General features: G+C 44.4%; 3 protein-coding genes across 6 annotated transcripts; 2 read left to right on the top strand and 1 right to left on the bottom strand.

Moving 5' to 3' along the window:
* Positions 1–14,416: 14,416 nt before the first annotated feature.
* Positions 14,417–98,860, top strand: URB1 (URB1 ribosome biogenesis homolog). Of its 3 annotated transcripts, none has more exons than XR_011648697.1 (40): positions 14,417–14,696; positions 16,691–16,830; positions 18,041–18,192; positions 19,184–19,316; positions 23,850–23,946; positions 25,753–25,838; positions 27,307–27,432; positions 28,399–28,523; positions 32,206–32,401; positions 33,680–33,817; positions 35,909–36,082; positions 36,837–36,957; positions 37,742–37,858; positions 39,239–39,351; positions 41,089–41,208; positions 42,672–42,788; positions 43,315–43,453; positions 44,023–44,193; positions 45,153–45,346; positions 47,039–47,260; positions 47,731–47,910; positions 49,309–50,164; positions 51,089–51,290; positions 52,282–52,468; positions 60,391–60,449; positions 62,042–62,235; positions 63,485–63,595; positions 64,004–64,067; positions 67,866–68,037; positions 68,546–68,648; positions 86,281–86,441; positions 86,856–86,967; positions 88,293–88,399; positions 88,859–89,002; positions 90,210–90,319; positions 91,304–91,501; positions 94,767–95,008; positions 96,187–96,774; positions 97,570–97,835; positions 98,408–98,860. XR_011648697.1 is itself a non-coding variant. In XM_071214919.1 (40 exons), exons 1-39 carry the CDS (start codon positions 14,555–14,557, stop codon positions 97,770–97,772), a joined length of 6,816 nt encoding a protein of 2,271 aa, XP_071071020.1. In that variant the 5' UTR covers positions 14,417–14,554; the 3' UTR covers positions 97,773–97,802; positions 98,408–98,860. The 3 variants fall into 3 exon arrangements, 2 of the variants coding, with proteins under 2 accessions (XP_071071020.1, XP_058152141.1); XM_071214919.1 differs by having other exon boundaries at positions 97,570–97,802; XM_058296158.2 differs by lacking the exon at positions 98,408–98,860 and having other exon boundaries at positions 97,570–98,359.
* A 552-nt stretch (positions 98,861–99,412) lies between these two features.
* Positions 99,413–126,660, bottom strand: MRAP (melanocortin 2 receptor accessory protein). Its single transcript, XM_058296160.2, has 3 exons — positions 126,398–126,660; positions 102,255–102,354; positions 99,413–99,932 (listed from the first exon to the last, which is right to left on the bottom strand). Exons 1-3 carry the CDS (start codon positions 126,501–126,503, stop codon positions 99,530–99,532), a joined length of 609 nt encoding a protein of 202 aa, XP_058152143.1. The 5' UTR covers positions 126,504–126,660; the 3' UTR covers positions 99,413–99,529.
* Positions 126,661–166,809: 40,149 nt separating this feature from the next.
* On the top strand, positions 166,810–187,965 carry MIS18A (MIS18 kinetochore protein A). Of its 2 annotated transcripts, XM_004468611.3 has the most exons (6): positions 166,810–167,191; positions 170,635–170,701; positions 177,839–177,961; positions 182,353–182,449; positions 183,065–184,210; positions 185,582–187,965. In XM_004468611.3, exons 1-5 carry the CDS (start codon positions 166,852–166,854, stop codon positions 183,143–183,145), a joined length of 708 nt encoding a protein of 235 aa, XP_004468668.1. In that variant the 5' UTR covers positions 166,810–166,851; the 3' UTR covers positions 183,146–184,210; positions 185,582–187,965. The 2 variants fall into 2 exon arrangements, with proteins under 2 accessions (XP_004468668.1, XP_004468669.1); XM_004468612.3 differs by lacking the exons at positions 177,839–177,961; positions 185,582–187,965 and having other exon boundaries at positions 166,821–167,191; positions 183,065–183,263.
* Positions 187,966–207,043: the final 19,078 nt, after the last annotated feature.

Raw genomic sequence — 207,043 nt, 5'->3', positions numbered from 1 at the left:
GTTGGAGGGAGGAGGGCCCGGCGGGCTGGCGCTCGGCACAGAGTGTTCCCGAACACCGCTGGAGGGCCTGCCAAGTTCGCGGCGGGCCTGACACGGAAACGTAGATAATGAGGCCCGAGGGCGGGACCGGGCGCGCTGCCCCGGCCGGATCGAGAGTCGCGAACGCCCCCGGGAGGCCTAGAGAAAGAAAACCGGAACCTGTTGGCCTCCCCATGGGACCTCTTGGATGTGGCCTGCAAGGATCCAGGGGGGTGGATGACGCGCAGTGCTCCAGCACCCTTCCTCCACCTGCCTGCGGGGAGGGTGGCAGGTGACGAACAACACTATTTGTTAGAGGGGCTCTCCTAGACTGTCAGGCACAGTGATAATCCTTTTTTAAAAAAAGTACATTAAAATAAAAACTCAATCTACTTAATATCCCCTGAACATATATGCAAAAGGTGCCCTTTCTAAATTGGGGAAACTGAGGCTGGGAGACTGGGGTGAGGATGCTGAGCACTTAGGAGCCCCTCAGTAAATAATACTTGCTCAGCACAACCAGGAGTAGAACTGAGGTCCCCCATGTACTTTCATTCTATGGTTCATTCATCTGGTTTGCATTTTAATTGAGCACCTATGTGTGCCAGGCCCTTTGCTAGCGGTAGGGGTTCAGGCTTGGGTAGCACTGGCAGGGGGTCTACTCCCTGGGAACTGGGGGCTGGCAGCACCGCCCTGAGTGTTCCGATCTAGTGTGGGCACTGCTATAATTGTGGACAGTACCCGGGGCTCAACTTCCTTCTCTGTAAAGGGGGGAGATTATGGTCATGTCTTCAGTGTTGTGAGGAGTTAATGAGCTGATACAGGTGAAGCATCTAGAACTAGCCCTGGAGCACATGAATGCTCAGTCATTTTTAGTTCTGATTTCGTGGGGACACAGACCTTGAACAGGAAATGCCCAGTGAGCCAAGGGTCATGAAAGACAAGGGGGAGTGGGAGCAAAAGTGGGTCACAGGGAGAGGGATTGGGAGGGAGGGCAGTGTTAGGGACAGCATGAAGGAGAACAATGGCAAGAGTAGGCCAAGCAAAACGAGGTGTGTGTTTGGGGAAGGTGAACACTGGAGAAAAGGACTGCAGAGTGGGTGTAGCTCAGTGGTTGAGGACCTGCTTGCATGTTCAAGGTCCTGGGTCCGATTTCCAATACCTCCAAAAAAAAAAAAAAAAAAGAAGAAAGAAAGAAAGAAAGGAGGGGTTAGGGTGTGTGACCTCAGAAAAGGAGCATGGCTCCAGGGAAGAATGGCGAGATGTCTAGTTGCTGGAGCAGAAAGCAGAGGACAAGGTGAGGTGACTTGGAGAGACGTGCAGGCCAGCTCTTCAGTTTGGAGACTTTGGTGAGCATTTCCATCTTTATCCTAAACCAGTGAAGGGCTGGGGAGCAGAGGAGTGTGATGTGGTCAGATGTGTGTTGTGAAGGATGACTCTGGCTGCTGAGTACAAATGGGTTGGAGAGCTCAAAAGCAGATCCAGGCTCAAATAGATTGCACACTGCTGTTCACAGCAGCAGGATACCCAATAGTCAAAAGACGGGAACAACCCAAGTGTTCATCCACAGACAAGTGGGTAAACAAAATGTGGTAGATACGTACAGTGGAATATTGTTCAGCCTTAAAAAGGCATGAAGTTCTGACACATGTGATGACCTGGGTCACTCTTGGTAACATTATGCTAAGTGCAATCAGCCAGGCCCCAAAGGACAGATATTATGTAATTCCACTGATATGAAATCTTTAGAATAAGCAGATTCATAGGGACAGAAGATTAGAGGTTACTAGGAATTTGGAGAGTGGGGCATGGGGAATAATTGCTTAATGGGTACAGAGTTTCTTTTTCAGGTGATGAAGAAGTTTGGGTGAAGGATGATGGTGATGGTAGCCCAACATTGTAGATGTAATTAATGCCTCTGGGTTGTATACTTAAAAATGATTAAAATGGCAAATTTTATGTTCTATATGTGTAATCACAATAAAGAATCAATAATTATAAAAAAAGAGCTCCCAGCCCCAGCCCCTGCCTGCCAAATTGTATATCCCAGAACTCTCCCCTGCACAGAGGTGATAAGTAAAAGAAAATTAAAAATGATCAGCTTTCCAAAAAAAAAAAAAATGTGGCTCAGGGAAATGGTGGAGTCAGGAGCCTATGACCGTGCTTTGCTTTGGGCTGGGATGATGCAGGGCCCAGTGAATGGCCAAACTGGAAAGATGTTTAAGACCGCGCAGTGTGGCCTGGCGAGGGGAATCTGACGCACGATTCCCTGGCTTCCCTCTGCTTTGCCCCTCAGCCTTGGTTGCTAAACCACAAGAAGATTTTATCCTAATCTGGCCATTTCAAGAATTCTAGAATCTGGCAAGGAAACTTTTAAATAATTCCATTTCTCTTCCTTTTCTGGGCCCCGCACTTTGACATACTTTGTGCCTCCAACCAAACAGACACCATGACCCCCGTCATTTTCCTCTCTCTAAGTATTGTAGATTCAGATTCCTAAACTCTGGGGCCTGGTAAAAAAACTCATAGGATGGGGAAGTGGGAAAGGAAGCATAAACTTCAAAAAGGAAGGATTCCTTGTAAAACCAATCTGGGGCAAGAAGAGGGAATATCGTTTCCACGAAGGCAGTTTTCCCCTAAACTCTTTCTCCAATAGTGGAATCTAAAAAATAAAAAAACACTCAGAGGCTCTTGGCTATGCAGCACAAGTACAGTGGCTGTATCACAGTGGATTCAGACTGATGGCGGGTGGGCCACATAATAGCATATTCCAGAACTGGTAATACTCTCGCAATAACCCTCTGCTTTAGGTACTGCCCAGGACCAGCTACATAATTTACCTGTGCAGAATGAAGATGCAGAGTCCCTTGTTCAAAAATTTATAAAGGCTTCAAGAGAGTGACAGCACAGCCTTAAACCAAGCATTCAGCCCCTTGAGTAGGGACAGGGCCCCGGGTGACCACCCAGGTGGCACATTCATGCAGCCAGCCCTGATACTACCGTATCTCCATTTCTCAGATGGGAAAGCCAAGGGCACAAATGCAACAGATCATATGAGCTGGGATTCAGAAGTCCGCCTACACTGCCAATGCACGGCAATGAGAAGGTGGAGGGGAAAATAAAAAAATCAGAAGTGTCCCTTTCCAGGTGACGGCACTACTGGGCAAGCTTGCCCCTTTAGACCAAAGCATCTCCGTAGCCTCAACATCCATGGTGTGTGAGAGAGGCGTCCTTACAGGACACTGCCAGTTAGATGTCTCAGTTCCTGCCATTTCTTTCTCTTTTGAAGCAATCCCTGTTCCCGCTTTCCAGCTCTGACCTCCCTACTTCCCTTCTTCCTTGAAATCCTGGCTACTTCCCTCCCCATATCCAGCCCAAACCTGTTTTGGAAAGTGTGCTTGTGCCTTGCACTCCAACTCCCGGCCCTTTGCCTGTGCCATTGGGTGAGGCTTTTGACTTCCGACAAAGATGGGCTGCAGGTGTTCTGCAGAGGCATACGTATGCCTCTGTTTGTCAGCCTCCAAAACAAACAAGCACACCAACAAAACAAAAAACAAAACAAAAATCCGCCGCTTTTCAGCTCAGGAGAGGGCGGCCCAATGTTGTCCGGAGGTAAAAAGGCTCATTTTCAGAAAGCAACAATCACTGGTTTGTTTACAGAGCTGGTGCCACCGAGCGCAGCGATACCAAAGGGCCTGCTCCTGTAGCCCTGCGGGAACCGGGGATGCCTCAGGAAGGCTGGTGTGGGAGCCGATGGCCAAAGGCCTGTGGAAGGAGGCCGTTAGGAAGCGGGCCTTAAGAATACATGCACAGCAGCAAACCCATGCCCGCCCAAGCTCCAAGGGCCCTACCTCAAGTCCCAGGGCGGCCACTGAGAGGCAGCCACCCTGGGAGGCATTTGAACCCCCTGCCTCTCCCTTGACATGCCTGCGGCATCGAAAGGCTGGACCCTGAAGTCCAGCTGGGCTCAAAAAGCCCACAATTGAGTTAAAGTAGGTGTAGGAGTTCGGGACACGGGACTGAAACGAATGCTGATGGTTTGACATTTCTTAAGGTCTTTTTTTTAAAAAAAAAATTATTTATTTTTCTTTCTCTCCCCTTCTGCCACCAGTTGTTTGCTCTCTGTGTCCATTCGCTGTGTGTTCTTCTGTGTCCGCCTGTATTCTTGTCAGCGGCGCCCAGAATCCATGTCTCTTTTTGTTGCGTCATCTTGTGTCAGCTCTCCGTGTGTGCGGTGCCATTCCTGGGCAGGCTGCACTTTTTACTCACTGGGCGGCTCTCCTTATGGGGCGCACTCCTTGTGCGTGGGGCTCCCCTATGCAGGGGACACCCCTGCATGGCACAGCACTCCTGCGCATCAGCAGCGCGCGTGGGCCAGGTCATCACATGGGTCAGGAGGCCCTGGGTTTGAACCCTGGACCTCTCATGAGGTGGGCGGATGCCCTATCTCTTGAGCCATGTCCACTTCCCATTTTATTTTTTCATTTGTTTTTCTACGTGCTATTGGTTCATTATAGGTTTCCTGTTTTGCTCTTTGTGAAAGAAGAGTGCAGCACAAGCCAACTTTTGGGGGTTCTTGAACTATTCGAAATGATGAATGCTGATCCGTGGGGTTTTTCAGGGTGAACATCCTCAAGGATTCAAAGTGCTGCCCTTCAGAAACCCTGCCCACCATGCTCCATCCCCTTCTCTTTTCTTCCCTGCCCTTCTCTTTCCCAGACACGCTGCCTACCCATTTCTCCACTGGAAGAATGGAAAGGCTGCTGCTGGAGGCAAGCTGGGTGGTGTGTTGGGAAGAAGCTGGGCTGGCCCTGGCACACCAAGCTTGTCCCGTCAAGTTGATGTAACTCAGGGGGGACTAAGTGGTTAGACCTCCAGGGTTCAAATCCTAGCTCTGCAGCTCCTGGTGCCCAAGTGGGGGACTGAGGTACAGTTTAGAGCCCATGAGGCTGAAAATGCTAGTCAGAGGAGAGGCTCCAGAAATGGCTGGCCAGGAGAGCAAACATAACCATTGTAGAGCCTTGCAGTATTATTATTTATTAGGCATAAGATGATGTCTGTTTTCAGTGTGAACCGCAAAGACTATCACTGTGGTGAGATACAGCTTGCCTTCTTAAGTGATGATGGAAACCGTCATTCCTTGCTGGCCACTGGAATGAGCTTTTTCACCACAATTCTGTTGGCTTCTTCCCTGGGGACTGCCCGGTTCCCTCGTGCCCACTCTGGTTTCTGAATGCCGCCTCCCACTCCCCACCCAGCCCACCCTCAGGCTCCTCAGCACTGCCTTACCCCCTCGCCCTCTTCCTCTGCCCAGCAATGGCCGTGCCCCAGCCCTCTGTGGTATGCCCGAGTCCCCGGGCCCTGCCCTCCCTGTGAAATGTTGGCCAGACCTGACTTCAGCTCTTCAAGTCTTCCTCCATCTCAACATTCCTCCCTCCCAAGGATTTTGTGTCTTCTGGGGGGAAGAGAAGGGAAGCAGAGTTCTGTTTCCCTTTGTCCGCTTGGTTTCCCTTTGGTCAGCAGCAACACAGATCCCTGGGGAAAACCTCAGTGGGGCGCATGGGCCTGGGAGTGGGGGGTTGGCAGCTGCGGAGAGGAAAACACAGGTGGGAAGGCAGCTGCAGGTCCCGCACCCCCTAACAAGGGAGCCCCCTAGGAGCTGTCAATGGCGCCCTCTGTGGGTGGGAGTCTTAATTTATGGCTTAGGGAATTAGGAAAGTTTGAATGAGGATTTTCAAGGGAGAGTTTTAAAATTACCAAAAGGTAAACGAATCAGATCCCATCAAAGGGAATTCGGAATCACAAAAGCAAGCTCCAATGAAGGCTTCTCAAATTTTCTCAGTCTGCAGAGCCGTTGATGTCCCAGTAATTTTTCACAGTGCCCTTGGGCCAAAAACAAAAATTCTGGACTGTTACATTTATTAAGTAGCTAAGTCCAAACAATTTAATAAATATTTATGTTCTAACACTTTCATAGTCATTTGAAAAAATAAATACATATAAACTGAAGGAAAATAATATTTAATTTCGTGATTAAATAAGCACAATTATTTACTAAGGGGATGCATGCACATGTTGGGCTAGCAACATGTTTTAATATAGAAATCCAGGCACATTAGCCTTTTTGCTGTCCCTTTATTGCTCTGGTAATGCCCCCACCTCAGTGCCTTTGCACTTGCCAAGCTTCGACTTTGAATGATCTTTCCCACAGACTGCCAAAGCTCTCTTCCCTAACTCATTCAGGGATTTGCCAGTCTCTGTCCACCCCTCCTCCACTTCACTCATCTTGTATGCTCTCAGGGTGGCCTGCTGACATTCTGTCAAGCTCCCTGCACCTTATGAGGTGATTTACCCTGAACAAACCTTCCAGGGGTGAATTTGCTGACCATATAATTATCTTTGAAATTAAATGTCTCAGGATTACTTCCACAGTAACAAAGCAAAATTATAGTGCTGATGCAACTGAAATGTTAATGTGAAAACAGAGAAAGGAAATGGAATAATAGAGACCAAAGAAAGTAATGAAAATAAGACAAATGCATAAAATTGTCGCAATTTAAACCAGCAAACCAGAAAAACCATGAGGAGAAGTTATTACTAAATGAGAAGTGATCACATGATAGCCCTCATTTCAAGGCTGTCAGCTTCAGCTACTCCTGGAGTTGAGCAAAATCCCAATTGCTGCCGACATATGAAGAAATATCTCCACCTCTCCCAGGCTGGAGGAATTTGTGGCCATATTCTGCAAACTGTCCTATTATCCGTTTCCCATTGATTTTCAGTGCTACCTTTATCACATATTAAGTTCCTATATATGCACGGGTCTTCTGTTTTAAATAAACTTTTTATTTTGGAATAATTTTAATTTACAGAGAAGTTGTAAAGGGAGTATAAATGATCCTATATACCTCTCACCCAGTTTTACCCAATGTTACATTGGTTATACAGTTGTGGTTTGGAAGTATGTATCCCAGAAAAACATGTTCTTAAACTCATCATTCCTATGGGTGTGAACTCACTGTAAGTAGGACCTTTTTTAAATCCTATTACTGGAGTCCTTTATAAGCAGAATGAAATTCAGACATAGAAATACAGAGAGAACAGCCAAAAGCTGGAAGTCAGTGGGTCCTGGAAGGGAAGGGAGAGGCCAAGAGGAGCTGCTATGTGCGTTGTCATGTGACAGAGGACCAAGCAGTAAGGATCACCAGCAGCCAGCCCCAGAGTGCCAGTCTTCAGGAAGATAGCATCTCTTTGATGATGCCTTCATTTGGACTTCTCCTACCCTCAAAACCATGAGCCAACAAATTCCCCTTGTTTGGCCTGTCCATTGTCTATTTGCTTTAGCAACAAGGAAACTAAAACAAGCATACATTTGTGAAAACTAAGGAACCAACACTGACATATTACTACTACCTAAACTCCATTCACGGTTCACCAGTTTTTCCATTAAAGTCCTCTCTCTGTTTTAGGATTCAGTCCTGGGTACCACATTGCGTTTAGTTGGATTGGCACCCCAATCTCCTCTGCTCTATGACAATTTTGTAGTCTTCACTATCATTTTGACATTTGGCCGTCAGCAGTACAGGTCAGGATTTCTTTAGAATGTCCATCATTTGGATTTGGGACTGGGGTTTGGGGGAAGAACTATGGAGGTGAAATGCCTTTCTCATCACGCCTTAGCAAGGGTAGATGATAGATGCATGACTTACCACTGGCGATATTAACCTTGATCACCCGATGAAGGTAGTGTTTGCCAAGTTTCTTCACTATAAAAGTTACTCTCTGTTCTTCCTCACAATGTAATCTTTGGAAGAAGATAGCTAAGTCCAGCCCATCCCTTGGAACAAGGAGTATATACATAAGTATTATTTGGAATATTTTCATGAGGAAGATTTGTCTCTTCTCCCCCATTTATTTATGCAATCATCTTAAGTATCAGTATGGATTTCTATACATTTATTTTATGCTTTAGGTTATAATCCAATAGTTGGTGGTTTATTTTGGTACTAAAATTGTTCCATTTGCGAGTTCTTTCTCGTTGGTTACTGTGTCACTTTTCATACTCCATTCTTTTGTTTTTGAAGCAACTCTTACCTTCTGGCACAAGATGCTCCATGCTCATCTTATGTGTGCCCTGCCCTAGCCCTAGAATCAACCATTTCTCCAAGGATTACTGGTTTCTTTTATTTGAGATCTGGGCATTGGATGAGCTACTGGGGTGTCAGTGCTTCTGGGCCCTCTTGGTAGAGAGAGTTAGAAAATATATGCATGTATATAAACACGTGTATAATACACATCTATGTATCTATTTCCATACCTAGCCATCTCTGTCTATATTAAACTAAACATGAGTTCATGCTGATGTCTCCAACTCAAGTTCATTACCACATGGATCATTCTAAGCTTACTACCTTACCTCTCTGTAAATTCCGATTCCAACAGTGAAAACTAGATCCCCCCATCCTTATATTTATTTGTTCCATCCCAGGATACAGCAAAGCAGTTTCAGAATTGCTAACATTCCATGATATAGGTTTGGTTTTGAATCTGATTTCTGTTCCTTTGGTCTATTTGACTATTCTTTTCCCAGTACCATTCTAATTTTATTATTTTAACTTTGAGATATATCTTCGTGTATGTTAGGGCAAGACCCCCTATTATTCTTTTTAAATTGACTTAGCAGTACACAGAACTTTATTTTTCCATATGAATTTACAGTTTTTTTTGAGTTTCTTAATTTTAATTGTAACAATAATGGTTTTATAGCTTAATTTAGGAATAATTAATATATTCACAATGTGAAGACACTCTTCCATGAACATTGTATCTCTTTATTTAGTCAGATCTTCATTCAAAAATCTCTCCTTAAAGGTGTTGTGCAGTCTTTGTTTTTGTTTTGTTTTGTTTAATTCTGAGTTAATTTACAGGGGTGTTTTTTTTTTCCTTTGTGAATGGTATTTTATTTTCTATTTTTATATAATTATAGCTAGTGTAGCATTAATTCTACTGATTTGGGTAACTTGATCTTATTTCTGACATCCTGATTAAACTCTTCTTTAGTTTGTGTTTATGTTGAGTTTTCTAAATAGGTGACTGTTTTACCTCCTTTAATTCTTTCATTTCTTTTTTCTTTGTCTTGCCTTATCTTATTAGCCAGGACCTGCAGTAATGGAGAGTAGCATAGATAGTAGGCAACCCTGTCTTTCCTATTGTTTCTAGTCATAATTCAAGGGCAACTAAAGTATTTCCATTATGCATAATGATTGTTAAAGGTTTTTGGTATATATATTTTTTATCAAGGTAAGGAAGTTCCTTCTATATCCAGTTTTCTGTGATTTTTTGGAAAAATATCCTAAATAGGTGTTTTTCAAATGTCTTTCTCCATCTATTGAGATAATAATTGACTTCTCTCCTTTAATCCACTAATGTGGTGAATTAAATATTCATGATGTTAAACCATCCTTGTATTTCCTGTCTTCTTTTTTTAAAATACTGCATTGGATTTGGTTACCTAATATTTTATTTACATACATTTCTGTTCATAAGTGAAATGCAGTCATCATTTTCTTTCTTTGTATTTTCTACCACTGGTTTTGTATTAAATGTTATACTTGCTTTATGAAAGCTCTTGAGATGCATTCCTTCTTTTCCATTTTGTGGGACAAACTGAATAAAGGAGGGGCTATCTGTTTTTTATGTGTTTTTTTTTTTGCCCAAAGGTTGTTAGAACTTAGCCGCAAAATCCTCTGTACCTTGGGAAAGGTTTGGTTATCATATTATTTTTGTTAGTGATTGTTGGTCTATTCAAATTTTCAATTGCTTTTCATGCCAATATCGGGATTGTTACCCTTTTCCAGAAATTTTTTCATTTCTTTTAGTTTCCAAAGTTATGGGTAAAGAGCCATTTATAATAGCCTTTTATTATTTTAAAATCTCTATTCCTTGTGTACTAATTCCCCCCACCCCTGTACTTCTGGATTTTATTTGCCTTTTTTCCTTTTCTCTCCTCAATCTTGTTAGAAGTTTGCCTAATGAATTAGTAATGTATTTTGGTGTTAGCTCTCCAGATGACCTTCTTAAAAGTGTTCATGGGTAGGCTGCAAATTCTTATTCTTCAAAACCTTATTATGAATTTATCAAATTTCTTTATTTTCTGATAGCAGAAAACACTTTTGTAAGGGGAGAGTGTATGTAGGAAGGGTGAGGAAGGAGGGAGACCTAGCTTAGTGAGGGAGGCAGAAAAAAGAAAGAATTCTGGGGGAGGCATTTTCCAGGGAGATTAGGAAAGTTCCAGAAGTTGGGACTGGGGTAGATGTGGGAAACAAGGTGTTATATATGCATGTATGGGGAGGTGGGTGGGCTGAAAGGTAATGTCGAGAGATTTAAGAAGACAGACTTCATCCGTGCCATGATTTTTATCAAGACTGGCTTTATACTAAAGGATATTTTCTTCTATATTATATATTTTCTTCTATATTAGTAAGAGAGGAACATTTTCTATTCTTCCTCAGTTTTGCTTCAGAGAAGAGAAAATAAAACTTGGTGCTCCTAGTTTTTCTCTTCTTTACTATCATTGTAGTAAAAAGTCCATACAAATCTAACCTGGAATATACTAACTTTATATGTCTATTGCTCACATAATTCATTTGGCAATTGTCGTGTAGTCTTGTGACATCTCATAGCATCTTGGACTCTTGATTAAATTATTTAACTTATAAACACTGAACTTATACGGTGTGTCATGTTTTCAACGATATTCTAAGCCCCTTGGGGATAGGCAGAGTGTGTTATACTTTTTAAAATCTTTTTATGACTAGTCACTCAATACTCTGCACATAGGAAGTAGTCAACTGATAATGATGTTTTGTTGAAGTGAGGAGAAGCCATTGGTTTATTTCTCCATTTTAGCCTCTAGCTACTGTGTCCCTCACAGGAGTTCATAGTGACTGTCTTTGAAATAAAGCTTCATTCGGGAAACGGACTTTGGCCCAGTGGTTAGGGCGTCCGTCTACCATATGGGAGGTCCGCGGTTCAAACCCCGGGCCTCCTTGACCCGTGTGGAGCTGGCCATGCGCAGTGCTGATGCGCGCAAGGAGTGCCGTGCCACGCAAGGGTGTCCCCCGCGTGCGGGAGCCCCACGCGCAAGGAGTGCGCCCGTGAGGAAAGCCGCCCAGCGTGAAAAGAAAGAGCAGCCTGCCCAGGAATGGCGCCGCCCACACTTCCCATGCCGCTGAGGACAACAGAAGCGGACAAAGAAACAAGACGCAGCAAATAGACACCGAGAACAGACAACCAGGGGAGGGGGGGGAAATTAAATAAATAAATAAATCTTTAAAAAAAAAAAAAAAAAGCTTCATTCTTCTGATTGCTGAAAAAAACAGGTAATTGAACAGTTTTGATCTTCACAAATGCTAAAAAAAAATTCATTACTAAAGAGATTAAAATGTGTATCAGAATAGAGAAAAGAATGCCATAGGTCTCTTCTCTATAATGTTATTGCATTAATGAGCTCTTTATCTGGATGAGAATATGCAGAGAAACCATTAAGGTAACTTCATCTTGTGTGTACTAATGTATAATTCCTGCACCCTTAGAGCCCTTGATGAGCATGCTTTTAATGTGAACTTTATACATATGACCTCTGGTTGAGCTTCTACTTTTTCCTTTTCTGGAACTTGAATTTAACTTTCTAAGATTGAAATAAAGAATAAATAAACACCCATCCTTAACAGGTGTGAATGGTAAGTCTGGCCACTAGAGATGAAATGGTTGGCTTAGAGGTGGGACATTTCCTTTGGCTAGTTCCCCACAGTTCAGAGTACTCTTCAGAACTTTGTAGATTCAACAACCTGCATTCTGAAGCTTTCTGACAGCATTCTAAGAGTCATCCTCCCTTTTAGAATAGACTGACATTAATGACGCTCAACACTTAGGTACATGCACACATTCATATATAAATAAACATTTATTTACTCCATACTTTGTGATCCCTACCATGTGCCAAATTCTGTTCTGGGTAGTGGGAATGGAACATTGAACTTTGTTTTGCTATATTTATACACGCACGTTTTAGTTAAGGAGCAAAACTAAAAGGTATCTAATTTCAGTAGGTGATAAGAGTGATAAAAGCAAATACAAGAGGGTAAGTAAGGAAACAGGGAGTAAGGGTAAAGGGAAGAGCCCACAGGAGTGAGAGTCTGAGTCATGTAAGACCTGGGGAAAGAATTTTACAGGAAGCAAACAGCAAATACCAGCTTAGAATGTCCCCTGAACAGTGCACAATCTTCATATCAGAATGTTCTTGGGGACAATTAAAGAGCTTTCCCTTCACAGAGTCTTTTTTCAGGAAGAGCTGAGTTGCTATTGTGAGGGTGGTGGGTGAGCCTGGTATCAGAACAAGGAGTATTAGAGACTTGGCTCTAAAGTTTCATGGCATCAAGTGGAGTTAGTCTGAAGCATCCACTTGTACGGCAGAATTCTAACTGCCGTCAAGACCAGGAACCTTTGTTTCTGGCCAGGACTGGCATGGGTACTAGTCACTTTGGTTTCATTGTCTTTTATTTTTTTAGGTACCTGGGGGCCATGGATTGAACCTGGGACCTCCTATGTGGGAAGCTGGTGTTCAACCACTGAGGCTCATTGGCTTCCCTAGTTGGTTTTTTCATGTTTTGCCTGTTTTTGTTTTTTTCAGGAGGCACCGGGAACTGAACCTGGGACTTCCCATGTGGGAGGGGAAAGATCAAAGGCTTGAGCCACATCCTTCCCCATTGTCTTGTATGTAAAAAAAAATTTTTTTCCCTTCTTTCTCATTGTCTTTAAATTGGGGTAGGAACACACTGGATGAGTCCTAACAGCCATCATTTGTAAGTTGGGTAATTCTAGCAAGTTCTTTACCCTCTCTGAGTCTTCATAAAGGGAACCAATCCAGAGATAGGGCAATTTGCCCAAGGTCACACAAGCAGAAATTGAACTCAGGACTTTTGACTATTTCTCACCTCTCGCTGCCTCTTGCTTAGGTCCACCTTGGCAGAAAACAAAGAGGACCAGTGCGGACAATTAGTCCAAAGAGGTAAGGCTTTGTATTACTAATAAGAGTCCTGACCTTTACAAGCAGAATTTGGAACATATCCCTGTCTCCTGCTGCTGCACCAGCTCAAGTCTGCCAGGCAGCTTACTTTGTCTGATGGGCACCAAACATGGGCATCTCCCCAAGCAAAAGAGTTCTGCTAGGCCAGAGGCTCAGGGTCCACATTACAGTATTTTTCTACTAGATTTTTTGGCCCCGAAGGGCCAAATCCTCAGGTGTTCAGTACACATCTGCTTAAAGAACACAAGACAGTATTTTCTCAGACTAGAGGACAACCTGACAGAGAAGTCCAGGAAATTACCAAATTACTCATCTAATGAGCTGGTTCATAATTTATTTGAGCACATAACCAAGTATTGATAAAGAAATATAAAAAATGCACAGCCTGTTTTTACTCATTCATTTATAACACCATTTCACAGAGCATTTAATGCCACTCACAAGTCAATTAATAACATCTTACAAAAACCACACTGGCTTTTTTTTCCTCATCAAAGCCGTTTTTCATACATTGCATCATTTGCTTCTCACAACGGTCCCAAGGATTGGATAGGGCTGGCTTTGCTGTCTCCATTCTAATGACAAGAACCTAGATGTGGAGGCCGCGGCGCCGTTCCCAAAAGGATTGCACAGACGTTACTTCATTTGATCCTTTCCTCCCGCCCTGCACTGACGAGAGGCCAAATCCCCCCAACAAAGCGGGAAGCCGAGGGTGGAGGTCTGGAGCGCCATCCCATCAGACAAGACCGTCTGTTCCGGGTGGTGAGAGAGCGAGAAGTCAGCGTGGGGGGCCCCCGCACAGCCCTGGGGCCAGGTGCCCGGCGACGACCTCCCTACTTGGAAGCACGATGGCACACAGCCTGCGAGAATCCGCCCTCACAGCCAACCCGCAGGGCCTCCAAATGGCAAAGTATCGAATCCCGTTGTAAGTGAAGCGGAGGTCAATTCCTCAGGCGCCACCCTTAGAGGACCCTTAGGTCAGAAACTGAACTCTACGCTCCTCTGGTGCTCGGGGCGCGTGCCCTAGGGTCCCGCGGGGGCACGTGTGGGAGATCTGAGAGTTCTTCCTGCCAAACACTCCCGAGAGTGCCGCCGGCCTGACGGCACCGGGCATAGTGGGTGCGCCCCGGAGGGCCCCCCGCGCCACTGCCGGGAGGCGTCCTCGGGGATCCGGTGGCCCTGGGCCACGAGCGCAACAGGTTCACGCATGAACCCGGGAACGCGCGCGGACACCACCAACCCGACCCCCCGCCCGCTTCCGGCGGCCCCTTCCAGAGGCCCCGCCCCTTCCGCCGGCCTCTCCGAGGTCCCGCCTCTTCCGGCAGCCCCCGCCCCTTCCTGCCCACGTGTGGGCCGGAGACTCCTGTCTGTTCCGGGTAAGGGTCTTCTTGTCAGATCCCCGCGGGTGTGCGGTTCCCTTCGCGCTCCTGTCACACGACCCCGTAGGCCATGGGGGTCCCTAAGAGGAAGGCCCCGGGCAGCACGGACAGCGCGACTTCCTCCGCGGGCACAGCCAAGCGGGCCCGCGCGGACGAGCTCACCGGCGTGCGGTTCAAGGCTCTGCTGAAGGATGCGCAGGGTGCTGCGCCGGGTGAGTGCGGGGAAGCGGGCCTGGGGCGGGGAGCCTGTGCTTCCGAGGAGCCTCTAGGTCTGGGTCCAGGTAGGGCCTCTGGGCGCTAGACACAAACCCTTTTTTCTGCACTCTTTGGGCCACCGAGGGTCAAATCCACGCCTCCGTTTTTGCAAGCGGAAAACTGAGCTTCTGGGTGATTAGGTATGCCGGCAGCTGCAAGGCTACCCACTGCCCTTCTTTTTCCTGGGCTGCCAGCGGCAGCAAGAAAGACCCGACTTGCGTGGTTGTGACAGTTTTCATGCGATTTCACCTTTCTCTTGCCTAGGTCCCTTCCCCGAGCAGGCTCTACTCTTTATTGCAGTTGTCAGGAAAGCAAATCAAGTACCTCATTCACCCGGAGTCCCTACTGTCAGTCATCTTGGGCTGTTCACTTTGGTGGTTTGTCACTACTTGGGCTGTCACAATATTCTCAGTAGCTTAGATCCTCTGACACCACTCACACTATCTTGATGACATGTGACAAGCAACCAGAGGCCACTGTGATGAATTTTTAGTTGACCAAGATTGGACTGCTATGGAGTGGATTCTGTAATTTAATCTTTCTTTTTGAGAAGTGGGAAGACTCTTTGAAAAGTATACAGGTTTTGAGGGAAAAAACAGTTGAACGTGCTGGCATGTGGAAACGTTGGTGCTGTGCCAAGTGTTTCTCTAGGTTAAAGAAGTTATCAAATTAATGGCCAGAATCTCCTCAATTTCAAATTTTTCTCCCACAAACTTTGTTTTTTTAAGCATTAAAAAAAATAGCTTTATAGAAGGTATAATTCACACTATATAATTCACCCATCTAAAGTGTACACTTCTTGCTTTTTACTATATTCGCAGATATGTGCAACTATCATCATGGTCAATTTTTGAACGTTTTATATAACCTCGAGAAGCAACCTACACCCTTTATCTATTCCCCTGTCTCCCCATTCCACCTCCCCCCACCCCCACTTCCCAGTCCTAAGCAGCCACTAATCCACTTTCAACTCTAGAGTTCCTGATCTGGGGATCAAGGAAGGCTGCCATGGGGAAGTGGCATTTCAGCAGGTTTGTAGGGTGGGGGAGAAACAGGAACAAGAGCCTTTCTGGCAGAAGAAAGAATGTGTTTAATATTTTGAACCCGTGTTTCGTGATTTTGCACAGAGCACCATAACATCCAGGTGCTGCCCCATTTGAACAGGTTTTGGAAGGAAACCTGTGTTGACACGTGATGGATATAGGTGAAGTAGTTGCAAAACATGGCAAAGTTGAAGTCAGTGTGTGAAAATGTGTATCTCTTGTGGGAGGCTGTGCTGGATTTGTGTTGACTCTGGTCTCTGTCTTGGATTCTCTCTATTCCCTCTTGATAATGCTCTGATAACTTCTTGTGATAGGCCCACCTCACTGGGAGATCAGGGAAGTGGAGGTGATGGATGTTAGTGGGTTTTGTTTTCACCCACTAAGACATAAGGCAGAGTTTCTAGATTATATTCACCCCTGGAAGCCCTGGGGAAAGAGAGCTGCAGGGTTAAATTGGTAAAGACCCAGGGGGTGCTCAGGAGTTAGTGATGTTAGCTTGAGGTCATGGAGGCCCTCTGGATCCAGAAGATTCTTCTCCAAGTTGGTTTCTTTGAAAGCTTTTGCCCATGACTTCACTGGCCGTAGAGAAAAAGTAATTTCATTACCATGTCATAAGTCATTATTTTTCTTGTTCGCCCTATTTTATTCATGAGGGACCTGGAGCAAAGAGGCGCCCAGGAGGATAATTGCTGGAGCCCAAGTTCCCACCACATGCACCTAACAAGGTATCCCTGGGTGCCTTCGTCATTTCCAAGTGTGTTCACCATATCCCCAGCAGCACCTTGGCTGTGTGGGTGAGCTGGGACATGCAGGCAGCTTGCAGTCATGGCGCCTGTGGCTGTTTCTGAGGAATCTCTTGTGGATTGGAGACCATCCTTACTAACACCTGAATCTAACTTTACTTTCAGCCTTGGAAGCATTTGTCTCTGCTGCCAAGAAGCTGCCACAAGAAGGTGTGTATGATGTTGTGGAAGGATATATAAAGATTTCTGTGGAGTGTGCAGAAATTTTCCAGTTCCTGAGTGCAGAGAAGCGACCAGAAAGTGAGGTATGTTGTTTCTCACCTGGCATAGAGAGAAGAAAAAGTCAATACCTCTACTGTATTAGTGTGGTGTAAATTTCCAAGACATTGCCAGCTTTCTATGGGGAATGATGCTTTGGCCCTGTACTGTAGGAATATGTTCATTATTATATTCATGACCTTTGAAATCATTGTAGTGGAAACCAATAACTTCTTATTAACATTTGGTAAATAAGAGAAGGACAGAGTGTAGTTTTTTGTTTTTTTTTTAAGGAGGTACCGGGAATTGAACCTGGGACCTTATACATGGGAAGCAGACATGCAACCACAGTGTTATCATCTGCTCCCCAATGAGAGTTGGATTTTTCATGTTTATTTTTAGGAGGTGCTGGGCATTGACCCATGACCTCATATGTGGCAAGCAGGCACTCAACCACTTGAGCTACTTCCACGCCCCAAGTATAGATTCTTTTTCTTTTTTTTTTTTAAAGATTATTTATTTCTCTCCCTTCCCCGCCCCACTTGTCTGTTCTCTGTGTCCATTTGCTGTGTGTTCTTCTTTGTCTGCTTCTGTTGTTGTCAGTGGCACAGGAAGCTGTGTTTCTTTTTGTTGCATCATGTTGTGTCAGCTCTCTGTGTGCGCGGTGCCATTCCTGGGCAGGCCGCACTTTCTTTCGCGCTGGGCGGCACTCCTTATGGGGCGCGCTCCTTGTGCGTGGGGCTCCCCTACATGGGGGACACCCCTGCGTGGCATGGCACTCCTTGCACGCATCAGCACTGCGCATGGGCCAATTTCACACAGGTCAAGGAGGCCCGGGGTTTGAACCACGGACCTCCCATATGGTAGACAGACGCTCTATACCACTGGGCCACGTCTGTTTCCCTATAGATTCTTAATCTACAGGTGCCTGGTGTATGTAACAGGTAACCTGGTCTGTTTTAACAAGATGAAAATAAGTAAAAGCTTTGTGTCACAGACTCAGAAACTGAGTTGACTGTTGACTTCTGGTTCCAGAGAGGTTCAAAATTTGGGATGTTTGTGAACTTAATAAAATTTCAGCATTATTGCTATAGGCTCTAGACAATATCCCCAAAGGAATGAGAATCATCAGTAATGGAATTTATTTTTCCATTTCATTTTGTGTAATTGTAAGCAACCTGTTCTCTGTTTACCTAGATGATTATGTCTAATATGAGAGGAAAAGGACTGAGGTAAGGGTTGACTCTGTCTTCACAGATGCTGTCAACATTTCAAGCATTGGAGGCCATCTTATTGCGAACAGCTAGTGACCTGTCACATTTTCACATTGTGGGAACCAACATCGTGAAGAAGCTCATGAATAACCACATGAAGCTCATCAGCGAGGCCCTGTATGCCTCCGGCTACAGGTAAGTCGCCCCCCTTTGTGCAGCAGGACCAGTGTTTGGGTTTGGTCTCTCTGCTCCTCCCTGGGAGTGCACCCGACCTTTACCATCTCGTAAAAGAGACTTGAGCCCTTTGAGGTGACCTTCGTGACCATGTCTCTGAAGATTTATTTATTTATTTCTCTCCCTTCCCCCCGCCACCCCAGTTGTCTGTTCTCTGTGTCTATTTGCTGCGTCTTCTTTGTCTGCTTCTGTTGTTGTCAGCGGCACGGGAATCTGTGTCTCTTTGTTGTTGCATCATCTTGTTGTGTTAGCTCTCCGTGTGTGCGGCACCATTCCTGGGCAGGGTGCACTTTCTTTTGCACTGGGCGGCTCTCCTTACAGGGCACACTCCTTGCGCATGGGGCTCCTCTACGTGGGGGACACCCCTGCGTGGCATCACTGCGCATGGGCCAGCTCCACACGGGTCAGGGAGGCCCGTGGACCTCCCATGTGGTAAGCAGACGCCCCAACCACTGGGCCAAGTCCGCCGCCAATGTTTTCTATTTTTTGACAGTGTGTCTCCCTCCCTTAGGAGGGGAGGAGCAGGAGGGCTGGGCCTTGATGTCTTATAAATTGTCACCTTCTCCGTGCCTAGTGTGTACTAGGCACTCAATAAACCAGACTCTTGCAACTGCAGAAAGGAAGGGCAGTCATGGGCTCGCTTTTGGCCACGTCCCCTATGGAGGCATCTTCCTTGGTGTCTCTGAAAGGCAGGAATTGAGAGAAAGAGTCCCACCGTCTTCTTTCCTGGCATGTCATATTCTTGATCTTCTTCGATGTCTATATTTTAGCTTTGGTTCAGAAGTTTTTGTCATGCTCTTTTTTGAAAAGCATGTCTCCGTGCTTCCTCCCTTCCAGTGCTGGTTTGGGGTTGGTAGACCCTCCAGGCAGGTGTGCAGCTGGCCCTGTGGTGGGTGAGGTGGCTTCGTGCTCGGTCTCTGACATGACTGATGTCCTTGTTGTCCCTGTACAGGACAGCTCGAGCCTGCCTGAACCTGATGTCCGCCCTGGTGGCCCAGGGTCCCGAAGCGGCCAGGGACGTCTGCAGTCATTTTGATTTGAATACAAAACCCTTGTATGCCCTGGTGACCAAGAGAGACTCAAAGGTAGGAGCCCGAACTAGTGTCTCTTGTCTCCGTGTGCTTTCCTTTCCCTGGCAGGACCGTGGGGCTGTTTGTTCCCCTCCCTCCGGCTGTGGTCGCCACATCGAAGTGCAGGGAGTGGGTGGCGTCTTTACAGAGAAGGATGTGCCGTGGCAGCCACTGGGCATCTCTGTGGGGTCCCAGCCATGGCAGAACCTAAACCACGGCCACAACTCCTGACTGCTGCTCCGGGGCTGAGCTTGCTGCCTTTCCAGTCCATGAGGGCAGCTTAGCTCTCATGTGCCCTTCTCTACTGAGTAAACCTCATGGTGATGAACTTTATAGAGTGTCCTGGCCCTCCTGTTCCTTAGTATTCTCTTCACTTTGGGGAAAGTGGTTGGAAGCCAAGCCAGTGACATTAGCAAAGATGGCATCTGCGACTTTCAGCATGGCACCCCTGCCTCCCTTTCATAGCGCTGGCAGTGGGTAGGGCTGGATTGTACCAAAGAAGGATGGACGTGTGAATGTGAATGATTGGTTTCCAAGAAATCTGTTTTTTTAAAAAATCCACAGTAGCTCTAGAAATTTCATTTGGGTTTGGAAAGGTTCCCGAGGAGAAAGCACATTTTGAGGGCTCATAAGCTTGAGAGGGGGTGTCCTCCCAATGTATGTCGAAGCATCTCTTTCCTTTTTCCAGGGCAGCTCTCCCTGCCCTCTCTGGCGCTGTAAACAACGTGGCTTGGAGCTCTCCATACCCCCTTTCTAGAGCATAAAGAACAGGTATCAACCCCTACCTGCAGAGGCGGAAAACCACATAAGAATAATTTACTTCTCTAACCCTACGTTATCCTGTTCTCTGAATATTCTCGGGAATTACCAGTCTCTCAGCATTGCCAAGTCATAGACTGAAGTGTCAGTAATAACAACACCAGGCACCTTTTATTGCTGAGGTTGGCTCTGTGCTGACTGTTTTACTGCAGTCACGATTAAGATGTTCTCTGAGGAAAAAAAAATCCCAGGTCTTAGTGTCTCACAGAAACTATGTATTATTAGCATGTCAACAAATTCCATTTGATGAGTAATGGCTCCTGACATTTAAATGCATTTCTAATAAAAAGAACTTGTGCTCTGTTTGCTCACTAGAGCAAACATCCTGGTTCTCTGGTCTTCCCATAAGCTGGCGGCACTTATCCATCAGCTTCCCTCTCCCTGCCAACCCCTGTCTCTTGACCTCAACCCTCCTGGCCATTGAAGCAAAATATACTTAAGGACCCAGACCACCCACCAGGAGCAGACAGTGGGGAAGCCTGGTAGGGTTTCCCTTCCTGAACCCCGCTGCCAGGCTGCGTGAAGAGCTGCACGGCCTCAGGCAAGTTATTTCCCCTCTCTGGGATCTGTGAAATGGGAGTTACTGTCAAGACAGAAGTGGGTTTTTTTCTTTTGTATAATCACCTATATTAGGCATCCAAAGTGTTGTAGGAACTGGTTTTTAGACATGAAAAAAAATTTTTTTTTAATATAGAAAATGTCAGGGATTCAAAAATAATAGATTAGCCCAGTGAGTCCCCCAAGTCCTTACCTTCCCGCTCCAGGCCCCCGCCCCCTCCTACCTCTCAGTTTGTTCTTGCGGTCATCTATTGTAGCAGATCCCAGACATGAATCAGATTTTGCCATAAATATTTCAGTGTGTATCTCTAACAGAAAAGGACATTTTAAGAAACAGACCTGCGGCACTGTTTTTGAACCTAACACCATTAGTAATATCTCGGTGTCATCGAAGACCCAGCCTATTCTTGGCTTTTCCTGACTCCCTCAAAAATGCCTTTACCCTTGGGTGGTTCAAGTCAGGATCCAAACAGGGTCCTCACATTGCGTCTGGTTTATATGTGTCTTAAATCTCTTAGAATCTTCTTGTTTTCTGCCGGTTTCCCTCCCTGTCCTATTTTTTTCTTTTTCCTTTTTTTAATGCCATTTAGTTGTTGAAGATACTGGTAGATTTTTTTCTTTTTTTAAATGAAGGCATTAAAATATGTTGGAGAGAATTACTACAGCCTAATGTAGATAGAGGATATCAGCACATTCATCCAGCCAAACAAAGCATTGTTAAAATCCTGTGCCAAAGAGCTGTTTTACCAAATATGTTTTGGTCTATTTTAGGCATTTTGTTGCAGACAAGCCTTAAAAGAGCTCGGGACGTTTTCTTCCTGGGATAGTAACCTGTGAGGTTACAGCGTAGGAATGCGGAACTGGCGTGGGGAGAGCCGCTTTTAGCCTGGCTCTCGGGGCCTCTTTTGGTGGGATGGAGTGTGCTGGGGACGAGGGCGGAGGCCCTGGTGGCAGTGGGTTACCTGGTCACATGGGTGAGCAGGAGGCCTGGTGTTGGCCTGACTGTAGTGGGAATCACATCTAGTCATTCCGGTGTCTGAGATCTAGAAATCTGGAGTTGCCTGAGAAATACAGAGTGGGTACCAGGAAGTGATAACGAAATTCCTTTCTGTTTTTAACTCCACTACTAGAGGGACCCTAGATGGAGCATGTCCCGCTCTGCTGTGTACAGTGGGGACAGGGATCTAGAATATCGATGGGGACAGAGATCTAGAATGTCGATAACTGGGGCCAGCTTTGCAGGGTGCTGACACCAGCTCCTCCTACTTCAGTGGACTAAAAAGAAAATCCCTTGTGGATTTTCCTGCTCATGGAAAGGATAAGACCTAATTTAATTTTGCCAGGCAAATTTTTACACTTTACCAGCATTATTTTGAAATAGAAGATAAATGTAGACCAGGATAAGAACTGTCTGTGCTTCAGCTACTTGGTGATGGGTTGATTTGAACAACAAGGCGTCTGGGTAGCTGGCAGGCTGTGGTTCCTTTAGGCTTCCTGAGGACAGGGAACAGTGCCAAAGTCGTCTCTAGGTCCTCTCTCACCTGAGATCATGGCATTTCAGATGCAACTCAAGTTTTGTAAACATTGGGTTGGTGAGCACTGCTGCAGTGTTGCTGGCACTAAGCAAATGCAGCTCTTCCTTAGGATTCAGTTATCACTGTACCAAAACCTCCATCCATGCTGCCCACAGCTGGCTCCCAAGAACAGGGAGGCTAGTGTGACGCTCACAGGGTGCTTGTCAGCAACCAGCACCGGTCTAAAACAGGTTGCTGAAATGCTTTGTGGTCAGGACTGAGGTTGACACACGACAGACGACAGCCACGCAAGGCCGCGAACCAGATGTTAGAGAGCCCAGGTCAGACGACCTCACTTCTCCAGGGGAAATGCAAACCCAGCAAAACGGGCAGAGTTGATGAAATATGCGCATAGAGACCTAAACGGTGCCGCACGTGGGCCTTGCACCTTGGGGAATAGTGAAATGAAAATGCCATGGGGAGCCCTGAGGAGGGAAGAATGTACAGTTGGACACGCCCCCGCATTTCGAGTTTGCAAAACGATTTCTTTTCCCAACACTAGTACTTAGTTATGGGCTGTGTGACCTTGAGCGAGTTATTTAAGCCTTAGTTTCCCTATCTGTAAAGTTTGTGCATCTTGGGCCATTAGGAGGTTACAGATGTGAAGCACTTGGCATTGGGTCTGGCACACAGTAGGTGCTCAATAAATGTAACCGTATCCTCTTCATCCTCATCATTACTACCGCCACCTCTGCTCCTACAGCAGGTGTGGTGGAGCTCTCCAAGCAGACTCTCCCTCACCCCCAGGCACAGGACAGGTTCTCAGCAGTCGTACCATAATCCTTGGCAATGACCAAGGGCCTCGGAGTAACAGGTAGGGGAAGTTTGGTGAAGCATTTGGGGGGGTGGCTAAGCACGTGTGCTCACTCTGGTACTGCCCACGTGCTATCTGACGACCAACCTGCCCAGGTTCCTTAGATGTCAGGGAAGGGCAGCTGATCAGATGGTCCTTCTGGATGGCCCCAGAAGCGCCAGCTGCTTGTTGTGGCCCCTGGGCCCTCCCTGAGGTTGCCCGCTGCCCTGGGTCATGGCCGGTGCCCAGGGGGCAGGGCGGGTGCCGTCCTGTGATGGCCAAAGGCTGGGTTTGTCAGAGAACAGTATCTGTGCTGGGTTTCTGTTATGATTGGTAACTTATTGACAATATCCAATAAAAAGCAGACATCATCCTTCGGCATCTCATCAAAAGTAGCACCAGTCCTTCCATTTTCTCTGTATAAAAAAAAAGATAACTATTTTTATCAACAGGTGAGAATAAACAGAAAATCAAGGAAGACCAAGAATCTTCTGCTCTGTACCAAAGTGGCCCATGAAGTTAAAAATATTTCTGTGCTACAGTTGGGGTTGGAGGGGCTTAACTACTTTTACCCATACTCCTGTATTTAGAATAGGACTTGAAAGAGAAGAAAAGTAGGGGGAAAGATTGGGGTGGGAGTGGGGGAAGAGAGAAGACAGAGGCCTTGTCTTCCATGAGGAGATAACCCTGGGTTTCATATTACATCCCCCAGGTCCAGCCCGGGGGTGGGGGGAAGGCCTTGGGGGCACTGGGCTCCTGTTTTCCAGGGGGGCTTGAATGTGCACCTGTCTCCTTTTCCTCCAGGGGGCGCCCGACGTCAGGCTGGCCTACATCCAGTTCGCCATTTCCTTTTTAATCGCAGGTGACGACAGCACCATCGTGCAAGTGCTGGAGTTGAAAGGTAGGGGTCCCCTTTGTCCCTTAGGCAAGCCTATCGATTGTTTAGGAAAACCTCCCATAAACAGTTCCTCTCAGCTGAAAAGCAGTTTGCAGCCTGTGCAGCTGCCCGGTGCATTGCCTCAAAGAGCTAGGTGTGGCAAAGCTTCAGCCAGCGCGGTTTTCCCGTCCCTGAGCGGAGTGAATGGAGGATCCCCTGTGGAGCCACCTGGAAGGCTGAGCGATGCCCTGACAAAGGAGAAATGCCAGCTGGAGCACAGGCGGCACTGTGGCCCCGGATGCGCCTGCACCCTTAGCCTTGCCCCACCAGCTCTCCGCTGTCATCCTGTTTTAAAAGAGCAGGTTGAATTCCCTTGGCAGCTCAGTGTTACCAGCATTTAGTCCCAGGGCGTCACGGAGTCCCAGCTTGGCCCCCTTCTGGTGGCTGCCTCTAGAGCGAGGCTTGGCAGAGTTTAACCTCTTAGGGCCATTGGCATTTTGTCCGGAGACTCCGTGATTCGTCCTTGGCCCAGTGTCCAAAACGAGCTTAGTGCTTGGTGGTTGTCTGGGAAGAGAGGCACCGGAGTCATGCCCTGGCAGGAGGTGAGCGGTGCCACGTCCTGGCAGACCTCTTGGAGGTGGGGCGGTGAGCACCGTAGGCGTCACCGTTGGTGGTCAGCCCTGCTTTGTGCGGTGACCCCACAGCTTGGTGCCAGGTCCTGGGCGTGGTTTCCTGCTGCTGCCTGGAAGAGGCAGGGGTTTCTGGCCGTGTATGGAAGGACCATGATGTGGGAGTAAGAGTGGGCTTCAGTAGTGTGTTTCTAGAGGGCAGTTTGGCTGACTGCAGCAAAATTTCCCAGGTGTGGGACCCATCAGTGCCCGGTCCAGTCACTTATCCCAAGGAAACACCTAAGGATGTGAATAGAGATTAGGTTAGAGGATATTTTTTCATATTAACCGAAAATTGAGCATTTCCTAATGCACCAGCAAGGGATTGGTTGAGCAAATTGAGAGCTAGTCGTAAGAGGGAATGCAGCTCTTAGAAATAAAGTAGAAATACATTTATTGCCATCAGAGTTTTTAATGATATATGACTGGGGAACAACTCAGTTATGAAACTGTACACTATCCCATTTGACTAAAAATTGATTATCACAGAGTTTGGATACACCAGAAGGTTAACAGTTCATTATTAACCCACATGCTAATAGTGTTAACTTCTGAGTAGTGGGATTATGGTTGATTTTAAATTTTATTTTTTTGTTTTGTGTGGTATATCCTGCTGCTAAAAGTAATGCATGCCCAGTTAGCCTATGTGGATAAAGTAAAATTATTATGCCAGCACATTAGTAATAAAGCAGCAAGCGGATGGTTACTTACTTGGGGACAGAAAAGTACAAAGAAAATGCAAAAAACAAATAAGCACCCCAACTTCTACCACCAGTCAATACTTGATGAACATTATTTTAAACATATTTCTGGGCTAATATATATATAGAGAGGAGTTTTAGAAAAACTGAATCATACTACACATTCTCTTTCAAACATTCAATATATAATTAATTTTCCTTAATGTAAGGAAAGTAAAGTCAAATGGAACTAAAAGAATGACTGAGCGTTTTAAAAAATTCTGTCATTGTTTCTACTTTATGTACTGTTAACTCCCTGTTAAGTGAGAAGCCTTTTTTAATATAGCGGACTTTGTAAAGCAAAAAAACTTGAGGAAAAAAAGTAAATGCCATTGTTGGTTTGCTGTACCATTTAAGTAATAAAGTTCTTTAAACTGTTCTTTCAACTTTTGAGTTTAATACTTTGAAACTTTTCCTTTCAGAATTTATTCCTTGCATTTTTAGCTCAGGCATAAAGGAAGATAGGATTTCTACCGTCAATCTTTTGTTATCTACACTGAAAACAAAGGTAAGGGTCTGTTAACTAGCGTTTTCTGTCATTCGTTTTCTCCTTGCAGATGAAGAAATATTCTCCAGTGTTTCCCAGGACTCTTAGAGCTATAATAGCTTACATTATATATTCTATCCCATTCAGTTGTATTGGTCTGCAGGATCTTTGATTGAATGGAAAACTTTCTTGAGCAGAAACTTACCTGTGAACTAGAAAGTTAAAGAAGAGCTAAAGCAGTCACTTAAGTTCAGGCCAAGCTGCCAGCCTGTCATCACAGGAGAAAAGCTGGTCAACAGTAAGCTTATGTAACAGTTGTGAGCTCTGAATTACAACTATCTCGTTTGTCATCTAGTAAAATGTTATTTTGTGTCCAAGCATCTTAGAGAAACCGCAAAGCTTGCTGAAAGGGGAATCCCACCTTTAATACAGAAGCACCTTAAACAGGTCACCGAAAGGTGTCGAAGACCATATTCTGGTGGTGCACATGACAGTGGCAAATAAACGTGATCATGTTTCCCCTGCCTACTGCTTAAAACAGTGGTTCTCCCCCAGAGGCGATTTTGCCCCCTCCTCCCAAGTGGGACATTGGCCATGTGTGGAGACTTTTTGATTGTCACACTGGGAGGGGCAACTGGCATCTCAGAGGTGGAGGCCTGGGGTGCTTCTCAGTTCCCTACAGAGCTGCAGTCCACGGCAGTCAGTGGTGCCCGGTCGAGAATCCCTGATTCAAAGTCAGACAGACGGGATTCAGATGATTTCACCTACCAAATTAGCACTGCCTTTTTCAAAACAGTGCCTCGAGATGCTTTGAGCCAGGTGCTTTGCTGGAGGAAGTGTTACACAGACCCCGGCTTACAGTTGTTCCTCGTTGTGGGGAGAGGGGAGGGATTATAGACTCCTGGGCCACCTCCCCAGAGGTTTGGGGTAGGGTAGGTTTGGGTGGAGCTGAGCACTTGTGCCACATTCTGGTTCCAAGAATCTGTGCCAAGTCCATGGCAGACACGCATTGAAGACTGGAGTATACGAGTGCTCTTCAGAGCTGTGGGGGGAATGGCCGGAATTTGGAGCAACCTGTTAACAACCGGGAATGGTTAAATCAATTATGGTTCACTTGTAGGAGAGAACGATATACAGCCCTTTACAATGATGTCGTTAAGACATTTTTAGCAATGTGGAATACGTAAGTAAAAATAGGCCCCAAACCATATATCAATATAATTTCAGTGGTGTAAAAACAAAACAAAACAGTGCATACACTTTACACATATTATGCGAGAGAGACTGAAAGGAAATTACATAAATGGTAACCATGATCATCCCAGGATGGTGGGAATATTGGTGAGTTTTGTTTTTCTCTTTATGTCTTCTTCTCTTTCCGCCCCCCAAACTTTCTGCCCTAACTTGGCATTACATTTATAATGAGGAAAAATAATAACCAGTTAAAAGAGAACTGAAATCCTTGGACTTCACTTGTTTTATTGTTTAGGTAGTTCACAATAAAAATATCACGAAAACCCAGAAGGTGCGTTTCTTTACCGGGCAGTTACTGAACCACATAGCATCACTCTACTGCTGGAATGGCATCACGGATGTGAGCACGGAAGATGTCAAGGTCAGTGGCTTCGGGGTTTCAGATGACCTCAGTGTTGGTGTGGGCCTCGCATTTGGAGACTGAAGGATCTGCCTTAAAAATTACCCATTTGATCTGTTTCTTTTGGCTTGTAGTTTTTTAAATTCTCCAATTGATGAGATTTTTCCAACAAGATTCCTCATCTTTACTCTGAGTCTCATGATTTTGCACTTTATTTTATGCAAAAGAGTATTATTCCCTTTGACTAAGTGACATCTTGATTTTTCCTGCAATGCTTGCCCGATGGATTTATAGGACTGCTCAGTGTTCTCTCTGCCCTCTCTTTGTGCAACTTCTTTTCCTTCTTTCCTTTCTTGCATATTCAGCTTTTGGAGTTTCAAGGCTTGTTTCTTTTGCTTGTTTCTTAAGAATGCAGGGAACCCCAAACATCCTTATCTAGTGACATGTCTAAGTTATTTTGTAACAGTTTCTCAAGTGCTAAATTCAAACATTTGTTCTTCCATTGACCCAAGGCCAGTGTACATTTTAATTTTCGACTTGGCCAGAGTAGTGAAGTCTCAGAATTCCTGTTAACTTTATGATAATTTACCTAATTTACCACTCAAGAGCCTGTTATTTTACTTGCTTTCATCTTTGTGACGTGCTGATGTCCTCTTGTTTTGAACATGTTTTTGTATGCCCCATTAGAGCTGCAGGGGCTTAATAAAAACCCTCCCAAATGTGGAATTTTATTCACAAGAGCACAGGAAATTAAGTCATCTTAAGCTTTTAAAAAATACACGTTAAAACTTGCCCTCTTAAGAATAGTCTTTTAAGCAGTATTTTGGGGTTTTTTGTTTGGCTGGTTTTTGGAATGATATCAAATGTTAATTTAAAATGTTTTCTAAGTTGCCATTAGGCACGTGAAATTATATTGTCCAGTTTTTGCCTTTTAGCTATTGCTGAGGCTTGCATTTAGGGTTTCGTTTAACTTTTGAAACCTCCTAGGCTTCTGCAGAAGATGCAGGGAAAACCGTGGTGAGAGAACTTGTCCATAAGTTCCTGCTGGACCTTTGCTGTTCCCTCAAGCATGGGATTAATTTTTATGACGCATCTTTGGGTACCTTCGGCAGGTAAAGTATAATACTTGTGAACCCAGGCTGTGTGTTCCCCAGAAGTCTGTACAGGCATGACTGTCACCTGGAAATTCTGTTAAAGGTTGGAATTCTAGTAGGTTAGAGCTACAACATTAGGCATTATCTAACTCACGTTAAGGGTCAGATATTTGGCAGGCAGAGAGCTTCTGTCCGTTGCGTGTCCTCAGGAACAAGGGTCTCAGAGTTGCAGTTGATTGAGACACATAGATGATGAGATGTGTCACCCAGAGGCACTTGAGTGCACATTCAAAGACATTGTCACCTGGATCTGAGAATAAGGGTCACATCGTCTTCCCAGGGAAAGGTAGGCCCTGAGGAACGCCTCAACCATCGGGGTGGGGACCGTGTTAACCCAGTTTTGCAGATGAAGAAAAAGGGCACAAGCAAGGTCAAGTGACATACTGTGATAAAAGGCAGAGCTTGGATTCGAACCCAGGGCATCTGGTTCCAAAGCCATAGTTATAAGAACCAAACGGACCTCCTGGCTTCAAAGATAAGCTACCAATGAGTGAGGATTTCAAAGTTTAGCTTTAATATTTATTTCATAGTTTGCAGTCATGATAACATAAAGAAACATATTAAGAACAAAGTTAACAGGATTATATTCTTTTACACTTTTCATTTGTAGTCCTATAATACATATCTATGTTGTTTATTTAATAATGAAAACGGACTAACACTAGATGTGTTGTTCATTAATCTGCTTTTTTCCCACTTGACAATAAAAATAATAGATGTATTTTCTGGTCATTGTGAAAGCCTCTTTTTTACCCCCTTGGCTACACAGCATTACATTATAAGGATGGATAATTTGATTTTTTAAAATAAATGTTATTGAGACATATTCATAAACCATAACAATCCATCTAAAGTGTACAGTTAATGGCATTTGGTATAATCACAGAGTTGTGCTTTTATTCTTCAGTCAATAGTAGAGCATTTTTATTATTCCACAAAAAAAAAGAGAAAGAAGGAAGGAAAAAAAAACAGAAACTAATAAGCAAATAGGAAAAATAAAATCCAAAAAACTAGTCAACCAGGAAATGACCTATCTTTTCTAAGTGGGATAACATGATAGAATTTTGCTTCCTGTTGTGACTTTAGACTTGTTTTGATTCTCATTCTCAGATTGTTGTTATTATTTAATCTCTTGTGTCATTTGTTTATTTAACCTTGTTCTGGTGATGGTGTGTTTTTTTTCTTTCATCAGTAAGAATGAGCTCATTTTCTTGGTAAAATGTAGCAGGAGACTTTTATAGTCTAATATAAAGTAACACCATATTGAAAACAACCACCCCCCCCCTTTTTTTAGCATATTTTTTTCCATAACTAGACCCGTGAAATGGATGATCATTTAAGGAGCGTATTGAATCAACTTGAAGGTGTGGGTCTGTTTGGAATATGTTGTGGTCCATATTAATTTTGGAAGTCATGGGTCAAAGAGAAGTATTTGTGCTTCGGGGAGAGGAGAGGGATCTTGTTTGTGGGGAGGCTGATAGGATGCTTTTGAGAAAATTCAAATGCCTTGTCCCAGAAATGCTCTTTCCATGCAGATCCCCACACAGTCGTCACCACCTCGGGGAGGTCTTCCCTGCAGCCCTTCCTGAAATAACCCTTCCACTGTCACTGTCATTTTCTGGGGCTTGAGCATCTGGCTGTGACTTGTCACTGCCTCATGTGTATGTGCATTTGTTCCTTATCTGGTCACCATCCCTGCTAAACCAGCAGAACAGAGACCAGTCTGTTCTGTTCCCTTCTGGGTCCCCAGCGCCCAGGACAGAGCCTGGCCTCGAGGGCTTCGGGCTTCGGCGAAAGTGAGGCGCTGCTGTGTAGCACGGGGGTGGGCAGACTTTCCCTGTAAAGAGCCAGTCTGTAAATATTTTGGGCTTTGCGGGCCACATGTTTTCTGTAGTAGCACAAAGGCGGCCATGGACGTGAAGGTGTGAACATAACTATGTTCCAGTACAACTTCCCTTGCAGAAGCAGGCAGCAGGCTGGATTTGGCCCACCGCTTGCCGGCCCTTGGTCTGGGGGCTTAAGACCGACCCTGCAGAGCGGGTGTGGCTCAGTGGTTGAGCACCCGCTCTGCATGTACGAGGCGCAGGGTTCAGTCCCTGGTACTTCCTAAAAAATAAATAAGTAGTCATTCCTATGATTCACCCTCAACTTATAAAAAACGTGAAATTAATATTAATGAAGTTTTAAAAAAAAAGAAAACCAAGAACCAGGTCGCGCAGCCTGCAGTCTGGGCTTCACTCTGAGCTTAGCTGTGAGACCCTCGGCCACTGACTCCCCCCTCTGCCTCATCACCTCATCTGTAAACTAGAACTAGAGATAACTGGCACTGCCTCAGAGCCGGGGAGTGGGGAGGCGGGACACTGGCAGAACAGCGTCAGGCACCCAGTGAGCCCTCTCGAGGGGCAAGTGCTGTTTGTTTTGGTACATTGTTCACTTACAAAAGAAAACCTGCGTAAGTAGTATTTTTAGCACTCTTCACAGACTCAAAAGTTCCATTCATTTGGGAGCGCCGACATTATCACTTGGTTTGCTCACCAATTTTCATTTTAAGAGTTCAGACCACCTTTTGACAAGGACAGTTTTTTGATGGTATTTATACCCTAATTCATGTGTCAGTTGTTTTAACACTTTCAAATTATATGTAAAGCTGTCATGTAGCCTCATAGTTTTAGTCACTTAGGAGGTTACCCCAGAAACTATCAACATGGGGCCCTAGCGAGGGAAGTGGTGGGGTGTTCCTGACTTTTCTGACTCCCTAGGGTCAAGCATCTCTTCTTGAAAGGGGTGGGCTGAGCAGAGGCCATGCCCCGTCTGTCCAGCCCTGCAGACCCTGGCCTGGTCGCTCTCTTCATCACAGTCTCGTGGCCATAGGCTCTCCTGCCATTTTTTACTTTTGATTTTTTATTGTGTTCTCATACTTTGGGACTTTGTTCATACTTTGCCTACATTGGGACAAGTTTTGAATGTTTTCATGCAGATTTTTTCCCCTTAAACTAGCATCTTTCAGCTAAGGCATAAGACTTGGAAATTAACTAAAAAACAGAAAAGATCTTGTGCCAAAACTTGTGCCATCTAATGGAGTTTTAGAAATATTTTGTGGTACTGTTGACTGTGTGGCAGTTTGTGAGGACTCCATGTAGAAAAAGTGTTCATCCTTTAGAAAGAAAAATGTGTGAAATATATGTATTTACACATACACGTGTTCACATGCATGCTTTCCTGTGTGCTCTTGGCTGAAAGAGGTCAGTAAACTCTTAAGTTTTGGGCATGGGCTCCTCCCTGCTGATTTTGCCCTTGTTTTACACTAGCCTTGACATCTCAGGCAGACTGATAACATAGGTGAGGAAGAATGATTTTCTTTTTCAATGTCAAATATAAGTAAAGGGAGGGAGAGATAGGGAGCAGGATGAAGCAGAGACTTTTTCTTCCACCCTGTAGAGCAGTAGAACCTTGCAGGCCACGAAAATGCCTTACTTTACCTCACTGGGCAGGGGGAGCCACCAAAACTCATCTTTGCCACATTGCTGTGTCACCTACTGTTTACTGAGAATGATCCAAAAGAGCTGCAGTTGTCATAATTGAGCTCTCAGCGGAATTTGGAAGCTCCCTGCTAACCCTCTCGCACCTTTTTCTTTAACAGAGGAGGAAACCTGACGCTGTTGCACTTCTTACTGGGATTGAAAACTGCAGCCGAGGATGAGCTGGTGGCCGACCTGGTGGTGAACATCCTTAAGGTGTGCCCAGACCTGCTCAACAGATACTTCAAGGAAGTCACATTCTCCTTCCTGCCAAGGGCGAAGTCTTCTTGGTTAAATAATATCAAACTACTAAACAAGGTAAGACGCAAAGCGGGTTGGTCTGTGGAGTAGGGTCAGGGGCGGGGATTAATGGTTTGGGGGATTCGTGGACAGTGGGGAGAGGAAGTGATGCTCTGGCCTGTTAAACCGTTCAAGGTGAAGTAACTTCTCCAGCAGTTCTTCAGTGGATGTTTTGGATAGTACAAATTTTTCCAGTATAAAAGGTTCCCCTAATTATAGCATTTTGCTTTAATTGGCCTGCATTTTGAGGTTTTTGCCTTTTGAATCTGTTGAGCCAATTTCATCTGCATCCAGACAGATTTTGCTTAAGGTGACATCTTAGTGAGGCCCAGCTCACTTAGGCCACAGTGAGCAGCATGTAAGAATTTCAAGGCCGTGGTTTGAGGTACTTGGAGAAACTCGCAGTAGGCTGTGTAACATTGCCCTGAACACTGGCCTCGGACCAGTTTAAGGGGATGTGTTAAAGCCCTTTTGGCCATGGATGGGTAAACATCCTCTGTCTACGGTGCAATAACTTAGCACCAACCTGTGGGCAGCAGTGCCCGGCTCTGTCCTCCTCGCCTGCTCAGATACACAGCCTGCCTAATGGTGTGAATCCTGGGATTGTTTTCTTGCACGTGACCTGGAGTGATCTTATCTGTAAAATAAGCTTTTACTCAGGTGTTCAATGAATTTTTCTTGGGCTCCCCACATGTGAGAGGATGCCCTTTGCTTGCATTTTGGTGATGGTGGCCCTGTGGCTGGCACACACAGCAAGAGCTGCTTCCCGTGCTGCTCTCCCGGTGGGTGGGGACAGGGGGCATGTGCACAAGCCTTCAAGGCCTGAGTTTGAGTCCTCAGTTGGCTACTTACTAGTGGGGTGGCCTCAGGGAAAGCACTTAGCCTCATTGTGGTTTAGTTGGGTCACCTGTAACCTTTCCTTGTTTTCTGAATGTTAAGTATCCCTAACCCAGAGGGCCATTATAAAGCCTTAAAGAAATCACATGATCAGTCAGGTGCCGCCAGGTGGTGAAACGGGATACCATTGTTCTGGTGGTGATTTATTTGCCATCAGAGGTTTCAAAAGCCTCTGCAGACCTCAGGCTGGGGTCTTTTTGAAGGTCACTGTTTGGGCCGCAGCTTTTTAGCCTCATAACCTGACTTGCCTTTAACAGGTGGACTTTGTGGTTCGGCTCCCAGCCCCCTTCCTTGTGGCGGGACCCAGACCTTTCTCACTATAATTATTTGGTTGGAAAAACTTGGCTGTTGGGTGCCGAAAATTCGTCTTCAGCTCCTGACCTGCTCTTCTCTCCACAGATCTACGAGGCCCAGCCGGAGATTTCCCGGGCGTTTCAGACCAGAGAGTTTGTGCCCCTGCCCCGGCTCCTCCCGATGGTGATGGTGACCACCGCGCCCCTGGTGTGCAGCAAGGCCATGTTCACGCAGGCACTGAACGTGAGGCCCTGCGCACGCCCCGCTTCCAGAACTTGCTCCTGCTCGCCCTGTGCTGCATGACTGTTCTGAGGATACCGGCCTGCGTGTCTTTGATTGTGTTTTGCCAGGGAGCTTCTGAGGCTCCCAGGGTGGGGGTTTGGTTCCCAGTCTCCCCTGATCAGCTGTGCCCACCCGCCGGGGTGAGCCCCCTGGAGGCGCTCTCCTTGGAGTGGGACTGCTCGCGTGCCGTCATCTGGGCTCCACCACGGAGCCCAGACCTCCAGGGTCCTCCACGGCACTAGGCCTGCCTAGGGTGGGACAGTGTTTGGATTAGTGTGCAGTTACTGCCCAGTGTCATCTACTAAAATCTCATTAATTTAGAGTTTCTGGACAGGCTGGGACTGAAATCTGCCTAGCAAATCCTTTCTTTTGAATAGTGTTAAGATTTCTGCAGTCCAGTTCTTTCCAGGCCTTCTTTTTTTTTTAAGATAAATCCAGGCTCTTTTGAATGATGTGCTCATGGTAAAAGTTGCCGCTTGAATTTCTCATCATCACTTCTTACAGAGGTCCCAGGTCCCACTGGCAGCCCCGTTCCGTGGGATTCATGATAGCATCGTGGGCTTAGCCAAATAGCTGGGAGTCATTGACACACCTGGTCCCTGGGCCCTGCCCGTCCCTTCCCAGCCCCCGCAAATGCAGGCCACCTCGAGACCCACCTGGTTTTCAGAGGGAGTGCAAGACCTGCTTCCTTTAGGGCAGCTGGGGCCACCATCCTTTCAGCCCCTCACCTCACTGGCCGTCCCTGGCAGGCCGGGGGGTCGTGGCCTTGTCTGCCATGGGTGGGCATAGGCATGGGTTGGCCCCACTGGTAAGGGGCAGCAGTTCCTGTAATACGGGGGGAGCATGTTAGATCATGTGGTAGGATTAAGGACTTTTTAATGACCGTCCAGGGTTTGTTCTGAGAGTGGATGGGGGAAGGTGGACTAGAGAGTGAGGTCTGGGTAATACCGGGCAGAAAATGCTTTTGTTCTGTTTGCCAGAAAATAACAAGCAATATTAGGACCCAGCTGGTTTTCCCATCTGTTTGGTGGGAGACGTTAGCATTTTATCTTAAGGGGCTTGCAAGGAAAGAGAAGTGGAAGGAACATGCCAGATGCCTCCTTTCTGGTAGAAGATAATTTAACCTGGCGGGTCCTGTTTCCCATTCCCCAAGACTCCTGACTGTCTGGCGCATGCCTCCTCTCCCTCTCACGTCTTTATTTTAGGGGAGAGGGCTCCTCCGGCATGGTGCTCCCTCCTGTGGGCGGAGAATTTACAGGAGAGCCTCAGTGGCAGAGGAGGCGTCCTGTCCTCCTGTCGAGTGCTGCTGTTGCAGGTCCAGGCTAGCAAGGAAGGAGCCGCAGCTTCGCCCCTCTCCCCACGCGTGCCCTGTGTCAGAGCCATGACTGGTTTACTATAAGTGAGACCCAATGATCCAAGTGTACCTGGAGGGCGGGGTAGAAATGGGTTTTCTTTTATTTTCTTTACATTTTTCATTCATTTCTTCCAGCAGCATTGTTTGACTTTTTAAAGGAATGTTGTACATTTTAGAATCGGTAAAAAAGAAAAAAGGAAAAAGGCTGTTTATTTTAGAAACGGGGAATACAGTGTTTGGAGGCAGGGTCTTAGGGCTGTTAGGGCTTTTTGCCCCAAGCTCTTTGTACGTGCATGTGGACATGTGTTTGGGGCCCTGCCTTGAAAATAATTACAGAGTTGGGTCATTATCGTTTTAGAACATTTAATATAGTTTGACAGCGTAGGCATCCGATGAAGTCCCACCTAATCGGAACGCTGGGGGAGTCGGGTGTTGTGGTTACTCAATGAAAAGTAAACTCGAAGTCCTCTTGGCATCTCCCTTCTACATCCCTTAGCCAGGGCTTCTCCAACTTGAGCATGCGTGTGAATCGCCTTGCTAAGCTGCAGGAGCTGGTGGTGCGGGTCTGGGCAGAGGCCCGAGAGGTTGCATTTCTCACAAGCTCCTGGGCTGCCTCTTGAGCCAGTACCTGGACTTCTTCTTCTGGGACCAACCCAGATCCTGAAGATGTGTGTGGGTTTGCCGCTCTCTCTTTCCAGCTGGAGAGCAAAGCAGTGAGACACACCGCCCTAGCCCTCGTGGCCGTCATTTTGAAGAGGGCCTTGAAAACCATCGACTACTGCCTCAACAAGGAGGCGTGGCATGAGTCGGGGGTGTACACGCCTGCCGTGATGGAAGAGTTTGTGCAGCTCTTCAGAGAAGCCCTGAGCAAGGTAGGCTGGGAACCAGGCTTGGCCCTCCCAGGGACGCGAGGGCCTTCCTCGCAGATCTCACAAGTTCCTACCCCAGGCCGAAAGGCCGTCATGGGGGCATGGAGGCAGGTGCAGAGCCAAGGGCCCCTGAAGCTGCCGGGCTGGAGAGGCAGGTAGGCAGGTCACACTGAGTGCTTACAACTCAGAGGTCATGACGTCACCCTTATAACGGGAGCCACAAGTCCCTTTTCCAAAACTAGAGTTTGGAAGATGCCCTTGTCCCCCACGACGACAGCCTGACGGTTCTGCTTCTGGCTCACACCCGTAAGGAGCTCTGGGTGTGTCCCTCCACCCGCTCCCTACCACAGGCACCTGCTCCTTCACCGGCACCTGGCCACCAGCTGGTGGGCAGGGGGCGGCGCGGTCGAGGAAGCCCCTCTTGCTGCTCCTGGGGCCCCTTCCGCCCCTGGCTCAGTTTGCCCTGAGAGAGCCCAAGGCCTGGGCAGTGCCCCTGCCCCTGCCTGCTCAGAGGAGACGCTTCTGGGTCCCCACGTCTTTTGCTCAGGGGTTTGTTGGAAAGATCAGAACTCGTTTTTTCAGCAGATTCTCATTAGGTCTAGCTCTCGAAGTTATTCAGCCAAACAGAGGCGACAGAGAATGTGGGCCCGGCTGGCTCGCCCACGCTCACCTGCTGTGTGGCTAGTGGGTGCCGGTCACTTGGTTGTCGTCGTTTAACGTGACTGATTCTTGGCATCTTTGATTTTTCCTCTTTTAGATTCTACCAGACCTCAACACTGTCGTGTGGGTCTGGCAGTCGCTTAGGAAGCCGGAGGCCAAACAGGATGACGAGAGGGGGAAGAAGAGGGCCGACACTGCCAGTGCAGCTCCGCAGAGTGGTGAGGGCTGGGGTGGGGGGCTCTCCTGTTTGCGGGGGCTCTCCTTGCAGGGGCCTCTGCTACTGGCCCAAGACATATCAGCTGAGGGAGCCAGGAACAGCTTCTAGCTGGGCCCTTGGAGCAGTTCTCATTGGAAGCCATCCTGGGTAACGAATGTATCTTGTGTCCTCTCTTGCTCAGGAATATTCTCCCTTTGGGGAAGAATTAGAATGGAATCAGTAGGCTGAATTTTAGTGCGTGTTAGGAATGCACCCAGGCTTACGAGCGGTGTGTCTCTAAGACTTGAACACCAGGTGCCTGTGCTTGGACCTTGCCTCCGTGATCCCCTTGTAACAAAATACAGTAACAGCAAATATCGGCTCAGCCCTCTGCTTGGCCAGGATGTGGGCTTCACAAGATCTTCACAGCAATGCCATGGGTGTTAGGCCTTGCTCTGTATCCCTGTTTCTCAGATGAGGACGTGATGGCACAACGGAGGCAGAGTGACTGGGCCAAGGTCTCTGTGGCCACATGAACTCCTGGATCTAGTTGCCTGGGGCCCTGCCAGCAGCCTTGGTGCCCGTTACCCCACAGCTGGGCATCTCCATTTGCCGCCTTCTCCCTTCTCAACACGCAGTTCACTGTGACGATATGTCAGGCGTGGCTTGACTGCATGCTTGTTGCTGAGTGGCTTTTTGAAAATTTTTATTTTTCTCTCTCTTTTTTTAAATGAAGTTGTAGGTTTCCAGAACAGTTGTGCTGGTTGTCATATTTTCTTAATCCAACGTGCTTCATTTCCGTCCAGATGATGCTGAAACCATTCTCCTGAAAGCCGCTCTGCTCCAGGCCATATGCCTGTACCAGAAGGTGGCCCCCCACCTGGTCATGCAGTACAACTTCGACTTCAGCAAGCTCCTGAAAGGTGCGTCTCTGGGGACTGCACACACCCCCCTGCTGTTTTGCCAGTGGGGTTGGAGGGTGCTCTGGTAAGCCAGAGCAGAGTCTCTGGAGCCACGGGTCAGGAAGGCTGGTGGGCAGACTCTCTGTGCTGTATGCCCCACCCGCCAGCTGGGGTATTTTTATTTGGACCAAGTTTTTCAGTAGCTCGTCTTCCTTAAATAAGTACCAGATGAGCATTTAGCACTGGTGTGGCTGGAGAATGGAGAATCCAGCCAGCCCGGCCTGTGTTCTCTTCCATGGGCGATCCATAATTGAATCATTCAAAGTTAACTTCAGTGCCTCTTTTCTAAGGTCCCTGGAGTACAGATGAGACAGAGAGATGAGAGGCCCTTGGAAGCAGGCACTTTGAACATAGTTCTCACATTTCACCCACTGAGTTGGGTTTAAACCGCCTCTTGCAAACGTGGCATTTGCCCTGGTCTGGACTTGCTTCCTTGATGGTGATGTTTGTCTAATAAACTTGACTTTAATTGGGCCTACAAAAGAACACTTGGAAAAATACTCTGCTCCAAATTCATACAAACTTTTAAAGCATGATGCTTTTCAAAAGCTGAAATTCACTTTTCTTTTTTTTTTTTTTTAAAGTAGGTCTTGGGATTGAACCCAGGACCTCATACGTGGGAAGCAGGCACTCACTCACCAGTGAACTACAGCCACTCCCCAATGAGAGTTGTTTTTTTTTTCGTTTATTTGTTTTTAGGAGGTATTGGTGATTGAACCTGGGAACTCATACGTGGGGAGCAGGAGCTCTACCACTTGAGCTGCATCTGCTCCCCTGTAATTCACTTTTTAGTTGCTTATGGGTGCAAGGTTCTCTCTGCTGTGAGAATGTGAAATGTACCTGGAAGTGGCCCTTTAGTATTCCATAGCTGTGTCTTCCCCAAGTGAGGGAAACCCCAGAGACTGGCGAGAGGAGAAGGACCCAGTCTTGGGCTTGGCACAATCTCTCCCCAAATGCTTACAGTCTGGGGAGAAAGACCTGCCACATGTTGGGATACACTAAGGAGAGAGTGCAGCGTGATGTGGCGCGGCGAGGCGTGGCGCAGGCATTCAAGCTGTTGGAGAGAGCACAGTGTGGGCGGGGAGGCAGGGAAGGCCTTGGCTGGATGAGTGGGATTTGGGATTTTCCTTGAAGGGCTTGGCTGGCTGGGCCTGGGAAGGGGAGGGCAGGTGAGGCAAGGTCAACCTGGGTGCAGCTTGTGTGAGGGGGAGCCACGGGCCGTGGGGGATGGACAAACATCCTTCCTCTCTAGGTCCCAGCCTGGAGTTCTTTCTGGCCATTTTGGCCAGGGGCAGCAGTTGCCCCCGCCTGCCTGTGACTTTGTTTCCCCTTTCCCTGTAGGCGTCATCTCGGAGCAGGGCCTGCGAGAGGAGGTACCTCCCGTCCTACAGCACCACATTCTACAGGTGGCCCTGGAGCTGCCCGCCAGCAAGTTCATGTGGTTAAAGGCGCAGGTAGGACGCGGGGGCTCCAGGCTTCTGGTGCTGGCCAGCTACCTCGCTGGGCTGGTTGGGTCTTTTTGGCCTGGGAATTTCTCCTTTTAGAGAGAAGGTCTGGAACAGCAGCCAGGTCCTGAGTTGGAACTTCAGGGGCCCAACAACCTACTTGTTTTTCTAAACAGAAAATACTTAGCTTGTCCTTACTGAACATTTATGATGGTTGGATATTTTCTATCTTGAGTCTTTACCTATTTCTTATTTAAAATGGTTTTTTTTAGAAATAAACCAGATAAAATCAATTCCTTGTCCTTTTTCCTTCTCCTGGAAGAACTTAAGACAGAGATGGGAATAGCTACCAAGCTAGGGAAGGGTTGAAGAGGATGGAAAGATTGCCTAGGTTCTTTTCTGTGTCCTTCGTGTTGAGTAGGACTTGGCGAGAACATTTTAAATAAAGGAAGCCAAGGTGTCACAGATGTTCGTCTGTATTTTTAGACACAGGATGCTGTATCACCTCCATACAAAGGGGAGAGGTGGGATGACCGAGCAAAATTAAATGCCATCTAGGCATTTCTCAGTATCTCAGGTTACAGTTTTAGTGACTTGCATCTTCTGTAGAACCAATAGCATAGAAGTGCCTGTTGGCATTTTCACGTCTGCTATTTCCAGAAGGGTTTCAGATTGCTGAAGCCTTGGGCATCTTTTTTTCTATAAATTTTCTGTGCAGGATTCACCTGCACAGCACTTGGTGAGTGCTTCTGTTGAGTGCTGACCGTAAGCCAGGATTACGTGAGTCAGCTCATTAATGCCATTTAGAGACCAGGCAGCCGGAGCAGAGAGAGGTGGAGAACTTCCCCAGGTCCCAGCGGTCACCGGCGGGTGGAGGGCTGCACCCAGCCAGTCCAGCTGAGCCCGCAGCCTTGGCCTCTGGCTGTGAGCGCACTGCCACCCACCGCAGGTAGCTGACAAGCCAGGGGGCAGTGTGGGCTGCTTCCCACTCCTGCTGAACTGGGGCGAGGGATCCTTGATGCTTTAATTAGGAAGTGAGCAGAGACTTCTTCACTTGAAAGAACTGTTATTAAAATACTGCTCTACCCCCCTTGCCCCACCTTGTGCTTACAGGATAACGCTCTGCAAGGCTCAGTTAGCGCCAAGGGTTTTACGACATCCACTGTCTTCCTCATTGCCGGGGGCTGCAGTGACAGCCTTGGTGGGGTTTGGGTCGGGGATCTGGAGCACGGTACTCTTCTGAGATGTGTTCAGAGCCCAAAAGCCTTTTTAACAGGATAAATTACGTTTAAGTAATTCGTTCTGTTAGGACCTGCATCCCAATGAGATGGAAAAATGGAACAAGTGCAGCCTTTGACGGAGTCAGCCCAGGGGTCCCATCCTGTTCCCCTTCCCCCAGGCAGTAGAGGATTCTCTGGGTTTGGGTCCCAGCCCTGCCATTCTGCAGTTGTGTGACTGGGTGCGTTAGTTACCTTCCGTGCCTCTGTTTGCACGGGCATGAATGGGGGAGGATTCTGGGAGTCGGCGTGTGTGAGGCTCTTAGGCCAGCACTGGCTCGTGAGAGGCCACACATACTCCTGTCATTGCTCTGCTGTTACTGCAGCTACTTTGGGGGGGGCTTGGAGTGAGCTACCTAACTCCTCATGGGTGGAATAGTAGCAGCCTTGCCGAGCTGTGTGTCCACATCGTCTGTGTTCAGCAAATAATAGCCCCTGGTATTTTTATATGATACCATCCAAACTTTAGGAGGGCCCAGATGCAGAAATTATTGGAGGAGAAAGATCAGTGTTTTACTTATTGATGAAAATGTTTGTGAGCAGCACGCACCCACAACTCAAGTCATCAACCAGACTTCTCATCATGAAGGTGAGTGTTTTCTATCACTTTCTAATTCTGAGTAACATTTTGCACAGGTCTTCCTTATAGTAAGGGCTCAGGGAACAGTTGTTGAATTAAGGATGTATTAGGACTATTGTAAACTTAAAAACAGATTTTACAGCCGCTTTTCTTAGTGTTTCTTACACTTAGCTGCCTTCCTGAGAGGCCGCATGGCGATGTTGAGAAAAACAAGGGCTTTAAGGTCTTCCTCCTAGATTTGAATTCTAGTTCTGCTACATCCGGGTAGCATTGGGCAAATTCCTCACCCTCTGTGGCCATAGTTTTCCCGTGGTGAGTGGGAAGAGTAAAACCACGGCTGTGGTTTGTGTGGAGCAGAGCACAGGCTTGCGGCAAGGCAGTAGGCTGTGTCTGGCACATCTTAGGCTCAGTTTTAGATTTCTGGCCCTCTGGGGAGCTGGTTAATAGGTTCCGCATCTTTCTTTTGACCTTGTCTGACATCCGCAGTGCAGGTGTCCAGTCAGAGTCTGTGGAAGAGAAGAACGAATTTGTTTGCTTCTTGTCTTTCTTACATGTAATACTTGTTTTTCCGGGGTGGCATCAGGTCTTGCCGTAGCAGAAAGAAACCCAGTGCCTCCTGTTGTCTGCAGCAGACAGCGTGGGGGCAGCCGCACACAGCACGGCCACTGTGTGCTGGGTGCAGAGTTTTCACCTCTCTGAGGTGCTGGTGACCCTTGAGCCTCCTCACCTGACCTGCTTGAAGATGGGGTAGCCGCTGGCCTCGTCTCCACAGCTCGCCATTGCCTTATCTGTAATGCAGGGGCTGGGGCAGCCCAAGCCAGCTTTCGTGGCCGTGAACTCAGGTGGTGGAACTGGCACGCACAGGGTTTCACTTGGTATGTGCTGTCCAGTGGGCTCTGCGCACGAGGCCGCCTTAGGTACTGTCTGGCTATCAGGCCGCTGGGGTGTGTCTAATCCACTCCAGCACCTTGAAGACTGCCTTAAAACAAATTCTGTTCTTTCAGAAGCGGAGAGTGCTTCTCCCCCAGGTCTGAGGCGCCCCCTTGAGGTTCTGGTTCATTATCGGAGAATATTGTTCCTGCCGAGGGTTGAGGAGCTGTGAGGGGTCAAAGAGTCGCACACATTTACTACGTGCTTGTGGAACTCCAGGTGGAAAATCAGACTCCTGAGTCGCAGCCCCATTTTCTCTTCTGTCATTACCTGGCAGTTGAGGAAAAGAAGTCAGCAACAGCAGAGCGAGATGATGTCTCTGCCGGAACACAGTGGTCTTTACTCTCTCCTTGTTTTCCTCCACAATTGGAATTCCATTTTGAAAGAATAGCTTTTAGAGGAAACCCTGACTCTGGACAAGGGTGTCACCCACTTTGGCTGCTTAGATCTCTGTCATGCTGGAGCAGGATTGAACTGCCTGAGCTCCTGCAAGAGGCAGGGCCCACCCTGACTTTGGCCAAGTGTCTACTTTCTGACAACAGATTCTGCGTGACACTGGAGTGTTTGAGCACACCTGGAAGGAGCTGGACCTGTGGCTGGAGCACTTAGATAACACCACGGAAGAGAAAAAGGAAACTGTGATTCAGTTTTTAGAAAGCGTGAGCATTTATTTCCCATCTTTCAGTGTAAAAGGATTCGTGTTCGGAGGATAATTAGCTAAGTTCTTAGAGTACTTAAGCATTTTTCATACACTCATGCCAGAAGGCTTCTCCTCCTGGCCTAGTTCCTAACTCTTGCTGAGACTTCAGAATCTACTGAGTTTTAGACTTTGTAAAATGGGAATGTATTACTATATGTTCTCTCTCATTTCTTTTTTTATTTGTTTCTCCTATTAGAGAAGTCATACAGAAAAATGTAAAAAAAATACATCTCTCATTTTCTTTTGGGAATTTGGTTTTGTGCAAGGGAATAAGGGTAAACTAAAAGTGATGGCACACTAAAAGGAAGTGTTTTTAAAAATCCCACAGAAAGCTAAAAGCACAAACTTCAAAGCAAAATTATTGTTCTTCTTAAGGACTGTGAATTTTTCAGCATTCCTTTTTATTTTGACCTGTGTCATTTTCACTGGTTTTCATTTCATTTGTGACTGTCTAAATGTTTTCCACTTGGATTCTTAATGCACAGAGTTTATTGACGTTGGTGGCAAATCCCTATCCATACACAGACAAAGCCTCTGACTTTGTCCAAGAAGCCAGCACGCTGCAAGCCACAGTGACGAAGCCAGACGCCGATGACGTCAGCATCCCCATCTCCCACATCGATGGTAGGAGCCGCTCGGGGTTTCGAAGAGAGAGCTATGGGGACACGTTGGAAACAGAGAATGAGAGTTGCCTTAGTGTCTTTATGCAAATGCAACAGTCCTGTTTCCCTGCATTGTGACATTGGCCTTTTCTTATTTGTTAATATAACGAGAAAGAAAATAGAACTGATTTCCTGGATTATTTTTATTTGTGCAGTGTTGACTATGTGCCCAGTGGTGGTCTGAGCTCTTCACATCCTCCTGAACAACCCAAAGGGGAAGGCACAGTTATTATCCTCACTTTTAAGACAAGGCAGCTGAGGCACAGCGATGTTGAGTAGCTCCCCCAAACGCACATAGCTAGTAAGAAGCAAAGCCAGGGTCTGTGCTTTCACCCGTACACATTCTGCCTCTCAGATTTGGACTCATTTTCTGCTACCTAGGATAAAGCTCTTGGCATCCTCCACCCCCTCCCTAGAAGTATAGCTTTTACTTTTTCTCTTTTTGCAGATACTGTCCCTCCCCCGGGGGTCATTTGCAGTGGAACTGTTCGGTGGCTTCTGTCTGATCTTGATTCCCCTCTTCTGTCTCAGACGTTCTGGACATGGTGGATGTCCTGGTGGAGGGCAGTGAAGGCTTGGATGAAGAAATTGGGTTCCTGTTGAATGAAGACATGATCCTGCTCACGTTCCCATTCAGCGCCTTGGTCCCGGTGTCCCTGGAAGCCAGGAATAAGTTGCTCCTTGGGGCAGAAAACGAAGCAGGTACCCGGGTAGGGTCGGGGTCTTCTGGCTGCCCCAGGCCGGCTGGGTCCGCATGATTCAGGATTTCCACGGTTTCTGGCAACATTTGCCAACACCCAAGGACCAGGAGCTCAGACCCGCCTGAGTGATAGCTGCCCAGGCCCCAGAAGGCTCGAGGCTGGCGAGGCTGCTGGGAACGTGGTCGTTTGAGGGACGAGCCTGAAGTGGTGCGTTTGCTGGTTGCACGGACACCAGCTGTGGCATCGCTGTTCTCCCGTCAGTGTTTTTCCTCCATGCCTTGACACGTCGTACTTGCTGGGTATCCCCAGGAAGCACTCACCTCGATGACGATGGTGTGACTGGTCAGGAGTCAGGCTGTGCTGCAGTGGCAGGCGAACCCCAGGCCCTCAGTGGTTTCCACGTAAAGGTCTGCTTCTCGACCTGGGCATAGTGCTAATACAGCTCGGGCTGCTCTCCCAGGCAGCTGTCCTCGGGAGGTGGCTCAGCTCCAGGCTGCTCCCATTTTGTACTTCCGCCCTCTCCTCATCTGGCTTCCCAGGCTACTGTAGAAGGGCAAAACGGTGTGGACAGTTCAGCAGAGGGTGTTAGGCCAGGCCTGGAAGGGGCTGCCCTCAGGCATATGGTTCCAACCTAAGTGCCGGATGGCTTGTGGGCCAAGGAAGAGGAAACAGATTGGAGAGCACCTGGTGTGGCCTGGCCCTTGTGACACCTGGCTCCTCTCCAGTACTACTGGGCCTCAGGACCTCAGGTGTGACCTTGTGCTTTTGCTGTCTATTTAAAAAGCGGAGGCCTCCTGCAGTCTGCAGGGGCAGCACCCTCTTCCCAGGGAGTGGCATGCCCCTAAGGAGTTGCCATGGACCTTTCAGGGTCTTGAATATCTGTGGCCTGAGGTGGTGTGGATGAGTCACAGAAGGGGGGGCGCAGCAGACCCCTCCCACATACACTGCATCCCCCTGCAGGAGAGAGCGTCGTGGCATACCTGACGGCGGTGCTGACGGACCTCCTCCACACCCAGAGGGACCCCCTGGCCCTGTGCCTCCTGCTTCAGGCGTATGACAAGCTGGAGCCCGCGTGCCCATCTCGGTGCGCTCAGCTCTGCTGCTTCAGCAGATACTACAGCCTCTGGATCCCGGAGCAAGCCCGGGAGGCCTTGGTGAGCCTTGGCTGCCGCCGTGACCGGGACTCCCACGTGGGGTTTTCCTTAGAGAATCTCGGCGGTTGGGTTTCTTCCCAGGGGCCACAGCTGCATGCGTTTGTAGCCATACAGCTTGCAGAGTGAAGGTTCTTGACCGTCTAGAAACTAAGCTGTATTACTGCTGCTCAGTCAGTTTGACTGAAACACAAAGGACTCAGTGAGGCGGCAGAATTAATTCCCCACTGGCTCCGTAATGATGGTTGGCTAATCTCTGTTATGGCTCAGGACAGTTTGCCGTTTTCATCTTGTGAGTTATCGGTGCCCACTTGTTTCTCAGCCCTCTTCTGCAGACCTTAGCAGTTCCCTTGACTTAGCCATGCTCCGCTGGCCCTTGAAGGCCATCCGGAAGCTCCATTCTGCTCAAATAGGAAAAGTCAAGAGAAAAAAAGAAATGCTTTTTTTGGATTGGACCTACATCCTTGTAATGGGTTGCTAAAGTTCTAGATCCAAGTGTTTACAAGTGCTGGGAGGGACTAGGAATTAACTTTGCTGTGTGCATTTCTGTTCAGTCATTCTATTTTAGCTGCACTTTTAAAAGCTGGCAGTTGGGGACCTCTTTGTTTTGTGATAGTGATAAGGGTTGCTAACGGCGATTGCATTCTTTTTGTTTGCTAGGCTCCAGACTAGTGTCCTACGTTTATTTTAAACCATTTTGTCTTCACGACAACTCTGAAAATTAGGTCAAAGACATTTATTATCCTCATTGGTGGGAATAAGGCAGAGCAGTTCCCACGGCCAGTCACTGGTGGAGTTAGGATTTGGCCCAGGCAGTCTGGCTCCAGAACTGATGCCCTGAACAGTCATTGGTATCTTTCTCGGCGTGATCGGGCATGGGTAGAGTGCCATGATAGCTCTTTGGCAGGATCGTGGGTGTTGGGGTTCAGAGCTGTTCCTCAAGTGCGCTCGAGGTGTGTGTCATCTCTGTTGAGTAAGTTCCCACAGTGGTCCTCTGGGGACCTGCTCAAACACAGATAGTGTGCTCCACCCCCAGTTTCTGATTTGGTAGGTCTGGGGTGGGGCCCAGGAATTTGCATTTCTGGCAAGTTCCCAGGTGATGTGGTCCAGGCACCACGCCTGGGACCACGGGGTTTCAGGACACATAGCTGTGAGTCTCCTTAGCCTTGGGAAATCACATGTTTTTAGTTAAAGTAGCATTGACCAAGTGGGGTGAATATAGAACGCAGCTTGGGAATTACGTTAGGAAAAACAGCCACCTTCAGTTTCAGACATCTGGATTCCAGAACTTGATTCTGTCCTTTGTCTTCCTATGCTCCCACCAAGATATTCTGCCGAGGCTCCTGGGGGATCCTTTAGAAAGCACGTAGCTCACAGAGTGGGTTCCTCTCCAGGGTGTTCTTTCCCACAGTTTCCAATGTCTGTGACCATGATGAGAATTGTATCCCATGAGCTTCCAAAGTGTGTGAACACCTCCCTGATTTTGTGCCTTCATGTCTGTCAGTGTCAACAGGCTCTGGAAAAACTCGTGAGACCGATACTGTGAGAACTTGCTGAAAGGTCACCTGTTTTTTAGTATTAGCGATTACTGTGAGCTGCCCCTTTGCTAGGGATGCCACCTGTGCTGCTCTACTTGGCTGCTTTACTTTTTACCTGTGGTGACGTGTCTTTCTTCCTCTCTGGGGTCTCCCCAAGCCGCTTCAGACATTGGGCAGTGCCGTCCCTCATGCTCCTTCTTCAGACTCCTCCTTCGGCGCCCTGCTGAAGTCGGCCTACGAGAGCGAGGACGCGCTCCTGGACGAGCAGGTGCAGGCACGCCTGCGGGCGGCCATCCCACACCTCCCTCTGCAGCAGGTGCCGCGCTCAGCGAGGCACGTGCTGCTCTACCTCCGGAGCACCGTGGAGAACTTCGGCCAGGTCAGGCTGCTCCCACGGCTCCTGCGGTCCCCACACGTGCCCACGTGCCCACCTCCAGAGAACGCTTTCAGAACAGGGCCCTCCCTGAAGTAAACCAGACCAGCCATCGCCAGGTCTCCCCTCTCTCCATCTGTTTCCTAAATCCATTACTCCAGCCAGTCCTTGTGTAGTTTTCCAACCTGGCTGTGCTTGACAGATTTTTGGTTTAGACTTTGAGATGGTCTATGCCCCTTGTTTTTGTCAGTGTGAACCTTGTGTTTCACCAAGATTTAGGAGGATGATTATGTGTTTGAAAAATGACTTTGAGGTAATTGGTGTTCCACAGACACCCTGTGTGAAGGAGCTGCCATGTTACCTGCCTCCCCTAGTTCTCATTGCCCGGATGATCCTGGACCCTCGGGTAACAGAGGTCTCGGGGATGGTTCATCCCTTCCCCGGCCTGAGCGATCGTGCGGCTCTCGTCCTCACAGCTGGGCAGAAGCGCAGGGCCTCCCCGCCTGCAGCTCTTCCTGGAGCTCCTCAGGGGCCTGGTGGTGCACGGGGAGCAGCTGGATGCCCAGGGCCAGCAGCAGTGCGAGGCCGCCCGGGCCGAAGCCAGCCTCTTCATGGACATGGAGGCCGTGGCCACGCTGGAGTCGGCTGACGACAAGGTACCACCACCCTCCTCCTGTGGGTCTGCGCCTTCTCTCTCCCAGCTAAAAACGTAATGCGGCCATTGTAGAAAAAAAAGAAAATGCAGAGAAATACAGAGAAGACACTGAAAGCTGTCCACAACCCCTCCACCTGGAGAAAAGCACGGGTGGCGTGAGCGGTCGCCTCTCCAGGCCCCCACCTGTGCACATGGCCCTCCCCAAAAGCAGTTTTCCTTTCTGTGGGTGCTGAGGGTGCCTTGAGAAACTTGGAGGGAAGGTTTTCCTTTTACTTAGTTGCAGTCTGTGTTTAGTCAAGGGTGGGCCGCGGTGAGCTCCTCACTGTCAGCAGAGCAGGGGCCCTGAACCAAGAGGGAAGAAAGCCCTTTCTCACCCGCCTTCGTGAAGACGGCTGTTTAACTGGGGCCAGGGCACATCGTTCTCTTGCAGTTTACGTCTGGGTTTGGGAGGGAAATGTGGTCTTCACCTCCCAGTCAAATGGAACTGGATAGCTTCCTTCCTTTGTCTCCAAGTTGCCTCTCTGGGAGGTACCTGATGCTTTCTGAGCACCGTTCAGCCAGTGTGGGCAAAGTGGCCTTGACGTGTGATTGTGCTTGTTTTTATTGCTTGGTTGATTTTAGCTTGGTTGGCTGGTGTGATAGGCTTCTTTCTCCTTCCCTTACGAATAAATTAGAAATCAAATTTCGTCCTGCCCCTGGGGCTGATGTAACTTTGCTACCTAGCTATTGTATCCAGCAAGAGTACTTAGAAACACCAAATCAGATTTTTTTCTAATCCAGCAAAGGATGTGCAGCTGCTTCCTGATCAGTGGTTTAAACTTGGCTGTGCCGGAACTGGTTCCTTTGGGGGTCACTTGAGGCCCAGAATCCTTTTGAAAGGGAGCCCGGATCACCTATGGTTCCAGATCATTGACGTTCATGGAAGTTCAGTCCCTTAGACTCGTGGTCTCTTCTAAGCTACGAGCTTCTCCCCTGATGTTACGAGACACCTGTGACGTACCACGAAGAAGGCCAGTGCTGCTAAGGAGAGAGCAGCGGGCGATTGATTGTGGTCACATCTGGGTGTTGCTGCTCGGCTCCTCTCCTCCACTGGGTGGCTGTGGAGAGCACACCTGCTGCCCAGGGACCTTCTGCAGGCTGCCCCCATCAGCTGTCTGCTGGGCCCTGTGCAGCCCACACCCGGGCCCAGGCCAGCCCCTGTGCTCACAGCCACATGTGGGCAGGAGCTGGGCAATCCAGAGGTTACGTTGCAGTCTGACAAGTCTTGGGGTTGGCTTGGGGCTCTAAACTCCGACTCGAGGACAGGCTGGGTTAGGAAAGCTGCTTTCTGCTCTCTGTCCTCTAACGATGGCAGGTGCTTATGACACAGCTGCTGCAGTGCCTCGCTGTCTCCTTTCAGGTCCTGGAGGAGCTGCTCGTGGCCATCCTCAGGCACCCCACACTGGAGAGCTGGTACCTGGCCCTGGAGCAGCAGGCCCTCCCCCCCCACACCCTCAGCCCCATCCTTGTGAAGCTCCTGGCCGCCCATCTGAGCGCAGGGGTCCTTGAGCTGCTGAGAGCTAGCGCCCCGATCCTCCGGAACACCGGTCAGCTGGGCCTCCTGGCCAGGTACTTGGAGGCCATCACCCAGAGCGTTTTGAGAGAGCTGCGCGCCAGGAAGACAGGCCCGGCCACGCCACCCACAAAGACCCTTCTGCAGCTGGAGGCCCTGCAGGCGCTGCACCCGTACATGGAGGCCGCCCAGCTCCGTGAGGTCACACTGGCCCTGCTGGGCCTGCCCGAGGCCTGCCTGCTAACCCCGCCATCCACCAAGTCCCGCTGGAAGGAGAGGCACCTGAACGCCCTCGGGGAGACCCTGGTCCAGCTGCTGACCAGCGGCCCCCAGGAGCAGTTGCCAAGCGGCGAGCTTCTCTGGTCCTCCGAGTATGTCAGGGGCCTGGGGGCCTTGCTGCCCTCGCTGGCCGTGGAGGAGCTGGAGAGCGTGCTCCTGCACACGCTGCAGAGGGACCCGCTGCTGGCCCCCGCGGTTGGCGTCGACCTGCTCGACCACTGCCTGGCCCGGCGGTCACAAGTGGCCCTCGGCGTCGCCGCCCTGCTCCTCCAGCACAGCTGTACCCACCTGCTGCGCTTTGAGCGCTGGTGCCTGCAGGCCGGCTCCGGGCTCAGCCTCCAGGAGGCCCTCGATGACTACCTCCCCCTCGTCCATGTCTACCTCCAGTGCAGGACGCGGGGACGCTTCACACGCCCCACAGGAGGTAGGAGGAGGGCCGGTGTGGGGCCCCCGGGAATTCCAAGGCAGCGGGGCTAGGGACGGCCCTGCAACTGCGGGTTCTGGGGTGTGGCTTAGTTCCCTTTCCTTTCCGGCCCCCAACCTGGCTCTGAAGATGGAGAAATTCTGACAACACCCCTTCCCCGCCAAGGGCCCGTTAGCTCTGAGTTCCCCCACATGAGCAGTGGAGAGAGGGTGGTGGGCAGTAGCTGGGGCCCTTCGGGGCTGGGTGCGGGCTCAGCCAGGGCTGTGGTGTCCAGCTGAGCGAGTCCTCGGCGCTGAGCTGGCCCCACTTTCCCCACCTTCAGGGCAAGTGTTTGGTCACTTGATACTGAGCGAGGCAGCTTGGGCCCAGCTCCCTCATCTTGTTTTCCCCCTGCTGAGTTTCAGATCTGGGGTGCTTTTTGAGCACCTCAAATGTGTATTAGTTACTTTCTTTTGTACTTCCGAGTGATTTTCCACTGACTGCTTTGCCCTGGTTTTTGCCCAACTCCATCAGTGACAACAGATATTTTTACCAAGTCTCAAACCCTCGGTGGGAGAGAGGTTCTTTATAACCTCTCCTTGCATCTTCCTCCATGCCTGTGAGTTCAGAATGTTGGTTCCCTCAGTCTTACCGTGACCTTAGAGCTCGGGGTCACACCAGGGCCCCATGGGTTGGAGAGTGTTGACAGATGTGATGTGGCCAGAGCGTGCTGGCAAATGCTTAACTACTGGTGCTCAGGAGGCTATTTGTAGCACCTGCCCATTTCCGTGGTACAGATGCTCCTGCCACAGCCAATTTCAACCTGCCAACTTGCCACTCGCTCACAAGATTCCTAAAAACGTAGCAGTCGGCCCTGATGGGCTGGTACATGCCGCCTCCAGCACAGCCTGGCTGCAGCTGCCTCTCCTCTGTGTCTCGGCCCAGTGTCCTCTGCCGTCATTCCTGTCTTGAGGAAGGCCTTGTGGAGGCAGCTGCAGAGCAGGCTTCTCCAAGCCAACAGTCCCCTGAAGTCCGGGCTGCAGCAGGAGATCCTGTCCCAGCTGGTCCCATTTGCAAGAGCCAAGGATCTCGGCGTCCTCATTGACCGTCTGCCCAGCTTGCTTCAGACGCCCAGCGGTCCCCAGAGGTACGAAGGTGCAGATGGCTTGACGGCTCTTCCCCTCTCGTGTCCTCTTTTCTCTTTAGTATTTGTCAAGTAGCACTGAGGGACTGCAATGATGATGTGCCTGTCAATGAGAAGGCAGTGCCTTCAGAACTCTTCCTTCTCGCCGTTCTGACTGGCGTGAGCGCACCACCCCCAAACTGCATCACAGAATGGGGGTGCTACTGGCATCTAGAGGGTGAGGCCAGGGATGCTGCTAAACCTCCTGTAAGGCGCAGAACTGTCTGCTTATTCAACCAAGAATTATCTGATCCAAAATGCCAGCAGTGCTGAGATTGAAAACCCTGCCTTGTTTGCCAGGGCCACTCTGACAAATGCCACCGACTGGGTGGCTTAAACAACAGGCATTTATTTTCTCCCAGTTTGGGAAGCTAGAGATACATCATGAAGGTATCACCAGGCCAGGCTTTGACCTGGAGTCTGGCCAGCTGCCCTTGGGGCTCCTTGCTTGTGGGTACCCCTCTGCCTCCCTTTCGCTCGCCTGTTTCTCGTGGCTACTTCTGACTGTGTCCAGATTTCCTGTCTTCACTAGGCTTCTAGAACCATGGCCTGAGGCCCACTCTAATTGAATTTGGCCTCATCCTAAAAGGATCTCTGAAAATGCTATTCACAGATGAGTCCTGAACAGGTGATAGCTTCTTTAAAGATCCTATTGACAAATGAGTTTATACCTGCAGAAACATGGATTTGAAATGTCTTTTGTGGGGTACGTGATTCAACCCCCAAACCTACCTCAGGCAGTCTGGACACACCCACCTTTTTTGGTATGCCAGTATTGTTTTCCTGCTCAGAAGACTTCTGTTACATCTTTGATACTTGAGTGCGAGATGGGCAGTGTGGAGAGTAGGGCCTGGGCCAGGGGCTCCCCGTGACCACTGGAGGATTCTCTTGCACATAGAGCTAGCAGTGTTTAAGCCATCCCCTCTAACCACGTGACTTCTGTCTTTTGCCGCAGTTGGATTGTGGCCGACTCTATCTCGGCAGTCCTGGAAGGGTCGGGAGAGGAGCTGCGAGCCTGGAGAAGAGCGCTTCTGCAGTCTTGTGTGAAATGGCTGGTCGTGTCTTTCAGCGGTGACCAGCAAGCTGATGACAAGACTCGAGACCAGGAGAAGCAAATGCTGCTGAGATTAGATGAGCTGTTGGTAGGCGTCTTTTCCTTTCTGAGACATCATGGTTAAGTTTCAGGGTAAAGCCTGAGCTAGGCCAAAGCTTTATAGGCACATCTCAAGCCAGGCAGTATGAACGTGACCCTGTGGGAAGCCAGAGGTGCCAAGTGAAGGAAGCAGAGTGGCAGGTCTAGGGAAACCCTGAATCTGTGGGCCATCTTTGGTCAGGAATGGGTGCTGGATCTTGTCTAATGCTTTTTCCTGTGTCTTTGGAAATGATCATGACTTTGCTTTTATAGCCTGTTAATTAGGTGAATAATATTCATTGATTTATGAATGTTTAACCAACTTTGCCTTTTTGGTATAAACCCACTTGGTCATGAGACCTTCTTTTAATACATTGTTGGATTCAATATACCAATATTTTCTTTAAAATTTTCAAATCTGTATTATGAGGGATAATGAATTGTAATTTTATTTTCTATAATCTGTGGTTTGGGGATCAGGGTAATGCTGGTCTCAGAATAAGTGGGAACAGTTTGTGTAATCAGTATTATTTCTTCTTTACCTGTTTGGTAGAATTCATGTGTGAAGTCACCTGGGCCTGGAGCTTTTTCTTTTTGAGGAGGCCTGTACATGTTCAATTTATTTAATAAATATGGGACTATTCAAGTTATCTCTTTCTTTTTGAGACCTCAGGGAATTGATCCATTTCATCTAAGTTGTTGAATTTATTAGCCTGGGGTTGTTCATAGTATTCCCCTATTATCCTTTTAATATTTATCAAATATGTAGTGATGTCACCTTTCTCACTCCCGACAGTAGTAATTTGTGTCTTCTCTTTTTCCTAATCAGTCTGACTAAAGGTTTATCAATTTTATAAATCTTCATAAAGAACCAGCTTTTGGTTTCATTGCTTTTCTCTATTGTTTGTGTTTTCTTCCTTGATTCTTCTGCTATCTTCAGACTTAATTTGTTGTGCGCTCAACCACTGAGCCACATTGGCTCCCCTGAGTTGGGTTTTTATTTGTTTGTTTTTGTTTTTAGGAGGCACCAGGGACCAAACTCGGGACCTCCCACGTTGGAAGCAGGTGCTCTGCCTCTTGAGCCACATATGCTCCCCGTTTTGCCCATTTTTTTAATTGGGTAGTTTGTCTTTTTATTGTTGAATTGTAGCATCTTATTATATATCATGGTTGGTAAATCCTTACCAGGTTTCCAAATATTTTCTTCCATTGAGTCGGCTGCTTTTTCACTGTTTTGACAAAGTTCTGTGAGGTGCAAAAGAGCTTAATTTTGAGGAGATCCCAATAATCATTTTTTGTTGTTGTTGCTTGTTCTTTGGGTATAAGGTCCAAGAAACCACAACCTACCACAAGATCTTGAAGATATTTCTCTATATTTTCTTCTAGTAGTTTTATGGTCCTGGCTTTTATATTTAGGTATGTAATCCATTATGAGTTATCTATAGGGAGTGAGATAGGGGTCTTCTTTCAATCTTTGGTTATGGGTATCCGGTTCTCCCAGGACCATTTGTTAAAGAGGCTGTTTTGTCCCTTTAACATGGACTTGGTAGGTTTGTCAAAAACCAGTTGGCTGTAGAGGTGAGGGTTTAATTCTGGGTTCTCAGTTCTGTTCATTGTGCATCTATGTGTTGGTCTTTGCCATTTGTTTTCTGATCATGCTGTTTTGACCACTGTAGCTTTATAGTATGTTTCAAGGTCAGGCAGTGAAATTCCTCCCACATTGCTCTTCTTTTTTAGGATGCTTTTTGGGTGTACTTTCCTTTCCAAATAAATTTACTAATTGCCTTTTCTATTTCCTGTTGTTCAATGTCTGTTCCTTTTTGATCTTCTATCAAGTTTTCTATATAATGATATGAGTGGTGTGTTAAAGTCTTTTAACTATTTTTGTAGAGATGTCCCTTTCTCCCTTCAGTTTTGCCAGAGTTTGCCTCATGTATTTTGGGGTACTCTGGTTAGGTGCATAGATATTTATGACTGTTATTTCTTCCTGGTGGATTGTTCCTTTTAGTAATATATAATGGCCATCTATATCCTTATACCTTTTTTTTGCATTTAAAATCTGTTTTGTCTTATATTAGTATGGCTATTCCTGCTCTTTTTTGGTTACTGTGTTCGTTGAGAATCTTTTTCCAGCCTTTCACTTTCACCTGGTTTGTATCCCTGGATCTAAGGTGAGTCTCCTGTACATATCATATGGATGGCTCATGTTTTATTTTATCCGATCTCTCAGCCTGTAACTTTTGATTGGGGAGTTTAATCCATTCACCTTCAGTGGTATTACTGTAAATGCATTATTTACTTCCACCATTTTATTCTTTAGTTTTCATGTCATGTCTTATTTTCCTTTGTCTTTCTACTCTTTTGATTATCCTTTCTGCTATTCTTTCTTCTACGCTCTTCTCCAAATGTCCCTCTTCTGAACTTTTATTTTGGGCTGTAAAGCTCCCTTTAATACTTCCTGCAAAGACAGATTCTTTTTTACAAACTCTCTTAATTTCTGTGTATTTGTGAATATTTTAAACTCACCTTCATATTTGAAGGACAGTTTTGCTGGTAAAGAATTCTTGGCTCTTTCAGTATCATGATTATATCATAGCACTGTCTTCTCATTTCCATGGTTTCTGATGAGAAAACTGTACTAAGTCTTACTGGGCATCCCTTGTATATGATGGTTTGCTTCTCCCTTGCTGCTCACAGAATTTTCTGTCTTTGATATTTGAGTTTCTGAATAGTAGTGTCTTGGAGTAGGTCTGTTTGGATTTATTCTGATTGGGGTACACTTCTTGAACACATAGGTTCATTTATTTCATGAGAGTTGGGATGTTTTCAGCCGTTATTCTCAAATACTCTTTCTGCACCTTTCCCTTCTCCTTCTGGAACTCCCATGAAACATGTGTTGTTGTGTTTTGTGTTACCATTCAACTCCCTGAGCTCCTGCTCAATTTTTTCTAGTATTTCCTCTGTTCTCTGTCTTGTATTTCAGCTGTTCTGTCTTCTGTGTCACTTATTCATTCTTCTTTCATTTTAAGTCTGCTGTTGTATGCCTCTAATGTGTTTTTTATCTGACCTATTGTGGTTTTTTTCCCCATGAGTTCTGTTATTTTTCTATTCAGGTTTTCAAATTCTTCTTTGTGCCCTCTCAGTGTCTTCTTGATGTCCTTTATTTCTTTAGCCATGTTATCTTTCAACTCATTAATTTCATTTCTGAAATTTGTATTATTTTCATTGATTAGTTGTCTCAAATCATGTGTCTCATCTGGGGCTTTGGTATGTTTCTTTGCTTAAGCCATTTTTTTACATTTTCTTAGTATGGCTTATAATTTTTTGCAGCTGCTTAGGTAGCTGATTATGATATTGAGTTTACTCTGATGCTTAATTTCTCTCTCTTTTGTATGGTTTAGTGGCAGGAGGTTGTGTGTTACTGCTATTCTTTGATTCTTGGTTCAACCTGATTTAGGTCTTTAGGATTTTTCATGTTTGTTGCTCAAATCTGGGCCATGAACCCCCATAATGGGTTGCAAACCTGCTTCCAGGGGCTTTGGGGAGGGAGACTGTAAAGGCCGGAAAAAGCCTCTCTTACTATTTACTTTTAATTTCCTCACATGCATTTCCTAGTGCAGCAGATGGCACTCTTCAGCAGCCCTCTCAGTTTAAAGCCTGGTAGGAGCATGCTCACTTTAACACTGACCACAGCACTGTGACAGAGGATCCTGCCTGGAGGCTAAGAGCCTTGCAATTCAAACTTTCTCAGAGGCTGTTCTCCAACCTTTGGTGGCAGCTTCCTCTCTTTTCCCAGGTAGGAAATAATTCCACTCCTCTCGTGTCCTCAAAAACCAGTCCCAGTCAGTAAGCAGGGCCATTGAGAGAATTGGATCTCTTAAATCCTGTGTCAGCTCTCAGGGCAAACAATGGCACATCCTCACCTCTCACCTGGCCTAGAAGAGCTGTTGGGACACAGCAGACCAAATTTGTTGGCCAAAAGCTGAAACAGCCTTAGGCTGTGTCCCTTCTCCCATTTTCTGGGAAGGTGGATACTTGCAGCACCCTCTGTTTGTAGCTCCCAGCTCAGCCCTAGGCCAGAGAATTCAAAATTGTCTGCTTGTAGGGTGGGGAATGGGTGCCTGCAGCTGCAGCTTCCACTCACAGTCTGTGGAGATTTTTTCTCTGTGCTCCTCTCTTCTGGGTTGTATCCTGCTTTCCCCTGGTGTCCTAAACCATAGAACATTTTTTTCCATGTGTTTTCTGCTTTTCCTCTTAACTATTTTTCTGGGAGAGAAGAGAATCTTGTATCTTTCTATTCTGCCATCTTCCCAGAAGTTCCTATGAAAAACTTTTAATATCATTTTTGGTTTCATCTTTGTTCCATTAGTTATTTGTAAGTGTATTAATTTTCAATTATTTGGAGATTTTTCCAGATATCTTTTTGTTGATTTCTAAGTTAATTTCATCATAGAGAATAAACTGCATGACTTGAATCCTTTTACATTTCCTGTGACTTAATTTATGGAAAAAAAATGTTATTTGGCTAATATTACTGGTACATTTAGAAACAATATGTTTTCTGCTGGTTTGGACATGGAATATTCTGAAGTTTTTCATTCATTCAAGTTGGTAATGATGTTAAAGTCATGATATTTACAGATTTTCTGTCTGCTAATTATATCAATTATCAAGAGAAAGATGTTGATATCTCTAACTATAGTAATGGATTTGTCCATTTCTACTTGCAGTTCTATCAGTTTTTACCTCATGTATTTTGAAACTCTGTTACTAGGTGCATATGTGTTAAGGTATCATTTCACTCTTATTAAATTTATTCCTGTCTCATCTTGAAGTGACCATCTTTATCCTTACTCATATTCTTTGCTCTCAGATCTACTTTAGCCAGTCCAGCTTTCTTTTGATTAGTAGAAATATGAAATATCTTTTCCCATGTTTTAAAAACTTCAACCAGTTTTGTTTTTTTAGGTACTAAGCTGGGGATTGAACCCAGGACTTCATATGTAGGAAGCCAGCACTCAACTACTGAGCCATAACGGCTCCCCTGAGTTGGTTTTTTCATTTGTTTGCTTGTTGCTTATTTGTTTGTTTGTTTGTTTGCTTTGGGAAGGCACCAGGGACCAAACCTGGGCTCTCCCATGTGGAAAGCAGGTGTTCAACCACTTGAGCCACATCCACTCCCCGCCAGTTTTTATCTTATTTTAAAGTACAATTTTGTGAGTGGTATGTAGTTAGGTCTTTTTCATCCAGTCAATTTGTCTGTCTTATTTAATAAATAAGAAGTCAAATCTTTCACATTTACCCCATTTCCTGTGCTCATGATTCCCTCTGCCTTTAGGACTTCATTTAACGTTTCTTATAGTACAGGTTTGCTGGTGATGAATTCTTTCAATTTGTGTGTATCTAGAAAATGGTTACTTTGCCTTTATTATTGAATACTGTTTTCACTGGGTATAAAAAAGGTTGGGTTTTCTCTCTCTTCCAGCCTTAGAAAGCTGTTGCTCTCCTGTATCCTGGCTTGCATTGCTTCCCTCTGCTATTATTCTTGTCTTTGTTCCTCTGTACCTTCTGGGTCTTTTTTTCTGGCCACATTTAGGATTTTTTTCCTTTATGTAGTGTTAAGCAGTTGGATTATGATGTGGCTTGGTGTAGTTTTCTTCAAGCTTCTTGTACTTAGAGTTCGTTGGGCTTCTTGGCTCTGCAGGGCTCATAAAACTTGGAAATTTCTTGGTTGTTATTTTGGTCCATTATTTCCTTTTATTGAAGTATCCCGTCATTTTTTAAAACAAATCAATTTTATTGATACTACATATTAATAAAGCATACAATCCATGGAAAATGTACAATCAGTGGTATTTGGTATAATCACATAGTGCATTCATCACTGCAATCATTATTAGAGACTTTTCATTATTTCAATAATAATAGTAAACAAAAAATAGACAAAAAATTCATCGCCTCTAAATCTCTCTGTACTTTCTCTTTTGTGCATAGCTGCTGTTTCTGGCTATTCTTTCATTCTGTCTTTTTTTTTAATGTTATATTTTTGTACAGAAATAATTAACATCCTAAAAGCCAGTGCCTTCCTCAGTGAATGTTGTAAAATTGCATTAAAAGTTTTAGAGTTGACTTGGCTTTAAACTCTGAACCCAGGTAATCTCAGGAAAATAACCCAGGGTGAAAGTTAACCTGTGTGTGTTATATACCTTCATAGGTTATAGATCAAGCAGCATACCTCACTTGTCTGAACACTCTACAGCCTATACTTCCAGGCTTAATCAGTGCATGTTAGAAGTTTGAGAGTTTAAGGTACATAGGAACCCAAACATCAGGGAACTGAGAGAAAGGAAGAATGTGCCCGTGATCTGAAGACAGCCGAGCTACAGAAGAGGGCTTTCCAGCTGTCGATTCACCGAGAATGTGTCTGCCTGGTGTCAATGTCATCCCCTCCTCCCAGCAGGTTGACTTGACTATTAAGTGACAGGCCATGCATTTTTAGGGATTTGTGTTCTCAAGGCCTGCTTCCCTCTTTACCCCCTTTTCTTTTAATTGAGGTATGATTTACATACAGGCCTTCAGTGTATAGTGTAACTGGTGTTGAAAAATGCATATACCTAGTTTCCCCACATTCTTACCCAAGAATATTCTCATTGTCCCAGAAAATTCCATTATGCCTCTTCCTTCGACTGTGCTTCTGACTCTTACCACCATTTGATTGGTTTTGCCTGGTGTAGACCTTCATATACAGGGCATCATACAGTATAATCATACAGTATATTAATATGTGCCTTCCCAGTACAAGTGTGGATTGTCCTTTTGGAGATGTGTGTGTGTGTGTCATAAGACTCAGTGTGTCTAACTTCTGTATAAATGGGATCATATGTTCCATGCTATGTATAGCCTGGTGTGCTCATTGTGTGCCTCCACTGGCCTTGCCAGTACGACCACCCCCCCAGGTAGATTTCCTGTGATGCTTATAAGTAGTTGTACAAGCTGGACCACATGCGCTTTTCAGTGCTACCATAAAGACCTCTGTGGTGCACAGCTTACATCGCACATCTTTGCACACTTAATCAGTTATCCCCTTCGGGTGAATTCCTGAAAGAAGAATTGCTGGGGCAAAAAGAATATGTACCTAAAAGTGGTAAGTAGGAGGTGTGACTCAGATAGGGGATCCAGCTGTTCCTGGGATTTCCATCATAATCTGGCACTGGGGCCTCCCTCTCCACTGCATGCCATTCTCGTGGTGGCAGCAGCCTAAGCACACACTGCCCTGAGCTGGTTTCTCTGTCCTCACCTGTGACCTCCCCATTTAACAGACTCTAAATGTGATCCATCCAGAACTCTAAGACCTGGGCACTGGGTCAAGGTTTCTGTGCTAGCAGTTGTGGGGGTTTATTTACTATTTAATAAAAAGCTAATTGCAAATCAGGCAAAGGAAAAAAGAACAGGACTGACTACTCTGGGAATTTCCTTTTGCCCATTTGTTGGTCATGGCTATACTCGTAAAACGTTGGTGCTACTGGTAGAATAAAGCAATTAAAAAGCGAAGTGGAAAACCAACAGTACGCTTTTGTGTATTGTTGGGGTAAACTATTTTGTAGTGGTGCTAATTTTCATTCCATATTCTGCATTTTAGTTTTTGCTCTAAGGTGGCCTGTCTTGGTCCTGCTCTGTGCCCTGTTTGAGCTCCCACCTGTTGGTCATGATTGCATGCAGAGCTCTCAACACAGTGACACTGAGTAGAATCACAAACCTTAGGACAGGAAGGCTCATCACAGCTTCCCCTTTTCAACTCTGATGTTGTGTTTTACAGGCAGGAATCTGGCCCAAGAGGCAGGCACCTTCCTGGAAGTTACCTAGCTGGGGTGTGGCTATTTTTTAAATCACTGGAGATGTTTCATTTATGTTTTTCACTTATTTTATTCATAGCATTCACTTAATGAAGTTGATCCTGCTGATTGGCAGAGATTCGTAAAAACTGGACTCAAGTAAGTTGATTTTATTTCAGTAAAGATGTGAAAGTTGATAACTCAGAGCCAGTTTGATAGTTTGTTATTAGCCTAACACCAGAGCAGGTGTGGGCCTGTTTTAGAGACTGAAGGTGTGGGTTGTCAGAGGTTAAAGGATGTGATTATGGACAGGTAGTGTGCGTCTGACCATGGTAAGAGAAGGAGCCTTTAACAAAAGAAACATTTTTAAAATACAGAAGTTTGCAGAGAATGCTATAGCAGCATTCAGATTTACTAAACACTAACAATTTTTTTAATTTGTCCTAATTAATTTTTTCCTCCTTTGCTGAAAGTTGAGCTTTGTCTTGCCCCTTAGTATTATCATGTCTCTAAACAATAAATAATGCTGTTTAGTGTTTAACATTTTACACAGATGTCTCATACATACATACATACATACATATATATACATATATATATATATATGTTTTTTCACTTAAATGTTTTCAGTTTGTCCATTTTGGTAAGGTAGATCTGTATCATTAATTTTTCCTGCTGTAGAATGTTCCTTCTTATGATTATACCATGGTTTATTTAATTAGTCCCCATTAGTGGGTATCTCTCCTTCCTCCCTCCCTTTCTCCCTCCCTTCCTCCCTCCACAGTCTTCCAGGTACTTGTCTCTTGGTGCACACATGAAAGAGTTTCTTGAGGTGGGGACTTTCTGGCTGTTAGTGTGGATGCAACTTCAGTTTACTAGGTGTTCAAATTGCTTTCCAAAGTCATTGAGCTAATCTGCACTCCCAGCAGGGTACAAGAGTTCAGTTTTCCTTCACATCCTCTCTTAGCATCTGATATGATTAGACTCCAGGTTTTGTCAATTAGATAGTCATGAAATGATGTTTCATTATGACTTTGCTTATGATTTCTCTAGTTATTTGCATACCTGAACACAGGGAAAAATACCTTATACAAGAGGAGAGAAAATGGAGAAGGTGGGTCCAGGTTATGGACAGCTGTAGATTATCATTATGGAACATGGACATTTCTTCCAGGCTTTGGTTAATTTGTATTTCTAGAAATGCCCACTGAATGCTAAGTGGTTTTTAACATAACTCACTTGGGACTGAAAAGCTCATTTTTTCTAGAGCATGATGCTTTCGCGCCCTTGGTGGGTTGAGGGGATTTACCGCATAGAAAGCACAGGCTCCTGAATCATGTGATGGGAAGTTCTGAGCAGCAGAAAGGAAGGAAGGAGGGGGGCAGTGGTAAGAAACGTGCGAGGTGGGCCGGCAGGCTGTGTCGCCTTCACACAGCCTCGGCTATTCTGCTGCCTCTTGGCATTTCAGCTAAGTGGGAAGTTAGTTTGGTGTTCTCATTATCAAGAAAATGAACACACTGCACCCCTCCCTGGTTTCAGGGAGTGCTCCCTGTGCTGGGTAGAGGGTAGGTGTGTTTCACAACCAATGGCATGCAGTGCTAAGGGCGCGATCTAGATGACAAGTAGACAGTCAATGGAATTCTCATGTTGGAGAATTTTCTTAATACAGTGCTGAGAAAAAATTTTTTTAATTGTTTCCTTTTTAATGAAATTCTCCTTCAATGACGCTCCATTTTTCTCTTGCCTCTTAGGTTTCGGTACCAGGAACACACATTTTTAAAGACCCTCCATGCTGCCATACAGCTCCTGTACAGCCCGGAAAGTGCCCTGCGCACAGAGCTCATCCAGCTCCCAGTGCTCCACATGATGCTCACGCAGCACTCCCTGTTCCTGCCAACTCTGCTGAAGTCCGAAGAGGAGGAGACCCCGGACAGCCAAGTAAAAGGTGACCCCACATGCTCGCCCATTGCAGATCCAGATTCTGCTTCCTGCTCCATCAAACTGGCTGTCACCAACACTGACCTCCCATGTGATTCCAGAGCCAGGGAAGCCTTACCAAGGCAGTAGGAGAACGTTTTGCTTCTGTCAAGTCCAAGCCTAAGAAATGTTTCCTTTCCCTTCAGGTCTGATAGCAAATGCTGCCCTGTTTGCCATGCTTCTCTGGCTTGCAGAAGTCGTGCCTGACGTCTAGTTGCCATATCATGGGCGAGTGTTAGGATCTGGGAGTTACAGGAAGTTAGGAGGGTTGAAAACAAAGGTGGGTGTCAGACCTGAGAGAAGGGGTTCAGTTGCATGGACCTTCTCAGTGGAACATTGAAATTTTTTATCAAGGGAAGAGAGTTAGTTTCCCTGCTGAAGGCTCACTGCTGGAGAGCTCTTCCAGTCCAAGTTTGGGCTCTGTCCCTCATCCAGTGAGTGTTCACTTTAGTGCCCACGAGTACCCGGTTTGACGTTGACTGTGGGTGATGACCCCTCAGAGCCAAATTGCTTAGACACAATTAACATCCAAAGCCATTATAAACAGCACACATGCAAAAAAAAAAAAAAAAAAAAAAACACCACAAAGTCAGTCAGTAATTAACTGTTAAATTGAAGAGGACCATTACCCAAATTAGTGGTGTGTGCTGGTGGTGGGAAAAGTCAAAAGGACCCTTCCATCTATTCAGACAGGAGGAGAAATATTAGACCTTTGGTACCATAATCATGGGAAGTAGGAGATGCTTAGATTTAAAAATATTTGGTGAAGAGGAGTGGATGTTGCTCAAGTGGTTGGGTGCCTACCTCCCACATGGAGGTCCCAGGTTCAGTTCCCAGTGCCTCCTAAAGAATCAACGAACAGACCAAGCAAAAACAACGATCAGAAACAAATGTGCAAGACAGAAGAGGTATGTGTAGAGTTCACACACAAATACGCAAACAGATGAAGGTGCCATCTTGATGGGGGGAATGTTTGGTGGAGTTAAAATTTTGGAGGCTTAAGATTTGGAGAGGAGCTGATACCAAGCCTTATTAGAAATCTAGGAAGAGAGGTGGTGTGAAGGCAGGTTTGTTTTTCTTCAGCATTGGCTAGGAGATGTTTTCTGAGCAATATTGCCAAGCCTTTAAACATTTTCTGAGTGGCTTCCTCCTCTACTTTTATTCTGAACCTGTGCATCCCCTGCTGTACTGGGCATTTCAGTGTTTACTTCTTCCAGAAGCGCTGGTGGATGTGATGTCAGCGGTGGTGAAGCTGTGCCCCTCTGTCTGTGAGAGCAGCCACTTTGCAGTGCTTCTTGGGGCCTATGGTGCCTCTCTCAGCATCCTGGGTGAGCGTGCGAGGACGGGTGGTGGGACCAGGGAGTGCGTGGGGACCGGAGAGCGTGAGCAGGGAATGTGCGAGGACTGAGCATTGTGACCAGGGAGTGTGTGAGGACTGGAGAGAGTGGCAGGGAGTGTGTGAGGACCGGAGAATGTGAGGACTGGGCAGTGTGACCAGGGAGTGTGTGAGGACCGGATGGCATGGCCTGAGTGTGTAAGGACCAGTTGGTTTGACCCAGGGCTATGAGGACCGTGAGGTGTGACCCGGGCTGTGTGAGGACTGGGCAGCATGACCTGAGTGTGTCTAAGGAATGGGCAGTGTGATTGGGGGCGGGGGGCAGCGTGTGAGGACCAGGGGTTGTATCCCTGTGAGTGAGGGGCTCAGCTTTCTGAATAGACCCTCATTTGTCTCCTAGACCAGAAGATTTTACTCCTCCTCCAGGCGTACGAAAAGAACCAGCTCAGCCTTGTCAACTTCGGGTGAGTGCTGGCCTGGACGTGGGTCCCCCTGGGCTTCAAGGCCCCTGGCCCCGAGGCCGCGCCCACAGCTGCACAGTGAGCTCAGCACTCGAGCTCTTCTCTCACCCTTTGACCCTCAGGAAGGCGAGAGACAGATGGACACCCCCGCCATCTCACTCACCAATTCCAGCTTGGCTGCTCTGCACAAGAGCTCGGCCCAGCTCATCTGAGGGTGGTCTGTGTCAGCAGGGGCCACCAGGCCTGCGCCGTCCCTGCACATGAGGAGCCTGCCCCAAAACTTACTCCTGGCTGGGGTGGGGGCTCAGTTTAGTTCGGGTGTTTCTGAGCCCTTTGTTTTCATGCTTTAGTTCAGAAGGAATGCACAGGAGTCGGGTGTGGGACAGCAGCGTGAGGAGTGCCGACTGGACGTGACGTCTCCCCCCTTGTCTGCGGGTGCAGTCTCTGTCACTGTCCCTTGTCCACCTGCCTCTCTCCTTCTGTTGTCCCCCTCCCCCCCCCCCCCGCTGTGGTTCTCCCCCCCACCCACCACCTGCCCTGTGTGTCTCTCTCTCCTCCCGGTTTGCAGGAGCTGCTCGCCACCGTCCTTGGCAGCTCCTCTTGGGGGCCTTTAGGGACAGGGGGTGACAGCTTGCCCTGTGGACCCTGCCTATGCTCTCAAGTACGGGGGTTAACTTTGATCAAATGTGTAGTTTGTAGAAGACTTTCTGGATTCGTTTTGCTGCCCTAGATTTTTGTTTTCTCTTTTTGGGACCAGCACTCTAATATCAGCCCAGTGTGTACATGAGGAAGGGTTGGTGAGTTCAGATAAGAAGTGGACTAACGGGGCCAAGAGAAATAGTTCAGGTCTGCTGAAAGGAGAAATCTATTTCCTTTGCAAATGCTTTTTTTCCCCTTCTTTTTGCAAAATGTTTTTTTTTAATGATAGTTTATTAGCCCAGCATCCCCACCACTTCCCCACTCCCCAAAAAAGAAGGAAAAAAAACACCCACAAAGAAAAAACATTTTTTGTCTTTTTCAGTGTACTTAGGTCTTGACTAAACGTTCTCTTTTGCTTCCCCTTATATTCTGGCCTCATGTTCTTACTGCTTTTGGCATTGGTAGTTTTGGGCTTTACCTTATCTAGAATAGAAAGGCCCATGTGTACATAAGGGAGAGAGGAAAGCAAACTGGAACCATTTTTTTAACCTCTTAATTTTGAAATAATTTCAATCTTGCAACACAAAACCCAGAGAACTCCCTGATACCTCCCACCCAGATAACCAGCTTTTCTCTATCATTCATTCTTTTTATCCATCTATATCTTCCTATCTATTTATTCATTTTCTAAATATTTGAGAGTAGGCCTATATGTCATATTCCTTGAACACGTTATACTTCCGTGTTTGTTTCTGAAGAACAAGGATATTCCCCTTCTGTAACCACCTGAAGGGGAGTTCACAAGTTCAAGAAATTTGACATTGATAGACAGCTTACAGTCTATACTACTGGAAGCAGTTTTTATTACAGTGAAGAAAGAGCTGTTCTAAGTATCCCATTTTGGCATTAGAAAGCCCTCACAGTTTGAAGAAAGTCAAATGAGGTAGCTCAGGGAATAAGCTTTTAGCTTGTTGTGAAAGGAGTCTGGTTTCAGCTCCCAGGAGAAAAGCTGCGAGTGGAAGATACAGGGGGTGCTGGGCTCTGGGTTCAGGCGCTCAGAGCAGGTGCTCTGACTCAGAGTAGAAGCCCCAGCCACCTTCTAAGAAGAAGGGAGCAGTACGGGTTGAGGGCACACACTGGGGCCCGTGTGGACATGCAGTGGCTGCATCTCATGCCAGTGAAGAGTTGCCAGCCCAAGGGGCCTGTCCAGTGCCTCAGCTGCCTGCCTATCAGAAACCAGCTAGCAGGGAGCACCTTCTTACAAAGCGATCCTTTACTTTTGAACCTTATTAATTGCTGTTTATATGCATAGAAATGAGCCTGGATTTGGAATAATTCTACTTAGGAAAATGTAATTCTGCAGATGTTCATTGAACACCTGCTGTTTACAAGACACTGTGCTCTGCACTAGGGAGACCAACGGAGAGGAAGAGAAAAAATCTTACCTTCCACTGTGGGTATAAGATCTGAATTTAACTCAAGACAGCATCTGATTCACACTACATGGTGTGAACTGGCTGTTACGGGCAAGTGCACACCAGCGTAGGTGGTCAGGGAAGGCTGTGTGATGGGGCAGCATGTGGAGGAGAAGAGGAATTGGATTGAGGGGAGGTGGGCAGAGGAGGCTTAGGCACTAGGTGGGGGGCACAGCAGGTGGCGGCGTGGTGGTGGGAAAGCTGAGCACTTCCAGAAACCTGAGTAGGTTGGCTTCTCTGACGCATAGGAAGTCAGGTAGTCCAAAGGCCAGACCACTGTTAAGGACCTTACATACCCAGCTGAAGCATTTCCACTTCCATCCAGGAGGCAGCAGAGCTGATTGACATTTCTGGGCGGAGTGGCACCATCAGAGCTGGCCTTTGGGGAAGTATCCTGGTGGCAGCGGGAGCACTGTTGGGAGTAGGGGGAGAAGGACAGGGAGGAAGAGGAGGCCTGTGTCATTTCCAAGGGGTCTGCGAGGTGGGCCTCTGTGGGTAGCTGCGGTGGGCGAGGGGGTTTGTGCATGGCAGAGGCATAGGCCTAGTGGGATCTCGACGTGGGTTTGCCCAGGAGACCCGGTGTGCTCATGGTCACGTGTGCATAGGGAGAGGTTTGCTTCGGTAAAGCTGCTTTGAGCAGCCAGGGTTCTGCCGCTGTGGTCTGGAGCCAGCCCGAATGCCAGCTCTGCCCCTCACCAGCTGGGGAAGTGAACAACCGAGCAACATTTTTTTTTTCTTTATTTTTAAAGAAGCTTTAGATTCCATAAATATTACATTAAAAATGTAGGGGATTCCCATATATCCTACTTCCTCCCCCTCCCACAGTTTCTCCCATTAATCTTTTTCATTGGTGTGCTACATTTGTTACAATTAATGAACACATACTGAAGCATCACTACTAATCGTCTGTAATTTACATTATTGTTCACAGTTTGCACCACACGGTTTTATAGGATTTGACAAAATGTATAATGGCCTGTATCTGTCATTGCAGTGTCACGTAGAACAATTTCAGTGTCCCAAAAATGCCCCATATTTCACCACCTATTCTTCCCTCTCCCTCCCCTCAGAACCTTTGGTGACCACTGCCTTTATATCAATCATACAAGTTCTTCTAGTTCTGGAATAATATTAAATCTACCTTGATTCATGGTTGCATTCCCCCCTTATGTTTCTTCATTCCTCAATTTTGAGGATTTGGGGATGGTGATGCCCACTCTGTTTCTGATTGAGAGGGGACTTAGATCCCATGGGGCAGATGGGTGGAACTGTCTTGCCTGCAGCTGAACAACTTTCTTAATCCTCCCTGACCCCTTTTTCCCCATTTGCAAAGGGGCAATAAGAATGTATCTTCTGACTGGGACTGTTGTGATGCTGAGTGAATTAATGTACTAGAAGGCTTAGAGTAGTGCCTGGCGCATCGCAGGCTCTATGTAGTGCCGACTCCCGCCGTCTCGCCCCACGCTCTCACCCCACGCTCTCACCACCTCTCTCGTCAGCACCGGCGTTGCCACCCCGACCTCATGGGCTCTTGTGGGGATTAAGTGATCTAATACATGGCGTGCTTAGAACAGCGCCTGGCGTGTTCAGCTGCTCTTTAAATGCTGACTAGCACTGTTGTCATCTTTGTATTGCTTCCTCTTCTGGCGGACCCTGAGACTTGCCTGCTCTCCCTCTCTGACTCCAGGGTGCTGCTGTGGGGCCCAGCGGCCGTGGAGCATCACAAGACGTGCCGGAGCCTGGGCAAGTCGCTGTGGCGGCAGCCGAGCGTCGGGGAGGTCCTGCGCCTGCTGGATCGGGAGCGCGTGCTGAAGACCATCCTGCATTTCCCCCAGAAGCGGAGGCTGCTGCCACCTGAGGTGCAGGCTGCATTTACCGCTGCTCCTTGGAGGCAGATGACAAAACAATCAGGGAGCGCTCTTGGTGGCAGGGAGGGAAGTTCCTGCTCCCTTCCTCTCCGGGAGCTCCATTTGCTCCCTCTGCTTAATCACACTGTGAAATAGAAAGCACAGCTTCTCTTCTTGCGTGTTAACTCTTTAGTAACTAGAACTCTACCCATATACAAAGAAGGTGCAGAGACTGAACCCAGTATCCCCATTAGCAGTTACCAGTTTGGCACGTGCTTATTAGCTCTCAGCACTGGCCAAACTTGTTTCATTTATAGCCACAGACCCCCTCCGCCCCCCCAAAAGAATTATTCTGAAACAAATTCCAAACATCATATCACATTTTCATGTACAAACACTGTTTTTTCAGAGTCCTTTTTTTAATGCTCAAACAGTCAAAATAATTTCCACTCTACAAAATAGCTGGTAAGATATTTCATGTTTGAAGTTGAACAGCAGGTTTCTGTTTGGGCTCTTCCAGGAGGCACAGGAGCTCATCGTTAAAGGTGGGAGTGCAGTGAATCTCGAGGACCTCTATGACCCGTGCTTTCTTCTCCATCTTTTCAGTGAATTGACCAGACCAGGTAAATGCATAACCCCAGGGCCTCCACACAGTTCACATTTATTGCCAAGCAACAGTCAACCTCGATTTTGAAAATAATTCTTGATGTTTAGCTGACTTTCTCACCTTTTGGTGATTTTTCAGCAAAAGTAATAGTTGATACTTTGAATATACAATGGTTTTCTTAAAAGTTCTTATTTTAAAATCTAGGGATGTCCCTTTGTTCTTGATGTTTTCCTAATTTTTAACAACAAACATTTTCTGAATTTTTGCTAGGTAGTGGTCAAATATCAGAAGAAAAGAGAGATTTATAATTGCCATTGAGCCCAGACCCTGCTGAGGCTAGCTTTTTATTGGTTTAAGAATATTTTTGGAATTGCATTTTGAGCCTGGTGCCTGAGGGTCTTTCTGGGTGAATGGGTGGGAGGGTAGAGGAAGAATGAAAATACATGTACACTTGCACACTTACTGGATCAGTCAGGTCTGTTGGTTTTAAGCATTCTGCTAAGTGTCTGGTGGTGACTCATGTGGTTTTAATTTGCATTTTCCTAATGACTGATGATGCTGTGAACATCTTTTCATATGCTTATTTGCCATCTGTATATTCTCTTCAGTGAAATGCCTGTTCATGTCTTTTGCCCATTTTCTGGTAGGATTGTGTGGGTTTTATACTACTGATTTTTTTTTTTTAACTTTCTTTCAACTTCAAAAACTAAAATAACAGACAAAAGACAGCTTAATGAATTATGGAAGCATTGTTTTAAAAAATCCTGTCCAGGGAAATTTATCTTACTTAATTTTAAAAACAAACTTAATTTTTTCTTAAGTGTTCACAAAGATGAGTAAATGAGCACACATTGGTTAAATGACATGACCAAGTTGTCCTTGTTAATGAAGAAAATGAAAAAAAAAGAAGCTTGCTCATATTCATAGCTCATAAAACTAAATTCCATATTTTTTTTACATTTACAGTTGACATAGTACCTTATTTGCCTTTGCTACAAAAATACTACAATATTACTGTTAACTATAGTCTATAAATTGCACCATTTGTATTTTTCCCATGTAACACCTTATTCTTAACACCTTGTAATAGAGGAATTCTTGTATTTCTATTAACCATAGTTCTCATATACTACCGAAATCACTGTTACACAGTCCCTAGATTATCCTCTAGTTGTCTTTCAATTAACATTAATTTTCCTAGATTATCCCTTTCAGCCACAATCACATTTATAAATCAGTATGTTATACTCGTTATAATGTGATACCATCAACTCTATTCATGTCCACATATTTACAGTCGACCTTAGTAAACATTTTACATACATTCAGCATCAGCTCCCTCTTCTCAACTCACATTCTGTCTCCTACTAATCTATATTCTAGAATTTACCTCCATGAGCTTACTCATCATGTTTAAGATTTCATACTAGTGAGACTATACAATATTGTCCTTTTGTGCCTGGCTTATTTCACTCAACATAATATCTTCAAGGTTCGTCCATGTTGTCATTGCTATTACATTTTATGAGTTCTTTATATGTTCTAGATACTAGTCCTTGTCAGATTTGTGATTTTCACATTGAAAGTTCCTCCTAGTCTAGTTAGTTTTTGATCCTCTTAATCTTTTCACAGAGCGAAAGTCTTTCATTTTGATGAAGTCTATTTATCAGTTTTTCCTTTTATGCATTATACTTTTGGTGTCAATTCTAAGAATGTTTTTGCCTATCTTGAAGAATTTCTCTTATGTTTATTTCTAAAAGTTTTATAGTTTTACATTTTACATTTAAGTCTGTGATCCATTTTGAGTTAGGTTTTATGAAAAGTGAGGTTTAGGTCCAGGTTCATATTTTTGCTTATGGATATCCAATTGCTCCAGCACCACAGACAGAGAAATGGATGGATAGATAGGTAGATAGATAGATGGATAGATGGATAGATGGATAGATGGATGGATCAACAGGTTGGTGGATAAATAAATAGAATCATATGACAAATATGACAAAATATTAAAATGGGTGGATCTGGGTATCTTGGGTTATAGCAGTTTGATATTATTGATGAATTCCAAAAAGAAATATTGGATTATGTTTGTAAACTGATCTTTTCCTCTGGGCATATTAGATTATATTGGATTCATAGGTTTACTTGATTAAGTAATTACGTAAACCTCTTGTGCTAGTAGTTACGTAAACCCTTTGTGGGGTGGGGACTCACAGATAAAAGGCATGGCAAAGGATAAAGTTAAGGGTTTTTGATGTTGGAGTTTAAGCTGAAGCCTTAAGCTGGATCCCCGGGAAGTAAGCTCACAGGAAAGAGAAGCCAGCCCCAGGAAGGGAGGAACCCAGGAAGCCTGAACCCTCACAGACATCGGCAGCCATCTTGCTCCAACACATGAAAATAGACTTTGATGAGGGAAGTAACTTATGCTTTATGGCCTGGTATCTGTAAACTTCTACCTCAAATAACTACCCTTTTTAAAAACCAACCAATTTCTACTATTTTGCATCAGCACCCCTTTGGCTGACTAATACATTGGTATAGGGGTATGTTGGATTTGTTTTTATGGGGTTTGCTTTATTTTTGTAACTGTCCTATACATTTGAAAGTATTTCAAACTAAAAGGTTAAAAAAGTAAAAGAAAGGCTGTCTTTCCTCAGTTGAGTTGCTTTTGCACCATTAGGTTGGTGCAAAAGAAATTGCAGTTTTGGACCATGAATTTTAAATCATTATAACTAAACTCAAACACATCTTTATTAATCAAAATAGTAACCATTTATAATCATCACATTTTTGCCAATGAGAAATCAGTTTGTTTATCCCTTTAGTGTAAAAATCCATGCTTTGGGATTCAACAAACTCTTGGAAAGCATTTTCTGCATCCTGCTGGTTGTGCAAGTATTTTCCCTACAAAAAGGTGTCAAGATGCTTGAAGAAGTGTAGTTGGTTGGCGAGAGGTCAGGTGAATATGGAGGATGAGGCAAAAATTTGTAGCCCAGATTTGTTCAACTTTTGAGGCATTGGTTGTGTGACATGTACTTGGGTGTTGTTGTAGAGAAGAATCGGGCCCTTTCTGTTGACCAGTGCTGGCTGCAGGTGTTGCAGTTTTGGTGCATCTCATCGTTTTGCTGAGCATACTTCTCAGATGTAATGGTTTTGCCAGGATTCAGAAAGCTGTAGTGGATCAGACCAGCAGCAGACCACCAAACAGTGACCATGACCTTTTTTTTGTGCAAGTTTGGCTTTGGGAAGTGCTTTGGAGCATCTTGGCCTAACCACTGAGCTGGTCATCCTGGTTGTTGTATAAAATCCACTTTTTATCATACATCACAGTCCAATCGAGAAATGGTTTGTTGTAAGAGAAGACGACACTTCAAAATGACATTTTTTTAATTTTCAGTCAGCTCATGAGGCACCCACTTATTGAGCTTTTTCATCTTTCCAATTTGCTTCAAATGTCAAACAACTGTAAAATGGTCGACATTGAGTTCTTTGGTAACTTCTGTAGTTTAATATGATCAGCTCAGATGATTGCTCTCGGTTGTTGTCAACTTCCAATAAGCGGCTACTATACACTCCTCATCTTAAAGGCTCTCGTCTCCTTTGCAAAACTTCTTGAACCACCACTGCACTGTATGTTCATTAGCAGTTCCTGACCAAATGCATTCATGTTGTGAGTTGTCTCCTCTACTTTACAACCCATTTTGAACTCAAATAAGAAAATAGCTTGAATTTGCTTTTTGTCTAACATCATTTCCATAGTCTAAAATAAATATAAAATAAATAGCAAATAAGTCATTAGCAAAATAACATAAAATGAGAAATGCACATTAAAATGATGTGTAACATAACCACATTTATTTAACAATGTATTCCAATATCAAATGGCAGATTCAACAATGCAAAACCACAGTTGCTTTTGCACCAACCTAATATTTGTGCAGATCTGTTTCTGGTTCACTATTTTCTTCTATTGCCCTTTGTGTCTGTGCCTCCACCAATACCACACAATCTTGATTAAATCTGCAAAAAAAAATCATGCAGCGATTTTGATAGGAATTGTGTTAAAATTCTGTATCACTTGGGGATAATTGAACATCTTTACTATTTTGAGTCCTTCAATCCATGAACATGGTATGTGTCTCCATTTATTTCCTGTTTCTAGCCTTCAGAACTGTGATAGAATTAAGTGTCTTTTGTTTTAAGTCACCACGTTTTTGGTACCTTCTTACAGCAGCCCTCAGGAACTAATACAATCTCTGTTCCTATTTTCTTAAGAGTTTGAGGTTGTTTTTTTTTTAAATTATGAATTTTGTTGGATTTTGTCCATTGCTTTTTCTGCATTAATTGATATAATTATGTTAGGGATTTTTTGTTGTTATTGTTGAGGTACTGGGACTGGGGATTGAACTTGGGACCTCATATGTGGAAATCTGGCACTCAACCACTGAGTCACATTGGCTCCCTATGTTAGGAATTTTTATGTCAATATTTATGAGGGATATTGGTCTTCAGTTTTTTGTTGTGTTTCTTTTGTTGTTGTCTGGTATTGGTATCATTGCAATACTAGAGTCATACAATGAATTGAGAAGTGTCTCTTGTTTTCTGGAAGAGACTATGTAGAATTGGTATTAATTCTTCTTTAAACATTTGGTAGAACTTCCTAGTTCAAACCATCTGGGCCTGGATATTTCTTTCTTGGGAGTTTTTAAATTATTAATTCAACTTTTTTACCACTTATACTGTTTTGTTTTGTTTTTTTTTTAAAGATTTATTTATTTATTTAATCCCCCCCTCCCCCGGTTGTCTGTTCTCTGTGTCTGTTTGCTGCGTCTTGTTTCTTTGTCTGCTTCTGTTGTCGTCAGCAGCACGGGAAGTGTGGGCGGCGCCATTCTTGGGCAGGCTGCACTTTCTTTTGCACTGGGTGGCTCTCCTTACGGGCCCACTCCTTGCGCATGGGGCTCCCCTACGCGAGGACACCCCTGCGTGGCAGGGCACTCTTTGCGTGCATCAGCACTGCGCATGGGCCAGCTCCACATGGGTCAAGGAGGCCCAGGGTTTCAACCGCGGACCTCCCATGTGGTAGACGGACACCCTCACCACTGGGCCAAGTCTGTTTCCCCACTTACACTGTTATTCAAATTATCTATTACATTTTGAGTCAGTCGTGGTAGTTTGTGTTTTTCGAGTAATTCGTTTATTTCCTCTTAGTTGTCAAATTTGTGTGTAATAATATATAGCATTATTCGTATTATTTCCTTATGCTTTTGATGCCTGCAGAGTCTGTGGTGATATTCCAGTATTTATTCCTGAAATTAGTAATTTATGTCTTCTCTGTTTTTTTCTTTGTCAGTTTTACTAGAGATTTGTCAGTTTTATTCATCTTTTCAAAGAGTCAGCTCTTTATTTTCATTGATTTTCACTGTTTTTGTTTTCACTTTCATTCATTTCTCCTCTTATCTTTGTCAGCTCACTCCTTTTCATCCTTTGGACTTTTTCTAGGTTCTTCATGTGAGGGCTTAGATGATTGAATTGTGACGTTTCTTCTTTCCCAGTGTGTGCATTTCAGTGCTATAAATTTTCCCTCAGGACTATTTTAGCTTTGTTCCACAAATTTTATGTTGTATTTTCATTTTCATCTGTTCAGTGTATTTTTTTTAATTTGAAGATTCCTCTTTAACAATGAATTATTTAGAAGTGTTTTGTAAAGCTACCAACTGTTTGAAGGTCTTCCTGTTATTTTTCCATTGTTGATTTCTAGATTCCATTGTGGTCAGAGAACACATGCTCTTTGATTTCTTTTAAATTTGTTGATGTTTGTTTTATGGTCCAGGATATTGTTTCTCTTCCTATATGTACTGTGGGCACTTGAAACTGTATTCTGTTGTTGGGTTGTGTGTTCTATAAATGTTGACTGGATCTGTTGGTTGATGACATAGTTGAGTTCTTTAGTATACTGGCTGATTTTCAGTATGGTTGTTCTAGAAATTTCTGATAAGAGAGGTATTAAAGTCTTCAACTGTAATTGTGGATTTATCTTTTTCCTTTCACTTCTATCAGTACTCATGTTTTTTGTAGCTAAATATGCTGCATGCATATTTAGGATTGCTGTGTCTTAGTGCATTGACTTTTTTATTATTACATAGGGTCCCTTTCTGTCTCAGGTAATTTTCTTCTCTCTGAATTCTACTTTATCTGATATGATATATCCTCTCTTTTAATGTTTGCCCAGTATATCTTTTCCCATTCTTTTGCTTTTGCCTTGTCTCTGTCGTTATAATTTAGGTGAGTTTCTCATAAATATCATATAGTTGGGTTATGTTTTTTAATCCCCTTTGCAATTCTCTTTTAATTAATGTATTTAGGTCATTTATGTTTACTGTACTTGTTGATACAGTCGGGCCCAAGTCTGCCATTTTAATCTTTATGCTTTCTATTTTTTCCTTTTCTGCCTGTTATTTAAGCATGTTTTTATAATTCTATTCTAGCTATAGAATTTTTTTCTATAAAATAGTTAATTTGTTAAGATGCATTTCAGAAAAGAATACAGATTTTATCTGTATTTATTGTTATTAGAAATAAAAAAGAAAAAGTTTGATGCCAGGGTTCTGTACAGTGCTTTTGAGTATGTTCCTATAGCTTGTTTTATAGCTTTGCTTTAGGTATTAAGTTTTATATATGTAACATATCACAGTCAACCAGTTTGGGTGAAGTATAGAAATCTTAACTCCCTTTCTCCTACTTCACTTATGACAATTGTCTTAAGTATTTTCTTTGTATACAATTAGAACCACATTAGGCAGTGTTATATTTTTTTCCTTCAACTGACAAACAATTTAGAAAACTCAAGAGGAGAAGGAAAGTCGTTTGTATTCATTCATGTTTTTGCTTTACCGCATGCTTTTTTCTTTCCTAAAGTTTCTAGATTTTTTCTTAGTTGCATTCATCTGAGAATTTCTTTTTTTTTTTAAGATTTATTTATTTATTTCTCTCCCCTCCCCCCCCTCCCACCCCAGTTGTCTGTTCTCTGTGTCTATTTGCTGCGTCGTCTTTGTCCGCTTCTGTTGTTGTCAGCGGCATGGGAATCTGTTTATTTTTGCTGCATCATCTTGTTGTGTCATTTCTCCGTGTGGGCGGTGCCATTCTTGGGCAGGCTGCACTTTCTTTCACGCTGGGCAGCTCTCCTTATGGGGGCGCACTTCTTGCGCGTGGGCTCCCCCACGTGGGGACACCCCTGCGTGGCATGGCACTCCTTGTGCGCATCAGCACTGCGCGTGGGCCAGCTCCCCACAGGTCAAGGAGGCCCGGGGTTTGAACCATGTACCTCCCATGTGGTAGACAGATGCCCTAACTGCTGGGCGAAGTCCGCTTCCCATCTGAGAATTTGATTTCATTTTCCTTCATGAAGGATATTTTTGCAGAATATAAAACCCTGGGTTGACAATTCTTTTCACTTAAAAAAATGTCATGACACTTCTTAGCCTCCATGGTTTCCAATAAGGAATCTTCTGTCATTTGAATTTTTTCCCCTGTATATAAGATTTCCCCTTGCTTCTTCAAGATTTTTCTTTTTCTTTAGTTTCAGAAGTTTGACAGTGATGTGTCCTGTTTCACTCATTTTCTTGAATTGTTAGGTATATATCCTTTGCTAAATCGGGAATTCCCAGTCATTATTTCTCAAATATTTTTTCAGCTCTGTCCTCATTTTCCTTTCCTATTAATAGAACTCTAATGACAAAGTTAGATACTTTGTTAGAGATCCACAGGTCCCTAAGAAACTTCTTTTTTTTTTTTCCCGGTATGTTTTTTCTCGTGTTCAGACTGGGTAATTTCTATTGTTCTATCTCATCCTCTTCATTCTGGTGTTGAGCCCATCCTTTGAGTTTTATTTTGGTTATTATATTTCTCAGTTCTAAAATTTCTATGTTTTTTGTTTTTTGTTTTTTAGTTAGGCCAGTAATATTTATTCATGGAGGAGGAAAAAAAGTGGAAGAAAATAATAGAGCAAGGGTCCCAGGTAGAGAGGAAGGAGCTGAAAAGTGATAAAGAGGGCTGATTTACAGGCTACAATTTCCCATTATGGGTTATAAATACCCAGGTTTACTTGCACAGTGATCCAAGCGGGGGAGAAGCAGCTGGAGCCTGGGTCCAGAGGCAAGAGAGCGCAAGAGCCTAAAATTTCTCCTTGATTCTCCTTTACATTTCGATTTCTTTGCTGAGACGTTTTTTCATTTGTTTCAAGGCTATTTGTAATTGCTTGTTGAAGCATGTTTATGATTGCTGCTTTTGAAGTCTTTGACAGATAATTCTAATATCTCTGTCATCTTGATCTTGGCATCAATGGATTGTCTTTTTTTTTTTCATTCAGTTTGAGATCTACCTGATTCTTGGTATGATACATGATTTTTTATTAAAAACTGGGCATTTGGGTATTATGTTGTAAGACTCTGGATCTTAAAATTGTTTTAGTTTGCTTTTTTCACACTGCTCTTTTGGGGGAAAGGGAGACACTGCCTTGTTACTATGGTTAAGTAAGTATTGAGAGCAGCTCAACATAGGAACAGCTCGAACAGGAAGCATCGCAGAACTTGAGAGAGAGACACAAGAAGTAAGAAAAGGTGGGAACAGGAGACTCGAAGCCTCAAGGACTAAGAGCCTCGAACCAGCTTCTACATGTCAGGATGGGAGTATAGTTACTTTTTATTCTTTTAGATATTTTACCAGTGCAATCATGCCCACATTTTCCCCATGTATGCAGTACAAGGTTTAAATGTTTCTTTCTGCAAACAATTACGGGTTGTTCAGGACAGTGTTCCAACCTGAGAAGACCTGATGGTCTAAGGTTTGTACCCTGATTTGTGTTATGGGAACATTTTAACTTCCGGCCATTTCTCCCCAGGTAAGGGCAGAAGTTCAGGTTCCCACTTGGCTTCCTTCCATTGACACCCAAGGGGAAGAGCTCATTCTCATGCCTGCAGGGTGGGTGTAAGAATTCCTGATCCCCACTCAGCTTCCACTGATGCTTCCTGGATGGTAGGGGTAGGCATGGCTCCTTCCAGCCTCTCCTGACACCCAGGGGGAGGAGACTCTGTGCTGGGCAATAGTGAAATTTGTTCTTCTCTACTAGGCTCCTCTGACACCCCAGTGGAAATGGGGAAAGGTGTATCTTCATCTCCCAGTGGGAATGAAAGTCCTAGCTCTCCCCTTGACTTCTCTGTCACCAACTGCCCAGGGGTCTCGGGGCGCCTCCTTACAGCCTGGCAAGGGTGAGAGTTGGGGCTTCCTACTCCGCCTTTACTGACATGAGCGGGTGTGGAGCTGTGTTTTTTTTCTCTGATGTTGGCTGGAGTAGAGCAGCTACTGTCTAAAAGATTTTTGTCTCGATAGGCAACCCTCCTTCTGCTCCTTTGGCCAGAGGGAGTAGGCTTTGTTCAGGGCTTTTTAGTCTGTGCCTGTTGGTGTTTCCAGGTTGCTGGCTTCTTCCACTAATGGCAAAAGGAAAGCCAAGGGAACTCCCCAGCCTGTCGTTCCTTGGGTTCCAATGTCCCTAACTGGTCTGCTTCTCTCCACTATGCTTGTTTTACGTACACAGTGGCTAGGATTTTTAATAGGAGCAATAGGGAGAAGTCTACTTAGTCCTCCTAGAATTGGACTAATTTAATTCATGTTTAACATTAGATAATTCACTTTTCACATGTTAAGGAAGTGTGTGCAGGGAAGCTCTCCTTTCCGCCCCATCTCTGGACCTGTTTCCTTGTTCTCAAGGGAGCACGTCTTATCGGTTTTCCTAGATCCATTTTCTTCTAGATCCAGCTTGCTCTGAAAGGCCTGTAACGGTTCCAATCTGGCAGGTAGGAAAGGAGCCAGGGACTCTGCTGAGGTGGTGTTGAGTGTGTGGGTGTGTTCTGCTTTTGGGCTCAGCACACTGCCAGCCCAGAGGGGCGCCCTCGGCCCTTTCTACTGGACTCAGTGGCAGGGTAGATTTAGATGCTCCTGGGAAGCCGTACCCCACTAGACAGCCTGTTTTCCTCTTTCTGAACTAGAAAATTTCTTTTTATATGCAAAATGCTCCTACTTGTGAAAGGATTTTTTGGTCCTCCACTGCTGCCCTTTGATATTCTTTAAAAAGAAAAAAGATCAAAGAGGGCTGGGTTTTCTAGAAATTTTTCCATCAGTAGACCTTTGTGTTGGCTCTAGCGCCCCACTCTAAGAACAGATAAACAGATAATGTAGCCTGTTGCCAAGGCTAGATTTTATTTGTAAGAGAAGGAGAAGCATTGCATGCGGACGTCAGATGCCATAATGGCAAACTGATAACTTAATTGCCCTGGTGACTGTATTCAGCAGCAGGCTAACTGAGGCAAATCTAATCATGGATGGCCCAGCAAGCTCTTCTGGCTTGCCTCCTGTCTTTTGGCAGTGATGGTCAAGTCTGTTTCCATCATACACAAACATTTATTTTCCACAGTCTGAAAAGTTGGAGGTTGCCTACCGCTGCAGCTTTCAGTGAATCATAACAAATCATTTTGTCTGTGTCTGTCTCTCAGTAGAGCTTTTAGGAGACAGGGGCAAATACCTGGAAAATATTTAGTAAGAAAACAGTAAAATCAGAACACAGTGTTCTGATTCCTGAATCAGTGTACAGTTCTTGAACACTGTATTTTTTTTTAAGTGCAACAGATTATGGGAGGCTATTTGTGAAAAGAGAGGATGAGAAAATGGTCTTTCACCATTTTCCTTACCTCTCATTCTCCAAACATAACCTATTTTAAGTTTTATTGTACAGTACAGGTAGAAAATTTGCAGAATATCCTGGGAAGGATTTGCAATGACTTAAAATAAAATGCTCGTGTGGTGGATTGACTTGTGTGCCCCAGGTGACATGTTCTTGGTCTGGGTTTACACTCTGGTGGCTGTGGACCCATTGTAAATAAGAGTTCTTCAAAATGGCACTTCAGTTAAGGTGTGGCCCAGCTGGGTCGGGCTGGGCTTTAATTGGGATTACTGGATTCCTGCATAAGCAGAGCCATCAACAGGGAGAGAAGCCATAGGGAGCAGCCGGAAGCTGGAAGTCAGCGGAACCTGGAAGAGAAAGGAGAAGATGCCGCCACGTGCATTGCCATGTGAGAGAGTAGCCAAGGAAGCCCAAGGACGGATGGACAGCCAGAAGATACCAGCCCAGGAGGAGGCCAGCCTTCTAGTCTCCGAATCCATGAGCCAGTCCATTCCTGTTTTGTTGAGCCACTTTGTTATACAGCACTTGTTTTAACAGCTAGGAAGCTGTGAAACAACTAATTACACTAAAATCATTCACACTGAAGTAGAAACTTTTTAAAAACATGAAGGTGAATAAGGAAATAGATATACCAAAAACAAAAAATGAGGTACATTAAACGTTGCTCTGTGCTCCTTGTCATCAGAGCTAAAAATGGAAACATGGTGCTTTCAATAAGTTTTGCTCTCTAGTGAAAGGAGGTACTCCAGTTCATCGGGTGAGTCCAATCCCAGATTTGAAATGGTAAGCTGAGCACAGATCACCGACCAGCCTGGGGCAGTGCAGGCCAAAGCGATTGTGGTTGAATAAGTCACAAATTTTTCTCCCTTTCTTTTTAAAAATGTATTGTGATTCCTTTCCCTCTTGCTTTTGCCCAACAGACAAGTAAGCATTAACAATGTCTTAAGTAAACTTTCACTGAAGTATGACATCTAGAAAAGTATACTTAGCAAGTGTGCAGCTCAAATTTTGTTGAAACCACTGCCCAGATCAAGGAATAGAAGGTGACCAGCATCTCATCAAGCCCCTTCCTGGTCAGGATCCCCTCCCTCTCCGAAAGGAACTGGTGTCCTGTTTCTGGACTGTTTGTAAATGGAGTTATGCACCACGTCTTCCTTTGTGTGCCACTTCATTTATCCCACATCATGCTGTGTGTGAGTCATCCGTCTGTGTGTGGCTGAAGTTCTGAACTGTGTTTTCTAACTTCCTGCAATGGCAGCTGGGTCTGGGTATAGCTAAACTTTGCCATCCTAAATTAGGCACATGATGGGTTTTTGCATGCAGCTGCCCATCTTCAGAGAAACTACAGCCTCACCGTCCATTTCATCCCCTTGCCAAAACTGGGAACCAATTTTCTTAACCTCACTACTTTCCTTCTTTGAGTCCTTGGCCAAGAATCGGAGCCAGCCAAGGCTATTGGTGATGCCAGCCAAGGCTATTGGTGATGGCAGTGACACATGCTTTTTCCACAGCGAGTTCTTGTCCTCAGCAGAACTGGGCTGGTATCTTCAGCTCATAATTCACCTAAGCCACAAGGCGGCCAAATCAGGGAGGCCCACTTGCAGTGCTCTGAGCCAGGCTCGAGAAGGCCAGGGTGCAGACTCCAGAGACGCTTCTCGCTGTGAGGACTCCTCCCAAAGGCACGTCCCTGGAGGGTGTCAGGGCGGGAGGAGGGCTTGAGGTTCCTGAGGCTCCAGGGGTACCTTAACACTACCCATCAGGACCACTTAAAACTGGGGTGGTTTTTATTTTAATCCTTACTAGTTGTCCTGGTTAAGCCATTTGATCTGAAGGCCTGTAGAAGGCCAAATTGCTATTCATGGGCTTCTTGAAACAAAGAGAATGGCATTTATAACTCTTTTTAGATAACCTAGTATGTTTTCAGTATCCCAGGGGCAGCTCTTTTCCATAAGTGTTACAAAGCCAAGACTTCCATAGAGTAGCAGAGATGACCACAGAACATGAAACTGACTTTTCATCATGGACACGTGGAAAATCTACTTGTCTTAGAGAGTGTCAGTGATTACTGAAAATAACCCAGCCAGCTGAGTGCTAGTTATTTTTAGTGAGTGTAACATTAAATATTTTGACTGTCCTCTTTCCCAAATATATCCCATTTATGTGTATTTGTTGGTTAGGTATGTAGGTGTGTTGAACATAGTCATCTTTCCCAAAACAATTTTATCTCAAGGTTTGTTTATAAAGCTTTGGTTCCCCCCCCAATTAAAAATATCACTCATTAGAAACGAGAGCATTTAGTCGAAAGCTCTTGAAGTTGTCTTCTGATCGTTCTTTTTCCATCCTTTCACCTTTAATCTACTCATGCCTTGATATTTATGGGCAACATATAAGTAGATGTTTCAGTTTCCCAGCAGCTAAAACAAATACCATACAATGGATCACCTTAACAGCAGGCATCGATTAGCTTACGGTGTCAAAGGCTAAAAGGTGTGCCTGCTTCTGGGGTCGGTACCTCCTGGCTGGTCTGCAATCTTTGCGGAACCTTGGCGTCTCCAGCACATGGCAGTGCAGTGGCGGCGTCTTTCCCTTCTGGTTCTCTTGACTTCCAGCTGCTGGCTGCTCCCCGTGGCTTCTCTTTCAATGTCCATTTTCCTTAGCTTCTAAGGATCTAAGCCATTTTGGATAAAGGCCTACCCTCACTCAGTCTGGGCACACCTTAACTAACAAATGTATCCCCACCCACAGGACCAGGGGTTGGGACCTGAGCATACCTTTTGTGGTGGCATGTTTTGATCCCTAATGGTAGGTTTTGCTCTTTTGATGATCTCTGCCTTTTAATTCAGTGTATAGGTCATTTACATTAAAGGTGATTATTGACTGGATTTGAAATTGCATTTTCTCTTCTGTAGCAGTTTGATATTATTGATGACTTCCAAAAGAAATACTGGATTATGTTTGTAAACTGGATCTTTTCCTCTGGGCATATTAGATTGTATTGGAGTCATAGGTTTATTTGATGAAGTAATTATGTAAACCCCTTGTGCCAGTAGGGCATTTAGTCCCCACCCTTTGGTGGGTGGGGACTTGCAGATAAAAGGCATGGCAAAGGACAGAGTTAAGGGTTTTTGATGTTGGAGTTTGATGCTGAAGCCTTAAGCTGGAGCCCTGGGAAGAGAGAAATCCAGGAAGCCTGAACCCTCATAGATGTCGGCAGCCATCTTGCTCCAACACATGAAAATAGACTTTGGCGAGAGAAGTAACTTATGCTTTATGGCCTAGTATCTGTAAACTCCTACCCCAAATAAATAACCTTTATAAAAACCAACCAATTTCTGGTACTTTGCATTAGCACCCCTTTGGCTGACGATTACATCTTCTTTGTTGCTTATAAGCTACAATTCTTCCTTGTGGATTGTTTGTTTTTTTAATGGTTGCTTTAGAGTTATAGTATGCTTCCTTAATTTATTGCAGTATGCCTTCAAGTGATATTATATCATTACATGTGCAGTATAAGGCCCTTACAATAATATATATTCATTTCCCTCTCTTGGACTTTGTGTGATTCTTGTGCATTTTACTTCTGTATGTTATAAACTTCATAGTATGGTATTATTTTTGCTTTCAAACTGCCAATTATCTTTTAAAGAGATTTAAATAAGAAAAAAAGTCTTTAATATTTATGATATGTTATTATTTCTGGTTGAATTAATTCCTTTGTGTAGATCCAGATTTGTAGCTGATATCATCTTCCTTCTGCCTGAATTAGTCCTTTTAAGAATTCCTGTAGTTCAGGTCTCCTGGTGACCAATTCTTGCAGCTCTTTAGAGCATGAAAAATGTCTTAATTTTGCTTTAATTTTTGAAGGACTTTCATGGGGTATAAAATTCTAGATTGACAGGTTTTTTCCTTAAGATATTTAGAGATATTGCTTCAGTAACACTGGCTTGCTTTTGCCTATGAAAAGAAATCCGCTTCTTTACTAACTTGTTAGTTCCTCTATTATGTGACTGCTTTTAAGTTTGTTTGTTTTAAACTTAAACAATTTGATTATTTACCTTGGTGCGATTTTATGTTTCTTGTGCTAATTGAACTTCCTGGCTCTGTGGCTTGATAGTTTTCATTAAATTTGGACAAGTTTGACCCATCTTCAGAGTTTTTTCTGCTTCCCTCCCCTCCTTTTCAGGGTCTCCAATATAACATACATTAGGTTGCTTGAAATTGCCTCACAGCTTACTAGTGTCCCATTCTTATTTTCCCCCGTGTTTCACTTTGCATAATTTCTATCGTTATGTCTTAAATTCATTCTTATTTCTGCAATGTCTAATCTGTTGGTAATCTGTCTAGAATGTTTTTCATTAGACATTGTTTTTCATCTCCAGAAGCTCAGTTTTGGTTTTTAATGTCTTTGTCTACTAATTTTGTCATCTATGTCATATCTGAGCTGGTTTCTAATGGTGGATTTTCTTTTCCTTAGGGTATGAATTTTACTGCTTGCTTGCATGTCTGATAAATTTTTATTGGAATCTAGGCGTTATAAATTTTACCTTAATAGGTGTGGATATTTTTTGTATTCCTGTGAGTATTTTTTGAGCTTTGATTTAGAATGCAGTTCTAAAGCAAGATATAGTCCAGGACTAAGTTTGCCAACTAATGAGGTAAAATCCTTCTGAGTATACTTACTCTACATCCCAGAAATCATGAAGATTTCACCCGAGCCATCTACATGAACCTTCTCTTTCTACCTCAGATGTAGCAGAGCTCCTTGGAGCTTCTCACAGCATCTCACCCAGGGGCTACTGAAAGAGGAGAGGCTGTTTCCAAGCATGTGTATGCTCCAGGGATTGTTTCCTTGATCCTTTTGGGCCATCCTTTCCCAGCCGCCAGTAGTTTTATCATGCACATGCATCAGTTGGTATTCAGCTGAAGATTCTGGAGCTCTCTCTGTGCAATTTCTTTTCCCCAGGACTCTGGCCTGCACAGTCCAGCCAATTTGGTCTCTCAGGCTCTACCTGGATTCTCCTTCCTGTGCTACAGCCTGGAAACTCTCTCCATGCTATAAGCCGGGGCCTACGGAAGATTCGTCTCTGATTTGTTTACCTCTCTCAGTGATCACATTGCTTTCTTATCTGATGTCCAGTGGTTTTTTTTTTAACAAATCAGTTTTATTGATTTATATCAATAAAACACACAGTGCATCCAAAGTGTCCAATCGATGGTATCTGGTATAATCACATGGTTATGCATTCGTCACTTCAGTCATTATTAGACCATTTTCATTAGTTCAATAATATGTCCAGGGTCTTGAAAAGCCTTGTTTCATTTCTTCTGTATAGTGTTTTACTTATATCAGGTGAATAAATAAATCTGGTCCCTATGGCTCCATCTTGGCCAGAAGTGGAAGTCCTGATTATTCTTTGATATGGTGGGATTGTTGAGAAAGACAGGAAGGGAAATGCATTTGTAAACAGCCCCTCCTCCTTTAGTCACCCTTGGATGAGAAGCTGGTGAGAAGCTCCAAGGAGCTCTGCTGTGTCTGAGGTAGGAGGAGAGGCTGACGCGTGACAAGATTACTCCCAGTTCCCTTGGATGACGTGGCCTCTCTTGGTCCTTGGTATCTCAGAACAGGGCTCCAGGCGGGGCCATGCAGGGCCCCACTTCATGGGGTTCTCCATTTATGAGCAAACCCCCCTTGGCTGTGAAGCTGTTTGGTGATTAAGGAAAAGTAACTGCTTGTTTTTACTTTTACTATTATGATTTTATTCCTAATTTTAAAAACTGTTGGCATTATTCTTTAAAAACCTAAATTTAGGCAGGAGAAAAAAGGTTTGACTTTAAACATTTTTATTGTTAGAATGTCTTTTATGGGTAGTATACCCCGTGATTACTGATTGGTTCCTGTTTTCAGTAGGTCACTGCTCACTTGGTCCAAAGAACGTCACCCCAGGTGGTTACTGCAACCAGACCCCTGCGTAATAACATTGTAAACAAAGTGACCTGTCTCTGTTCTGAGGTTTTCTTAACAATATTTCCCTTGTTACAAAGGCCTGAGTTTTTATTAGGGAAAAACAGAGATTTCCTGAATTTTATTAATGAGTAAAAAGCAAGGCCTTTAGGGTGTATCTGACTCTCTCTTGGTCACAGCCTCTCTTGGGGTGTTTGTGAGTCTCTTTAGTGTTAAAAGAAGTGAAAAGCTCTCAGCCATCAGCCTCTTTGGAGTCGAGCCTGTGCTCAAGCGTGGGAGCCTGTATGATTTTTTTTGCTGGTTTGAAGAAAGTCCTAGGGTTGCAAGGAAGACATGTCGGGTTGCAGAGTGTGGATATAAATAAGTAAACCCTGTAAGCTCGGGTCAGACTGGCTTGCATGCAGCTGGATTTCCCTGCCTTTGCTGCCTCACCTCTTTTCCTTTTACTGTCTCACATATTTCTACATACTCGGCGCAGTGGGCTGAGCGCGGGAGGAACCGTGAGCCGATTTTCCCTTCTGGTTCCACGTGTGTTGCCCCCACTCCATCATGCTGGGATCTCAGCAGGTCTGAGTCCTTCCCCAGCTCGCTGGGTCTTTGTGCCAAGTAACAAGGTCGTTCTGGTTGGGACTTGCAAGCCTTTTAGAAGCCAAAGGTGTGATAATATTTTTTTAGGAGGTACCAGGGATTGAACTAGAACTTTGTATGTGGGAAGCAAGTGCTCAAGCCACTGAACTAGACCCGCTCCCAAAGGTGTGATAGTTTTTGCCACAAAGGGGAAGTGAGTCTTTCATTCCACCTTAGCAGGAGTTGGGGATTCGGAGGGAGACCTGGATTCCTTGTGTCTAGCACACATGGCTGATACTGGTGAAACGCAAAAGGAAATGTATTTTTTCCCTGTTGCATAAGCAGCGTGGAACTGTGCATGCCTGTTTAATATTTTATTTCCTGTAGAGTTCGTGATGGATTGTAGAAAATTTTTGGATTCCAATGCTCTGGGCCTGACTGTCACGGCCCTCAGCAGCTACGACCCCAAGATGCGAGCGGCAGCCTACTACGTCCTGGCGGCCTACTACTCGCAGCTGGAGGGGGCACGGTTCCGAGAGCAGGCCCAGGTGAGTGAAGAGCGGGGACGTCTGCGGGCGCCAGAGAGCTGGCCCTCCACGGGGTCTGGCAGAGGGAACTTGTGCTGAAGGAGAAAGGTCTATTCCCTTTAGGGGGTACAGGCAGTTGATTGCCTTTGGTCTTCAGCACCCAGGAAGGTTTAGAAAAGTGTCCCCTTAGGAGTCTGTCTTCTTGGGCTTGGGTGGACAAAGTGGTTTAACTTCTGTTGAATATTCTCTGGCCTGAACTCATGTGGAGGAGGCTGTCATACACCTCAGAGACCTGTGCCCTGGGGTGGGGGGCAGAGATGCCACTCTCGGGAGCTGCTTCTCTGGTGGTCGCTGGGAAGCAGGCACTGGGCACGCCTGCACAAGGCCAGGCTGGTCACGGCCGTGAAAATGAGCCTCTGGTTTCCCGTTTTGAAGCTGCTCTACCTGTTGGATGTGGTCCGGAATGGGATCCGAACTCAGAACATGAGACTGACGTTCTCCTTGACCCTCTTCATTGCCAAAGCGGCCCAGCAAATTTTGAAACCAGGTACCACCGATATAATTAGGTTGCGGTAAAATAGGAAAATTGAGCCTGAGCACGTCCACTTCTAGGAGTTTATCCTCTGTGTATAACCACATGCACACACGAGAAAGGATGTCTGCTTATGTCATTCAAAGCCTGCAATAGTCAAAGATGGGGAACCACTGAAAGGGCCATCAGTAGTAGATAAATTATGGTTCTGGGGAAGTTTTTTATGGACCTCTATGTGACGAAATCCAGAAAAAAGTAAGTGAAAAGGCAAGGTGCAGAATGGTGTGTTTGGATGAAGGGAAAGAATATATATTTGCATTTCCTTATGGTTAAAGTCAGAAAATTGGGTAGAAGCAAATAAAATGGAAATAAAAACCCAAGCTGATCACAGCCATTTGTGGATGTGTCCACAATTATTAAATTTGGGCTTGAACCTCACAGGGTCCCGGCTAGAAAGCCTTTAGCCTTGGAGAGCCTGGGCAAGTGTGCTTGGCAGCAGGCGGTCACTGCTCAGGCAGGGTAAGTGAGAGAAGTCGGTCCCCTGCTAGGCCTTAATTTTGGTTATCGAGGGAGAGTCCACAGGGCTCCCTTAGTGCTACGTGGCCATTTTTCAGAGGAGGAGACAGCTCCCCCACCCCCAGCAGACATCCCAAGGTTAAACAGCTTATTCAAGGTCCCACAATTCGACTGTCATCAAGTTGCTATCAGAATTCAGATCTTGGGATTTTTATCTGTTCATTTGTCACATTTTCATTGCACAGTTGGTCCTCACCTTGGAAATTCTTGGAGGAAAAGAGAATTTATCCATTTGCCTCTGTAAAGAGAAAAACTTATTAGGAGAAAATAGCAGAGCTGAGGCCACGCTGGCTTTGGTCTTTTCCTTCCGTCCGCCTGTGCCATCTGGGGGGAGCTCTGTCCCTCGCCAGCCTTGGGTCTAGGGGAGTGGAGCAGCTGTGGTGGTGGAGTGGGCAGGCTGGTGTCAGAGATTTGGGGTGGGAGGTGGCGGGAGGAGGGATCTGTCTGCATCTGCCTTGGGGCGTTGCACAGCAGAGTGACCTGGTCCCTGATTCTTTGCGTGAGGCGCCTCTCAGGCTGGAGGCAGGGTGGGTACCAGGCCCCACTCTTCACCCCCTAGCTGGGTGGTGACTGGGGACATCCAGAAGTGCTTCTGGAACCTTGGAGAATGCCTCCACGCAGTGTGGAATGAAGGCATCTCGCTGAGCTCTGCTCTGGAGAACCAGCACTCTGGACGAGATTACGAGAGCTCCATGGGGCCAGGGACTTAAGTCACCAGAGCCCTGTGGGTGCCCCTGGTAAAGAACTGCCCCTTGTGTCCCCAGAGGAGCACATGTACTTGAAGATCAGCAAGTTCCTGCTGGCACATCAGCACCTGAACATGAACAAGGTCCCGGGCTTCTACCAGTTCTTCTACAGCTCTGACTTTGAGGTGAGGCTGCTGATGGCGTCAAGGTCCTGGTGATTCAGCTGCTGCTGTCACTGTGAGTTTTCTCCGTTAGTCTTGCTGCACAGATGAGATGATTGCACCAGCAGTGTGAGCGATGAGGTCAAGAGAGTAAGGATTCACGCAGGCTGGGGAGGGGAAACGTTCCTTGTTCCAGGCATTAATATTTAGATTCCCAAACCATAAAAATCTAAAAGCAGTCTTAACACGTGGTTTTAGAGAACACCCACCTGACTCCACACGGTTCAGTGTTTAAACCTGAATTTGGGTCCCTTAGTCCTAACTTGAAGATGATACTGAGGATTTTTAATAATGTAATCAGGAAACAGGGTAGAGGTACCATGTTGCCATCTTTGCCCCCACTTGAAAACAGTGGTGTTTGAAAAGTCAGTCCAAGGAGTCTACCTTATTTTAACATTCATTCTTTGTTTGCTTGGGTTGTAGCAAAAAACCGAGCGGGAATGGGTGTTGGGAATTCTGCGGCAGGGCATCCGAGACAAGCACTGCTATGAGCTGTATGCCCGGCAGGGCATTTTCCACGTCATTCTGTCCTTCTTCAACAGCCCGCTGTGCGATGAAGCAGCTCAGGTAAGCGGCTCCCAGCAGTACATTCGAGACTGAAGGGTACATGTTCTTTCCCAGAGTTTTATTTGGAAGTCAAGTCTGTGTGAGTTCTGACCCCAGCCTGGGCATGACTGTTGCCCTGATCTACTAATTTGACGCTGAACCTGGCTTTCAGTGTGGAAACGAGAGCTAGCTGGTGCCTTTCCTGAGGCCTGCTTGTGGATTCTTCCACAGCTGCAGGGAGGTCGACACTCAGTACTGTTTCTTCGCTGATGAGTGGCTCCTCATTGTGGCTCTATTCCGGTGCCTTCCGCTGATGTGAAGGCCACTGTTGCCATCAAAAGGGAGGAGCTAATGAGTGAGCTAGAAGTCTGCAAACGTTTTATGCCCTGTGAGTGCCTAAGAGCTTACACTGAGTTAATCCCAACCACCAGGATTTCATTTCATGCACAGAAGCTGCTATCCTCCAACCAGGCTGGAAAACAAAGTTTAACTCAACTGCCTCGAGCTGATAGCCATTAAGAGAGACTGTACAATAAATCTCTCCCCTAGAACGGAGAGCTGATGTGTGTTTTCTAAATGCCACAGTAGTTGGAAGAAGCAAAAGGGAAAAGCCTTTGGTGTTTTAATTCATTGCTAGTCTGGTCGACTTTTGCTTCTGACATAATGTAAAATTTGGATAAATAGGAATAAGTTGCACTTAAACAGGTTTGAATAAACTGGACTTGAGTTATGGTGTTTATGTGTGTGTTGTTGGGTTGTTGTTTTTCTTTTTTCTATGAGATTTGAGATTTCTGACGCCCCCAGTTCAGGGTCAGTAGACAGTCCCATCTTTGTGTCCTCTTTTTTAGGGGGTAAACTGAGGGAGCACTGTGGGATAATAGTAGTTCATGATTAGGCTAAAAATGGGTGTGCGTTCTCCCCAGCAGCCTATGGGGCCCCCAGGGCCTCGGCAACCCTGCCCCGGGGTTTCTATGCGTGTCTTGGCTTATGGGTGGGTGCTGGGGTGATTGCGGTGGAAGCTGTGCCCTCTGGCTGTCACTTGTCAGGAAGTGTGCATTCCAGCGCGGCCACCTTTTCTTACAGACATAGCCAAATAAACTCCACTTCCTGCAACCCCTCCTGAACAGTGTGCCAGAGCATCGAGCCGTTCTATTGCAGAAGATGTTCCCTCAATCAAAGGCTGTCAGTTTTTCCCACTGAAGGGTAATTTTTTATTTTTGGTTTTCAGAATTGGATTCTGGAAATTGTGCAGAATGCCGCCCAGGTTGCCAAATCTGCCTATGAACTCATACGGGACTACAGCCTCCTCACGTGGATCGTGCACATCCTTGAGGACAAGTGTGGGCCGCGGGGGTCGGCTGGGTGGGCGTGGGGCAGAGATGCTTGGTACTGATGGGAAATCCCGGTGAAGTCCCTGCCCTTGGAGCACAGTGTCCTCTGACGCCTGGTAGTGCCCAGGTGGCACTTCATCTTTTAAATACTTCAGAGGGTGCCATCCTTCGTGGAACGACCTTGGTGTCGCTCTTCACTCTCGGCAGGCCCTTCTGTCCCTGCTCTGCACCAATCAAGCTCTTCCCCTGTGCCACAAGCCGTCCAGGGTTAGAATCAGACCAGTTGTCTAAGGCCTTAGAGCATCCAGCCCCTCTTCAAGGTAGAAGCCAGGAGGCTCCAGCGTCAGGAGCCTTGGGCTGCTTTCCGGGAGGGTTACGGCGCTCCACCGTGAGCTCAGCGTCGGCTCAGGGAAGAGGAGGGCTGGCACCGTGTTGAGGACTTGGGTTAGGGATCGTTCTCATTCCCGATTATCTTCTCCTGAACTTGAGCCTGTCCAGAAGGAAACTGTGGTGGAACAGGGTCTGTCCTTCAACAAACTCCCGGAACGAGCCCGGTATCCAGGCCACTGTGTGTCTGAGTATTTTCTTAAGTTTCTCTAAAGGAAAGGGCTATCAGTGTCTTTGGACGTGAACTTTCAATCTGTTTCTGATACAGAAAAGGCCTAACTGGCTGGCTGTGATCCCGGCTGATAACCTTACGCTTTAGAAATGGGGTGTTGTAATGAACGGGGCAGCTCTCACTGTCATCTGTGGAAGCTCCAGAGTGTTTCCTTAGGGAGAGCTGAGGGGGTCATCTGGTTAGGAAGGGGAGGCTGTGTTTGCACTGAAGCGTTTTTACATAGGGGATGTGTTTCTTTGGGGTGCTGCAGTGGGGGGATGAGCAGACAGAATAACTGATGGGGGAGGAGAAAAGCCTTCACCTGCCACCACCTGCCACCCCCACCTACGACAGGGTGAACAGAGAGTGAAGGTCGTGCACGCTTGGTTTCAGGTTCCTGGAGACGCCGCTGCTCTCTAACGTTATCTCCTTGGTGCACATGCTGTGGGTGACCAACCTGGGGGACAAAGGAGTGGAGGTGGGGAGCCAGCCTGCAGGCACACCTGGGTCCCAGGAGCCCCCAAAGCTGCTGGCTCTGCACCTGGTCAACGAGTTCCTGTATGTTCTCCTTATGCTCATGAAGCATCTGAGGTGAGGCTCCCCCCACCCCCAGGTATGTCCCGGTCTATCCCAGTGCCCCTCCCTCACTCCTCCAGGTGTGTCCCAGTCTGTCCCTTTGCGCCCCCACCCCCAGAGGATCTGTCCCTGTGCCAGCACCTCTCAGCTTTCTCCGTAATGACCGCTCAGGTGGAGGCTGGCCAGGGCTGGGTGTGACTTAGGCCCGGGGCTGGGCATCAGGTGTGCGTGACTTAGGAAGCCTCTTCCAGCTATTTCCTCCTCCCCACTTCTGCTTTATAAGGGTCCTTTTCAAAACCCAAAGAATTAAACTCAATTTTTTAAAAACCTCTAACAGCTCAGGTTTAGCAGGTGAACCATTTACTTCATATTTTGATTCAAACCCTCAAATAAAATGTGTGGGAAGAGCATAGTGTCTGTGACAGAGTCAGGCATTCCTGAACTTGCCTCTCTGCCTTCAGCAGCCTGTGGTGACTCGCTGGTCCTCAGATTGTCTTTATTTTTTTATTTTTATTTTTTTAATTATTTATTTATTTTTAAAAATTACATTCAAAAAATATGAGGTCCCATTCAACCCCACTGCCCCCACCCCCCACTCCCCCCACAGCAACACTCTCTCCCATCATCGTGACACATCCATTGCACCTGGTAAGTACATCTCTGAGCATCACTGCACCCCATAGTCAATGGTCCACATCATAGCCCACACTCTCCCACGTTCCATCCAGTGGGCCCTGGGGGGAATCTACAATGTCCCGTAATTGTCCGTGAAGCACCACCCAGGACAACTCCACGTCCCGAAAACGCCTCCACATCTCATCTCTTCCTCCCATTCCCCAAACCCAGCAGCCACCATGGCTACCCTTCCCCCACCCATTCCACATTTTCTCTGTGGACATTGGATTGGTTGTGTCCATTGCACGTCTATGTCAAGTGGGGGCTTAGATTCCACATGGATACTGGATGCACTCCTCCTGCTTTCAGTTGTAGACACTCTAGGCTCCATGGTGTGGTGGTTGACCTTCTTCAACTCCATGTTAGCTGAGTGGGGTAAGTCCAATAAATCAAAGTGTAGGAGCTGAAGTCTGTTGAGGCTCTGGGCCTGGGTGTCATATTATCAGTCCAGAGATTCAAATCCCCTAAATATATCTTAAACCCCAGCACCGACTACAATTCCAATAAAGTAGCATGCAAGTCTTGTGAAAAGAAATCCCCTCTGAGTCCAATTCCATCATGCAGAAACACCAGCTCCAAAGAAGGGCCATCTGCCATGGCAGTGAACCCCATCTCCCTTGACCATAGAACCCGTGGATCTCTTTATCCCTCAAAAGAACCAATACCTGGGGTTGTATCTACTTTATCTGTCTCTTAGACTCTGCTCAGTTGTGCATAAGGGCATTCCTTCTGACAACCTCCAGACTCTTTTTTAGAGACTCATAGCTTTATAATCTCATTTCTCCTTTCCATTTCCCCCTTACATTAGGTCAAACAGCATTTTGAAGTCATTTTATTATATGTAGGCAGGGATATTCTGCTGATCCGTATTGAACCTTTAATTCAAGGTCATTTTCTAGTTGCATCTTCAGCTGGTACATGGTAGTGATCCCTCGGTGCCAGGGAGGCTCATCCCCAGGTGTCATGTCCCACACTGGGGGGAATGCACTGCATCTACATGCTGAGTTTGGCTGTGAGAGTGGCCACATTTGAGTAACATGAAGGCTGTCAGGAGGAAACTCCCAGGCACAGTGCTACTCTAGGCCTTGTTCTTATTGCAGGTGTATAGGCTCAAAAGCATAGCCATTAGTATCAGGAGCCCACTGTTGGGCCCTCCTTCCTTCCTGGTTCTTGCCGTTGCACCTGGGGGACTGCCGCTGCTCCCCCAGGGTCCACGACAGTGACCCCCCGGCCAGGGGCCCAGTACCCCCCCAGCTGTTGTTTTTAATTGTTTCCACTATGAGTATATCTAGACATTACTATATACCCTGGGCATATGCCCTGTATAACTCCCTGTCAACCATATATATCCTGTCAATAACATCCTATATCAGTATTCCTCCGCTGCCATTGTTGTACCACTCTGTGATCCAAAACTTCCTGTAAAGTGAATCTCAACATAATGTCAGCTTCACAAGAGTCTTAGATCACCGAAATTCATATATACAATATACAGTACTTCCCCAGATCCACCATAAAACCTTTTCCCTTCCACAGCGATAATCTTTTAACTTATTCATATCATATTTCCTGAAACTGATGTACAGATTCCGAGACAATAACTTTCAAACAAGGTGACATCTGTGCTTACTATGTGGTCCATACTTTAGGTTGTACAGTTTTCTAAATTTTTTAGTTATCCTATGTTTTGCCTTATGGTTTACATTATTAGTCTGTCGTCCCCTATATGTTTTTGGTGTAATATTACATGTTTTATATTCATCCTCGTGTACTCTCACAAAACTCCTCTCTTGCCCCCATATTTACCTTGGTTCCATCCATTCCACATCCATTTTCCCCTCCCCTTGGGGCCCACAACGCCAGCCAATCTCCATTTCCCAAGAAGCCTTCATCCGACCCCTTGTAATATGCTATTGGTCTCCTCAAGAGAGCTAAACTCCTCAGATTCCACAGTGTTCAAGACAATATCCTGTCTGTACTCATTTCTGGTTTTGGAACTGAGATGTGCTCATTGGAACCAGAAGATCGATAGCAATTTATAACTGCAGACTGAAGTTTCTCCACAGAGGAACTAGAAACACCTCGTTTGGTTTTTGTGGTTACAAATTGTTGCACCAGTGCTGGATAACCATGTTTCTTACTTTGGAGTTGTTGGAAGACATGCCAGTGTTTGAGAGTGGGTCATTATTGGACAACAATGCTTTTGAGTTTTTAATTAAGTGGAACAAATGTTACTGAATTTTACATTTCCCGGTGACTTCCAGTCAGGTTTTGGCCCTGGGTGGTGATGCGAATTGTGTCGGGCCCCTGGCTGGCTCTCAGGTCCTCTTGGCCGCCCATCTCACTTAGCCAAGGTTTTCCGGAGCGTTCCTTGGGATGCCTTCAGTGTGAAGGTCGGGCTCGCGTCTCCCTCTGTGCTCCCCGGAGCGGCCGCTTCTTCCTGTTTGATGGCCTGGGGTTTCACGGCAGATGGCTGTTGTAAGCCTGGGTTGAGGGGTGGGCCGTCCACGCCAGGGCCTCCGTGACGCTGGCAGGCCACACGCGTCCCGGGCCTCGGGGGAGGCAGAGGCTTTCGCGTCAGTCTCCGACTTTGGCTCCTGGACAGGCCCGCCTTGGACTCGGCCCTGGTGACCAGCTTCTTTGGGGCTCTCGACTCCGTGCTGAGGTACCGGGCCACCGTCATGCAGGCCTTCAGGGAGATGGATCGGTTCACCGTGAACGAGAAGGTGCTTTCCACCAAGGATGTCCTCATTCTCTTGCACAAATGGGGCCTCATCGAAAGAGATGTCAAGCTCCAAGAAGACGTGAAAGCAACTGCTGAGAAATACCAAGTCAAGGAGCTGATAAGTGAGTTCTAGAGCCTGCGACTCGGTAGCACCTTCCCCAGCATTCTCGTTTCTTTCGGGGCCGTCACTGTCTTTCCTGCTCAGAGCAGCCTTTTCAGAGCCGATGAGCTGAAGGGACAGGCCCATCCAGCTTCTCGGCCCTGGAGAGGGAGCGGCAGACGCTGGAGCGGTCGAGCTAGGGTCCACTGCTCCCACCCTTCTGGGGCCCCAGTCCAGGTGCTGGGTGCCCCACCCCTGGCATCTGAGCCCTCAGGTAGAAATGGAGCCGCAGGGGTTGCCCACCCAGGATCAAGGCACACAGGGCCAGCGTGCAGGCGAAGCTTGAGCAGTGAGTTCCCGTGGAAAGCCAGCGCGGGGCCAGTGGCTGTATCAGGCACATTTGTGTTAGTTTGCTCGGCCTCCCAGAGGCCCTGGGTTCATTCAGGTTAAGTTTAAGGAAAAGAAAACGGCCCTGTCCATGGTGTTGGCAGTCATCAGCCAGGGACGCCTCGGAGGACAGTGGAAGAGGCCCTGGATTTGGCCTTGGGAGGCCTGGATCTGAGTTCCAGGCCCACCACTTAGCAGCTTCCGCCTTTGGATGGGTCGCTTAACCACCTGCTGCTTGTGGAACTGGGGGAGGGTTAACAGCCCCTTGTCCCCACCTCGTCAGTGTAGTGTAGGTGAGAAGCACAGGCTGAAGCAAACCTGATTCGGGCCTGGCACTGCCGCTTTCCCCAGGTTCCTCTTACGTTTCCTCACATAAAACAGGGGTGCCGGAGGCTCCTGCCTGGGCAGGCGGCTGTGTGGATTAAATGAGTTCATCGTAATAATGATAATGACAATGAGATGTTGTGATTGAGGACCTCCTGGGCCCCAAACGTAGGAAGGTGTCCCATTGAGCTGAATGACCCGTCCATGCGGGTTTCTCCTCCTCCTCCCCTTCCTCCCCCTTTTCCTTTCCTCCCCCCTCCTACCTCCCCCTCTTCTTTTTCCTCCCCTCCTCCCTTCCTCCCCTCCTCCCTTCCTTCCCCCTCCTCCTTTCCTCCCCCTCCTCCCTTCTTCCTCCCTCTTCCTTCCCCCCACTCCTCCCCCTGGCTATTACATGCCCCAACCCCCGGGGCTCCCCTTTGAGAGGAGGACTCGGCTGCTCACTGCTCTCCCCCGCTGACAGCTGCCTTTTCTCTCCTTGTGTGACCACAGAAATGATCAGAGATAAGAACAGGCCTGCTGTGCCTGCCCGAACCAGAGGCCCTTGGGGCCGAAAAAGGAGGCCCAGAGGCGCGGAGGAGCCGGCCGCCCCTGAGCTGCAGGCGTCCAGCTTAGAGACCTGCAAGGCCCTCCTCAGGTCCACGCTGACCCACTGGGCGCCCGTGTTCCCCTGCCCAGAACCCACAGAGGGGGGCCCTCCCAAGAGCGATTGCCCAGGCCCCGTGCACGCCACCGCTTCCCTGGCAGTCCGCTGGCTGCTGGCATCGGTGGCAGGGCACCCGCCTGATGAGGCGGAGGTGGTGGCACTCCTGGGCTGGCTGCAGAGCCACATTTTGTCCCAGCCAGCGGTCATGGCCGACCTCCTCGGGGACAGTGCCGTGAGAAGTGGCATATTCAGGCTCTACAGCCGGCTCTGTGGAGCCGAGCGGCTGACGGGGCCCACCCAGGCCGCGGCCTGCCTCTTCAACTCCGCCATGCTGCGGCTTATGGCCGCCGAGGGCGCGGCGGGGAGCCCAGCGCACCTGGCCGTCGAGGCCCTCTGCCGTGCTTCCCTGCAGGAGGAGGACAAGGCCACGCGAGGTAAGGCCGGTCCCCTGGTTGGCGTGGGGCTGGAGGGGAGCAGCCTCTCCTGCGCCGCTGCCAGCAGTGTCCTCCGTTTCCACTTGGGAGTCAGTATTCAGGTGGCTCCTTTCCACACTGCTGGGGCTTGTCGTTTGGCCCTGAATGCAAAGGGAGAGGGGCCTTGGCCTTTGCTCTCAGGTGAGGTATCAGTGATGATCACCCCCCTTAGAACCGCCAAGTCCACAGGACCCTCCACCCGCAGAGTGGTCACTTTCCCCCATTCTGACCACATGACCTTATGCCTCACATCACAGGCAGGTGTGTGCACACACGTCTATGTGTGTATGCACGCACACACACCCCACTTAACCCACTAGGCCCTTTGCAGGTGCTTAGTGGAGGTAGCGATGACAGATGAATGACTCCCAACTCCTTTAAAAGGCTGTAAGAGAACACGAGGGAGGCTGGTGTGGCCTCAGTCTGGGCCCAGGGACGGAAGGAGAGCGGGGTGGGAGGGTGCCAGCAGCCAGGGCAGCTCAGGCCCCCGCGCGGAAGGACTGACCCAGCCTCCCGTCCTCTGGCTGCACGTGGGGAAGCCACACGGTCATCAGAAGAGAAATGTTTAAATGGACAGAGATCGTTAACTACAAGTCAAGCAGACAGTTGGTGTTTTCATGCGCACGTTCACCTCGGCCTCACCAGGCGCGGGCAGTAGGTTTGGGTGCTTGGCAAGGCCTCCGCGTGCTGTGGGCGGAACGGTTTGTCCCGGGGCCGAGCGGTCTGTGAGTTGACAGCCTTGTCCTCCCTCCCCAGCCGCCGCAGCCTTCCTCGTGTCTCTCTACGTTAAGGACCTCTGGCTGGGAGCCCCGCGGCCAGACACCCTCGTAACCCACGCCCAGATGGTCTGCGATGCCGCAGAGGAGGCGCCGGGCAGTGGCGCAGGCGGAAGCCAGGCCCCGGGGGAGGCCATCGTCGTGCTCTGCAGGGACTTCGCCACCTCTGCCTCCGACGCCTGACGCCAGCCGGCACCAGCTTCGAGAAGTTTGGTTGAGTCGGGGGTTCCTGGGAAAGCATGTGAGGTGATGGACTCAGTACCATGACTCAGTTCCCTGACAGGAAGGCTCCAGGAGTCAGTTTAATTGAGCAGTAAATAATAAACTCCGGGGACTGGACGATGGCGTGGTTGTGGAGGTTTGGGACCACGAGGCCTCGGTGTTGAGTTGGGTACGACCTGCCTCGGGGGGGGGGCGTCGTTCCCCAAAGGCAGTACCTCAAGTTGAGGTAACACTTGTGAGTGCCTTGGGGTGTCGTGGGTATTAAAACTTGAAACGTCAAAAAATAAAGCAGATCAAGCACATGAAGAGAGCCCTTTATGGTTTTCTTCCTATAAAAAGTCATAAAGTTTTGCACAATATTTTGAATAAGTAAGTTCCTGCCAGTGTTTATTAATTGTTCTGTTAAAGGATTTTACGCTAAATCCTTAATGTGTAAAACTGAGTTGGCCTCTGCTTTCGGAAGGCAGCCTCATTTTATAAAGTTTTGTTTCAAAGAGGATTTTGAATTTTATAACTTCTTATTAATAAAGGTCTGTTTTTGTAACGTTTTTGCCTTTGACTTCAGTTGATGTTCACAGGCTATTTTTATTCCACAGAGGCCTGCCTTTCTAGGTCAGGATTTGCCTGTGGTGTAGCAGACAAAGGCGACTGGAGTTTCGTGGCTTGCACAGAGCACCTTCTGGCTGTCCGCTTAAAACTCCGCACGTGCCTGCATCCCCTGCACGCCCCAGGCTCTGCGGCCTGCCCTTGGCTGCCACCGGCCCTGTCGGCCCACGGGGCATCCTGGCTGTCCCTGGCAGGCAGCTCTCGAGATCCACGGCACTGAGGATGGCTCGGCCTTGTCTTCACCATTTGTACTTTCATATCCCGTTGGTGTTCTTGGGACCTTTTTTTTTCTTTTTAATGACTTAATATTTTAGCCAGGGCAAGAGTGATGCTCACCGGCATGTGGTAGTGTTTTGCCTGAAACAAGGATCTGCTCAACCTCCCATGTCCCCCGCCCCCCAAAATACAAACCCCTAACAATACTATCTGAGGATATTCCAAAATTGAAGTCCTACCATTTGTTTGGAGTGGTTTGGAGTCACGCAAGCGCTGTTACAGCTAAGGCCCTGTTTTCCTTTCTTGTCATGATTTGGTTTCTTCTTACATTTTTTTAACTCTCTGTTGCACATAAATTATGATTCCTTTGGTTACAAGCTACACAGAGGGGACGGGCAGAAGGGGCCCTGGGCCCACCAGGCCCGGCTGCTCACAGGTGTTGGCTGTCCCCTCCAGGGCAGGCGCTTCCTTGGCATTGGGGAGGTTGGAGGTGTGACCCAGCTCTTGGCTGACGGCAGCCAACGGCCTGGCAGGGGAGGCACGACCCCATCTGGGCAAGCAGAGGCCCTGGTGGAAGACGGACAGGAAACTTCACGTGCCTCCCTGGGCTGTCCTGAAAAAGGCGCCAAGTGAACCTCAGGGTCATGAAGTATTACAGAAGCAATGGTTTACGGTGGAGCATAGTGAAGATGAGTGAACAAAGTCTTTGAAAGTCTTCATTCATATTTATTTTATTTTCTTACCATTCCCAAAGCAAACATAAATAGTACAAAAGCAGGTTGATTAAGTGGGCTAAATCAGCAGTATTTGGAACAACTTCCTTACGAAAGCCATGGGTTGCCAAAGCTCATCATCATCATTTTGCCTCCTGATTCTTGATCTAGTTGTGCCTTAGGCTACACGTAAACAGGCTTTGAAAGGACAAGCGTATGTCCTGCTTGCTTTGAGTTCACCGGTCCCCTCAGCCCTGGCTGTGACATAGTGGTATCAATCCTACAATTGAGAGGTTCCGTCTGGGGAAGGCTCCCGGGCTGGTTCCTGCTGTCAGCTGACACCATGGGAGGCCCCAGCGTGGACCAGTTCCCAGAAGAGAGCAGGGTGGGCCTGAGGGGCGCTGGGGGGCCCTCGCGCTCCAGTTGCCCATCTGGGGCAGAGCCTCTGCTTCCTGGTTCCCCCAGGGGGCTCGGTGCTTGCGAGGCCCCCGGGGGACCCCCAGGGCGTGCCAGGCGTCTCCGGAAGCAGAGCGGGAGGTTGAGGATGTGACTCCATGGGCAGGCTGGGTGGTGCTGGGGGTGGTTCCTGTGGACAGAGCAGAATGGGGGACAGCTTTAATGCAGCCCGGCCCGAGGCGGCGTCCCTCCCCAGGCTCTTTGCTCACTCCTGCCTGGCCCACGCCCATGGGGAAGGCGCCACGAGGGGAGAACCCGGGTGGGGAGGGTCACCCCGGCTCACAAGGGTCACCATTTTGAGAAATCAGAGCCAGGAGGAAGTGCTTCAGTCTGAGCTAGACCCCCGAGGTCGCTTCATTTATGGGAGGGGGGGCTTGCGATGTTTCGTCTTTGTCCACCCACATATTTGAGCAATAGCTCACTTCATCTCTGAACCTGAGCTAGAAATCTGGCCTCCCTGGGTGGACTCTTCCAACTCGGAGGGGCTGGGGCAGTGGGCACAGCCGCCTGGTGTGAGCCCCGTTTCATCCATCAAAGGGGATCATAATCACCTCGTGGTTTAGCTTCAGGACGGCTGCGGGAGTGCTGCTCTCTAAGCGGGGGACCGTGTTCAAAGGCAGCTAGGGCACTCATGCAGATGACGAGCCTCCAGGAAGGGAGCTCTGAAGCAGAGCCCTGCTCCAAAGGCTGCCAGCCAGAAAGAAATAGCCCGTCCTTTCCTTTTCCTTTTCTTCTTTTACCAGAAGAGCAGCTCCCCAGGGACATTCTCTCCTAACCCTGTGGAGCATCTGTTGGGCCACACCGAGCCTTCCATGCCTCTGACCAGAGCCTAGAGCGCTTGCTCATGGTCCAGAGGCCGGTCACGGTGAGCAGCGTGTAAACTCCCCCTGGAAAGCTGCAGCCCGGAAGGGCAGGTGTATCCACTGGAGCGGGGCTGGGCAGCCCTGAGGACGACATGGTCCCCGCAGTGGGGAACCAGAGAACTGCCCACTGGCAGGTTAACAGACCGCCTGTGCAAACTGTCCCCAGTACTGGGCTTCCCACACGTTACCTCAGAAGGCGGGAAGAGAAAGGTGATTTCACTCGTTTCTCCCCCAGCTCCCCCTTGAGGGTAAAAACCTACAGAAATTCCATGTGAGTTCTAAAAACTGAAGGAAAAGATCAGATATTCTCACTGCTGGACAGCAGACACTCCTGTGTCTGCCAAAGGTAACAGAAGGGACCCTGGGGGTGCTGAGCTGTGGATAAGGGGGGTGTGGAGAAGAAACGGGCCCCTGCGAGGTAGCTCTGTGAACGCCCAGATCACAGGAACTGGCGGTGGGGCCCCCTCCGGTCTCTGGGCTGACCCCGAGGCCCCTTGCCTCGGCCTCTCTGAACAACTCCCACTGGTCTCTGCTGACCCACTGTCCGCACTTACAGTTGCTGTTCAGTGCTGCCATTTGCACATGGTGCCTCAAGGCTGTCAAGCCCAGCCTTCCTCCTGGACCACTCAGATACCTGGGCCCACCTCTTATTGTCCTCAGAGACCTGGACCCATCTCTCATTTCCCCAATTGGAATCTGACCAGCCCCACCTCTTCTGTGGGGCCACGCCGGTCAAGGCATTGGCAAGCCTCAGGATGGACCCTCTTGCCATCCGGTAGCTGCTCCTGGCCCCATCAGCTATGACATGAAGAGAGGGGTGACAGGGTCCCTTGTAGGGATGGTCATTAGGGCAGCAGTGCCTGCAAGGGGCTGATTCAGCTTGAAGGACCATTGGCTGTGATGGGCCAATTGCCTAGTTCAGGAGAATCAACACAGAATGAGCTAAGGCTGGAATGATTATTTGGCTCTTCTAATTTCTACTTCCAGCATAGCCACGAAGGTACACAGTGGGCACTTAATAAGAGGTACTGGCCCCTGATGTCAAGTGAAGGCCTCGTTTTCCTGATAAGCTGGTTGGCAAGATTTAACTGGTGTATGAGGTCATTTTGGCTTTATTTTCCTCAATGGTTTTGTTGAGATTTCATTTACTTACCCTAAACTTTACCCATTTAGAATGTATGATTCCATGGGTTTTCAGTATATTCACAGAGTTGTACAGGCATCACCCTAATTTTAGGACATTTTTGTCTTTCCAAAAAAACCCACTACCCATTAGCCATCACTCCCTGTTCCACAACCCCTGGCAACCACTAATTTACTTCTGTCTCTCTAGATTTGCCTTTCTGGGCATTTCCTATCAATGGAATCTCAAGTGGGGTATTTTATGACTGGTTCTTCCACTTAGTGTTGCATTTTTGGGGTTCATCCAGGTTGTCACAGGTGTCGGTGCTTCATTACTTTATACCCCCCGTATGGCTGATCTTGTACCCCCCGTATAGCTGATCTTATACCCCCATATGGGGTATCGCCCCCTCCATACTGTTCTGTCGCCCACTGTTCAGCCATCGCGTTTCCCCCACCTTCCTCACCTCAGCTGAAGGGAGCCCGACCAGGGCATGTAGAGCAAGATGAGAAACAGAAGCACCACAAAAGCCACCAGGCTCACCCAGAAGGCAATGACGATCAGATCTGTGGAAGGAGAGACACATCTCAGGGTCACATTGATGCCAACCAAGCCAACAGTGAGGGGAGTGCAGAGAAATAGGGCCTGGGGGTGGGGGTTCTCTCTTCCAGCCCCTGGACTCATACCACTGGGAAGATTTCCCCTCAACAACCTTGGGAAGGACCTCAGAAACAAGGGAAGGGGCTTTTTTTCCCAGGATGAGCCACTGGGGCCATTTAGAGGGATTGTCTGTTGAGGGAACAGTGAAGGACATCGTGGGGTGCCCCAGGGGACTGCTTCCTTGGCTTGGCTGGACGAGGAGAGGGAGGGAGGGAGAAGAAAGGGCTATGGGCAGTTCCAGGTAACAGAACCAACTCCTGTCCCCTGTGAGGGGTGCAGCTCCCCACAAGGAGCCTTTGGCCACCAGGCCCATTAGGAGCAGCTCCAGAGATCCCCAGAGTTAGGGACTTAGAAGGAGAATGTGCACTGGACCCTGGAGCCAGAGGGCCCCCTTGGAAAGACAAGGCCCTGGCCTCTCAGGCAGGCCTCATCAGAGGGGAATCACCTGGGGGTGGTGACAGGAAGGCAGGAGCAATTTTGTGGCTAAATTTGTGGCCCGAGGCAGAAGGGGCAAGGAGGGAACGTGGAAGCATGCTCAGCCTCTTAGGGACTCTGGGGAGAACTTGGCAGCTGTCTTTCTCTGGACTCCAGTTCAGGAACATTTGGCAAGTTGCTAAGGGACTGCTGTAATAAGGTTCTTTTTTCTTGGTGGTTGTCTATGGTTGTAGGCACAGAGCATCACAGGGTCTTATGCCAGACAAACAGGTAACCACAGAACAAGATGCCCCAAGCTGGGATATTCTGGACACTCACATGTGTGTTCTGGGAAATGCAAATGAGGCTTCTGAAGGACTAGAATCCAACAAACCTTTATCAACCACCCACCATGACCAGAGAGGATCAAACTAGCATGCCAGAATCTCGACCCAACCCAGCACAAGGCCAGAAGTGATGCAGGAGTTCAGAGGAGGTTGTTGGTGGAGGAGCATTAGAGGTGCAGGGCATCCAGTGCCTCTTCTTCAGGATCACACCCTCCCCAGCCCCACTCCCCAATGCCTACCTAAAAGGAAGTCAACGATGTTCTCATTTCCTGTGCCAAATCAGGATTTCCCAGCACCTCCATCTCCCCCTCACCCCTACTGCTTCTCTATTTCCAGTTCTGGTTTCTGCTCAACATCCTAACCAGGTATGTCCCAGGAGCCTAGCTCTTTGGTCTCCAGGCCCTTTCTGAGCCCTCCCCTGGGTCTCAAGCATCTCTCAGCCCAGAAGGTCCTAGGAGGTTGAGGGCCTAGCAGTTAAGAATGGACCTTGAGCAAAGATGTGGCTTCTACCTTAGCATTATCGCCAAAATAGGATATAAAATAATGAAAAAACCAGAGACAATCAGCAAGATGGTGGCAGAGTAAGGAACTCCTAGAGTCAGCTCATCCTACAGGGCAATTAGAAATCACCCAGAGCTACCTAAAGTACCTGTTTGAGGGCTCCAGGAGGCCAGAAGAGCATCCTGCAACATCCTTGAAAGAATGGCAGGATACTGCCCATCTGCAGAAAAGATTCGTAAGTAGAGTGCTCCATGCCACTGAGGCCGGTTCCTGTCCTCCACTGGTGGCACAAGCCACCTCAGGAGCTATTCCACAGGTGGAATTGGAAGTTCCATTTCCCAAAAATGGGGGAGGAAAAGACAGTTGTGCACCAACTTCAGCTACTGATTAGTAAACTCCACTGGCTAAAGTATAACCCTAAGAACAGCTAATATTTGGACCTGTGCAAGTCAGAAAGAGGCAGGTAGTTGCCATTTGACCCTGTCCCCGGCATGAGGGAAAGGCGGGCTGACTGAAAGGCACAATGATGGTACGGACCAGCTTCTTTCACCCAAATCAGACTGCAGTTCTAGCCTAGGCTTCAGCTCCACATCTAGCAGGGAGGAAGCTTGTGGGCCCTTCACCAGCCTATCTGGGTAACTGCAGGTACATTCAGTTGGCACAGGCTGAATAGTCAGAAGGCTACCAGGGTAGCTGGACCTGCATGGGACCCACATGGCATAGACTGCTGCCCACACCTACAGCTCCATTCCCACCCCAGGCATGGGAGGAAGGGGTGTGAAGCTTCATCAGTCTCTCTGGGCAACTAGAGTCTAGACCTGCATGACTTGGACTATTACACATGACTGTGGGTCTGTCCATACCTCTGCCAAAGGAGAAAGTTGGGAGAAGCTTCATCTTTCCCTTGGGCAATGCAGCCAGCTTGAGCCTCCATAGCTTACAGCACCAACTACATCCTCTGCTCTTACTACACAACCAGCAAGGGAGAAAGGGCAAGAAAGCCTTAAATTAAAGAGAGAAACTGCACCCAGAATAAATACATTTAGTAAGCCAGATGCCAAGACACCAATAAAATTATAATCCATACCAAGAAACAGGAAGATGTGGCCCAGTTAAAGGAACAAGATAAGCCTCCAGATGACATAAAGGAGTTGAGACTACTAATCATAGATGTTCAAACAAATCTCCTTAATAAATTCAATGATATGGCTGAAGAGATTAAGATATTAAAAAGACATTGGATGAGCATAAAAAAAGAATTTAAAACCATACATAGAAAAATAGAAATTCTTATGGGCATGAAAGGCACAATAAATGAAATTAGAAATACACTGAAAGGAAGCAGATGTGGGTCAACTGATAGAGCATCTGTCTACCATATAGAAGGTCCAGGTTTTGAACCCAGGGCCTCCTGGCCTATGTGGTGAGCTGGCCCATGCTCAGTGCTGCTGTGCACAAGGAATGCCATGCCACAAAAGGGTGTTCCCTGTGTAGGGGAGCCCCATGTGCAAGGAGTGCACCCCACAAGGAGAGCTGCCCTGTGCGAAAAAAGCACTACCCACCCAGGAGTGGCACTGCATACATGGAGAGCTGATGCAGCAAGATGATGTAACAAAAAGAGACACAGATTCCCAGTGCTACCAAGAATGCAAGTGGACACAGAAGAACACACAGCAAATGGGCATGAGAGAGCAGACAACAGGGTGGTGGTGGGGGGAAGAGAAATAAAAATTTTTTTTTAATCTTAAAAAAAATACACTGAAAGCATATAATAGCAGATTTGAGGAAGCAGAAGAAAGGATTGGTAAACTTGAAGAAATGACCACTGAAAGCGAACAGATGAAGAAAAGAATGGAAAGAATTGAACAAGGTCTCAGGGAACTAAATGGCAGCAAGAGATGTGCAAACATATGTGTCATGGGTGTCCCAGATGGAGAAGAGAAGAGAAAGGGGGCAGAAGGAATATTTGAAGAAATAATGGTAGAAAATTTCCCAACCCTATTGAAGGACATGGATATCCATGTCCAAGAAGCATAAAATACTCCCATCTGTATAAATCCAAATAGACCAACTCTAAGACACATACTAATCAGAATGTCAAATGCCAAAGACAAAGAGAATTCTGAGAGCAGCAAGAGAAAAGCAATGCAAGGCATAAAAGGGATACCCAATAGGATTAAGTGCCAATTTCTCATCAGAAACCATGGAGGCAAGAAGACAGTGGTATGATACATTTAAGATACTGCAAGAGAAAAACTTCCAGCCAAGAATCTTATATCCAGCAAGATTGTCTTTCAGAAATGAGGGTAAGTTTAGAATAGTCACAGATAAATAGAAACTGAGAGAGTTTGTAACCAAGAGACCAGCTTTGCAGGAAATACTAAAGAGTGTGCTACAGTCTGAAAAGTAAAGACAAGAGAGAGAGGCTTGGAAGAGAGTCTAGAAATGAAGATTATATCAGTATAAGTAACTAAAAGTGTGAAAAGAATGGTGAAAATAAAATATGACAGATAAATCTCAAAGGTCAAAATGGGCAAAATAAGAACTGCCTTTATAGTAATAACATTGAATGTTAATGGATTAAATTCCCCAAACAAAAGACACAGACTGGCAGAATAGATAAGAAAATATGACCCACCTATATGCTGTCTGCAAGAGGCTCACCTTAGACCCAAATATAACAATAACTTGAAAATGAAAGGCTGAAAAATATATTCCATGCATTCAGTAATAAAAACAAAAAAGCCAGAATACCTATACTTAATATTAGATGAAATAAACTTTAAAAGACACTAGTAATGTGCAGTCTGAGGAGGAAGTCAGAAAAATTCCATTTACAATAGCGACTAAAAGAATCAAATATTTAGGAATTAACTTTACCAACCATGTAAAGCACATGTATTCAGAAAACTATAATGCCTTGTTAAAAGAAGTCAAAAAAGACCTAAATAATTTGAAGAACATTCCATGCTCACAGATTGGAGGACTAACCATCATTAAATGTCAGTCCTACCCAAATTGACATACAAATTCATTGGAATCCCAATAAAATTTCTACCAGCATTTTTAAAATAAATGGAAAACATGATTATCAAATTTATTTGGAAGAGTAAGGTGTCCCAAATAGCCAGAAACATCTAAAAAAGGAAAAGTGAGGTTGGAGGACCCTCACTTCTGGACTTTAAATCATATTGCCTAGCTACAGTGGTAAAAACGGCATTGCTCTGGCATAACCACAGACACATAGACCAATGGATCTGAATTAATGGTTAAGAAATAGACCCTTACATCTATGGTCAAGTGATATTTGACAAGCCTGTCAAACCCACCCAGCTAGGGAAGAACAGTCCATTCAACAAATGGTTATCCATAACCAAAAGAAGGAAAGAGGACCCCCTATCTCACACCTTATCCAAAAGTTAACTCAAAATGGATCAAAAACCTAAATATAAATGCAAGAACCATAAAGCTACTAGAAGAAAATGTAGGAAAATATCCCAAAGACCTGGTGGTATGTGGTGGATACTTAAAGGAGATAAGAGGAGGACTGAGATGGACTACTGATGTTTATGTAGAAGTTTTAATTAACTTTATTTTAAAAGTGTGGAAATGTATAGAGTCAATGGTAATGCATTATAGTGAGTAACAGCTGATCTATAAACTGGAATGTGACTGAAAAAGGTAGTCTAGGGATGTAAATGCCAATTGAAGAAAGTCAGAGAATAATCTAGGGATTGAATAACCCAATAAACCCAGAGGTGGATGAGAATTGTGGTTGATGGTACAGATGCAAGCGTGTCCTCTGTGAGCTAGAGCAGATATACATCACTATTGCAGGGTGGTGGGAATGTGGAGAAGCATGGGAAAAATACAACTGGAGTGATCTATGGACTGTGGTTGACAGTAATACTATAATATTCATGCATCTAAACCAAAGATGTACTATAGTTAGTCAAAAGATGTTGATGATATTCTTTCATTATTTGTAACAAATGTCTCACAAAAATGCAAGGTGTTGTTAGTGGGTTGATGTATGGGACCCCTGTATAATGTTGTGCATGCTTTATAAGTTCACAACTTTTACTATACACTTATTGTTTATGTATGTTCATATATAAATGATAATAATAATAATAATAATAATGGGGTGAGTTGGGGGGAAAACATACCAAATGTAAGATACTTTGGTTGATAGTAATATTTTGAGGATGCTCTTTAATCATTAGATAAAAATGTTTCACAACAATGCAAGGTACTGTTGGTAGGGTGAGGTATGATGTTCCTGTATGATGTTATATATGCTCATTTTGTAAGTTCACAACTATTATCCTACCCTGATTGCTTAGGTATGTTTATGAATATGATAAACTTCGATAAACTAAAAAAAAATTAAAACCAGGGCACCATGAGCGCCCAGTCTTTTGTGAAACTACAGCAACCCATGTTTACACTCCAGAGAGGACAGCACAGCAAGGAGAGGAGCCAACATGGTTCTGATCAGTGGTATCCTAGAGCATTTAACTGTTGAAGGGGAAAGCCTGGGCTCCTGGGAAATGCAAAATGAGGTCATTACTGTCTGTTCTAAGCTTAAAGGCTTTTGAAAGAAATATCTGATTTCTTTAACATTACCTACTCCATTAAACACTGTTCCCCAGAGAGTCACAGTTTATTTTGCAAACCTCAAAGTGAAAAAGTGCATCTGCTTTCAGAAAATTTGAGTTTGGGACCTAGAAATTTTGGAATTTAACTTCTTGGGCTACATTTTTTTTATTTTATAAGGGTATTTTAGATTTCTGCAGACAGTAATGATCTTTTTCCTTCGTAAAAGTAATGTAGGATTTAAAGTCCTGAGTTCCTTGATAAGTTCTGTCCAGGCCACTGTGACAGTTTGAAGTTGGATGGACCCCAGAAAGCCATGTTCTTAAAGTTAATCCATTCCTGTAGGTTGTAAATCTATTGTAGGTGGGAACTTTTGATTAGGTTACTTTACTTAGAGCATGGCCTGGGGTGGGCCTTGATCCTCTTACTGGAGTCCTTTAGAAATGGGATGAACACAGAAAGCGAGAACCATGGAAGCAAGACGCTGAAGGCAAGGAAGATTGGAGGAGAAGGGAGAGCCCAGCAGATGCTGCCATGTGCCTTGTCACATGACACAGGAGTCCAGGATCGCCAGCAGCTGGCCTTCAGGGAAAAGTATTGCCTGATGATGGCTTGATTAGGACATTTTCTCAGCCTCAAAGCTGTAAGCTTGTAACATATTAAATCCTCATTGTAAAAGCCAACCCACTTTTGGTATATTGCTTTTGGCAGCCTAGAAGATTAAAACAGCCTCAAGGCAGGGGTTCTTAACTTTTTTTGTTCCACAGAACCTTTTGCCAGTCAGGTGAAAACCACAAACCCCTTACTAAGGCCACACTGTACCGTGTATTATTTAATAAACATATCACACCTGCACCAACACATCCCCACAAGAATAATGGTGTTTTTTCTTTTAATTTTCAATTCAAGCTCAAGGACCCCCTGAAATCTTTCCATGGACCCCTTGGGGGTCAATGGACCCTCAGTTAAGAACCCCTGCTCTAAGAAAATATCTTCAAAAACTTAGTAACTGGCACCCCTTCCCCCCTGGCTACATTTGTCAGCTTCAGTCCTCAGTCCTTATGCCTAGATAATAAGCAAGAAATGAGATGATACCTTTCACAGAATCCAGGTGTCATGAGATGAGTGAAATTTAAATTTTGTCAGCCCAAAAAGGCCGTCAACAGTCACTAGCCGTTTCCTGCACTAAACTCTTCTTTATCATATTCTGTTGAAAAAGGCATCCAGGGAATAAGGGAACTCATTCCTCTTCCTGCTGAAAGTTCAGCCTAAGTGCTTGGAGAGAACAGTTTGTTCCAAGGGCAAGAACTGTCATTCCCTGGTGTTGGAAATGTTTCATTTGCGAGCTTGTTTTTACAACAACAATACCAGGCTGAGTTGATAGTAAAACTCTGTCCAACCATAGAAAACTTAACTTTCCTTTCTCCTTTCTTTTGCTTTCTTTTCCTTCCCATTACTTCCTTTCCTTTCCTTCCCGCTCCCCTCCTTCCCTCCCTCCCTCCCTTTCTTCCTTTCAGGGGTCTACTCCTTTGAAAGGAAAGAAAATAGACATCCACAGAGGATTGACAAGAAGAGGTACTGGATGACGTGCTGGACTTCACTTTGTGTTGGGGAATTCTTACCTGAAATGGTTCTCAGAGTTGACAAATTCATCCAATCAAGATGTTTTGCACTCATAGTAGGCACTTTTGTTGCTACAAACAAACATTTGTACAAGCATTTGGGTCCCAGGCCTTATATAAAATCAACTTCAAGATGTTTCCTTTATTGAGGGATAACAACATGGCTAAGAGGCTGGTCCCTAGAGGTGGATGGTTTTGAGTTCAGATCCTGACTTGGCCATTTCCTAACTGCAATATTGAGAAATTGGGGATTTTACCCCTCTAATTCTGTTTCCTCATCTGTGAAATGGATATGATCATGCCTGTTATATAATTTATTAGGATTAAATAAAATAATATATGCAATGTGCATAGCCCTGTTCCTTGCTCAGTGACTGTGAAATGATTTATACATAGAACTAAATTAGTATTTCTGTTAAAACGGTTTGTGGAAAGTGATAATCACTACATTCTTCAAGCTCAACAAGATATAAGACGTGAATAAAGGTAATTGTGGAATGGACCGCTAGTTGCCAATACCAATGTCTGCTCTCAAGTGCTTCCTTACTAACAGAACCAACCCCTTTTATCTGAGCACATGGCTCCCTGGGATACAGACTACATTTCCCAGTCTCCCTTTCACCCAGGAATGGCCATGTGATGAGGTTCTAGCCAATGAGATGCAAGTAGAATGGTTACACAACAGCTTTCAGTTTTCCTCCAGAGACTGCTGGACTGATTCTCCTATCCCTTCTTATCTCCTTACTCCATCTGCTCCCCAGAACTTGGGCGTGATGGCTAGAACATGGCTCAGAACGTGAGAATGAGGGACGTAACCCGAGATGGCAGAACAATGGGCTCGAAGGAAGTTGGGTTCTTGAGGATTTAATAGAAAAGATTTCCCATTGCAGCCCTGCAGACCTTTACATGAGAAACAAATGAACTTCTTTTTCATTCAAGCTAATGTCCTTTTGGTGCTCTGTTAACTGAAATCAATTTTCTATCAGTAACAAAACTGATTTTTTCAATGAGCATGCCAAAATTTAAAATCCAAATGAATGTCAATTTTCGACATAATCATCCTTTAACCACCAGAGTCAGAAAAGTTTTCCAGAAATGCATCTATTACTCAAAGATTTTAAGAATTCCTCTTTGGGGATTACCTTCAAAAACTAATTTGTGAGTACTCATGTACAACATACACACACACATAGATCAATTTTGTGACTTTTTAAGACGATATTTCACTTTTGATGCCCAGATGGTATCAATCAGCTTAATCATCCATTTCATACATCCAACTTGTTTCAGGGTGATTCTTAACTATTTCTGAAAAGCAAAGCCATCCTCAAAAGACACACATAGTCGGCCACTATGGATGTTTCACAGAATGTGCCATGGTCATGAAATAAGTTCCAAGAGAAGAGTTCCAAGAAGTTTTGGAACAATAACAGAACCATCCAAGAGTCACACCTCCCTCCCAGGGCTGCCTTGATGGGAAATGTGTTCCGAGCTAAACATTCTGGTATCTTTATTTAAAAATCACTTTCACTGCTCATGTCACGCACATGGGACTGGCCCTTTGCTGAAGCATTAGAACTTAGAGTTAAAAGTTGTGATCTGAAATTACTCTGTATAAAGGAAAGAGTTAACAGGTGAATCTCTTGTTCATTCTGCACATCAAATTCTCTATATTGTGTTCAGAAGAGATTAGAGGGAAGCGGATGTGGCTCAACTGATAGAGTGTCAGCCTACCATATAGGAAGTCAAGGGTTTGGTATGCAGGGCCTCCTGACCTGTTGAGCTGGCCCACATGCAGTGCTGCTGCGCTCAAGGAGTGCCCTGCCACACAGGAGTGTCCCTCGCATAAGGGAGCCCCACGCACAAGGAGTGCACCCCACAAGGAGAGCTGCCCCACGTGAGAAAAGCACAGCCCACCCAGGAGTGGCACCGCACACATGGAGAGCTGACGCAGCAAGATGACGCTGCAAAAAAAGAGAGACACAGATTCTGGTGCCTCTGACAAGAATGCAAGTGGACACAGAAGAACACACAGCAAACGGACACAGAGAGCAGACAAAGGGAAGCGGGGAGGAAGGGGAGAGAAAGAAATAAAAATTTAAAATCTAAAAAAGAAGAGATTACAGGTGAGTTGTGTGCTTTTTGCTTTTGTGCTCCTCACTCTCTGAGCAGCAGACAAACAGATTGCTTTATTATAGAAGCTGCCAGCAGCAGCGCAGCAGCAGAAGTCAATACCCACTATGACAAATTCTTCCTAACCCATAATCAAAGGCAAGAAGACATATTGACCCAAGGAGTAAATAATGATGCCATTTAGCCGAGCACCACTCAAGGGAAATCAATCCATCTTGCTGTCCCTGGAAGCACTCATTAGAACAGTATCTGGAGACTCATCGAGGTAGAATCATCTGTTTCCACAATATGGTGAGAATACGGGATGGGTTTTCTTCTAAGCCTAGCCTCTGAAAAATGGACCAAGATTGAACAAACATATTATTGGACAATTTGGGCTGGGCCTTAGGAAACAAATTTGCATTTTCCACCTTCTTCACAGTGCTGGGAAGGTTCTTAGCCCTTCCATGAAGCGGAAGCCACGTCAGAAAATCACCAGGGTCAAAGCTTGTGAAGTGTCTGTAACAAAATCGCACTAGATTTTGAGCCATCCTTGGTAAAAGGCAACTGCAGCCTTCAGCTCACCACTGATTGTTCCACATAAAAACAATTATAGATTCCTAGACATTTGCAAATAATCTGCCCAACCATAACATCACGTATTCCAGAGTATGGCATAAATGCTAACATTGTAAAATCCTTCCTGCTTACTAGGTTAACATGAATGAGCACTGGGTATTTTTTTTTCCCCCCTATTTTGTCATTATTTCTATTTTGCCTCCCCTAGTAGCCTGACCTGCCACATTTCAACCCCTGCCCCAGGTGACCTTCTACTGAGAGCTGAGAAAGAGCTTGGCTTTTTTTTTTTGTCCCCACCCTGAAGCATTCCTGGCCTCGCCCAGGCATTTCCAGAATTTTTCTGTCCTGGATACGCACGGCTACCGAGAGAGGGCCAGGAACTGGGACGTGAGGCCCTTCAGTGTGTTTGCCTGTGACGGAGACCCAACACGGGAACTGGCACGATGAGAGAAAGCTGGATTTGTCGGCACAGAAGACAGCAAGAGGGGCTGCCTGCCTTCTGCATTGGGGCTCCTGTCCACCCTCACCTGACCTTACCTGAGTTTCCTGTGGCTGCTGTATCAAAGCGCCACAAGCCCTGTGGCTTAAAGCCACAGGAATTTAGGGTCTTATGGCTTGACGGGGTCAGAAGTCCAAAACCCACGTGCCATTAGGGCCGTGCTCTTCTGAAACTTGTAGGATGGGCTCCTTCCTGCCTCTTCTAGGCTCTGGTGGCTGCCATTCTCCCTGGCGTTGCTTGGCTTTGCAGATGAACCCTCTGCCTTCTGCATCATCCCTGAGCCTGCTCCCCAGCGCCTGTCTGTGTTCAAATTTCCTCCTCCTATAAGGCCACCAGTCATTGGATTATGGCCCACCCTAATTCGGTTTGGCCACATCTTCAAGACCCGCTTTTCTAAATAAGGTCACATTCCCAGAGCATGTCTTTTTGGGAGAGACAATTCAGCCCGTAGTATTACCCCACCTTAGAAGCTGTGTAACAGAGTTTATATCCTGGAGAGCACCTGACACCACCTCTGCTGATAATTACAGAAAAAAAAGAGTGACGCAGTGTTAAAGGTAGTGCAGAATGTGGGCGAACCGAGATTTCTGGTTTTGCACATTTTTAGGTTTCGTTAGGTAAACTTATTTGAATTCAAATACTGAGAAAAAACATAGGCCAGATGTCTTCACTTGACCATGGGGGAAGAAAATTTTCTATCCCCAAGGCCATTGTTTATAATAGAAAATCCAGGAAACATCCTATGCATTTGGAGCTTAAAATGTCCAGAACACCATGTAGCTATTGGGAAAGACTTTTGGTGGAAGAATATTTAATGACTCAGAAAAGCAAAATATCGTTGTCAATAAAAGCGGAGTACAAAACAGCTGACCCATGCTTAAGAAAATCTTGGGAGCGAGAGCCTCAGCAGTCCCTGTCAGCAGAGTAGAAAGTTCCATCAGCCTGAAGCCGGTGAGGGCTGCCAAACCGAGTGGCTTAAAACCTCAGGAAATGCTTGTCTCACAGTTCTGGAAGTCTAAAATCCAGGGGTCAGCAGGACTGCGCTCCCTCTGAACCCTGGAGGAGAGAATCCTCCATTGCCTCTTCCAGCTTCTGATGGTTGCCAGCTCTCCCGGCATCCCTTGGCTTGCGGCCACAGCACTTCCGTCTCTGCCTCCTCCGTCTTCAGAGGCCTTCGCCAGCATCTGCCTGTAGTATCTTCTCTTTTCACAAGGGCACCAGTGATGTTGGATTAAGGACAGTCCCTTCTAAATGTAACTCACGCCATCTGCAATGACCCTATTCCCAAAGGAGGCCACATTCTGAGGTGCTGGATACAGGGACCTCACCCCATCTTCTTCTTTGGGTATACAAGTCAACCCCTAATGGGAACCTTGTGCAAGGGTGCTCACTGCTTAGAGAGGTGGTGGGTGCCCTACAGAGCCAGTCCAGGTGGGCCTGACCTCTGGGACTAGGACCCTGGGAGGGGTCCTATGTGGCTGGCAGGAGAAAAGGAGCCAGGTTGGTTCTGTCTGGGCTGGAGGAGACAAAGCTGAGGGCAGTGCCAGTGCAGCATGGCCTCCCTGCCCCCACGCCTCTACCTCTCTCTTGCTCCAACCCAAGTCTGGTCACAAGGCAGGGTGGGGCAGGTGGCTGGGGAGGCAAGGCGCTGCAGAGCAGCCCACCTGCCCCCAGCTGGGGAGAGAGGACGTTCTACTTCCAGATTCATTTCACAGGATTGGACATTTTCTTTGGTAACTAAAGTGACTGGAAGATACTGTTTCAATTTGAGTGAGCATAGAAGCAAATCAGGCCTGCTCAGAGTTTCACCCAGGAAAAGAACCATCACAAGTAGGTTTGTGATCGCTGTCACAAGAAAAAGGAAATCTGTGTTGATTGCACTGCATGAATCTTACTTTTTATTTTTTAGGAGATACCGGGAATTGAACCCATCACCTAGTACATGGGAAGCAGGTGCTCAGCCACTGAGCTACATGCGCTCCCCAAACCCTGCTCTTTCAATGTACAGGTACCAGGTATTTATACAACAAAGATGGAAGGATATTGCATCACAGCAGGACACAGAAACCCGATAGTAGGTTAAATGGGGGGGGGGGGGGAGTTTAAGATACACTATGTGGAGAAAGTGGCCATGGTAGTTGCTGAGGACAGGGAGAGGGAAGAAGGGAAGAAGAGATGAGATGTGGGGGCATTTTCGGGAGAGTTGGAGTTGTCCTAAAGGATACTGCAGGGACAGATCCTGGGCATTACATACCCTGCCATAACCCACTGAATGGACTGGGGGACAGTGTAAACTACAATGTAACCTATTATCCATGTGGTACAGCAGTGCTCCAAAATGTATTCCCCAAATGCAATGAAAGAGGTTGTTGTGAAAGGAGTGGGATGGGGGGTGTGGGGGGTATATGGGAACCTCTTGTATTTTTTTAATGCAACATTGTGTTGATCTATGTATCTTCAAGAAATACAATTTTTAAAAATGATGGTGGGGGTGGGGAGTGGGGTATATGGGAACCTCTTATGTTTTTTAATGTAACGTTTTGTGTAATCTATTAACTTAAAAAATATATAATTAAAAAAAGAAAAGAAAATGAGAAAAAAAAACAAAAACCAAAAAAGGTACAGTATGATTAACTGTGATAAAAAGAGTAACTCCAGGATGTACGGCCACCCTGTGGTGTCTGTCCTAGGGCCAAGGAAGAGGACCCAGGAAGGACAAATTTGGGTTGCAGACCTGCTGGAGATGTGACTCAGCCACCGGCCAGCAGAGAAGTTGGCCGGTTTAGCCAGGCAGGAGCTGGTCAGGAGCCGCTGGGCCAAGAGTTAGGCAGGCACCTTTCCGCCTGCAGGTGGGGGGCGTCGGGGCAGGGCCCTGGCGGGGGCTGGCAGAGACAGCAGCCCCTCCGTGTGGCCCCCGGGCCATGGGCTGCTGTGCGCAGGCCACGAAGGGGCTTTGTCTCCACGTCGAGCGGACTGCGGAAGGGTCCTCACGAGGCCGCGGTGGCACGGGGGCCCCGAGGGGCCGTGTCCTGGCCCGGGCCCCCGATGGCCTCGCGCCCGCCCGCTCGGCAGGCGCACCTCCCCGGCCTCTCCCGGCAGAGCCCGGGCCTGGGGAAGCGTAAGGCCGCTCTCGCTTTGAAAGGAGACGGGCGTGAAGGAACCCCATCATTTCTCCCAGAGCCTACGTCGAAGGTGCGTCCGGAACGGAGAGGAAATAAATCGACGACAGACGCAGAGAAGCGTCCTGAAAGTTAATGGGTGCAGGCGCCGCCTACTGCACCTCATTTGTTAATTCATTCATTCCCTCCAGGAAGACTGTGGAGTGCCCGCCACGTGGCCGGCCTGAGCAGGGCGGACAAAGCTTCCTGCTCGGCTGGGTCATGCGTTCTGGGGGGAGGGGGACTGCCCACGAATCACTCCAAGTGTCCTGGGAGGAGCCCTGGAATTTACATTCGGAGATGGGAATTGAAGTCCCAGCCCTGCCAGTAGCCGGCTGGGCCCCCATGGCCAAGGCATTTAGTGTCCCTGGCCCGGCACCCCCACCCTCGCCCCCTGCCATGTGCTTCTATTCCTGAATCCATAACCCCAGGGCACACTCAGTCGTTTATGCCTCTCTCTCCTTTATGCACTGTAAACTTCCAATGTAGGAATCTTTTCCGACATTGTATTTCCAGCCCCAGCAGTTAACCCATTTTCCTGCCCTGGTGGCACCCATCTCCTCCAGCCCCTCGATTGATATTTTTACGAGAGGGATATTTTTAGCAAACAAATGGGACCTTGTCTTTCCTCACAGCTAACAGGAAAATTGCTGAGGGGCTCGGTTAGAATCTGGCCCCCAGGTGGTCTGTGGCTCATCCTCTCACTCTTTCTAGAAGCGTCTTCCATGTCACTCTTCCCACAGGAAGCCCCATGTTGCTGTCCCCGAAGTGCTTCCTTTAGATTGAGGAGTACAGCCGGTCACTCCTTCCTGCCCTTTGCTATCCTTGTGTGTATCAGACAAATTCCCGTTTATTCTTCCAGACTCGGCTTAGCAGCATCTTCCCTGTGACGACTCCTTTAGCCCCCTGGGAACTCCCCTTTTCCCAGACCTCCTACTTCTCCTTCTCTGTGCTCCACGTGCAACTTTTGCCAACCCCTGGCATAATATCATTGATGGAATAACAGCTTACTAATCATCAGTGTCTCCCACCTGATGGACAGTTGAGAATAAACATGGAGCAAACAACTTGGTCTCTTCATCACGGCAGTGTCATCCACAAAAAGAACCTGTTCTAGACTAAAAGAGATACAAGAGCTATAACAACCAGATGCAGGAATCGACATGGATAAAAGTAGCTCTTCAGTACATTTTGGGGAAAGTAGAGAAAGTTCAGTATGCACTGGGTATTAGAAGATACTAAGAAATGAGTACAGGAATTTTTAGGTGTTCTAATGCTAGGTAGGCTGTGTAGCAAAATGCTTTTATTTGTTAAATTTCATAATGAAGTATTTGGTGGAGGAATACCACGAAGGCTGTAATCTACTTGGATATACATCATCATAAAATAGATACTGTGATAAAACGGTCCTTGAAAAAAGCCTAGGTCATGGGCTTAGTCTTTTTGCCCTTGTGTCTCCAGATGCAGCACAATGCCTGGCCTAACAGGCACTTAAGGAATTGTAGTGGTTGAACTGAATGTGAGCATGGCAGTTTGAGATTGTGTGATTCCTAGAAAATCATGCTCTTGAAACTGGTCCATTCCTATGAATATAAACCTATTGTAGGAGAATAGATCACTTCAGTAAGGCGTGGCCCAGGGTAGGTCTTAATCCTCTCACAGGAGTCCTTTATAAAAAATGAATCCCTTATAAATGATGAGGCTGCAGAGACACACAGGAGCTCAGAATGGAACCCCCAGATGGAGAAGACAGAAGCTGAAACCCCAGAGCCCAGAGGAGAAGGCAGAGTCCAGCAGATGCTGCCATGTGCCTTCTCATTTGAAAAAGGAGATCAGAATTGCCCACAGCCAGTCTTCAGGGGAAAAAGCTTCACCAGAGGCCTTGATATGGACATTTTTCTCAGCCTCAGCACCGTCAGCATATACATCAATAAATTCCCATTGTAAAAGCCAACCCATTTCTGGTATTGCTTTCAGCAGCTTCTAGCAAATTAAAACAGTGAGCAAAGGCAAGAAGAAAGGAAGGAGTCTGGTATGTTTCTGGTACAGTGAGGATGTGGGTCTCATTGGGAAGAAGGAAAATCTAAATCCCACAGGACCAAATTTAGGAGGGACTACAGAAAGGAACTGAGGGGAAGCAGATTTGGCTCAACTGATGGAGCATCTGCCTACCTCATGGGAGGGCCAAGGTTCAAACCCAGGGCCTCCTTGACCCGTGTGGAGCTGGCCCATGCGCAATGCTGATGTGCGCAAGGAGTGCCGTGCCACGCAGGGGTGTCCCCTGCGTAGGAGAGCCCCACGTGCAAGGAGTGTGCCCTGTAAGGAGAGCTGCCCTGTGAGAAAAAAGTGCAGCCTGCCCAGGAGTGGCACTGCACACACGGAGAGCTGACGTAAGATATCGCAACAAAAAGAGACACATATTTCTGGTAATGCTGATAAGAATCCTGGTGCCACCTAAAGAGAAGGCAGGCAGATACAGAAGAACACACAGCAAATGGACACAGAAAGCAGAGAACAAGCACAAAAACACGAGATGGGGGGGCAGATAAATCTTTAAAAAAAAAAGGAATGTTATAGATAGAGAGACAGAAACAGGAGAGCAGCCATATACAGCAGGAGAAGCATAGAGTGATTGAGAGGTGATGAGCTTTGTTTGTTTTTTGTTTTTTTATTATTATTGGAATAACAAAAATGCTATAATAATAAGTGAAGTGGTGAATGCACAACTATGTGACTATACCAAACACCAATGATTATACTTTGTATGGATTTATGCTTTATTAATATGTATCAATAAAATCGACTTGTTAAAAAAAAGAAGTAAAGGAACTGCTACCCAAAAATATCCCACTGACTCCCTACCCCCAGGAAACCAATATCCTGAAATTGATGTGTGCAATTATACCTTGCTACATATGCATGTCTCTTTTAACAATACATGTGGATTGTGTTTAAAAATTAATATTTATTATGCAATTATCATGAATTCATTTATAATTTTAGATGTAATTATAACTAATATAGTGATAATTAATAATTAATATGAGCTCTACTGAATGTGTAAATTTAGAACTTGCTTTCTTCCTTCATTACAGTTTAGAGATTTATCCATATTGGCATAGGTGGAAGATCTGGTTCATGCATTATAATCATGGTGTGTTATTGGTATCACATATATATATATGTGCCTTCTCATATATATAGCTTTGTTTGTTTTTTGTTTTTTTATTATTATTGGAATAACAAAAATGCTATAATAATAAGTGAAGTGGTGAATGCACAACTATGTGACTATACCAAACACCAATGATTATACTTTGTATGGATTTATGCTTTATTAATATGTATCAATAAAATCGACTTGTTAAAAAAAAGAAGTAAAGGAACTGCTACCCAAAAATATCCCACTGACTCCCTACCCCCAGGAAACCAATATCCTGAAATTGATGTGTGCAATTATACCTTGCTACATATGCATGTCTCTTTTAACAATACATGTGGATTGTGTATTCATATATATATATTCATACATACAACCACAATTTATTTATCCTATCTCCCGTGGATGGGTACTAGGTTGTTTTCAATTTTGGTCTATCACAAGCTGTGCTGCAGGGAGCATGTCTCCTTACGGACAGTTTCTCCAGGTGGATTCTGGGAAGGGGGACTGCTGAATTATGCCTTGTGATCATTTTTAGCTTTTCTAGTCCTTGCCAAGTTGCTCTCCAAAACATTGGCCCCAGTTTTCATTCCCATCAGCAGCATTTGACAGTTCTAGTTTCCCTACATTCTTTCCAACACTCTGAATATCAATCTTTTTATTTTTGGCTAATCTGATGGGTGTGAAGTTGTATCTCATTCTTTTCCAATGCATTTCTTTGATTACTTGTGAAGTTGAACATTTTCTCATATTCACTGGACATTTGATGTTCCTCTTGGATGAACTTCTTTTCATATTCTCTGTCCAAATTTCTAATTTTTCTTGTTGATTGGTAGGTTGTGTTTGAGTGTATTGCATGGTTTCCCTTTTAGGAGAAAAAAGATATTTCCAGTGGTTTCCAACCACTTTGTTGTGACTCGGATGTTCCCCTCCTGCCTCAGAGCCTTTGCCCTTTCTGATCCTGCTGCCTGGAATGCTCTTTCCTTGAGACATGGTCAAGGCTTGGTCTCTCCGTCATTCACTTCTTCAAGGCCACCTTGGAGAGGCCTCTGCTGACCACCCTAATGAAGGTGGCAATTCTCCCCTGGAGGTCTCTTTCTAGCCTCCCCTCGTGTTTTATTTTTTTCTGGAGCACACATTGCCATCTGACATTTTTCTTGCTTATGGTGAATTAAATACTACCCCAAACTTCTGAAATTGCTTCCATTGAAAAATAGGTTCCAGTTCCCTTCCTATAGAATCTGGGCTGGCCTTAGTGACACTGGTGATGGATAGAATGTAGCAAGCAGAAAAGATGTTCTGGGGATCTTGAGGCTAGCTTCCACCTGTGTATCTAGGAACACCCACGATTGGGGCATTCTCTTTCATGAAGCCTTCATGATGAGATGAAGTCTAGGCAGCACTTTGGAAAGGCCCATGTAGAGAGGAACTGAGGCCCCCAGCCTAGAGCCCCAATTGAACTCCCAGCTGGACTGCCAGCCATGAGCAATAGCCACCTAGCTATCCAATCCTAATGAGCTATAGGCAACTTCATCTGACTGCAATTGCATATGTGACCCCCTGTGCCCTACTGGGCCCTTCCAAATCTTGACCCACATAATCATGAGCAAAAGAAAATGTTGTTGCCCTTGAGTTTTGGGATGGTGTGACACAGCAACAGATAACCAGAACATTGTTTATTTTTTATTAATAGAATGTAATCCTCGTGAGTATAGAAAGAAGAGAGCAGCTGAGTCAGGAAAGAAATGAACCCCAGGGAGAGAGTCGAGACTTATGCCAGCCTACAGGTGAGATCAGAAGAAGCTGGGACCACTTCCCTTAAGAGGAAAGAAGGAAAGCTGAACCCTCACAGACATCACCTGCCATCTTGCTTCAACATGTGGCCAATGTTGAAGTGAGAAAGTACTTCTTATGGTACCTTGAGTTGGACTCCTTAGGGCCTTGTGACTGTAAGCTTCTATGCCAAGTAAATACCCTTTATAAAATCCCACAGAGTTCTGGTACCCTGCCTCAGAACCCCTTCAGGATGGCTAATACAGTCACCATTGTTGAGAACGTGGCATTGGAAGCCCAACTTGATCCCTTCCCAGCCTTGGGTCTTTGATCAAATGGCTCCTCTAACCCATCTAAGTTTGGTTTTCTTTCTCCAGTGAGGATGAGAAAAACACCTGCTTCACAGAGTTGATGTCAGGGTTAAACAATAGGATATGCAAAGTGTTTAGTGCTACACCCTCAGTCCAGAGGATCTGCTCTTACTAGTATTGGTTTTAAAACTGTAGGAAATCCACAGGGTCAGGGACTCGGGAATTACACATTTTCATGACCTTGGCTTTAGGAGCTGACTCTTCCTGCATCCACCTGAGTAACATGGTGGTAGTAAGAACCCCATCCTTTCTTTGATAAAGGGGGACCTTCTACAAGCTGACAGGCCTGACCCAAGGGCTGGAATGCAAGTGTATTGTTAGTGCCAATGAAAGGTTGATGAGCTCTAAGGCCTCCTCTCGGTGCATAAAGGCAAGGTCTTCTCCCTCAGACCAGGAGGTCTGCTTTCTGTTATTATTCATGGAAACTCAAGGCCACCTCCCCTCAGGGGGAGGTCAGAAAGAAGCCAGGGATGGGAGAGGAAGGCTTGGCATGTATGAGAGTGTGGGAGTGGGTGCAGTCTATTTTCACGTGTGTATGCTGTAATGGAGTATACATTGTGCGTGTATGATATGTAGGTGATATGTGTTTGTGTATGTTGTATGTGTGATGATGCATATATGAGTGTGTGTATGTGATGTGGTGTGTGTGTGTGCAGAATGTGTGTTGGTATGTGCCTGTGAGTGTAGGGTGGTGTGACAGTTTGACATTATTTATGAATTCCAAAATAGATATGGATTATGTTTGTAAACTGGTCTGTTTCTCTGGGCATATTAGATTGTATTAAATTCCAGAGATTTTACTTTTACTTGAATAAATTATGATTGGGGCTATGATTCCACCTTGTCAGTAGGACATTTACTGGATTAAGTTAAAGTTAGGGCTTTGATTAAACCACAGACAAAATGACACAGCAGAGGAGAGAGTCTGAGTTTTGATGCTGGAGCCCCAGGAAGTAAATGCACAGGAGAAGAACACAGAGGAACAGAGACAGCTCTGCAGACACAGCAGAGGCCCTGGGAAGAGAGATGAGCCTAACTGCCTACAGCTGCAGCTGAGCCCAGACAGAAACGAGCCCCAGGAGAGAGATGAGACTTATCTCAGCCCACAGCCAAGATGGGAAGAAGCTGGGACCATGGAGCCTTACGAAGAAGAAGGCTGAACCCACGCAGGAATGGCCCGCCATCTTGCTTAACATGTGGCAAATGACCTAGGGTGAGAAAGTTCCTCTTATAATACCTTGAGTTGGACTCTTCTACCCCAAATAAATATACCCTTTATAAAAGCCAACAAATTTCTGGTACTTTGCATCAGCACCCCCTTGGCTGACTGATACAGGTAGGGTGGTATGGAATTTGTGTGTGGGGGTGTGGGTTTGGTACATTTGTATGTGTGAGTGCTGTGGTGGAGTGTGGAGTGTGTGTGTGGTGTGTATAATAGATGTGTACATGATGTATATATAAGTGTGTATATGTGGCATGGTGTGTGTGTAGTATGTGTGTTGGTGTGCATGTGTGATTGTGTGGTGTGGTGGTGTAGAGGTTGTATGTGAGTATGTACGATGAGTGCGATGTGTGTATGGTGTGTGTGGGGTGTGTGGGATGGGTGTGTGGAGGTATGCCTATGTGTATATATTTGTGGGTGCCTGGTGTGTCGTGTGTGTGTGAATGATGCGTATGAGATTCCAATGGCCTTCCAAAGTCAAATGGTGTGCGTATGTGTTTTCATTACTCCTCATGTTCTTATTAACTTTAATTGTTCTGTCTCCCTTCTCCCTCGAAATGAAAACCACTGCAGGAAATTTCTTCCTGAGTGCTCTTGAACTTCCCTGGGGCAACGCCCACACGGGCCCAGGGCTTACTGTGCGCCGGACGTTCTGGCAGCACTTTCTGTACTAAGTCGCTCCATCCTCGCAGCAGTCTGCGGGTAGGTCTTGTGGTCATCCCCCATCTACGAAGGAGGAAACCGAGGCACCGAGAAGCTACACAGCTCAGCCAGGTTCCCACAACTGGTAAGTGGCAGAGCTGAGATGCAGATCCCACTAGACTCGCTCCAGGGCACGCGCCCCTTGATGCAGCTGCTGCTTCCCTGCTAGTCTCCTAGGCAACCTGGACAGCTACTATCCGGGGTTCAAACACCCAGGTTGGGCAGGGGGAGTGAGGATTTTTATTTAGTCCCAAACTTCTTTTTCTGAAAAAATTGAAATAAGTTCAGATAAATCTTGAAGACTATGAGCTATCTGGATACACATGGAATGAAGCAGGCTGGGAAGGAGCTCCTCTCTAGGATGACACCTTTGTGTTCCAAGGGCCAGAGACTGGCCACTCCCTGTGAGTGTCTCAGACCCTGGCTTCTTGGATGTCTGGGGGCCCCGGCGACTGGCCTTTCCCTGCCACATTTCTTCATAAACATTGTCTTTATTGGGTTTGGGAGTTTGGGGAGGTGGGAGCTGTGAAGTTCCTTCTTGCACCCCATTTCTTTGCTAAAGAGGCGGTAAGCTCCCAATTCTGGCTCATGAATGCAAGAAAAAACTACTCTTCAAACTCACACAACTAAGAGAACATCAACCTCTTTTCCCCAAAATGGAAGTCATTTGTGGGTTAGGAGGGCAGAAGGCTGAGACGGTGGGTTCAAAGAGTCAAAAGGTGTAAACAGCCTCCTCACTCAAAAAGGCAGGGAAAAGTTTTGGAGTCCAGGCCCTAAGCCATCAAAATGTCTGGCACACACAAGCATGGGAGTATCTGAAGCTGACCTAGAATTTTTTTTCCTCAAGATTTATTATTTATTTATTTCTCTCCCCTCCCCTCCTCCACCCTGGTTGTCCACTCTCTGTGTCCATTTGCTGTGTGTTCTTCCATGTCTGCTTGTATTCTTGTCAGCAGCACTGGGAATCTGTGTCTCTTTTTGTTGCATTATCTTGCTGCATCAGCTCTCCGTGTGTGTGGCTCCACTCCTGGGCAGGCTGCACTTTTTTTACGCAGGGAAACTCTCCTTGCGGGGTGCCCTCCTTGTGTGTGGGGTTTTCCTATGCAGGGGACACCCCTGCATGGCATGGCACTGCTTGCACGCATCAGCACTCTGCATGGGCCAGCTTATCACATGGGTCAGGAGGCCCTGGGTTTGAACCCTGGACCTCCCATATGGTAGGCGGATGCTCTATTAGTCGAGCCAAATCTGCTTCCCCTGACCTAGAATTTTAATTTATGTAAGCTGAAAAAGGCTTTCCTGAATGCAAATCACATTTTGTCCATATCAGTCCAGAATTTTTATCCTAAAGTTCTAAATTTTTGACAATATACATAAATTTCAACCTTGCTACTTTCTCCCCTTTATTCTGTTTCTTTCTTATTATGAGTTGTATGTGAAAGAATCTACCTTTTAATTTTACAATTATACACCCTACATCAGCAAACACACACCAAATCTATGATTCCCACAAAACTTTACTACTGTTCTGGGCACATAGTAAGTCCTCAGCAAACATGGACGGGTGCCTGCATTTGACTTTTGGAAGTTGTAAATGACATTGGAAATAGGGGTGCTATCTAACGAGAGCTTCTCAGTGCTTGTACCCAAGGCTTTTGCAGGATTCTGGTTTGCTCTATTCAATAATAGCCTCCAAATGTATTTCCCTTTTGAGCTGCTGTATAGCAGACTATCTTTCTTTTCATATGAAAAGCAACCAGTTCTTTCTAGTGACTGCATTTACCTTTTTAAAAAAACTTCTTATTGTGTTAACATACACTCAAAATGTCCCATTTTGACCAATTTCAAGTGTACAATTCCGTGGTATTACTTACAATCACAACTGTGTGCTACTGTCACCAGTATCTACTACCCCAACTTTTTCATCAACTCAAACAGAAACTCTGTACCCATCAAATAATAACTTCCCCTTCCCTTTCAGCCCCCTCCCCCAGTAACCTATAATTTGCTATCTGTCTCTATGGCATTTTCTTATTCTAGGTGTTTCACATAAGTGAGAGCATATAATATTTGTCTTTTTGTGTCTGGCTTATTCTACTCAACATGATGTTGTCAAGGTTCATCCATGTTGTAGCATACATTTGCATACATTGGAACTTCATTCCTTTCGATGGCTGAATAATATTCCTGCTCTTAACTTTTTGACAGATATACTATGTGATTAAAATAAGTGAAATACACAAGCCAACCCCCTAATTCTTATGGAATAGCAGAAGATGACTTTCGAATACCCAGTACTCAGGATATTGGTTTTGGTTTTGGTGCCCATTTTCTCAGCTATTTTGTTTTCTTGACTCAGTAGTTGGAATGATAAAAGAAGATTGTCCACGAAGTACCAAGTTACAGGAGGCCGAAGAGACAAAGAGTGGGAGGAGAGATGAGCAAAAGGATGTTAACTAATTTGTCCTGCTTTGAGTTTTCTGAGACTATGAAGATGAAATATCTATTGGTATTTTAATAGATATTATTCAAGTCACCCTTCTTAGGGCGTGCTTGAGATGACCTTCTCAAAAATCTGCATAGAGATGATAGAAAATGTGACATCTACAGCTTAAAGAAACCTATCCAGCTTGTGCATCAAGAAATCCATTTGAAAAGAACATTCTGGTTCAGAATCATCTTAGGAGGTTCATTCCAAACTTATTACAGAGGGTAAGAGATACCATTTACAACCCTGTTAATTTGTATCTGTGTAAGCACTGCTCACACTCTTGCTTACCCAGGGCATCTATTGGAGTTAGTGAGTGAATGGGGAAAAATCCTCGGATGCCCCTGTCACTTGGGTCAACCCCAGCCTCTGCCTGGCTGGCTTCCCCAGTTCAGGACTTACGTTTGTTGGCTTTCAGCTTCTTCTCGTCCACAGGCATGAGGTCCAAGTAGTCCAGGTAGTATTCGTAGCTGTAGTAGGGGGTGGAGGTGTTGGTCCTGTTGGCCATCTCTGCAGCGCTGGGAGGGGACCGCAGAGCCAGTGGACTGGAATCTGGGCTGGGCTCCGAGACCTCAAGAAGGAGACGGCTTAACTGATTACGGTCAGAATCATCCAAGTGTGTCTGTGGGTCTCCAGGCTCAAAGTCTCTACTATCAGAGCTGTTTGTCCGGAAGGAAGGTCAGGGGTGTGTGACTGACATCCTCAACATACAATTAGAGACTTCCCTCCCCCCACCCCCACCCCTATGATAAAACTCCGAAACAAACAGAGCTGAAAGGCAAGGAGAATGCGTTTCCAGCGCAGCTCTAGGTCACCCCTCTGCCTCACCGCTGGGGTCTGGGCAGGAAAACGGAGGCCCTGGCCCCCTTGAAAGAGAAGACACCGAACAGGGTTAGAAAGGACGTTTTTGTCTTAAATACTTACAAATTTCATAAAACTCAAGCCAAAACTTGACAGTGCCCTTGACTTACACAAAGGCAGTTTTGGGTAGTATTAAGCAATCAGCAAATCACCAGCTTAGATTTACTATCTGAGAGCAGAAATTGAGTGATGTCAGCCTTGAACTTGGTGAACTCTCCCTTGTGTACACATATCCCATTAATTAAAGCTAAAAGGACCTTCCCCACCCCTGTTGGGACCTCCTCTCAGCTTTTATCTAAGTCCCCCAGAACCAACCAGTCAGCTGCATTTGTTCAGACTCAAGAGGCTCTTTATCTGGGCTGGGTGTCCACAAATACTAAGCCCTTGAGAAACAGGGCCCACGGGTTCACCCAGCTCTTGGCTGACGTCAAGAGTGAGAGAATTCTTCTGGGTTTCTGTGTGGCCCGATTCCAAGTTATACTCACTCTTCCAAGATTCAGACGCTATGGAGAGGAAAGGGGATTGGGAGGTCTCAGCGCTTTCACCTTCCAGATGTTGGAATGAGCAGAACTAAATGTGAGCAGAGCCTTGGGTTTAGCCTTTGAGAATCAGGAAGTCAGGATCCTGGAATTGGAGACAGTTTTACCAAGGCCCAGATTTATGGGGCCTTTCCCCACACAATACCAGCTTTCTAGTGTGCCCAAATCTTTCTAGATGTTGCTGGGTAGGCCACGCAGGGGCAATAGGGCGAAGGGGTAAGAGTAAGACTCAGGAGCCTGCTCGTAGCAGTGTGGGCCTGCACAAGTCGCTTCCCCTCTCGACATCGTTTTCCCCATCTGTGCAATGGGGATAACTTGGCGTGGGTCTCACGGGCTGGTTGGGAGGTTTAAATGAGGAAATCTGTATACAATGCTTTTAGCAGCACCTGGCCCATGTGGGCTCTGGTAAGTATTAGCTGTTAGTGGTACCTTCTGGCAAATGTGGCTTTTCCTCCTATCTCACCATTCTTCTTTTCCCATTTCTTTTTTTTTTCAAATGTCATTTGCCTAACAGGCATTTAATTTTTTTTTTTAAAGATCCATTTCCCTTAAGATTCTTTTTATTTTCTTATTTTTTATTTTTTAAAAGATTTATTTATTTTATTTATTTCTCTTCCCTTCCCCCCCCCACCCCAGTTGTCTGTTCTCTGTGTCTATTTGCTGCATATTCTTCTTTGTCCACTTCTGTTGTTGTCAGTGGCACGGGAATCTGTGTTTCCTTTTGTTGCGTCATCTTATTGCATCAGCTCTCCGTGTCTGCAGCGTCATTCCTGGGCAGGCTGCACTTTCTTTCGCGCTGGGCGGCTCTCCTTACAGGGCGCACTCTTTGCACGTGGGGCTCCCCTATGCGGGGGCGCCCCTGCGTGGCACGGCACTCCTTGCGCGCATCAGCACTGCACATGAGCCAGCTCCACACGGGTCGAGGAGGCCCGGGGTTTGAACAGTGGACCTCCCATGTGGTAGACGGATGCCCCAACCACTGGGCCAAGTCCGCTTGCCTTTTCCCATTTCTTACCCTCCTTCTTGCCCATCTTCTCTGCCATCTCTACCTTCTCCCTCTTCCAGTATACAATGCCAGGCTTGGATGCAAAGGAAGCTCCTTTATTCCTTGTCTTCAACTATTCATGTTCTCCAGCTCTCTGGCTCCCCAACCTCCAGCTACCATTACCATCTCCCAGGATGTATCCACACTCTCTGTCCATCTTTTCCAAACACACACAGACACACACGTGCATGTGCATGTGGTATTTTCCAGAGACTTAAGTGGCTGTTTCAATTTCACTTGTCCAACCAGTGACTGAGACCAGATTTGAAAACCCGGGTCTCCCAAGTCCTGGGTACAGGCAGTATTCAGTGGGAAATTAGTTAGACATGGACATGACTTAGGGAAATCAGTTGGGAAGGAATATCACATGTTTGTTAAGACACAGGCACATACAGATATAAGGAGGGAGAAGACATGGGGACTCCTTCTCATTTGGGAATCGAAAGTCAAATGAGTTGACCTAGAACATGAGCAGCAGGGAAATGTGACCCAGGAGAGATTCACTTTCAAAGCCTAGCAAGACCTTGTTGATAACAAGATAAAGATGCAGGATCTGATTTTAAATTTGTTGAAACAGCAATAATTATGTTACTGGCTCTACTTTTTTTTTTTTTTATTGACTTTGTAATAATTACATTAAAAAAATATATATATATGAGGTCCCATTCAACCCCACCACCCCCACCCCACCTCTCCCCCCCCCCCCCCCAGCAACCCTCATTCCCATCATCATCACACATCCATTGCATTTGGTAAGTACATCTTTGGGCACCTTTGTACCTCATGGTCAATGGTCCACATCATGGCCCATACTCTCCCCCATTCCATCCAGTGGGCCCTGTAAGGATTTACAATGTCCGGTGATTACCTCTGAAGCACCATCCAGGGCAGCTCCATGTTCCAAAGACGCCTCCACCTCTCATCTCTTCCTGCCTTTCCCCATACCCATCAGCCACCATGTCCACTTTTCCCAATCCAATGCCACCTTTTCTATGTGGACTTTGGATTGGTTGTGTACTGGCTCTACTTTAAACTGGACCATGAAAGTTTTATACTTTTAGGCGATACTGTCATATATATAAAAAAACATATCTGTTCAGTTCACTACAATATTTTCTCTTCTCATTCTAAACTGACAAGGCCGGAGTGAAGAGGATTTGGAAAATTGGCATATGGAGTAGACTGGAGCATGAGAACATTTGAGCCCTGCGGGATGCTTGCCGCTCTCTCTGCCTATCCATACCTTCATCCCACTAGGCTCTTTCAAGTTTAAGTTCGAGGGGGCTCGAGACAACTTCATGACTTCCCAGATCCTACCTGGCTTCAGCACCCTTCCCTCCTCTCAATCCCAATCACTTTTATTTCTCACTGATGGCAGTCTTTTGAATTATTATTATTATTTTTAAAACTGCAGTATAACTTACAATAAACAACATGTACAAATCTTAAGAATCCAGCTTGAAGAATATTTTACACATACACCATCATGAAGGTCAAGATTTGGAACATTTCCAATACCATCAGGATCCTTCTTGCTCCTTCCTAGTCAATAATTCTGTCTACCCTATACACACAGCAAGAAAACCACTATCCAACCTTTAGCATCATAGATTAGTTTTGCTTATTTTTAGAAGTTCATATGAATGGAATCATATAATACGAATCCTTCTGTATCTGGCTTCGCTCATTCAATATGTTGCATGTAGCAGTAGTTTGTTTTTATTTTTGCTGTACTGTATTCTATTATATGGCTATTCCATGATTTATTTATCCATTCTCCTATTTATGAACACTTGGGCTGTTTCTGGTTTGGGGCTATTATGAATAAAGTGGCTATGAACGTTCTTTTTCATGTTTTTGGTGAACATAGCACTAATTTCTCTTGAGATACATCAGGAGGGGAAGTGATGGGGCACTGGGTACACATATGTTTAGCTTTAATACATATAGATAAACAGTTTTCAAAAGGGTCAATACTAATTTACACTTCCACAAACAGTGTTTGTGTGGTATATTGCAAAAATGGCTTCAATTCTTCTCCCTGAAAACATGCTTCTTGCAATGTGGCTTTGCATCTCCTCATATTAAAAAAATGATTATTTTTTCACCCTTTGCATGTGGGTTGGCCTTGTGACATTTTTTGGCCAAGTCAACTGTTGAGGAGTTGTATAAGTTCTGGGCCAAGGCCTTGTGTGCTTCCACTCTCCCAGAAGCTTACCTAGACACTCTGTGAATAAGTCTGAGCTAGTTTACTGGATGATCAAAGACATGTTGCTCAATAACCAGCTCATTCCCAGGAGCACAACTGCCTCGCCGACCAGCAGCAGACTTCAGACAAAATGAATGAGCACAGTCAAAACACAAGGAGCACTCAGCTGAGTCTGGCTTAAATTTCTAACCCACAGAATTGTGAGATTTTGAACCTAAATAAATAAATGGTCTTTTAAGTCACTAATTTCATTCTGATTTTTTACACATAAAATAGGAGAGTTCCAGTTCTATAACTTTGTCAATGTTTGTTATTATCAATCCTATTAATTTTGGCTGTTCTGGTAAAGGTCTACCACATTTTAAAATTTGCTGGTGTGCATGTCAACTTACCTAGCTGCCTTGTAAAAAAATTTTTTTTTAAAGAGAAAGACCATTCTTTATACAGTAGAGGTTCAATCAGTATTTGCTGATGGTATCAATCATATCAAAAGCTTTCTACTACCAAAGCAGATTCATTGTTATTGTAGTTATCATCTTGTGTTAACAGAGTAACTTGCAACATTGATATCAAAGTAAAACAAAACAAAAAAGAACTTTTCACTGAGATAAAACTTATTCCTCACAATCAGAAATCCCAATACTGCAAAGAATGACTTGTCAACTACTTCAGATTCTTTACATATGATATTATGAAATAAAAACACAATCAGGGCGGCGGACTTGGCCCAGTGGTTAGGGCGTCCGTCTATCACATGGGAGGTCCACGGTTCAAACCCCAGGCCTCCTTGACCCGTGTGCAGCTGGCCCCTGTGCAGTGCTGATGTGCACAAGGAGTGCCGTGCCTCGCAAGGGTGTCCCCCGCATAGGGGAGCCCCACGCACAAGAAGCGCGCCCTGTAAGGAGAGCCGTCCAGCATGAAAGAAAGTGCAGCCTGCCCAGGAATGGTGCCGCACACACGGAGAGCTGACACAACAAGATGACGCAACAAAAAGAAACACAGATTCCCGTGCCGCTCACAACAACAGAAGCGGACAAAGATGATGCAGCAAATAGACACAGAGAGCAGACAACCTGGGTGGGAGGGGAAGAGGAGAGAAATAAATAAATAAATAAATAAATCTTTAAAAATTAAAAAAATTAAAAATTAAAAATTAAAAAAAAACACAATCAATTGGTTTTCAATAATTACTGAGTACCAGACTAACCCACCCACAGATAACAATGATAAAATCTGGGCAAGATGTCATAAAACAACTATATGAAGGCACTGGAGAGTGACCCAAAGCAGATAGAAACTGAAGGGAAATCGACGCTTAAAAGAAAGGAATTTCACCGGGTAAGACTAGTATTTATATAGCATTTATGTAAAAACCTTGCTCAAATCCTTGGCTTAGGCACGGAGCCAACCTAAATGAGAGCCCAGTGGCCAAATCTCGAACAATATGAGTCAGAAAATATTAGTATTGGATTATAACTCATAGAATAAAGTAAATATCCATGGGTCCATACTGATGTAAATAAATAATTGACTAAATATGTGGGAGAGAAAGGATGACTCTTCCTTACAGAAGAAGTTCAATTAATAAGAGTAGAAAGACAGAAATTTAAAAATTGCCAGTAGGACACTATAACTAATTGTTGGCAGGAAATATCCACTTATGGATGCTAAAATTGGTGGGTGAAAGTTTTAGAAGAAACAATATTTGCGTGGTCCAAAAGTATTTCCTACAAGTTATTTATTAATTACACAGAGTAAAACAACTTTACACTGAAGAAACCATGTGCTCAAAGTTAACATTACCAGTAATAAGACATATTGACATCATGTATCCTTTGTTATGATGCACTGAGAAGAGCACATCACCTCTGTGGTATTCTTGTCAAAATGTATAACAATCTAATCAAGATAAAAACATCAGGCAAACCCAAATCAAAGGATATTCTACAAAATAATTGACCAGCATTCTTCAAAAGGGTCAAGGTCATGAAAGTCAAGGAAAAATTGAGGAAAGGCCACAGACTGGTGTAGACTAAAGAGACGCAAAAACTAATGCAACATAGAATTCTGGATTGGATTGTGGGACAGAAAAAGGACATTCCTGGAAAAACTGGTGATACTGGAATAATATCTACAGTTTAGTTGACAGTATCACATCAATGTCAATGTCCTGGTTTTGATCATTATAGTAAGATTAAGTAAATGGTAACTGGGAATACTCTGTACTATTTTTGTAACTTTTCTGTAAGTCTTACATTATTTCAAAATATAAAGTTAAAAAAAAATCTTTGATTTCCAAAACATATATGTGTGAGGGGCAATTCCAAGGAATCCAGGGGAAAGTGGCAATAGAAAGGCTGAAAAAATTGAGCAGAGATTTCAGCTGCTGCCTATTGCAAGAGAGGCAGAGTCTAGAGTTTGAACCTAACAGCCTGCTGGATGCTAATGCTAGGATGATGCTAGAATCCAGAGTCTCCAAAACATACTATCCTTAATGTCCAATATATAATTTTAAAAATCCCTATAAATACAAAGACAGAGGAAAATGTGACCTCTAAAGTAGAGAAAAGGAAGTCAATAAAAAAACAACAACAATATCTGAGATGGCCCAGATTTTAGAATGAACAGACAAGGACCTTAAAGCAGCTATTATGAATATGTCCAAGACTTAAGTGAAAATATGGCCAAAATTAACAAACAAATGGGGAATCTGAGCAAAGAAAGGGAAACTATAAAAAAGAACCAAATGAAAAAGACTGGATCTGAAAAGTACAACATTTGTAATTTAAAATTCATTAGATGGACTTAACACAATATTGGACATGGTCCAATCCTGATCAGGAAACTTGAAGAGCAATCATTAGAAATTATCCAATCTGAGAAACAAAGAGAAAAAGTGTTTAAAAGTAGTCTTTGTGACCTGTGGGATAATATCAAGCAGGCTTACATATGTGTAAATGGAATCAATCCCAAAGGCAAGGAAGAGGGAATGGGGCAGAAAAAATATTTGAAGAAACAATGGCTTAGAATTCTCCAAATTTAGTGTAAACATAAATTTACAGATCCAAGATGCTTGGCAAACTCCCAAGGGAATAAATAGAAAGAACACTATACCTGGTCACCCCATGTTACCAGGGAAAAAGAAAGCTCAATTCATCAGGAAAACATAACATTAAAAAAATCTGTATGCTCTTATTAATAAGAGAGTTTCAAAATGTGAAGCAAAAACTTACAGAACAAAAAGGAGAAAGACAAAATTACAATCAAAACTAGTATCTTTTAATACCACTTTGTCAGTAGTTGGTAGACAATTCTGAAAGGATATGGAAGATGAAAACTACATTATCAATCATCTTTACCTAATTGCTTGTATAGAACATAATGAAGCCAGGGATGTGTTGCAGTCCTCCAGGTTCTTGGCTATGTTGCATAAAAGAATTTAAGAACACACTAATTAGGTAGGCCAGTCAAAAGAATTTATTGGGAAATGTGGGAAAAGAAGAAAGCTTGCTGAGAAATGGGAGATACAGCAGTTTGATGTGGTTCATGAATTCCAAAAATAGATATTGGGTTATGTTTGTAAACTGATCTGTACCGGGGTGTAATTAAATTATGATTAGGGCTTTAATTGGGTCACATCAGTAGGGTGTTGAGTCCTTGCCCCTTAGTGGGTGGGGACTCACAGATAAAAGACATGGAAAAGGACAGAGTTGAAGTTTTGCTCTTGGAGCTTTGATACTGGAGTTTTGAGTCAAAGCCCTGGGAAGTAAGCACACAGAGAAGCTTGGTGGTAAGGAAAGAGAAAAGGCCCTAGGAAGAAAAACAAGCCATTTGCCTGATAGTCTACAGCTGGCCTTGTGGAAATAGCAAAGGAACTGATCCTGGAGAGAAGCAAGCCCCAGAAGAAAGGAACCCAGCAGACCTGAACCCTCATTGGAGCAGCCATCTTGCTCCAACACATAGCAATAGACTTTGGTGAGGGAAGTAGCTATGCTTTATGGCCTGGTAACTGTGGGCTTCTACCCCAAATAAATACCCTTTATAAAAGCCAACAGATTTCTGGGTAACTAATACAGGAGAAAAGGACAGAAATATGCACCAAGATTTGATGTGGGCTCCTCTAGGCAAAAAGAATGGGTTTTGGCATGTGTGGTCACCTTTTAAGAAACTCATTATTTCTCCTCTTGGTAATACTAAGGGAAGGGGCCCCAGCTGTTATTGGATACCCCACCAATGGTGGGAGCCAATGGTGAGGCGTGTTTGGAATATCAGGAGCATCCCCTTGGCCCTGGAAGAGTCCCAATTGGTACCTCAAGGTCAAAGTCAAGGTTTTGGCAGGATCTTGTGGCCATGTTGTCTGTCAACCATGTTGTGGCTCGTTTTTTCCTCATTTCCCCGTACTAACCTGCCTCAACTGCTCCCTCAGAGTTCATACCCTTATTCTTAAGGGGTTGCTATGGGGTGATGGTCATTCTTCTGTAGTTACTTCCTGCTGGTTAGAGCAGTAGACCCTGCCTGACGGGGCATAAACCTCTCAGGCTATTCTATTATAGTTGAGGGAAGATGGGTCCAGCACCCTGGTTGGAACTGGATAAAATCCTGGCATGACTAATAAGGTGTTAATTCTATAAGAAAGAAACTTTGTTAGAATTTTAAAGGTACATGGTCCCACTAAAAAGATAAAGAAAACGGTGCTAAGCAGGCCCCAAAAGGGGCTAGCCATGATATACTGGATCGTGTGAGTGAGAAAGCCCAGGTGCCTTCAGAGGCAGCATCCTCCCAATATTGATGGGAAACAGCATTCTTTCTTGAGTTCTTTTATGCTGATGTTTAACTCTAGGGAGAGATTGTGGTAGACCTGCTGGATTTGGGTATAAACTTCCAACCCTAATTCCCACAGCAGTGATTATGCTTAGGACAGGTAGGAGAGGTATGGAGAGGTACTGCCCTAGACATAAACTCACAAAGACAGTAGAGGCAACAACAAGACAAGTATATGACAAGCAAAATAAAGACAGTGCTTGTGGCAGTTTGATAATAGCTATGAATTCCAAAAATAGATACTGGATTATGTTTGTAAACTGGTCTGTTCCTCTGGACATATTATATTGGATTCAGAGGTTTCACTATTACTTGATTAAATTATGATTAAGGCTTTGATTGGGCCATGTCAGTAGGGTATTGAGTCTTGACCCCTTGGTGGGCAGGGAGTCACAGAGAAAAATGACAAAGCAAAGAAGTTAGCTGGAGTTTTGATATTGCAGCCCCAAGAAATAAACACACAGAGAAGCTGGAAATTATCAAATCTGAGAAACAAAGAGAAAAAATTCCAGTTGTATTGGTTTAAGTTCTACTCACAGTACTCTAGTAAATGTTCTCACTTGGTATGCCCTTCGCACAGTCAGCATGCTGCAGAACTGTTGGCCCTAGAGAGAAACTAGGAAGGTAAGGCCCCACTCTTTTACTGGCCTGGTGTATAGCAACCTTCGCCACTGTGAAACAGAGTCAGTCTGGAGGCAGTGTCCATTGTACATCTGGCCATATCCAGCCATTGCTGGCTGCTGCAGGAGTCTGAAACTGCATCGTACTCTCCATCCACTTCAGGAGCATAACTAGAGATGAAGTAGATTTTTGGGGGGGGTCAGTGACCGGCCTAGCCAATAACTTGAATAGAGAGGCACCATGCAATGTATTTGGGCCAGGTTTGAATGCCCGAGAGAATTTGACAATATTGAAGTCTATCTCTTTTGATTTTTATACACTTTCTAAACACTTCCAATGCAGTTTATAACATATCAAATGACCTTATCTTGTTAGTACTTTGCTTTTTACTTCTACACCTTTACCATGATGATGTTAAATCAACAGGTATTTTACTTTACCAGTACAGTAAAAACTACTTTCTCAATTATTTTATGAAAACTGATGATTCCCAATGGAATCAAAGTTATCTTTCCTTATCATCACTTTAACATACAGATTGAGGTGGCTTCTGACAGGTTTCCCTGTTATGAAGTTACTTTTTGTTATTAATATCAGTTTAGGTTTCTAATTGATAATGGCTTCCTGGAATTAGCCATTCAAATGCTTCAGGTTAGGGATACTTTTACAAACTCCTTATAATTAACCATAACCACATAGACTGGTTACTTTACTTTAAAATAAGCTTATTAAATTATAATTAGTAACCAGGAAAATTTACTTTATCTTTTTAAGAGAGGACAGATCTACATTTCCTTCTTTAACTTAATTTCATTAAACATGAATTTACGACTTTCACCATCTTAAAGATTTTTACATATAATCTTAATTTATTTAATTTGTATCCTATAAACCAAGGGAGATTATATCCAAGGTAAATAAAATTGAAACCATTATAGTTTATGCAAAGAATGTTCTTTCTCATCTTTATGGGAGACTAAAGTGTCTTTTCTTTAATAAAATTCTAAAACCATGAATAATACTGACTTCTAGGATTTAGAATATATTATAATTGTTTAACTTGTTTTAATCATAACTTAGAAAAGATTTTTCCATAGGGCTTTTCCGTTACTTATTGAATTTTGACAATTTGATTATTAACCACCCTTGTTTTAAGGTTGGTAAAAGGTTTAAATTGGGGAAATACTGGGCAAACTGATTTTTAATTCCCCAGCCTAGAAGTTTTAATCTACCACAACTACCCCCTTCCTCAGAGCTATTGCAGAGAGAAGACACTGAGGACTGGTTAGGTCAAAGAGCTTGGGAAAATCTTTTTCCCTTTCCCAAGTTTCTACATTCAGATTTCTATATGACCTTTCCATCTGCTTTGCCTAAATTGGGCTCCAGGAATATTTATTCACATGTATAAGCACATATTTCATTTTTAACAATTTAAATAGAACTTTTTAAAGAATTTTCATTTGTTAATTTGATACTACCATCCCAATGTATGAAATATACACTGAGCAAATTGAGAGACACAAATAGGGAGTTGGACATCAAAAGCCACTGATGTTACTTATAATCTGCATTCTTTTACAAAATAGATTTAACTGTAAAATAACATTTCAAAGATTTCTTTGAAGGCTATTTCTAATTACTCTAATTTACACTGTGACCATACAGTTTTGTACAAGAATTTCATTCCTTTTAATTATTGGCTTATAACGAAATTGTCCCCAATACTTTAAAATACAATTTTCCTTTACTTCAGAACATTGCTTATTTCCTGTTTTGACTTTGGCATACCTTGGATGAAAACCCAGTCGGAAAGCTGACCCACAGGGAGTGCTTGCCCACGTGCAATGCTGGCCTGCACAGCAAGATGGCCCAAGTGAAGAGCTGGTGCAGCAAGATGATGCAACAAAAAGAGACACAGAGGAGAGACAATAAGAGATACAGCAGACCAGGGAGCTGAGTTGGTGCATCTAAAGAGAAAACAAGCAAACACAGAACATACAGTGAATGGACAGAGAGAGCAGACAATGGGGGGTGGGGGGGGTGGAAATAAATAAATCTTTAAAAAACACAAAACAAACACACTGATTCCAATATATTCTCACTAAGGTCATTGACTGAGGTCATAGACCTGAAGTAACCATAAACAAAGGCAAAGGCAAACTCAGTTTATAACTATCATCACAATAGCTGAAGTCTAAGGGAGAGATGAAGTTACTGAGCTAAAGCAGGGGTGTGGCTAGACCTAGAGGTAAACTTAGTTTAGAATTATCATCACAATAGTAGGTTCTAGGCTAAATCCCCCAGTAAAAGCAATTTCAGATACTATCCTTCTGCTGTTTTATAATATAAAGGCATCTATATAATGATCTTAACTCTTAGTTATAGTCTCTACTGGGTTTCCACTTAAAAACAATTTGGGCACTTCCGTTTATTAATGGAGCAATTAAAACAACTTCATTAGTAAGAACTTTGCTAAATTTTTCTGCTTTTCCAGCAGTTGAATTAATTCCACCTGACATTTCTTTTATACATCAAATTCAATCGCAAGATAGTATTGACATTTAAAGACTCATTTTTAGGTTACCGTTCACTGTTATCCAATTTGTAACAGATGAACCCCAAATATGATTTACAAGTTCCTAGGCATGAGCAAACTAACAAAGTTAAAGCAAGCACAGATTGGAACTGAAGCGAATTTTACCCACTTAGCTTAGGAAAGACTTGACTTTAGAATCACCTGGATGCAAAGCTCCCAGTGTCTGTCCATGGCAGAAACTTCACGCAGGATCCTTCAGCTTAGTTCCTCCAGAAAAATCCCTGGGCAGCTGTTAAATACAGAGCTAAGGGGTCCAGAGAAGCCTTGTCCCTGATGACATATGAATTGGGGCTACATCCCATCAATTACTCCCATAGGGGGTGAAACCTTTTTCACTGGAAGAATTGGATTATACAAGGAAATAGGCAGGGAGCTAGGAAAGCCAGGAAACTTTTAATCTTAATTGATGGCACTTAAGGAGGTTGCTTATTCTATAGGGGAGAGGTTTAGTAAATGCGGTGCATTTCCTCATCCTTTTAAGGAGTCATGACCTCATGGTCTCTGGTCCTCAGATCTGCCTGTCTTCTCCTTCTCTTTTACACAGGTTTACTTGGAATTCGGGTCTCGTACAGAGCCCACTCTCAGCCATACTGTAGCCACATGGTGTGGCAGGAAAAGATGAGCCTCTTTCTTTTAAGACCATCAGTAGGCAAGTTGTTCCAATTTCTGAGAAGGTACCCCAATGGGGAGTCTGCTGGAATAATGGAAGAACCTTCCATTATCCTAGGGGAGGATAAGGCACTTTTATTCTAGATGGCGTCCCACAGCTAGACCTGACTGAAGAGATTGTTTGCAGAACCAGCGTCCTGGAAATTGGGGAGTCCTGCTCACTATTCCCACATTCCAGGGATTGGAAGCCTTATGTCTCTGGGCATCCTCAGAGCTTTGGAGGTCTTGGGGTCTCTGGGTCCAGCTCTCAGACTGAATATCCAATCCGGGCTGACCCTAGGGAAGAGGCTGGCTAGGGACCTTTTTTTGCCCACTTTGCAGAGGTCTTAGGAGTTAGCCATGTGTAAGCTCATCACATGATGACTCTCACTGTCCAAGTTCCACAGTTAAACCCAATACTAAAAGCCCATTAAACAAAAACAAAAACAAAAAACCTAGAGGGAAACGGATGTGACTCAACCAACTGGGCTCCTGTTTACCATATAGGAGGTCCAGGGTTTGATGCCCAGAGCCTCCAGTGAGGCAAGCTGGCCCATGCAGAGTGCCAGCCCCTGCAGGAATGCTACCCTACACAGGAGTGCCACCCTGAGTGGGAATGCCTCCCAGCGCAGGAAAGCTGTCCCACACAGGAGTGACAGCCGACACGCAGAGCTGGCGCAGCAAGATGATGCAACAGGAGACACAGAGGAGAGAAAATAAGAAGATGTAGCAGAACACGGAGTTGAGGTGGCACAAGAGAGTAATCACCTCTTTCCAACTCTGGAAAGTTTCAGGATCGGTTCCCAGAGCGGCCTAATGAGAATACAAGCAGACACAGAAGAACACACAGCAAATGGACACAGAGAGCAGACAATGGGGGGGAGGGGGGAGAAGGGGAGGAGAAGTAAATAAAATAAAGCTTTGGAAAATAAAACAAAATCTGAGACTAATTATCCTGCGACTTGTCCTGTGACTTGCCAGCAAACAGCCTCAGGGACCCTCCCAGACAATCTCAGGGCCTTCCCAGGGCTGAGAAGGAGCAAAGCCTCAGGGCACTGCTGAGGACCTGGCTCATGCCTCACCAGCAAATGCATTTTCCATTTCTAAGCCATTCATTTTTTTTTTTTAAGATTCATTTATTTATTTTTTATTTATTTCTCCCCACCACCTTGTTTTTTTTCCTTTTATTTATTTACATTCCTTTTTAAAAATTATCTTCTTTTTAAAGATACATAGATCACACAAAATGTTACATTAAAAAGTATAAGCAGTTCCCATATACCCCCACTCCCCACTCTACCCTACTTCTCCCACATCAACAACCTTTTTCAGCAGTGTGGCGTGTTCATTGCATTTGATGAATACATTTTGGAACACTGCTAAATAGCATGGATTATAGTTTTCCTTGTAGTTTACACTCTCTCCCAGTCCTTTCAGTGGATTATGGTAGGATATAGAATGTCCTGCATCTGTCCCTGCAATATCATTGAGGACAACTCCCAGTCCCAAAAATGCCCCCATATCACACCTCTTCTTCCCTCTCCCTGCCCTCAGCAACTCCCATAGCCACTGTCTCCACATCAGTGATAAAGTTTCTTCCATTGCTAGAGTCATAATAATGCTATAGTAGAATACCAGTAAGTCTACTCTAATCCATGTTTTATTCCTTCAACCTGAGGACCCTGGGATGGCAATGTCCACTCCACCTCTCAACTGAGAGGGGGTTTAGATCCCACATGGCTAATGGATGGGATTCTCCTGTTGCAGTTGTAGACTCTCTTGGTTCCCTGGTATGGTGGATGACCATCCTCACCTCCCTGGTAGTTGATTTGAGTAAGTTAAAAAAACTGGAGAGTAGGTGCTGCAATTCTGCTGATGCTCAGAGTCCAGCTGGCACATGGACAGACCAGAGAGTCAAGTCTCCTGAGCATACACCAACCCAAGTACCAACCATAGGTTCAGTAAAAGTGACAGAAGAGGCAAATATAGAGACATCACATCTGAGTCCAATTCCATCACACTCAGTAGCACAAATTCCGAAGTAGGGCCCACTGACAAGGCACCAAACTCCAGAGCCATCTGTCATGACTGTAGAACATGGGTGTCACTGTAACCCTCAGGAGCACCACTACCTGGGGTTGTATCTACTTTGACTGTCTCTGAGATCCTGCTGAGACGTGCATAAGCACTACTCCTCTGTTGACCTCCCGACTCATTTTGAAATCTCTTAGCCATATGAAATTTTTTGTCTTTACGATTTTCCTCCTTTTATTTATTCAAGACCCTTTTCTAGTTGCATCACCAGCTAGTGCTTGGTAGTAATCCCTCAGCACAAGGGAGGCTCATCCCCAGGAGTCATGTCCCATCTTGGGGGGAAGATAATGAATTTACATGCTGAGTTTGGCCACTCTCTAAGGCATTCTAAATCATCTCACAGACCCAAAACAAGGACAGTATTTGGAAGATCAAAGTCACCTCTAATTAAAAGGAGTTAACTAGTAACCTAAGGAAATGTTACAATGGGTGCTCGCCATTCTGAACCCACAAAGAGGGCCTGTGAGAGGGCCTCCTAGTGGACTCCTGCAGAGTTAGGCCACATGTTCAGTCAGGCCTCAAGGACAGTTTTACCAGCCACCTGGAACTTCCTTGGATCTGCATGGTGTGGGGATTTACCCCTACCACCTCCAAGAAATGAGCCAGAAGTCTGGGTAGAGCAAGTTTATGTCCTGTGGGAACCTATCCAGAAACACTTTTAAAATGGAAGAACCATAGAAGGGCACAGACAGGCCTTAATTAAAACTCACCAGTCTCCGATGGGGTTCAGGGATCACCCCTCACTTACCTGTCTTCTGGCAATGGCTCACAAAATGAAGCCAGGGAAGTGTTGGATTCCTCTAGTTCTTGGATATATCAAATAAAAGAATTTAAGCACATTCCTGTTTAGTTAGGCCAGTAAGAAGAATTTCTTGCTGAGAAATGGAAGAGAAGGACAGAAATATGGACTGAGATTTGATGTGGGCTCCTCTAAGCAGAGGGAGTGGGCTTTGGCTTGTGTGGTCATCTTTTAAGATATTAATTATTTCTCCCCTTGCTAATGCTAAGAGGAGGGGCCCCAGCTCTTATTGGCTACCCCACTAATGGTGGAGGCCAATGATGAGGCCTGTTTGGAATATCCGGGGCCTCCCCTCAGCCTGGAAGAGTCTCAACTGGGACCTCAAGGTCAAGGTCAAGGTCTTGGCAAGATCTCATGGCCATGTTGTCTGTCAGCCATTTTGTGGCTCATCTTCTCATTTCCCTGTACTAAACTCCCTCAATTATACCCAACAACTGCAGAATGCACATTCTTTCAAGTGTAATTTTTTTTTTTTGACTCTATTACATGTGCTTGCTGGTAGTGTCAAAATCAAAATAAATAGTATGAAGAAAATTTTAAAAAGATGTGCAAGACTGAAAACTGCAAAATAGTACTGAGAGAAATTAAGGATGACCCAACACATGGAAGATATATCATGCTCATGAATGGAAAAATTCAATATTAGTAAGATGACAGTTGATACCCAATTGATTTTTAAGTTCAATGCAGTCATAAACTAGAAGCTTTTTAAAAAATAGAATAGAGGCATAATGATAAATTACATTTCACAAAAATTTTAACTTCTGTTCTTCAAAAGAGAACATTAAACATGATTAGGGAGCGGAGGTGCCTCGAGCCCCTGGGGGCCTCCGTCCCACATAGGAGATCATACTTTTGGTTCCCGGTGCCTCCTAAAAAAAGAATAAGAGGAGCACACAATGAGTAGACACAGAGAAAAGCAAGGGTAAACAAGTGGGGGGGGGGGGGGGGGTGGGACACGGGAAGGAGTAAATAAATAAAATAAATCTTGTTAAAAAAATGATTAGTCAAGGAGGCTTTGAGAATGTAGGCTCCAGACACTCTAGAGCTTAGTTTGGGCCCTTGGTCTTTTGTACCCATGTCACCTCTTGATGCTCCTTCAAGACCCAGTGCGCCTGGGGGAGAAACATGGGCACAGGGGCACCCTCATTTCATGAGCACTGATGTTGCAGGAGAACAGGCCTCAACCACTTGAGCGTCTACTCCCTCCATACATCTTCATGTGCCTTTTCAGCATACTTGTCGCATAAATTCTTAGAACGAAAATAGCTGGGCCAAAGGGTATTTTGATTTTCTAATTTTGTTAGAAATCATCAAATACCATTCTAAAATAATAATGCAACAAACACGTCTAAGGATGTATTAAAATTAGCTTTGCTAATTAACACTTCAATTCACAGTGTATGAGAGTGTTTATTTCCCATACTCTTGCCAACACCTAACTTTGTCAACGTGATAAGTAAAAAAATAGTGTCTCTTTAATTTTCATTTCTTAACTTCAGTGAGGTTGAGCATATTTCATATTAATAATCTGTATTGATTTTTATGCTCTTCCATTTTATTATTTATTTCTAAAAATCTCTTAAAATGTTTTTTAAAGTAATCTTTGTCTAGTGTATTGCAAATATTTTTCTCAGTTTGTCATCTGTATGTGGTATATTTTACTATACTGAAGTTTAACATATATTTTTATATATACATATATACACATATGCAGTCAGATTTTAAATGATTTTTCATATGAAAAAATGATTAGTCAAGCAATATACTGGTAGTAAATATTTACAAATTATATATGTGATAAGGAATTTGTATCCAGAATATATAATGTGCTAGTAAAAAATTAAACACCCCAATTTAAAAGTAGGCAATTTACAGCTATTTCAAAAGAAAGATATGCAACTAGCCAACAAACACATGAAAAAGTGCTTAACATCATTAGTGATCCAGGAAATGCAAATAAAACCAGGAGGTACGTCTACACCCAACAGAATGGGCAAAGTTAAAAAGATTAACAATGGCAAATGTTGGCTGGAAATCTCAAATATTTCTGATGGGAATACAAAATGGTACAACCACTTTGAAGGAAAAAAGCCATGCAGAATGACCTATACTGCATGATTCCATTTATTTGAAATTCAAGTACAGGCAAAACTATATATAAAAACAAAATCAGAAAAATGGTTACTCTGGAGGTGAGGGGAAGGAGCAACAGGAACGCTCTGAGCAGGACAGTGTCCCCAGCCCATCACTGGGCTGCACCTGTGGGCACCCTCTCCTGTGGCCAGCCTCCCAAGAAATGAGAAGGAACGTGGGACAAACGTGCCACAGTCAGCAGTGCCAAACCCCTACAGTGATACTGTCCCCCAGAGAGGACCCAAGAGCCCTCTCCTCTCTGTGCAGTGGCTGCCCAGACCAGTCAGGCTGAACCACCGGTGTGGAGCACCAGACCTGCCTCTTGTTCCCTGAGCCAGTGGTGCTGCACTGGCCGCAGCTCCCAACAAGGCTGCTCCATGGGGAATGACATGGCACCTGGATTCCTGGGCCAGAAAAGGCTCCAGTGGCCCTCTTTGTAGGTCCAGAGCCACAGATGCCTCTCTGCACCCCCACTCAGTGCAGAAGCCAGCCCCGGCCCATCTCTGTTCACGTATGGTGATTTGAATTTGGGATTGCCCTGACCTGACACGGGGCTTTGGACTGGGTCACTGCCGCCCTCTTCAACACGATTCCTATGTCTTTGAGACTCAGAGAAAGACTGAGGGTCTCTATCATTCTCTCTTTATGGTCCCTCTTGCAAATTTATCACCCCTTCTCTGTAACCTTTGAGTTCCATTTAACCACAGTTTCTCAAAAGGAAAAAGTAATGATAAAGCCCCACATCCCTGGACCTAACCGTAAAGGTATAAAGTAAAGATTTGGGGTATATATTACTCAAGTGCAGATTTTCAGAAATATATAGAGTTTCCTAAAAGTCATCAAGTTTACATAAATAACAATTAAACTTACAGATTGAAATTAGGAGGTTGGATGGGGTTTAGGGAAGGATATTTTACATCTTTATGTAACCTTTTTTTTAAAAACAGGAATTCTAGATAAATGTACCTCTTTTCGTTCTCTTTTCCTCCCTCCCTCCCTCTCTTCCTCCTTCTTCCCTTGTACATTTTCTAATTGAACATAGTTTAATTCTGCTAGTTTGGAATGCTCACTTCTCCCTGACAAAATACTGATATTAGAGTGAATTTATTGTTCTGGATAATAATCTCGACTTAAAAATACCCATGAAAATGCCCCAGTAGAAAAACAGACTTTAAAAAAACCTTTCTCTTTTGTCATTAATAAAAACTAATACTCCTGTCAAGGTCAGTTCTGTGAGATAACAATGACATGCTTATATTAACAAATACCTCTTTGAAGACCTTGACTATTAGCATTGTTTTTCTTCCTCCTTTAATTTATAACCCAGAGTGTCAAGGTGGAGTTTTCTCTGATAGAAAATGTGCGTACCAGTTAACTATCACTGTGACTACAGACTGAGGATGGGGAGCAGGTAGAAGGTAGAAGGAAAAGACAGAGCAAGGGAGGGGAACTAATATTTATTAACCCATTACCTGAGCGAGACACGGTGTAACGTGGCTTACCTGACTCTCACATTGTATGCGTTGATGTATTGAGGAGGGGCAGCTGCAGGCTATGTTATTCCTAGTAACCCTGGGGTATATTAATTTCCTATGGGTGCTGTAACAAGTTACCCCAAACTTGGTGGCTTAGAACAGATTTATTCTCTTATAGCTCTGGAGGTCAGCCGTTCAAAATGCTTCTTATGGGGCTAAAAAGCAAGGGGTCAGTGGGGCTAGTTTCTTCTGGAGATCCATGTTCAAGGTCTAATTTCCAGTCCTGTGGGTGTGGACTCCTTTTTAAACAGGATCTTCAAAGCTCTTATCCTTAAGATCCTCATCCTTAATATGAGGCCAAACTGAGTCAGAGTGGAGCTTAGTCCAGTATGCCTGGAATTGTTATGAGCACAATTGCTTTGGTCATGGAAACAGAAGCCCCAGGAGACTGAAGGTGACAGATGGCCCTGTGATGGAGGCAGAGATTGCTTGCAGCAAGCCACCACCAGCATGCTCCAGACTTCAGAGAAGGCACTCCCTGCCAATACCTTCACTTTGGACTAGCCTCCCAAACTGTGACTACAAATTCCTTTTTTAAGCTAACCAGTCTATGGTGCTTGTCACAGCAGCCCTAGCATACTGAGTAGGACAGTAGTTTATTAGCTGCCTTACTTTCTGGTATGACATAATGTTCTAGGCTAATTTTGTACATTTCTTGCCCCTGACCTTGGAATCAGCCATCTCTTGAGGAAGTTCTGTTTTCTTTTAGAGGGAAGTGGTATTTAGAAATCACAATCTGAGTGCTAACTGCTACTGGGTTGATTAAAATATTAAGGCTTATTCAATGTAGATAGCTAGAAAAAAAGTATTTTTCTTAAATAAAAAAATATCATGAGTTCATAGTGATACTTCCAATTCAAAATTGCAACAGGGTTTTCACTTAACCTTATCTTTCTTATCTATGTCTCTTTTCTCCAAAAGCTAAAATCCCATCCCTAACAATACTGACATAATTACTCAATCAACATATAGTATACATACAGTCTCAGAATAACAATATATTCCAACCACAAGAAAATGGTTATTGAAAACAGTTTAAGATTTTGGAGGGGGGCAATTTTAAAAGTCACTTAAAATACTTGTGTTTTTTAAAAAATGGGGTTATACCACCTTTTAGATATAGTCAATATTTCAATACTTAGGATAGCTTTTATAGTTAAAAATTCTATTTTACGCTGACTTTCGGGAAGAGGGCAGACTAGAAAGACAGGGAACTCTCTTCTCTTCCAGAAAAATAACTAGAGAACAGGCTGAGACAGCCTAGAAAAGGATCTTCTAGGGTTTAAGATACCAAGTAAAAGCTGGACACCTCCCAGGGAGAGAGGGACATAGGAGGGGAATTACAACAACTGAACTGTGAGTTGAAACCAGAGGCTGCTGCTGCCAGCACCATTCCCCACAGTAAAGACACTTTAGAATTCTTGGGCCTCTGGGACTGCAACTCAGAAGAGAAATCTGCACTAAGTCTTACTGGACATCCTTTGTTCATAATGGTTTGCTTCTCTCTTGCTGCTCTGAGAAATTTTCTTTGTCTTTGACATTTGACTTTCTGAGTAGAATGTGTCTTGGAGTAGATCTATTAGGATTTATCTACCACCCCAGGAAAGGAGAGAGAGAGGGACATAGCCTAAGGCTGACTCAGCTTCTGACCCAGAAGTTTGGTCTGTTGTGACACTGGAGCCCTTCCAGGCAGCGGGGAGCTGTGCCATTGTTTGCCTTGGAGTCAGCAAGGGGCTAAAGATATACAACCTTCCCAATCTCCTCCTCTACTAACAGGGACTGGTTGTTGAGGACACAGAGAGAAGTGAAAATCTTTCTGACCTTGGGGGAGGGGGGGGCGGGGCTGCCAGAGAAGGCAGGAGAACTGTCTCAGAGAAAGTTTGAACTACAAGTCTCTTAGCCTCCAGACAGGAAGCTCGATCAGGTTGACCTGTCCATGTTGCAACAAATACACTCTGATCAGGCATTGAACTGAGAGCTGCCAAAGAGCACCATCTGCTGGCAGACCAAGGAAGTACAGGCAAGAAAATTTAGAAGTAGGAGAGGCTTTTTCTGGCCTCTATAGCCTCCCTCCCCAAGACCCTAGGAAGTGAGTCTACAATCAGTTACTGAGCCCAGTGCCCAGTTTTGAGCAACAAGCAGGACAATCCTAACAATCTAGTTCAGGCCAAGAACCAAAGAGTAGTGGTAACACACAGCCTCCTGCCACTAAATCCCTACAAAAGAGAAAGAAATTGAGCATCTGAGTAAACTATATCCTAATCAGATGCCTAGATATCAGTAAAAAATTATGAGCCATACTAAGAAAATAGAAGACATGGACTAAGAAGAGGAATATATCAAAGCCACAAAAGAGATGCAGAATTTGAGAGCACTAATCAGTGAGATGTACAAAAATTTCCAGAATCAAATTAACGAGTTGAAAGACAATATGGTCAAAAAGATAATCGACATCATGAAGACATTGAGCAAGCTCAAAGAAGAATTTGAAATCTTGAACAGAAAAGTACAGAGACAGAGCTCATGGGAATGAAAGATACAATAGGTGAGATCAAAAACACATTTAAGGCATACAACAGCAGACTTGAAATGACAGAAGAAAGAATAAGTGATACCAAAGGCAGAATAGCAAAAATTGAACAGAGAAAAGAACAGAGAGAGAAAAGAATGGAAAAAATTGAGCAGGGGCAGAGAGTTGAATGACAAGACAAAATGCAACAACATATGTGTTATGGGAGCTCCAGAAGGAGAAGAGAAGGGAAAAAGGTCAGAGAGAGTATTTGAGGAAATCATAACTGAAAATTTCCCAACTCTTATGAAGGAAATGAACTTACATGTCCAAGAAGAACATCGTACCCCAATTAGAATAAATCTGAATAGATCTACTCCAAGACACATTCTACTCAGAATGTCAAATGTCAAAAACAAAGAGAAAGTTCTCATAGCAGCAAGGGAGAAGCAAACCATTACATACACGGGACGTCCAGTAAGACTTAGCACAGATTTCTCTTCAGAAACCATGGAGGCAAGAAGACAATGGTACGATACAAATAGGATACTGAAAGAGAAAAAGTGCCAGCTGAGAATTCTTTATCCTGTAAAATTGTCCTTCAGATAGGAAGGTGAGTATAAAATATTCACAAACAGAAACTAAGAAGGTTTACAAAAAAAAGGAATCCACCTTTGCAAGAAATATTAAAGGAAGCCTTAGAACCTGAAAGAAAAAGACAGGAGAGACAGTCTTGGAGGCAAGAATAGAAGAAAGAATAGCAGAAAGGATAACCAAAAGAGTGAAAAGATGGACAAAATAAGATATGACATATGTGATGGTTAGGTTATTGTGTCAACTTGGCCAGGTAATTGTGCCCAGCTGTTTGGTCAAGCAAGCACTGGGCTAACTGTAATACAAGGGCAGTTATGGACTTTGTTCACCATTGACTTTATACTGCAATGGTAAATCATAGATAGCTAGTTATAATTACATGAATCAGGTAGATTTCCATCAGCAAGAGTGACACTTAACCCAATCAGTTGAATGCCTTAAAAGGGGAAGTGATTCCAGCATTGAGAGAGAATTTCCCAACTCGTGTTTGGACAGCAAACATCTCCCAGATCTCATCAAGAATCTTCATTGGACTTTCATTGCAGCCCCTGGTTGCAGCCTACCTGCAGAACCTGGACTTATGCATTCCCACAGCTACATAGAGACTCTTATTGAATTGCATACTACTGATAGATATCTCTTGTTGATTCTGTTTCCCTAGAGAACCCTGACTAATACAATATACGAAAACCAAAGAATAAAATGGAGGAAACCAACAGTGCAATTACAGTAATAGCATTGAATGTGAATAGGTTAAACTCCCCAATCAAAAGATACAGACTGACAGAATAGATAGAAAAACATGAGCCATCCATATGCTGCTTACAAGAAACTCACCTTAGACTCAGGGATACAAACTGACTAAAAGTGAAAGGTTGGAAAAAGATACTCCACATGAATAGTAACCAGAAAAGGGAAGGGGTAGCTATACTAACACCAGACAAATCAGACTTTAAATGCAAAAAAGTTATAAGAGATGCAGAAGGACATTAATTACATATTAATAAAAGGGACAATCCACCAGGAAGATATAACTGTCTGTAGCAGTTTGATATTATTGATGAATTCCAAAAAGAAATATTGGATTATGTTTGTAAACTGGTCTTTTCCTCTGGGTATATGAGATTATATTGGATTCAGAGGTCTACTTGATTACTTAATCAAGTAAACCTCTTGTGTCAGTAAGGCATTGAGTATCCGCACCTTGGTGGGTGGAGACTCTCAGATAAAAGGTACAGCAAGGGACAGAATTGAGGGTTCTTAATGTTGGAGTTTTGATGTTGGAGTTTGATGCCTGTCTTAAGCTGGAGCCCCAGGGAGAGAGACAAAGCTGTTCACCTGATAGTCTACAGCAATCCTTGTGGAGAGAGGCAAAGCCTATGGAGCCTCATAGTCTACAGAAAACAGAGAAAACAGAGAAAACTTGTGGAGGAAACAGAGGAGCTGAGCCCAGAGGAACCCAGGAAGCCTGAACCCTCGCAGACATTGGCAGCCATATTGCTCCAACATGTGAAAATAGACTTTGGTGAGGGAAGTAACTTATGCTTTATGGTCAGGCATCTGTAAGCTCCTACCCCAAATAAACACCCTTTATAAAACCAACCAATTTCTGCTATTTTGCATCAGCACCCCTTTGACTGACTAATACACAGTCATAAATATCTATGCACCTAACCAAGGTGCCCAAAAATACATGAGACAAGCACTGGGAAAACTGAAGGGAGAAATAGACATCTCTACAATAATTGTTGAAGACTTCAACGCCCCACTCACATCATTAGATAGAACAACTAGACAGAAGATCAACAAGGAAATAGAGAATTTGAACAATATGATAAATGAGTTAGGCCTAACAGAATTATACAGAACACTGCATCCAAGCTCAGTGAGTTATCTATTCTTCTCAAGTGCCCATGTATCTTTCTCCAGGATAAACCACATGTTAGGGCACAGTGCAGCTCTCAATAAATATAAAAACCTTGAAATTATACAAAGAACTTTCTCAGATCATAATGGAATGAAATTGGGACTCAATAATAGACAGGAAAAAAGTAAATTTGCAAATGTGTAGAAGCTGAGCAACACAGTCCTAAATAATCAATGGGTCAAAGAAGAAATTGAAAGTGAAATCTGTAAGTATATCAAAATGAATGAGAACAAGAACACAACATATCAAAACTTATGGGATAGAGCAAAGGCAGTTTTGAGAGGGAAATTTATAGCCCTAAATGCCTATATTAAGAAAGAAGAAAGAGCTGAACTCAAAGATTTAACTGAACAACTAGAGAAACTAGAAGAAGAGCAGCAAACCAATACCAAAGCAAGCAGAAGGAAAGAAATAATAAAGATTGGAGCAGAAATAAATGAAATTGAGGAAAAAAAATACAGTAGAGAGATTCAATAAAATCAAAAGCTGATTCTTTGAGAAGATCAATTAAATTGACAAACCCCCAGTTAGACTAACAAAGGAAAAAAGAGAGAAGATGCAAATAAATACAATCAGAAATGAAAGTTACAATTGACCCCACAGAAATAAAAAGAATCATAAGAGGATATTATGAGAAACCGTATGCCAACAAACTAGACAACCGAGATGAAATGGACAAATTCCTAGAAATGCACAACAAACCTATACTAACACTACAAGAAATACAAGAACTTAACAAACCAATCACATTTAAGGAGATTGAATCTGTTATAAAAAATCTCCCTGCAAAGAAAACTCCAGGACCAGATGGCTTCAAAGATGAATTCTACCAAGCATTTTGAAAAGAATTAACACCAATCCTGCTTAAAGTCTTTCAAAAAATTGAAGAGGAGGGAAAATTACCCAACTCATTTTATGAAGCCAACGTTATCCTAATACCAAAGCCAGATAAAGGCACTACAAGTAAAGAAAATTACAGACCAATCTCTCTAATGAACATAGATGCCAAAATTCTCAACAAAATATTTGCAAATAGAATCCAACAGCATATCATAAGACTTATACATCATGACCAAGTGGGATTTATTCCTGGTATGCAAGTCTGGTTCAACGTAAGAAAATTAATCAACATAATACACTACATTAACAAATTGAAGGAATAAAACACACATGATAATCTCAATCAATGCGGAAAAGGCATTTGACAAAATCAAGCATCCTTTTTTGATAAAAACAATCAAAAGATAGGAATAGAAGGAAAAGTCCTCAATATGATAAAAGGCATATATAAAAAATCCACAACCAACATCATACTCATTGGGAAAAGGTTGAAGGCTTTCCTCCTAAGATTGGGAACAAGACAAGGATGCCCACTGTCACCATTGTTATTCAATATTGTATTAGAAGTTCTAGCTAGAGCAATTAGGCAAGAAAAAAAATTAAAGACATCCAAATAGGAAAAGAGGAAATAAAATTCTCACTTTTTACAGATGACATGATCCTGTACTTAGAAAATCCTGAAGTATGCATACAAAGCTACCTGAGCTAATAAATGAGTTGAGCAAAGTGGCAGGATACAAGATCAACATGCAAAAATCAATAACGTTTTTGTACACTAGTACTAAACAATCTGAGGAAGAAATCAGGGGAAAAGTTCAATTTTCTTTTAAAAAAAAAAAAGATTTATTAATTTATTTTTCCTCCTTCCCCTCTTCCTGCCCTCCTGTTTTTGCTGTCCGAGTAGTCTTCTCTTCTCATTTTCTCTTCTCTCAGATTCATTGGGATTTGATCCCAGAGATCTCTGATGGGGAGAGACATTCCCTGTCCATTGTGCCACCTCAGTTCCTGGTTTCTACTGCACTTCACCTTGACTCTTCTCTTGTCTCTCTTTTGATGTGTCATCATCTTGCTGCGTGGCTCACTTGCGCAGGGCACTGTTTCACCACACGGGCACTTGCACAGGCGCTCACGTGGGCACTGGCTCACCATGTGGGCACTCATTTGGGCTCTCAGCTCACCGCATAGGCACGCTTTCTCGTATTTTTCACTGGGAGGCCCCAGGGATTGAACCTAGGTCCTCCTATATGGTAGGCAGAATCTCTATCACTTGAGCCACATCTGCTTCCCTCCATTTTCGATAGCAACAAAAAGCCTCAAATACCTAGGAATTAATTTAACCAAAGAAGTATAGGACCTATATGCAGAAAACTATGAAACAATGCTAAAAGAAATTTAAAAGACCTAAACAAATGGAAAGACATTCCATGCTTGTAGATTGGAAGAATAAATATCTTGAAGGTATCATTCTTACCCAAACTGACTTAGGGATTCAATGCAATACTAATCAAATTCCCAACAACTTACTTTGCAGAATTAGAAAAGGCAATTACCAAGTGCATTTGGAAGGGAATGTGCACCCAAATAGCCAAAAGCATTCTAAAAAGGAAGAGTTATGTGGGAGGAATTTCACTGCCTGAACTTGCAACATGTTACAAAGCTACAGTGGTCAACACAGCATGGTACTGGAATAAAGATAGATACATCAATCAGTGGAATATAATTGAAAACCCAGGAATAAACCCTCACCTGTACAGTCAACTTGTTTTTGACAGACCTACAAAGCTAATGTTCACAGGACAAAACAGTCTCTTCACCAAATGGTGCTGAGACAACTGGCTATCTGTAACTAAAAGAATGAAAGAGGACCCCTATCTCACTCCCTATAAATGAAACAACTCAAAATGCATCAAAGACCTAAAAATAAAAGCCAGGACCATAAAACTACTAGAAGAAAATGTAGGGAAACATCTTTAAGACCTTATAGCACGTGATGGTTTCTTGGACTTTATACCCAAAGCACGTGCAACAAAAGAAAAAATAGGTAAATGGGACCTCCTCAAAATTAAATCCTTTTGCACCTCACAGGACTTTGTCAAAAGGGTGAAAAGGCAGTCAACTTAATGGTAGAAAATATTTGGAAATCACATATCTGATAAGGGTTTAATATCCAGGATATATAAAGAGATACTACAACTCAATGATAAAAAGACAAATGACCCAATTGAAAAGTGTTCAAAAGACTTGAATAGACATTTGCCCAAAGAAGAAATAAAATTGGCAAAAAAAAACACAAAAAAACAAACTATCAGAAAGGCCACTATTAAAAAGACAGAGAACTACAAGTGTTGGAGAGGATGTGGAGAGATAGGAACATATATTTACTGTCTGTGGGGATGCAAAACGGTATACCCACTGTGGAGGACTGTTTGGCAGTTCCTAAAGAACTTGAATATAGAGTTGCTCTGTGATCCTGAAATACCACTACTGGGTATATACCCAGAAGAATTGAGAGCAGTGTCATAAACAGACATCTGCACACCAATGTTCATAGTGACATTATCTATGATTACTAAAAGTTGGGAACAAGCCAGGTGTCCTTCAAGAGATGAATGGATAAACAAACTGTGGTCTATCCACACTATGAAATATTATACAGCTGTAAGAAGAAATGAAGTTGCAAAGCATATGACAACATGAATGAATCTGGAGGACATTATGTTGAGTGTTGAGTGAAGCAAGCCAGACACAAAAGGACAAATATTGTATGATTGCATTTCTATGAACCTAATATATTGTGTAATATATTATATGATTCAAAAAAATTTTTATAGGTATCCAGTACATTTAATTGAGAAATGTATGTTTTTATTCAACTGTGTTTTCTTTTTGGTTTTTAATTGTTTATATTTTCAATTATTAAATGTATAAAATAAAGTTTAAAAATTTTATTTAATAATTATGTAAAATATTTACATGATTCCAAAGTCAAATATACAATAAAGATATATTTGTAGATCTGTAGCTTCTATTCCTCTTCTCTCTTATTGCTACCTCCCATTAATTAATCAGTTCAAAAAGTATGGGCTTATCCTTCAATTTTTAAGGCTGTAAATAAATATGCACATATATTCAGCTCTTCTCTCTCTCTTTCTTTTTTAGAAAAGCAGGAGAAAAATTTTTTTTAAAACTTGCTTTTTTTTACTTAATTTATTCTGGCAATCCCTCCATGGCATGTTGAAATATTCTTCTTTCTTTTTTTATGGACTACTTCCATGGTGTGGGTGTACAACTATTTAGCCATTCAGTCCCCAATTGATGGATGTTTGAGTTATTTTCAGTTTTTGCTATTGCAAATAATGCTACAATTCCTTGTGTCCACATTTCCCACATATTTCTGCCAGTGCATCTAGATGTGAGATTGTTGCATCAAAGGATAAGTATATTTACAATTATGCAAAATACAATACATTACAAATATTGCCAAATCCTTCTACAGAGAGGTTATAATATTTGGCATTCATATCAGCAATGTTTGAAAGCACCAGCTTTCCTGCAGACTGGAGAGCAGATTATTTTGTCAACTTCTGGATTTTATCAGTATGATAGGGGAGCACTTTGCCTTCAGTGTAGTTTGCATTTGTATTTCTGTAAAAATGAGGTAGAGAATCATTTCATATGTTAAATATATTTTCTTTTACTGTGATCACCTTTTCCCTATTTCTTGCTGTGGCACAATTTTTAGTAGGAAATATTGTGTAGAAGATAGTTATTTTTGTTTTTTTTTAAAGTTTGGTTATGTGTGAAAATGTCCACTGTCTGTGGATCATGAGATGGGTGCGTAATTCTGGTCTGAAAATCATTTGCCCTCTGAACTTTGAACTTGCTATCTTCTGAAGTTGAATTGCTAATGAGAACTCTAATGCTTTCTGATTCTTGCACCTGTTTTCTTTTCTTTGAAACTTATAGCCTCTTTCCTTTGCTTGGAGTTTGGGTCTTCTTCTTTTTTTTTTTTTTACATGTATCAGTGTTTGAAGATTGAACCCAGGACCTTGTATGTGGGAAGTTGGTACACTCAACCACTGAGCCACATTAGCTTCCCTGAGTTGGTTTTTTTTTTTTTTATCCCTCCCTTGTGGCTTGCTTGCTGTCTGCTCTCTGTGTCCATTCACTGTGTGTTCTTCTGTGTCTGCGTGTCTCCCTTTGTTGCATCATCTTGCTGTGCCAGCTTGGTCACAGGCCATCAGCTCTCTGCGGGTGCAGGCTGTCAGTGCTCCATGGACATGGGCCAGCTTGCCTTCCCAAGGAGGTCCTGGGACATAAACCCAGGGCCTCCCATGTGGTAGACGGGAGCCAATCAATTGAGCCACAGCCGCTTCCCCCTGAGTTGGTTTTTTTGTTTGTTTTGCTTGTTTGTTTTTTTAGGGGGCACCGGGAACTGAACCTGGGTCCTCTCATGTGGGAGGTGAGCTTGAGCCACATCCGCTCTTGAGTTTGGGTTTTCACATTGCTAAGGTTGGTATGAGATTTTCATTTTTATGCAGGGTAGTTGGCATATCCTTTCAATACAAATGTTATATCCTTTAGCTCTGGGGAATTATATTGTATTATTTCCTCCCCTCTATCTGCTCTACCTTGTCTTTCCTGTCTATTTGAATTTCCTGTTAGTTAGATGTTGACCCTCCAGGATTGATTATGCCTTTTATCTTTTCTCCCAACTTTTACATTTCTTAGTTGTTTTATTCTTTTTCCCATGTTTTTTTAAACATTACCTTCCAATCTTTCCATTACAAATGAAATAGTTCCTCAAATCTCTCTAAGTTTCCATACTTTGAAATATTTAAGTTCTCTCTGATATTAGTCCAGATCTCACAGTCTTCATTTTTTGATATGTTTGTATAAGTTTAGAGAATATTCTTTTAGTTACAAGAGAGATTGATAAGTGTTGAACACAGTGTTGAAAATTATTTTCCCATAATTTAAACCTTCCTCTGTTTATATTCATAAAAATGGGAAGAACTAGGGGTGACAAAAAAGTTCTTGAAAAAGGAAATGTGTGGTTGAATTGAGAATTTTGCATTGGAAATACAATCTTCCCTACACATTATTTTAATTCTCCAGAGTTAGGCCCCTTAAACGACTGTATTTTCAAAACGTCAAGACACTATCAAATGTGTTGTGCCATATTTCAGTAATTTGGTATAGCGGCATAAGCCTGGTAGTTGAGGTCTGGAGACCTTGGTTCTAGACTGGAATCTGCATATTCATCGGGATTCTTTTGGGAATAGTGACAGAACCCAATTCCGACTAGCTAAAACCAGTGGTTTTAACGGAAGGCTGCTGTGAGAGGTGACCCTCAGAACTGGAGGGGGAGTTGTGAAGATGGTTGATTCTGCTGTGCCTCTCGCTTTCCACCTCACATCTTGTTTCTCCCTGGGGGTTGGCTTCATGCCAGGCTGGTCCATGTGGCCAGGGACATGGGTACTGATGGTTCTAGGATCATGATTCAAGAGGAAAGGGTGAGCAGAAGACTCTCCCTCCAAGCTTTGACATGCAAAGCTCCACGGATGCACAGCCAGGAAGTTGATGGCTAAGAATGATCAGGGCTTGGGCACACTGCACCTCTAGGGTAGAATGGGAGTGAACTAGACCTTCAAGACTGGAGGCTTTGCCAGTCACATGATTAGAGTTGGGGGAGCCAGAGAAGTTTACTAAAGAAAGGAAGTTGTTTTATCCAGAAGAAACGGAAAAGAGTGATAGTCATATAAAATCCCAGATGTCCACTACTTTCTGCTGCTAACTAGATCAATGACCCTCAAATCACCCAGTAGCTCAGTTTTTTTCATCTGTAGAGAGAGACGTGTGGAATAAACATCTCTATGAACCTTTCTCAGCTCAAATATATTATGATTTTGCTTAAAATCAAGTTTTTCAACTTATTCTTTTTTCAACTTGCCTGAGAACCAAATATCTCTGTTAAAGACAGGAAAATAGTGGCTCCACATATTAAGGAGGAGAGGGAAACAGAACTATTTCAAGAATGTCCTGCCTCTGGGAATTTTTAAGAAGGTGAGGTGTCTTCCTGTAGTTATTGTTCACTCCTGGAACACAGATATAAATAACTAACAGCACATTTTATCCCTCTAACGGCAGCTCTGGTTGTGGCAGAAAGTCCCTGGGGGCTGAGTGTCCTGCATGGCATTCTCTTGAAATGCTAGCTGGTTGGGGAAAGCAGCCTTGGTGCCATCGGTTCCCAGGCATAAGTCTACCAGTAAGAGCTGGTGCAGATGGCCTTCAGATGTAGCTGTAGCCAGCTCTCTGAATACCAAGGGGGCAGGTGACCAACTCCTGTGACATGTAATCAAACCTTACTGTTGTTCTTATGTGTAAGTTTAAGGAAGTGCATACAATTAAAATCTAGTCTCTAATTGTAATCAATTGCCACTAATTTCTAATTTTTCCCAATTGCAAAGTACCTTTAAAAAGTCATAACTCTTCCATCACAACTTTCAAGGTCTCATTCCTTTCTTCTCCCATTTTTCTATTCCCTCTCTTTCATAGCAATATTTTCTTGCTTGTCTGGTCTCTACTACTGCTAGTCATTGATATTCAATTCGACTAGCATTTCTTCAATATTTACATCAAGGTTTGAACCAAGCCAGAAATGAGGGTTGAATCAGGTAGTCTGAGTAACTAATAAATTGAACTAGAAAGACTGCAAGATTTCAAAGTGGAACTTGATTTTAATTTTTGATTCCTACCATCTCTTTAGAATTTGTTGGTGAGATGTCTTCCTTGCCCCTGGACAGGACTGTCTGTGTATGGAATTCTTTCTGATTGCCTCTCCAGATCCACTTTCCACCCTATTTCCCATTCTAGAAGGCTGACCTATAGGGATTACATCAATGGGCTCCATGCCCTCTGGCTTCTGGTTGGATTTGGGCAATGGAGAGCCACAGCAGAAAATTGGAGGCAAGAAAGCGATCAAGGTCAGTGTATTAGTTGGTCAAAAGGGGTGCTGATGCAAAATACCAGGAATCTGTTGGTTTAAAAAAAAAAAGATTTATTTATTTATATATTTCCCCCCCTTCTCCTCTTACTGCCCTGTTGTTTTTGCTGTCTATGTTGTCTTTACTTCTCATTTTCCTCTCCTCTAGGATTCACGGAGATTCAATCCTGGGGACCTCTGATGGGGAAAGAGGTTCCCTGTCAATTGCACCACCTTAGTTCCTGGTTTCTGTTGTATTTCACCTTGACTCTCCCATTGTCTCTCTTTTGATGCGTCATCATCTTGCTGCATGACTCACTTGCGCGGTAACTAACTTATCATGTGGGCACTCACAGGGGCACTGGCTCACCATGCAGACACTTGCGCTCACCACGTGAGCACTTGTGCGAACACTGGCTCACGACGTGGGCACAATTTCTCTTCTTTGTTTTCACCAGGAGTCACCAGGGATCAAACCCAGGTCTTCCCATATGGTAGGCAGAAGCTCTATCACCTGAACCACATAGGCTTCCCATGTTGGCTTATAAAGGGTATTTATTTGGGGTAGAAGCTTATAGTTACCAGGCTATAAAGCATAAGTAACTTTCCTCACCAAAGTCTGTTGCCACATGTTGGAGCAGGATGGCTGCCGATGTCTGCAAGGGTTCATCCTCCCCCTTCCTCTTAAGACTCCATGGTCCCAACTTCTTCCAATATCAGTTGTAGGCTCGGCTAAGTCTTGTCTCTCTTCCATGACTCATTCCACTCTGGGCTCAGCTGCTCTGTTCTCCCCAGAAGGTCAATATACACTACCAGGGTAACAGCTTGTCTCTCTTCCCGGGGCCTCTGCTGTGTCTATAGAGCAGTCTCTATTTCCTCTGTGCTCTCCTCCTGTGTGTTTACTTCCCAGGTTTCCAGCCTTCCAGCATCCAAAACTCAAACTCTCTTCTCTACCATGTAGTTTTCTGTTAGTCCCTGCCCATAAGGGGGTGGGGACTCAACATTGTACTGACAAGGCCCAATTAAAGTCTTTTTTTTTAAGATTTATTTTATTTATTCTCCCTCCCCTTGTTATTTGCACTCACTGTCTACTCTCTGTGTCCATTCACTGTGTTCTTCTGTGTCTCCTTGTCTTCTCTTCTCATCTTTTTAGGAGGCACCAGGAACCTATCCTGGGACCTCCAATGTGGGAGAGAGGCATTCAATTGCTTGAGCCACCTCAGATCCCTGGTTTGCTGTGTCTCTCAATGTCTCTCCTCTGTGTTTCTTTTTTGTTGCATCATCTTGTTGCATCAGCTTGCCATGCGGGCCAGCTCTCCACTTGGGCCAGCTCGCCCCGTGGGCCACCTTGTCTTCACCAGGAAGCCCTGGGAACTGCACCCAGGACCTCCCATATGGGAGATGGGAGCCCAATTGTGTAAGTCACATTTGTTTCCCCCATTCAAAGCCTTAATCATTATTTAATCAAGTAAAAGTGAAACCTCTGAAGTTAATACAATTTAATACTTCCAGAGCAACAGATCAGTTGTTTATGAATTCCAAAAATACAATCCATTGCCTATTTTTGGAATTCATAAACAATACCAAACTGTTACAGTCAGGATATTTAATCCCCTGCATCCTGTCCTGTCTTAGCTTGTAAGAGTTGCTATAACAAATACCACAGGCTGATTGGCTTAAACAATGGGAATTTATTATCTCACAGTTGGAGTTCAGAGGTCTAACATCAAGGTATTGACAGGTAATGCTTTCTTCAAAGTCGGCAGCATTCTGGTAGTGACTTGCTGGCAATCCATAACCTCTGCCTCCATCACATGGCTATCTGTCTCCTTCTGTCCTCTCCTGTGCTTCTCCTTCTCTGTTCAAACTTCTTTTGCTTATAAGGACTCCAGTCATCTTGGTTTAATGCCCACTCTGATTCAGTATGGTTTCTTCTTAACAGGATCATTGAAGATCCCATTTACAAATGAGTTTATACCCACATCACCAGGGACTAGGACTTGAACATGTCTTGTGGGGGACATGATCAATCCCCAACACTCCCTGTGAGGTCACTTTACCTGGCTGTGGTCCTTGATGGAAGTGTAATGCTTTCAAGGTAGCCTGCTCCTCACAATTCTTTCCTTCTGGGTTCCAGTAATATCTCTCTCCTTGTATCCTGTGGAGGGGCAGTGTCAGCTCTAATGCCACTAACTTGAGTTTCTGCACTATCCTTCAGGGTTGTCCCACATGCCGTCTTCACCTTTGTCATCTGACACTGCAAAGCAACCCTCCCCACACCCTAAGAATTTGAATGAGCCCTCTGTTTTCTATGACCCTCTTAGGAAGTACACAATCCTACAGCTACTTTAGTTGCAAACAGAATCACAATGAAGAAATGATAGTGCCCAGTTCAAGATATAAATCCACACTGCAATCTTTATTCAAGGATATGAATTTTTCCCCCTCCCCCAGTGAGGACTTGTAGGTGGATCCCTGCCTTGGGTGGGAGGATGGGGTGTGACTGGCTCTGCCCTTTCTTACTTCACCTGTTTCCTGCTGCTTCCACAGTCGACTAGGCTCAAATGGGGGACAGGATGGTTTTCACTTGAACTGGTTCATTTATAGGCTGGTGTTGCACCTCTGGCCTGGCACATGGTTGGAAGTGACTCTCTCTCTCGGCCCCTTCAAGATTCTTTGTTGGGCCACCACAGTTGTACTCCCATGCAATAGGGAGGCCCCCCTTGGGGTGGCTGCTCCCCTCAGCCCTGTTTGTCCAGAGGCCCTTTCCATACTGTGTTACTCATTGCTGGAGAGCCTTCATCCTCCCAGGTTATCTTCTTGGGTGGAGCTCTAGGTAGCCTTACCATCAGCAAGGTTCAAATCTGGTTCACAGTCTCTGACTCACCTTTGCTCTGCAACCGATACAACTCAATAGCCCGACTTTCCTGCCCGCCACCGTGTCCCCCAATGCCTAGGAACACATAGGCTGTGCGAATGGTTCCTCAAAGCCTCTTCTCAGCCTAACTGAGGCAGGGAACTTCCACCTTTTCTCTTGGCAAGGAGTAGTGGAACTCACAGCCCAGCCATCTCCAAAAAAATCTGCTCCATTTTCTCCAGTCTTTTATATTCTTGAAGTGTGAGAGGATGTTCAAAAACAGAATGGGAACAGCTCTGATATCTACTCTGAAGTTTTCTCCAAGGGAGGAGGACCATCTTTCTCACTGGCACTTGGGTATCTCATTTTTACCTCATCTTGGAGTCTCAGTCAAAATTTCAATTTTAGCATATGGTTACATACATTTTCATTGCTAGTAATAACCAACATATCAAACATAACCCCTCAACTGGCTTCATTCATAAAGAGAATCTGTTAGCTCATGTAACTGAAAGAGTTCAGAAGTTGGAGGCTCAGGTTCTCTGTGATTCTTTCACCTCTGCCCTTCTCTATGTTTACAAGATGGCTGCCAAAGGCAACCTGTGATATGCTTTATTGTTTACATCTAGGAGAACCAAGAGGACATCTCTTCCCTCAACCATTAAGCAAGGTTTTACTGAGATTTACTCTAATTAGACACAAGTTGACAGTTCCGGTCAAGACCTTATCCCTGAGCCAATCTCTATAGCCAGGATAAGTGCTAGGTTTGCACCAATCATTATGGGAGAGAGATGGGTTAAACCGCTAGGGAGCTGTTCCTGGAATTTGAGGGATGGTAGCTGTGGAGGTGTTGGGGGTTGAACTCAATCTTGCCCAAAGGTCTTAGTTACATAAATAGGAGGACGGGTGGAAATGGTTGTTCAGGAGGCAATGACAACCACTTAATCCGTGGTTATCTTTACTCATTCTGCCCCCACATAAAATGTGATTTTTTTTTTGATGTACCAAAGTATTTTCTATTCTTAATACATACTTGTGACTGCAGAGTAATTTATTTTGCATTGGGGCTGAATTTTCCATAAGGCACAGAAGGCACAGTGCCTAAGGCCCTTGATATTTATTTTTAGAGGCTTGTGAAAATGTTTTGATTTCTTTTAAAAACTGAAGGGAAAAAAACCAAACTTTTAGGTCAATGAAAATGTTTTAATATATAACAGTAATATATTTGTCTTTATAATAATGCAGTCACAAAATATAATTTTTAATTTTTTTAGGAGAGGAGCCTACCAAGGCAAAAGTGCCCAGAGTTGGCGGCGGACTTGGCCCAGTGGTTAGGGCGTCCGTCTACCATATGGGAGGTCCGCGGTTCAAACCCCGGGCCTCCTTGACCCGTGTGGAGCCGGCCCATGCGCAGTGCTGACGTGCACAAGGAGTGCCCTGCCACGCAGGGGTGTCCCCTGCGTGGGGGAGCCCCACGCACAAGGAGTGCACCCCGGAAGGAGGGCTGCCCAGTGCAAAAGAAAGTGTAGCCTGCCCAGGAATGGTGCCACATACACGGAGAGCTGACACAACAAGATGATGCAACAAAAAGAAACACAGATTCCCGTGCCACTGATGACAACAGAAGCAGACAAAGAAGACACAGCAAATAGACACAGAGAACAGACAACCGGGGTGGGGAGGGGTGGGGAGGGGAGGGGAGAGAAATAAATAAATAAAAATAAATCTTAAAAAAAAAAAAGTGCCTGGAGTCTCTGAATGTCATCATATGTCCTTCTATTGCATTTCTTTACTGGAATATCCCAGTGTGGAATTTAAATGTTGACAATGGGACCCAGAATCTGAGGCAAAGAGATCATCCCTTGAATCACAAATTTACTACCCACTTACTTAAAGAAGACTTTGTGGGATGTGGCATTGTGCCAGAGATATGGTGCTTCAAAAAAGCAAGGTCAGGCGTGGCCCCCAAAGGAAGTAGAGGGAAGGAAGGAAATCTATGGATGAAAAAATGCTATTTATTTGTAGCATTTTCTTCCAGTTGGTGCGCTAGAGTTGTTAACGTATTTTCATGCATATTATGACACTTGATCCTTGTAAGAACCCCAGTTTAATGCAGGAGGGTCAAGTCTGGGAAGGCTAACTAAATACAGTGATATTGCAAAGAAACTACAGGGAAGGCCAGCAGCAGTCATGCCATTTAATTCCGCACAATCTCAATGACAGCAGGTCTGGTAGCTACTGTGCTGTACAGTGGGAAGACAAAGGCTTTACAGTGTCTCAGAATAGTGAGGGGCAGCACATATGCAAGTTAACACATAGTGTTTCAGAATGGTGAGGGGTAGTACATATGCAAGTTAATAACTACTACATCTAGAGTCCTGTGTGCCCTGTAGGGAAACTTCCAGGATGGGTTGTTGGTCAATTCTACCTCACCCTTTCCAGAAATCTACACAAATATCCAGTCAGAGGGGGAAGTGGGCATTTCATGTCCCTACACCCAGACAATAACAACCTGTTTAATTGATGAGAAATCAGATTCATTGAAGGTGAATGGCTTTTTCACAGCTATTTGCACAGTTACTGCCTGGTGGAGGAGAATGCCAACCCAGGAATTCTGACTTTTGCTCTTTGCTTATGGCCAGAGAAACTAAAATTGGAAGAAAGTTTACATAAATGGTCTGTCTGACTGAGCAAAGTGGCAGTGGCTTGGGGAACTTAATCAAAACACCCAAAAATTATGATAAGCAGTGTAAGTCCTCACGAGTTCCTTTTTTTCCTGTTTTATGTCTCCAGGTGGTCTCTGATGCAGCTCGGTCCCTTCCCTGCCATTCTTCCTTTTCTGACCTGTGGTGCTTTAAAATCAAAGGCTGGCTTTCTGGGGCAAGGGTGGAGTCTGTCCATACTACCCTGAAGGGATTGTTAAAAAAGAAAAATTTTTCATGCAATTTAGGACCTCACAGCTTTATTGAGATTTATGAATGGGACAGAAGCCCATTCAAAAATAAGGGAGTTCCACTATGGGGTGGACAGAGGAAGCTTATGCAGGCCAAATGGAAACAAGTGAGGAAATGTTCTGATTGGCTGACATTAAATTTCCATTTTACAGGGGGCAGCATCTTCAAAGTGGGAAGCAGATATACATTGGTATGGTAAGCTTCTCCATTCTGAGAAGCTATGTCTACTAGACCCAAGAAATTGGTTTATCCCACTGTGTTGCTTATCTGCAACACTGTAGAGTATGTGCCATTTTCTCTGAAAGCTCCTGCAGGTCAGTTGTTGTCTTCTGGAAAAGCTGTTCTCTGAAAGAGAGTCCCTCCTGGCAACCCAATGCAGGTGGCCATCTTATTTTCCTTAACAGGATGCTCACTCCTTGCAAGGGGCACACAGCTCCCTGATCTGGACAGCTGAAGCACTTCCAAGCTTTTCAGCAACACTACTGTTGCCCACATGGGCTTCTTCTCCCACTTTTTCCTTGCAATGTGCAATAGTTTTAAATTTCTTTTGTGAATCCCAAAAAGAAGATGATTATGTTCTTGAATGAATCCATTCCTGTGAGTGTGGAGCCCTTTTGATTGGTCTACCTCAGTGAGGCAGGACACAGTTGGATCTCCACCCTCTTATGGGAGCTTTATATAAATGGAGACACAGAGAGACACAGAGAAAGGAGCCTGCCATTTTTGACCCTGCCATGTGAGAGAGGATTTGAGGATCACTAACAGCCAAACTTAAGCACAAAGCCCCCAAGAGGCTGGACTTATAGAGCAGCTCAAGGCTGAAGAGAGGAGCCATGTACCTGATAGCTTACAGCTGAACTCAGGGAGAAAGCGGAGCAGCAAGACTGAGAGGAGGCCCGGCAAAAGACAAGCCCTGTGCCTGGTTGCCCACAGCTGAGTTCCAGGAGACGGCATAGATTCTGGAATGGAAGGCAGGGACCTCAGCAGAGATCAGCCGCCATCTTTGCCACGTGGCAGGACACCAGGATTACGAGTAGCTGACTTTGGTAAGAAAGAATCTCTGATGGTGCTTTGATTTGGACATTTCACTGTCTCAGGTGCTGAGAGTTTTTACCCCAAATAAATTCCCATTTTTAAAAGCAACCCATTTCTGGTACATTGCATCAGCCCCTTTGGCAAACTAAAACACAGTGCTAGCCTGAATGACCTGTGGGCCTTCTAGGGTCTCCTTGCAGAAACAATTAACAAAAGGATTAACTTCCATAAGGTGGCTCCCCAACATCCCCTGCTTTCTCCACTCCCAGTTAAGCCCTGCCCTTCCTGCCCCCAGCAAACGGATGGAGCCAGTCAAAAGTGGATCTGCCAATACTAGTAACAAGGACATCACAAGGGAATTTGCTAAAATGCAATTTATTGGGGGAAATGGATGTCGTTCAACCAGTTGGGCTCCGGTCTACCATATAGGAGGTCCAGGGTTCGATGCCCAGGGCCTCCTGGTGAGGGCAAGCTGGCCCGCAGAGTGCAGGCCCACATGGGAATGCTGCCCTGAGCAAGAGTGCTGGCTGACACGGAGAACTGGCGCAGCAAGATGACGCAACAAGAGACACAGAGGAGAGAAAACAAGACTAGCAGAACAGGGAGTTGAGGTGGCACAAGAGAGTAATTGCCTCTCTGCCACTCTAGGATAGGTTTCTGGAGCCGCCTAATGAGAATACAAGCAGACACAGAAGAACACACAGCAATAGAGAGAGCAGACGAACGGAGGAATGGGGGAGAAATAAATCTTTAAAAGAAAAAATGTAACTTATTCGGCCCCACCCAGACACACTGAACAATCTGTGGAGAGGCTCAGCAATCTGTGCTCTAACCAGTTTTCACAGAAGCTGAAATTTGAGGCGGTTGTAGCATGTGAAGGGAAAAGGCCACAGGCAATGTGTGTGGTGGCAAATTTGCCGTGGCTAACCATCCTGAAGGTTTTCATAACGGTTAATAATTTAGTTCGGTCCCGTAACTTTCTGGATGGTACCGTCCCTCCCATGCGACAGGCTGAACCCAGCCCTGCCCAACCCCCAACTCGAAGCTCAACTTCCTAAACCGAAACTCCGCTGCACCAGCACCTACCCAACCTGCTCAGCCCAACCCACAGGCGAGCATGCGCGCTGGCAGCCTCCGCCCTCAGCCTCCGCCCCTCAGGTCCCGCCCCCTCTCGGCCTCCACCGCCCCGCCCGACGCATGCGCGAGGACGATTTTCCCTTGGTGCTCTAGGGCGCGGGCGGTTTGTAGGTAATGGCGGGCGTTTCGTCGCTGCGTTCCTGTAACGCTTGTTCCTCTACTAGCTGTGCGTGTGCCGATAAGAGCAAGTGGAGCGACTCCTCGCTGTTGGGCAAGCGGCTGTCGGAGGACTCCAGCCGCCACCTGCTGCTGCAGAAGTGGGCGGGCATGTGGAGCTCCGTGAGCGGGGACTCGCGGGCCGAGGAGACGCGGCGCGAGGTGGCGGAGGCGGACGAGGCCGAGGTGGAGGCGGAGAGGCCGCTGGTCTTCCTGTGCTCCGGCTGCCGGCGGCCCCTAGGCGACTCGCTGAGCTGGGTGACGAGCCAGGAGGACACCAACTGCATCCTGCTGCGCTGTCAGTCCGGGCCAGGGGGCTTGGGGCGGCCTTTTTCCCGGGTGTTCCGCACTTGGGCGGTCCCGGAGGAGGAGGGTCTCCTCGGGGGCTGCCCAGGGACTTTAGAGGCCGGGGAACCTCGGGTGAGGGTGAGCTGATCTCGGGAAAAGGGAAGAAGAGAGCTCATTGTCTGTGGTCCTCCATCATCTTTGTGAGCGCTAAGTAAGAAAAACATTACCAACTGGATTGTAAGCGTTTTGGGTGTAGCCATTGTATCTTACTCCCCGTAGAAACTAGGGGGGTGCTAATTAGTAAATAATACTTGTTAATGGTTTAAGAAATCAAGCCTTTCAGCTACCTGCTTTCTGCAGAGGAATGTCAGGAATGATTTTTCAGATCTAACTGTATCAGCTCTTCTCAAGTCTTAATAATTAGAGTAGACAGAAGAGTGCTGTGAAGAAAAAAAAAGGCTTGCAGTAAAGACACCAACCCCATCAAAACTGAAGAAAGAAGAGGGCAGAATAAAAGAGTTTAGAGGAAGGCAACTGCTTTTTCAATTTTGTGACTTCCACGGTATTTACTTTAGGGAGAGATGGTTTTGCACGGTTCTTTTCTTTGAATTAGTGTAAACATAGCTGTTTTTTTGAATTTGTGGTTTTCAATATGAAGTTAATTTTCTGAAGAGCTTGTTTAAATTCTACAAATATTTTGGTGAACAAATTCACCAACACTTCGTTGAAGTTTGTGGGGAGGATGTTTTCTCATTTGGAATATAATATTGGGAAGAAACGACACCAATTCCAGGTCACTAGCTCTTTCTGGGATCTGCCATTTTCAATAGGATTCCTCAATTCATTAAACTTATTGCTGAGTCCTTTTACAGTAATTAAACATAAACCTAAGAACATATAGGTCTCATGAGTGATATATTGGTATTAACTTTTAGCACCTATTAAAATCAAACAGTGCAGGAAAGTATAAAAATAAAAAGTATACTTCCTACAACATACACTGCCTAGCCCCAGACTTCACAATGCCTTAATTTTTTTTTTAGATTTATTTATTTCTCTCTCCTTCTCCCCCCCACCCCCACCCCAGTTGTCTGTTCTCTGTGTCTGTTTGCTGCGTTTTTGTCCGCTTCTGTTGTCAGCGGCCCGGGAATCTGTGTTTCTTTTTTGTTGGGTCATCTTGTGTCAGCTCTCGTGTGAGGCGCCATTCCTGGGCAGGCTGCTCTTTCTTTCGCGCTGGGCGACAATGCCTTATTTTTTAAAGGCATGGTACATTCTGTGCACATGAGCATGTTTGACATGTAAGTTTTTAAAAAACACAGTTGAGGCCATTTATACTGTTATGTGCCCTTCCCTTTTTTATACTACGTATATGTCCAGAATATTTTTTTGTTTTAATGTATATAGATATAATTCACTCTTTTTAGCAGTTGCTTGCTGAAAGACTATATAGCATGGTGGTGGAGGCCTTGACTTGCTCCTGTTTGAATCCTGGCCCTGCCAATTATTATCTGTGTAACCCTGGGCAAACTACTTAATGTCTCAACCTCAGTTTCTGCCACTGTAAAATGGAATAATATTTGCATGGAGTAGTTGTGAGAATTTACTTTATCAATTTTAGACAATTCCATAGACCTACACCCCCATCTCCACCCCCCCATGAAATATGAAGATATTCCCACTCCCTGTCTTAGTAGCCTAGTTTTATTTTACTGTGTCAAGATCATAACATTTACATTCTATTCTGTAGCTTTAATTTCTGAGTCATTTAACCTTAGTATACTATTTATGTGGATCTATTTTTCAATTTCAGTATTCTTATACTGTAGTTTTCCCATTCCTGAGTTGTTTATTTTGACTGGTCATTAGTGATTCCCTTCTCCCCAGGGAAACTACAGGTTTGAATGCTTGAAAATATGTTGCCCTCATGCATGAATGTCAACTTGGCAACAGGTACATTCCTTTGGTCATGCTTTTTCCTTTTTCTAGGCATAGGGGACAACTAATGCCAAGAAAGACTTTGAAGCTACTATGGCTGAAGAATAGAGTAAAAATTAAAGTTAAGGAAGGGGCCAGAAAATGTATATCCTTGTAGGCTATTCTAAGGAGTCAGGATCTATTCTAGTGGTGGGAAGGGGAGTGAGTTGACTCAGTTTTTGTTTTTTTGAGAAAGTTTTGAAGGGGAGGAACAAAAGTGGAAGATGGGTGGTGGGGTCAGGTGCTAGTGCAGTCGTCTAAGCAAGAGGTGTTTTAAGTGGTTTGGGGGATGGAGAAGAGATGATGCATTAGAGAGAGATGAGGTAGAATTGATAGGATTCATCAGTGGAGTAGATATGGGAAAGCAGGATGAGGTGTCAAAGAATAAAGGATACTGTTGGGTTTTCTGATTTGAGCAACTGGTAGCATTTACTGAGTTAAGGTAGATTGTAGGAGTAAGTGAAATCAAAGAGTCTCATTTGGCTTTGTTTGGTCTGACAGGATCCTTGCTCATTGCCCTATGTCCCTTAATCTCTCTGTCTTAGTTTTCTAGCTGCCATGACAGATACCACACAGTGAGTTTGGCTTAGACAATGGATTTATTGTTGCACTATTTTGGAGGGTGGAAGGCTTGCATCCTTCTGGGGTCAGTAGCATTCTAACTGGCATGCAGGGTTTGGACTCCTTGGCTTTCCTATCAGAAAAGGCGGTGTCCTTTCTTTTCTGGGCTCCAGTTGACTTCTAGCTCCTCCCTGTGACTCTCTTACTAAGGCCTCCAGTAATAGGATAAAGACACACCTTTTTTCAGTTGTCCATGCCTTGACTCAATATAACATCTTCAGAGGTCCTCTTTACAATAGGTTCACAGACACAAGAATGGGATTAACGTTAAGAACATGTTTTTTCTTGGGTACCTAACTCAATCTGCCACACTGTCCTTTTGTATCCTTAACTTGGATCCTCCACTAATGTTTCCTACTTCTTTTGTGGTCCAGCTATGACTCCTATCCAAGCTATGTAAAAGTTTTTTGGTTGATTCCTGGGAACCCTCTCGAATACTTTTAGAGAGCTGAGCTGAGCTCTGTGTTTGAGATCTGGAGACATATACATTGGCTTTGATCCCAATTTCACTGTATCTGCTTGATACTCTTTGTAAACTCATGTTTTAAGTATATATATATAATTATCAATTTTTGTTTTAATGATTTGGGATTCTAATTGTTCTAAGTTTTACTATTGTGTTTTTGTCTAATTTTATTACTTTATTGTCAGTGGTTTTCAGAGAAGGTAGGGAAATAACTTATTTTGTCATCTTTTCCCAGAAGTAAAAACACATTTAGATTTGAACATTTGTGTGTATGACTGAGCTCTAGCCCTCTGAATTCTAAAATAAAAGTTGGATTAGAGATTCTCTAAATGTCTGAATATATATTATAACAAACTGCATTAATAAATTATAGTCACTTTCTCTCTTTCTAGGTGTTTCCTGTAATGTTTCTGTGGATAAGGAACAGAAGCTCTCCAAACGTAAAAATGAAAATGGTTGGTGAGTACTACTATGTAAATGTTAGAGAACATGGGTTTAAAGTACTGGTTTTTCGTTTTTTGTTATGCTAGAGTGAACTTCAACTAAAGTGTATTTTAATAAAAAATTACACCATTTAGGGATAATTAGTAGTACAGGTAATATATGGATGTGACAAAAATTGTGCTGCTGGCATGTGGATGATTAAAAATTGGAAAACTTAGCCTTAGTTTGTATCTCATTTTGTAGATGAAGAAAGTAAGGCCCGGGAAGGTTAGAACTTTGCTTAGGCCACAGGACTAATTAGGAGTAGGACCATGCCTAGCTCTCTCTTTACTTTCTGTGAAATGTTTGTCTCTTTTCCCAACTCCAATAATTTTGGTGTCGCCTTCACCAGTTTGCCATATCCACATACCACCTATACTATTATGTACTTCATATTTGCTCATTAAATTGACTTAGAATTTTTAATTTAAATTTATTTTAAAAATCTTTATATTACTACCATCATCAATTGCAATAACTAGGAAGTTACTCTGAAGATAATTATAATGAAGACAGATGTTTTGTTTTAGTTGAGATCCTTGCTTGGCTCAGTCTGAGTATGCAGTCTGTCCTCTCACTGTTAAAAAATTTACAGTGGGGGAAATGGATGTGGCTCAACCAATTGGGCTCCTGTCTGCCATATGGGAGGTCAAGGGTTCAATTCCCAGGGCCTCCTGGTGAAGGCAAGCTGGCCCACGTGGAGTGCTGGCCCATGCGTGAATGCGGCCCCACACAGGAGAGCTGGCTTGTGTGGGAATGCCACCTGCTATAGGAAAGCCACCCCACACAGGAGTGCCGGCCAACACGGAGAGCTGGCGCAGCAAGATGACGCAACAGAAGACAGAGAGGAGAGAAAATAAGAAGACATAGCAGAACAGGGAGCTGAGGTGGTGCAAGAGAGTGATGGTCTCTCTCCCACTCTGAAGGTCCCAGGATCGGTTCCCAGAGCTGCCTAATGAGAATACAAGGAGACAACACACAGTGAATGGACACAGAGAGCAGACAATGGGGGCAATGGGGATGGGGAGAAATAAAATAAATCTTAAAAAAAAAATTTACAGTGGTTAGATAAATGTTAAAAACATTCTAGCACCAAACTGAGACTTTCTTCTTTCCCTTTTGTAGTCAGGATTGAAAGAGAATTGAAAGTGGAATTCGATTACTCTCTAATTCAGTGTTTATTTTAATGTTCTTTACTTGTATTACCTGAACCCGTCGTTTATACCACCTAAACACATTACTAAGGTCATGTGTTCCATACTTTGGAAATACCATATTGCTTTAGGATACTTGTGAATTTTGTGATAATAGGACCATCGTACTTGAACCATTCTGCCAATGGCGAACAGAATAATTGTGGGTTTTGGAAATATGTTGTAGTGATGTGGTTTTCTCTGTTCATCTTGATTCTGTCATTTAAGGAACTTACAAGATAACTAATTCCTTGTCTAAAATTACCTTATGATTTCTGACACTGCCTTCTCAGTAGTGTTGTTTAATGATAACAGTGAATTCTGGCCAACTTCTTGCTCTGTGAAAGCAGACAGGTGCTACAGTAATAGCTTCCATCTTTTGATTATGCCTCAAGATAACTACAGAAGTATGAATGGATTCGGGTGTACTTTTCAGTGGTGTTTAATTTTCATAAGTCAGGATAAAGCAGTCTTAGCCATCGATGAGTGTTTTTTTGGAATTCAAGCCTCAGGATTTTCTAAGCATCCTTTCATGGCTGACAACACCTGCATTAGATATTAGTTCATAATCTTGGTAATTCTTTCTGGCAGCTTCATGTTGAGTATGAGGTTTGATACATAGTATCAAAATTTGCCTGTTCACTTTTCATTTAAGAAACTCTTCAGTTTCCTAAGTTACTTTCATATTTCTTACCCCATAGAAACTTTGTTAAAAAGCTAATTTTGTCACCAGTGAGAACTTAACCTTTATCAGGTGGTGATCCCCTTTATTATTATTTTTTCTCTTTATAATTTGCTATAGCAGTTAAAAATGTCCCTCAGATTCTGAACAATAATCTCCAGGATGCTGTCTGAATTTGGGATACCTCCCTTTTGCTTGATAGGAGTAGCTGTTTAGTGAATACAAGTGGCTCACATAGGAGGAGTTACACAGTACTTTTGAAATAATGGAATACTTTTTAAAAAATAGTTATTATTATTATTTTTTAAAATTTATACCTCCCCCTGCCGTTGTTTGTGCTTGCTGTCTGCCATCAGCTCTCCATGGTGGTGGTGCAGGCCAGCTTGCCTTCACCAGAAGACCCTAGGAATCGAACCCAGGGCCTCCCATATGGTAGATGGTAGCCCAGTTACCTGAGCCACATCTGCCTCCTGGCAGACTTTTATGATCACTAGATTTAAATCCCCAGTTACCATGTCTGCTTGCTATGTCTTTGGGCTGTAATTTTAGTAAAGAAATATTTATAAAATGGTAAATTTGGACGGGTCAGTTAGACAAGGCTTTTAGGAGACAGTGGATTCTAAACCAGATTTTAAAATGTTGAAGGATATGAACTGGCACAAGGGGAGAGTTTATTCAAATATGCAGGGTCTGAGTGGAGAAGTAAATAGAATAAAGGAAGAATTATGGTGAGTAATAATAATGATGGGTCATTCAGTAAAATATTTGTGAGTCATCTATGTGGATCATATTTATAGTTGATGGAAGAGTTCTAATATAATTTTAAAAAAACAACACTTAACAAATATTTAATAAGCACATGTCAGAGATTTATTTAACTCACCAATGAGAGAACCAGAAGATGACAAAGCTGGTTGAAAGGAGCATGGTGCCCTTTATGGCAAATTTGGTTAATGCTCTTCAGGGTAATAAAACTGCAACCTTTGGGGTTATTTGTTCTATCAACAGAAATCATTTGCCTCTCTACCAGATGAAAGTTATTTGCAATTTGCCAGTCTTCTTTCTATTAATGTGAGTTATCATCTAACTTTACAGAGTCTGGACCCTAATCAATAGTAAATAGTAAACAGTGTTTCCTCTAGAACAGGGATGGGCAAATTCTGGCTTGTGGACTGAGTACCTATTTTTGTAAATTCAGTTTTTTATTAGGGAAGTCATAGGTTTACAGATAATCTTGCAGAAAATAAAGAGTTGCCATATACTACTGTATTATTAACACCTTACATTAGTGTGGTAAATGTTACAACTGGTGAAAGAATATTATTATAATTATACTATTAACTACTATAATTAATAATTATACATTAAGGTTCATTGTGTTTCACAATTCTATTTTTAAAAAATTTTATTCTAGTAACATGTACAACCTAACATTTCCTTTTTAACCAAGTTCAAATATATAATTCATTTCTGTTAATTACTTTTACAATATGCTATCATCACCACCATCCATTACCAAAACTTTTCCATCACCCCAAATAGAAACTGTACAATGTAAGCATTAATTCCCTATTCCCTATCCCTACCCTATCCCCTGGTAAACTATATTCTAGTTTCTGAATCTATGAATTGGCTTATTCTTATTATTTCATATCACTGAGGTCATGCAATATTTGTCCTTTTGTGTCTGGACTATTTCATTCAACATGATGACTTCAAGCATATATTAGAATTTGATTCCTTTTTATGGCTGAATACTATTCCATTGTATGTATGTACCACAGTTTCTTCATTAGTTAGTGGACATTTGGGTTCCTGCCATCTTTTGGCAGTTGTGACTAATGCAGCTGTGAACATTGGTGTGCCTGTATTTGTGGGGTTTTTTTTTTCCCCGAGGCTGGGAATTGAACCTGGGACCTTACTTGTGGGAAGCCAGCACTCAACCACTGAGCAGCATCTGCTCCCTGGAGTTGGTATTTTTCATTTATTTACTTGTTGTTTGTTTTTTTATTTTTAAGGAGGTACCAGGATCCAAACCCGGACGTCCCATGTGGGAAACTCAATCGCTTGAGCAACATCTGCTCCCATATATCTAAGCTCCCATTTTCATTTCTTTTGAGTATCTACCTAGAAGTGCAGTTACCAGTTTGCATGGTAATCTATGCTTTACTTTTTGAGGAACCATCAAATTATTTTCCACAACAGCTGTACAATTTTACATTCCTACCAACAATGAGTGTTACTATTTCTCACATCCTCTCCAATATTTGTAATTTTCCTTTATTTTAATAGTAGCCATTCTAGTGGTTGTGAGATACAGTATCTCATTGTGGTTTTGATTTGCATTTCCCTAATGGCTAATGATGTTGAGCATCTTTTCATGTGCTTTTTGACCATTTGTACATCTTCGGTGAAGTATTTTTTCAAGTCTTTTCCCATTTTTAAATTGGACTGTCTTTTTGTTGTTGAGTGTAAATACAGTTTCTTTGGAATGCAGACATATCTGTTCAGATATGTATTGTCTATGGCTGCTTCATGCTGTGGTGGCAGAGTAGCTGTGACAGATGACATGTGGCGTGCAAGCCTAAAATATTTATTCTCTGGTTTGCTACAGAAAGAATTTGCCTACCCATGCCCCAGAATGTCACACAGCCGTTGATGGGCTTAGTAGTCAATATGACAGTAAAAAGGCTGGCAGAATTAGTTTGTCTAATTTCTAAATTTTAAATATTTTTCTGTTTTTGTTTGATATTTTTTTGAGGTATTGGGGGCTGGGGGTTGAACCCGGGATCTCGTATGTGGGAAGCTGATACTGAACCACTGAGCCACATCAGCTTCCCTGAGTAGGTTTTTTTGTTTGTTTTGCTTGTTACTTGTTTTTGTTTTCTCAGGAGGCACTGGGAACTGAACCTGGGAAGTGAGCACTCAACCGCTTAAGCCACATTGCTCCTAAAATTTTTCTTTTTTTTAAGGGAGAAATAAATAAAATAAATCTTTATTAAAAAAAAAAAAAGAATTAACTGGACAATGCCCAAAGAGGTACAAGTAGTTTTCAGCAGCTCTGTTTGGCTAAATGGTTACAAGCCTGGTCTCAAGAGCCAGACTGCCTGGGTTTAAATCCTGGCCCAGGCATTCAGCTCTCATTTAACCTTGGGTCAGTTACTTAACCTTTCTGTGCCTCAGTTTCCCTATCTGTAAAAAACTGATTAAGGTCTTTTGCTATGCTTAGATTAATGTACACCAAGTTCTTGGAAGAGTGCATAGACTTTGGCAAGACCTCAATAAATGAATACTATGCAGTTATTAAATATCAGGATGGAAATCTGTAACTTCTAACATGAAAAAGTAAATAGTTTAACTAGTAGTACATACATAGGACAGGATCCCATTTTCTGCAGAAAAGAAAATATACACATATGCAGACACGTGAATTGGTTTTTGTATAGAAAAAAATTTTGTAAGGAGATAACCCACAGTGTTAATGAGTGGTAGTTACCTCTGGATTATAGGATTGGGATGAATTAAACTTTTCATATGACTGAAAACATGATAAATTAGGCTCTTTGATTTAAGATGGTTTCACAAAAGAAACATTTATAGCAAAATTGTTATGCCTTTTTGCATTAGGTTATAACTTCTCACACATACACACATGCATTATAACTAGATGTCCACTATCTAGGTCCCCAAAATGACAGCTGTCACTATCCGGACTACAAAAGGGAGAAAGACAAGTCCTTTGCTAAAATCAATATACATCCTCTAGACCCTTACTTGGCAAATGTACACGTACTCAGAATTCTGAGTGGTGCTACTGGTCTCAGTTGCCAGCAGCTCTGAAGCAGCTGGAGGCAAACACCTTGTCCACAGGAGGGGAGGCAGGCCCAGATAACAGTTACAGGGCACAGCACCCGGAAGCCATGCTTCTGCTGTCCCCGACCACCCGTCTCCTGGAGGTGGAAAACAGGATAAACGGGGTCAGCGTGACCAGTTTAGAAAGGCAGAGAAACGAATTGCGGTCCTTCCAAAAGGGATGAAAATCTGAGCTTAATAAAACCACCTGGCACTGCACCAACGCAGGACCAGTGTGGGGCCGCTGAAGTCACAGCGGCACGCACCCTCTGCGTGCCATGCCAAGAGCTGTCCCTTGCTTTCTTGGAAATGGCTCCTGGAAGCTCCAGGTGGGAGGTGGGCCCTGGCTGCTCCCTCTATATGCGCCTGTCATGCCCAGGGCCTCTGCGATCTTGATTTTCTACTGGTCGTCCCACCGAGTCTTGAAGAACACATCCATTTTGACGTCAGGGTGCCGGATGGAGTGGCTGACCTTCCAGAGCAGGAAAAGTACCAGTGTGGGACCTTCCCATCGAACATGGGGGACTGCACAACGATGGCCATCCGCAGCGAGGCCTTGGGGATGCCACATTTCTTGTAGGAGGCGTGCCCGCTCCTGGCGTATCCCACCTGGTAGAGCCTCCACCATCCTTCTCTTGCCTACGCCAAGCACACCACTTAATGCCAGACATCAAGGAGTTTACATTCTAGAAAATACCACACTAGTACTCTCTCTTCTTGTAACTTTTGTGTCTGTCCCTTGTCACTACATGCTAAGCAATGTGGCCTGGAAATGGCTCTCTTTACATTTCTTATAAACATTTTGCTATTATTTTCTTCCCCCTTTATGCTTAATTTGGTCAGAATAACATATAGTTGAAACAAACGTTTAAGTATTTATGAATTTTTTTAAAAAAGATTTATTCATTTATTTATTTCTCTCCTTTCCTCCCCCCACCCCGGTTGTCTGTTCTCTGTGTCCATTTGCTGCATTTTCGTCCGCTTCTGTTGTTGTCAGCGGCATGGGAATCTGTGTTTCTTTTTGTTGCGTCATCCTGTCTTGCCAGCTCCCTGTGTGTGTGGCACCATTCCTGGGCAGGCTGCCCTCTCCTTCGCCCTGGGCGGCTCTCCCCACGGGGCGCACTCCCTGCGCGTGGGGCTCCCCCACGCGGGGGACACCCCTGCGTGGCAGGGCACTCCCCGGGCACATCAGCACTGTGCATGGGCCAGCTCCACATGGGTCAAGGAAGCCCAGGGTTTGAACTGCGGACCTCCCATGTAGTAGATGGACGTGCTAACCACTGGGCCAAATCCACTGCCCAGTATTGATGAATTTTTAACAGTAGGACTTCTATTGTAACAGTTTGTTATTTTGCTTCCTAAAGCAGTGTCATTTCTTTTTTGCAGCATTCTTGAAACTTTATACTGTACAGGATGCTCACTCAATCTGGGCTACATATACAGATGTACACCAAAGAATCTTGATTTCAAGAGAGACTTGTTTTGCCTCAGTGTCGAAGCTATTGAAAGGTAATATAGGTGATTACTACATAACTCATTTCTCCAAAAAGTTAAGTTTGTGCTGAAATTGGTATGAAAACATCAGAACATCAGAACAAAAGTCAGTGTTGTTTATCTAAAATATATTTTCAAGTAATAATTTCTGACAGTAAAACTGTTGATTACTATTGTGTTTTTTACCTGCTTTTTTGGTATTATAAAAGTCACACATTTTAAATTACAAGGAAAAAACACTGTGAGAAAAAGTTTTGGAATAAAAGTATATTCATTTGTTTTTAAAAATTGTATTTAATTGAATAGGATTGTATGGATCAATATATATTGTCCATTCTCCCCCCATTCCTGTTTTTAGCCTCCTAGAATATCATGAAGAAATAGGAATTTTTAAACTTTGATGATCTTGAAAAAGTAGAAATTCAAAGTCCAACTATTTTCTATAGTTGGAAATAGGAAGAAACATCTGCTTTTTTGAGATAAAAAAAGAAAAAGGAAAAGAAAAATGCCTTCACTCTCAAAGATTTCTAAAATGTTAGGAAACAAGGCAAATTTGCTATAGATGTCAGTTAAGGAATTTTGAATATTTTAACAGCCTTCCCATTCTTTGGCTGTGTATGAGATACAGATATGACAAAATTAAGTAAATTAGCTTCAAATACGTATTTTCCTTGTCCTGGCAGAGATGTAACCTTTAAGACTTTGAGGATGCCTAAGAAACCTTATATACTAGGAAAGAAAAGCAATTTAAGAAGAAAACAAAGTGCCTACATTTGCATTACTTGGAATATTTCACCACTCTTTTTTTTTTTTAGTTATGGTTTTAGTTATGGTAACTAGTTCTCTGAATAGATAGCTTTTGTCAGAGAGGATAACATGAGATTATCTTTTCAAACCTGAAGTGTCATTTTTTTTCATGCTTTTTTAATTTTTAAAATTAAATTGTCTTTTTTATAGGGTGCATAGATCACAAAAAATGTTACATTAAAAAATATAAGAGGTTCCCATATACCCCATATTCCATCCCCCCCACTCCTCCCACATCAACAACCTCTTTTTTTTTTTTTTTTTTTTAAAGATTTATTTTTATTTATTTAATTCCCCTCTCCCTCCCCGGTTGTCTGTTTTCTGTGTCTTTTTGCTGCGTCTTTGTCCGCTTCTGTTGTCGTCAGCAGCATGGGAAGTGTGGGCGGTGCCATTCCTCGGCAGGCTGCTCCCTCCTTCGCGCTGGGCGGCTGTCCTTATGGGTGCACTCCTTGCGCGTGGGGCTCCCCTACGTGGGGGACACCCCTGTGTAGCAGGGCACTCCTTGCGCGCATCAGCACTGCGCATGGGCCAGCTCCACACGGGTCAAGGAGGCCCGGGGCTTGAACCGCGGGCCTCCCATGTGGTAGACGGACGCCCTAACCACTGGGCCAAAGTCCATATCCCTCAACAACCTCTTTCATCATTGTGGCACATTCATTGCATTTGGTGAATACATTGTGGAGTATGCTGCATGCACCACATGGATTATAGGTTACATTGTAGTTTACACTCTCCCCAGTACATTCAGTGGGTTGTGGCAGGATATATAATGGCCAGCATCTGTCCCTGCAATATCATTTAGGACAACTCGAAGTCCTGAAAATGCCCCCACATCTCATCTCTTCTTCCCTCTCCCTGCCCTCAGCAACTACTGTGGGCACTTTCTCCAGATCACTGCTACAGTTTCTTCCATTACTAGTCACAATAGTTCTATAGTAGAATTCCAGTAAGTTCACTCTAATCCATATTTTATTCCTCCATCCTGTGGACCCTGGGTTGCTGATGTCCACTCCACCTCTATTGAGAGGGGGCTTATATCCCACGTGGTTGACTTGCTACTCCTATTGAATTTCTTAGGTTTTCTCTTTTAAAAGTTTAAAACAGTATTCTTTTTGCTATAATTATGACTTCTTATCCAAGTATTCCTTGATAACTGAAGTTTCGCTAGCTTTTTTTTCCCCCCACTTTTTTTATTTTTTAAGATACTTTAATTACATAAATGTTACAGAGAATATATAGGGAATTCTCATATGCCCTGCTCCCCACACCTCCCACATTTTTCCACATTAACAACATCTTTCATTAGTGTGGTACATTCATTGCAATTGATAAACACATTTTGGAGCACTGCCACTAAGCATGGATTGTATTAATAGTTTACATTGTAGTTTACACACTCTTCTGTTTGTCTCTGTAGATTATGGCCGGATATATAACGGCCTGTATCTGTCATTGTAATATCATTCAGATGATTCCCAAATCCCGAAAATATCCCCCTATTACACCAGTTTTTTCCTCTCTCTAACCCCAGAACATCCATGGGTCATTGCCTCCACAACAGTGGTATTTCTTCCATTGCTAGATTCACAAGTTGTCTGTAGTGAAGTACTAGTAAATTTATTTTAGTCCATAGTTCGTTTCCCAAACCTGAGGACACTTGGATGGTTGATGCCCACTCTACCACTAATTGAGGGGGGCTTTCATCCCATACATTCGATGGATGGGACTCTTGCTTGCAGTTGTAGGCACTCTTTTTTTTTTTAAAGATTTATTTTATTTATTTCTCTCCCCTTTGCCCTGCCGTTGTCTGCTCTCTCTGTCCATTTGCTGTGAGTTCTTCTGCATCCACTTGCATTATCAGGTGGCACCGGGAAACTGTCTCTTTTTTATTGTGTCATCTTGCTGTGTCAGCTCTCCATGTGTGCGGCACCACTTCTGGGCGGGCTGCTCTTTTTTCACATGGGGTGGCTCTCCTTGCAAGGCACACTCCTTGCACGTGGAGCATCCCTACGTGGGAGTGCCCCTGTGTGGCATGGCACTCCTTGCGCGGCAGCACTGCATGTGGGTCAGCTTACCACACGGGTTAGGAGGCCCTGGGGATCAAACCCTGGACCCTCCATATGGTAGGCAGATGCTCTATCAGTTGAGCTATGTCCTCTTCCCTGTAGGCACTCTCGATTCCTTGGTATGTTGTTCATCATCTCCTCCCTGTTAGTTGTCCTGGGTGAGTCCTTTGAACTGGAGAGTAGGTGTTACAACTCCATTGAGATTCAGGGCTCAGCTTCACCAGTTTCTTTTGAAGCTAAATAGGTTTAGATTAAAATTTTAAACTGCAAACTTTTTACATTCCTTACTCAATAATATAACAAGTTTTACTGCTCCTTGTCCTGCTAAAGCATGTAGGTCTGTTTGGAGAGAAATTAGGTGTTTTTGTTTTAATATTTGAAGCAAGACCCAGGCCCAAACAAATGTTCCCTTAATCTCCCTGAGAATTTTACCAAGGTTTGTGGAAATTAAGTAGGGGAGATTACAATTATAAAAGACATGAAATCTTAATCCACTGGAGCTGGTACAGAGCTTTGTAAAGTCATACTGTCTGTATAAGAGGAGATCACAACATCGAAGCTTTTTTCCCAGAATAGTTGAGTTTAGGGTAAAAGTTCTCTCGGGGCAGGATTTTAAATGCCAAAGAATCTGGTTTTGTTTTAGAAGTGTATGCCTTGTAGAATGTTTATTTACAATTTTATTACTCAATGCCATGTAATTTTTCTACCTCATCTTATTAAATTTTTTTTAAACAAGATGTTATTTGCCTTCCATGCTTTTTTTTCAGGAATGTAACCCATAAGATCTCCAAGGGAAGACTGTTCTTCTTTGACAAAAGAAGTGACATACTGAAGTTGCTACATAGGATAAAAGACTTCTAATGAAATACAATGAATTGGGTTTCTTTTGAAAAACACTTGACATCTTTTTCCTTACTGCTTAGATTTATCTACTTAGCAACACTGGGCCTGTTTTCCTCCTCTTGCCTGGTCAATTTTTCTACTATTCAGTACTTTTCTGAACCACAGCATCCCATGCTGAGAGTCAATCCTGTGACCCTAGAGAGTTGAGCCAAACTTCCCCTGGAGGATAACTCAAAATGTTGAGGTTGCCTAAATTGGATAATCAAGAATTAACTCCAAAATTTATCATTTACTAAAAGTCAACTTTGAAAGCACGCATTTTCATAAAAGACCATATAAAGCAAGAATACAGTGCACTAATGCCTTCTTCAGAATTTTTAACCTCTTCGAATTTTGAACCAAGGGTTAATAATGTTTTGTCATCCAGTTTACTAAAAAGCAAGTTTATTCCCAACAATGAAAGAGTTATTATATGGAAAGTGAATGTGTATGACGATCTGGACAAAGCTGTTATAGAGAAAAACATTATTTTAGATAGTAGAACTTTCTAGGTAGATTGTTATTAACAAAAGTAGTTGTTAGAGTCATTTACCTTGTGCTAATATATAGTGCAATATATTAGAGTTCTAAAATTATTAAACAAATTTAATATTTGCTCATTTTTCATATTTTAACTGTACTGTATTTCAGTTATGTTTTAGGGTCCTCTGAAAAGCAGATAATATCAGAAGATAAAGAACTTTTTAATCTTGAAAGCAGAGTTGAAATAGAAAAATCTCTAAAACAGGTAATTATGCTAAAAGTTTTATATCTTTGTATCAACAATTCTTTATCAATGAACAAGTGTTTTCTCCATAAATAATAGTCCTTATAATAACAGTTTTGTTCTTTGCACTTTCATAGTAAGAGAATTCTTATTTTATTTCAGTTGTTAGTAAAGTTGATTTTTTTGGGAACCAGACTACAAATTAAGCTAAAGCTTCATCAATAAAATAATTTGAAAGACATTTCATGCTAAAATCTAAACAGTATATTTTAAAAACTATTTAACTAGAGAATCAAATCAGTATTTCATTTACTTCACCTCTCATGGTATAAACAGCATTACTATTGAATGTTAAAAACATCTTCTCATTGCCAGAGAGGCAAGGTGGTGACAAGGGCATGAAAGAGCTATAGATTACAGGGTGAGGACCACGGTTAATAGAATTATGTCTTATCAGTAGACAATCTAATTTATGTCTTTAAATAACCTCATTAAACAAATATTTTGTACTATATGCAATACATAACATACCGAAAAATTGCTTTAAAGGTGTAGTATTTTTAACACTATCTCATCAGTTATGTTTTCATCACATTCATATGTGTATTTTTACATATTCTTTTTTCAATTCAATAGATGGAAGATGTTTTGAAAGCATTACAAATGAAGCTGTGGGAAGTTGAATCAAAATTATCCCCTAGCAGTTGCAAAAGCTGAAATCTATTCCATGGCCCCCATTCTGGACTCTCCCACCCCCCATCTGCCAATGGATGATTCATCTGTAGCAGTTTTTGTTATCTCACTTTCACTGAGAATTAAAGGAATTTTAAATGGCTGTTAACATGGTAGTCTCTTCTGTGCCGGTCTAGGGAAAAGACTTGTAGAATTTTACTGCTTTGTTTGATGGTAAAGGGTGATTGTTTCCCAAGTTCAAATTTTATAGCCATTTTATGATAACTTGCTAGAATGGAAATTTAGGACTTTATTTTTTAAGAAAATGTTATGTATCAAATTCATTCTTTTTTTTTTTAAACCCATGGTGCATTTAATCTTTTAGACAATAGTTAATATTGTAAGAAACTTTTATTTTTTATTTTTTTAAATTATTTTTTTCATTTTAGGTTTTTCGTAAGAAACTCTTAGGAGTTTTTACCCAGTACGTGGTTAAATCTTCTCTGAAAACTCATGGATAAAGCTGTCTTGAGAAACAGTGGTCAGTTGAATTACTTGTCAGAAGTATTGAAAACTTGCATCATGCATTTTTGTTATCCTCTTTGTTATTATTTAATGCAACATGCTGAAAACATCTGGAGGAATATATACCAGAAAATAGTAGTCAATTTTTCATTTTTCTCTAATGTATGACTTTTGGAGTAAGCATGTGTAGCAGTTTGATGTGTTTTTGATTTCCAGTGATCTGTACCTGGGCGTGATTAAGTTATGTTTAGGGCTTTGACTGGTCCATATCTTTAGGACATTGAGTCCCTGCCAAGGGTAAAAGACATGGCAAAGAACAGAGTTGAGGGGTTTTGATTTTGGAGTTTTGATGTTGGAGTTTGATGCTAAAGCCTTAAGCTGGAGCCCCGGGAAGTAAGCACACAGAGGAAAGAGAAGCAAGCCCCAGGAAGAGAGGAACCCTGAGCCTAGAAAGAAGCAAGCCCTGGGAAGACAGGAACCCTGAACCCAGAGAGAAGCAAGACCCTGGAAGGGAAGAACCCAGGAAGCCTGACCCCTGGCAGATGTCGGCAGCCATCTTGCTCCAATACGTGGAAATAGACTTTGGTGAGGAAAGTAAGCTATGCTTTATGGTCTGGTATCTGTAAGCTCCTACCCCAAATAAATACCCTTTATAAAAACCAAGTAATTTCTGGTATTTTACATCAGCACTCCTTTGGCTGCCTAATACAGCATGTATTATTTTATAACCAGGAAGAGAATAAAGCTGAAAACAAAGTGCTCTAAGATGTGACTTTCACAAAACTGAACTATGGTATTTAATTGCAACCAGAAATCCTGGTGCCATGACATCCACATGTTTCCTGAGCATGGCACTGTGGTAGTCCTGCTCAGGAATGGAAAGGTAACCCCCAATTTTCTCAGATCCCTTTCTGTTGCGGATAAAAATAAGGTCACATAACATTAGTATTTTGTATGTATGAGTGAGTCACTCGGCTTCTGCTCAGAATTTCTCTAATGATTTCTGAGGATATTTAAAGTTATCATAGCAAAAGGAGCCTGGTTAAATTGACTTACCATTCATGATGATCACATCTTGTGAATAGAAGAACCACTGATAAGTAAAATCAGTGAGCCCTCTTGGTCTCTTCCCTCACAAACTTGATCCTAGATAGAGAAGAGAACAGTGAAAGCAAGTATCAGCACCTATAAGACAGTCACCTTGCCTCAAGAAGCTCCGTGGAATCCCAGGTGTCTGCCTTAGAGACTTGAGGCACCTTGCATGAACGTTCATTCAGAACACATGGGAGAAGATCTTAGCAGCCAGATTTGGCTAATTTTCTGTTTGGAGCAGTTTACAGAATATTCTGATAGCCATTAACAGGCGTCCTTCTGAAGTAGGTGGTGATTTGGGTTTCTAATTCCTTATACCCTGTTTATACTAAGGAGCCAATCCATCTTGCAAACTACTCATTTCATCACAATGCTAATCAAGGCTTCTGTTACGGGTCAGAGATAAAGATAGCTGAAGTCCCTTAGTAGCTTCCTGTAATGTAGGCTTGCAGTGAAAAGTGCACCATCCCCAGAGTTGTCCTCCTGTTTAGGATCCTTCAGGTGGCGCTCACTAGCCACCCTGAGGGTGCAGATGGAAACCAGCCTCATACACATTTGTGAAAGATCTGAAAGCCAGTCCCAGGAAGCCTCTGCCTGTGATGTTGCGTAAGGGGTGGCCTTGCCATCACTGTAGGAGAGAGCTGAAGCTCCCCAAGCTGCCCCGCCCTGAGGAGCCCAGGTGGGACTGCTCCAGGACCCCATTCCTGGCCATCCTCTCTCGGGGCCCACCATGTTCCCCTGAAGCCAGGTGGCCTGCCTTTTTCTGGCTTTTCATGAAGGCCTCATCAGAATGCTAGCCCTGTGTATCCACTTACTAAAACCTACTTGAGTTAATGAGTTCTTATTTCTCTTTCTTATAACCAGAAAGCCCAATGTGCTGCTATTTCTGGAGCAAGAAATGGACATTGCAGCCCAAATCACATAGGCCTCAACAAAGAGACTTCAGATACCATCTCCCCAGAAACTTGCTTCTCCAAGCTATGGAGACTGGCGTCAGAAGCTTCTCGTGGACCTCACAGATGATTGTAAATACATGTATGTAAGAACATTGGACATGGTTTTCATCCCAGCGTGGATCTGGTCCTCCACAAAGTCTTATGATCATAAATCTCCAAGCTAAAGAGCCCCTGTGGCTGTTGTTCTGTGAAGCTTTGTTGCCAGGATGGAGTGTGTCCTACTTGGATGAGTCAAGTTAAGCTTCAGGCATTCAAAAATGGACAAAAAAAGAAGAGCACCCTCCTTGCAGAATGTGGTTAGGTGTTCAGCAGGAACTTTGTGAATGAAGGAGCCACATCAGCGTGTCATTAAGAGATCTCAGGGGTAGCAGTTGGAAATCCTGGGACAGAGTCCCAGTTTAACCTTTGTTAGTATGTGACCTTGGATAAATACTCATTTTGAGTCTCCAGTTTCCTCATCTGTAAAAGGCAAATATAATAACCTGCCTTCCTTGCATCCAAATGCTCAGATGAGAGGATTATGACAGTACTTTGAAAATAAGCATTACCTAAATAAATGACAAAGATTTACCCTTGTTTACATAGGTGAACTGATGCAATTTTCCAGCTAGTGTACCCATAAAATTCTGTGTATATGAAAAGAAAACAATCTGAAACACCACATATATTTTTCTTTTTAAAAATATCTAACATTGGATTGGTTTTTTTTTACAACTCCTAAAGTAATATATGCACACTGTAGAAAATTTGATAGCAAAACAGCACAGAGAAGAAAATAAAACCCACGCAATCTCACTAAGAGATAACTACTGTTCACCTTTTAAAGTATATCCTTCTACTCATTTTTATATGCAAAATTGGAATTATGCCAGACAATTGCTTTTGCTTAAAATACTTCATACACATATTTCTACTTCATTAAATATTCTTTTATAACCTGGTTTTTAATGATTATATAGTATGAAACACCACACTTTAAACCCTATTTCAGTGTGATCATATGGTATGACATTTACACTTTTTAGTGGCTTAACAACTGAGTTCACTTGTCAAGTTAAGAGGGTATGAAAGAAATCTTATACCAGTGACCTCTCTTGTCTGGTTTGCTGGATCAACTTGCAAGAGCCAATTTTAAATTTTCAGGAATTTTGTGAGCTGGTTGTCAAACTGCATAGGTAGTTTGAAATTGGCCATGGTTGGGAGTATTTACACCCAGGAAATCAAATGCTAAAAATCGGGTCTCTTTGCCCAACTGCCCATGCATCCTGCTCCCCGCAGCTGGCTTCCCAGCTCATCCTGTGTATTTTGAACCTCTCTCCATACTATTTCACTTAAAGTATAAGAGAAAAGATAAAAATGATTTCTTTTTAACATACCAAGACCATGTCCTGACATCTTTTCATTGAATGAATCTAAAACAGAATACTGTATCTTTAGACTTTAGGGATTACAGCCTGTTTCCCACTTGTGGAGAAAAAGCAAAAAACACCTGAAAGCAAATCACTTTTAACATTTTATGTAATTGATTAATGTTGCATACATCTCTTTTGTTCTCCCTGAAAAGATAAATAACTGGGCAGCTGCTTGTCTGTGAACAAAAAGAGTAAGCACTTTACAATCACTTTCTATCTGAGAAAGGAAGATTTATTCTTTGATCTATCCCAGACATGTTTTGGGCTCTGATCATCTGTAAGGAGGTTTGTCATTTGGGTAGCTGATGACCAGGGTACAAATGCAATCAAGCCCAGCCTAGATAATTTGAGTTTCTTCACAAGGTTAACAGTTGTCTGAATTCTTTGTTAAAATAAACTTCAAGGCAGGGAGTGTAAGATAAAGATGGTTTGAGGAATGATGAGCTGAGGTCCAGAGTTTTATTGGCCCAAATGGGACTTCAAGTAGAATTGGTCTTGTTTTATTCCAGTTGGCCCTATTTCCCTTTGCTAATTAGCTTGACAAAATTAGATTAACTCTTTAAGTTTTTTCCCCCTAAACAATGAACAGCATGGATTTTTAGATACCCTCATCTAATTTGAAGGCAGAGAGATGGACAAGGTAACCCCTCCAGGGCCCTTTCAGCCTTGTAACCAAAAGGAAACTTGAGAAAGAGTCCACAGGAGAGAAATGAGAATCCATGAAATGACTTCCCAGACCAGAGGAAATGTAATAATTTAGTTCTCTTCATAACACCATCAACTTCACCTCTCCTCATCAACTATTGTCTACCCATTATCAGAAGCTGTGGGCTTTTAATTTTGGAGGCTTCTTGAGAACAATAAAAACTTTGAAAATGAAGGATGTGTGTTTGATTGACATTTTCCAAACCAAACAGAAGAATACAACCATTCTGCTGAGAAATCCTATGAAACCTTTAAAGGGTTTTCCGTGAAGGTGGCAGTTGCTTTTGGTTGTCAGAGCTACTTCCCTGGGATAACTTTCTTTTCTTAGATAACATTTAGTGATCACTTGCTATGTACCTCTCACATGGGCATCAATATTCCCATTTTATAGATGCAGAAACAAACTCAGGGAAGTTAAATAAATTGCCTGCAGTCTCCCTCAACTAATAAATGGACCTGGTACTTCCTTTCTGGGCTCTGCTGCCTCCTCGTGGTTCTCTGAGCTGCAGTTATGAGTTCTTCTGTCTCTTTAGCAGTAAAATATGCAAAAGGAAGTTGTATCAGTTAATACAGTGTTAAGACTCTTAGTGTCTAGAAGGGTCTGGAAGCCATGCACAAGAACTCCTACGCTTTGTTTCCCCTAAAATTTAAGTTACTTGAACCCCTTTGGTGTAAGCTCCTCTGACTTCCTTTGTTCCTGGCATCTTGTCCCCAGAGGAGCTGACTGGCCTCTGTCAAGTTCTCACCTCTTCATGTGAATTAGACTTCTTTGCACCCACCTCTTTTGAGTCATTTATTTTACTTTCTCATTTTTATCACTATTAAATATTATATTTTAACATCTGTTAGTTTATTGTCTGTCTCCCCATCGGAGTATAAACTCCACAAGGGCAGAGACTCTATTTGTCTTATGGCCAGTGCCTAAAGGAGTGCAGCCACATAATATGTGCTCATTTAATATTTAGTAGACTAAATGAATAAGTGATCGGATTACAGTGTTGCATCACATATCTATTTTCTCCTTCAGCCTCTGCCACCCTGTGGAGTCTTTAATCTTGACTGGCAAGCATGCTCCAGTCTTGGTGATAGAGGTCCTTCCCATGGCCCGTAACATGGGTGTCCTATTTTTAGAACTTTAACAACTCTACTTTTCCACCCAGTCATTTTACCCTCTGGGATTTCTTTTCTTGAAGGCCCCCAGCAACTTCCTGCATAGTATTCCTTTCTGGAAATCCCTAAAATTGGCAACAATTTTTAAAAATATGTATTTTATTTTATTTTTTAAAAGATTTTTTATTTCTCTCCCCTTCTCCCCCAGTTGTCTGCTCTGTGTCCGTTCGCTGTGTGTTCTTCTGTGACCGCTTCTATCCTTATCAACGGCTGGGAATCCTTGTCTCTTTGTTGCGTCATCTTGTTGTGTCAGCTCTCCATGTGTGCGGTGCCATTCCTGGGCAGGCTGCACTTTCTTTTGCGCTGGGCGGCTCTCCTCACGGGGCTCACTCCTTGCGTGTGGGGCTCCCCTACACGGGGGACACCCCTGTGTAGCATGGCATTCCTTGCGCTCATCAGCACTGCACATGGGCCAGCTCCACACGGGTCAAGGAGGCCCGGGGTTTGAACTGCAGACCTCCCATGTGGTAGGTGGACGCCCTATCCATTGGGCCAAGTCCACTTCCCAAACTTGCAACAATTTAAAGTTATCCTCTACTTTCAAATTCTCTTCTCAATTGTCCATATTTCTTAGTGATGCATGTTGACAAATGCAGGGGGTAAATGTCACGAGGCCTGGAGTTGATGTGAAAATATCTCAGTAAAGTAATTGCACAGCAAGAGGGATAATTGTTGCTCTTTGTTGAATGGGCAGGTCCGGGGGTCCATTATATCTTTACTTTTGTGTATCTGAAAAGTTTCATAAAACCAAAAACCGAATGTATGTTCATCCTTTGCGTTAATGGCATCTGACTTACCTGAGTACGCTTGCCGCTCCACCGCTCCATCTCTGGCTCCTCTCCGTCCTCCTGCTTCCTCGTGGTTCTGGCCTGGCCCTTCTCCCTCTCTCCACAGTGTTTTGGATGCTTCCCGACCCACCACGATTTCAGAGACCACCATCCTGGTGTCCAGGATTCCTACAGCCCTAAACTCTGCCCTGGGCCCTGCTTCTGAATTTCCAAGGGCTGCAGATACCCCTTTGCTTCACCCAGTAGCACTATTTGCTCCTTCAATGGGAATTCATCATTTCCCAAGCCTGACCCAGCCCAGCCTTGGTTTGATGCCCTAGACTCTGAAGTCACATTATCATCTCTGTCCCTTGCCCCCACAGCCAATCAATTGTCAGGTCTGCTCTATTTTTCTTACCCACCAGCTTTTATTCTCCTCCCCGCTGTCCATTACTGTCAGGTGGCGTTGTCTCTTGCCTGAATTATTATTTAATTGGTCTCCATACTTAATCCCCTTCTCCCAGTCCCATGAAGCCAACATTGTCAAACAAATCGCTCCCATGGCACATTACCCCATAGTCCGTGGCACACATTTCTCTTAATCTGGGAATCCAAGCGGCTTCCTGACTTTATCTCCCAGTTTTTCTTTGGCCCTGTAAGCTTCAGTAAGCTTCAGTCAACCAGAAGGCGCTGAGTTTTGAGCCCAAGAACGGGCTGAGCATGTCTTCACTCGTTCTTCTTTCCTCCTGGAAAGTTCTCTTTTTCTCTATATACAGATTCCACTCATTCTTCAAAACCCTGCTTAAATGCAACTTCTTCCAGGAAGCCTTGCTGATTTTTCAGCCATAAGTGATTTCTTGAACTTCATTATTCCTAAATTACATTGGGATGTTCTCACTTTATTATCTTGTTTTTGTCTTATAGTTTGATGGGAACCTTTCCTGCGAGACTAGGGTTTTTTTTTGTTTTTTTTCCCAGAGGCCTGGTGTGTTTTAGGATCTTGCACACAGAAGGTAATTCCTAATACGTGTTAAATGAAGAGAGCGATTTTTGTCCCCTGTTGACTTTGTAGCCCAGCTATGACAGCAAGTGGAAAATGTGGGGGAAAAAATTGAAATTAATAAAAAATTGCTATACCAAAGTGTTCTAAATTGCCTTAATATTTCAAAATTGACACCCAAGGATAAAAAGAAACTACCTAAACATATAGCATGCTTTTTTTGGGGGAGGGGGTATAAAATATTAATAGTGTAAATAAGAATTCAAGGGAAAATTACCAAACTGAACTCATTTACATGTATAATTACCCACCTGTGATCTTATCTATTTCATCTTTCTCCTCCCACACCAAGTTAAAAATACTTCGTATTAAACATTTTCCCCCACCCAATATAAGGCGTTCTTAGAATCCTTGGGGGATGGGGGGACAAATGCCGTTTGAAGCAAGATGCTCAGCCCCGCAACGGCCCCGCATGGGTGAGAAGCGTAGCATATAAGCATCATAAGCCCTATTCCAACGTGCCGCTCCCGAGGGGAGACTGGGAAGTACACGGCACTGGAAAAAAAACCCTGCTGCTTTCTTTCCAGGCTCAGCCAGAAGGCAAACGTGGAATCCGTGAGGCGCAGCCGGGGGCCCCGCCGGTGTCGGTGTCGGGGCTTCGCCCCTCCGGGAGGCTCTGTCCTGAGAGGCCGGGATGGCCTCGGAGCTGCAGCCGTGAGGCCCTTGAGCTTGAAGAGGCGAAGGGAAAATGGGTCCCAGGAGTCCGACCTGACGCCAGGGTGTTCTCCAGGGAGTCTCCCAAGCGAAGAGGCCCTGAAGGAGCAGTGAGGCCCCCCAGAGGGCAGAGCCCCTCCCGGCTCACGGTGTGGGCCTGGCCTGCCCGCTCCACCGAAATGCAGACTCCCAGGCCCCGCCAGCCTGCGGGATGGCGGCTGGCGGGGAGGGGGGGGTGAGATATCCTTATTTTCTGGCTGCCTGGCAGTCTTTGGGCTCCTTGTCTCTCCTGTGGCACGGCAATGCCCGTGGTGACGTCTCTTTCCTTCTGCTTCTGTTGCCTTTCAGCTGCCCGTGGCTTCTCTTTCCCCGTCCATTTTCCTTTGCTTATGAAGATTTCAGCCCTCCTCGACTCGGGGCCACCCTTGTTCAGTTTGGGCCTCACCTTAACAGGGAACCTCTTCAGGGGTCCATTTCCAAATGTTCATTCCCACAGGATTAGGGTTAAAGGACCGGAACATGCCTTTTCTGGGGGACGTGATTCAGTCCCCAACACATGCTCATTCTGTTTTGTCATGAATGTTAATTTCTCTGAATGTCATTTTTTTCAGTACCACCATTTGCCACCCTGTATAATAGGCTAGTATTTCTCCCTCTCTGTGGCTTTGAGTTGGATTTCTTTTCTTTCTTTTTTCATCCCCCTTCCTCAATCGAACCACCAGGGGCCGCATTTCACCATGTAAATAAATACACACGGCTCCCTCCAGTTCATCACCACGCTGGCAAACCGGTAGCTGCAATACGTGGACTTGCCCTAATCTCAGCCACTCTTGTAACTAAGCCCCTCAATTAAAATCACAGCCATGGCCTCCCCCTACCAGTGCCCCCTCGCCAATTGCCACCAGTTTCGGTTATTCAGTATTTGTTTCTAAAATTGTTTATACCTGCATGCCCACTGGCGTTTTCCCCAAGAGATCCCCATCTTACACAGCTAAGTTAATTGCACTTTCTTTCAGTTATTTCCTAAATTTCTGTGACGCAGGTTCATTGCTAAATCCTCTTCCCCAAGGCTTTCTGAATCCTCCAGGCTGTGTTTCCCAGCTCTGTTTGTGATTGCCAGCTGCCCTCCTTACAGGGAGAGAGGACAGGTTTTATGAGCAAGGACTTCACCAAGACCATTTTATTTAGATCAGAACATTCTCCAAAACTTTACACCCAGACAATTACACTTCAAGTCAGACTTCCACTTGCTGAAACAGAAGATTAAAAAGCAAAAATAAAAAAACCTCATGCATTAAATTATTCTACTCAAGCGAATGTAGCAGATGCAAAGAGGTAAAGAGGCTACTGATATGAGAGAGAGCAAGGAAGGCTGGTCCTTGGGGTCTGGCTTCTTTCCTCTAACCAGTAGGTCAGTTCACAGCCATGGCTTCCCATCTCTGGGCTTTGGTTTCCTTATCTATATAACAAGGAAGTTGGACTAGAATGATCTGTTAGTTTCCTTCTTCAATTACTCTAATGAAAGCAATCAGAAGTGTTCTGTTGTTTTAATTAAGCATTGATTTGAAATGGAAAACTTGATCAATAGCTGATCTGGGATCTGTGTCCAATGCAGATGTGTAGTGCGTCTGTAACCTGTGGATATCAACGATACTCCGTCATTTAGAGAACCAAGACCGCAAACGAAAGCCCCACCCCCCTTTGCTGCTGCTGTTTAATTAATAGTCGTAGGTGGCTGGCAGGTGGCAGGTCTTGAAGACATTTCTTGAATCGGCTCATGGAATTCTGAATAGAATGAAAACATGGCGCAGGAGCTCTTTGTTTAACAGTCATCTCTGGTCACTAGTGCTTTGAGATTCTTAATTATCGCAATACATGATTTCTTTTGTCATGGATTGAATTGCTTTCAGGTAAAAGATGTATGCCTTGCTGAAGTCATTTGCCTCTCTCTCGTTCTCCCATTCTCTCCCCACCCCCCCATCTCCTCAGCAAAGTCATAATCAACCCAAACTTAAATCTGTCAGGGCTGGATGTCAGCCATGAGCAGGGCCAGCTGAATCCCGTGATGTCTGCCCCCAGCAGAGTTTCCACGGCAACCACTGTTGTCTCTCTCCACTCAGAAGGAAAACCTGGGAGTATCTAGTCCTGATGTGGCTCTTAGGAGAAGAGAAGCAGTGTGGGTCAAAACAATCTGTTAGCGAGGAGACTTTGGGTCTAGCCCTGCTTTGTTTTGTTTTTCTCTCTAAGGATAACTCTTACTCATATTTATTTTCTCTAGCTCTGAAGTGAGAACTTGAATTTAACTCTGTGATGGGCAGCTAAAAGTATATTCAAAAATACAGAGAGACCAGCAGTCTGAGAATCACTGGATGCTCTTCCAGTGACTAAGAAGAAATATGTGCAGCATTCTCACAGGAAAAAAGAATTTTGTCACTAAATGGTGGAAGGACCAGTATGAGCCAAGACGCAGAGGTGAAAAAGGGGCAAAGGATAGTACCAAGCAGAATAGCTCTGATCTTCAGTGTTTTTCTGCTTGTTAGCGCAACTAGAAAATTTACTGTCTAAACCAGGGAACACTAGAAGGTGAAAGAGGGAGCGTTTAATAATTAAGCCAGGATGACAGCGAGAACCCATCCCAGGCAAACCAGAGCATGGGCCACCCTCACCCTGCCTTTGGTGCCTCAACACCAAGAATCTTTTGAACAAAGGTTTCCCCAGCAAAGGCAGTTTAAAAACCACTAGATTCGCATGATAAAGATTGCTGTCATCCAATGAGATTTAGCGGGGTGGAAGCAGAATTGGGGAATGGAGAAATGTCGAAGGGATTGGAATAGGAACGCAGGGAAGTTTGACAAGACCCAAAAAGAAAAGAAATGAATCAAAAGGATTTGGAGGCTGTCTACTAGGAAGCACAATTTGGGGTGGCCCTGCCAGTGGCTGTGTGACTTTGTTCACTCAGTAAAAGGAACACAATAACCATGATTTACATTTGAGCAGTAACATACAAGGTTTCTGGGGGAGGAAAAAACCAACACAATAAACATGAAAAAAATATTTGTTGCTTATGATTAATCCTGTTTCCTAAAGACATTCACTAAAAATGAACATCAATAAGCTTATGAAACATGTTTATTGTTATCCTCTAAGAAATAAACTGAGTTTACCATAGCAACTTAATTATAAGATAAAATAAACCAAAGGCTGTCCTTTTATTCTGGTAAACATACCCATCTCGATGTAAACACACGTTTGTTCTTTAACCAAATGAGGCTTCCTGCTAAAATCATCTTACAAGTTTCAAAAGTACTCAAGAAATTGATTTTTATTGTAGAAAAAGTGGAAGACGCAGGTAACTGCAACAAAGAGACTAAAATCACCTGTAATCCTGGCATTCATAAATACCCACCAATAATAGTTTGGTATCCAGTCCTCTACACTATTTCCTGTGCATTACATATTATAAAAATAACAGCTTTTTGTGCATATTGTTTTGTCTTTATTCATTGAACAATATATTATGAACAAGTTTCCATGTCAACAAATACACTCCTGCAACACTATGTAATAGCAGTATCTCCACAGTATGGAATGGTTTAACCGATAGGCATGAGGTTGTTACCAGAGTTTTGATATTATTAACAGTGTGGTATCAAATCTCCAGTGATCTTTGTGTACATCTAGTGACTGAATCTGCACTGCATGGCTTTAGTGAGATATTACTGATTTATTAAATCTGGAGACTCCTTAGGATTCAGTTGTGGAGTGAACAGACCATAAGAATGAAAGCGGAGATATGCGTTCTAGTCCCAGCCCAGGCTTATAACCCTGAATATGGCACTTAACCTCTCATTGTTTTAGTTTTCTTATTTGTAGCAACATTATGATTTAGAAGTAAGTAATCAGATCTTCCCCTTGATTGAACTGGATTACTGTAAAGGTTAGACAAGGTAAGGAGGTGAAAAACTGTTAAAGTTATAAAGTAGATTACTTTTTTTTTTGAGGTACCGTGGCTGGGGATTGAACCTGAGACCTCATATCCGAGAAGCTGGCGCTCAACCTCTGAGCCACATTGGCTTCCCTGGGTTGGATTTTTCGTTGGTTTGGTTTGCTTATTGTTTGTTTTTGTATTTTTCAGGCGGCACCGGGGACCAAACCTGGGACCTCCCATATGGGAAGCAGGCACTCAACTGCTTGCTACATCTGCTCCCTATAAAGTAGGTCACTTTTATAAGGATTTCTTTTGTTCTCAAAATGCTATTTTTTTAAAAAACCTATTAAATCAACTAAAAATATTTCCAACGTTTGGATGTTCCCCGGGAAGATAGACCTTTATGAACCAACCAACAAGCATTGGGTAATTTGGAAGATGAGGTATCTGAATTTGGGCTTCCTGGGAGAAGTTGCAGGGAGCATTTTCAGCTAATCAGAAAGCCTGCTCGCCTTCTGAAATATTATAAACCAAAGCCAGAGGGAGCAAGTGGCTTGCAAAGGGTTCTATTTGGCAGAAGTAATCCTTGCTGGGCTATCCTGGGGGTGGGGTGGGGGCGGATAGTTCCTCTCTCCTGAGGTCAGTGCTGACTACTTCTCATTCTTGCACTTTCCCCAATCTGATCTTCCCATCAGCCAAGAGTCTGGGCTAAAGGCTGCTCTCAAACTGGTGAGTTGGGACCCATTCTGTCCAGTCTGAAAGAGACAGAGGCCAGTCCGCTGTCAGAGATAAAAGCGGCTGTTGGCAGAGGAGTCTGGGGAAAGTATTTGAATCAAGAATCCTGGGAATTCCAGTCACATTTGGGAAAGGGCCCAAAGGGGGCAAGTAGGGAGCTCGAAGGGAAATTCTCAGCCTGATTTAACCCTAAAGCGACAGTCCTACAGCTGGATGCCACACATGTCTCCTGGACACCTGGCATTTATCAGTACAGGGGAGAGGCAATGTCTGTATCTTCAAAAAATACAATTTACAAAAACGATCGGGTGGGGAGTGGGGAGTGGGAACCTCTAACGTTTTTTTAATGTAAAGTTCTATGTGATCTATTAACTTCAATAAAAAAAGTGTTAATATAAAAAAAGATAACAGATCTTATGGGAATAAAAGACACAATGCAAATATTTTTAAAATATTTATATTAAAATTATATTAAAATATTAAAAAATAGATGTATTTATTTTTATTTTTTATTTTGAATAAAATTATTTTTATTTATTAAAAAAAAAGAAAGGCAATGGGGAAACTCCATTCACCAAATGCAAAGGGCCCTAGCTCCTTCTCCCTGATCGGTAGCCACAGGCAGTCCATGCACATCTCTGGTGGGTGTGGGGGGCTGGACGTGCCAGGAGGCCCTCCCTGAGCACGCCTCTCCTTTGGTTCTCCTACACCTGGGGAGAACCACGCTCATGGCAGATGCTCAGAGCCTGCTTACTGAGTGGATGAGTGGATGGTCCTAGGCTTGGAGACAGGGTGCTGAGGATCTCCTGCACACCCAAGGGTTGCAGCTGGCAGGAATTTCACAATTATTCTTCAGAGTCCACAAAGGAAATCCTTTTCATTCTTACCCAAATGGGAAGAGAGCTTTGGCTGGAAGGAAATAAGAATACAGACCCATCCGAGAACGCCTAGCAAAAGATAATGGCTTTGAGTGCTCTGAGGATATGTTGTCATGCTGACCTATTTTTCTTCCCAGAGCAGGCCCAAGAACTGAACTCCATCTGGTTGAAGGTAGACTTAGTTTTTTTTTTTTTTAAAGATTTATTTATTTCTCTCCCCTCCCCCCAACCCTGGTTGTCTGTTCTCTGTGTCTATTTGCTGCGTCTTGTTTTTTTGTCTGCCTTTGTTGTTGTCAGTGGCACGGGAATCTGCGTCTCTTTTTGTTGCGTCATCTTGTTGTGTCAGCTCTCCGTGTGTGCGGCGCCATTCCTGGGCAGGCTGCACTTTTCTTTCACACTGGGCGGCAGTCCTTATGGGGTGCACTCCTTGTGCGTGGGACTCCCCTACGCGGGGGACACCCCTGCGTGGCAGGGCACTCCTTGCGCGCATCAGCACTGTGCATGGGCCAGCTCCACACGGGTCAAGGAGGCCCTGGGTTTGAACCGCGGACCTCTCATGTGGTAGATGGACACCCTATCCACTGGGCCAAGTCTGCTTCACTGTATTTTTTTTTTTATCCTCCCCATCCTGTGGCTTTTTTTGCTTGCTCTCTGCTTTCTGTGTCCATTTGCTGTGTGTTCCTCTGTGTCTGTATTTATTTTTTTATTTATTCCTCCCCACCTTGCGGCTTGCTTGCTGTCTGCTCTCTGTGTCCATTCACTGTGCGTTCTTCTGTGTTTTTTGCTTGTCTCCGTTTTTTGTTGAATCACTTTGCCGAGCCAGCTCTCTGCAGTGCCTAGGCTAGTGGCTCTCCGAGGTGTGCAGGCAAGCCTGCTTTCACAAGGAGGCCCCGGGACCTCCCATATGGTAGATGGGAGCCCAGCTGATTGAGTAAATGTATTTTATAAAGAAAAAAAAAATACCCAGGGACTCCTTGCCAGTGTAGCCCTTTCTTGATCCCTTTTTCAGCTTCTTGATTCCTACAAATTCCTAAGCCTTGTATAAGGCAAGTTTATTCTTTTTTTTTTTTTTTAAGATTTATTTATTTCTTCCCTACCCCTTTTCCCTCCTCTTCCCCATCCCCTCATTGTTTTTGCACTTGCTGTCTTCTCTCTGTGGGTGGCACTGGGAACTGATCCTGGGACCTTCCGGAGTGGGAGAGAGGTGCTCAGTCTCTTGCACCACCTCAGCTCCCTGGTCTGCCACATCTCTTATTGTCTGTCATCTGTGTCTCTTGTTGTTGCTTCATCTTGCTGCACCAGCTCTCCACGCAGGCCAGCTTGCCTTTCACCAGGAGGCCCTGGGAATCAAACCCTGGACCTCCTATATGGTTGACAGGAGCCCAATTGCTTGAGCCACATCCACTTCCCAGTTTATTCTTCTTAACAAAAGGTAGTTGTCAAGCAAAATGAGGGATGGAGAGTGGATGGAGAAGACGGGTAGCAAGAAGAATGAATTTCTGATGCTAATTTTATTTCCCTTTGGCTCCGATTGTTCGAACATGCAGCATATTCACATATATTTTGGCCTATAGATGGAACATACGCCCATGTACACAATTGGATTTAACAAGCTTTTATTATCTATTATATACCTGACTCCTAGCTAAGTGCTGCAGGTATAGCATTAAGAACAGTGTGGGGAGTGGCCTGAGCATGGGCTTTGAGTACAAATCCTGGTGCCACCCCTGTGTGACCTTGGACAGGCTATATAATATCCTTCACTCTCAGTTCCCTTGTCTTTAAGGTCTTTAAGATGGGCGGTAACATATACTTAATTAATCATGTAATTAAATTACATGAGATAACAAATGTAAAAGTCTTTGTTAAAGTCCTTTGGGTTGCAAATAACAAAACCAACTTCAGGCAATCTCATCTTGTAGTAGCCCCACAATTTATATTTCGAATTGTGTACTCATCTCTTTTCTTGTTTCTTATTAAGCTCTTTAGGGAAGTGGATGTGGCTCAGCCGATAAGAGTGTCCATCTACCATATGGAGGGTCCAGGGTTCGATCCCCAGGACCTCCTCACCCGTGTGGTAAGCTGGCCCACGCGCAGTGCTGCTGAACACAAGGAGTGCTGTGCCACCAGAGGCACCCCCACGTAGGGATGCCCCATGTGCAAGGAGTGCGTCCTGCAAGGAGAGCCCCGCGTGAAAAAAGCACAGCCCACCCAGGAGTGGCACCACACATGCGAGAGCTGACGCAGCAAGATGACGCAACAAAAAAGAGTTTCTCAGTGCTGCTAGATAATGAAAGCCAATGCAGAAGAACACACAGCGAATGGACACAGAGAGCAGACAAACCCACTGCAGCCATTTTAACTAATAAAGAGAATTTCTTGGAAAAATGTTGGGGTCTCATGGAATTTCTGAAAAGTTCAGCATGGGGCCACAGGGCAGGCAGACACCAGAGCTGTTCTGGGGATCTCAGCAGCAGGGTGCTCTTCACCCCCAAGTTCCACTAACAAACTCTCCTTGCTCCCGGGGCTCAGTCTCAGTGACTCTCTGGGTTCTAGCTCTTGAGATCGAGTCTGGCTCAGCTAACTCTGCCCAGAGGGGCAGGGTCCCAGTCTAGAAGCAGAGGGTAGGGTAGAGAGTGGGTCCCTCCAACAAGAGGCTTGTTGGGGGCTGAGAAGACATCCCCAAAGGTCTACACTCCAGTAATGTCCCTAAGCCAGTGATGACACAGTAGGTTCTTTTCAGATTTGGGACTTCTTATCTTCTCCCTGCAAAAACTAGCTCTCTGTCATCTAGGACCTCTTCCTCCTCCAAGGGAGAAGGTCTCCCTTGGGCCTCCACCTTGGGCGATGAAGCAAATCCCAGCCTTGGGAAGGGTACAGATTTGGGAGTCAGGAGCTGGGGTTGTGCTCTGGGTTGTATCACTACTTACCTAATGATAAGGGAAGAACCCTTAAGCATTGGTTTCTCATGTGTAAAATGGGGGTGGGCTCGATGATTCAGTGATTCACTGATCCCAAACCTTACACTGGTTAAGGGCAGAGTGCCAAGGTGAGCGGTAAGAAATTGCTGTTGGCTAGAGTTACTGGGAAAGGCTTTGTGCTAGTTCAGAATGGAGTGTTTCCCATAATCTTTGTTTGGGCTGGAGCCAGCCATATTATCCATGACTGACTGCCTTTTTTTTTTCTTTTTTCTTTTTTCTTTTTGGTCAAAAGCAACTCATCTCTTTTCTCTTTCTTCTGGCAAAAAATAAATAAATAAAAAATCTGTCTTCAGAGCCAAAGCAGCACATGTTTTTGAGAAAGTTACAGAGAGAGGCACTTTCTGCTCATTTCCCTCAGTTGTCACCCTGTCTGCCCTGGCCTGAGCTCTGGCAGACCCTGCAGGAGTCTCTTTGTACAGCTCCAGCTGCTGCCCTTGACATTCAGAAGGCTGGTTACTGTGAGGGAAGGCGCTGGAAAGTGTCAGCCAGAGGCCTGGAGATGAAGTGACAAAGTTAGAACAAGAGCCAGGCGAGGTCAATCAAAGAGGAGGAAGATTTCCTTTGACTCTGAGGACTGGATTGAACATTTCTCAGGGCTTCCATGGACCCTGCCATCCAGTGGCTGCTGACTGTTTCCTTGCATGAATGTTGGGGCTTTGACTTTACCCAGGGAATTTGTTGTTGGGGTTTGAGGGGGTCGATAAATTGCACCATCTCTTCCTTGCCTAAATCCTGAGCCAACACAGACCCTTAAAACTGATGGTATGGAGAAGCGAAGCAAATGGTGTGCCCCCCTAGATCTGCGTGGTTAAGAGACAAAGGAAGGGGCAGGGTGCAGAGCCACGCTGGCCCATGCCGGCCCAGCTGCTCTTTCCAAGGAATGATAGAGGAGCAAAGGAGGCCGGGCATGTCATGCAGATGGATGTCCTGCTTCATGGAAGGAAAGTCACATTTAGAGGAAGGCTTTTTGCTCACAGAGTGATTGTTTCCCAAAAGAGGGGCAGAAACATTTTTGTTATGCTGCAGTGGTGAGAACATTTTTTAGGATGTGTGTGTGAATTTGGGTGAAAATATATTTATGAACGTACATATTTTTTTTCCCAATAAAAATGAAATATTTTTTAGTCCCACAGGGGAAAAAAACTGTGTATTTTTATAAGTAAGATGACCTATTTTAGTCAGTAAAAGCATGTGAATGAGGAAAGTGGCACTGATTTTCATCTTCAAAAATGTCCAGATCTGGGCATATTTGAGGAGTGACAACCCACGGTGGCTTTGTCATCCTTCATTCTGAAGTGGGTTGTTGCCCACGCTGGCAAGCTAGTCTGTCTCAGACTGCTTCTTGAGGCAGTAAAGAGCCTTTCTGATAAGGAAAGAATTGTCAAGAGATCAACAGAGCAAAATTTCTTGGAGCCTTCTGTGGGGACATGGAAGGAGCACAATAGGGGTGTTTTTGTAATGGTGCTCTTTATAACTAAATTTTACGTGATTGTCTCTGAGCTACTGAGGGTTGACATGTGCTTTTTTTTTTTTTTTAGATTTATTTATTTATCCCCCCACCTCGTTGTTTTGCACTTGCTGTCTGCTCTCCATGTCTGTCCTCTGTGTGTTCTTTGTCTGCTTGTCTTCTCTTTGGGTGGCACTGGGAACCAATCCTGCTGTGCCTCTCATTGTCTCTCCTCTGTGTCTCTTTTTGTTGCACCATCTTGCTGCACCAGCTCTCCAACTAGGCCAGGAGGCCATGCAGGATAGCTCTCTGCTCGGGCCGGCTTGCCTTCACCAGGAGGCCCTGGAATCAAACCCTGGACCTCCTATATGGTAGGTGGGAGCCCAGTTGCTTGATCCACATCCACCTCTCTGCGTGTTTCTTAAGTGTCTCAAGGGAAGGAAGGTGTGTCAGAATCCCCCGTTTCTTTTCTGATGTTCAGCTTCTTACATCTCTGCTTCAGTCAGTCTGGTCTAATACGTGGTAAGCCTGGAGAGGCTGGTTCTGAGTCTGTTTCCAAATTCTCAAGGACTCCATGTTCTTTACTTCTCATAAAAGGGAGCTACTTAGGAATTAGCACATCATCCTAGTATGCCATCTCCATCGACACAGAATGGTTAGCAAAGGATCACATTTTTTAATGACCACTTTGGTGTCACATTGAGAGTTGGGTCCTCTTACTTTTTGAGCATTTCTGAATGCCAACTAGACACTTGCTTCTTCCATAAAGCAGTACGCCACTGGAATGTTGCTTGGATTTTAATTGTGTTTTCTTTGGCTGGTGAAGAACTTGAGGTTCTACTTTCATAATAACCACACCAAATGATTTACTTAAATATGAAAGTGAACAGCCAGTTATATGTTTTATTTTCAGAGCCGTGAAATTGTGTATGAAGGTTATGAAAAGGTAAGTGACATCTGTAGAGCTGATAAGAATTGACTTTGAAAATGATATAAACATAAAATCACTAGGGCTTTTCTAAAAACACTGAAAGCCAAATTAAACCTTGACATTTGAATGTGACATTAAGGGGTAGAACCGCATTTTAGCAGCTTCATAGGCCTCATTATTAGCTCCTTTCTTTCAAGAGAAATTTCTAAATATTTAGCCAGCACCTGTCAAGTTTTTCAGAAGTGAGCCATGGATGAGACTTCCTGTGCCATGGGCGTGGTGGTGGCTGCTAGAAAAATAAACTGCAAATAAATGAATCTGTGTGGTGTTAATATACTCTGCAGTAATAGTTCACTAAGAAGTGACTGCTGGATATATTTTCTTGGGTAAATAATTAAAAACAATGCAAAATAAGACAAAACAAAAAACATGCAAACCGATGCTCAAAAATAGCACTGAAGCTATGGCTTAAATAAATAAACCTTTCAGTCATCCGTGTTTGTAGAGTGTGTGTACAAAGATGAGATGTATTGTAAGTCCTAAAATTTTCAAGCACTGCCTTTGAGACTTCAAGGACCTCCAAGGGCTAGCTGTGAGTTCCCCTGTTCTTGCCAGATTTGCCCACCACCCAGCAGGGAAGGCTTCCCACCTGACTACTGCCCCCATAACTGGACTAGCTGCACCCCACCTGGTCCTCTACCTAATGGGGTTTCCCCTCCTTGAGAGCCTACAGAATTATTCAAACGAGGCAGTCACATCTCCCTGTGGGGAGCCAGAGGGCACCCCACCCTACACAGCCTTTTTACAGCCTCTGCTGGTGCCCTCGGCTCCCCAGGGCAGGTGGCCTTGCAAGTCACGCCCCAGCCTTCTCCCCCAGGCTGTGCGTATATGTGACTCATGCCACGCTCTTCCTCTCCTCTGTCCAGGGTCAGGTTTGTGCTTTTGGCCATTTTGTACTATTCAGGGTGGTGAATCTCTTTCACTAACGGGGTGAACAGGAGGCGGTCAGAACACAAGGGCACCGTGTGTAGATATGAACGCACCCGGGTAGCGAAGGGGAAGGGAGCTAACCTTCGTCAGACATTGCTGTGTGCTACGAGCCTACCTGAGTCTTACTGAATCCTGATGACAGTACTGTGGCTTTTAGGAATACCGTCTTACAGATGGAGAAACCAAGGCTTGGATATATCCCGCGGCTTCACCCCGGGGCTCGTAATTGGCCAGTGTCCAGAACCTTCCAGAACAGGGACATTGACGTTACTGTGTCGGCAATTAAAAGTTAGCATTCAGAAGGTCCTCTTCCTTTAGTTATATCTTCTTTTGTTTCCACAGTACCAAGAAGAAACCGAAGTCTGTGGACCAGGAAACACGATCAGGGATAGCCAAGAGCCCCTTTCAGTCAAACAGCACTGTGTTTTTCTTTGAAACCACTGAAGTTTTTCTCCTTAGGAAAAGGCTCTCGGCGTGTAATTAATGTGCAACTCTTGAAGCACTTCTACTCCACAGAGGCTGGACAGAGGTCGAGGCTCCGCTTGAAAGCAGCAATAGCAAATACCAAACTTGCGGGCAGAACTCAAGCTGAGCTCTTTACCCTTCCGTTTTTCTTTTTTCCCCCTGGCTCTGCTGTGGCCAGAAAATCATAAAAGGCTCCCATAGCTCACAGCCAGTCAAAGATCTTATTCCTCTTCGAGAAACTCGTACATACCTGGCTGCCCTAGCTCCTTCGTGGGAAACTTTTTCATGGTTTAGTCATATAAACAACAGAGAAAGAGGAAGAAAGACTTTCCGTGACAGAAAGCATGCTTTTTCCTCTTCGGCTTTCTTTTCAGTATTTCTGAGTGAAAACCATTGGAATTTTATTTTCTGTCAAATCGTATCAGCATCAGCTAGGTTTTAAAGAAGTTTTAGGTCAGCTGGAAGATTGTTCCTGGGAATCTAAAATTGCATAAGTGGTTTCAACTTTACGTTCAGATAAAATATCCTTCCCCCGTCCCTGGCTCCTGCCTCCTCCACAGGAGACAGAAGGGTGATTGGTGTTTGTGTTAGTAAAATACAAGCCAATCCTTAAAAATAATACTTGACATTTGTGCTGGGAATTAATGTCTCAAGGTTGGCCTGAAAGTAAGCATAGAAAGGTGATACTTTGGGATCGAAAAAAGCTTGACTTCTTTAAAAATTCCCTCCCCTGTCCCTATTATTAAAGCATTACATCGCACAGTAAGAAAAAATCAAAATTACTTGTCTCATTGCGTGGATATAAACGCTATTAATATTTTCGTCAGGTTTCTTTCCAGGGTACATATTAAGTGACTCTTTTCTTACACAACTGAAATTATAGTGCCGATGTTATGCTAAGAGAAGGAAGCTGCATATCTTACTTAGAGCCAAGGAACATTTTCTTCAAGAAACGCATCCTCATGGTGTGGAGTGGAAATGATTACTTGGACACTTGGGGGACAGCAAACTGCCTTGAGATGGGAGATCCCTGATGTCCTTTGTCCTCTCTCCATGACTCCCAAATGCATTGCTCTCTTCCTGACCTCAGCAACATCCAAGGAAAGGGTTTTTTTTTTTTACGCCGGTAGTTTATTGAGAAATGGGAGAAAAGAACAGAATAACACATCTAAACTGTAGATACGGGCTCCTCTAGGCAGAGAGCCCCAGGAAAGGACGTGTTTGACTTATGGAAGCCACTGGAAGTGAGGCAATCTCCAAGGCGCTAGAGGGGCCTCGGCACTCTGATATCCGAGGAAGGGAGGGGCAGGACCGCAGGAAATGCAAGGGTGTGGCGGGGACGTATTGGAGGCTGAGTGAGGAAGGAGTAAGGGGCAATGGAGAGGCAGTGGGGGATAAGGTGGGGGAGAGTTGGGGTTTCATCTGTCCTGCACATTTTCCAGATTGTTTGCATCCAGTCAGGGTCGTGGAGTAGCTACGGTTAAAGCGGGTGGAAGTAACATTACTTCTTTACCAAAGTAAAGAAAAGCTGGTGTACGACCATCCGGCTGCTTCTCCCCCCACGGGGATCAAGGAGCTCTCATAGTAGTAAAGGTGCAGCCTCAGGCTCTGAGACACTTTGTGGACATGTGGTATGAGAGCTTGAAACAGACTTTAGTTATATTAAGTCATTGAGACTTGGGGGGTTGTTTGTTACTACAGCATAACCTATCCTATCCTGACTAATTTAGCCATGCTGATTCCCATAACGGAAGCTGCAAGTGACAGAACTTTGCTTTCCTTGTCTTGCTTGTGGGCAAAGTGCCTGTGACTCAGTGGACATCCATTGTGGGGCTTTGTAAAATGCCTTTCCTGCCCCAGGGAAAGAGGTAAGCGAGGAGACACAGCTTTTCTCCCTTCTTCTCTTTCCAGATTCTGTCATATGTAGATATGATACTTATGGTTGCTGCAGCCTCTTTGTGACCAGGAGGGGAAACATCATAAACATGTAAAGGATGGCAGAGCAGAAAGATGGAAGGCATCAGGGTCCTGACAACATCACAGAGTCAATGAACAAACCCTGGTGCCTCCCGGCTTCTGTACCTCTGATTGTCAGGTTAAGAAAATCTGTCTCATTTCAGCTACTTTTAGTTGGTTCTCCTACTTGCAGTCAAAGTATCCCAGCTGTCCATCTAACAGTAGTACATCAGTGATACAATCATTAATATTATCATTTTTCCTAATTATCGGTCATAAAATTTTGTAGTTTTCAATCTGTAAAAAACTCAATTTAGAAATTGAGGAGCAAGGGTTATTCCCAAAAGATTCTTGTTTCCTAAGAGTTGTTTCCAAAAGCAATTCCCTGTGTGCATTAAAGTGCTGGATTATAAAGTGAAAACATGAAGAGCCATCTGAAAATTATAAACCCCAAGTGACGTTTAATGACTTTGGTAATGATAATACATTTATTAGGGCCTAATCCATTCTAAGTGATACGTAAAAGGCAGCCATTACTACTATTACGCTTACGGTAATGCACTGTACTCTTTGAACACAGATTCCCGTTGCGGATCTTCAAGCCTCAGGACAAGCTGTTCCCATCAGGCTAGGCTGGGCTGGGCTGCAGTAACTCACCAGAAAGCTGACAACTTCAGTGGCTTGCAGCAGTATCAAGCAAGACGCTCATGTCCATCTAGACCCAGCTGTGACTTCAGTTCAGAGGCTGAAGGAGCAGGCTCTTCTGGAACATTACTGGTGTCACAGAGGAAAGAGGTGGCCCATGAGCCATGTGCTGGCTCTTAAAGCTTCTGTCTGACAGTGGCACCTGTCACTTTTGGAATTGCAGGGGGAGGGGCACCACAAGAGGAAAAGAGAATTTCGGGAAATGTCATACATTTGGTCAAAGGGACTGAATTGGGACGGTTGTGAACTTCAAGTTCACTAGTTTCGCTAAGTAGGTAGCACTCTGTGCAGGTGGTTACCTGCCTTCCTGGCATTATCTCTCTGCTAGTGGTTCTCATTTTCTCTCATAGCAATAGGGTGCCCGATTTTCAGCTGGACTCATGGCTGCCCAGACAGAACCCTTCCTTCTCCAGCCTCCTGTGTAGCTAAGTGTGGCTGCAGATTTAGCTTTTTGGTCAGTGGAAGGTGAGCAAAGGTGTGGGATCTTCCTTCTAGGAGCATGATCACTGTCTCCTTCTTCCTCCCTGCTGGTTGAAACCCAGCCATGATGGTAAACTATGGTGGATTCTGTGGACAAGAGTGGCAT

This window comes from Dasypus novemcinctus, chromosome 4 (assembly GCF_030445035.2).
Source record: "Dasypus novemcinctus isolate mDasNov1 chromosome 4, mDasNov1.1.hap2, whole genome shotgun sequence".
Classification (NCBI taxonomy): domain Eukaryota; kingdom Metazoa; phylum Chordata; class Mammalia; order Cingulata; family Dasypodidae; genus Dasypus; species Dasypus novemcinctus.
The sequence above is the reverse complement of the archived record's forward strand: the minus strand, read 5'-3'. Positions and strand labels throughout refer to the sequence as shown.

Bases quoted from the DNA above. Each gene is read 5' to 3' on its own strand.
- URB1 (XM_071214919.1), top strand. From the start codon at position 14,555: ATGGGGGTCCCTAAGAGGAAGGCCCCGGGCAGCACGGACAGCGCGACT. The intron at 14,697-16,690 runs GTGAGTGCGGGG...CTTTACTTTCAG, and splicing joins TGCGCAGGGTGCTGCGCCGG to CCTTGGAAGCATTTGTCTCT. The intron at 27,433-28,398 runs GTCAGTGGCTTC...GAAACCTCCTAG, and splicing joins TGAGCACGGAAGATGTCAAG to GCTTCTGCAGAAGATGCAGG.
- MRAP (XM_058296160.2), bottom strand. From the start codon at position 126,503: ATGGCCAACAGGACCAACACCTCCACCCCCTACTACAGCTACGAATAC. The intron at 102,355-126,397 runs GTAAGTCCTGAA...CTCCTTCCACAG, and splicing joins GAAGCTGAAAGCCAACAAAC to ATCTGATCGTCATTGCCTTC. The intron at 99,933-102,254 runs GTGAGGAAGGTG...CTCTGTCCACAG, and splicing joins TCGGGCTCCCTTCAGCTGAG to GAACCACCCCCAGCACCACC.
- MIS18A (XM_004468611.3), top strand. From the start codon at position 166,852: ATGGCGGGCGTTTCGTCGCTGCGTTCCTGTAACGCTTGTTCCTCTACT. The intron at 167,192-170,634 runs GTCAGTCCGGGC...CTCTCTTTCTAG, and splicing joins CAACTGCATCCTGCTGCGCT to GTGTTTCCTGTAATGTTTCT. The intron at 182,450-183,064 runs GTAATTATGCTA...TCAATTCAATAG, and splicing joins TAGAAAAATCTCTAAAACAG to ATGGAAGATGTTTTGAAAGC.